Source organism: Gorilla gorilla, chromosome 4 (genome assembly GCF_029281585.2).
Source record: "Gorilla gorilla gorilla isolate KB3781 chromosome 4, NHGRI_mGorGor1-v2.1_pri, whole genome shotgun sequence".
NCBI lineage: Eukaryota > Metazoa > Chordata > Mammalia > Primates > Hominidae > Gorilla > Gorilla gorilla.
Genome location: NC_073228.2, coordinates 126,143,396 through 126,398,099, shown reverse-complemented (window position 1 = coordinate 126,398,099; position 254,704 = coordinate 126,143,396). Strand labels below are relative to the sequence as shown.

General features: G+C 39.4%; 1 protein-coding gene, 1 long non-coding RNA gene and 1 pseudogene across 18 annotated transcripts; 1 reads left to right on the top strand and 2 right to left on the bottom strand.

Moving 5' to 3' along the window:
* Positions 1 to 69,200: 69,200 nt before the first annotated feature.
* SNCAIP (synuclein alpha interacting protein) lies at positions 69,201 to 221,902 on the bottom strand. 14 transcript variants are annotated; one of them, XM_055386530.2, is made up of 13 exons: positions 220,971 to 221,094; positions 142,076 to 142,178; positions 132,132 to 132,272; positions 129,391 to 129,463; positions 109,492 to 110,360; positions 107,700 to 107,879; positions 101,154 to 101,267; positions 92,482 to 92,607; positions 88,502 to 88,671; positions 83,393 to 83,485; positions 81,651 to 82,719; positions 80,260 to 80,330; positions 69,201 to 69,765 (listed from the first exon to the last, which is right to left on the bottom strand). In XM_055386530.2, the coding sequence occupies exons 2-13, from the start codon at positions 142,130 to 142,132 to the stop codon at positions 69,681 to 69,683; spliced, it is 3,048 nt and encodes a 1,015-aa protein (XP_055242505.2). In that variant the 5' UTR covers positions 142,133 to 142,178; positions 220,971 to 221,094; the 3' UTR covers positions 69,201 to 69,680. The 14 variants fall into 14 exon arrangements, with proteins under 14 accessions (XP_055242505.2, XP_055242511.2, XP_055242509.2 ...); XM_055386532.2 differs by lacking the exon at positions 69,201 to 69,765 and adding an exon at positions 76,698 to 76,778; XM_055386536.2 differs by lacking the exons at positions 132,132 to 132,272; positions 220,971 to 221,094 and adding an exon at positions 221,630 to 221,846.
* On the bottom strand, positions 158,801 to 159,820 carry LOC115934688 (uncharacterized; annotated as a pseudogene).
* On the top strand, positions 208,464 to 216,010 carry LOC129533439 (uncharacterized). 4 transcript variants are annotated; one of them, XR_010133925.1, is made up of 6 exons: positions 208,464 to 208,572; positions 209,810 to 209,885; positions 211,375 to 211,520; positions 211,684 to 211,887; positions 213,983 to 214,126; positions 215,218 to 215,404. It is a non-coding gene; the product is annotated as an uncharacterized lncRNA (long non-coding RNA). The 4 variants fall into 4 exon arrangements; XR_008679678.2 differs by lacking the exon at positions 215,218 to 215,404 and adding an exon at positions 215,790 to 216,010 and having other exon boundaries at positions 211,684 to 214,126; XR_008679677.2 differs by having other exon boundaries at positions 211,684 to 214,126.
* Positions 221,903 to 254,704: the final 32,802 nt, after the last annotated feature.

The window sequence follows — 254,704 nt, the reverse complement described above, 5'->3', positions numbered from 1 at the left end:
TTGTATACTTTAAAATGGTTTGCTTTATGTTACACGAATCTCCCCTCTATCTATAAATTTTTTTTTAAAAGTCTGTAGCCATCCCAACTACTCTGGAGGTTGAGATGGAAGGATCACTTGAGGCCAGCAGTTCAAGACCAGCCTGGGAAACATAGCAAGACCCTGTCTCTACTAAAAATAAAAATAAATTAGACCAGCATGGTGGCAGTGTCTGTAATCCCAGACACTTGGGAGGCTGAGACAAAAGGGTTGCTTGAGCCTGAGAGTTCGAGGCTGCAGTGAGCTATGATCACACCAGTGCCCTCAAGCCTGGGTGACAGAGCAAGACCCTATCTCTAAAAAATAATAACAATAAAGTCTGTGAAGTTGATGTTCTCTTTTGATAAGCAATAAACTCAGGTTTGTCTTCTTAACAGGTTATTCTAATGATATTTGGGTAGCTAGCATTCAACAAGTATAATTTAAGCCAGAGACTATAGACCTATGTGAGTTTTTAAAATAGATCACAATCCCCTAAGTTGTGACTCTGGATGGCTTCCAAAGCTAGACTTCAGTTTCTTGTTTTCACCCCCTGTGAGTAACTGATCCTCTTTTCCCCACCCTGTTTTATCCTCACACGTTTCATCGTCTTTAGCTGTAAGCTGTAAGTTGATCTTCACTTCAGCTGTAAGCTGATCTTTAAGCTGTCGTTGGTTTCGAGGCACTCTTATTCATACATTTTAACCTCTGTTTGGCCAACTCTGCATTTCTATCTTATAGTCAGCTTTTTCATTGTGATGCAACAGTCCTTAAAAATATGGTAGTGTTTAGATATATCCAGATTTTGCTTTGTTGTTGCTTGTTTGTAACATTTTCTTTTTAAAGTTAGGTTCTTATATTGAAAGTACAAGACCCTCTCAAGCCACCTTGAACAAAGAGCTCTATTGTGAGGACCTATGTTCAGAGGAACTGGAACAGGTCTGGGATGGCGTTGTTGGGCTGGGGCTAGTCTCACTGTTTCCCTAAGTGCAGGTATAAGAGGTATGAACATGTCAAAAAATAATTCCCCATTTCTGTCTCATTTATGCAAGTGTCTTGTTTCCACTCAGATGTCTTGTTCTGACTGACTCTTATTCCAGTTTTTTCATGATATCTTCTTAATTTGATTAAAGGATCATATAGCCAGAAATGAGTTATTGGAACAAGTATAGTGTGACGATGCCCCACGCTTTGCCATTCTATCACTCATTCCTTCCCACATTGCAAAATATACTTAAATCTAACAGTGTTCTAAGTTGTGGGTAATTTGTACAAGTATGTGTCTACTTTGTTCAAAGACAACTATTTCATCCTAAAGCCCAATTCAGTAGATTTATCTTCAACAATTATGGAGCTTTGATCACCCTGGAATAGGTGGTGTCACGTGGTATGTAGCTGTCCTTTTCCAATGCACTTCCCTTATCAGGATACATGTCTGTTGATTTGTGGGAAGCTGGCTGTTTTTCGTTCCTGACAAACTCCAGTGATTAAAATGTAGTGGCTTGCTCTTGTTCCCCTGATAAAGGTGACAGCTGCAGAGTTTCCAGTGGTGGTGGATATCGTCCATGCAGATTGCTTTTTAATGAAAGCAATATATTATCTTACCTAGAGACCCTGAAGCCTTACCTTGTTAATGTATTCTAGCTTGGCACCACATTTATCTATAAATTAGTTGTATTAAACACACTCCTTACTATTTATCCAGCCTTTAAAGAGTTTTTTTAGTGAGAGGATTTTGCCCTCTTTCTTCACCTTAAATATTATTATACTCAATGACAACCCCACGAATATTTTAAAGTGTAGCTTTGTATAAAACATTCCTAGGCTGGAAGAATATTACTACAACTACCTCTCTACGTAATAACTTGATAATCCTTTGCCACATTTAGACATTAAAATAAGAGCAAAAAGATGGAACTGATTAGGGCACTAGCTTTTCGTTGAGTCTCCTAAAAGTTTGCAAAGTTCTGAAAGCAAAGCTCACTAAAAGGCATGGTTAAATAGACAAAAAAGAAGAAATCAATTGAAAATTTAGGCTGTAAAGATTTGAGATGTGAGATTATAGGAAATTTCCTATCCATATGTAGGAAAATAAAGAATAAATGCTGTCATAGCTTAAGACTCAACTATTTCCCCAACACGCAACTTTTTTCTATCTTTCTATGTCACGTAGGATGTGTATAATAGCATGAGGTCTACTGTGAGTGCTCACAATTCTGGGAGTGAATAACATCTATTGTATTCTTAAAGGAAGACTCCATAGTGAGGTGCAAACTTCATGCTGTGGCTCTGGAAAGAACTACAACACCAAGGCCTTGTAATGATCCATGAACCAAAATTGGAAACAAACAACTATTTTGCTGAATGTGTCCTCTCTGACCTAAACCCAATATTAAACTTTTTACAGAACTATAAATCAAATCCATTAAAAACAAAAAACCCAGTGAACCACTCTGAACTAAATCCAAACCTACATATTTTCTAAAACAACTGAACTGTAACAAAACTAAAACATCAAAATATTCTCCAACCTGAATCGATATTTCATTTGGTTCAAGTCTCTGAACCGTAGTTTCTCTTTCAAGACAGGATTATTGTTAAGTGTTAACCATCACTTTAAAGAGGAAATACAGAAAAGAAGTTAATGCCGTATTTAGTACTGAGGAAGAAAATAATCCAGTAAACTGTTTGTGTGAAAATATCCATTTTATAAATAATTTAAGTGAACATATAATCATTAAAAGAAAAGCTAGAGAAAATTGTCAAAAAGAAGTAAATGCAATTATCAAATTTGTGAACAATTGAGAAGGCACAGGGGAGCAGGTTTCATGGTAGAGGAAACATGCAAACATATATTAAGCACTGTTAACAGCAACTTATATTTTAGATTCCAGGGAATTATATTCACCCTTGTTAGAATTTGCCTTTTTTTGCTGGTTATTTTTTGTAGAGAATACATACAGAATAAAACATATTTCAGGATGACTTTTGGTATGTATGAATAAGAAATTACAAATTCAAAAGTATCATATTTGAATTTTTAAGTTATAGGCAGATTCAATTTTTAAAATAATTTTTCAGAAGAAATTTATATTTAAGGAAATGATTCTCTTACATGTAAAATTTTGTATAAATGTGAATATACCTCTAAAAATAACCGGAATGCATTTACATATGATATTTAACTATACTCTGGTACACACACACACACACATTTACCTAAAAAAGTCTAGCTTCTCATCAATGTTTTATTATCAAGAAAATGATCACAGGGCATAAAGTCTGCCAATTCATGACTTTTTCCTACAGCTTCAAGGAAACCAGGACTCCTGATAAGAATCCAAACATATTCAATCTATATCTTAAGGCTGTGATGAGAAGTTAGAAATCTGATATATGTTCAAAATATTTGTAAAATAATAAAATTATTCTTCATTTCTGGAAATTTCTCTAAAGATATAATTAAGACTTTGAGAAGATTTACCCACAAGGATTATGTACAACTAATATGTAGCAGAAATGGTTAGATAACCAGCAAGCCTGTTTCCTCATCTTCCAGGACACACAGCTAACATATACGTCATAGCCTTCCTTGTGGTTAGAGGCGGCCATCTGATTAAGCTCTATCCAATGGAATGTGAGCAGAAGTGATGTGTGATGTGTGCCACTTCCAGTCTTACTGAGGAGTGTTTATACTCTTTCCCTTTCCATGGTGACCCTGGAAGCCATATGTTAAAGATGGCAGAACCATGATATGAAAGATCTTGCATCCCTGGATCATCATTTGGAAGACAGTCACCTGATGATCAGAAACACTGGTTGGGATAGTACATGAGCAATAAATAAAGTTCTAAAATTCTACTGTGTTAACCTGTTGAGATTTAAAAGGTTTATCTGTCATAGTGCTATTTTTATTTTTATTTTTTTTTTGAGACAGGGTCTTGCTCCATTGTTTGGGCTGGAGTGCAGTGGTGTGATAATGGCTCACTGCAGCCTTGACCTCCCAGGCTCAAGCTATCCTCCAACCTGAGCCTTCTGAGTAGCTGGGACTGCAAGTGTGCACCAACACATCTAGCTAGTTTTATTTTTTTATTCTTTGTAGAGACAGATTCTTGTTATGTTGCCTAGGTTGCTCTTGAACTCCTGGCCTCAGGTAAACCTCCTGTCTTGGCCTCCCAAAGTGGGATTACAGGTGTGAGCCGCTGCACCTGGCCTACAGTGCTATCTTAACATACAACATTTAAGAAGATAATAGCAAAAAAATTGAGAACAACCTAAATACCCAATAAAATTGTAGTGACTATTCTATAATAGTGAAGATCATTGATAATTTCCTTCCTTGTATTGTTCTGGATAGTCCTCATTTTCTACAACACATACCTACAACATTTGTAATTAATACATAAAATGAATAATTTTGATTTTATAAAAATCAAATCAAACATGTATAATTTGATGGCATACAGTGTTGATGGCATCCAGAAATTAATACTTTTAATAGGAGACAAGTATTATGCTCATAAAATGTAGTAAGTAGTTGGATAGAAGAAACTATGCCTTTTCATTTTCCTCACAGTTTAATTTGATTATATCAAATGGAAAACAGATGATTTTATGTGGAAGGAATGTTATATGGCGACTCTTGCCTATACTCTCCTAAAAGTCTTTACTTTCATATGTGTGTTGTGACATCCAATAGTAATCAAATCTAGACTTGACCAAGCAAATGACTATGGCATGGCAGGATTGTTAACACTCCTAAAAATCCTATTGAAGGTTGCCTAACTGTTCTGGAAAATACTAAGAATCAACTATTATTAGGGAACAAATCTAAGAATAGAAGAGCATATCTAATTTTCTTTTATATTCATGAATTTTTATTTTGGGACCAACTATATGGTTATTACCCATTTTCATGATGGTCATTATTTATATGACGTAATCAGCTTCAACTCACTCACTCTTATTAAAGTGAGATAAGTATTGCCCTTTATTTGCATAGTATGTGCTGTCTAAATTGATTGTACATAATCATCTTAACTAGCATAAACCTGCTTTGACTATTATTCACAGCAGTGCAAGCAACAGGAGCATCAGCACATTTGCATCACTTTCTTTTACTTCTGAGTCTCACCAGGGCAATGTTATGGGCACCATGGATGCTACAAATGCATTTAGTTTGTATTGCAGATAAGCAACACTGAATTTAGGGAATCTTTCTCTTTTATAGCAAGCAGTAAGCAAGCCTACCCTTTGTCTGGGAGGAGACATTATCTCCTCTCTCAAAGTTGCTGCATAAACAACCCTGAGAAATGGCCTGAATGAAAGAGCAGTGAGGGTTTTGCAGTCTTGGTACAACATGTTGTTTAAAAAAATTGCCCTCAAATATAGTACAGGCAAGAGAAACTATAAAAAATGGAAAAATATTTCATACAAATCTAGATGTATCTTGGACTAAGATTACATCACAAGCTCTCAAATTTCTCACTGTGTTTTAAAGAAACCGGAGATAGAAATGACAGATGATGCATTCTGGGTCTGGTGTGTAAATAAAGTCAACGAAGAATTGCAATTAGTCCATACACAGTGTTAATAAATAGCATTAAATGAAAAAATGGACAAATGCACATGTCTACGTCATAAGTTAAACAATAAGGAATATATTCATAAGTGTTTTTCACTCAGTGCTTTAATCCACTTTTTCAATTAATTGTAGTTTCAAAAATTCTACTTTTCTTCCTTTTCAAGATCTGCTTATCATTAAGTGATAATATTGAGGCTATTGATAGACTTACTAGTGGTATAGAACTAGAATCTTTGTGTTTTCCATAGTGTGCTTCAGCAAAGAGTTCCATAGCTGTATGATGTCCAGAGCCACCCACCTTATTATTTAAAGGATTTCCTTTCATAGACCATTTTTCCTTTCTCTCAGATAAAAAACACCTTTTCAAGTTGTTGCAGATGTTAACAAACCCAGCTACCTTAAAAGCTAGTTTCCAGGTTATGAATCGCTCATGGGAAGACTTTTGTTGTCAACATGACAATTTCCAGATTGAAAGTTCACTACAAATTTAGAAGAAAGAAAGTGTCTTGGTAGCTACAGTATGTATCATAATGCAGTTATTTATGGGGTGTTTTCCCAGACTTTTTCATGAAGCACCAGCTGCCTTTGACTAGGCTGCTGCTTTTTCCTCAGACAGTTGATATTGACGTTCACATCTATGCTTGCATGTAGCATGAAGCTTGGAACTGATGAAAGGGGATGTGGATGTCTGATGTGAAGAGTTCCAAACCACAGCCATCGGTACTAATGCATTTATGAGCACCTCAACTGTGGCAAAGCATACTTTCATTTTATAAGCCTAGAGGTTCTCATAACAGGGCTGTAAGCCCATAAACACAGTGACACATTTACACGGATCAAGTTCAAAGATTTAAAAATGTATCTAACATACCACATGGATGTGACTTAGAAATAGCTTGCTTTCAATTCTTATTGAAAACAAATTGTATTGAATATGCTGCAACCCAATCCAAGTTTGGCAAACTAATGCTTTGACCTGAATTAATATTTTATTAAGAAATATTAGGAAATCAAAGGACTTTGAGAGAAAAAAATAAATTTGGTCATGAATTTTCCACAATTACAGAGTTCCATAGAACACATGCAAACAAACCCCAGAAAGCCCTAACCAGCACATTTATCTTGTGCTTGTACACCAGTGTTCTGCTTTGTAAACTCCTAGCCTGCTGGGACTCTTCTTTCTGCACCTTTTTTTTCAGGCTCAGTTTCTGGTGCATCTGGATAATTTGATGGACAAAAATGACCTCTTGAGGCCAGAAAAAGTGAGTATTTCCAGATTTAGATTACCATTGAAAAGAAGAAGATTATCAAAGATCTAAATAATGCAACCAATAGCAAAACATCCTAGTAAATCATACTAACCCAGCTAAATTAGATAGCACTGTCCATATACAATTACACTGTTTAGCTCCCATGACAGCCTTTAAATGTGACATGTTATTTGACATGTTTGCAATTAGGGCTTAGAAAAAAATCAATTTTTTTCTATTCCACTTAAAATAAAAAATGTACTGTTCTCCAATGAAATGCACCTTTTTTAAAATTCAAGACAGACAAAAAAGTAATACCAGAATGAATATATCACAGCTGCATTATGAATATAGACATTTAAAGTGCAATTTTCTTAGATTTTATGAAAGGACAGAACCTAGGAGTAATTACCAACATGTTGTATTTACTTTCACATCATTATCCTTATTCACTTTGTCCCCAGACTTTGAATAGGCAGTGAGGTAGGTAGGAACCTGGAGGGCATGGGCGAGCTTCTGAAGAAGCTCTGTGGGAATTATATCTGTCCCTCTTCACACAGAGGGCAGGCTCCTCTCTCCACCAGCTTCAGACTCACTAGTGGACTAGAAAAAGGCAGTATTAATCTTTCTGCCTTCTGCTTTGCTTCAACGCTGGTTACAAACTGCTCTGAACAATCCATATACAATGGATATGGATAAATACTCCAAGGTAAGATTATTAAATGAATAAAATGCCTCCAACTTATTGCCATTCTTCCTTTCCCATAGATCCTATTGCTTCTTGCACACTTTCTAAAATCTGTAGTAAACATTTGACTTTTTTTCTCTTTCAGGAAGACATTTTGACTTTTACCATACTTTGCCCCATCATTATGTATAAGAGATATATAATAATAATAATAACAATAATAGTCATGATGATAATAATAATAATAATAAACCAACATTATTTGTGCAGTTTCTATGTGTCAGGTACTGTTCTTAGTGATTTATGTTAATTGTCTCAGCTGATCTTTACATGACCCTAGAGCTGCCATTGTGAATAGATTAAGGAATCTCAACAATAATTCCCAAGTAAATCATTATAATTCTTGTTAGTTACTTTAATGCAAATAGAGGGTTTATGATATATAAATAAACTGTGAAGTGAATTTTGGATTAAAAAATCAAGCATTGTGGTAAACAGAATAATGACTCTTCCAAAGAAGTCCTTGTGTTAATCCTCCCAAACTCTCTATATGTTGCCTTACGTGGCAAAAGGGACTTTGCAGATGTGGTTCAGCTAAGAATCTCGAGAAGATTATCCTAGATTATCTGGATGGTCCCAGTGTAATAGCAGGGGTCCTTATAAGAGGGCAGCAGGAATGTCAGAATAGGAGAGAGATTTGAGTGTACTGTGCTGCTGGCTTTGAATTATGGAAGAAGGGACCACAAGCCAAAATATGCAGGCAACCTCTAGAAACCAGAAAAGGCAAAGGGGAGATTCTTCTCTATAGCTTCTAGAAGGAGCACAGCCCTGCTCACAGCTTGGTTTAAGCCCAGTAAAACCGATTCTGACACTATAATATAATAAATGTGTGCTGCCTTAAGCCACCAAGTATGATGATAGGAAACAAATATAAGCATAAATCCTGAAATAAGTGTTATTATATGGTATGAAAAGGCATGGGGCACAGAGGAAGGGCCTGGAGAAGTCAGAAGAGTCTCTTTAGGGGAGGCCACACTGTGAGAGTTAAACCACGAAGTTAGAGGGAGCACAGTCTACACAAGGCTGCCCTCACTTCTAACTCAAATTGAAAGTTCAGGGGGTCCTCAAAACCACTTTTAGGTTTGATAGTTCTGTAGAAGGTCACGGAACTCATTGAAAGCTGCTACACTCACAGTTACAGTTTATTACAGGGAAAGGACACAGACTGAAATCAGGCAGGGAAAAAATAGCCAAGTACATAGAGCAGAGCCTGGGGAAGTACTGAACACAGAGATTCCATTGTCCTCTCCCTGCTTAGTCATGGACAGCCTCACTTTCTCAGCACTGATGTGTGACAACATCAATGTGTGGCGTGAAGTATTGCCACCTAGGGAGCCTCAACGGAGTTTTTACTGGGGCTCCGTCGCATAGGCATAATTAATTGATTGCCCATATAGTTGATCTCAGTTTCTAAGTCAACTGATACCATGTGTCTCAAAGCCTCCACCCTACCTTATAGTGCTGGTCTTTTGGTCAGCCCCCACTCTAAATATTAGTTGGTGTGGCCAGCCTATACACTAAATTCACAATGTCAGACTATTCTGCATAACCAAAGGCCCCAGGCAAACAAGGATACTACTCCTACCAGGCATGACACACCAGGGTCCCAGAGGTCAAGGATAAATTCCTTATCACACACACATACACAAAGCTGGATTTAAGAGTTGAGTGGGATTTTTCCAACCGGGGCAAGTGAAAGGAAGAGCATGGCATCAAAGACATAGACAATATTACGAAGCAAAATGTAAACTTTCATAGCATTTCCAAAGAAAAAGCTAGTAGTTGGGTGCAATTTGAATATGAGGTACTGAGTACTGAGGGTTGGGAGTAGTTGGAGATAATTCTGATTTTAAAGACCCTAATGCTATGTTAAGGAGTTCTGTATCAAGAGCAGTGGGTGTTTGGAAGATTTTTCAGAAGGGAGTGATTTGGACAAACAATCCTTTTAAAATGTGAGTTGTCATATTCCACTTTATTTTTTATGAGTCCATGTTTTGGTCTATTGAATTTATTTTTTAATAGGGCAATTTGTATTTATAAGGAAGGAGGAAATTCTCTTTTTCTGTAAGAATGCTGACAACAGAGTCACACAATCTGCTCAGACCAGAGCAGGCCAAGTCCCAGACAGAAACTCTGGTAGGGGTGCCCCACCAGGGTTGTGTCCCCCTACTTTTTCACACCCACTGGAAAATGCAGTGTAACTGGTAGATGCCCAGTTTTGGGTAGAAATTGCCAGATTTTTGTACCACCTGGTTGCTCAGTCTTCTTCCAATTCCCACCCAAAGTAGCTTGGCCAGCCACTAATGCCAAACAAATCTATCATTTAAATCCATTGCTGGCCGGGTGTGATGGCTGATGCCTGTGATCCCAGTACTTTGGGAGGCCAAAGTGGGCAGATGGCTAGAGCTTAGGACTTTCAGACCAGCCTGAGCAACACCGTGAAACCCCATCTTTACCAAAAATACAAAAAAATTAGCTGGGTGTGGTGGCATGTACCTGTGGTCCAGCTACTCGGGAGGCTGAGTTGGGAGAATCGCTTGAGTATGGGAAGTGGAAGTTGGAGTGATCCGAGATTGTGCCACTGCACTCCAGCCTGGGTGACAGAGTGACATCTTGTCTCAGGGGGAAAAAAAAAAAAAGCCATTGCTGCCCAGTAGCAGAGAATTGGTTAAATACTCTATCTTTTTACATTGGCATAATGGTTCAATTAAATTAATTAATTAAAATTATTTTAAAAGGGATTAAAACTTAGGTTATAAACCAATATATCAAATATGAGGCTAGGCACAGTGGCTCACACCTGTAATCCCAGCACTTTGGGAGGCTGAGGTGGGCAGATCACTTGAGGTCAGGAGTTTGAGACCAGCCTGACCAATGTGGTGAAACCCCACCTCTACTAAAAATACAAAAAATTAGCCTAGTATGGTGGCACATACCTGTAGTCCCAGCTACTCGGGAGGCTGAGGCAGGAGAATCACTTGAGCCTGGGAGGTGGAGTCTGCAGTAAGCCGAGATCGAGCCACTGCACTCCAGCCTGGGTGACTAGTGAGACTCCGTCTCAAAAAAAAAAAAAAAAAAAAAAAAAGAAGAAGAATGTGAGCTCATTTTCTTAATATATATATTTGAGTCCAGTTTATACATACATAGCATACAAACACACACACACACACACACACACACACACACACACAAAGTGAAGGGAGGAAGAGAGCGAGAGAGAAACCGCTAAAACAGTAACAATATTTATCTCTGGATGATGTGATTATGGGAGATTTTTTTTTCTATTGCTGTTAAACAATATTTTCTAAATTTTTTTACAATGAATGAGTGTTATATTTTTGAATTATCCAGTATAAGTTATTATAATTTTTAAAAAGCCACTGTAATAATTCTTGGCCTTTTCTTCCATTCTCACAAGAATTAAATATTTTTCTACATTTTAGATTTAAAGTGTAGTTGGAACTTGCTATAGGAAAAGTTATCACTCCTTACTTGATTCTACTAGAGAGAGTGATCTAAGCAGTTTCCTGGGATTCTCCCTTTTAGAACACTATACATCATTACAGTGACAGCAGGCAAACCTGATAAATGCTGGTGGTCACAATAGAGATGATCTTGCCTTTTTTCTTTTCTATAGAAGGCAGAAGAAGGAAGGAAATGAAGTGTCCTTGTTACTACCGTCTCTCTTCTATTTTTTAACACTTAATCTGTTTTTCATTCTGAGAAACAAAAAGATCACTTTACTATTTCAACACCTTGCCTTTGTCAAGAAAGCTCTTGGATTAAAGAGCTAGATATGGAATCTAAAAGCTTGTAAATGTTTTATTTATTAGGGATGTGGATGGCTAGTTTATAAAATATGAACACATCTACATTTACTTTGAAGACGTGCTGTGGTTTTCTTGGTCCATATAAAACTCTGTCTTTAGTAACATTATAAGAAGGAATTAAATACTCTTGAGAAAATAAGAGAGAAAACAAGATCTTATTTGGTTTGGATTTTTGGAGTAACTTCCTTGTCACCATAAATCCTGTGGATTTTTTTTCTAATTTTAGGAAGAAGGTTTAAAATTAGAAAAAAATTAGATGGATCCAGAAAACTCGTGAGTCATACATGAATAATGTCTTCATTGGAGAAATCAGTAATAGGAAACTGAAGATCTTTTAAAAATGAGAAATCTCATTTTAAAACGAGATTTCTGTATCCCTGGGAGCGAGGATTATGTTTCCACAAGGGCCCAAGGGAAAGTTCTCAACCTGCCTCCTTCTGATTAGGCAACTCAAATCAAGTTGACAATCATGTATGGTTTCCAAAACCATAACCTCTGAACTTGGCTATAAACTTTTGGACATTTATTCAATTAAACAACATAATGAAAAACTACTGCACACCAGGCACTGAGGTGCTAAGGATACAGACTGTAAGATGCTCTCTTTAGAGGTGGAGTAGGGGTTAAGAGAGTCCGGTTACATGATTGCTGAGATTCCCTTCAGCTTTAAAGTTCTATATAACATAATATCGTCAAAGCAATCAGAATTGGAAGGTAGCCAAAATCAAAGAAAACTAATGGTTTAGCCAAATATGAAGAAAAAGTAAGCAAAGGACAAAGAGATGCTATGAAAGTTTCCTGGGAGAGGAAATTACCTAGTTGAGTTCTTGCAGGACAAAGAGAAGATAGACAGAAAAATGAGAGCAGAGAGAGTTCCATGCAGAAGGGTTTTGCAGTAGTATAAGGGTCCTCAGTGAGTTTGGGGGATCTACAAATAGCTCCATATGGTTGGAGAGTAAGTGTGGCTCTGTCAGAGAGTTCAGTGTCAGAATGCAGGTAGAGCAGGAGCTGGTGTAGATGTCTTGCCATAGCAAATCAGGAAATTTGGGGAGCATCGAAGGTTTTTCAGCAGAAAAGGTCACTTGATCAGGTTTGAATTTTAGAAAATGACTCTGACAGCAGCTCATGCAATGGGTTAGAGGCTGGAAGTTGGTGGAGTGGGGGAAGCTAGAAACAAGGAGAAAGATGGTGCTGAATTTGATGGCCTGAATTAAGGCAACAGGGATAAAAGGAGGGGATGGTGCTGTGGATTGAATGTGTCCTCAAAAAAGCATGTGTTGGACACTTAATTCCCAATGCAACAGTGTTGAGAGGTGAGGGCTAAAGAGTGGTGATTATGCCATGAGGGTAGAGTGAATGGATTAGTGCCATTATTGCATTATAAAAGGGGGAGTTCCACCCACTCTAACTCTGTCTCTCTTTTGCCCTCTCTTGCCCTTTAGCCTTCTGCCATGGGATGATGCATCAAGAAGACCCTTACCAGATGCCAGTCTTGGACTCCCCAGCCTCTGTTACTGTGAGAAATAAATTTTTGTTTATTAGAAATTATAGTCTGTGGTACTGTTATAGCAGGACAAAACGGGCTAAGACATATGGGTTCCAGATATATCTAGAAGGCAACATTAGAAGAACTGGGTAATAAATTAAGTAAGCTTGGAGGGGTTTTTGGTGTGACTGGGTAGGATAGGATTCTATATTGACTTCTAAGTTTCTGGCTCAAGCGACTGAGGGATAATGGCATTATCTCTAATAATAAAAAATAATAACACCTAAATAATAATGAGCATTATTCACTAAGGCAAAAAATAAGGAGCGGGCATACTAGGGAGGCAGGAAAGGTAACACTTTTTATTTTGAAAGTACTGCATTTCAGAAGTGTGGTTGATTGTATTTTCCAGAGATGGTTCAAATGTTGTTTTGTATTCCACATGCTTTTCTCACAATGTGTCTTTGACATGTCCACCATGAGAGATAGGGAGGTCTACAGTCCTTTCTATTGAGCCCGGGTTGGCCTTTGTGACTGTCTTGAACAATAGAATATGGTGGAATCAATGCTATGTAACCTCCAAGGCAAGAACATAAAGATTCTATGCACTTCTACCTTGTTATTTTGGGATGCTTACTCCAGGACACAGCTACCATATTGTGAGGAAGTCCAAACTAGCCCATGTGGAGAAATCACGTGGAAGGGCCCTGTGCAAGCCTTCCAGCCAATATCCCAGTGGAGGTCCCAGCTAACAGGAACATCATCTCACCAGACATGTGAGAGAAGGTATATGCAGATGAGTTCTAGGTCCAAATTGTCAAATTTGAACATTGAAACTTCTCAGCTGTGTTCCCAGGCATGATGCATTACAGACCAGGCATCTCTGTTGTGTCCTCTTTGAAATCCTGACACACACATCTGTGAGCATAATAAAATGGTTATTTTACATCGCTAAGCTTTGGGGGATAGTTTGGTGCAAAGCAATAGTAGTTGGGGCAGGATACACATAAGATAGTCATGTGAACATGTCCAGTCTGGATTTGGCTGTCTGAATTTGGGAGTTCACAATAGGGGTCTGGGCTGGAAATGTTAAACTGGGAGTTATCAGCACACGGATGATAACTGAAGCCGTAGATATGTGATATCCCAGGAAATGTCTTAAGTAAGAAGACAGGAAGGGTGGGCCTGGGATCTAGCAGTAAACTTATAGTTAAATAGCATTTACAAGAAAAGAAGCATGCAGAAGAAGGTAAAGACAACACTGGTCAACGTTCAGACAAGAAACTGGAAACAACTTGAAGGATTTCAAGCAGAGATTTAGGTGCTTACAAAATTATTGGAAAGGCTAGGCATCTGCTATCAGCTTTCAGGCTCCCTGCCATAATTGTGGTACAGAGTCAGAGAGGTGCTGACTCTGAGGATACCAGAGGAAAGAGATCTACAGAAAACTGGTTCCAAATTCACAGAACCTCCTTAGCATAGAGATGGGGACCAGGAAGAGGGCATGGAGGTTGCTGCACAAACTTTTCTCTGTGCAGCCCATGCCTCTGTGCCAAGGCTGGGAGGAGAAGAATAGCTTCCACTTTCAAGTTGAATGAAATGCATCTCATTGCATCCAGAATGCAAATTTTATCCAGAACCCTGGCGCAAGGGAGTATAAGGAAAAGTATTCCAGGCTTCTTTCAGGAGAAAGCATAAAAAAGGGGTGAAAATGAATGCTGATTACAAAATCCCCATCCAATGGCTTTCCAAAGAAATGCGGTTGCTTGAGGTGCAGAATAGAGTCCACTTCTGAGGCCAAGCCATGAAGTGAAATGGAGGGGTAGAAGGGCAGTGGATTTTGGAGTCCAACAATCTTGATTGCAAATCCTTAATTCAGTCACTTACTTATGGGGCTCACCACCCTTTAAGCTTCTGTTTCCTCAACTACCAACCAGGAATGACAATACAAACATTGCAGGGCTGCTGAGAGAGTTGAAAACAATACGTGTTGGGTGCTAAGCACAGTGATGGGAACATAGAGGCAGGCATAAATGGTGGCTTTCATCCTTTCCAAGGTGGGAAGTGAGGTGTGACTCAATCCGGCAGTGGGATATCCCCTGCCCACATGGGAGCTTCCATGTGCCTGGCTGGCTGAAAAGCAAGAGTCTCAAATGCATTGGTGGAGCAGAAACTTTCTGAATGGCATTTCCAGACTTTATTCAATAGCCCTTGGCTTAACTCTGCACCTTTAGAGATCTTTAGATAAAATGTGACTTATTATGTCCTCTTAAGGGAATTAGTTTCAACAAATACTTTGAGGGGTGAACAAAAGTGGGCCAAAACAAGAAAAAGCAGCTAAGAGCATGGTTTATAGCATTTCATTTCAAAATGCAAGTTTTAAAGCTGACTCTACTTACAGCTTGCTCTGACCCTAGTGAGGCTTGCTTAGCTTCAAACATCTTATGAATGCCAGTCTGTCTCCCCTTCCAACTGGACTATTTCCATTGCTAAATTATAGACCAAAAAGATGGAGCAGTTAAAACACAGTGTGTTATACCTTTAAGAATGGTTAACTGAAATACTATTCAGCCTTAAAAAGGAAGGAAATTCTGTCATTTGTGACAACATGGATAAACCTGCAGGACATTATGCTATGTGAGATAAGCCAGGCATAGAAAGATAAATAGCACATGATCTCACCTATATGTAGAATCTGAAACAGTAGAATCTCAAACTTATAGAAGTAGAGAGTGGCATGGTGGTTATCAGAGGCTAGGGGATGGGGTGAATGGGGGTGAATGGGGAAAGGGAAGATGTTGATTAATCAGCACAAAGTTTCAGTTAGACAGGAGAAATAAGTTTTAATGATCTACAGTGCAGAATGATGAATTTAATAAAGAAAAATGCATTGTATATGTCAAAATTTTGTAAAAAGAATGTTTAGTAGAGTATAGTAGAAAGATTGCATCTGGATTAAAAATCCAGATTATACTACTTTTGAGCTGGGTCACCATAAGTCAATTCTGAACCTCCCTGACCCTCAGTTTCCTCATTTATATTATGGGGAAAGTGTACTAACTACCTTGCAAGATTGTTGTGAAGATGAAACGGAACTAGTAAATGACAATACTTGCCAGTATTATATGTGCCAGCCGCTGTGCTGAGTGCATTTACTTAGTTTAATCCTCAGAAGAATCCTGTGTGGATCTATTATGGCTAATCTGTAGGTAAGGAAACTGAGGTTTAAAGAGGTTAGTAACTTGCCCCAAAATCACATGGATACTAAATGTGCTGCAGAGATCGGATTTGAACTACTGCTGTTGGAAGGACCTAGCATGAAGTGGTATACAGGAAGTACTCAATAAACGGAATGCCATTTTTTTTTTACTAGTCCAGCCCTCCTCTGCCGCATTCAATACATTTAGTAGACCCTAAACTGATTCACAAAGAGTGACTTGCGAAGCTGTGCAGCTGGGGTTAAAACCTAATCTCCTGACTCTGCATGTAGTGCTTTCTACCTTGCCTTAAACTGTCTTCCCTGTATCAAATCCTTTTCTAGGAAGGCTAACTTGAGCTCAGACAGGCTGGATGCGAATGAGCACATGTGCATGACAACACCGCTCTCTGCTGGCTTCTAAGGAAAGTGAGAGGGGCCATATGGTTGTTGGCTTATTACTGAAGGTTTATTTACTATTGACTTTTATATCTCAGCAGCTTTTGATCCTAACCTACCTGCCCCCACTCCCTTTTAAATGGGAACTGTTGTGTCCTTAAGTTTTTTATTTATATTTTACTAAAAAGTGATCCTTGTTCTTTGAAAATGTTGTGACTCTGCCCAGAGGGTGTTGGGTCCAGTGTTATGGGATTTCTCTGAGTCTCCAGGACCCTTCCTCTAAGATTCTAGCATGCTCGTTTCCACCCCTGCTCATCGAGGGTCAATACCTCTGTAAGTACTGTAGCGGATGCCTTTGGGTGTGCTGGTGAGTGAAAATGAGAGTGAAAGGAGCCCAATCATACAGAGGTCATTGCATTGCATGGTAGAAGCCCCTGTTGTCTCTATGCTGCTGAAGTCATACGGGAGAAGCAATATGAGCAGGCAACATCTGACTCCAAAGTAGGATTTGTGCTTGTGCATACACCAGTTAACTGACAAAGCACACACTCCTTCAGATGGAGTTGGAATCAGTGTCCTCAACTATGTGGCAGTAAAAGTTCAAATTTAAATCCAAGTGCTCAAAGCATAATTTTAGAAAGGATTTTTAAAGCATTAGTTAAATGCTCAGGAACAGTTTCAAAAAGAACTCACTGGGGGAGGAGCCAAGATGGCCGAATAGGAACAGCTCCGGTCTACAGCTCCCAGCCTCAGCGACGCAGAAGACGGGTGATTTCTGCATTTCCATCTGAGGTACCGGGTTCATCTCACTAGGGAGTGCCAGACAGTGGGCGCAGGTCAGTGGGTGCGTGCACCGTGCGCGAGCCAAAGCAGGGCGAGGCATTGCCTCACTCGGGAAGCGCAAGGGGTCAGGGAGTTCCCTTTCCGAGTCAAAGAAAGGGGTGACGGATGGCACCTGGAAAATCGGGTCACTCCCCCCCGAATACTGCGTTTTTCCGACGGTCTTAAAAAACCGCGCACCACGAGATTATATCCCGCACCTGGCTCGGAGGGTCCTACCCCGCGGAGTCTCGCTGATTGCTAGCACAGCAGTCTGAGATCAAACTGCAAGGCTGCAGCGAGGCTGGGGGAGGGGCGCCCACCATTGCCCAGGCTTGCTTAGGTAAACAAAGCAGCTGGGAAGCTGGAACTGGGTGGAGCCCACCACAGCTCAAGGAGGCCTGCCTGCCTCTGTAGGCTCCACCTCTGGGGGCAGGGCACAGACAAACAAAAAGACAGCAGTAACCTCTGCAGACTTAAATGTCCCTGTCTGACAGCTTTGAAGAGAGCAGTGGTTCTCCCAGCACGCAGGTGGAAATCTGAGAACGGGCAGACTGCCTCCTCAAGTGGGTCCCTGACCCCTGACCCCCGAGCAGCCTAACTGGGAGGCACCCTCCAGCAGGGGCACACTGACACCTCACACTGCAGGGTACTCCAACAGACCTGCAGCTGAGGGTCCTGTCTGTTAGAAGGAAAACTAATGAACAGAAAGGACATCCACACCAAAAACCCATCTGTACATCACCATCATCAAAGACCAAAAGTAGATAAAACCACAAAGATGGGGAAAAAACAGAACAGAAAAACTGGAAACTCTAAAAATCAGAGCGCCTCTCCTCCTCCAAAGGAACGCAGCTCCTCACCAGCAAGGGAACAAAGCTGGACGGAGAATGACTTTGACGAGCTGAGAGAAGAAGGCTTCAGACGATCAAATTACTCTGAGCTATGGGAGGACATTCAAACCAAAGGCAAAGAAGTTGAAAACTTTGAAAAAAATTTAGAAGAATGTATAACTAGAATAACCAATACAGAGAAGTGCTTAAAGGAGCTGATGGAGCAGAAAACCAAGGCTCGAGAACTATGTGAAGAATGCAGAAGCCTCAGGAGCCGATGCGATCAACTGGAATAAAGGGTATCAGCAATGGAAGATGAAATGAATGAAATGAAGCAAGAAGGAAAGTATAGAGAAAAAAGAATAAAAAGAAATGAGCAAAGCCTCCAAGAAATATGGGACTATGTGAAAAGACCAAATCTATGTCTGACTAGTGTACCTGAAAGTTATGGGGAGAATGGAACCAAGTTGGAAAACACTCTGCAGGATATTATCCAGGAGAATTTCCCCAATCTAGCAAGGCAGGCCAACGTCCAGATTCAGGAAATACAGAGAACGCCACAAAGATACTCCTCGAGAAGAGCAACTCCAAGACACATAATTGTCAGATTCACCAAAGTTGAAATGAAGGAAAAAATGTTAAGGGCAGCCAGAGAGAAAGGTCGGGTTACCCTCAAAGGGAAGCCCATCAGACTAACAGCGGCAGAAACCCTACAAGCCAGAAGAGAGTGGGGGCCAATATTCAATATTCTTAAAGAAAACAATTTTCAACCCAGAATTTCATATCCAGCCAAACTAAGCTTCATAAGTGAAGGAGAAATAACATACTTTACAGACAAGCAAATGCTGAGAGATTTTGTCACCACCAGGCCTGCCCTAAAAGAGCTCCTGAAGGAAGCACTAAACATGGAAAGGAACAATTGGTACCAGCCACTGCAAAAACATGCCAAATTGTAAAGACCATTGATGCTAGGAAGAAACTGCATCAACTAACGAGCAAAATATCCAGCTAACATCATAGTGACAGGATCAAATTCACACATAACAATATTAACTTTAAATGTAAATGGACTAAATGCTCCAATTAAAAGACACAGACTGGCAAATTGGATAAAGAGTCAAGACCCATCAGTGTGCTGTATTCAGGAAACCCATCTCACGTGCAGAGACACACATAGGCTCAAAATAAAAAGATGGAGGAAGATCTACCAAGCAAATGGAAAACAAAAAAAGGCAGAGATTGCAATCCTAGTCTCTGATAAAACAGACTTTAAACCAACAAAGATCAAAAGAGACAAAGAAGGCCATTACATAATGGTAAAGGGATCAATTCAACAAGAAGAGCTAACTGTCCTAAATATATATGCACCCAATACAGGAGCATCCAGATTCATAAAGCAAGTCCTGAGTGACCTACAAAGAGACTTAGACTCCCACACATTAATAATGGGAGACTTTAACACCCCACTGTCAACATTAGACAGATCAACGAGACAGAAAGTCAACAAGGATACCCAGGAATTGAACTCAGCTCTGCACCAAGCTGAACTAATGACATCTACAGAACTCTCCACCCCAAATCAACAGAATATACATTTTTTTCAGCACCACACCACACCTATTCCAAAATTGACCACATACTTGGAAGTAAAGCTCTCCTCAGCAAATGTGAAAGAACAGAGATTATAACAAACTATCTCTCAGACCACAGTGCAATCAAACTAGAACTCAGGATTAAGAATCTCACTTCTCACTCAAAACCGCTCAACTACATGGAAACTGAACAACCTGCTCCTGAATGACTACTGGGTACATAACGAAATGAAGGCAGAAATAAAGATGTTCTTTGAAACCAATGAGAACAAAGACACAACATACCAGAATCTCTGGGACGCATTCAAAGCAGTGTGTAGAGGGAAATTTATAGCACTAAATGCCCACAAGAGAAAGCAGGAAAGATCCAAAATTGACACCCTAACATCACAATTAAAAGAACGAGAAAAGCAAGAGCAAACACATTCAAAAGCTAGCAGAAGGCAAGAAATAACTAAAATCAGAGCAGAACTGAAGGAAATAGAGACACAAAAAACCCTTCAAAAAATTAATGAATCCAGGAGCTGGTTTTTTGAGAGGATCAACAAAATTGATAGAACGCTAGCAAGACTAATAAAGAAAAAAAGAGAGAAGAATCAAATACACGCAATAAAAAATGATAAAGGGGATATCACCACCCATCCCACAGAAATACAAACTACCATCAGAGAATACTACAAACACCTCTACGCAAATAAACTAGAAAATCTAGAAGAAATGGATAAATTCCTTGACACATACATTCTCCCAAGACTAAACCAGGAAGAAGTTGAATCTCTGAATAGACCAATAACAGGAGCTGAAATTGTGGCAATAATCAATAGCTTACCAACCAAAAATAGTCCAGGACCAGATGGATTCACAGCCGAATTCTACCAGAGGTACAAGGAGGAACTGGTACCATTCGTTCTGAAACTATTCCAATCAATAGAAAAAGAGGGAATCCTCCCTAACTCATTTTATGAGGCCAGCATCATTCTGACACCAAAGCCAGGCAGAGACACAACCAAAAAAGAGAATTTTAGACCAATATCCTTGATGAACATTGATGCAAAAATCCTCAGTAAAATACTGGCAAACCGAATCCAGCAGCACATCAAAAAGCTTATCCACCATGATCAAGTGGGCTTCATCCCTGGGATGCAAGGCTGGTTCAATATATGCAAATCAATAAATGTAATCCAGCATATAAACAGAGCCAAAGACAAAAACCACATGGTTATCTCAATAGATGCAGAAAAGGCCTTTGATAAAATTCAACAATCCTTCATGCTAAAAACTCTCAATAAATTAGGTATTGATGGGACATATTTAAAAATAATAAGAGCTATCTATGACAAACCCACAGCCAATATCATACTGAATGGGCACAAACTGGAAGCATTCCCTTTGAAAACTGGCACAAGACAGGGATGCCCTCTCTCACCACTCCTATTCAACATAGTGTTGGAAGTTCTGGCCAGGGCAATTAGGCAGGAGAAGGAAATAAAGGGTATTCAATTAGGAAAAGAGGAAGTCAAATTGTCCCTGTTTGCAGATGACATGATTGTATATCTAGAAAATCCCATTGTCTCAGCCCAAAATCTCCTTAAGCTGATAAGCAACTTCAGCAAAGTCTCAGGATACAAAATCAATGTGCAAAAATCACAAGCATTCCTATACACCAACAACAGACAAACAGAGAGCCAAATCATGAGTGAACTCCCATTCACAATTGCTTCAAAGAGAATAAAATACCTAGGAATCCAACTTACAAGGGATGTGAAGGACCTCTTCAAGGAGAACTACAAACCGCTGCTCAAGGAAATAAAAGAGGATACAAACAAATGGAAGAACATTCTATGCTCATGGGTAGGAAGAATCAATATTGTGAAAATGGCCATACTGCCCAAGGTAATTTACAGATTCAATGCCATCCCCATCAAGCTACCAATGACTTTCTTCACAGAATTGGAAAAAACTACTTTAAAGTTCATATGGAACCAAAAAAGAGTCCGCATCGCCAAGGCAATCCTAAGCCAAAAGAACAAAGCTGGAGGCATCACACTACCTGACTTCAAACTATACTACAAGGCTACAGTAACCAGGACAGTTTTGGTACTGGTACCAAAACAGAGATATAGATCAATGGAACAGAACAGAGCCCTCAGAAATAACGCCGCATATCTACAACTATCTGATCTTTGACAAACCTGAGAAAAACAAGCAATGGGGAAAGGATTCCCTATTTAATAAATGGTGCTGGGAAAACTGGCTAGCCATATGTAGAAAGCTGAAACTGGATCCCTTCCTTACACCTTATACAAAAATCAATTCAAGATGGATTAAAGACTTAAATGTTAGACCTAAAACCATAAAAACCCTAGAAGAAAACCTAGGCATTACCATTCAGGACATAGGCATGGGCAAGGACTTCATGTCTAAAACACCAAAAGCAATGGCAACAAAAGACAAAATTGACAAATGGGATCTAATTAAACTAAAGAGCTTCTGCACAGCAAAAGAAACTACCATCAGAGTGAACAGGCAACCTACAAAATGGGAGAAAATTTTCACAACCTACTCATCTGACAAAGGGCTAATATCCAGAATCTACAATGAACTCAAATTTACAAGAAAAAGCAAACAACCCCATCAAAAAGTGGGCGAAGGACATGAACAGACACTTCTCAAAAGAAGACATTTATGCAGCCAAAAAACACATGAAAAAATGCTCACCATCACTGGCCATCAGAGAAATGCAAATCAAAACCACAGTGAGATACCATCTCACACCAGTTAGAATGGCGATCATTAAAAAGTCAGGAAACAACAGGTGCTGGAGAGGACGTAGAGAAATAGGAACACTTTTACACTGTTGGTGGGACTGTAAACTAGTTCAACCATTGTGGAAGTCAGTGTGGCAATTCCTCAGGGATCTAGAACTAGCAATACCATTTGACCCAGCCATCCCATTACTGGGTATATACCCAAAGGACTATAAATCATGCTGCTATAAAGACACATGCACACGTATGTTTATTGCAGCATTATTCACAATAGCAAAGACTTGGAACCAACCCAAATGTCCAACAATGATAGACTGGATTAAGAAAATGTGGCACATATACACTATGGAATACTATGCAGCCATAAAAAATGATGAGTTCATTTCCTTTCTAGGGACATGGATGAAATTGGAAATCATCATTCTCAGTAAATTATCACAAGAACAAAAAACCAAACACCGCATATTCTCACTCATAGGTGGGAATTGAATAATGAGAACACATGGACACAGGAAGGGGAACATCACACTCTGGGGACTGTTGTGGGGTGGGGGGAGGGGGGACGGATAGCATTGGGAGATATACCTAATGCTAGATGACGAGTTAGTGGGTGCAGCACACCAGCATGGCACATGTATACGTATGTAACTAACCTGCACAATGTGCACATGTACCCTAAAACTTAAAGTATAATAATAAAAAAATAAATTAATTAATTAAAAAAAAAAAGAACTCACCATGTCTAGACAGAAAAGTTTTTGTTTTGTTTTGTTTTTAGACAAAGTCTCTCTCTTGTGCCTCAGGCTGGAGTGCAAATGGCACGATCTTGACTCACTGGAACCTCCGCCTTCTGGGTTCAAGTGATTCTCCTGCCTCAGCCTCCCGAGTAGCTGGGATTACAGGTGCCTGCCACCATGCCTGGCTATTTTTTGTATTTTTGGTAGAGACGGGGTTTCACCATGTTGGCCAGGCTGGTCTCGAACTCCTGATCTCAGATGATCCACCCACGCTGGCCTCCCAAAGTGCTGGGATTACAGGCATGAGCCACTGTACCTGGCCACTAGACAGAAAAGCTTAAAGGGGTTTGTTTAAAATATATCCATGGGTAGAAAAATGTTTAACAATACATACTGTAGGGAAGGAACCCAGAATATCTTGGCATCAGAAGTCAGATAGACTGATGTACAATGAGCACTGCACATTCAGTTGCTAATATTTTGAGCAAACATTGGTGTTTCTAAATGATGAATGCACTGATAATTCAAATCCTTGCTCTTATTGAGGATTTAAGGAGATAATGCATGTAATATGTATTGCATGGTGCCTGGCACACAGAAAATGATTAATAAAGAATTGCTAGAACAAAACAAAAGAAAGCCACTCCATTCCCAAGATCAACACAAGCTCCCTAATCTTCAAAATTCTTTCTGCAGATTGGGCATTGGCAGGCTTTTGGAATGAGGATCTGCTTGCTGGGCACTCCATTCCCAGTGCCAATCACCTGACCTGGCTAATGCTGGAATAAGTCAGCCTTTTCCTGGCATTGGAAGCTGATGTGTTATTTAAATATCCTCCTTTTCCATCTTCCTGTAATTACAAGGAGAGTTTGTTTTTCTGGTTTTTATTTTCAAATTAGAGAACATTCTCCAAAACTTTTTCTTGATAGCTCACTTCCTGAACAAGAGAGATGGCAGGACTACAAGGAGGGAAGGAATTCACTTATAGCACTGACAGAATCTGCCAATGCCAACCTGGAGGTGGTTTTCTATCTTATTTAGGTGGCATTTTCACCAGTAGGAACTGGGCAAAGTCCTTGTGATGTATACAATTTGACAGGAAATTCTGCTACTACCTCAAGGTTGACTGTGTTCATATAATCATTTAATTTAAGAAAGTTAATTGGTTAAGAGCTCAGAATAAGACTGTCCTGGGCTCAAGATCCATATCAGTCACTTACTCTCTAGGCAATCTTGGATAATTTATTAACTTCTTTGAGTTCTTGAGCCCTAAAATGGAGATAATGATAATGGCATCTTGCCTGGCAGCTCTTGTGAGGGTTATTAGCACACAATGTATGGAAATCGCTGGTCACTGTACCTGGCACAGAGTGAGCATTCAACTCATTTATTCAACAAAAATTGATTGAGTACTTACTATGTGCAGGTACCGATCCATGTTCCGGGAATTCAGCAGTGAATGAAAGAGTCGACCTCTCAGCTCTGAGAGCCTATGATTTAACTAAGGGAGAATAATAATAAGCTTGTGAAATATAATATATCTGAAGGTATGTGCTGTGAAGAAAAATAAAGCAGAGTATGGGATGGACAGTGACAGTAGTGCTATTTTTGACAGAGGGAACATTTTTTTTTGGTCAGAAAAGACTTCTCAAGGAAAATGGCACTTGGGCAGAGACCTGAGTGAGGTACAGGAGACAAGCCATGGGGCTACCTGCAGAAAGAGTGTTCCAAACAGAAAGATGAGTAACGCCAGGCTCTGATGAGTAAACGCCAGGTGCATGCTGGGACTTTGGAGCAGTGGCAGCAGGCTAGCGTGGCTGCAGTGAGGCGGTGAGACAGAGGAGTCAGAGATGTGGCTGAGAGCCAGCCTGTGTGCCTGGACCTGGGAGGCCATGGGAAGGATCATCAATGCGTGGTCAAGGTGTGTAGACCAAAGAACCATACTAAGCCACAGTAGCGCTCCCTTTCCTTGGCTCCTTCTCATTTTCCCTCCTTTGCACCTGGTGTAGTCATAGGCAGATGTCTGTATCCAATACCAACTTTGGAAATTGTTCCATTTTATGATCATCTTTGGACCGCTCCTTGATTCCAAGAGAGCTTAAGGATTCATGAGAATTGGAACTTGGGAAATCCGGTTGAGAGAAGGCATGTGAATCAACTCCATCCCAGCCCTCACTTATTCTGCCTTCTTGATTCCTTACTATTTCAAATATTATTGTTATTAATATGAAGTGCTTCTTGACAATACACTGACTTTCTTTACTGCCCAGGAGGGTTTTATATTTGTATGTTTGGAAAACACCCTGATAAGCCTTCCTGAAAATGAACCCAGATTGTTTGCTTATTCAACAAATATGAAGGTCACATTTTACCTTTTCCAGGAACAAAAACTAAAGTTATTGATTGCCTATTTCCTTCAGGACACAGAAATAAATGGTTTATTTCCAAACTCCAGAAATGTCACAAAGTAGAAAATCGACTTATAAATGTAAGCCTGTCTGTCAAGAATGTGTTTGATGACATATAACAGACTGATAAAGCTACAGGAACCATCTTCTCTTGTCAGAGACAGAATCTTGTTTAGGAGCATGCTAAGCTGTGCCTCGATTCCTGACCCACAGGATCTGTGAGATAAGATTTGTTGTTTTAAGTCACTAAACTTTGGAAATAGTTTGTTATTCAGTAATTGATAACTAATACATATACCAAACATGAAATCTTTTCACCTTTCTTCAATGTCCTGGTACAAAGAAATACTTTAGAAATATAATGTTTACCAAAGCACAAGGTTTACACTGTAAGATGACATCAGAAAGGTAAGCTCAAAAACCGAAGATCTAGGTTCTCTTACTACAGAAACTAAAAAGCACGTAAACAGTGAACATATTTTGAACTAAAATAATGAAACAAATGCTTTAGAATTCTTTCCACTGTTATTCCCTGCTGTGAAATATATTAAAATATACATCCCATCCTGCACATATTGGCATTTACACCATGCGCCAGCCATGGGGCTAGGTGCAGAGGATGTAAGATGATATCCTATGGCCCTGCCTTCAGTAGCTTACAGTCAGCTCACAGTTGTCACAGTTGCCACTACCACTTGTTCTGTAGTGCTCACACCACCATCTCACAGGCCTGGCAAAAGCTCCTGATTCCCTGTAGGAAGATTCCTTCAGTTTGAAGGAAAACTTTATCTATTCTGATATTGGCATTTGCTCTTATAAAAATTGAGGTAATTGGGATGATAAGCCATAAATTGGGTCTACAATATGGATATGAGGTAAAACAAGCACTGATAAATCATCCCTTCCATTCACCTGAAAAATTCCAGCAGGCACAAAGGAGTTATAAATGTTGTTTTAGATTCCAGAGCTACGTAATTACACAGGACTATAGAGAATGGTTTCCTTGCCTACTGGTAAACAGCTTGAGGTAAAACAAAAAATATCCACCTGAAACACTGAAATGGCAGCAAAGCAAATAACCCTGTTTATGGAGGGAAGATGGCCTCAGATAAACATATAAAAGTACTGACATAATCATGCACACTTTTTCCTTAAAGAGAACTGGATTTCTGCAAACTATATTTACTTAGCTAAATGTGACTGCAATATAGCCAAGGCTTATCTGAATAGTCAGGAAGGAAATGAGAGTAGAATTAAACAGATATGTGGGCTAGGATGCCTTTAAAACTTGCTCTCAGACTCATAAAAATCATTTGGAAACCAACGCTCATAATAAATATTTGTTTATCTTTACTTTCAGCTCCTGGTCTGTGATATATGTGCACGTGCACTGTGTGCAGTCACAGCATTGTTCTTTAAGAGACCTCCACTGCTGTTCTGAGCATTCGCTACTCCATTCACGTGTCTTTCTTACTCTCTAAACTATGAATGGCCTGAGAGCAGTCTAATTCATTTTTTGAATCCCTAACTAGTACAATTCCTGGCACATGGTAGATGACGAAAAACTGCTAATTGAATGAATAAATGATAACGTGAAGGAGCTGGATGGAGATCCTATGTGAAGCTTCAATGCCACAATCCTTCATCGAAGGATGGTCTCACTGGACCTTTACTTCCCCTCAAAGAGCCACCATCCTCAGTGTGAACTGAGGGGTTCTTCCTTGCATGGGAATCTTCCTGCCCCTGTGAAGCCTGTGAATAGACAAAAGCATTATCATCACGAAGCCTTTCATAACAAACTCTAGGCTCTTGACTTAGAGAATATATGCAAAAATTATAAAAGACTAAAATTAAGAAGAAATAAACATAAGAATCCACAAGTAATTTTTGAAATAATTGAAAAACGTAGTTAAATCCCTAGTAGTTTTATGACAGAGAGCTTATAAAATATGTATTTTAAAAAGTATTTCAGAGCAAATAAAGAAAAAAAAAAGAAAAGGAAAACTTTCTACCTTATTTCATGGAGCTAGAAAATTCCTGATACGGAACTAGAGAAGAGAGCAAAACAAACAAGCAAAAACAACAAAACCAATAACAGAGTTCCTACAACTTTCATCTTCCACATTCCCGAGCACTAGGTTTGGCACTTCAGGGCATAGGGCAGTCGCAGAACTCATCAGTGGAATGAACCTGCTTTGGGATTTGGTGGTCCATTTGGTGGGGCAAAAATGATGAAAGGGAAGGAGCATCAGAGCTCAGCTGGCATCCCTGACCATCCTAGAAAATGTGTTATTTTAATGGGGAAAGTTATCTCTGCCAGAAAAAGGTTCAGTTGCTGATAGGTAGACCCTCCTTTCCTCAACAAGAATTAGCTCAAGAGACCAGGTAAGTGTTTTATATGTAGCAAGAGCTGCATTTATTTATATGAGGACATCTTCAGGCCAATGAAGGCCTTGCCATTTTAGCAAGCTGACAACCAGAATATCATATTAGATTTGTGGATTAGTAGCAAGAAATTGAACCAGAAGGAGTCAGAAGAGTCAGTTCTGACTATATCCTAATTAGATCTCTTACCAGCTTGCACAGCCTTGGGAAATCTTCTAACATCTGGGATCCTGTCTCTTCTGTAAACAGATGAGGTTACCCAAGGCTAACCTCATGGGGTGTTGAGAATCAAATATGACAACAGGAAAGAACTTTAGAATTTTTAATATTATATTAAAGAGGACTGTTTGTGTAGGGGAACTTTCAGAAGATGTTGATAAAACACACTCTAATGCTGTTATTTGTTAAACCACTCACTAACTTGTAACCTTGTGCATGTTACTTAGCCTCTCTGGGCCTCAGCTTCCTTATCTGCTAAATGGGGATAATATTACTTACTCATCTGGTAGTCCTGTTGTTATGATTAAATTAGTGTTTTAAAAATGCTTACATGTGTAAATGTTTAAGTAAAATAAAATATTTATTAAATAAAGCAAAAATTAGATTAACGAGGTATCTTGAAAGCTGTTTTTCATAAGATTATGGCTTATTGGTTAATAAATAAAAACAATGAAGTAAAATTTGATGCAAATTATAGCTAATCATTTTTGATGAATGTGAGAGTACTTTGTTGCAGGCATTTTAATCTTGTGGTAGTACCCTACCTTTGAATTTGGTGACAAAGGACTTGCAAACGCCTATCTTAAAACAAATAGAAATGTGGGCATAGATAACACACCACTGGGATAAGGTCTGAGCCATATGATGAATTTGGGCATAAATTAAGATGAATAAAAGCAGAAACTTGGCCTTTATTCTATTCCTGAATTTTTACCTGAGTCAAATATTTAGAAGTCTAGATCACTGTCACTGCATTTGTATGCATTTATGTTCACCAAATTAGGTGACAATGTTTTAGGACTCCTATGTGTTATCATTCTTTGGAGTTCATCGTGGCATTTGTGCACAACCATGTAAAAGAAGTTTAAAGTGTGGAATCCCTTCAGCATTAGCCAAACACTGTCACTTTCGACCTGAAGCCATCTCATCGAATCACTGTCAAAGCTCCAGTCTGTTTGGCTTCAACCATGCCTTTACCTTTAACCTGGCATAGTTTCTAACTATTGCTTTCTCACTCAGGACTCCCCATCATTCCAGAAGAAATGCACACATTCTTAAATTGCAATTTTGTGATCACATATTCTGAATGCTACAGAAATGAAACATGCACAGAAGATATACAGTCTCAGGCAACTTGAAACATGCCTCAAGATATTGTCAAACATGTTCATATGCAATTATTTTCCCATGGCAAAATTAATATCAACAAAACCACCTATTTACAGGAAAGAAGTGTTGAGCCACTTTTGTAATTTTAAATACAGGGACTAAAATTACAGACGCTTATAATTACTGAATCCATTTCTTCAATGTGTTAGTCTTACTCCATCAAGATTAATGAGATCAGAGTGAACTGTGGTACCCTGTAGTCCCATCAACCAGCAGTGTCTACCAATGAGAGATTCATTTATACAGATGACTGTCCCTAAGGGATAGGGTGGGCCTGCTCAATGAGTAATGGCAAGTAACCTCAATCCTCTGGCCACAGCTGTTTAGATTAGAAGTTAACACTTGACCGAACCCAGGCCAGGTTCTGAGTTTGGGGAAAAGGATTTGGTACACAGTGACAGTCAGGACCTTGAGTTCAGAGGACAGGTAGGACTGCTTAGAACAGCCACTTTCTCCATCACAGACAATGAGGCAGATAAAGCTGATCTGCAGGGAGAGAGAAGCAGATGTATGGGGGGAAAAGGACATGTGTCAAGGGGATGAGAAGTAGGGGCAAATCGAGGTTGCTTAACTTGCTTACTGTGTTTCTGTTACTACTCCCAGGCCTTCTCTAGAAGGCGGATGATGCTTCCAGCCCTTGATTCTGTGTAAGATCCTTGAGTCCTTCCAGTGTCATCTCCGCCCTCCCCTTTAGCCTAGTTTGGGTAGGTTTTTGTTATTTTTAAATAAATAATTCCTGACCAGCACAAGTCATTAGGCAGAAAATAGTGAGGGGAAGAATTAGTGGACTGATTACTACTGTGGTTCTTTGAGGTAGTGTGTTTGATCAGGTCCTCCTCTTGCACACCTGTCTTCTTGGGTGGGCTACCTACTGGTTTGGCAAGGGATGGCCTTTCTTTGTAGGCATGGGGTTTGTGTTGAGGAAACCAGGTAATCACAAATTTGTCATCCATTAATCAATCTGAGAAATATTTAGTGAGCATCTTACTAAAGCTAACATTCTCTGAGAGCCTTCAGAGATGTCTAAGTTAATAAAATCAAGTTCTTTCTCTCGAGGAGCTCACTGTCACTAGCCTAAACCTCTTCTTTAAGCAGATCTGTGACTCAAGAGCAAATTTTGTGTTAATTCTATTGATTTTTTTTTTTTTTTTGAGATGGACTCTCACTCTGTCGCCCAGCCTGGAGTGCAGTTGTGTGATCTCAGCTCACTGCAACCTCTGCCTCCTGGGTTCAAGCAAATTTCATGCCTCAGTCCCCCGAGTACCTGGGACTACATGCCCGTACCACCACCCAGCTAATTTTTGTATTTTTAGTAGAGATAGGGTTTCACCATGTTGGCCAGGCTGGTCTCAAACTCCTGAGCCCGAGTGATCCGCCCATCTTGGCCTCCCAAAGTGCTGGTATTACAGGCATGAGCCACCATGCCTGGCCTAATTCTACTGATTTTTTTTCTTCAACTTTTATTTTAAGTTCCAGAGTACACGTGCAGAATGTGTGGGTTTGTTAGATAGGTAAACGTGTGCCATGGTGGTTTGCTGCACAGATCAACGCATCACCTAGGTATTAAGCCCATCGTCCATTAGCTATTCCTTCTGGTGCTCTCCCTCCTCACTTCTGCCCCCTCCTTTCTGTCCCCACCACCACAGGCCCCGGTGTGTATTGTTCCTCCATCCCCCATGTGTCCATGTATTCTTATCATTCAGCTCCCACTTCTAAGTGAGACTATGCAGTGTTTGGTTTCCTGTTCCTCCATTCTTTCCCATCGTGCGGCAACTATTCTAATGAGAAGCTGTAAGAAAGTTTAAAATCCAGAAACTAGGTAATCAGTTCTTTAAAAATAGACTTCTGATGACATGAGTATAATTTCACATACCCTTAAAATTTTTGAATCGATTTCACATGTTCATTATTTATATGGAGCATTTTGATATCTAAAAATACAACTTGAAATTTCATGGCAAAAATTATACAGATCAATTTCACATCAAATCCTGTTTTGCCTTGGCAATGTGCAATTTCTTCCCTTAAAAAAAAACATGTATCTAGTGTTGCTTCTGAGTTTCTGCCAAGAACCCTGGGATCTGACACAGGAGTTCTGGGAACTCTGTTCATGAGTGTACTGTAACTCAGAAAGTAGTGTGTTTTCCCAGACTTCAGGCTCTGGGCAGAGGGAGGAGATTTAACCTCTAATTTCTCCTTTGGATTGCACCCTCTGGTAAAGCAGCCACTGGTGACTTAGAAACAAAGATAGAAAAAAAAAAATGGGGAAAGAGGAAGAGAAGAGGAAGAGGAAGGAGAAAAGGAAGACGGAGGAGGAGAGGAATGAAAAGCAGCAGTAGAAGAAATTAAACCAAAACAAAGGATTCTGTCTGCAGTTGTTTTCCTCCAGGCTCTGTGCTTTGCCGAATCAGATGCTGAAAAAGGAGGGTCTGTGATGTCTCAAGCTCTGTCTCCCTCTGGTGACCAGTCTTACTATCTCGGGACTGCAGCACAGGCTGTGGTCATCCCCGTTTTTTTTTGTTTTGTTTTTTTTTTTTATTTTTTTCTGAGAAGCAGAAGCCACACTGATTAAAACAAACAAAAAATTCTCAGTCTTTCCCTTTGAGGACTCTAAGGTTAGCCTCGGTTGGGGTGGCAGTATATAACCCCATTCACAGCACATGCTCTGAATTCAACTGCCTGGGTTTGAGTGTCAGCTCCACTGTTAACTATGAGGCATCCAGTGCACGATTGAAACTCTGCGTCTGTTTCCTCATCTGTAAAATGAGAAGGAGAGTGCAAGTAGCTCAGAGGTTGCCGTGAGGAATAAATGAGATACCGTACATTGGCACTTTGCACTGTGCCTGGTAGAGAGAAGGCACACTGCTGTCGTTTTGATTTGGGCCTTCACAGGGGCACCATTGACAGAGGGCTCTGGAAGCAGAATCTGTGAAGACACTCTTAAGCAGTAGGGAGCACAGCTTTTCCAACAAGACCAAAGCATCTGGAAATGAGGCATTAGCCAGGAAAGGATGGGGTGTGTCTGTTAGGAGTCAGTTTCCACATAGGAATTCACAGCTCATGGTTTCAAATCAGTTCCTAGAAGGTAAAAACATAAGAAAAACATAAAATCTTTTCACACCCTAGTCACCAGAAGAATTCAGAAATTTCGTTCTCAGGGAGATTCTAGAGTCTGACTCTTCAGGCCAAATTCTGATTCTACTACTTTTGTACTGTTTGACTTCGGGCAAATTACTTGGATTTTCTGAGCCTTAGTCTCTTCCTCTGTAAAATGGGAATCAGATTTGCTCCTCCCCACCCACAATGTTCCTATGATAATTAAAAAGACCATCTGCATGAAACACCTAGCAAATATTTGCTCAGAGGAAGCCCTCCATATATATGTTACATATCAACTCCAATCCGAGCTGAGCTTCTCACTCTCAGAGTAAATTCAAGCCCAGTATCAAGGGAGAAAACTTGCTAACTGTAATTGCTGAAGCAATGGGGTTAGAAGGAAGTCCATGTCCCTTCTTTACAAAAGAGATTTTCAGAATTGGCTGCAAATTGGAATTGCCTGGAGAGCTTTAAAAAATGTCAAAGCTGGGTCCCCACCCTCCAAGGTTCTGATGTAATTGATCTAGGGTGTGTCCTGGCATGGAGATTTATACAAGCTCTCCAGAAGATGATGATGTGCAGCCAAGGTTGAGAACTACTGCCTTAAGAATACCTTTCTACACAATTGCATGCTGCTAGATATTTAGATTTTTCCCCTGTACTTTCATGCAAAATTTGCTAAGCTATGCAAGCTAAAAAGCAACTTAAGTACTAGACTTGGAATCCGAGCAGTTTGACTGGCTTTCAAGGGTCAGAAAAACCATGGATACAGACATGCAAGCCACAACAAGTATTTTTGCAAACAGCCATCCTCTTCAGAACTGTAAACCTGACCCCATTCTCTTTGAAATCCCTGTCATTTACACGGGGGGCTGAAGTCCTCTGCCATCCATCAGAGACCTCAAACCTAGGTCATCATTCACACACATATACACATGAACTCAAGTCAACAGTCAACACTAAGGAAAGCCTTAAAAGGGTTGTCTTTGTGAAAAGAGGTGAATGAACTCATAGGGAAGTGGAGGGCTGGTCTGGGGTCAGTGGGAAGAATCTGTCTCTACATCTATGGCAAGGGACTTAGAAGGAAGCCACCAGTGTTCTATTTGTCCAACGTCCAGAGCCCTCTGGGAATAACTTAAGGGTCAGGCAGTGGCTATGAGTCAGCCCAAGAACCCAGTGATGTTCTTGGGTGAGTGGGGACCTGGGGTGTCAGGGAAGTACAGTAAGCAAGGGTTCCCTTTCCAACCAAGGAGGTAGGTGCAGGCACACAGGAAGAAGTCACCTTGAGGGAAGAGAGGTAGGGCATATCTAGTGAGTCTGGGGATTGCATTAGAAATTAGAGGAGAGCTTTCAAGGACAATCCTGCAGTGTCCCTGTCTCATTTTCCCTCTGGAGCCAGACTACCTGGGTTTGAATCCCAGCTGTGCCATTGTGTGACCTGGGCTTGCCACTGAACCTCTCAATGCCTGGGTTTTCCCACTTGTAAAATGGGGATGGTAACAGCACTCACCTAACAGAGTTGTTAATGAAAGGCTTAAATGTCAATTAATGCAATTAAATGTAATCAATGTCAAGTGCTTTAAATAGTGCTTAGGGCATACTAAGGACCATATTCAGTGTTGATAATTATTTCTGATCTAGTGCGGAAGAAACATGTTTAGGTTTTAAAACACAAGTGACTGCAATGAAAGGGGCTGTACAAAAAACAAAAAACAAAAAAACTAAGAGCAAAATCCTTGGCTTGGGGGAATTCTCACACTTGTGCAATAAGGACCCTTCCTTTAACTTCAGCAGTGGAGGTGTTGGAAGGAGGTGATGGCCGAGATCAAGCTAGGAAAAGAATGCCAATGTCAGGCCACAGCCAGCTGGTGTCCTCCAAAGTGACAGCAGGGGATGCTGCAGGAACAAATGCAGGCTGAGCTGTATCCCTTCTGCCTCAGGACACACAGGAAGACTTTATGTGTTTCACAGAGAATGCTGGCTGCTCTGCATTCCTGGGATAGGAATTTGTTTTTAGCAATTTTGTAATAGGGATAAAACTAGTTCTCTCTATTGTTAGGTCTTATAGCCTTTTGTTGTTGTTGTTGTGGACCTAAGCTATTGAGCAGCTGGCCCCTGAAGCATGAGGCCTATCAAACCTGGAGGCAGAGTGCTCCCATCTTTAAGGGCAATTCTGCTCAAATTCTCAAGAGCAACTACAAGGGTCTTGGAAACTTCTGGAATGCAAGATAAGATGAAGCCCGCTAAGGGGAGACCGAGGCCCTCATCAATTACTGTGACAAACTCACAGACTCCGTGACTTGTCTGACATTGCTCTGGGGAAGGCAGCGCTGGGACACTGCTGGTCCCCAGGCTCAGACAAGACAGTTAGATGTTTGGTCAAGGGTGTTAGAATAACCGATTCTAGGTCCAGCAAAGCCATGATTTTGTCCATGACACGTAAGCATCATAAACACCCAAAATAACTTCAGTCCCGAGAAGATTCCAGAAATGGTAAAAGGTAGATTCAAAGTGTAGCAGGATAAAAGGAAAAGCTATTTCAGGGTCTCTGTTAATGAGGACATCAACCAAAGTTTTCCCAGAAAAGGCTTTTCACATGGCTTCAAAGTTTTTAAAATTAATTAACATTTTACATTTAGCATCCCACGAATTTCACATCTGCCACTGATTTTCCTACTAATTAGAAAAGCTGTTGGTGGAGGAATTGTTAGGAGATGTTTGCACAGCACAAATTAGGGCATAATTAGAAGGCAGGGTGTATGCTAATGAGCAGCAAGGCTGATCCATCAGCATTTACACCAGCGGAAGGCTCTTCCTCCTCTTGGTTCTTTGAGCTAATTTCTATTAGAATCCTAGATGAGTGTAGGTATATATCCCCTTTGATAGTTTGTTGGGAGTTGTTTGAAGCTGTGCAATCTTCAGAGAGAAGACTTACCTTCAGAAGTCTTTTAGCCTCAAAATCCAACGCAGAATATTAGAGCCACCTAATACCTGTTCTCAGGTGTAATCAGGTGAGACCTTGTACCACTTCCATAACTATCTGATAGTTAGATTTTAGAATGCTGTAGGTAAACATCTGAAATCTTCTCTTCTCTTTGTGGAATCCTTAGCCAAATTTGTAGGTAGCCCCAGCTATCATGGAAAACATAGCAGGGGCCCAGCTTATTATTCTGTGGCTCCAGCTGCAGTTCCCATCATCATTGTTCAGCCATTTTGTCTTTAAGATCTTACTCAGGCACTGAAAACAGTCTACTAATTCAATATAGAACAGATAGGGAGTATGAACTATATACCAAACACACAGTAATTTGTCATAGAAAGTAACAGTGAAATGGAAGGTGTTTCACCTGCCCACAAGAAAGTAACTATTTTATTGAAGAAATAAAACACACACTGGAAGCCAATGCCAGACAGGCTATGAATAGTTGTCAAAATGAGGAAACTGTGAAGGTTTCTGAAGCCAGAGACTCTGCTCCAGTCTCAGAAGGTAGCTATGATATTGATGAGAACCTGTAGCCCTTGAAACAATGTAGCACAATGAGATCCCTGTTGTCATGTGGTTCTGATTGCTTTGAATGCTTTGTAGAAGGAAATCCCCACGACATAGGTCATGTCAGAGGTCATGACTTAGGGTTCCCAGATGATACCAGTATGTTGTTAATACAAAAATTGCCGTTGCCCCCTCTTGGAAAATCCCTGTCCACTGTCATCCAGATCATCCAGCAGCCATCTGCAACCTCCACAGACACTTCCTGATTATCTAAGCCCGTGAGTCTTCCCTCCAGCTTTGTGGGTTTGGCTAACTCATGACAAAGTTCTTTAGTCCAACATGTGTCAGGAAATTCTCAGCCATCACTTCAGCCTGCTTACCCACATCAGGTATGCACCAATATTGTATACACCTGACCATTCCTTAGGCCAGTGGTTGCAAATCAAAGCTCACAAAGGCCAGGAAAGTGACAAATGATTGTGAAAATGCTGGCAAGCTAGAGGGCACAAGCCCCTTCTACAGAAATCAGCCACCACTTGGTTCTAGCCACATGGGTACATGGACCTAGCATTGCCAAATCTTTCTGATTTTTCAACAGAAACCCAAACACTGTATCTGTACAGAAAATTTAAAAATTTATCAATTTTGAAAATATTAACAACAAATTCAAAACTTAAAAAACCTGCAAGTCAAACAAAATCACACACACACACACAAAACTCACGCTACATTTATTTTACATGAGGCCTAGATTGCAGCTGCTATAGGTTGATGATCCCAGTCTCAAGAGATGTAAACTGAAAATGCCAACAGGATTTAGAGATGGGCGATTTTGGGGTTAGATGAAAGAGTCATAGGAGACTGAAAGAAGAAGCACCATGACAGCTGGGTGCAGTGGCTCACGCCTGTAATCCCAGCACTATGGAAGGACAAGGTGGGCAGATCATCTGAAGACAGGAGTTCGAGACCAGCCTAGCCAACATGGTGAAACCCCATCTCCACTAAAAATACAAAAAGTTAGCTAGGCATGGTGGCGGGCACCTGTAATCCCAGCTACTCAGGAGGCTGAGGCAGGAGAATCACTTGAACCCAGGAGGCGGCAGTCATAGTGAGCTGAGATTTTGCCATTGCACTCCAGCCTGGGCCACAGAGTGAGACTCCATTTCAAATAAACAAATAAATATATAAATAAAATAAAAAGAAGAAGAAAAGAAGCACCATGACAAATTTTCTGCTTTGTACTAAAGACATGATATCTGGTGCCCTCTTTATTTTTCATTTTTACCATTCAAAAATTGGAGATTTTAAAAAATTATGAAATGCTTTTATGAATATATGAACATATTCTGTTCATATATTCCCATAGTAACTCTCCATGTCCCTAGAAAGCTATTCCTGCAAGCATATGCAGGAAAAATGATGTAACATGTTGGGATAGAGGTAAATAAATCCCTCAGGCAAAACAATTTTTAAAACTCAGGAATTCTAACACATATCATTTTTTAAATCTAATAGAGTGATATTCTGCTAAAAGAACATTTACTCTCTGAAGACATATCTGCAGCTGAATGATGCCTTTAGGAGCTAGAAGTGCCTCATTTTTTACCAAGAGCTTCCACATAAAATAAAATTACACTGGAATTCCAGAGATAGTTATTAAATGTTCCTTCTGGTACAATAGTGAGGGGATGCAACTAAAATAACATACATCTTTTTTGTACAACATTTTTAAGGGAGAAAGTTGCTTTAAAATTTTATAGTGATCACGATTACACCTCAGAAAAAAGGGATTTATTTTTTCTGGTAACTTTTTTTTTTTTTTTTTGAGACGGAGTCTTGCTCTGTCACCCAGGCTGGAGTGCAGTGGGGTGATCTCAGCTCACTACAACCTCCACCTCTCAGGTTCACGCCATTCTCCTGCCTCAGCCTCCTTAGTAGCTGGGACTATAGGCGTGCACCACCATGCCCGGCTAATTTTTGTATTTTTAGTAGAGACGGGGTTTCACCATATTGGTCAGGCTGGTCTTGAACTCCTGACCTCGTGATCCTCCCAAAGTACTGGGATCACAGGTGTGAGCCACCACGCCCGGCCTTCTGGTAATTTTTAAATACTCTTTCACATTAAAAAATTAAGCTATTTTATATACAGCAAAAGTTCACCCTGTTTAGTGTACAGTTTTGTGAGTTTTGATAAAACACATACAGTTGTATACCCTCTGGTGCCCTGTGTTGACATTGGAGTAAAACATAACGACAGTCTCAAACCTAGATCCATTAATTACTTCAATTTATTCTTTTCACTTATTCAGCCACTTCATATCCTATTAATGTACTGGGCATTGGTCCTAATCTCCTGGTTTCAAGGGATCCTCCCACCTCAGCCTCCCAAAGTGATGGGATTACAGGTATGAGCCATCGTGCCTGACCTATTAATGTTCTAGGCATTGGGAATACAAAGAAACCAAAACATAACCCCTGACAACAACCAGCTCTTTGTTTTGGAGAGGAGCCAGACACCTACAAGTGAGAATGTCAAAAGGTAGCTGCTATAAAGGATTTCTGTACAGATATCACACCCACTTATTCATTTAACTAATCTAATCTGACCAACCCATCAGTACCGGGTCTACTGCTACATGTTGAGCGTGCAACTGTGGACAAGAGAGACCCTCAAACTCACAACCTTGCTGCGGAAACAAACAGGTGAACAAATAGATACAGTACAGAGCATTCTCTGTTGGGGAAGGGCAGAGATTTGTGGAGTCACATGGAAGGAGCACTCAACATCCACTCAGGGTGGGGGCCTGTGCAAAGCTACATCTTCAGCTGAGAGTGGAGGGGAAGGCGTGCTGAGAGAGGCATGCAGGCTCTTGTTGAATTCCCTTTGTGACTCCTCCAGCATAGCCCAATTCTGGAAGGGGTTGAGGAAAACTGCACAGGGTGGTAAAATAGTTGCTTACTGGATTGATTTATGACTAGTTAATGATGGAGAAAATGTGTGAGAAAGCATTTACACAAAACTACAATCCAAGGGAACTTCTGTTTTTCATGCTGCAATCAGGCATAGAAAAATGGCTGTCTTGCCGACAGGGAGTCTGTGCTGCCACTGATCCATGTGGTGGCAGCGCCAGGAAAGTCATTTATTAGTAGGGGGAGGACACAGAGCAGGCCTGGGTGTCTGGTACCAGCTGCCCCACCCGGGCCGCACTGGCCCAGCTCCAGGTGCTGACAGCCAGAGGCTGAGCTTGTGATGAAGTAGACATTGGCGGGCCAGTTCCCAGCCAGCCAGCCACGGGGTGCTGAGATAAGCAGGTCTAATGGGCTGCCTGGTTACCCTATCAATCTCCTGGCAGGCAGGCAGGCAATGGTCAGAAGGCGGCCAGAGCAAAAGGCCCCTAGACTGGAATGCTTGGTTTTGTCTAGCTCCACTGGTCTGGTCTTCTGTATCCTCGATCATACTGGCTGGTATTCATGGGCTAACAAGAGGGAGAGTTAATATAAATGATCAGAAATGTATTGGCTTGAATGCTTATTCCCTGCTCCCTCCCCACCCCTCTATTACAAACTAATGGAACTCTCCACCACAAGCCAATGACTTGCCTTCAGTCCTCCTTTACCCCTGGCCACACCTTCACAGTCTCATCTGTTTTCCTGTACATCTAGATGCTGGATGCTTTTTATAAAGTCAGCCTAGGAAACAAAAAGACCAGGGGTTCTCAGCCTCAGCAGCTCTATTGACATCTTGGCTTACAGAATTCTGTGTTGTGGGAACTGTCCTGTGAATTATAGGGTGTTTAGGAGCATCCCTAACCTCTACCCACTACATACTACTAGCACCCACTCTAGTTGTAGCAACGAAAAATGTTGCCAGGCCTTACAAATGTCCCCTAGGGGGCAAAATTGCATCTTGTTGAGAAACTCTGTGCTAGACCTGGGTTCTAATTCTGCTTCTGCCACTTAACACGTTACTTAGCCTCTCTGAGACCCAATTTCCTTGTCCATAATATATCTTCTATGTTTGTTATAAAAATTGGAAAAATGAAAGTTGGTTAATTCCTGGCATGTGATATGCCTTCCAAGTGTAGCTGATAGTACCATTTCAGTACTCTGTGAATTTTCCTAATTTATTTGTGATTCCAGATTTCTAGTGACCAAACAGTTCAAGGAGGATTGAAGAACTGACAGAAATTTCCTTGGCTCCATAGCCTGCCACGTGAGGACGCTTGGCTTGGGTTGCATCACCTAAAAGTACAGTTAGGGGTCTTTGCCTGGGAAAGCTGCTATTTTCAACATTCCTGCAAAATGGGATCAGTGGCGTCCTGAGCCTAAAGAGACTTCTTCCTGGCCACTGCTGGCTCTGGGCTTTGAACTGCCTCCTTCACTTCCCATGATGAGCATGTAGGTCACTGGTGGTTTCTGAAGTCAAGATTTGAATTCCCCAGTAGCTGAGATTCAGGACTTGAATCCAAACCAATTTAGTGGTAGAGTATTTGCAAGGGGGAAACTATTTGAAAAGGGGAAACTATTTCTTGGAATAAGTAGTAATTTTGAAAAAAAAATGCCCTTTTAGGGTTGTTGAGCAAGGTTTAAGGAATCTCTTGCCTCTACCTCCACCATCCCAACACATACATGCTTCTCTTTCTTATTCTGAAAATATACACAATTTTGTACAAGCACATTGACAGGTGTTCTTCAAGAAACCAATGTTCTTTTGGCTGGTTGATATAAGAAAATAAAAGCAGCGGCATAGAAAAGGAGACACACTTTACAGTTTATCAAAAGTATGAGGTGGCCAGATGCGGTGGCTCACACCTGTAATCCCAGTACTTTGGTTTAGGAGGCCAAGGTGGGCAGATAACCTGAGGTCAGGAGTTTGAGACCAGCCTAGCGAACATGGCGAAACCCTATCTCTACTAAAAATACAAAAATTAGCTGGGCATGGTGGCAGGTGCCTGTAATCCCAGCTACTCGGGAGGCTGAGGCAGGAGAATCTCTTGAACCCCAGGGGGCAGAGGTTGCAGTGAGCCAAGATCGCGCCACTGCACTCCAGCTTGGGCAACAAAGCAAGACTGTGTCTCAAAAATAAATAAATAAATAAATAAATAAATAAATAAATAAATAAATAAATAAATAAATAAATAAAATAAAATGTATGAGGTGACAAGTCGCCCTTTCTTCTTCCTACTGCCTTCTCTCTCATTTTTTCCTTTTATTTCTTTTTCCTTCCTTCCTTCCTCCCTCCCTCCCTCCCTCCCTTCTTTCCTGTCTCTCTCTCTTTTCTTTCTTTGAAAATCCTCTGTTCTAGGACATGCCATGCATGATGATAGTCACAGAGCTAGGACATAATAACCGGACTGAATAAGAATGGCAAAATTAATTTTTCCATCATATTGGAGTGAGCCACATGTCAAACACAAGTGTACACTTCAGTTGTGTACAAATTTTGGTCCAAGTTTTACTCTTTTGGAAGAATAAGCATGTCAGGTACCTAGGATCCAAAGAGGAGTAAGGTGGTCTTTACAACCAAGAAGTAGAGAATCTAACAGGAATGGATTAGATCATAGATTTGTGCAGATTAGGTTAGAAAATTGACTGAAAAGAGACTACAACAGTGCTCGCACAGAGTGAGTGGTCAACACATTTTAGGAGAAAGAAAAGAGGAAGCAGAAGAGAGGAAGGAAGGAAGGAAGGAGGGAGGGAGGAAGGAAGAGATTAAGTAAAGAGGGAGGAAGGAAGCAAGGAAGGAAGAAAGAAGTTAGAACCTTATAGGATGGTATATGTCAAATGGAAAATGAGTGGAACAGGCAATTCTTTAGGAATTCAGAGAAGGTTCCAGGGCATGGGTTAGTCAGAGAAAACTTCTTGAGGTAAACAGGGAGAGATGTATGAAATGTCAAATAGTTGAGTAGAAACAGAGGCCTCACTTTAGCCAATGACTTAAATATTTCTAAGAGATTCTATTAAACACAAACTTTATCAAATGGCTAGAATTCTCTTCTGAGTTCCTCAAAATATCTAGATGACGCAGGAAAATAAAAACCATTGTCTCTTAGATACGTCTTAAACCACGTATTTTTAGAACACGTGAACATGAGATTTGCCTATGTAGTAGACATCCCGTGAATTTGAGGGAGACCAAGGCACATCTAGGAAAGCGCACAGCTGTCTTCCCTAGAGGTAACCAGAAAAAGCCAGAGATGTGCCCTTATTTACCTACTCTGAGCTGGTGGTCATGAATTTCTATCAATGTGGGGTTGTACGTTCTGCTAGGTAAGTAGTAATTTCTTATATTATTCCTAAGTTTACCTCTTTTGGACTCTTAGATTTATATCTGAATCCCTAAAATATCATATTTTCCATATGAGGAAAAACATATTCAACTCCATGTCTTTCATTTACCTGTTGGCCAGCACTGTTAGTTCTTTCTCAGATATGAACTTAGGATCAGCTGGGATCAAATCTTCATTTCCATTTAGGGCAAGAGCTTCCTGGATCTTGGTACATTTGAGAAAGTGAGATGACAATAGGGCTGGACCCAGAAATATGAGGCTCCATGCAAGGTGAACAACTTGGTATCCCTTCAAACTGATAAATTATTTGTATATTTGTTTAACATTTATTTAGTAAGGTTGAGGAGATATTGATTTTTTTTATTAATCAAAGTTGTGTACTTTTTACTTAATGCTCAAAATTAAGACATTACATGGAAAGTATGAATTTACTTCATTTTCTTTTTATTTTGTTGTAATCGTCTTGGAATTTCCGTTTTCTGGACTAATTTCTTGGACAACATATTCAGGTATCCAAGCATTAGATAATAAAATAATTCCATTTTCAATAAATAGTATTGTCCCATGCATTAGTTAAATTAAATTAATTAATTAATCAATCTATTTATTTTTGAGACAAAGTCTTGCTCTGTCGTCCAGGCTGGAGTGCAGTGGCGTAATCTTGGCTCACTGCCACCTTTGCCTCCTGCCTCCTGGGTTCAAGCAATTCTTGTGCCTCAGCCTCCCAAATAGCTGGGGTTACAGGTGTGTGCCACCACAGCAGGCTAATTTTTGTATTTTTGGTAGAGATAAGGTTTCGCCATGTTGGCCAGGTTGGTCTCCAACTCCTGACCTCAAGTGATCGGCCCACCTCAGCCTCCCAAAGTGCTGGGATTACAGGCGTGAGCCCACACAGCCTAATATTTTGATTTTAGAAAAATATTAACTGGCTGGTTTCAAGATTTGTACTCGGCAGACAGCTTTTTTGGAGGAATGGTTTTTATGGTTCCACTTGATATGTCTACTTTGTTGAAAGTAGTACCTACTTGTATTTTAGCAGTGTGATCTACAATCTGGATAGATACTCAAGTTGACAGGTGCCATGTTTCTAATTCACTCTGCCCAGTTGGCCTGCCAATGGATCCTGCTCTGGATGACAGACCTGGGCACTGGCTCTGCAGATCCAGTGCCTGTTACCTGAGGGCTCTTCTCTGGCCACTCCCTGAGGACTCACTATATGGGAATTTTTCATGAAAGACTGAGCTTCCAGAGTCTTCTCTTTACAGATCTGTAAAAATAAAATTGACTATACATTTATTGGAAAGACATATTTAGGAACAGGATAAAGATAATTCCATTAGGATCCTATCACATTTTCCATGGCATAAAATTTCAGTTAAATCTCCCAGTGTGTAGCTTTTCTTTTCAAAATTTTATTACTCATCTCATTCCTTTTAGGGTTTACTCATCCTTCTCTCATTCTGCTCTGCTCTTACTTTGTGGTCTACTTTATAATGGATGCTAACTGGGACTATAAGATATAAGGACAGACTTTGACTTCAGAAACTTAGGGTGACCTTAGTTTCTAGGTTACTTTTAAAATACTCTGTGGAGTATAGGGGAAGTGGGACAAATTATACCTCTGACCTTAGAAAATTACTCAAAAATTTCCCTACAGGTCTTTTAGATTCCTACATCTCCACATGATTTGTCCTCTGCTTGTTGCTGATCTTACCTTCTATCACTTGGCCTTATTCACTCCATATTAGCCGTAGTGGATTTCTTGCTGTTCCTGAAATATGACAAGCTCATTCCCACCTCAGGCTTTTTGCATTTTTGCTCTTTCCTTGGTCTGGAATACTGTTTCCAGATCTCTACCTGGTTTATTCTCTCACTTCATTTAGATATCGATTCAAGTATTACTTCCTCAGAAAGGCCTTTTCTAACCACCAGTTTAAATAAGTCACCAGCTCTACTGTCATTCTCTAGCCCCTTACTTAACTTATACTTTATTTCTTATCACTATTTGATTTAGATATTTATTTTTGTCAATTATTTTATTCACTAGAATATAAGCTTACTTAGACTAATTTTTATCTCTTTTTTATAATACTAATATACTCTAATCTCTGTAGTCCAAAAGAGGTAAGTGTAGGAACAATATGAAGAGTTACTGCTTACACAGTAGGCAGTGGCTTAAAGAACCTACAACTCCACATTGGGAGAAATTCATGGCCACCAGCTTAGCACAGATAAACAAGGGACATTGTGATGTTTGAGGGTAAATCTCTAGCTCTTTCTGATTCCTGGCTCAGAGTAGAGGCTTAATAATATGCAGTGTTGTATAAATGGTTAAATGCTTCAAAGTAAGAGTTGGGAATAGACAACTAGAGAAATTCTGCCAATATCGTATTGACAAGGGGGAATGTTTAGGTGAGTAATTGGCTTGTCTCTATTTTTTTCTTTTCATTGGCAAGAATCAGGAAGACATGAAAACAAATCAGAATTTTTACTAGTGGAAATTGTACCGAATCATGGCAGATGTACTCTATTTTCCAAAGTGGCTCTGTTGGCAAAAATGTAGAGAAGCTTGAGTTAACAGCTGTCACCAGGGCCCCAGGCAAAGTTGTAGAGAAGGTCAAGCTTGCATTCTGCATTCCACCACCCTCTTGCACTCCATTTATTGTACTCTAGCTATTGAATTTTCTCATACTGCCATCTGCTTTCTAAACCCTTTCATCTCTGACTGTTCTACTGATCTGCACAGAGATTTATCTTGTTTCTTCTTCACTGAGCTAGAGTTCCAATCCCCGAAGTTCTCATCAATAGCCTGTATCCCAATTGATTAAAACATTTATATTAAAGGGTGAGTGAGGCCTAAAGAAAATGTGCAGTTTGAAATATGGTCCATTGTCTCATCTATTCTTCTGGGACCTGAGAGTCATAAAATCAGGATTGCTGTCTCACACACATCCATTTCCACCCCAAGCTTTTTTGGTAAAGTCAGCCATGTAAGCTAGGGGGAGGTAAAAAAAGCCTTGCTTAGGTGCACATCATCAGCAAACAGTCATGGCCCTCTACTAGGGCCATGCTAGGAGTCTCACGTACATCTGTTCTTCATTTACAATCTTTGATATTTTTCTAATCAGACCAAACAAAGGGATTTCCTAGCCACCATAATTTTCATGGTCTTGTGGCATAGGCTACAGAAAACAAACTCTATGAATTAACAAACTAGTTAAATAGTAAGGTTACTTAGTGTCACCTTGACCTGGAACCAGAGCAAAGATCCTCCTTCTCACTTTTGCCATTAAAGGATTTTATCCTTAATCTTGGATTTCAGGGGAAAGTCTGGGTTCCCACTCCCCTGACAAGCAGTGGTGATGAGTAGGACTGATTCCTGCATTTATATAACCTTTCCTAGATGTTCCTGGGATTGCTAAGGGGAGAGAACCCCAGAAAAAGATGGGGCTTTCTGTTCATTTTTCTCAGAGCCCTCATAATTTGGTGTATAAATGATAAGAGTGACATCATTTGTCTTCTGAGCTGCTTAAATTTGAAAAAGGCAGTTCTTTAAACAGTGGGGCAAGTTTCCAGTGGCAGCCCCAGATACAAGGGAGAATTGAGTTTCAGCAAAGAGCCTTGCAGCAGGGACTTTAAATATAGGGCAATTGGATGCAAGCAATGAAAGTAGGACAGTGTGCCCTTTGCCTTGGATTTAAAGCAGACCTTGTCCGGGCGTGGTGGCTCAGGCCTGTAATCCCAGCACATTGGGAGGCCAAGGTGGGTGGATCACCTGAGGTCAGGAGTTCGAAACTCGTCTGGCCAACATGATGAAACCCCATCTCTGCTAAAAATATAAAAATTAACCGGGTGTGGTGGCGCATGCCTGTAGTCCCAGCTACTCGGGAGGCTGAGGCACGAGAATCGCTTGAATCTGGGAGGTGGAGAATCGCTTGAATCTGGGAGGTCAGTCGAAATTGCACCACTGCACTCCAGCCTGGGCAACAGAATAAGAGTGACTCAAAAAATAAAATAAAATAAATAAAGTAGACCTAAGATCAAAATTTCTAGGGATAGGGCCCAGGAATCTGTATTTTTTTTTTTTTTTTTTTGAGACGGAGTCTAGCTCTGTTACCCAGGCTGGAGTGCATTGGCGCTATCTCCGCTCACTGCAAGCTCCGCCTCCCGGGTTCACGCCATTCTCCTGCCTCAGCCTCCCGAGTAGCTGGGACTGCAGGCGCCCGCCACTACACTCGGCTAATTTTTTGTATTTTTAGTAGAGACGGGGTTTCACTGTGTTAGCCAAGATGGTCTCGATCTCCTGACCTTGTGATCCGCCCGCCTCTGCCTCCCAAAGTGCTGGGATTACAGGCGTGAGCCACCGTGCCTGGCCGGAATCTGTATTTTTAATGAACACACCGGGTGATTGTCATATGCATCCTGATCTGAGATCACTGCCTGGAAGTTCTTCTCCTGGTGGAGCACACAAGGGCTGGGAGATGTGTGTGCTGATCCTCAGAATCAGAACTCCGCATGAGCTTTCATGTGGGGCTTATAGTGTGCAGGAGGTCTGGCACAGTGTGGAGCAGCAGTGGGACACTCTTTAGAAAATGTTTAAAAAAATCGACTTCATTGAGGTATGATTTTTAAATCATCAGTTTTACTGTACAGTTTGATGAGTTTTGAAAATATATATATATCTCTGTAACAATCACCCCAATCATGATATAGAATATTTCCAGCACACATAAAAGTTGTTACATCCTACTTTGCAGTCAATCCACCTACCACCCTGACCCACACACTAGACAACTACTATTATTTTTTCTTTCAGTATAGTTTTATTTTTTCTTGAAATTTATATAATGGAATCACACAGTGTATATTCTTTTGTATCAGTCTCCTTTTGCTTAGTGTGATGTTTTTGAGAATAATCTATATTGCATATATCAGAAAGAGAGAGAGGGAGAGAGACTGACTTATTTTAAGGAATTGGCTCACACAGTAAAATGGCTTGGTGAGTCTTAAATCTGATGCAGTAGGCTGGAGAATCAGGGAAGAGTTGCAATTCAAGTCCAAAGGCAATCTGCTAGTAGAATTCCTTCTTGCTCAGGGGAAGTCAACCTTTGTTCTATTAACTACTTATACTGATTAGATGAGGTCCACCCATATTATGTGGGGCAATCTGCTTTACTCAAAGTTCACTGTTTTATGCTGGTATAACTGGCTAACCATATGAAGAAGATTGAAACTGGATCTCTTTTTTACACCATGTACAAAAATCAACTCAAGATGGATTAAAGACTTAAACGTAAAACCCAAAACTGTAAAAACCCTGGAAGATAACCCAGGCAATACCATTCTACACATAAGAACTGGCAATGATTTCATGACAAGGACGCCTAAAGCAATTGCAAAAAAAGCAAAAATTGACAAATGGGATCTAATTAAGCTAAAGAGCTTCTGCACAGCAAAAGAAACTATCAACAGCATAAACAGACAACCTACAGAACAGGAAAAAATATTTGCAAACTATGCATTTGACAAAGTTCTAATATTCAGCATCTTTAAGGAATTTAAACAAATTTACAAGAAAAAAACAAACACCCCCATTAAAAAGTGGGCAATGGACATGAACAAATACTTTTCAAAAGAAGACATACATGGGGCCAGTAAACATATGAAAAAAGCTTAATATCACTGATCATTAGAGAAATACAAATCAAAACCACAATGAGATACCATCTCAATACCAGTCAGAATGGCTATTACTAAAAAGTCAAAAAATAACAGGTGCTGGTGAGGTTGTGGAGAAAAGGAAACATACACTGTTGGTGGGAGTGTAAATTAGTTCATTGTGGACAGCAGTGTGGCAATTCCTTAAAGAGCTAAAAACAGAAATACCACTTGACCTAGCATTATCATTACTGGGTATATACCCAAAGAAATATAAATAGTTCTGTCATAAAGACATGTATGTGTATGTTTATTACAGCACTATTCACAATAACAAAGACATGGAATCAACCTAAATGCCCATAAAGGATAGACTGAATAAAGAAAATGTGGTACATATACACTATGGAATACTGTGCAGCCACAAAAAAGAATGAGATCACGTCTTTTGCAGGGACATGGATGGAGCTAGAGGTCGTTATCCTTAGCAAACTAACCCAGGAACAGAAAACCAAATACCACATGTGCTCACTTATAAGTGGGAGCTAAGTGATGAGAAAACATGGACACAAAGAGGGGAACAATAGACAGTGGGGCCTATCAGAGGGTGGAGGGTGGGAGGAGGGAGATGAGCAGAAAAAATAACTGTTGGGTATTAGGCTTAGTACCTGGATGATGAAATAATCTGTACATAAAACCCTCATGACACAAGTATATCTATGTAACAAACTTGCGCATGTACCCCTGAACCTAAAATAAAAGTTAAAAAAGCCCAAGTTCCTCATTTTAAATGTTAATCTCATTTACTAACACCCTCACAGAAACATCTAGAATAATGACCAAATAATTGAGCACTATGTCTCAGCCAAATTGACACATAAAATTAACTATCATGCACACACAGATGTCCAGTTGTTCTAGGGCCCCTTGTTAAAAAGGCTACATTGTTCCCACTTGGGAAAATGTATTACCTTGGGGCCTTTGTCAAAAATCAATTTAGCATATATGTGTGGGTCAATTTTTGCACTGTCTATTCCATTGATTTATATCTCTATCCTTATATTCATACAACTGTCTGATTTCTCTAGTTTTGCAGCAAATCTTAAAAGGTGTAAATCTAGGCCAGTCGCGGTGGCTCATGCCTGTAATCCCAGCACTTTGGGAGGCCGAGGTGGGTGGATCACGAGGTCAGGAGATCAAGACCATCCTGGCTAACACGGTGAAACCCCGTCTCTACTAAAAATACAAAAAAAATTAGCCGGGCTTGGTGGTGGGTGGGCGCCTGTAGTCCCAGCTACTCGGGAGGCTGAGGCAGGAGAATGGTGTGAACCCAGGAGGCGGACCTTGCAGTGAGCCGAGATGGCGCCACTGCACTCCAGACTGGGCGACAGAGCTAGACTCCGTCTCAAAAAAAAAAAAAAGGTGTAAATTTAACTTTGATCTTTTCCATATTTTGGCTTTTCTCTGTCCTTTGCATTTCTATGCACATTTTAGAATTAGCATACCAATTTCTCAAAAAATAAAATCTTGCCACGCATTTGACTGTTATTGAAGTTACAGATCAATTTGGGGACAATTGACTTCATAACTATATTGAATTTTTCAATTCATATACACAGTTTATTTCTCTACTTTTCAGGTCATCTTCAACTTTTCTCAGCAATATTTTGTAGTTTTCAGTGTATAAGTCTTACACACGTTTTGTTAAGTTGCTTCTAGGTTGTTTGTCTTTTTGATGCAATTGCAAAATTTTTCTAAAATTTTACTTTCCAATTATTCATTGCTAATATACAGAAAATCAATTTATTTTTACTCACCTTGTATACTGAAACCTTGCAAAATTTTCAATTAGTTCTAGTACTTCATTTTGTAGATTCCTTAGGATTTTCTGTGTACACAATTATGCCATTTGTGAGTAAAGACAATTTTAATCTTAGTGAAGGCAGTAATTCTTTCACTATTATATAGAATGTTAACTATAGGCCTTTCTTAGCTGCCTTCTATCATGTTAAGAATGTTACTTTTTTTCCTAGTTGGCTGAAAGTTTTCATTCATAAATGTGTATTAAGTTTTGTTAAATGCTTTTACATTATCTATTCATATATGGTTTTCTCTTTTATTGTCTCATTATGATGCATTACATTGATTGTTTTACCAAATCAACCTTTTATTCCTGGAATAAACCCCACATGGTCATGATGTATTATAATCTATATATATTGCTAGCTTTAGTTCACTAAAGTTTTATTAAAGACTTTTTTGCTTCTACTTTCACAAGGAATACTTATCTGTAATTTTCTTTTCCTTCAATGTATTTGTCTGGTTTTAATATCAAGGTAATGAGTCAAAAAATATTCCCTGCTATTCTATTTTCTGAGTTTGTGTGGGATTGGTATTATTTCTTCCTTAAATGTTTGACAGAGTTCACTAGTAAAGCCATCTTGACTGGAGGTTTTCTTTGAAGGAATTTTTTTTTTTTTTAAATCACACATTCAATCTATTAGATGTACTACTCTGCTATATATAGGACTTTTCAGATTTTTATTTCTTCTTGTGTCAATTTTGATAATTTATGTCTTTTATGGAATTTGTCTATTTCTTCTATTTTGTCAAACTTACTATCATAGAATTGTTCATAATATTCTTATTATCTTTTAAATTGGCCATAGAGTTTACAGTAATAATGACAATTTCATTTCTGATATTAGTGTTTTATGGTCTTTCTTTTTCCTTTTTCTTGGTCATCCTGGGGTTTATCAACTTTATAGATCTTTTCAAATAATTAACTTTTGTTTTCATGAATTTTTCTCTATTGTTTGTTTTATTTTTCATTAATTTCTGCTCCTATTTTTGCTACATTTTTTATTCTACTTTGAGTTTAATTTTCTTTTTTTTTTTTTGACACAGAGTCTCACTCTGTTGCCCAGGCTGGAGTGCAGTGGCATGATCTCGGCTCACTGCAAGCTCCACCTCCCAGGTTCATGCCATTCTCCTGCCTCAGCCTCCCAAGTAGCTGGGACTACAGGCGCCCGCCACCATGCCCGGCTAATTTTTTTGTATTTTTAGTAGAGAAGGGGTTTCACTGTGTTAGCCAGGATGGTCTCAACCTCCTGACCTCATGATCCACCCTGCTCAGCTTTCAAAGTGCTGGGATTACAGGCATGAGCCACCATGCCTGGCCTGCTTTTCTTTTTATAGCTTCTTAATGTGGAAACATATAATTATTTTAAATGTTACTTCTTTTCTAGTGTAAGCATTAAAATCTAAAAATTTACTACTTAGCACTGCTTTAGCTGCATGCCACAAGTTTTGTTATTTTTTCACTGTCATTTATTCAAACTATTTTTAAATTTCCTTTGTAATTTCTTCTTTGACCCAGACATATGCACACAAAGACATGAACATGTAAGAAAATGAAATAATACTTTCTTTGTATTTATTACCTGTGTTTTTAATAATATCAAGAAAATCTTTCCACTAAATAAATTTTCTGCAGCATCATTTTTAATGAGTGTATAGTTTTGCACATTGTAGATATGTCATACAAAATTTATTTAAACCAAGCACCTATTAACTTGGTAGTTTCTAATTTTTCAGTTACAAATTGTTGCAATGAATATATTTATATATTAATCTTTGTGCAATTAAAATTTTTTTGTATGGTTTCTAATAAGTGGAATTTTTGGGTAAGGGTATCCTCTTTCAAGATAGTTTCCTATTTCATTCTGATTTTTTCTTGGCCTGAGACTACATTTTTTATATGTTTAGTTGAATTCATTTTTTTGCAAAGTTGCCACTTGTTTGATTTCTTCTAAGCCTTTTTATTTGTTGGTGAACGGTTTTTGCAGAAAATTCTTTCTATTGAATATTCATATTGAATCAAGTAAAGAGACAAAATATTTATATATTATATTTATTGCTTCTTGAAGGTTGATTATTATTATTTTTTTCCAGGAGCGATGTAGTCTGTGAGCTGCATCAGCCCACAGGTGTGGCTATTTGGTCGTCATAGTGATAAAAAATATTAAACTGCCAACACCTAAAATTTGAGGAATATCACATATAGCATTTGGATTTTCAGGCTATCTTGGAACACTGAGAATCTGACAATACTGAGCCAGCATTCCTACATGATAAGAATTAGTAGAAATAGAAAAATTACTCCTGCTTAGATAGGATATGTCCTCTCATTTTGCCATAGTTCTCAGTCTGCCAATGTCACTCAATTAGGACACAGCCTGACTCTTCTAAGCATTTGGATTCACAATCCCTAATTTTGCAGGATAGAACTTATTAGAAGATGAATGCTAGTCATGTATATGCAATCCCTGATTTACTATTCCAAACCATGAGACAATGGTCTCTACATGCAGGTATGAACATTTCCCATTGTCCATGACTGGCATTCTGTTATGGCTCCGGCCCCCTCCTTCTCCAAGAAATTCTAGACCTCCATTTGGTAACCTATTAGATTTATAGTTCCAAAAGGAAACTTGACTCTTTTGAGGTACGAAACAGAGATGTCCTTCTCTGTGCTTTAATCAACATGAGTCATTCAAGGCAAACATTCATTATCTCTAGAACTATGCAAACAGCATGTATCCACATAATGTCTCCCAGATTTTTTAGGTCTCAGTTTTAGGGTACACTGAAGTTACAGTTCTTACCCTTCAGGAGTTTTTAATTCATGATACAGTTAAATATATAAGTTGGGATCATATTCATCACGTGGGTTGTTTTCCATCTATTCCTCTACCCTACCAAGCCTAAGGGAATTCTCTATTTACCAGATCAATTTCTAGATTCTTTTTCTTCCTGTAAGTAGGGATTCTTTTCTGCTAGGAGAGAGGTAAGGTCAGTCTGAATAATTAAGTGATATAGAAAAGAGAGGGTAAAGACAGACAGAAAATAGAATAACGTGTTGAGACAAGTTATGGGGAATCGTGAATTATAATGTGTTGGATTGGCAGCAAGTTTGTGGGGGAAGGGTAGAAGACGAAAGGGGTTTTAATAAATATTGGTATGGTCTTTGAATGTAGATCCCCTTTATGGTTCTTAAGAAACATAAGTGAAGGGTTTCAGTTGTTTTGAAATTACTTTTGGCTGTGGGCAGCTGTTTCTTGACTGCAAACCTGCTCTGAGATTGAGCTGTGTCCGTCCCAGGTTTATAAAAGTTATGCAGACTTATGAATAGGTTTTCCTTGTTCATATACTTCTTATTTTGTGCTATGATTATATTCATTTGCTGTTGATGATAGTAAGAACTGAGCACCTGTTTAAACAGATTTAAGATTGTTTCTTCTGGCCTAGGGTTTTGGTGTGTACCCTCTTTAAAAAAATTAAAGATCTAGACAATTGAGATATATATTTCTGTTCTACTTTTCTGTTTATATTTCTCATTCTATGGTTTTTCCGAGGTGGGGAGTCCACATTAAAGGTTATACTGCTTCTGGCTCTAAGATTTGATTTCTTAAACACATCCCAGGTCAACTAGAGTGCTAGAGTTTATTACTTTTCAAAAACCAAACCCCTGCCAAGTGAAAGGAGAGAAGGGCATATTTAGATGAAAGTGCTTGATGTTCAAATTCTGCAGTTTGTTGACATTTTATTGCTCAATGCAATTTCTCCTACCCTTCAGGGCATTTTGCTTAATGGTTTCCCAAGAACAGTATGATGAGGCTTCAAAGCAAGCGGCAAGTTTTAGCAACAATGCTGTTATTCCAGTTTATATGAGTCACATGTCCAAAACCTTGTATAAATCTTAAGTTTTTCCCATAAACACTTATGCCCAGAAAATATGGTAAGCTATGTTAACAAGCCATATTAGATATCAAGCATTAATATGGAAATAAACCAGGTAACTCCTGTGTAATTGATCTTTGTGGGGACTTGGAGGAGGGGAGGTGAACCTAAACTAGGTTTAGCGTGTGCTAAACTTAATTAATGGTTAACTAAATTCATTCAAAGATATCTGTAACTTGTGGCCTGATAGTGCTGGTTTTTGGATATGAATTTGTCATTAAGACTACCTGGGCTGACTCTCTTTTCAGACTCAGCCCACCTGCACCCAGGCTAAATAAACAGCTTTATTGCTCACACAAAGCCTGTTTGGTGGTCTCTTCACACGGACGCGCATGAAATTTGGTGCCGTGACTCGGATTGGGGGACCTCCCTTGGGAGATCAATCCCCTGTCCTCCTGCTCTTTGCTCCGTGAGAAACATCCACCTATGGCCTCAGGTCCTCAGACCGACCAGCCCAAGAAACATCTCACCAATTTCAAATCCGGTAAGCGGCCTCTTTTTACTCTCTTCTCCAACCTCCCTCGCTATCCCTCAACCTCTTTCTCCTTTCAATCTTGGCACCACACTTCAATCTCTCCCTTCTCTTAATTTCAATTCCTTTCATTTTCTGGTAGAGACAAAAGAGACATGTTTTATCCGTGAACCCAAAACTCCGGCGCCGGTCACAGACTGGGAAGGCAACCTTCCCTTGGTGTTTAATCATTGCAGGGACGCCTGTCTGATCATTCAGCCACGTTTCAAGGGTGTCAGACCACGCAGGGACGCCTGCCTTGGTCCTTCACCATTAGCAGCAAGTCCCGCTTTTCTGGGGAAGGGGCAAGTACCTCAACCTCTTCTCTCCTTGTCTCTACCCCTTCTCTGCTTTCCTGGGGCAGGGGCAAGTACCCCTCAACCCCTTCTCCTTCACCCTTAGCGGCAAGTCCCGTTTTCCTGGGGCAGGGGCAAGTACCCCTCAACCCCTTCCCCTTCACCCTTAGCGGCAAGTCCCGCTTTCCTGCGGCAGGGGCAAGTACCCCTCAACCCCTTCTTCACCCTTAGCTGCAAGTCCCGCTTTCTTGGGGCAGGGGCAAGTACCCCTCAATCCCTTCTCCCTCACCCTTAGCGGCAAGTCCCGCTTTCCTAGGGGGCAAGAACCCCCCAATCGCTTATTTCCGCACCCCAACCTCTTATCTCTGTGCCCCAATCCCTTATTTCTGCACCCTGACCTCTTATCTCTGTGCCCCAATCCCTTATTTCCGTGTCCCAACCCCCTCTCTGCTTTTCTGGAGGGCAAGAACCCCACTCCCCTCCTCCGTGTCTCTATGCTCTCTTTTCTCAGGCTTTGCCTCCTTCACTATGGGCAACCTTCCACCTTCCATTCCTCCTTCTTCTCCCTTAGCCTGTGTTCTCAAAAACTTAAAACCTCTCCAACTCACACCTGACCTAAAACCTAAATGCCTTATTTTCTTCTGTAATGCCGCTTGACCCCAATACAAACTCGACAGTAGTTCCAAATAGCCAGAAAATGGCACTTTGAATTTTTCCATCCTGCAAAATCTAAATAATTCTTGTCGTAAAATAGGCAAACGGTCTGAGGTGCCTGACGTCCAGGCATTCTTTTACACATCAGTCCCTTCCTAGTCTCTGTGCCCAGTGCAACTCGTCCCAAATCTTCCTTCTTTCCCTCCCGCCTGTCCCCTCAGTACCAACCCCAAGCGTCGCTGAGCCTTTCTAATCTTCCTTTTCTACAGACCCATCTGACCTCTCCCTTCCTCCCTAGGTTGTTCCTCGCCAGGCCGAGCTAGGTCCCAATTCTTCCTCAGCCTCCGCTCCTCCACCCTATAATCTTTTTATCACCTCCCCTCCTCACACCTGGTCCGGCTTACAGTTTCGTTCCGTGACTAGCCCTCCCCCTCCTGCCCAGCAATTTACTCTTAAAAAGATGGCTGGAGCTAAAGGCATAGTCAAGGTTAATGCTCCTTTTTCTTTATCCCAAATCGGATAGCATTTAGGCTCTTTTTCATCAAATATAAAAATCCAGCCCAGTTCATGACTTGTTTGGCAGCAACCCTGAGACACATTACAGCCCTAGACCCTAAAAGGTCAAAAGGCTGTCTTATTCTCAAAATACATTTTATTACCCAATCTGCTCCCGACATTAAATAAAACTCCAAAAATTAAATTCCGGCCCTCAAACCCCACAACAGGATTTAATTAACCTCACCTTCAAGGTGTACCATAATAGAAAAAAGTTGCAATTCCTTGCCTCCACTGTGAGACAAACCCCAGCCACATCTCCAGCACATAAGAACTTCCAAACGCCTGAACTGCAGCGGTCAGGCGTTCCTCCAGAACCTCCTCCCCCAGGAGCTTGCTACACATGCCAGAAATCTGGCCACTGGGCCAAGGAATGCCCACAGCCTGGGATTCCTCCTAAGCTGTGTCCCATCTGTGTGGGACCCCACTGAAAATCGGACTGTTCAACTCACCTGGCAGCCACTCCCAGAGCCCCTGGAACTCTGGCCCAAGGCTCTCTGACAGACTCCTTCCCAGATCTTCTCGGCTTAGCGGCTGAAGACTGACACTGCCCGATCGCCTCGGAAGCCCCCTAGACCATCACAGACGCCGAGATTCGGGTAACTCTCACAGTGGAAGGTAAGCCCGTCCCCTTCTTAATCAATATGGAGGCTACTCGCTCCACATTACCCTCTTTTCAAGGGCCTGTTTCCCTTGCCTCCATAACTGTTGTGGGTATTGACGGCCAGGCTTCTAAACCTCTTAAAACTCCCCAACTCTGGTGCCAGCTTAGACAATACTCTTTTAAGCACTCCTTTTTAGTTATCCCCACCTGCCCAGTTCCCTTATTAGGCTGAGACACTTTAACTAAATTATCTGCTTCCCTGACTATTCCTGGACTACAGCTATATCTCATTGCCGCCCTTCTTCCCAATCCAAAGCCTCCTTTGCCTCCTCCTCTTCTATCCCCCCACCTTAACCCACAAGTATAAGATACCTCTACTCCCTCCTTGGCAACCGATCATGCACCCCTTACCATCTCATTAAAACCTAATCACCCTTACCCCACTCAACGCCAATATCCCATCCCGCAGCACGCTTTAAAAAGATTAAAGCCTATTATCACTCGCCTGCTACAGCATGGCCTTTTAAAGCCTATAAACTCTCCTTACAATTCCCCCATTTTTCCTGTCCTAAAACCAGACAAGCCTTACAAGTTAGTTCAGGATCTGCGCCTTATCAACCAAATTGTTTTGCCTATACACCCCGTGGTGCCAAACCCATATACTCTCCTATCCTCAATACCTGCCTCTACAACCCATTATTCTGTTCTAGATCTCAAACATGCTTTCTTTACTATTCCTTTGCACCCTTAATCCCAGCCTCTCTTCGCTTTCACTTGGACTGACCCTGACACCCATCAAGCTCAGCAAATTACCTAGGCTGTACTGCTGCAAAACTTCACAGACAGCCCCCATTACTTCCATCAAGCCCAAATTTCTTCCTCATCTGTTACCTATCTCGGCATAATTCTCATAAAAACACGCGTGCTCTCCCTGCCAATCGTGTCCGACTGATCTCTCAAACCCAAGCACCTTCTACAAAACAACTCCTTTCCTTCCTAGGCATGGTTAGCGCGGTCAGAATTTTTACACAAGAGCCAGGACCACACCCTGTAGCCTTTCTGTCCAAACAACTTGACCTTACTGTTTTAGCCTAGCCCTCATGTCTGCGTGCAGCGGCTGCCGCTGCTTTAATACTTTTAGAGGCCCTCAAAATAAGTAGAGGCTTTTCCTACAGGGTCTGAGAAGGCCACTGCAGTCATTTCTTCTGTTCTGTCAGACATAATTCCTCAGTTTAGCCTTCCCACCTCAATACAGTCTGATAACAGACGAGCCTTTATTAGTCATATCAGCCAAGCAGTTTTTCAGGCTCTTAGTATTCAGTGAAATCTTTATATCCCTTATGGTCCTCCATCTTCAAGAAAAGTAGAATGGACTAAAGGTCTTTTAAAAACACACCTCACCAAGCTCAGCCACCAACTTAAAAAGGACTGGACAATACTTTTTACCACTTTCCCTTCTCAGAATTCAGGCCTGTCCTCAGAATGCTACAAGGTACAGCCCATTTAAGGTGCTGTATAGACGCTCCTTTTTATTAGGCCCCAGTCTCATTCCAGACACCAGACCAACTTAGACTCTGTCTCGAAAAAAACAAAACAAAACAAAAAAAAACTTGTCATCTCTACTATTTTCTGTCTAGTCATACTCCTATTCACCCTTCTCAACTACTCATACATGCCCTGCTCTTGTTTACACTGCCAGTTTACACTGTTTTTCCAAGCCATCACAGCTGATATCTCCTGGTGCTATCCCCAAACTGCCACTCTTAACTCTTGAAGTAAATAAATAATCTTTGCTGGCAGGACTATGCCAAATCTCCTTAAGCACTTAATCTCCTTAATCAGACATCCAGTCATCCCATTTCTTAGACCTTTTATACCTGTTTTTCTCCTTCTGTTATTCCATTTAGTTTTTCAATTCATACAAAACCATATCCAGGCCGTCACCAATCATTCTATACGACAAATGTTTCTTCTAACATCCCCACAATATCACCCCTTACCACAAGACCTCCCTTCAGCTTAATCTCTCCCACTCTAGGTTCCCACGCCGCCCCTAATCCCGCTTGAAGCAGCCCTGAGAAACATCGCCCATTCTCTCTCCATACCACCCCCCAAAAAATTTTCGCCGCCCCAACACTTCAACACTATTTTGTTTTATTTTTCTTATTAATATAAGGAGGCAGGAATGTCAGGCCTCTGAGCCCAAGCCAAGCCATTGCATCCCCTGTGACTTGCACGTATACGCCCAGATGGCCTGAAGTAACTGAAGAATCACAAAAGAAGTGAATATGCCTTGCCCCACCTTAACTGATGACATTCCACCACAAAAGAAGTGTAAATGGCCGGTCCTTGCCTTAACTGATGACATTACCTTGTGAAAGTCCTTTTCCTGGCTCATCCTGGCTCAAAAAGCACCCCCACTGAGCACCTTGCGACCCCCACTCCTGCCCACTGAGCACCTTGCGACCCCCACTCCTACCCGCCAGAGAACAAACCCCCTTTGACTGTAGTTTTCCTTTACCTACCCAAATCCTATAAAACGGCCCCACCCTTATCTCCCTTCGCTGACTCTCTTTTCGGACTCAGCCCACCTGCACCCAGGTGAAATAAACAGCTTTATTGCTCACAAAAAAAAAAAAAAAAAAAAAAAGACTACCTGTTTTAGTGTGATGCCTTAACCATTGACTTATTGGAAATTTACCAGCAAGATGATGCATAATCCCAAGAAGTTTGTCCTTCATGGGCATTTATTCCACAGGTCAAGGAGAACATGAAGTATTTATTAGCTTTAAGGTGGTTTTTACCTTATTGAACCACATACGTACCAATAAAATGTGGCTTTATGAGGGATATATTTTAGTTCTTTTATGGTTAAAATATGAAGTGCCAATTCTTACACTAAAAGAGCTATTCAATCCCTCTCTTACAATTCTCTGCTTTTAGAATTGACTCTTCACCCCCTTTCTATACTTGTACTGGATTGGGTACTTGTCTTGGTCAAGTGACTCGGTTCAAATTGGAACATTTCTGTGCAGGTAGGCCCATAGAAATGATTATGCCTGGAGAAAGACTGTTTGCATTAATTGTTGCACCAACCTAAAAATGTCAGTAAGGATAGTGGAATCTCATTGTCTGCAGGTTTAGTAAAGAAGGTGCATGCTTTCGTGTGTCTGGAATCATGTGTATGAGCTACATCCAGAAACACCTGGGAGGCAGCTGCTCTCTCAGGTCTCTGCCCAGCATACCATACTTTCTCAACATGTGTTTATTACTGAAAAGCAGAAGAGAAAATCCTCTTGACCATATAATAAAATAAGAGGCTATAATAGCAAGTAGTCACTTTATTGCTGATGGTTTCTAACAGTGTAATCTTCCAAAAACTAATGTCAGCCAAACCTGCAACATTTAGGAGACTGGGGGGCTCTGAACTTGTGCTTTGGAAAATGCTAATACTTCCTTGAAACTTCATCTGAGAGTTCTCATTCTGCAATACTCATTGCACAACAGAGGAAATTTTCAGCTCTGGTTTTACATTTTCATCTCTTTTGCGGGCTTGGGGACAGACCTCAATGTTATTTTAACTTAGTTTCCTCCAGGCAAGGAGATTTACTTAATTGGGTAGCCAATCAAGAAACCCTGTTACTGCACATTTTGTATAACACAGGCCGTGTGCTCCTTTTGGTTTGTGGTGTGTCTGGAAAACAAAAGGAACACAGGAGAAAGGGGAAGCTCGGCCTGTGAAACATGTCTGGAAGGAGGCTGAAGGATATTTAAATAAAGTGATTATTTTTAAGTGTCCATTGGGCCTAGGTAAGTCCCAGCAAAATGGCCCTAAAATCAGAGGTGTGATTTTTCTTGGTTGTCAGAGTTTAAGTCTGGAAAGGAACAATATCTAGGCATTCACTTGGAATGTGGCTATTGTACATATAAGCAGAAAGAAGGATTTTCCATTCTCTTCTTATTCCTCTAAAGCTTAATGATGAATTGCTTCCTGCTGGAGACTTACTACAATCCAGCAGTTGTTGGGAATGTGACATCCCAGAATTGTCTTGCAGATGTGTGTGCAGGTCCAGAGAGACATGGAGGTCTGTAGCCAGGATGCCAGTAACCCAGTCAGACAAGACACAAATAGAATGGTTCCCTTCTTGAAGTCTTTACAGGTTTTGGAAATTGGCTATGACAATTAGTCCTACATGTGTGCTGAAAAAGGCAACCACCAATATAATGACTAGTAACTTCTCAATCTAACTTAATATTTACTCCCCATACCTGCTATTTACTGCCTGTAACTAGTTTATTAAAACTTTAAGTATATTTATTTTTAAAAGTACATCTCTTTCAACATAGATGAATTAAGAAAATCCATGCTATCAACAATGATAGATAACAACTTTAGTAATTTGCTTACTTGTTTCTTGTGCTAAATTAATGTAAATATGGAGAGTGATTATGTGAGAGAGAAACTTAAGGGAAGAGACGACAACTATGAGTTATTCACCTACAAACAGCAAAATTTTTTGAGTAAGAGACAAGAAATGTGAGAAGAAAAAAATTGCAGGGAGCTTAATGTAAAGCAGAAGTTCTCTTCTACCTCTTACTAACCTTTGTTTATTTATTTTTTTGAATGCAGATAACATATTTTAGCTGTGCTGTAGGGTGAGTCTTCCTCAATCACATATCACCTGCCCCCACCCCACTAGCCTGTCTTCCTCCCACTAAGCCAAAACCTGGTCCTTGAACCTGGAACTTATGAGGCATAAGCGAACAGCGGATGGCTCTTAGTAATACAACTCAAGTTGAGAAAGGAAATAGACTCTTAGCATAAGTTACAGGAGACATAGATATCAGCACTAAGTTAATCTTTGCGGAGAGGAGAGAAGGCCTGTGCCACTGCCCCCTCCACTTATAGGATCCTAAGCACCATCCTCACCCCAACCTACCACCGTACCCAGCAGGGGAGGGAGAGAGAGTAGCGAGAAAGGACAGCCCAAGGTGAGTGCTTAACCCAGGAGGAGGCTGACCCTTGGAAAAGCAGGGGGAGTAGAAGGATGAGGGTGAGGAGGAGGGTCAGGGGAGCGTGTCAGTTCAGGTGGTCTGAGAAGCAGCCCTCCAAATGGGACTAGATGTGCAAGAGATTTATTACGGGCCTTGCCTCTGAAGGATAAAGGAGGAGGGCGCAGGTGTAGGCAGCAACGTCTTTCTGATACGGTGAGAGTGGCTCGGAAGGAGGACTGGGTAGGAAGAGCTCTAGACTGCAACACATTCAGAAAAAAATTTAGCCAGGTCAAGGGGAGTCCCAGACCACAGTTTGCCCTTGGAAGAGTCTCAGGGTGGGAGGATATGCCCTGGCTGTCATCCCTCCGCTGTGCTCAGTCACTGGCCTTGGGGTGAGCGCACAATAGAGCTGAAGGTGTCCCTACAGCAGGCTTTCTTGCAGAGAGCTCTTAGCGGGGTAATTCAGGGCTGCCACGAGGAGGGGTACATTGCATTGATGTGGAGTGCTCCTTAGAGGGACTCTCAGGATCTAGGACTAAGGCCCTGGATCTGGGTCAGAGCAAGGAGACGAATTAAACAGAGAACTCCCTTTTGAATCTCTGCCCACCTGTCTGTAGGTTGGAAAATATTAAGGGCTGTTTGACTCTTTTCCAAGATTCTCTGAGCTTGACAAGCTACCAGTAAGGCCATTTGGCTGTGAACACATAGTACTATGTTCCTATCTGTGATTCTCATTTTGACACTTAATCACATTACATGTGGACATGGGCAGACAGTCACTGCATCTGAGTATATATTGGTCAGCCTCTATTAAATGCAAACCTTACAGGGCACCTGCTTGGCCTCAGCCAAACCAAAAGTGGTTTCTCCCTCCTGTCAGCTACATTGAGTCCCTCCACACATATTGTTTTTTGTCTTGCACTTTATATATTTGTGTATGTGATTTCTCCCAGCGTCCACAGACAGTAAGCAACTTGAAGATAACAATTGTCTTACACTTTGAATCAGCACTGCCTTGCACACACAATTGGTGTGGACTTCAACATCAGTTATTAGGTTGGTGCAAACATAATTGCAGTTTTTGCCATTAAAGGTAACGGCAATTATGTTTGCACCAACCTAATAAATAAAACAAAGGGGCAGGATTGGGCAGATAGAAAGGTAGGGTGGAAAAAACACGATGGAAACATTTATTTTTATTTCAGCCTACTTATTCTCAGAAGGTCTTTAAAATAGAAGACATAGATGTGTTACAGCCATTAAACAGGATAAAAATGTAAGAACAAAGGAAGAGGGTGGAGTTGGAGACAGCTTGTTATACCAGATAAAACTAGGCTAAGGATTGCTACTGAGATTAAATGCAAACTTTGCTTTTGACCTTTTCCTGGCAAGCAAGACAAAAAGGGAAAACACGAGTTATATAAGGTTCTTACTAGCTAATAAAAAGAAGCATGCCAGTTTTTCCTATAGAAGCATTTTTTTCTCTAGTACTAACTCTAAGAAGAATTTATTTTATGGCCCCTTATAGAGCCATTGAATTTTAAAATATATGATGGTTTCAATAAGAGTTTTATAAAAAATATATAGAAACTTTTTTCTATATGACTATTTCTTATATTGATTTTTGATAAATGCCATAGTTTATAGATGACATTTCTATGGAAACTTAGGGTGTAGTTTAACCATCAGCAGTGAAATGAATTTGAGCCCATAGCTTTTGGAAGGACCCTGGAAATGGTACATTTCAATAATAATGACCACAAAATTATATCCAAATAGAATATAACTTTGGCTGCATTTCTTTGACATTTGGCTAAATAGTTCTGTTCCGGTATACACATTTTGATTTGACATTGGGCTTTCATGATAGTTAGAATAGTCTAAATTCCATATATGTGTAATGACCTAAAATTGATTCCAGCACATCCTAAACTAAACATTAGTAGAAATCACTCTGGGGGATGTGAAAGGTATTCTAAAAGACCTCTGGTTTATAAATCAGTTTAAGCACCCAACCCAATGAAACAAGTTTCTTTTGTACTCTGGGACTTCTTCGAGATATGAACATGATAATATATCATTACAGACTGGATTCCCTGGTAAGTAGACTCTGACCTAGAGATTAATGTGCAGGAAGTTTATTATAGATGGCTCTTGGGATCAACGTCTATATTACGGAAGAGAAAGAGGCTGTGTCAGGTAGAGGAAGAAGTTGGGACAAACCCATGGGGGAGGTCTGAAGCTGGGATGGCTTTCTGGGGTTGTCCAAAGTTATGTTAGGGGCTGGGTCTATATACCTGCACATTGACCGCTACTGGATATGGGCTGCCCAGGGAAAGGTTGTGCTCTTGGGCAAGGTGACTTTCTTCAGCCAAGGGCAGTTCCTGGAGAAGGCTAAGACCTGAAAGCTCTGGGCCAGCAGTACCGCCAGCAGCTGGGGGACTATGTCCTTTGTTTCTGAAGGTGGGGCTTCACAGTGTATGTCAGGACTTTGTATGCACTGTTTACCTAACTAATTAGCAAAATATACATTAATCCTGGAGCATAGCCAAACATCCCCTAGTCCTAGTGGTAAATAGAATATGATTTGTGAAATGCTGCTTCATTCCAGTGGTGTATTCTTTATTCTGTCAACTGAGTATTTTAGTTAGGTTGTATATTTGGCTGCTCCTACCAGAAGACAGATATCAGTGATTTAGTCAATTAGGAGAGTTTTTTTACTCAATAAGTAATATGTACAATTCAGGGCTCACATAGCTGCACAAGGAACTGGGTTCCTTATCTTTCCTTTTTTTCTTTTTTTTAAAGAATCTGACTTTTGTCTTTATGGCTAAAGAAGCAGTGCTGTATCCCACGGTAGTACAAAGGGCAAAAGATGAGTGCCAGGTAAGCTTTGTCCTCTACAAGATTCTCTAAAGGCCCACTCTACGAATTCCACTTCCCTCTCATTGGCCAGATTGAGTCACATGGCCATTCCCAGTTTCAATGGCATCTGGGAAAGTAATTTTACCTGGGAACATTTAACTGTGTTCTTTTAATCAGAAGAAAGGCAGAAAGGACATTGAGGAGATAACTAGCATTGTCTACCACAAATAATAGAATTTAAATTCTTCTGCCATTGTTCCTAATTGGCTGAACAACTGTGAGAACAAATTCCACAGAAAAAATATACAGTTATAAAATACATATATGAGTATAACATCATGACAGATCACTGTACTTCTCAGATTCATTCTGTTTAATTAAGACTTTCCACATTTCATCAAAAATATTTCTTATGAATTTATCGCTAATTTACTTCCACCACTTGGGGCAGAGCTGTGTACATGGTAGGCATTCAGCATGTGTGTGTGTGTGGTGTGTACAAAATAATATGTTTGACGTATAACAGTGTCCTAAGCAACAAGGTAATAAAATATCATATATCTTGGTGGTTTATCAAGAAGAGCCCCTCCAGTAGCAGCTAGGAAATGGTATTGAGAGGTGGGGTTTGGTCTTTGCTTTGAGTGTGCTTTGTCTTGGTTATGCTACTGCATAATGAGTCGTTTTCTGGTGATATGACTTCTATAAACATTGATTTTAGGAAATTTAGAGAAATATTTCATAACAAGTGAAAACCTAGCTACATTATGTTTAAACATAAAAGTGTAATGACCCTATCCTAGATTGAAAAATTATTGCTGTGTCTTCTACCTCTCCCCTCCAGAAAAGAAGTTTCACTTTCTATAACTTTAGGATTTACAAAATTTCCAACATGTGAATTACAACATGGAACATGATTTTCAAATTGTATACATATTACACATACTCCCTTAAAACACAAAATAGGTTCTTCTCCACATTCTACCCCAGGTTTAGGGATATACTACTCTTCATTTCTCTTTGAGGTCAGGGTAATTTTTGCCTATTCTTCTCAAATATTTTCTCAATAGACAGCTCACAGAATCACAAAATTAAAAGTGGAAGCCATGGTGAATGCCAGAAGATTCTGCATTGCAACATGCTCCCAGCCGATGCCAATGCTGATGGGTTCTGACCACGTTTTGAGTTAGCAAGGTGCTGGTTTTAAAACTTAGTTGCACAAAGAAGTGTTAAGTATTTGAGGTGATGGATATACTAAGTACCATGACCTGATCGCTGTAAATGATATGGTTCCAAACATTACTATGTACCCCATGAATATGTATAATTATTGTTAACTTAAATCTGGTTGCATATGGAAATCCTAATATTTGTTCTTCTCCTTCTTCCTTCTTTCCTCCTCCTCCTTCTTTCTTCTTTTTCTTTTTCTTCATCTTCTTCTTTACAAATACTGAGGCCTAGGTTCCACCACAGAGAGGGGATTTATTTGTTGGGGGTTTAGCTTGGGCATCCAATATTTAAGAGCTCCCCTAGGTGGTATAATGTACAGCAAAATTTGGGAATCACTGCTGTAGACTAGTTGGAACAGTTTTTTCCACAAGTCTCTCCAAATGCACAATTTGGTAGACTTATCTATCTTTGTTGCTACTATGGCTGATACCAACTTCCAGGTCTTTTTTGTTCTAATGGAATGCCTAGCACAGGGCCTTATTCTTTGGCATGGGTTCAATCACAGTGTGTTGAATATATCAGCATGTGGGACACTTGTCCCACTCACATGCTCTGGCAAGAAGGGAGAAGCAACTTGCTTTTCACTGTAAACCTGGTCCAGCACATGTCTACTTACTGCAATTTCTTTGCCAGGTTTCTTTCAAGGAAGATCCCATATATATGGGGTTTAGTGATCTTGTAAACAGAAGGCAGAGAAGAGAGAGAGAAAAAAGGAGGGAAGATGACAGCAAAGAGAGAGGGAGGGGAGAGAGTAAGGGAGAGAAGGAAGGAGGAAGAGAGAGAAAAGGAGGACAAGGAGAGAATAGAAGAAGACTGGGGAGGAAATGAAAAGAAAGATGGCTGTAAGTTGTTAGTAGATACTAAACACCATCTGTGAGAGGTGATACTAAGATTCTGTTGAGATTAACAAATTTTTGGTCTCATTAGGAGACAGGAATCAAGTGCTTGAAAAGTTACATAAAACTATGCAATAGTTAAAGAATAAAGGGAAATAATACTGAGATAACATAACAGTAATGACAGACCTATCAACCAATGAGAGTTATAGGCTAAGTGTGAATTCCATTTTTTATGAGGGGCAATGGTACCAACTCTGTTGCAGTAGTTCCTTAGGGTTACTTAGCTCTATTAACTTAATTCAACATTAAGGATATAGGTGGCTGCTGAAGAAAAAATATTTAATCTAATTTGTATCAAGGAGTCTTTTAGGGAGTTAAATATTTATAATTATTTCCTCTAGCCTGTACCATAATTTTGCTTATAATTATTCATTTTGAGAAAAATAATTAATTCTCAGTCTTACTTGAAGATATCTTTTGAAAGCCTCATCCCCACTTCCAACCCTGTGATGCACATCTAGAACTTTCTTATTTGACTTGAAGTCTTGATACTGTTTTACAAGAATAAATAATGGGAATTTAATCCACTGAAAGTGGTGACAGTTTGGTATCTTGTTATCTTTTCTAAGAAACATTCTTAATTTGCTGCGTTGAACTTTGGCAATATAAGTCCCTTTAGTGACATAAAAGAAGCCAGTCTTTAAAAGATGCTGACAGATGTGATTTTTTTTTTTACAATGGAGCTGAGTTTCCTACTCTGCTGCATGTAATTAGGCATGCAGATAGAGCTTCACTCATTTTACTAGCCCATTGGGTGGCAGTTGGGACAGGGGCCTCAAAGCTTTGCTCACTAAAAGGAAACACACTCTTGCTTTCTTTAACATGCTAATGCTTCTCAATTTCTAGAAAAAAATAAACGAGTTTTGTGTATTTTCATTTAAAAAATGGTGGACAAAACTAAGTTTGTTGTAAGGAAAACATCATTTGTACTAATTTCAAGCAACCATAATGTATCAATTTCATAAGGAACTTAGACAGTAAAGATAGGTACATGTATAATTTAAGGGCCATTATTTTTAGTATCCTAGCAACATCATTAAACGGAATGCATTATCAGCCCAGATTTCTTGGGCTGATCTGAATCTGCTCAACTTCCCTATTTTACCTTTTTTATTCTTTGCTCTTTTGTACTCATACTGCAGAAGCTAAAATGCTAGTGTCACTGAACAACTGAATTGCCAGGGTTTTCTAAGTCAAAGTAACATCTCTTTCTTTCAAACTCTTGAAATTTTCTTTGCTATGTTTAATTGGGAACTCTATGTGGCTTATGAAATCTCTGCCTAGCCCCCTTCATCTTTCACATTTAAAAACACAGTTTAAGAACAAAACTGGGACCTCTGGGAGACAGAGAGAGCACTCGCTGGGTCCTCTTTCTTTGAGGCTTCATTTTGGCCAAATCCCAAAGGTTGGCTGTGTGACCTCACCATCACCTCCTCTGCACTAAGCAGAAAGAAAACACAGGAGTCTACATTTCACATGTGCTTGCCATAAATTCTCTATTAGAATCTCAAGCAATAGGACAAAGTAGTGAAATATGAGGAAGAAATTAAAGTGGGTGGATAGGGCCAAGGGGCCATAAATCAGAGCAAGGGCATCTCGTTTGAGAAAAAGACCATGTGATAAATGAAGGTTCACACATGGCACCAGGCTCTAACAGTAGCAACTCACAGGACCCGGACAAGGACATAGCACATGGACTGAAATTCACAGATGTGTTGCTCTGTAAGTTTGAAAGGAAACTTCTCCTCGATGTGCATGTAGGCCTGTCTTGCCCTTTCCAGATTTCTTGGGCAGGGCAACGTCCCTTGCCTGAGATCAAAGGACTGTTAGAAGAAGAGCCAACACCAGAACTCATGCCTCCTGTGTGCGAGTCCAGCAGTCAGTGCACTAGGGAGACAGCACAGTGTAGGTTCATTAGTGTAGTGGGGATAATAGGCAAATACATACCAAAGCCTAGTTATGCGATTTACTAGTAGTGTTACCTGGGAACCAGGTCTTAAGACATTTCAAACTTTTGTTTTCTAATCTATAAAATGAGAGTAGTAACATCGCCACATAATAGTATCTGGTACATAAAAGGCACTAAGGTATTATTAGCTCATTCTATACCTAATTGCATCTCATCAAGCCCAAGTTTGTCAGATGACCTGCATATGCAAGATTATCTCTTAATTCAGTGATTTTATCTGCTCTCCGCACCAGGATACAGGAATGGTTCACATTCGACTGATTTGGCTGCAGTAACATTGCTAGTAACTATAATAGCATACACTGTTCCCTCCTACTGGTAAGAATACATTCTACTTTTAAACTAAAACTTGACAGGCCTCTTATAGGCCATGCCAACACTTTGAAAATAAAACTCTTGAAGTTTCAACAGAAATATATTTTTACATGATAGGAGGAAGCCTTCTGGAACTTACCGCTTACATGGAGTGAAGGAGTTGCATCAACAATGGGGCTGTTATGAACTCGGGCTCCACACTGTCTCCTAAAGGGATTAGACAGGTCTCATAATGTGTCAGAGGCAGAAAAAAGTGACCCAAGAAGGGGCTAAATCCTTAGTTCTCCTTAATATTTTCCCATGTCAACACTGAGATTTGAGAAGGCAGAAGGAACTGACTTACTTTATATACTTGTCTGATCCTTTAGTACTTAATGAAATATAGAATGTTTTATTTGACCCCTATGGGAAAACTGCTAAACTGAGCAGTTTGTTCCTGAAATCAAATATCAGCAATCAAAATACTTGCAATGTCCCTTAGAAATCAGAACATCACAGATTTGTTAGAAAGTAGGTGCCCCAAGCTTATAGGTGGCTGTTAACATTGTTTTATTTCCTTTATACAAAAAGTAGAAATGACAGAAAAAACACTCTTGACAGAAACAATACCACTGACCTGATCTCATGAAGGAGCTGAGCCAAATCTGCCCACATTATGGGGAAAGGGAGGTTCAATCAACATTAGCAAATACTCATGCAATTGATGAAATATAAAATGGCATCAGTGGCTTGGTGAACGTCCTGTGGGTAGGGTGAATCAATCTACTCTTAAAAAACATACATTTTCCCAATCATGCTTTTAAATGGCATCTTTTAAAAAAACAAGTTATATATACAGATATCACCCCAAAATGAATCTTTTACAGTCTACTACTATAAATTTAAGGCATCCTGATATTCTGTTCTTCTGCTGGTGAGGCATTGTTTTCATGGTTCTCTTTCCAAAGAGGATAGTCCAGAAATTTCCAATAATTTCCAAAGGGCATCAGTGAGAGAAAATTTTAAAAGTGATTTACAAGAAGAGTTCTTTTGACTCTGGCTCAGCAATGTGCTTTATGCTGTAGGATTTCTTCATTTTTCTATTGATGTCATTATGCCTAAGCAGAAGAGAAACCACAGGCCAAAATTAGATAAAACTATGGTCAAGTTACAAGACAATACCACTAAACAGCTCACCAAAAAATGGAAATTATCCTCACACAAACCACACTGAAGAACACTTCATTCCAATACGCAAATTATTCTCTTTTCATATAAACTACTCTTTAAACAATGAAAGCAATAGTCATGTAATAACACACACTTACTAAACACTCTTTAACTCAGCTATGGAAATAATTTCTCAACCATACTGATTGAAATACAGGCATTTTACAGTCAAGGGAATTTTATCAGAGTTAAACAAGATAGGAAGTATAGTATTGTTGGCTGAGTATAAACAAAATATTTTTATTTTATTTAGATAGATTCACTGGTGACACTTTTATTCTCCAATAAGCTTGAGCCTTAAAAGTTTAAAGAAGAATGCTTTTTGGTGTATGATTACTGAGTAATAGCATGTTGAAAGATCATAAGTAGATAAATCTATGGGAAAAAGAAAAAGCTAAAGAACAATATGCTCCTTTTCCCTCAGTACTTGATACCTGCTAAGTCTGTGGGAAAAGAGTACAAACTCGAGCCTTGGAACAGCTTTGCTTTTCAAATAAATTTTCCCTTGGGTAGGTGCAATCATTTTCATGAGGTATTACTCCCATTCTGGGTGTAAAATCTTCAGAGAGGAGCTATATTCTGAGGGTGGACAAGGCCACATATTACTAAATTACTTCTTGTTGCTACACCAGACAAAAACACTTTCTGGTAATGATACTAGCTATTATGAGACCACATTTGGATGCAGGAGAACCCCAGGCATGGCTCCAGAGTCTCAAAATTGTGCTTGCTCACAAAGACCATGAAGCCTATTTTCAGTGTGCTGGAATATATTTGATCATCATCATCATCATCTGAAAGTTATAATACTTATTTTTATTTTTCCTCTAACTGGAACTTTAGAGAGCTGTCCATGGGCAAGAAAGGGAAAGGGAAGAGGTGAAAGAAAAATCTAGTTGGCTAAAAGATGTGCTAGAGATTCCAATTAAACATGAAGGATTGAATACACACATTTGCCCTCCATATCCTGCAAAATAACACTGAAATAAAATAAATAAAAAAGGCACAAATTTAGATGAATAAGGGAAATGGGAGGAGAGGATACAACAGACAAAATGTCAATGGTATTTCAGAAACAAAAAGGTGGATGAACATTTAGAGTTGATTTAGCAGAGCAGAAAAAGCAAAAACCCAAGCTTACAGTCAGGGAATCCAACTAACTGATTTGCACTACCAGATGCAGGAATTAGAAGCACCGTGTACTTCTGAAGATGATAGCAACTATGTTAAAGAATGAAGAAGCTCTCTATATACTAACACATAAAGTCCTCCAACATGTCAGGTAAAAAAAAGCAAGAAACAAAACCGTGTGTACAGTGCGACACCTTTATTGTAAAAAGGAAGATAAAGATATGCATTTGTATTTGACTGCAAAAATTTAAATAAGATTTGCACATAAAACTCTATAAAAGCTGGGCATGGTGGCTCATGCCTGTAATCCCAACATTTTGGGAGGCTGAGGCAGGTGGATCAGTTGAGGTCAGGAGTTCGAGACCAGCTTGGCCAACATGGCGAAACCCTGTCTCTACCAAAAATACAAAAATTAGCCAGGTGTGGTGGCTGTAGTCCCAGTTATGGAGGCTGAGGCATAAGAATCACTTGAACCCAGGAGGCAGAGGTTGCAGTGAGCCAAGATCACACCACTGCACTCCAGCCTGGGTGACAGAGCAAGACTCTGTCTCAAAAAGAAAAAAAAAAAAAAAAGAAAACAGCTATAAAAAAGGAACAAAGAGAAGACCAGTAAAGTGATGTTGGAAATTAATATTATTATAACAGAAATAAAAAATTCAATAGCAAGATTGAAAGGCAAGTTTCAGTAAATATATTAGAGATTCAAACTAGAAAAAGTCAAAGTATGGAAAAATAGAGAAGAATCATTAGAAAATCTGAGGATCAGTCCAGTGTGTCTAACATTAGAATAAGAGGATTTTCAAAAGAGGGAACAGAGAAATTGGAGAAGAGAAAATTTTCAAAGAAATTGTACAAAACATTTCCCAGAACTGAAGTACTGAGGGTTCCAGATTGAAAAAGCTTGCTGAGTGCCCACAGCCCAGGAATGAAAACAGACCCACATCATGGCAAAGCATCAAAAATCAAAATATTGGAGATAAAGAAGAAATCATAAAATCTTCCAAGCCATTGGCAGAGAAGAATAGGGCTTCTCAACAGACACATTAGAGGCAAAAGAAAATGAAATGATGTGTTCAAGATTCTGAAAGAAAATAATTTCCCACCTAGAATCCTATACTGAGTCAAACACTCAATCTGGTAAACTGAAGATATTTTCAGACTGCCCGGGTCTCAGAAAAATTAGCACCTATTTACCTTCCTTGGGTGGGAAGATATATGACTGAAGCATGAGAATAAACAAAATAGAAAAGAAAAGACAGGTTCAGGAAACAGAGTCTAAACAGGAGAGAAGCACAAGGAATTCCCAGGATGATGCGCATGAGAGACTCCAGGATGATAGCTGTGTGGCAGTGCCAGGAGGCAGCAGTGAAGATGGGGACAGGAGGAGGGGTCTCCATGAACAGAGAGAAACTGACAAACACCTGAGCTGTCTGAGGGTGCTAAAAGATGGTTTGGTCTTCAGCAGAGTGTTTAGAAATGCATTGTAAATTAAGAAACCAAAATTATTTCCATGGCAAACATAAAATTGTATGAGAAAGAAAATATAACATAGGACAACACAATGAGTCCTTGTGATTAATATTTAAATAAGCCTAATGATAATTAACACTGAATACTGATTTAGCTCTTTAGAGTGATACAACTATATTCATGGGGGTGGGAGGAAGAGGAAGCAGGAATGTGTGCATGTGTGTAGGTGCGTGTGTGTGAGAGATAGGAAAGAGAGGGAAAGAGAGAGACAGAAAAAGAGAGAACAGGTGCAGTGTTGGATTGTTGGATGCTAAAATGGAGCTAGACACATTTGGCTCATTGTTAAAAATACGGATTTAGGAGCCAGACTGAGTTCAAATCCTGGCTCCACAATTTATTGCCATCATTACTATGTAATCTTGGGCAAGATATGTAATCATTCTATGTCTCAGTTTCCAATATGCAAAATTAGGATAATAATAGTATCTGCTTGGCTGGGTGGGGTGGCACATGCTGGTAGTTCTAGCTGCTCAGGAGGCTGAAGTGGGAGGATCTCTTGAGCCCAGAAGTTAGAGGGTGCTGTGAGCCAAGATCACACGACTGCACTGCAGCCTAGGTGACTGAGCAAGACCCTGTTTCTTAAAAAAAAAAAAAAGTATCTGCCACATAGCGTCATTGAGAAGATTAAAATAGTACATATGTGTAAAGCACCTGAAATATTCTCTGGGATACTGTACGTGCTTTATAAGTGTTTATAAGTGCTATCATTTTGATTTTCTATAGTAGAATGCCAGTAGATAACAAGGATACTATTTGAAACTGAAAATCTGTATGAGCATGTTACTTGGAAATAGAGAATACTAGAGAAAACACCTGAAGGAAAAGCGAATGGTCGATTCAAAAGAGTGAGGCTAGGGAAGGGGGTGGGTTTGGCACAGGGCACATCCAGTCTTTATTATAATGCTAATATTACTCTTATAAGTATCTGTATCACTTTAACAATAAATTACAATCGAACATTTAAAAGAAGGTTTTGGTCATAGTCTAAAGATAATAAAGTTTAGACTTTGATGGGCATTTCTGCTTTAATATAAGAGGTGCTGTGGTCAAAAACACTAAAATGAGCACTCTTTCTGCAGGACAAAACCCCTTATGATTAGAGCTAAGTCTGTACCAAGTAAAATATTAACTTGAGGCATTTATCTGAAAAATATCAGGATAATTCAATCCTCCCTGAACCCTTCAATTACCTAGTCCCAAATTAACAGTATTCAAAGAACGAAAGTGTTTGGGTAATTCTGGCATGAATTATTCAGATAATTTGCTACTCCTCTATTTCATTTTTGGATATGAAATCACATTCTGAGTGACCAAAATTGGAAAGAAAAAAAGCTTAAATTTAAATAACAGTTTTTCAAGTGTTCTAACTTGCTGACTCATCTAGGCATGGATTGCATATTTCCACAGTCCATGGTGACCAGACTGCAACTTACAGCATCCATGTAGAATGGTCCACGGCACGAATGACATTTCCGCTGATAACCAAAACAGGGAAACCTTGCTATTTTCTGTGATCTCCCTCAGAGTTTTGACTGAGAGCACATCTATAAGTCTCATCTACTAAGAAATGGATTTTGGTTCAAGGCACGAAAACTTGTATTTGAAGTGCCCAAATGGAAACTCACTGTGGGTAGGTGGACTTGTGACCAGAAGGCCAATATTGATAAAGAACACACCATTTTTCCCCGCTGTGGGAAGACAGGCTCAGTCCTTTTTTTATTCATATTTTTCTCTCTTCTTCCACTTTTCCTCTCTAGCTCCACCTCTCTCCAAATATCTATGAAGTCTCTATCATGCACCAGGCACCAAGCAAGACACTGGAAGTACACGTGGAGTACAAAGGTGCTATTGGGGGTTGCTATTTTCATGAAGCTCTTAGGCCTTTTTCACAGAACTTGCCATGTTTTACTTGAATCCTATTTTAATTCTCTCTTGATTATGATCTCCCTGAGTGAAGGAACCAGGCCTTATCCTGGCAGAGCAAAATGTGTGGCTTAGAGCTGAAAATATTTGCAGAGTGGCCCGGCCATCCAGGGATGTGGCATTAGGAAGATTGTCCATCCGCGCTGTCCTCAGCGTGGGAACGAAGAGCACCAGTGACTGGCCGGGGGAAGGATACTTGATGAAGGCACTGGAAAGTGGCTGTGTAAAGTCTCTATTTGGTATTTTTAAACTCAACTAACCTATTGCTTCTTTGAAACTCCAGCCTTAAGAGATACAGGCAGGCTCTGTTCTTTTAAAGTACAAAGATGCCTCTAGTGGTGGCAGACGTGTGGTGCAAATATGACATTAATAGAACATGTATGTGCTTTGAGGTCACACAATTCAAAACTGGATCTCTGGGGAATAAGGAAAGGAGGGTGGGGGTGGAGAAGTGAGTTGTCCTTAGGTTTTCTGACTATCCTTAAATCAGGAGCGGCTTGTTGAAAGCAAGTGGTCTGGTGGGAAGATTTTGGTGTCCAAGGCAGTTCTCTTCCTGTTGTCTTCCTATTGTTGGTACATGGGTGTTCACAAACTCCACACATTCATTTCCTGCCTCCCTGGAATAGTGATTTAAGAGAGTACAAGGGTCTTCCCTGCCTTTTTTATGTCTCAACATATCATACTTTGACACTAACTAAACTGTTTCACTCTCTTCTTGTGGTGCAATTTGCTTTCTCCTTTTCCCAGTGTAAGGAGCTTATGAAAAGACACCCCATTTGTGCATCCATCTTGGGAACTCTGCCAGCCTCTATAAAGACTTTGCTAAATTGTGCTTAGACACTGGGAAGATATGATCATTCTGGCTTCTCATAACATGGACATTTTTTTCTTTATACACAAGACTCTGCCTTATTGGCAACAATTCCCTGTAATTCTACTGTGCAGTGGTCAATAGAAACCCCAAAACCTGGCACATTTGAAAGAAGGAACTGTCAATTAATTCATGTGAAGAAATAGTTCAAGTTTAGAGCCTCCTCTTCTTCTCCAAGTCATGGTATAAAATGAGGGTTTTCTTTCTGAAAATACTTTGAAACTACAGGCGAGGCTGAGGTGGGTGTGGGCAGGACAGAGAACACAGAACACCTAAGGAAGCATGAGGAGGCAGGAAGGAGAGAGAGAGAGAGAGTGAGAGAGAGAGAAAGAGTTGGCGGGGTTGGGTGGGGACACAGACAGAACACTTGGGGAAGCATTGGCGGGGAGGAACCACGGAGCACCTGGGGGTACACTGTGGGAGAGCACAGAGTACCTGGGGAAGCATGGGAGCTGGGAGGGTCAGTGCTGCTCTAAGGGTTTCTGGAGCAGACGCAATCACCCAACTTCAGGCACCTGGCTGTTGTCTTTCAACTTTTGCTCATTGGGCATGCAGCCTGATGCTAGCAGGTTAGAAAGGCAAACAGAAAATTATACGTCCGTTCAGGGCTTAGAACATGAAACTACAGGCTGGGTGCAGTGGCTCACACTTGTAATCCCAACACTTTGGAAGGCTGAGGCAGGTGGATCATCTGAGGTCAGGAGTTCAAGACCAGCCTGGCCAACAGGGTGAAACCTTGTCTCTACTAAAAAGACAAAAATTAGCTGGGTGGTAGTGGCATACGCCTGTAATCCTAGCTACTCAGGAGGCTGAGGCCGGAAAATTGCCTGAGCCTGGGCGGTGGAGGTCGCAGTGAGCCAAGATCGCACCACTGCACTCCAGCCTGGGTGACAGAGTAAAACCCTTTCTCAAAAACAAAACAAAACAAAACAAAAATAAAAAACATGAAACTACAGTTTCTGAGCAAAAACTCAAATGTCTATAGTGTTAAGCACCAACTACTTTACTAAATACTTTTTCATTAACAGCTTTAACAAACTTTTCTAACTGTTGCATTGGTAAGATTTGTCTGTCTCTGGAAGGATGCACTCAACATATATTACATAGTTTGGTAACACACCTACATGATTGAGTAGGTTTATCATTATCCTTTCAAGAATCAAGCATATGAGTTAAAAATAATGTTAACATTTTAAGGTCAAAAAATGAAAGCAAGATTAAAATATGGTTATTTGATAATATATAGAGAAATGATGGCAAGGAGACATTTGTTCAGCAGCACCAGGGTCTTGTTGCACTGGCTGCATTTTCCCATCAGGATTCTGGAAATGCTTTTCAGTGGGGCTGAGGATATGCTCTGGTTGGGAGCAGGTTTCAGCCAGGGCCTCACCTTTACTTCCCAATGTCTTCCACATCTTTGTTCCTTTTTCTGTTTAGTATGATGTCCTGGCAATAAGGACAGAAATGTGTGTTTGTGTGTGTTAGGGGTGGGGGAATGATACCCTAAACTCTGACTCTCTAATGGGCACAGCAGATGACCATTACTATAGTAGATGTCATCTCACTACTGGCGAAGCAGACCAGTCTCTTTGAAGTGGCTGCTGAACAACCTTAAGATCTATGCAAAATATTTGATACCAGCTCTTGGCTCTCAGTATGAAGTTCCCAGTGTGGCTAATACCTTGGCAGTAAAACCCACACTAATGGTGTTTATTGCTTTATGATTTTTAAGGACTCTATGCTAATGCTGGTGCTAGGATTAGGCGTTTCCTAACCCCTCAGGCAACTGTGCCACTGTGGTCAAAGTGGGTGTTACTGGTGGTGGCCAGGGGTTATGCCCTTTTGCCTATCAGTAACTGGAATCACCGCTCACTTTGTGCCCTAAAGATCTCAGATGGACTTAAACTCTGGGAAATGAATGTTTCACTGGCATTTTAAGACAAGTAATTGCAAACATTTCCTTGGAGTTACAATAACTTAAAAACAACTTGTCTTTTGTAAGATAAAGTAAAGATAAATCTGCTTGTTATAAACCAAGTGATCCTCTGCAGTTGAATCACACTGGGGATGCTGCTCAAAGGAATAGAGTTGAATCTAATTTTAAAGGGCATTGAAAAGAAATTTAGATTTTTTGCTATCAAACTGTGAACAATTTAGAAAAATAAACAGCAAACAGAGCCCTCACAGAGCAGACATTCTTTAAAATGTTATATTTATTGTCCCTATTTTTCCTTTATCAGAAAAAAATAACAATTTCTTTTAACTAAAATGGAATTCCAATGTATTCCTGGAACCGGGATCCATCGCCTCACTCTCTTCCCCAGGGATATGCTGATAGGGCCATGTAGAGGCAATAACATTTGGCCCCAACTCCAACCCAATGACTGCCACTGACTTCCAAAGTCATACTACTCTGGGCATCCCTGCTACCTGAGAGGAGCCATTTGGTGGTCAAGCAAATTTTGGGGCCAAGATTTGGAGTCATAGCTGAGAGATGAACACTTTAGTTCCTTTCCTTCTTGCAGTGGGGTCCCATAGGCAAAATTAGGCAAGCCTAGGTATTTTGCAGGCCCACATTCCCACTCTAGTCTTAATTTATCAGAGGAATCTTTATTTCAGCCAGAGAGATCCATTCTTGCTTTATCTCAGGAGTGAACCGACCTAGTTCTCTCTGTCTGTGTGTGATTATGAGTAAATGAAACCTCTCCTTTCTAGAATGAAAGAACTAAGGTTTCCACTTCCTATGGAAACACATGCCAAATGACAACCATGATAAAGTATAGGTTAATTTACAGGGTAATGAGGAGAAGGGGTCAAGATGCTTATTTAAATACATTGAATATTTTTATTTTGGGGTTTCTAAGTATTTATTGTTGAAATTAAACTCTGTTAATAAGTAAAGCCAGTGAATCTAAACTGAGCCTTTAGAAGGACTTTTCCTTAAGCTTAGAGAAGGAAAGTGTTAACCTAGCGTCAGATAACTGAGTAGCCCCATAACCTCATTTTGTGCTCTGATTTTTGTAATCCTATTATAACAGATGTCTCAGCTTTGTTCCCTTTCTTATAAAAAGACAGAATGAAATGTTTCTGGCAGGAGAATCTACTGTGATACTAATTGTCTTGCTCCCTGTTGCTGTAGGAGCCTGGAAGAAATAAGAAGTATTCTTCCCCTTCCCAAGGAGTTTGCCAACTATTTGTGCTTTCTTGCCTCAGGGGGTTGCTGGTAACTTCAGCTTAAGGACAAAACCAGAATTTTCCAGGCACCAGAAAACACATTCCTCCCAAGATGGGGACAGAGAAGGGCATAGGGGTGAGGAACCCAGGTTAGGAGAAATGAAATAGAAGTGGGCTAATACCAAGGTCTAGGAGGGGAATGAGTATGGTTTTTTTTCTATTCCTTTCCCACCCCAGGCATTGGGCTCTCACCATTGGCCAAGATTCCCTGCCCCGGTGAGGCCGGAAGCAGTTCAGACACCTGACTTCTGGCAACATGTGAGCCTGACCCAAGAAGATCACTGGTGACCAGTAAATATTGAAGCTCCAAGGTTCTTCTTTTAACATACTGAATTAATGAGCCCCCAGGGGCATCCCCTAAAATGACTGAGATTTAATTTCCCTCTAGCCTGAATAAAGACTTAGAGCAGATTAAATTTGATTTAGAGGAAGAAAAAAGCAGAGTGACTTTCTTACAACTTAGTATTCTCAACTAAAATTCATACCCACAACACACAAATACATCCACACCAACACCCACCCATCCACCTACCCACATGCATGCTTTGGAGGATTTTGGAAGAGTGCTGAATGGCATGTTATAATTTTTCAATTCGTTTAAATATTTAAAAAGTGATAGTCTTTTATGACTGGGTGCGGTGGCTCACGCCTGTAATCCCAGCACTTTGGAAGGCTGAGGCAGGTGGATCATTTGAGGCCAGGAGTTTGAGACCAGCCTGAGCAACGTGGCAAAACACCATTCTACTAAAATTACAAAAATTAGCCAGATGTGGTGGCACAGGCCTGTGATCCCAGCTACTCGGGAGGCTGAGGCAGAGTATCACTTGAACCTGGGAGGCAGAGGTTGCAGTGAGCCAAGATCGTGTCACTGCGCTCCAGCCTGGGTGACAGAGTGAGACTCTGTCTTCAAAAAAAAAAAAAAAAAGTGATAGTCTTTTAAAATGGGTTTAGGGATGTAACTCTTCTGAAATAAACCAATTAAGGCATACTGGTTTCATCCCACAGGGAGATGAAAGCTATGTTGCAGAAGAACTTTGCCCAAGGAGGTGGCCCAGCCACTGGGGACTCGATTCTCTCCTTTCTGTGTTATGTAGTCCATGCATTTTGAATTGTAAACGTCTTACTTGAGAAAGGCCCTTGTTTTATTAGTGGGCACTCATAAACCTGGCTCATGGACTGAAATCATGTTCATAATTCTAACATAGAGAAATTTCAGAATGGCAAGGCCTTGCTTCTCCTGAGATCAGCAAAATGGTAATAAAAGGAGCTTTTGGTTTGTAATCAGCACTGAAATAAAATTAAAGCTCTGTTTCAAAGTTCTAGTTCTGATTGGAGGCTGACTCACTCCACCATGACAGGAAATTTAATTTCAATACTTTCTTAATACTTGACTCCATTAAAACAAAGATTGAAAGCCAAAGTCAACTAGGAAATACAGCAAAAGTTTGTGAACTGAGCAGATCAGATTCTTCTGGCTGACACTGGAATAAAGCCCTCCAAGGGCAGACTAGCGACCTAAGACCTAGCTACCATTACATCAGTGCCTGCTTCTACTTGGGGGAATAGTTGTAATTTTCTTCTTCCTTGGTGTTATCCCCTGATGAAAGGTGCTCCAAGTCCATGATTTAAAAGCTCATGCAATTCAAAGCAAAGCATGTCAATGCCGCACAACATATCTCCTAGCACCACGTACCGTGTGTCGTTATGCAGATGCTCTTCAATCAGCATGTTAGAGGAAAGATTGATGCAGCTGCTGTACATTTCCTAGAGAGGTGCAATTAAAAATCATCTGAAAACATGCAACAAGCTCAGCACATGCACAAGTCCCAGTAAACATGAAGCATGCAGGAAGATAGATAGAGTGGAGGACAGTGGCTTAGTATGCACTTTAAGGAGCATGGGCAATTGAGATGATTCTTCTGTTACTACTGAGCAGCAGAACCCAGTAAGTTACCTGGAAAAGTTTGATTTGAGTGACTTAAGTTTTGACACATTTAACCCAAAAGGTCTGGTGTTTTGGGCACGAGTATGCCTTCTCTAGCTGAAACAAATACATGATATAGTCTTCTATAACAAGGACAATTTACAGAGGAATTTGATATTTAATTTAAAATTTGGTGTTCAACTTATTAGAGAAATACTCACTAAAACTTGATTTGGGTACTGCAAAAAGAATTTGGACAGTTCTTAGACCTCATTGTAATGGGGTTCTAACATTATAGCTAATGATAAATTACAAAGATTCTGCAGCTCCACTGGGTGGTTTATCTGGATCACATGGAGAATGATCTAGGTCATTCCATTCCACAGAGAGTTTTGCATTTTGGCTGCTATACCATTTTTTAATGGCATGGCAAGCACAAAGCTTGCAGGAAACATTGCCTGAAAAGATGTTCATATCGCTTATCCACTGGATATAAATCACAGATTATAGTGCATGGGTTTCCAGTGAAGGCAATTATAAAATGTAGTTCATGGCATACTCTGCCATCCCCTGTGGACTGGCAAGCACTTCAGGCTCCTATAGGCTCCAATCAACACTTAGGAGTCTGTGTTGTAAAATACCTATGTGGAGGTCCCTGTGGTGTATTCATTTCAAAGGTCATCCCAAAGTTGTGTAGTTAAGTCTTTGGCAATAGAGCATCTATTTATGTACTTTTTAATTGGGCCTGAGAATAAACTATCCCATCACATGAAGAGAACAAACTCTTCCTTGGGACAGAATCAGTGCCAATGCAGGACTAAACTTGTGCTAATTGGTGGTTTCATCTTGCAGAAATGCCTCCAAGTCTAGGACCCTAACACCTAAAGATTATGCCATTTAGGGAAATTTATGGACCAGAATATAATCTCTTATTTTTTTTTAACCTTTCTCTCTTAGAGTATTTTCCAAAAGAAGAGCAAGGGGTATGTATCTAACATGACATGTCTCATTAGACACATGAATTTGGCTTTCCATGCATCCCTTTGGATTTTTTTTTCCTGGGGATTCCCTCAAGGTAGTGTGGGCCCACAGTCTGTGATACTAGGAACAACATAATCCATTTGAAGGAAAAAAAAGAATATTCTCCAAATAGCACTTACTGCCTTATTCTTTCCTTTGCTAGCGGAGCTGGCAGGGTTTCCCTTGGCATCTGTCTTCCTCCCAAGTGAGGTCAAGGGCAACGTAGAGGTTTTCAGCTGGTTGGCTGCCTGGTAGTTATTATTATTGTTTTGGTTGCCACTTAGTGTCTCCATGATAGATCGAAAGGCTCCAAAAGGCCTTTTCAGTTGATCCCCTGATTCGTTACTTGTGGAGGTCCGCTGGAGAGTCCTGCCCTTATCTTTGTCTTTTTCTCCATTCAGTTCAAGGCTAGGCTGCTCCATCTGCACCACAGGCTCCTCAAAGGTAACTCTCAGTTTTAAGTTCTGAGATGTTCTGCGCTTGGAAGATGGAGACTTGAGGGCACTCTTGGGACTTGTGGCAACTTTCTGGGCAGCAGTGCTGTCAGGGCTGGGCTGCTGAGGGTCACCAGAGGGCTGGTTTGGAGGAATACTCCCTGAGCCTGGATACTGGGATTCTAAGTCTGGTTCGCTGCTCTCTGAGGTGGGAGATGGGCTGTGGCCATCCAGGGATTTGGAGGCCTTGATGCTGAAAGGAAACCTGCGTCCCCCTGATGCCAAGGTGTGTTTCTTAATCATCAGGTGCAGGCTTTCTGCGCTGTCCATACTCTCTACGCTTTCTACAATGGGCTGCGGCCTTGGTCGGTCAGCCTTCCTCACTGGGGTAGTCTTGGGGTCCTCAGAGTTGTTGGAGTCTGTGTCAGACTCACTCAGTGACCTCTGCATCAGCTGTCTCAGCCTGGCTAACTTCAGTTCCCTCTTCTCCAGTGGGATCTTTTTATAATTTCTAGAGGAAGCCTGAGCATCCTGGAATTCCAAGGACAGTTTTTCCTGGGTGCAGACATTTTCTGAGATTTCCTTTCCCAATAACTGGCGTAAGATTTTATCAGAATCTTCATCTTTTGCTTTGGGTCTAGCCCGGCTGGAGGCTGACAGGCTTCCAAGAACCTGAATCCCCTCTTGGACTCCTGGCTTGCTTTTGGCTACAGAATCATCATCTGCATCTGGAGATTTCCACTGGGACTTTCTGGAGGCAGGTGAGGATGGTGAACTAAAAAGAAGATGAAGGACATATGAGATGATTTCCTACTGGGTTGAAACGACTCAAGTCACTACATGGTCTTTACTGCCACTAATAATGTACAAGTAAATAAGAACAGAATACAGATAAGTACATAATTTCTTTTCGAAACAATGTGCAAATACTCCATAGTATCAGCTATAAGGTGCCTTATGCCTTCGGCTATAACTACCATGACTACTAAATTTGTCTGTTTTACTGTTTATACATCAATTTTGCGTAAATTTTCTCAGTTAATTCCATTTTCAACAAACTTATCAAGCTATATATATATCTATATATCTATATATCTATCTATCTCTATCTATCTATCTATCTATCTATCTATCTATCTATCTATCTATCTATCTATATCTCCTATTCCCACTTCACAGATGAAGAACTGAAAGATTCAATTCTTACAAAAGAGTAAATGACTTGTTTATAGTCGTGGAATGAAGAAATAGCAGAATCAGAGAATAGAGTAGGTCTTCAGACTCTAGGTCCAGTGCCTTTTTCACTGTGATTTCTCATTTTTATTCCTCTTTATAAGAAGAAAATGTTTTCTGTTGTCATCCTCTTAAAATATATCAAAGGAAGTTCAGAAGAAGGCTTAACAATTTAGGATACTTAAGAACGCTAAACAACAATGTGCTGGTATTACCTGGGTGAGGAAGGGAGTGACTTGCCCTCTGATTTCTGGGCTTCTAGAAATTGTTGGAGTTGGTTCTGCAGCGTGACACGTTCTACTGTTTGTCTGGGGAAAACAACCAAAACACATGAGGACTCTGATACTGGTTACTGCTATAAATTAGGGTGTATAATATTTTTCGTAATAATTTCCAGTAAGTTGCAATAAATACAAAAGCCTTAAAATGTGCATAATATTCATCCTTACAGTTCAGAAATTTTCCTAAGGAAACAATCAAAAGTACCCCAAAAAGATATGTATTGTCAATATTAATGAAAAACTATAAGTAACCTAAATGTTTAGCAGTAAGTCTGAGTGAACAAATTATAATTATTTCTATAATGACAGCTATTAAAATGATAATATGTTTGAGTATCTATGGACATAGAAGTCTTCCTAATTGTGTCTATAAAATGTAGATATAAAGCATAGTTTCATATATATAAATATGTATATATGAAGTATACTTTACTTTCATTAAATAAAAAAGGAAACTACAAAATACTATTTGCAGTATACAATCTCTGACTTACTATACTATAACTTGTGATTTTTCAAATTTACAGTGGGGAGAAAGTGATATGGATTCAGTAGAAACTGTACTTTGAGTATCCATACAGCCATTCTTTCTCACTTTCAGTACAGTAGTCAATACATTACATGGGATATTCAAACTTTATTATAAAGTACAATTTGTGTTAGATGATTTTGCCCAACTGTAGGCTAATGTAAGTGGTCTGAACACGCTTAAGGTAGGCTAGGCTAGGATACGATGTTCTACAGGTTAGGTGTATTAAATGCATTTTTACCTTATGATATTTTCAATTTGTGATGTGTTCATTGGGATGTAAACCCACGGTAAATTTAGGAGCATCTGTAACCTCATTTTTTTTTTTGAGTCGGAGTCTTGCTCTTTCGCCCAGGCCGGACTGCAGTGGTGCTATCTCGGCTCACTGGAAGCTCCGCCTCCCGGGTTCATGCCATTCTCCTGCCTCAGCCTCCCGAGTAGCTGGGACTACAGGCACCCGCCACTCCGCCCGGCTAATTTTTTGTATTTTTAGTAGAGATGGGGTTTCACCGTGTTAGTCGGGATGGTCTCGATCTCCTGACCTTGTAATCTCATTTTTAAGAAAACTAACTCTGTCTTTCCCACATGTATGTGTGTGTGTATATATATATATATATATATATATATAAAATACATATATAAAATATATATATATAAAATATGGAAGGATATATATATAAAAATATGGAAGGATATACTTCAAAATGTTATATTTACTTTTCCTAAATTGTTTGAATTAAAAAATTTTTTAATTAAAATTTTTTTTAGAGACAGAGTCTTGCTATGCTACTCAGGCTGGACTTGAACCCCTGGCTCAAGTGATGCTCCCTCCTCAGCTTCCCAAGCAGTGGGGACTACAGGTGTGTTCTGCCTAGCTTGGCTTGACCCACAGAACTGTAAGATAAATTTGATGCTGTTTTAAGCCACTAATCTTGTGGTAATTTGTTACAGAGCAATAGAAAACTATTATAATAATACAATTAGCAGAAAAAAATGACAGCAGCTCTCATGAGCCAGGACATGTAACTAAATAAATACATCATAAATTTTCTTAAAATGACTGCTGTACTTCAGATATTGGCCCAATGTTCTCCTTGCTGAGTGTCACTGCATATACTCAGCAACGATTAGCTGCCTAAATCTAATTATGTGAGATTGGATTCTGCTAATACTCTTCTATAAGCTCCAAGCACTTTGTTTTTCTCAGAAGCTATCAGTTTTAGTCCAAACATTTCATCACTAAGACCAGAGAAGTCTGTGATCTCATTTTATCTCACTCATTCTTCCAGACTCACCTACTGACATGTAATTGTCTAACGTGGGAACCAGCAAGCAAACTTTTTCTTAAAGTGCCAAATAGTAAATATTTTAGGCTGTGAGCCATACAATTGTATCCCAACTTCTCAACTCTGCCTTTGCAGCATGAAATCAGTCCTACACAATAGACAAATGAATGTGTGTGGCTGTGTTCCAGCAACATTTTATTTATGAAAACAACTGATGGGCTAGATTTGGTCCACAGTCTATAATTTGTGATTCTGGTCTAATGAAAAAAATAAAAACTAAAAACATAAAAGCATTCTACTTTTCCCACTTTGCTAGCTGGTATTGCAAGTCACATGTTTTTAAGAAAAATATTTATTGAGGGGATAAAACAGATGAAGAAAGATTAGCGTCTGCTTTTAAAGGGCTTATTATGTGTCTTTAAGTGAATTATGACACAGTCAAGAAAAATATTTTGGGGTAATTGGGTTGACTGACAACTTGAATCTCACGTATGAATGGAGAAGGAAGACTACTCTCTGGATTCTATAGTAGCCCTCAGGAAGAACTCATCAGCTTTAATTGTAGAAAAGAAAATATATGGGCAGATGGCCACTGTATTAGTTTGACAGGGCTGCTGTAAGGAAGTACCACAAACTGGGTGGCTTAGACAATAGAAGTTTATTATCGCACAGCTCTGAAGGCTGGAAGTCTGAGATCAAGGTGCTGGCCAGGCTGGCTCCCTCTGAAGGCTGTGAGGAGAAGCTGTTCCTTGCTTCTCTCCTAGCTTCTGATGGTTTGCTGGCAGTCTTTGGCATTCTTTGGCTTGCAGATGCACATCCTGATCCCTGCCTTCATGTTTACGGGTATTCTCCCCGTGTGCATGTCTGTGTCTAAATGTTCTCCTATTATAAGGACTCTAGTCAGAGTAGGACCCACCCTAATGACCTCACTGTAGCTTGATAACTTCTGTAAAGGTGCTGTCTCCAAATAAGGTCACAATCCAACATACTTTTTTGATGGGGACACCCATAATACCTAGGCTTGTTGATTAGCACTTCAGTAGAGCTGAAGGTTGCCATTTCTAAATATTAAGTATGTTTATTAACTCTGAGGAGTTGCTGAAGGTTGGAAAAGGCACTCAAGACTGTCTTCCCCCAGAATTTTGGACTGGGAAGACTAGTGTTTTCCATCCTCTCTCCTGTCCTTGTCTATGTTATTGGTGTCTGGGAGCCTGAAGGGGGCACAGTGTACTGTGGCTGTACCAAGTTAATTTCTCCACTCATTTCTAGTTTTGCCAACTTCACCGAGATATACAGTAGGTAAAAGACTAGGGTATACAACGTAGCCTCTCTTAGTTCATCTTGTCATTGGCCCAACTATAGCTGTCCACAGCATTCTGCTCTGGAGACAACTGAAGGACTGCAGTCTACTAGTACATATGTGTACTTTATCCCAGGATCACCAACTGAGAAAGCAGCCAAGACTTTGACTTTGAGCAGTTCACCAATAAAACAGCGATTGTAGCTTGTGAAAGTTTTGTAGATTCCATGCTATGAACAAGAAGGAGGATGTTTTGTGATCCCTTCTCTGAGTATGAACCTTTAGAAAAAACATTCCTTTGGATCATTTTAAAGTTCCTCTTTATGGATATGTCCATACATTACTTGAGGGAGTGGACATTAGTATAGCATTTTTGGAAAGATTAGTTAACATCTATCCACATTTTAAATATGTATGTCTTTTGCTCTAGCAATTCCTTTTCTAGGAACTTGTTTTTTTGAAATATCTATACATGTTCATAAAGGCATTTGCACAGTGTGTTCACTGTGGGGAGACAGCTTACTGAGTTATTAATTTGTGTGCATTTTCCCTGTGATTACATTGAGACCTTGAAGTTTACCTAGCTCACCTAACTTGGGGAAGTTTTGTGTAACTAGGCAAAGGATGGTTGGCAGTAACCCCTTTTTTTCAAGTTTCAAATTTTATTTTATTTTTTCTAGAAGTCTAAACTCATTAAAGAAATTATTCTAGTATTGACAGGGGGAGGGGTAGAGGGGCACAGAGACTTGTAGCTTGAAGGCAAAAGAGTGGAAGAAGAGAGAGAAGGGAGATTTCCCTAAGCTTAGAGAAGAGGCAGAGGGTCCAAGGCCTTGTCATATTGTTGCATGGATTATAATTAATTAATCGAGGTCTTTCACCCAACCAAGGTTGGGTGAAAAAAACCAAGATTTTTTTCTTTTTTTTTTTTTTTTTATTATACTTTAAGTTCTAGGGTACAGCTGTATTCAGAAAAAAAAATGTGTGTGTGTGTGTGTGTGTGTGTGTGTGTGTAAAACTTAAAGGTAAGACTATTTTCCCTCTAAAATTTAATTTTTAAGATTTGCCCTCCTAATCTGTCAACATTACTTTGAATACTGACTGATTTTCAGGAAACCCTCCCCAATCTGGAAACTGTATTTAATGGGTGAGCTTTTCAAGGGCTGACCTTGGTTCCCCTCAGGCAGGTGTTAACTCCTTAGTCCTTCAACTTGCCAGAGACCTACCTGATGACCTTTCATCTGGGACCTTTTTCTCTAAGCATATTATGACAGTCTCCCAGAAATACTTCCCTGACACCCAGACATGCACTGGTACCAGTTTAATAATCTTATCAAGGGAAGAACTGACTGTAGTTAGTCATGGAGTGTTTTAAGTAACTTCATGCTGACTGAGCACTATTTTTTATTATGAGGATTCATGAATCATCTGATTAATTTTTATAAGAAATTTGTTGGTGATAGTCACCAAGTTATTTATCTGTAATTTCCCCCCCACATTTTTCTTTTTGAGAAAACTGGGAAATTGGTCCATCTCTAGCCTTTTCCTCTCTCTCATGTTCTTTATGATTCCTAAAATATTAAGGAGAAAAGTTTGGAGACGATGCCTATGAGTGCTTCCAGCGCTCTGTAATCTGGCCCTGAGTTGTGAACACAGAGAGAGGCTCTCTTGCCTTGTCCACTGGCTTAAATTCCCTGCTTTGGGAGCTTGCTGTACACTTTACTGTTTAGACATCCTTTTGCCTCTGCAGAGATGGCATCTTCAGCACGAACACTGGCTGTGAGGACTTTGGATGGAAGAACAGAAGAGGAGAATGCTAGGAATTCCCTGTACAACTGGAAAGAAGAGTGCTCAGCACAGCATGGGGCTGAAGCCTAAGTACAACAATAATGAGTTAGACTTGGTTCTCATGGAACCAACAGGCCACTTACTCCTTTAGCTGCTTGGTTAACTTCACCACTTGAGAGGCCAGCGACATGCAGGTCTCCACCACCACCAGGTACCTGGAGCACAGGGTGTGCCCCTGCCGCTCGGCGCTCTGGGAGGGCTTTTCCCCAGCGTGGTTCTGCATGGTGACATTTGCTCCATATTCAACCAAGGTCTGTCAGAAAATGAAGGACATGTGTATCAGGACATCTCTGTACATATTATTTTTTAATGACTGTAACAGAATGTTGAATAGTATGAAGAGAGCCTCTAGGGACCTTTCAGCAGTCAATATCACACACCTCCCTTCAGAGTCTATGGTGATGTAGCAGAGCCAGTCCTACTACTATCAATGCTCATCCGCAGCCCACATAAGGAGGGGGCTGGGAAGGAGAGGAAGAGGCTGTCCATAGTGTGCTCTCCTTTATGAGATATGCAGTGCAGTCTTTGTGGTGGGGAGTTCTGTCTCTTGTCATGGTTGGGCTCCAAGAGAATCACTCATAGTCAGAGATGCCTGTAAGAGGGGGAGACTGGAATCTTACCTGTTCTTATTTGCTTGGGCTCTAGTAACTGGATTTGGTCTCTGGTAATTGGTTTTGAAATAACACCTGTTTATTTGTTGCTGAGCCAACCTGATCAGGAATAAAAAGAACTGGAGAGAAATGACATGGCTGAGAGTGGGGAGGCTGTGAAGCAGCTCCCACCCTCCTACAATGGGCTATGGTGAGGGCATGTCTGTGGATTGAGCAGGCTTTGTAGAAGAAAGCTTTGTGTGAGTTTCTTATCACCTCTTTAATGAGGAGAGGGTTCTATGGCTACAATTGGCAATAGGCTGCCCCAGAGGTGGAGAGAACTGTATGGGGGAGGAGGGGAAGGCTCCAGAGGGCCCTCTGAAGACCCCACCCATGGCACTCACTGGAGAGTCAGCATCTGAAGGTTGGCACAGAGGGCATCAGTGACCACAGCCAGCCAAAGAAGCAGGGACAACTTTCAGGGAGGTTGCATGCCTTTCCCAGTTAAGCAAAGAGATACTGGACTTTTTCTCTTCATACCTCCTTCTTGTCCTTGACACTGCAGCCCAGAAGAGATAGGGGGATAGGAGCTAAAGTGGTGTGTAAAAAGGCATGTCTCACTCCCATTCCAAGTCCCTTGAATCTTGAGTCTAGTCTGGGTGGGAAGGAGAATGCTTTGAATCAGAAGTAAGACTGAGATTTTAAAGCGGCTTGGAGTAAATTTTAATAGTCATAAGAAAGGAGAAAGTTATGGAATCTGGCCAAGGTATCATTAGTTGTGGAGAGAGAGAAATTTGATGGAACATGGTTGAAATTAATAATTAAAAAAAATCCAAACTGTTTTGTGTCCATACTGTGATATTATTAGATTCCACAAAAAGTTATTACATCAGTATTAATCAACTACTACAATCTGATAGATTCTTTGACAATATCATGATGAGACTGCAAACCTGGATTAATCTGGGTAGTAGACAGTATTTTCCCCTAAGCAATAGTTGTAGTATTTAAATTTTTAGACTACTTAGACTGAGAGGTCATTAAGGAGCTTCGTTTTCCTTTTGGTTTATGATCACTCACCATGAAAGGTCAACTCACCACAAAGCCATTGCCACCTACCTCACAGGAGTGTCACAGAGACCATGTCAGTATTGAGCTCTCAGAGCTCTTGAAGAGATGCTATATAAACACACACTGTTATTCCTCCCCCTTGACCCTGACCTCTGCAGTCTTCTTTCCATTGTTTTCCTTACTCAGTCCCCTCCTCACCTCATAGGGTCCCTTGCTCACTCTCAGTCTCTTATCTTTTTTTTCTTTAAATTTCACACCCAGTGGACAGAGCCCCTTCCAAGATTATCCAAGTTTCCACTTCCATGGTACCCAGTGCCAAAAATACCATTTGTGTGTAAGTGGAGTGATGAACACTCTAAAAGGAAAGACTGTTTCTCTTCATATATTAAAAAGAAAAATAACTAAAATCTCACGTAGTGATATCAGCTGGCTTTCTTTGGCTTTAGTCATTTCTTAGCTGATTAAAAGTTTGTTTCAAGACTATTAAATATTAGAGTGTTTTGTTAAATAGAAAAGCATATTTTTCTATGTTTATTCAATCATATTTCCTTTACAAAAAAATGCTACTCCTTTAATATTTCTGCAGAACCTATTAAGAATTTAAATTTCTCTCCTATACTCTCCAATTTCATATCACTCTTTTAAAAACTTGATGCCTTAAATTAGAAGATGCACACTTTGCCAACAATAATAGAAAAACTTTCAGCTCTCCGGACTATTTCCTATCAAGTTAGTTCTCCAAACAGCAGTTTCATGTGAGTAGGCACTCTAGAGAGATTTCTGCTATTATCTCTGCTTTTTGTTTTCATAAATCTCTTGCCTTTTATATTTATAGTTTCCCCATATATTCTCCGGTCATTTACCAAGTCTCCTCTACCTTCCTGAGCAACTGGTTCTCACCTCTCAGTTTTCTGTTTTGTATACCATCTATCTTGCACCCAGGAGGGCCTCAGTAAGTACCTGTTGAATAACTGAGCACACTGAGTTTGCAACGTAGGAAAATAACACACGTGTAAGCAAAAAAAAAAAAAAAAAAAAAAAAAAGAGTACTGCTTTCTTAAAGGTAGAAAGTGTATTACATGTTATATACCATAACATATTTTGAACCATATGAACTTGATGAGGTAAAACTCTTGTCTCTAATCATGACCTTCAACCATATGTTGTCAATTTCCCTATCCTATATATCAGATAGATATGGGAATAAACCCATATATGTCGGGTCACTTTCAATGATAATAATGGTATAATTGGTCTGATTCTGGTAATAATGATTTATGTCTGTAAATAAAATTCTAGACCAAGTCTAAACTTTGACTTTGTTTCCAATTCAAAGCCTTTCCTTTCCTCACATTGTCATGCCTCTTCCATCTGCTACTCCTCCTTCAGCTATCCCCTCTTTTTGCTCTGTCACTGAGGGCATTCAACATTTTCAAGGTGGAAAGATCAATTGGGTCTTATGTTCACATATACTCCAGACTCCTGGAGACTCTTGTTGGGCTTTCCTGTCATGCACTACTTGGATGGCAGCTCTGGGTTTGGCCCAGTTTCATGCAGCTCTGCATTCAACTGAGGGATGAGATGTCACCTCTTCTTCTCATAGGAACCCTACACTCTCTAGGGAGCTTTCTTGGAGCACCCTTCATGTGGCTTGGGGCACGGGGTCGAGACTCCTTCCCCTCTCCTGTGGCTCAGCTCCCCACCTTTTTGACATCATTGTACACACTGGATATGACAATATTTAGAAGGCAAGCTGGGGTAAAAAGATAAGGCTACTTGAGGCTGTTGGGTGCAGCGGTTGGGCAATCAAGGCCCTGGGTGGCCTGCCCAAGGGTGGAGAGGACCAATATCTGAATCTACTCCCAACCAATTCTGGACCTTTTGAATGCATTTGAGAAGCTCAGTCCTACTACAGAGAAAGGGGGAACCACAGCATTCTCTCTCTAGCCTACAACTCCCTACACAAAGAATTCTAATCCATTCCTGAAAAATCTATCTTATTCTTCATATACCTGGAGGATGAAATTTACTAGTTAGGGGAAGAGCAGCCTGCCACTTGAGAGACAGATGTCTGCCTGGTAGTGGTTTCTCTGGTGCCTTGAGAACATGGGGAAATTTAATGTCTATTGTCCTCAGCACTGGGGCTTTAGAGCAGTGATAAGGGAGCAGGAAAAGTCCCTTTCAACACCCTGGGACACTGAAAGAGAAACTCTTATGGATATTTATGCCTACCTACATTTGTGTGGATTTCTGGAAATACAAATAGAGCAACAATTCCTTATTGTCTACAACCATACAAAAGGTGAATTAATTCAGACATTCTCCTAGTGAACATAATTTTAATGTTTTGTTTAATATTTGATATACTCATTTCTCATTGCAAAACAGCAGGGCCTGTGTACCTGTATGCATCCAAGGTAGCCATGCTGTGAGGCTACGTGAACGGCACTGTTGCCATCCTGGTCTACTTCATCCAACGAGATGCCCTGTTCTTGCATAAACTGAAGAAGCCATAGAAGAATCTTTTCCTATAAACACAAAGACAGTTGGAATTCATGTAATATCTTGCAGAGAAGTTAGATAAAAAGACAGAGGAAAACAATACCCTAATTTGTGAAGCTTAGGTAAAACCATGCTTACCGTAGCAAGAGAAAATTCTCATTCAGATGTGAATTGAAAATCCTTGAATCTCTGACTGAAATGAATGAAAGAGGATGGCATAGAGAATTTTAAGAGCAGGAAGCTCCCTTGGAAGCGCTCTTATTTTACTTATCCATTCTATAGATGGGAAAATAGGTTTGCAGTAAGATTGAGTGCCTCATCCAAGGCACACAGCTAGACAGATCCAAAGTTGGAACTAGAATCCATGTTTTTTGATTCCAAGGCTCCCAAGGCAATGTTCTTGCTGCTGTGTTATACTGCCTGTAGGCTTCAAGAATGTTATCATAAAACCTTGAACTGTTGAGAACTAGCTTCTACTCTTAAGTTTATAATTCTTCAACCATGCCTTTATAATCCATACCTCCTGCAATCAACAGGCTTATAAAAAACAGGTAAATACCTTAAGTTGCCAAGTGTAAGATAAGTTCATTGAAATAAAACCAGGACCCTCTTGATTTTCTGACCAAGTGTTGGTGGTGTCTTAAGGTAAAGATTTCCCTTCTTTCATGTTAAAGGAAGGGAACCAAAAGCTTGGAACGCAAACCTTTCAAAAGCAAAGACATAGAGCAGTCACAGTATGTGTTGTCATAATCTGTTTGCATTTTACCCACTGAGTGTTTTGTGGTATTTTCATGTTATGCTTGGCCTTTGGAGAAAGCAGGGGGATGGGATTTCACTGTTTTAAAATAGAAGATTAAATATAAAGTTAAAAAAATATGTGAGTGGTAAAAACAACAGCATGAAGTTTAGTGGGTGGAATTTGACATTTAAAAAGATGATCATGTGTTTGAAATAACCTTGAACTTCTTTCTTCTTAGCCTTTTAAAGGATTTTTTTTTCCAGTTGTTTGCTCGGACTGCTCATGAACTTTTATACTTTTCTGGATTAAATTTGGCTTCATCTTCTGAACATGCCAACTAATCTGCTAAAGGAATGTTGGATAAAAACAGCCAAATCTTTTAATGTTTCACCCCTTATGTTGGGGAACAGGGCGCTGTTTATGAAGGTATTTGTGACATCAGGGAGAGACTGAACATTTGCACCACACTTTTTCTAAATGAGCACCAGGGAGTAAGACCCCTAAAGAGCATGATGAGAACAATGTAATCTATGCCTACAACCTTCTAAGAAGGCATCCCAGAAAGCAGGGTGAGTGTTAACTGCAAAAGGAGACAGACATGGTAGAAACTGAAACCCTCAAGGGTCCCTAGAGAATGAGACAGAAGCAGAGCCTGGAGCTATGGCTGGGAGTTAGAGGTTGGATAAGAATATGCTGCTATGCTTAGTCCTCTTCTTCAAAGGCAAACCTAGAGAAAATTGGAGCTGATGTTTGGACCACAGCAGGTGATGTTTCATTTGCATAACGTAAAAGCAGTTCCTTTGTTTTTTTCTAATTAGGTAGGGGAAAAATACTGGATTACTTTTAATTGGACATAGATGATTATACCATACGATTGATTCTTAACCTTAAAAATCTGGATGAATGGAAGTATCTCAGGATAAAAGACATAACCAACTGGTTGAGGTTAATGGCTCAGACATGGAGGCTGCAAGAGGATAGGTTATGGTACCTCTACCAGTGAAACAGATGGACCCACCATAGGCAGAACAAGTTATCTTCAATGGGTCATTCTCAAACTTGTGGTGATTTGGTTTGCTTCAAGAAATTAAATCATGGACTCCTAAACATGTGGAGGGGAGAGATTTAAAAGAATCATCCAATTCAAAAAGCCTTATTTTATAAGTCAGAAAACTGAGGGAGCGGACAATGATATACAGCAAGTCCTCATGTGATGGCATGGACAGATTCTTGGAAATTGCGACTTTAAGCAAAATGAAGTACAATGAAACTAATTTTACCATTTTAGTTCCTGTGACATATTTCTGGTCACAAAAAACAGCACCAAACTTCTAAATAAAGACCAAACACTTCTAAAGTGAAACATTGAAACAAATATGAGCTATACATACATTTAAGAAAGACTAGTACAAACAAGTAAGATAATTATTTATCTGATCATTCCAGTCAGGGTTTGGGTGGCTGGAGCCCATCCTGGAAGTTCAGAACACAGGGCGGGAACCATCCCTGGACAGGACACCACCTTAACACAGGGTGCACTTACACCCACACACATTCACTCATGCTGGGACAACTGAGACACACCAGTTCACCTAATGTGCACATCTTTGGGACGTGAGGAGAAACTGGAGTACCCGGAGAAAACCCACACTGAGATGTGGAGAATGAGCAAACTCCACAGGGACAGTGGCCCTGGCTGGGAACTCGTTTTTTCCTTCTCATCAACATTATAAGAAGATGATGTTGAAAGAAACCAGGTTAATTTAAGGACCAGCTGTATTCCTTGATATTCTAGAGACTTCTTTCTTTAGCAAGTAAAGCTCGGAGGAGTTCAAGATACTGAGAAGCATTTCACATGTATCTTCTTGTTGGATGTAATTCCATATTTCCAGGCCCCAGTATTATGGGGGGTATGTCTATTCCACATGCACAAAAAAATGCCCTTTATTAAAATCACAGTGCTTTAGTTTTAGTAGTGGGGTTATAGGCAATGGAATACTGCCCCTCATAAGAGTGGGAATGTTCCCATTGTGGAAATCTGTGGGGAGAGTCTAGGACCTCGGACTTTTCAGGGGCTTGATAATCTGGGAGAACAAGACATACATGGTCTGTGTGAGCCAAAAGTTACCTGGGCCCCTGAGGGGCCTCCAAGTCAGGTTCAACCTATATTGTTACAATAACTTGCCTTTCCTTCTTAGGAAGGCATGGATAACTCTTCTTCCTTACAATGAAAGATTCTAACCAATTCAATATACAAGATTTACATAAAGAAAGAACCATTATTTGACTGTTCAGAACAAGGTTTTGCCTAGCACCTCAAATCCAGTCTTGGGTTTTATGTTGGACAATTTAAGAATAAGCATAAGAATTTAAAATAAGAAGTGCAATTGGCCTGTCCACTGAGATATGACATGGAAACCAAAATCTTCCATTATACAATGCAGAGAAGTATTCCCCAAAATGACGGATTGACTATATACCTTGTCTTCTAACAACAGACATTTAAGGTTTTTGAGGGGGACATGGAGATGGCTAGAGTCTCTGGTTTTGGTAAAAGCATATTTAATATCTGCTTACAGACAAATGCTGCCCTGATTCTGGGGACCATGCCTGTGGAGATGCACAGTTCTACCATTCAAAGTGACTATCTGAAAATACCTCCTAAGAAGGACAAAACTTTTCTTCAGCTAAGAGGGCACTTGTTAATATGATTAGATACATATGTAATGGTGTCCCCCTCCCCTCTTAGCCCCTCAGTGTGTGTTCTTTCAGTCAGTGCATCTACATGCAGGGATGTTAAAGGATGGATGTAACTTCAGACCTTCATTTCCCCATAAGTATTGCTTTCAGAGAATATCTAATGAAGTCACATGGATGAAGATTTCTGTATCATTTGTTTCCCAGAATGGCTCTCCAACTTACATTTCATCATCCACCCACATATCCATTTATCCATTCAACCTTCATGTACTGACTGAAAACTCCTCTCATGTAGTTTTCCTCAGCAGTTTCCTCTTCTGGGGATTTTCTGCTGTTTTGGTAACCTGTTTTAATGTTGTATTTTATGTGTTCCTAAGGGCAATGCAAGTTGTTTAAAGAGGCAATTATCTCATGTGATTTATGAGATTTGCTGGACAAATTCCAATAAAAAATGTACTTGAGAAGTATGTCACAGGTTTATTGCTGGTATCAATAAAGTCTCTATAGTGTGTGGCAATCCATGTTTTAAAGGAGTTAGCTTCGTGATCATAGATTATCAAATCTAATATGCCACCAATTATAAGATTTATTCCAGTTTTTGAGATGTAAAAATGTAAAAAATAAAGGTCAGCAATAATTTTATAATTTCATATATTGTAAGATATATGTAGAATCAAAAGATGGTAAAATGTGAAATAAAGTGCACCTAAGAATTGATTAAATAGGTTATGGCCTTAATAATTCCTTTGCAAGTTTCTCCTATACATTACTAATGGTAAAATAAGTAAACTGAATAATATTGATAGGAATAAAAACAATAAGTTGGAGGAGATTCAATAGTGATAACAGCCGACATTCATCTAGTGCCTAGTATGGGTTGGGCAATGTGGCTTTTCTCACTTAGTCCTCAGATTAACACTGTGAGGAAGGTTCTATTATCTCCATTTTACATATGAAGAAACTGAGGTCCAGGGAGACCTATTCTTATATTTTCTCTCTTTTTTTTTTTTAAAAAAAAATTAAAATATCTAACCCATTGAACTAGTAAGTGGTAAGGTTAGGATGACAATGGAGACAGTTTGCTATATGAACCAATGTTCTTCATGACTCTGTTTTCTGTCTTTTGAGTATGGATATCCACAATTGCGCATCCCCTCATGACCCCTGACTCTGTAAAGGACATGGTCCCTTTGTGCCTCTTGAGTCAAAGAAATCACAGTTAACTGCCTGTCAGTCTGTGGGTTTGTAGGGCTCTGTGTCAGTTATGCTTTGTCAAGATCAGAACTTGGAGAGCAGATGCGTGTGTGCTAATCAAAGACTTTTCTATTTTGCTTTCATCTGTGATCGCAGCACTTTCAGTACTGTTGACTTACTTCCCTATGACAGCAAAACAATAAAGGCAGGGGAATATTTTTCCTTTTTAAAGTAAATTGTGGAAAAACAACAATAACACAGCCTGTGGGAACACCCCCCTCACCAGCATGTCTACCACTGCTCATGACCATTTGCAAGAATTGCTAAGCCTTTTCTTTTTTCAAAAAGTGCCCTTAAAAAAATCTGTATTAGAGCAAATATTTAAACTACAGAATAATAAAAACAGTGTAGGTAAAGGTGCTCTTAGTAAATGTTCAATGCCATGATGCAGGTTGTTTTTGTAGAAGAATCTCATGACTAAAAGTCACATGAATGATTCAGAAACAAAAGGAATCACAGGTTTGATGTTGAAAGTAACATAGAGCCCACTGGACTAATAACCAGCGCAGAGCAGGCAGAGGCTCCCAAGCAGTGGAGGGCAGGAAGCTGTGCTGGGAGAGCCTGGATGAGACAATCTGAACCTTCATGTTTGAATAAAACAGCCCAAGTTACACAGGCAGTAGCTCTGAATTGAGATAATTCCATCTCAATTGTTTTGCCAGCAACATCTTTCTCAAGGGCCAGCAAAGCAGGCCTATCCGAGGACACTCCCTGCTTTTTCCTCGGGTGTCCCTGATGCTTCCACCTTCACATTCCCTGTGGCTAGTTCTGCCAGGTACAGTCAGGAAATGAAATAATTGCACCCTCTGAGACTTCATGTGTCAAGATGAAGAAAATCAATTCCTATCACCCAGGGATCTATCACTTCAGGAGAGCACTAAAAACTGTTGGCTACCCTGTGGTACTAGAGTCTTTAAAGGTAATTTTTACAAGAAAAAGGACACAAATTGGGAGTCACGTGGAGCCCATTCTTTAGGAATCTATATGAAGGGCAGAGAGCGGCTAAAATAAACCAAGAGAGGAATTTTCCTCTGTACTATCCTTTCCAGGGGCATTTACTGAAGAAACAAAGCCAGGACACACTCAAATGCCTGCTGGATGTAGAAAAACTTGCATATGCTGAATCCATTAGAAAACCGTTCAATAACAGTCTTCCTTGTGAAAATATTAGGCTTGTAATGGTTCCAAGTTCAGCATCTCCACAGGTTATCTGTTACATAAGTGGCTGTGGCGGATGTAGGATGGCTGGACAGCATTTGCAGTTCTAATGGGCTTCTATATTTTCCAGTTGGGTAAGAATGATCTCCTAAGGGCACTGCTGGACTGCCCCCCTCAGAGCTGTATTTTAGGTCATAAAAAATGCATATCATCTTGAAATAACAACCTGAATATTGACACTAGCATGAAGCAAACGTTTGACACAGCTCTTCAAACAGGTCACCAATTTCCATATTTTCCTCTAGTCCCACCAAGTAAGTCACACTGTGACCCAACCAGTCCCAGAAAAAGGGCACTTTATTTTGTTCGGTCCCAATAGCTTCAAAATTATGAGAAACCTGCTGTGAGAGCTGAATAAAGAAACTGGCATATATAATCAACATTTCCCAAGACAAAGCATGCCGAATGCCCAATTATTTACTTAGAGTCTCAGAACAGCCCTGTAATTCTTTCCTCCTTTTCTTTGGCAAGCTCTACCAAAAGTGCAGGCAGTTTCCACTGATACTTAAAATTCCTTTTTAGGCTTTAATATAAGCAAATGAAATCGGAGACATGAAATAACTATTCACACAATTGAATAAAATTTTGTTTTAGACTCAGAATGATTAGGAAGATGAACAGTGATCAAATTCTTCTGATCATTTGAAAATCCTATTCTCTTCTTTGCCAGTAGAGATGTTCTTTGACTTACAATGGGGTTATGGCCCAATAAACCCATCCTAAGTTGAAAATATTGTTAAGTCGAAAATGCACTTAATACACTCTAGGGTATTGGTTGTTTACCCTTGTGATCACGTGGCTGTTGGGAGCTGCAGCTGCCACGGCCTAGCATCACAAGATAATATTGTACTGTATGTCACTAGCCTAGGAAATGATCGAAATTCAAACTTGATGTATGGTTTCTACAGAATGTGTATTTATTTCACACCACTGTGAAGTCCGAAAATCATAAGTTGAACCATTTTAAGTTGGGGAGCGTCTGCATAAGCAAAAAATGACATCCTTATGTCATGCCTTAATAACCAGTAATCATTGTTTTCAGGACACTGTGGATGGGGACTAGTAAGTACAATGCACAAAGAACACAGAGTAAGTATAATATTTCAAAGACAGTGGCTTTTACAAATTTTAATGTAGGGCCTGCTCCTTTCTCCATTTCATAAATTTGGTACAGTTAAAAATCTCTTCAATGAGTAGTGTGAATCACTCCAAATATTACAATGTATTGTTAGATAAAACTGCAAAAAAAAGTCTTCTTCAGCTATATCAGTGCCTCTAGAAACAATCTGCGTACATTTTCTATACAGATGGGGACAAAACAGGATCTGGCCCTGAAGTGAGAGAATCTGAGTTGAAATCTAGTCTTTGCTCTTACTAGCCATTAGACCATGTGCAAGTCATGTAACTCTCTTTCTTCAGTCTCCTTCCTCATCTATGAAATGGGGATAAACACAACAAGCTCTCACAGGGTTGTTTTGAGGAATAAATGAGAGAATGTACACAAAATCCAATGGCGTGGTGCCTGGCACACATAGGAAGCATTTTACATGTATATATAACATATAAAAAACATGTTTTTATGTAATATATATTATACACACACACACACACACACACACACACACACTAGTAGAAGTTACCACAGCACAAAATAAACTATCCCTAAGCATGACTCCCACTAAAGAAAGACTGTGGTAATAGTGTTGTCTACTTTTTGAACTTGAGATTGTCTTACTTGAAAAAGCATAATCTCTTGTTGACAATGCCACAGTTTACTTCTACTGGGAAAGTTTATGAAGCCAGAGAGAATACAGTTAAATGCATGAGAAGCAATTTTCTTTGCCACAAATACAATTAAATCTATTTTAACACAGTACTATTATTTTTTAAGACTGAGATTGGTATTTTGTGGTTCCAATTTTTTAAAAAGATAACTCACAGTCACATTCTCCAAAGGGAGGTAGTAGTTTTTTTTTTTTTTAACTGCAAACACTGGATTGTGATCTGTGTACACTAATTAATGTTGGGATTTCCTAATGTGGAAATTGATTGCAACTGAGAGCCATCTGGTTAGTGTGCTTATTCATCTTTAATTGAGTGAGACTGCCTTGATTAATGTCTTATAAAGATTTTCCTTTTAACTTTGGGTTCAAGAAAATGTATCATTGTTCCTTTTGATAAATGTTAAATGTGTTTACTGTAAAAACTTTGGAAAATACTGAAAAATTAAAAAAATAGAAAATCGAAGCCACTTGTACTGCTACTCTGAGTGATAACTACTATAAACATGTTGTGACATAATTTTTTTTAGTATTAATTTCTATTTCTCTTTATCTCCAAAATTCAAAGTTGGTGCTAAATTATAGGACCAGTTTTGTATCATACATATTTGTTTAGTACTATATAATGAACATTTTCCCATAAAATGTCATCAATGGCTGCAGCTTCATTATTTATCCAATATCTGTCATGGGATATTTATTTAGGTTGTTGTAAACTTTTTTTCATTTAAAACAAAAATAACAACAAATATCATTGGTTATATACCTTTGGATACATTTTTTATGATTTCTTATGTTTGGATTTTGATGGACTAATAATAAAAAAGTAGGAAGATTATATGGTACACAAAGGGAAGATACTTAGAAAACTCCTTCATACCTGGCCATAGCAACCTGCGTAATGAATAAGGCTTGGAAAATCCTTAGAACAACTCAGTTCTGCAATGGCTTCTGTTTCGCTCACCATCCAGCGTACGCACTCCAACTGACCATTCTAGGTTTTAAAAAAGAAAGAGAGATGGAAATTCAAGGTAACTCAGGTTTGAAAAATACATTAAAGATGGCAATTTCACCAAGGAAAGAAATCATATAAATTTTGGCATTTATATCAGGCTTAATTTATTTATGATATAAAGATATCACCTATTATATTCCTGATCTGTGGATTTGGCTCGAAATCAATTGCAGAATTTTTATTTAAGTTCATTTTCATAATTGTAATCAGTTATTTTAAATTCACTTTAGTAAGGTATAATTTGTATACTACAAAATATAATCTTTTAAAGTATACGGTTTGAAGTATTTTGACAAATATGTATACTCCTGTAACTATAACATCACTCAAAACAAAGAACATTTCCATTACCCCCAGAAGTGTTCTAGTACTCTTTGGTTCTCACCCTCCTCTCATTTGTCCCAAACAACCACTGATGAGATTTCTGTCACAATAGATTAGTGTATATACTCTTGTGTCTGGCTTCTTTTACATAGCAGGCCTCTGGGACTCATCCAAGCTACTGGTTGTATCAGTAATTTATTCCTTTTCTATTGCTGAGAAGTATTTCATTGTAGAATTATACCACAATTTATTTATCCAATAACTTATTGATAGATATGTGGATTGTTTCCACTTAGGGGATATTATGAATAAAGTTGCTATGAATATTTTTTTGTGAATAGTGAATACATGCTTTTATTTCTCCTCGGTAAATAACGGAATTTCTGACTCATATGGTAGCTGTATATTTGACTTAATAAAAAGCCACCAAACTAGTTTCCAAAGTGATTGCCCACTTTATATCACCACCAGCATCATATGAGCATTCTAATTGTTCCAAAACTAAGCCAACACACGGCATGGTCAGTTAATCAGTATTCTTCAATTAAACTTCATAAGATGCACAACTGTTTTCCAATCCCCAAAGAATCATATTTGTTAATGAAAAATCAGTAAACTCATATTTGAAATTAAAAATTTCATTAAGGGATGAGGTAAATATCTTAATTAGTAAAATATTAAACAATTTTAAAAAGGGAAATTATCTTTTATTATATACAAATAATATAACGATGGATACAGAAAGTAAAATATCCTCAACTTTTACATTTTTAAGGAAACCAACCCTCTTGACCTTTAGGATCAAGTAAAAGTAGGCAGAAAAAAAAGAGTAGGATTTTCTTATAGTCGTTTATGAGTATTTTTTACCCTAATTTTTAAAAAATTTCTCATAATTTTTAGAAACTTAAACTTCTCTCAAAAAGCAATCAAGGCATGTAAATAGCTACAATATAGTCCATACATGTCTGTAGAAAATGTTCCCTACCACTTATAGAGCAGTATGATATATAAACCCAGATACGTATCTCCTCGTGATTAAAACCCAGATTCTGATATGGTTTTAAATCTTAATCTGCCACTTAGTTACAAGACCATGGACAAATTACTTTACCTATCCGATATTCAATTTTCTTATCTGTGAAACAGTGAAATAGCAGGGATAATAGTAACTACCTCATAGAGTTACCATGAAGATTAAATGAGATAAAGCATGTAAACTTACTAAGCAGACAATACTTGTTACCTTCTATTAGAATGCTCTCTTAGAGTCTCACAATAACTCTGTCAGACAAATCAAACATTCAACTGCCTTCCTAGTTTGCAGCTTGTGGGATTTTAGCCCAGGAGAAAAGAGGTATGGTTGGCAGGGAGCCAAGGGAGGCTTCACTGAGGGTAGCATTTAAATTAGTAGAATAGGATTAGTTTCTCTTTATTTTAGAATTCTATCATTTAACTGCTCAAGGGTAAAAATTTATTCTAAAAGGAGGACAATGAGGTAATCTGCTCATTCTTCATTTTATTCCATTTGGATAATGGAACTCCCAACTATTCACATGCAGATTCTATTCTCCTGAGGTATTTGCTCTAGGAGGTTGTTCTGAATGAGTTGGCTCCCTGCTCCTCTGGCTGGATCTGGCTGATGGAGACAGTGGCAGATCAGGAAAGGAGAGTGAGTTTGAGGCCCTCTCTATGGGGTTGCCATTGGCCATCTGAGTCCCTTAAAAAGCCCAAAAGTAAGCCAGTCCTTTGTACTCAGTCCTTTCTATCTCAAGTTCTTATAACCACTCCTTTCCCTTTCCCAGCTTTGGGGAGGTAACCATGTCCTGGCTGTTAAATAAACACCCCAGGGTACTGCACTTTCCTTTACGAACCCCCTTACCCTCAACCATCCTTTTATATATAATCCCTTAATTACAGACTTTCCTTAAATTTCGCAATTGGAGCATGCCAAATGTTTCCTACCAGGATTAAAAACGAAAAACCACTAACACACAAATACAATGTGCTTCATTCCCGCTAAATGAAGAAAGGAATAGCAACCATATTGATCATTTACTAGGCAAGACGGTTTAAGCAAACTGGCATTTACACAGAACACAGAAATGTGAGGCAACATTTCTGATTTCTGATTTTAGTAATGTAGGTCTTCTCTCTTTTTTTTTTTTTTTGGTCAGTTTACCTAAATTAGGCATTCATTACTTTTTAAAAATATTTTCATAGAACTAAATGCTGTTTTATTGACGTCCTCTATTATTTTTCTATTTTTTATTTTATTTCTTTTTACTCTAATTTTTATTATTTCCTTCCTTCTGCTTGCTTTGGATTTAGTCTGCTCTTCTTTTTCTAGTTTTCTAGGGTGGAAAATTAGGCTATTAATTCGAAGTCTTTCTCCTTCCCACTTGCCTCTCCTTCTCTTTTAATAGAGGCATTTACAGCTACAAATCTCCCTCTAAGTGCTGCTTTAGTTTCATCTTGTAAGTGTTGGTATGTTGTATTTTCATTTTCGTTCATCTATAAATATTTCCTAATTTTCCTTGTGATTTCTTAACACGTTGATTTATTTCGACATGTAATTCTACATATTTATGAACATCCCAAATTTCCTTTTGTTATTGATTTCTAATTGCATTCTATTATGATCGAAGGACATAACTTTGCATTTTGATCCTTTAAAACTTATTAAGACTTCCATAAAAAAGGATGAGTTTATATCCTTTGTAGTGGCATGGATGAAGCTGGAAACCATCATTCTGAGCAAACTATCGCAAGGACAGAAAACCAAACACCGCATGTTCTCACATATAGGTGGGAATTGAACAATGAGAACACTTGGACACAGGCGGGGAACATCACACACTGGGGCCTGTCATGGGGTGGGGGGATGGGGAAGGGATAGCATTAGGAGAAATACCTAATGTAAATGACGAGTTAATGGGTGCAGCAAACCAACACGGCACATGTATACATGTGTAACAAACCTGCATGTTGTGCACATGTACCCTAGAACTTAAAGTATAATAAATAAATAAATAAATAAATAAATAAATAAATAAATAAATAAAAATAAAAGGTAAAAAAAAAAAACTTATTGAGACTTGTTTCATAGCCTAACATTTGGTCTATCCTGGAGAATGTTTCATGTGTACTTGACAAGAATATGTTTTCTGCTGTTGTTGGGTAGTGTTCTATTAGATGTCTGTTAGTTCTAGTTATTCAAGGAGGCAACACTTAAAATAAACAAAATACTGTTAGAAAGGCAGAAGGAAATATTATATCACTATTGTGAGTTTGAAACCAGTATTACTTGCCATAAATATAAATACTAAGAAAACAAACAAACAAAAAATTCTAGCAGGAGATTTTTGCCTGCCAAAGTCTATGGGCCTGGGGCCACTTGCTGTATTTAACATACAGCAAGGGGGTATCAGTAAGATTATGTGTTTGAAGTCACGTTATATCCAGATGGACACTTTGCTTTTTGGCTTAATCAAAAGGACTGAATGAGAAGTGAAAAGGGAATTAAGATTATTTCATTCCTAGACTGTTTAAGTCTTAAAATAATTACTTCTTCTGTCCTGTTTTAGAAAACAGACTGCTCTCACCTTTTAGAAATATTTCTTTCCAATTACTTTGCTTAATCATTTCTAAAGAAAACTCAATAATACCCTGAACTCCCACAGTATGTACTCTTGGGTATCCCAGAAGTGGTCAATAAATTCTGCATGTAAGTGGCAGAATTTATTACGTTCCATTCCAGGAGTTTAATAGTGAGGGAGATGTTCTTAAGTCCTGATATGACTTCAAAGCCCGTTCCCAGGTAAATCTTTCTATTTGATACCTTATCCCTGACTCTGCTTCCTGTTAGCCAAGTCATATTATCTTAGCAACTTCTGTCCATTTGTACCAACTTTGTCTTTCCATGACAGCAGGGCCCTCAAAACTGTGTTTAATGAGGTGAAACACCACTAGTTGGTTACTGGTATTCAAAACAAGGTCCTAAAACAAAATGGTGACTCTTTAGGACTCTCTCAATGTCATCAATGTTCATCAAAATACACTGAATGGACTGAGACAAAATATGTGTCAGGACAGATTTCTAAAGAGGGAGGCACTTGTTATAAAATATTTGTATTTACTGCTTTTGTAAATTCTAGAATAAAGGAATAGAACATTCAAATCATTTTCTGGAAGTTAAGTATGAAAAGCCTGAGACCTCAAACTTGTAAAAGTTTTTGAGTCTTATGGGTTTGAAATCTTTTTCATTAAAATGAAAAAAAAAACCACTGCTGTTTAAGTTTGCACACTGATGGTATGATGGCAATCTTATGTTGACTGCAGGAATATAAGAATGAATTGAAACTTAATATGGATATCATAGAAGGTGTTTATGCTGAAGATTGGCGTAACAACCACTAAGTTTCTTATGTACCTTCTACTCAGAGATTTTTAATCTATCAAAACAAGCCCTAGGGCATACAAATTAAAAAAAAGTATTTTCTTCTACCTATATAAATAATCTACCATTAGGAAGACTAATGAGAACTGTATTTTATAAACACTAAAACAGCAAGGCAAATCTTAACACTCATTAGCACTGCAAGAATATTTATCACTGACACATGCTCATTGATGTCTACAGAACTCTGTCACAGGGCTATATCCCAAATTTGCCATCCTATACTTGTGTTACTGATAACTTACCAGTCTTATCCACTAGCAATAATATTAGCTCCTTAAGAGTAGGGACTATGACTTATACAAATTTGTATTGCCAGCTACCAAACGCAGTACCTGGTAAACTTGGTACACTTTGTTAAGCTCAACTATATTAAATCTCGACTTTACATTTGACTTATCTTTCTTCATGATAGCTGCCTGTAGTTTAGTTCTATTTATCTTTCTTCATGATAGCTGCCTGAAGTTTACTTCTTAATTCGACATCATATCACTTACAACCAAAGCAAAATAATACCCACCAGGGTCATAGATTTATTTTATTTAAAAAATTATCTTCTATGCTAGATTTGAAGTATACCTTATTAATTACTTTGCTTAACTGAGCAAAATTAAATAAAATGGAAATTATTTTTTAATGTATAAAACTTTGCTGAATCATCAAATTAAAAATACAAAAAAATCAGGTTTGCATAAAAAATATATTAAGGTAGAACAGCAGTTAATGGTTTTTTAAATGTAATGTTCTTTAGTGAATTCACATGTAGGTTTCTCTAACAAATTCCCCTCACCAATTTCAATATAATTAAATTTATAAAAATTATGATTATTCAGCTTTTAGAAGACACAACTATTATGTAAAGCAAAGCACATATGCAAAAATACAAGATGTATTATATTTCCCTGAATGTCACTTCTGGCTTTTTAATAAATATGATTGGATTCTACATTTATTTGCCAAAGATCTTTTAGGTAATTTTAGTTGAATAGCTAATCTTCTAGTGATGTACTATATTTTGCAGAGGCACTTGCTGCAGTGCTATAAAAGTCCATGTTTTCTTGTCTCACAGTTTCTAGGTTTTAACTCTATCCCAGTCGACATTAATTTGTGTAGTTTTTGATAGTGTACTGTGCTCTGCAAGAGCTAAACTCAAATTCGGCACTGATACTCTAAAAAATTCTTGATACTGAAGACACTCAAACTTCAGATGTGATCCGTTAAGCGCCCACTTTGTGATCTGAAATACTCCTGAGTGCTAGCATCCTTAAAACACACCTTCCCCACATTCGTCTTGCTCATTATCGTCTTATTAGGAAGAAATGAAAGTCTTTGATAGATCCAGGTGTGGTTAAGAAGCTTAATTGCAATCCCTATGAATAACAAAAGTTGTTAGAACCACAACATATCATTTTCCTTTCTCTTTAGTAGCAGATTGACAAAAACTGGGAATTAAGTCTCAAAATCTCAAAGCAGTGACTGAAATGATTACTCTCTTAAATGCAATATGTTCATTTGCTCTTTGCTTGACAAATCACTCTCTTCTCTCCCTTCCAACACTTTAGCTCACAAGGAATCTTAAAAAATAGAAATCCAGCTTCTAGCTGTGGAGGTTCCAGCCCCCAACCAGTCACCTTAATGGCCAGGCCTGCTGGAGTCAACTTCTCAGTGTTGCGCTCATTGAGGCAGTCTTCTCCCATCAAAGAAGTGAGGTGCTGTAGACACTCTGCGTGTCCCTGTGACGCCGCAATATGTAATAGATTGTTTCCATTTTCGTCGTGAATTTTGTCTAGATTGTCTGCAGCTAGGTGTGGCTGTATAAATAGTAAGATTAGAAAACCCAAGTCAATAAATCAGAGCAAGACCCTGTAGGAGTTTTTCTCTGGGCACTGGAAAGAAGAAATGAGCTTATAGAAGCTCTGGTGGCAGCCTTGAGGATCTAATAAATCAGTTTCTTGCTATTATTCTTTGTTACAATATGCTTTAGAACATGAGTTCTCAAGAGACAGATCTTCATACGAGACATGGCAACAGGGCTAGGGCCAATGAGGTGTGGAGGCTTCAAGTTGGCTTTCTAAAGAACTATAATGACATTTACAGTAATTGTCAGGTTCCCTGTCTGTCTCCCCTACTTGATTGTGAAGTCCTTGAGGGCTGGGGCTGGGTTTTATTCCCTGTTCTATGTTTGTTGAATGAATGAGCTATTTGTCTCTACCTGTTTATTTTGCCTTGAATTGTAGAGAACTGGCTATGGCAAACTACATGATGACTGCTGCTACTAGTGCTCTCATAGGTACCTCTAGACACTGTCGTCAAACAAACTCCTGGGGGTATCTGGAGGCTACATGGCTTTGGTTTCTCATCTCTAGTGAAGTTTTTGTCCCTTGACTATGAACTCATTGATAGAGATTGTTGGGTGAACTGAGAGGTGTTTTTAGCATTTGGGAAACATGAAAACATGAGAAGGACAAAATAAAGGAATGAACCAAAGAGAATTAGGGGGAAGAGCCAGGAAAATGGAAAAGACATTTTCAGGAGAAAAAATACTACTTTATTTCATAAAATTATTCAATTATATTACCCTATCACAATAGTATTTGTGATAATAGAGCAAGTACATTGAACTTAAGTATGCATGGCTTTATACTAAGTAGAATCACATTGCCAAGATGTGATGATTTTCTTGAATGAGACTTTAATTAGCATCATAGTATGAGCCCAGGCTTGCTACTGTTTGATCCAAGTCTGGAAGCCAGAAAAGAACAATGTAGGCAGATGGAGTGCTATTTAAGTTTAGCTCTCTCTAAGCCAAAGCAGAACAGACTTTTCTTACATCGTGTTACTCTGTGTCTAGAGTCTTTGGAAAAGCTTCTTCATGCTCCCTAGACATGCAGAGCTGGAAGTAAGTAAAAACTCCACCTGGGTCAGAGGGCAATGAAGCCCTTGGGTAAGCTTCTATCTACAAATGCTTTTCAAACAACCTGGTCCAATTCTTCTGAATAATGATCAGGACAAAACAGAAGACCCTCTGTTTACATGTCTGGCAGGTCCACCATCAGCCAAGAATTGACATCCCCACAAATAGCTGCGTGAGAGCACTGGGAACCATTTGAAAAGCAAAAAGAAAGACATTGAGATTCAAGTTAAAGAAAGTGCCGGGCTCTCTTTGAGATTAAGAGTCTTCAGTTGAATCCATGCAAAGTTAAAATGAAATAACACTCCCTCTATAGCTATTTGTTTTCCCTGTATTAACTTCATAACTTCTTATTTTAAAACTCAAAAGGTCACATCTCCCAACTAAAGCTACAAGTAAAGATTAAGTAAAAACCAAAATAAATGCAGCATCGTTCTGTTACTAACGAATGCAGTTGATTAAAAAGGAGTCTCCAGTCTATTGACATGTATACTGAACTAGATTATACTTACCAGGAGAGAGATCTGTCCTTCTTTAACAATGTTCAAGATGCTTTTCACTTTTTTCAGATACTCACTCCTTTCTTCTGGGCCTTGGCTGGTCCGGTTTAGGCCACTGACCTGCTCTTCTGGTTTGGATTCTGCTGCTGAGGACTGTAGGTGGAAGGCCCTGAGCTGGCAGTCTGGTGTTGTCTTCTCAACTTTTTGACCATGAGGATCACTAAATGTCTTGTTTAGGAAGTCTTTACTCTGGTTTTCAGGCTCATATGCAGAGCCACATTTAACCAGAGGAGGTGAGATCTCGGTTTCTTCAGTGGACAGCTTGTGCTGGTCGTGGATGACAGCTGATGCTTTTCTCAAGTGAGGGCTTTTCACAGGAGAAAGAACACAAAATGGTGCCATGTTGGATGATGAGCTCTCAGAACTTCCTGTAGAGCAGGCTTTGCCAGAAAGGCCATTGATGGTTGTGCATAAGCCCAGAATTCTTTTTTCTGAAGTCACCTTGGTAAAAGAGGCAAGCTGCTGACTGGATTTAATATAAGGCACATCCAGAATCTCATCCATGTCGAGGTCGTAGTGCTCCAGTTCACCCAGCGATGTGCTGGGCTCAGAGCTCTTACCTGCTGGGCCGCCCACTCCATCTCCAGGGCCAAGCTCCTGAGGCTGGGGGCCCAGGTCAGACTCACCCCCTTTCTGGTACTCAACCACTTTCTGGTTCTTTTGGTCATCACTTTCATTGTTCTCCAGAGTCTCTGGCTGATGTTTCAGTGGCGAAACCCGCTTCACTGGGCGGAACTTACTGTACACATCAGCGATTCCTGTGGGCTTTTGCGTGTTTGTAATAAGAGTTGAGATGCCACAATTCCAGCTAGAGCTAGAAACTGTTTTTAAAAAATTAAAATAGAAAGCTATTAATTTGGAATGCTGAACACATCTTGGCTATGCAGGTAGACGTGGTTCATTCACATTATGTTCAAATTAAGGCTCTGTGTGTGAGGATGACTTAGAGAGAGTGCACATCGATAGAACAAAAAAAATCATACTTACCATTGGAAAACAGTGAATGATCAAAGAAGGTTATAACACAGTGACTCAAAATTAATTAAAGTAATAATAATAGTAAAGGTAAACAGCTAAGGAAGCAAATCCAGATAGGTATTTAGGTTTATTCCCTGAATAGATCTACCTCCCTGGCAATATTTTTATATTTGTCACTACCCTGAAAAACAAGATTAGAGAATAAGATCTTCAGTGTTAAATAAACTTCCAAACTGATTTAGGGAGAAAAGGGACATATGCACACATGCACACACATTAGCGTGCATGTCCACATACACCCCTAATGCACAAGAAGTCCCATGAAAAGAAGTGGCAAATTATTTAATATTGAGCAAATTCAAACTATGACCTCCTGAGTGACTCCCTAGGTGTGCCATTAAGTGGATTAGGGAAAGAATAGGAAGGAATGCAGTGCTCAGGAGTTGAAAGGACTGTGGGAGAGAAGACATAGTTGAGTTAACCCCACCTTGGTCAAAGTACCCTGGTCAACTATCATGCAGCAGCATTTCATGGTGCTTTCTGACATATGACACAGTGACAGAATGCACTAACACTTTACAACAGAACATGTTCTTTAGGATTCAATACTGCCCTCCATTGTTGAGAAGACTGGAAACAAACAGGAGAAGAAAGTTCTGAAAAGAAAATGGGTCAGGCAGAGTGTTTTTTTTTTTTTTTTCCTAATTTCTGTGCAAAGTTTGGATAAAGATGTTGTGTTGGTTTGCATTTGAGTAAGTGTCTGGTTGCGATAGAGCAGAAAGTGAAACAGCCAGACACACCTGGAGGTGAAAGATAAGAACCATCTCTCCTGGTTATGAGAGGCTGCCTGGTGCCTTCTCTTGGGGCAAGCAGATGGAGCAACAACAGTCTCCTCAGATATGATTATACTGCTTCCTCCCTGGGCCACTCCACTGCTAGATAAAAGATGACCCAGTACCCTTGGAAACTTGCAGGCCACTGATTTATGGGTTCCTAGTTCCCTGCCATGTAGTTCCTATCATCCCCCATCAAAGGATGAGATTTCAGGGGGCATGCCCTACAACTAGAGACTTTCCATTTACCGCTTCTCTTCTGAAACAAGTGGGAAGCATGTGTATGTGTGTGTTCTTTGCTACTGGGAACAACCAAAGAAAAAAAGAACATGAGATGGGTGTATACTCACATCTATAACTTCTGCCATAGCCTCTGGCTATGACTGATTCTTAGGGTGAAAGTGGAACATACATTATTAAAGTTCCCTAAATTTAAGCTACTGGTCATTCTTCTTCCTGCTGGGATATGTTCTAAAAGGATTCAGAGAAGTTCTGGAACCAAGCTAAGGGGATGAGAGTGAGTGCTCTGAGCCTGAATGCTATATAACTATCAGTGAGTTCTTTCCCTGAAATTGACCACAATGTTGCATGAGGTTTCCAAGGGTCTGCACTATGCAGTCCACTTCTCAGACCTTTCTGGCTCTGACATTTTAGAATCTAAGAAGAGAATACTATGAGCTGTGGAAGGAGGGCTGGATTCTCTCCAATAAGTAATGTAGAAGAGAATGTTCCAGAAGGGAAGGAAGGTATCTAGATGGTCTTAGGCTGCTGCTTTTCTTCCCTTTTGCTGGCTTTAGTTCTCAGTTGTACACAGTGCTTGGCATAGATCAGACAATTAACAAATGCTAGTATGTGAATTTGAATCTCACTTTGCACAACACATTAAATCTTCTAAAATGCACAAAGTGCATCCTTCTGAGGGATTTACAGTTTAATTTCACAGGGGACAAAATCCTGTTAATAAACTCAGTGGAGTGATAATCACCAGTAAGAGCTCAATTTGCTAAAGTTATTTATGAAATGTAAATATGCAAAGGCAAAGACTAATTACAGTTGGTCTCATAAATTTAAAAGTTTTCTATCTTATATGACCTTTTCTCTCTAAAAATATAAAGCCATGAAAAATTAATGTCTGCCAGAAATTTCTGCCAAGTCTTCTCTCTTCAAGAACACATGGTTACTTATTTAATTAAAACAGCAGATAGTGGACATAGAGTTTATAAGATGCAAATATGCCTTTAATTTTATTCATCAACTTTCTGCAAGGCTTTAAATAAAATGGAAAATATATATATATATATATATATATATATATACTCATAGACATTTCTGAGATACACTCTTATTACTGAGTATATTTGGTAATATTTTGCCAATTACCTTGATTTCTTTGGAAGCTCTAGAAAATGTGCATCTCAGAATGTAATAAAAAATTTTAAAGCCACATAACTTAGTAGGTCAATACAACGAGTGCATTGTACCAATATATTTATGTATTATATAAGGTCGTAGGTTCAAAGGGCTACTCTTTTATGTTGGCTTTATTTACATGTGAAATTTTTTCCAAGTGATACAGGGAAATGGATACCATATGTTTCCCAGCTGTTTTGTTCTGACAGGAGCCATTAAAAACGCTCTATGGAAATGAATTCTGTCTGGGTCTTACGAAAACACGTCTTTTCACAGAAGGATCTAGAAACTGAAGAAGGAGTGCCAACATTTTGGCTTGTTGTCCCTCTCCTTCTTCAAACCTATGGCTCTTTTTGAGGCTGTGAGTGAGATCTGTGTTTTCTCGTCTATGTCTTGATTGCCAAGAAAAGACATCCCAGTAATGAAAAATGGATTATTTCACAGGTTTTCATTAAAAGTCTCCAATTTATTGCTATATCATACACCTGGATGGGAAGAAGGGCAACTTTGTGCTATATACAAAAGACAAAATTCAATTCCTTTACTGCTGCTAAGCTCTATAATCATGTATTTTAAGAATAACACAGAAGAGGCGCTATTAATGACTAGTAAGATTTTCACTTGCAATTATTTAAATCTATCAAAAATTTCACTCATACTTTTATTTTATTGCAATATAATAATAAATTTCTTACCATACATGGAAACAAAGTTTAGACTTATTTTGTTACTAGAAAAATGTTGAGGCTAAATTTGCTTTTTGGAAATTATGAATAAATTCTTTATATGTCAGCAAAATTTAAATCCCCCCAAATTTTATCTATTTTAGATTTGTACAAGTTCCATGAGAGCAGAGTCTGTGTCTAATTTATCTCTCTATCCCTTAAAGAACCCAGAAAATTGCTTTACATAAGTAGATTCATAATGACTTTTTGGTTGAATGGGCTCATTTTTAACATCTTACAGAAGTAAACATGCCTAATAAGCCTTAAACCTGCCTATATGATTACACCACAGATTTTCTAAAATGGTCAGTAAGTAAACAGACATGTATTTGCTGCTGATGCATAGGCCACAATTATCTCTTCGGATCTAGCTGACACTTGGAATGCCACTTAGCTTTAGCAAAGTATTTGCCTGCTGACTGTCCACACCCATCTATTGATTGAACAAACATGTGGTGCAGTCTTAGAATGTGCAAGGATTCCTGATAGGTGGCCTGGTCTGATCCAAATGCCTCATCTCTCTCCACCCTTGCCCACTCCCTCCCCTTCCCCTTTTCCCCTAACACATCCAGATGCTACTCCCCTTCCCAAAACATATCCCTTGTGATCATGGCCTACATGGTGACATGAACACTTATGCAGTCTCCTAAGCAATCTATCTCCAAGGCATCCTTGACTCTTCTCTTTCCTTGACCCCTGCTCTTCATCGCTCAGGCACCAAGTCCTGCTGTGTCCTTATCCTCAATCCCTCTGAAATCTGGGCCCTCTTCATCATCACTAAACTGGCTGGACCACACTGGGATCCTCTCCCACAGTCTCTGCAAGGTTTTCCTGGCTTCCCCTGGTCTCTTTTTTCAGTCCTGAGTTAACCTTCTTCAGTAAGTCTGACTTTGTCACCCAAAATCCACTCAAATATTTCAGGTAGCCCTATACTAAACAATATTTCCCCATATGTGGGTGCATATCCCTGCAATATCTAAGAGGCACACGGGAACCATGCTAAATACCCCTGATTTACAGAGTGAGAATGCTATTGGCCTTCCAAATTCTCTTTTTTCTTACTAATTAATATAAGGAGACTCATTTTGGTGCTAGAATGAATTTAACTCCTTTCCAAAACTTACAATTCCCTATTTGAAAAATGAGACCTCAGGCCTCAGGCTCAGAGACGTTCATAAGCAAATAATGAAAGGAATGTTTTATGTTCAATTTATCACATTCATTTTAATGATGACCTTGAATTTATTGCAAGTGACCATGGCTTTCTATTTACAACCATAGTGACATGAAGTTTCCTTTAAAAACAAATATGTTTGAAAGTCAGGTGTTTTAGAAAAATATATTAAATAAACATAGTACAGGTTCAATACAGGTAAAGCAAAAATAACAGAGGTAGACTTGGGATATAAAACATGTTGTGGAAATGATACTTAAATTACTAGGTTTGTGAAACTTTGGCTTCCAGGATAACAGCTAAATTCTTTAGCATGGTATGTAGCAGCTCTTGTATTTGTTTTCTAATTTACCTTATCATCTCAGCACTCATGATTCCCAAATCACTAATTTTTCCCTGCAGTTCCACTGCTAAATTCATCCTTTCTGGATATACCATACTCTCCCTGCATTTAAGCTTATTCTTACTTTCCTACAATGCTCTTGGCTGTCTTCTCTGCCTGAGAGTCAGGCTCATCTCACAAGATTACACTCAGGGGTTACCTCCTTTGTGCAGTTCCTGTGACTCTCCTAGGGAATAATTGCTCCTTGCTTCCCAGTGCCCTGATAATACCTGCACATACCTAGAGTTGGGCATTTTTGAAATTCTGTTACAACTATTCACTCATATACCTGTTTCACCTTCCCTCCTGAGAACCCCTCAAGGGCAAAGATAGCCTGAGAACCAACTTGTGTGTATAACCAGCCCTTTGTCTAGCAGAGTGCCTTGAAGATACTGGGGACCAATGACTTAATCTTTCAATGAATGGATGAATGAATAAAAGGGGAGGTGGGGAGGTAAGGAGGAAGGGGGAAGGTAGAAAGGAAGAACGGAAGGAAGAAAGGAGGGAAGGAAGGAAGGAGGAAGGAGGAAGGAGGGAAGGAAGATGCCAAAACCAAAGAAGAAAAGTATAGTAAATAAATATGAATTCTGACACAATGAAGTCACCTTGCCACATTTCGGGCACACTAATTGTGCCAAATATTTCAAAGATAGTGTTAGTAAGCTCTTGAAAATGTTTAGACAAGATGTGCTGCATATTAAAACACTTTCATCTATTTCCTACAAAACATTCCTCAGTTTCCTCATCTGTAAAATGAAGGGGTTAGACTATAAGATTGCTAAAACCCGATCCACCCCTAAATTTCTATGACTGTATGGAATGTCTACAAATAACAGAGCTCTTTATTCTGAATGACTCACTATGAAACACTATAATTTCTCTGGATCTATGTCTTTCACCAGATCCTCACAAATTTATAATTATGAGGCTATGCTGATTGCTGACACAGAGCAACTCTTTGGCTCCTAAGACTGATAAATTAGTATTTTCTTAGGAAGATAATGGACAGTTTGCTGTTGCAACAGTGGATTCAATTTTCAGGACCAAACGTCAATGCTGGCTCCCAAAATGCCTATTTATTTTACCTCTAAATAGAAAGTTATGTGTCCATATTAGAAAATTAGCTTGAGACATCAAGAATAGAAAGAAAAGGGGTATGATTTAGGATAAAGTAGTGTTCCCCTACTGTTTTTCATTAAAAGTTAAATGGATTTTATTTTCCATGAGGAAAAAAGGGGTCAGCTTTAGCTATAATTGCCTTCAAATGTACACAACAATATACCTCACATCCATAGCTACTGGAAACCTAGGCGCCTTCAAGGACATACTTTTGAAGTTCTCCAACATTCCATTTCCTTCCATTTTCACAGCAAAAGGAGGGGCATTATGAATGATTGGGAGTATTAATGCTAGAGTCAGGAGTTTGGTTAGTCCTATGTAAGGTGAAGTCTGTACTGCACCCACTTACTGCAGACACCTCAGGCTCTGTAAGAAGTGATGACAGGTGGCTTATCCCATGTTCTGACAGTAGGAAGAAGGCATGGAGTCTGAGTGAGGACGACTTGCTGGGTGCTCTTCTGTGCTGTCCTGAGAGATGAGACCATGACCTGATCAAAGTTAAGGCTGAGTCAACTCTGGATTTGGAGAACTGTGATGGGGCACTGTCTTGGGAAGAGCAAAAGTGTGTGTGAGGAATGAGTGTTTCTGGGATGCTCCCTTCTGGCTGCTTGCTCATCCTTTTCATTGATGCTACAGACCCTCTAGTAAGGGTAATGTGAGGCTGAGGAAGGAGGACAGAAGGCTTGTTTATTATAGAAATGCCAGCCAACGATCTATCCACATTAGGGCATTAAAACACTGTGGGGAAAGCGTCATTGATTTGGGTTCTAAACTTTCTGTCTTTAAGTGGCTACTGATATCAAGCAGCTGTCGTTGAATGTGTCCGATTCATGTTTTATTATTCCCAGCTCTGCCCAGAATTGTCAAGACCTGCTCACATAACTTTGCACCCCATTTGCACCCATTTCTTTGTTTTTGTGACAACTCATTGAAATACTCAAGCCCTACTACCCTGGATAGAAAAGATACTTCACCAAAGAGGCATATTCCATCACCAAATCAGACTCAATATTTTGACAACTTTAAACCTTTGGACTTCAAAAGTACAGTTTCCATAGAACAGCAATTGGTGGGGTGAAGAAAGTTATGTGGTCTTCGCATTATTGTGTCATCTATAAAGTATGCTGACCTTCACTTTGACACTAGCAAAACCTCGGGAGTGGATTAAGTTTTGTGTTCATTCCAGGTCCATTTACCAGGTTTCCTTTCCTTCTTTCCCTCCCTTTCTTGAGGAAATGTAGGGAGAGATACATTTCAAGGGACAGTGAAAGGCTCACCATTTGAGATGCTCTGGAACAGGGCAGAGCTGTGAGCAGGCTCAGTATGGCTTCTGGCCGTGCAGCACACACACATTTTAACTGAAGGTGGCGATGTTTTACAGGGCTGATCTACCGTCAAGGACAAAGGACTCTGAGTTACTGCTCCTTGGTAAGAGAGAACAGGAGGCTGACAGCACAGGCTGAAAAATCCCTACCCTCTTCTCTCCATTTCCAACTGACAACTTCCAAAATGCCTGCTGATTTTACTTCTAAATATGGACTATGTGTCCACATTAGAAAATTAGCTTTAGACACCAAGACAACAAAGAAAATGGGGTATGTCTTTAGGGTATAAGAGTGTTCCCTTCTTGTTTTATTGTTGCTAAAACTTAAATGCATTCTATTTTCCACAAGAAACAAAGTGGTGAGTCTGTGAAAACTGGTCTTATTTTAAGAAGGACACACTTTAAGGGGAGGAGAAATGGAAGACCCAGTGCTGGCCTGCAGCCTACTCTTGCTCTTGGCAGGTCTGTGGGTCTGCCCATGCAGGCTCCTACCATGGTCTGAACTCTCAGCTACAAGACTGGAGAAAGAACAGGCAGGTGCAGTGGCAAACAAAGTGGGAGGAACAGCGGAAAGTGGCTCGCCCTGGGATTAATGATGGCAGAGCTGCTGCACCTCCGTCTTCAGGTGCAGGTCACCATACACTTCACAAGTATACTATAAAGAGTGAAAGAAAGATTTAAATGTATTTTAAGAATTCCACAAAGCAATATTTCTTATTTGGAATTTTCCTAAAATGTCCTCCACTTAATACTTTAAAATTGCCGATACATTTGTGTTAAGGCTTTTTATGTTTCTGAGTACAAGGCAAGTGTATGATTTCATTAGAGATTTCCACAACTCTGGAGGATGGAAAGGCAGTTCTTATGTATTCTTACTTGGAAATAAATGAGAACTCAGAGAATTTTAAGTATAATGTGGAAAATGACATAGCATGCTGACTTCTCAACTAGGACCAAGGTTCTCTGACTCTAACTTTCTTCCCATAACCCTGGAGGACTGCCTTATTGAAATTAAATTATTCCCTAAAGATATAATTCACATTTTTCTCTATTTGGGTCACCTATATGCAATGGAATCCCAGAAATCAGTGGTTGTACTCATTTTGGATTCACTCTAACCTAAATCCAACGCTGTGTTGTCTGTCTAAATTTTGGTAACCATTTACTAGGAACCTTCTGTGTGGGAGCAAAGTCAGAAAAGTAATTTATGGCTGGGCAAGGTGGCTCACGCTAGTAATCCCAGCACTTTGGAGGCTAAGGTGGGCGGATCACTTGAGGTCAGGAGTTCATGACCAGCCTGGCCAACATGGTGAAACCCCATCTCTATTAAACATACAAAAATTAGCCAGGCATGGTGGTGCATGCCTGTAATCCCAGCTACTCAGGAGGCTGAGGCAGGAGAATCGCTTGAACTTGGGAGATGGAGGTTGCAGTGAGCTGAGATTGTGCCATTGCACTCCAGCCTGGGCAACAGAGCAAGACTGTCTCAAAAAAAAAAAAAAAAAGGAAAAATAATTTTTAATGACTTTTCTTGGCTGGGTGCACTGGCTCAGACCTGTAATCTCAGTGCTTTGGGGGGTTGAGGCAGGAAGACTGCCTAAAGCCAGAAATTTGAGACCAGCCTGAGTAACACTGAGATCCTCATCTCTACAAAGAATTAAAAAATTAGCCAGGCATGGTGGCTTGCTCCTGTAGTTTCATCTACTAGGGAAGCTGAAGCAGGAGGACTGCTTGAGTCCAGGAGTTGGAGGCTGTGGTGAGCTATGATTGTACCAATTCACTTCAGCTGCGGCAAAAGAGTGAGACCCTGTCTATAAAAAAAATACAAAAAAATCCCCCAACCTTTCTTAAAAACAGTTGAGTGGAAGGGTTTTCTTCCTCTTTATTTTTAGCAGCATTACCTAAATTTAGTCATTTTATCACTGATAATCTGTTCTTACAGCTGCTAATTCCTTCAACTGGCTAAGGGTGGTGATCCTTTTATTTTCTTTTTTCTTTTTTTTAACTTAGCAAGAAAAGCAGGAATACAAAGCATGGTCAGAGTGTTAAAGCAACTGGTAATTGGCAGAATGCTATGGTACTCTCATACAGTTCATTCATTCAACAAATATATATTGAACGTCTCTATGCACATGTCACTAGGGGTGCAGGAGTGAATAAAATAGACATAATCCTGCTCAGACAATGATGCAAGTACACAGATAAATAAAAAAAAAATTACTAAATGTAAACTGCTTTGAAGAAATAAGGAGGGGACTGGAATAGAAAACAGATGAGAACCTCATCCAGGAGGTGACATTTAAGCTAAGATCTGGAGGATGAGCAGAAGCCAATTATGTGAGAAACTGGGAGATAATATAAGAGGAAAGATAATTTTATGAAGATCTGAGTAGGTAGAAGGAAGCACATGTGCAAGTTTCTAAAGCAGAGAGAATCTGGCAGGTTCTGTAGCTGTTATTGCTAGATCCGAGTGGGTCAGAGTCAAAGCAAGCAAAGTTGAAGCTGGGGGATGTCATCAGGGACCAACCCATTTGGGGATTTTATTGGCCATAACAAAGAGTTTGTTTTTTATTTTAACTGAAATAGGGTATTTCTGAGGGGTTTTACAGAGAAGTATTGTCTTCAGATGGCAGAAGGGGAGAGGGAGCTCTCAGCAGCTGCTTTGGTAAGACACTAATTCCATTTATGAGGGCTCCATCCTCTTGACCTAATCACTTCTCCAAAGATCCCACCTCCAAATACCATCATCTTGAGAGTTAGGTTTCAACACACAAATTCTGGAGGGACGCAAACATTTAGTTTATAGCATGGGGAAATACTTTGAGCACAGAGACTCAAGACCTGGTGATGAATTGATGTGGGACATCAGGGAAAGCAAGAAATCTGGCTTCAGCCCCTGATGAGATGTTTCAATCAGCAGAGTGCAGTTCACTGAGGAGAGAGTCTGAGGAGGAACACGTCAGGCAGGGGAATTCAAGAATTTCTCTTTAGAATTCCACGAGACATCTAATGTACACATTGAGTGGGCCATTAAATAGGAGGCTGGAGTATGGCGGGGATTCACAGCAGCGTGTAGATGGTGTTTGAAGCTGTAAGCATGTATGAGAGACCAACTGAGAGGCTGAGAGGGCAGAGGGAGGGTCCTATTAAATATTTAGTCCCATTTGACTATTGAAAGGTCAAATTGAGAAGGAGGAGGAGTTGCAAAGGAAGACTAAGAGGATGTCAGAGTGTTAGGAGAAAAATGAGGAGAGAGGTGGTCTCACAAAGCCAAGAGAGGTGACTGTTTCCAGAAAGGAGGGGACTATTGTCTCAACTAATGCTGACAGGTCAAGAAAGAGGAGAATAGCAAAGTGTCAGTGCATTTGACAGCATGGAAGCCGTGACCTTCCCTAGAGAGATGGAAATTATACTAGGGATGTTTAAGGTAAATAGGAAGCTGGGGACAGGGGAGGGAGTTTCCCATGACTTTTTAAAGCAGCTTGGCTCTAAATGGAGGGTTGGCAAGGAGGAGCAGAGAAACAGGATGGGAGATTCTAGAGGTGGTTTGTTTGTTTTTTAGGATGGAGGTGATCACCTAAGGAGGTGATCTTGAAGGTGGAGGGAGAAAAGGAATAATATCCCATGTGAAGGAACACTGCACATTTGAAGAACTGAAGGAGGCTCCTTGACGTGACTGGCAGGCAGGAGGCGTGCGAGGAAGCCTGCTGGTCCAAGAGAAGATCACTCTGGCCTTGAAGACCACATGAGAGAGTTTCCCACTGCATATCTTGAGAACCATCCTGGGAAACCATTGCCTGGTTTTGAGCAGGGAGTGGCATGATAAGACTTGCATTTTTGAAAAGATCACTGTGCCTCACTAAAAACAATGGGCTGGTATCTAGGTGGCCGAGGTCAGTGCTTCTCAAACTTGAATGTGCATAAATGAATACCCTGGGGATTGAGCTTGTTAAAACGCAGATTTTGATTGTGAGAGTCTGCATTTCTCACAACCTCCTGGGTGATGCTGACGCTTACGGTGCTGGGGTGAGTCCTGGATCATACGGTGAGATGCAAGGGCCATTTGAAAAGCAAATGCCACAGAAGGGTCAGGACTTATGCAAGAGGACCCGTCAACTATGAGATTCTAGGATTTTGTTTCTATTACTTGTGTTTACTTTATGACTTCTTTTTTTTGAGGGAAGAGTCAGAGCAAAGGAGATATGTGGATAAAAAGGGGTGATCTGAAATAGGAAGATAGAGCCCATTTAATATTGAGAGACAAAAGCAAAAGGGTATGCTTTCAGGAAGAACTGGGGTGCTGTCAGAGATGCTATGACAGAAGTTCCTAAACTAGAAATGTCCCTCAACACACACTCATACTTTTGCCTTTAAAAAGTATGGGAAGATGGGATGGGGGAAACTGCTATTGCTGTGACAGGATGGGGACTTGTGAGAAGGAAGTCACGGCAAAGCCAGACAAAGTCAAAGGGACTTGGCCGTGTATCCATTTGTCCTTGTCCCTATGCTTCAGTTCTTTCCCTCCCTGCCTAAAGGATGTCCCTCTCTGGACTTCCCATTTTTCATCCTTTTTTACTGCAGATTTCCTTTAACTCATTTCTACCAACAGGCGGTTTCTTTACTTACCAATTTGGGGAGTGGAAGATATGTTTCTTTGAGTCCAGTAAAAATAAACCAAAACACAGGAGAGAAGACTGTGAGTTTCTACCCCTAAGTTTTCTTTCCCTCAAATACTGTCTTGTTCCTTTCTTAATTCCACTGCTGTGAACCTTGTAGAAAATCAGTTTGCTGTGCCACTTAACATTTATGGTTAAGCAAAGAAAAGAAATGTTCCAGTCAAGAGAAAAAGGGGCAAAGATGCGATGTGTTTAAGCTCTGCTACCTTCAGCCCTTTTAATTATTTTCTTTTTTTGTTTGTTTTTTTTTTGAGATGGAATCTCGCTGTCACCCAGGCTGGAGTGCAGTGGCACGATCTTGGCTTACCGCAACTTCCGCTTCCCAGGCTCAAGCAATTTTCCTGCCTCAGCCTCCTGAGTACCGGGGATTACAGAGGTGTGCCACTACCACCAGCCAATTTTTGTGTTTTTAGTGGAGACAGGGTTTCACCATGTTGGCCAGGCTGGTCTTGAACTTCTGACCTCAAATGATCCACCTGCCTCGGTCTCCCAAAGTGCCGGGATTACAGGTGTGATCCACCATACCCAGCCCCTTTTATTATTTTCAATACCACCAGAATTTTATTTTAACTTTTCTCTCACCCCCTGCCCCCATCTTTATGAACATTGACCTACATCTTTCCTCTCAGAAACATAAATGAAGTGTTAATAAGTTACAGGGGTTAAAGGTAGAGATGATCTCTCCTTTTCCACAGAGGGGGCAGCTCGGCTTTCATGGGTAAGTTCTGTGGTCCATCCAAAATGACAGCCATGCACATTCTGGAGCAACAGAAAAAGCAGCAAAAATTGTCCTCATATTGTGATTACAACCATACGTACAAATATGCCTCAGGGGAAAAAATACTCAAAAGAAGTGCAGTAATTTTGTTTTGGTGGCAAGGTTAAGTTCTTTAAAAATAATGGATCATATCACCTTTATAATTATATTTTGTTAAACAATAAAAATAATTGTTTTATTTGATAAACAATCTCATCTTGATGTCTTATCTGTAAATTTTTACTCTAGTTAAAGAAACATTTCTTTGTCATAAATGCTAGGTTTCTTGCTGCATCAGGTTGAAGTGTTCATTTTCTTGATTGAGATCTTAGAAAATGTGTTTCCCTGCTCTTTAGAGTCCAGTTTACATTACATCCTGTGAAATGGATTAATCACCAAGCTTTTCAATTCAAACTGCCATACCAACCTTCACTTTCAAGCTTTTAGCATTAAACCTTAACAAATATTGAAAACAGGAGGTTTATATATTTAGCATTACCAACTATGTCATAACAGCATCTACAGGACAAATTTCATGTCAACTTATTATTTTAGGTGCTGGCTTAAATCCCTTTAATCTTAGAACATCACATATTTTATCTTTGTAGGTTTAGGGTTTGTCACAAAATTTGCATGCACAGGGTTCAAAAATATAGCGAATTTGCAATGCTTTTAAATGTACAACCTACATGACTTTAATGCCAGACACCAAGTTTTAAAAGTACTGTTTCCTTTACTCATTGTCATACAAGTAACACTTTATATTATTTAGGTATAAATTTTTTTTCAGAATCCATTCTCAGACACATTACAGGGTCATTTATTACTTTTACATAACTGAACTTTCTAAATCCAGCACATCTAAATTTTCAGATGTGAAGCAGTATTAATATTTATCTGCCTTCTTTCATAAGAAAATTATACAATGAGTTTAGCAGATACAGATTTTGAAAGAATCACATTTAAAGCAGCATGAATTGAAATAAATGTGTATTTGAATGCCCAATTAATTTTTAAAAACTCTAAATCAATGAAACTGAATACGTTTTGATTTGAACACCATATGTCACCATAATGTATTTTTTGTCCTCATTTGGAGAAAACCATAGAGAAGAATTAACATTCACTGCCTTGTGCTGTCCTCTTTTCCCACATGAGTAGCAGATATTAAGCAGAGAATGTGTGCAAAAGTTCCACAAATAACTTCCTTTTTTAGGTGCATTTTTTTTTTTACACATAACTTCCTTTCTGCTAATCCTTGCCCCAAACTAGTTGCTACACATGGTTCTCTGGAATAAATTACTCCTCAATTGAGTCAGCTTACCCACAGGGGGTCTGGAGACTGTAGAGCAAGTTTCACATCCACTTGCTAGCTCTAGAACTTTGTGCACATTATTTACCCTCTGTGAGCCTCAGTTTCCTCATCAATAAAATAGGCACAGTAATGCTTCTCCCTCTGATAATTGTTTTGAGGATAAATATGCTGCTTACAGAGGCCTGGCACAATGCCTGGTACACTGCTGGCTTATGAAACAACTCAGAAACCTCAATAGCACCTGTGCATCTCCATGCACAGGCAGTTCATTCTCAGGCTTCCCACTCCTAGTTTTTTGCTTCCTTCCCACCTTGTGGCATCTCCAATTCCCTTGCACTTCCTTTCTTTCTAAACCACTTTTCTCACAAAAATTTGAAACAGTCCTACTGCAGTGTAATTGATGGAGAATAGTTTAAAATATTATTCCTATTGGGGGAAAACATAGACTTCAACAGGAATCAAAGCTTCTAGCTAAAGAAAGGGCACTCCTAAGGAGGATTTGTGGGCATTGCTGAGCCAGTGGAAGGTGCAAGGAGATGACTTCCAGGCCTCTGACAACATTGCCATTTTCCATTCTTGGAGTCCACCACTAAAGCCGCAGGGATGAAGTGAGGTGAGCCCTAGGCTGAGTGTCTCACAGAGGGGCTTCCAAGGGCCACAAACACGGCTCTTTTACACTCCAGCTCCTCTGAGGACACTCAGGAAGCAGGCAGAATGGACGGCCCTACTTGGGAAAGCAGAAAAGATATGTGGGAAACCCAGGGGAGTGTTCTGTGGGGCTGACAGGTTTCCGAGCAGACCACATGTGGAGGAACCTCTGGTTTGGTTCTGGGCACTCCACTTTAAGAGGGATGCTGGTAACTGTACTGTATCCACAGGAGAGTGAAAAGAATGAGCAGCACACACTCAGAACTGAGGAAGGAAATGTTCATCTGGAGAAGACAGGCCCAAGAGTGACTGCTGTCTCCACACACCTAGTGGCACTCTTGGCCAGGAGGGACTGTCCTTTTCTGTGGTTCCAAAGGAAGAACCAGGATCAATGAGTGGAAATTCAATGAACACTGACTTTGGGCAGGTAAAGCATTAACCTTTATGGATGTGCTGCCTTGTGAGATTGTGCTCTCCCTGTTGCTAAATTGATGAAGTACAGGCTACATGACCCTGTGGTTGGGATGAGGAGGATTACCTTCAAAGATCTGATTGGCTTTGGACTACCTATTTTTTTTCTTTTTTGCCTTTTAGAAAACTTTTTATTTGTGTGTAACTCTTATATTTTTCACTTTTAAATAAATGTATACAATAGTTGCAAAAATGAAAACAGTACAAAAAATAGCTGTAGACCTTTTATCCACATTCATCAGTTGTCAGCATTTTACCCATTTGCTGTATTATTTGTACTTTCTCACTTGCTCTTTCTTGCAGACTAGATGATTTTGAAAGTCCTTTCTCTTAGTGAGAGTTATGATTCTACATGCTGAGGCTTCTTTCCAGGTCATAAGATTTTAGAAAAATTGGAATCCTGCTGGCATTGCTCTTCACTGCACTAAGCATAAAATCTGAACTCCCCAAGGAGTCTGACCCTGATCATCTCTCTGCCTTCATCTCCTACTGCTCCTCATTCTGATCACCATGCTGCAGCTACACTGGTTTTTTCTTCCTCATACTTGCTAAGCTCATTCCTGGCTTAGGCACTTTGCAATTACTAGTTCCTCTGCCTTCAACACTCTTTGCTGGTTTTCTCATGGCTGGGGCCTTCTAATATTCCCTGATGCCCTAAGACCTCCCTCCCTCCCCAGCTCCTAAAAATTACCACAGTCTCTCATGTTGCCTCTTCTCTCTATCTGTGGTGACCTTGTTTATCTGTTTGCTTGCCTTTTGGCTGTCACTGCCAGTAGAATGTAAGCTTCATGAGCACAGAGGCCTTGTCTGTCTTGTTCTTTACCATGTCCTCAGTACCTGGGCCAGAGGACACTCAACACATATTTGTTGAATAAATAAATAAGAGAGTAAATGAGAACATCTGGTCAAAGACATAATGTGTACAAGGATAGATGTTAACATTTGACAACCTATACAAAATAGCAAGTGTGTAACTATTCTAGAAAGGTAAAGAGAAATGTCTTTGTCTCGTGGGGTATCATATTAGTCTATTCTTGCACTGCTATAAAGAAATACCCGAGACTGGGTAATTTATAAAGAAAGGAGGTTTAATTGGCTCATGATTCTGCAGGCTGTACAGGAAGCATAGCGGCTTCTGCTTCTGCGACGGCCTCAGGAAGCTTCCAATTATGGCAGATGGCAAAGGGGGAATGAGGCATCTCATGTGGTGGGTGCAGAAGCAAGAGACAGAGTAGGAGAGGTATTACAAACTTTTAAACCAGATCTCATGAGAACTCACTCACCATCACAAGGATGGTACCAAGGAGATGGCGCTAAACCATTCATGAGAAATCCACCCTCATGATCCAGTCATCTCCCACCAGGCACCGCCTCCAACATTAGGGTTTACCATTCAACATGAGGTTTGGGTGGGAACAGAGATCCAAACCATATCAGGTATACTGTAAGTGACAGACGGTTGAGGAAGTTTCCCCTGAGAGTGCCCCATCCCAAAGAAGATGTGGACTTTTCTCAGAAGCCAAAGTGCATTCTGCTGTGTCTGTTTGAAAAGATAGAAATCTGCTAGCTTTCCTGGAGCAAACTCCTTCTATGTGGCTGATTTACAAGAAAGACAGGGGGAGGAGGGTTATTTCTACATCTGGATGCCTACGGAACTGATTGAGAATGCCTCAATTCTTTAGGAAACCAGCTCCGAAAACTTCATCACATTGAGATTTCTTTCAGAGGGGCCCATGGATAATTCTACAGTGATGCTGTGGGCAGACACATTTTTCCGTGGGTTCCTTTTTCTAGGATCACTCTTGATCTATCAGAATGCAGTTTCCCAGCCTCCAAATGGTCCATCAAATTGGAAATGTACATGCAATTCCATTAAGAGTCCTGAGTCTTTCCCTCATAATCCATTTCCTGTCAGGTCTGATTACTGATTACCTTGAGCACTGCGCCTTTGCTGTGAGTAAAGTTCAAAAGCTTCTAAGCTTGAAACTGGCCTCCTCCTCAACCACGGAAGAAAAGTCTACCATCATTTATTGTAGAGATGACTAGAAATTGTAAGGCCTGGAGAGAATGGAATGTACCAGCCCTGGGAAAAACAGCCCCGGGAAAAACTAAAAGTTTCTGTTTATTCACTTAACTTGGTAAGAGTCACCATTTAACAGGGAAAAAATAATTTAAACTTAATCAGGGAAAATGCTGACTTGTAAAGATTTAAAAGGATAATATCTTAAAAGTAAATTATTACCACTAAGTCAAACTATCTGGAAGGGTAGTATATGTAAGGGATAATATAACAGAATCTGGAAGTAGACTTCCTGGGGTTTGAATCCCAGCTCTGTAACTTAATTGCTGTGTGACTCTGGGTAAGATATTTAACTTCTCATCTCTGTTCGTCAGTTTCCCCATCTATAATATAAATATCCTAATAGTACTTAGCTCACAAGTATTTTAGGATTAATGGGATTAACGTAAGTAGAGTGCTTACAACAGTACCCAGCACATTAAGCACTGATAAAGTATTTGCTATTTTTTCTTCTCTCTTATTCCCTACATCCAATTAAAGAAAAAAGAAAATCTTGTGTCTGCAAAGTAACCTTTTGATACATCACCTAATTTTGATCCTAAGGACAGCCAGGCAACATTAGTACATGTATCTTCTCTATTTTGTAGATAACTAGTCACAGATTCAAGGTCATTTAGCTGATAAGTGCCTGAACTCTAACTCAAACCTAGGCCTGGTGACTCTGACGTTGGCAGCCTCTCCACTGAAGTCAGCTACCTGTGTCATTGATCATAGTCATTGGTTCAAGTTTGAAATGGGCACTGCCTTTTAAGAAGACACATCCTTATAAGACTTATAGCCAAGAGCCTCTATTAAATCCTATATGAACTTGAATGTTTTTGAAATAAAAAATAAGTGAAGGTAAGTAAAAGCTTTTATTTGAACTGAAAACTATCTTCTGTGATGTTTCTGACCCAAACATTGAAGCATTACTTTCACTCACACACACAAAAAAACACCAAGATAAACAAACCTAGAAAGACTAATTATTTTTCCTGTGTCTCCTAAGAAAAATGTCAAAGGAAAACAAACAGTCCAGCGGAAAAGTAAATTAGCTTTGTAAAAAATCCTTTCCATTAGAAAGGCCTAGAATTCTAGTAGCTGTATAGGTAAGGCACATCTATTTATTTTTAAACACAATACACATAATTTGAGGATTATCTGGTTCTCAGGATTCTAGTGACTATCAGAGTAGGTCCAGCTTTGGGAAGGTTAATGGTGATGCCATAGAGTAATTACTTGGAAAAATAATAAACATCATTTCATAGTTTAATACCATGGTATCACTCCCATCAATATCCTTTTTTATTTTCATTTTTGCCCATCATAGAAGGAAAAGAAGAGAAGCTTAATTTGATTTACAGAGGGAAAACAACTCAGAATGTACTTTTTTATTCTTGGGGGTTGGGGGTGTAAAGAGAAAAGGTCGACCAGCTGGTTTTCATCTATATGCCATAATTCTCTGTTTAGTTTACACTATTAAACTCCAAAGCCTTTGCTTTAATCTTAACTGTTACAGTATGCCTTATTGCAGATTCTATCATGTCGCATCTCTGATAGGGTTTCCGACTTTGGCAAAGCACCATTCCCCAAGCTGGTCCTTGCCATATGGGTAGTAAATGCATCCAACATTTTTTCATTGGCGCCTGCATCATTATGTTTTGTCACCAATGGTTTCTCGGGTTTTCAGTAAATTGCTGCATATATTGTGGTTTGGAGATGCTGAGATGATCTCCCATATTTATTTATCTGTATACAGCTGAGTCCTCATTAGGGCCTCCCTGTCCTGCTATCCTCTTTCAGATGACCTAACATCTGTTTGTTGAGGGCAGGGCATGAGGTGGGGGGTGGTGTGAGTGGAGAAGCCATAAAGAGAAAAGAAAACTGAAAGCAGGGGGGACCAGTGTGAGGAAAAACAGCTTTCCAGGAGCCATTAACACTGAGCCAGGATAAGGAGAAGAGGGGAGGAGCAAAACCTACCTGATCTGTCTTCGTTTTGCGTATCACATCTTCGGCACAGTTCTGGGATCGTCTTGAGTGATGTGACTGAATACTGAATGGGAAGCCAGAGAAGAGAGGGCATAAAATAATTTAAAATGCGAGCATTCACTCAGATTGGCCAGAAAAACAAAACACAATAAGTGATACTTGGGCACAACATGTATATTCAGAAAATTTATCTCATTTTACCCTAAATGGGCTGCGTGGTGACCTGGCAGCATCCTAAGATCTACCTGCAGCATCTAACCACATGCAGTTTAAAAAGAGGGCTGGGCACCCCTTCTTTAACAAAAAAAGGTGGGGTGTAGCCAGCAGACACTCTCTCCCTCTTATCACTTCTGCTACTTGTGGAAGATGGAAGAACTGTCTGACCCTGAGAGTTTCAAGAAGATGGCCTTAATAATTGCATTCTGAATCCTAAGGGTGAGCTTGTGTACGAAAAGCCAAGTACGGGAGCACCTGGCTTCCTGCAGCATCCGGGGCAGTCAGGAGACATGTCTGTGCCGATGCTGACTGGACTATGCAAAAGTTCCTAATGTTGCCACTTGCCACAGATTTTACTGTGTAGCATCCATTATCTCCATGGGAAATACCAGGGTAATGTCATAAAAAGCAAGAGGGGTGTGGTTCTGTGTTTGAAAGCTCATCTCTTTCACATATAGATTAGTTTGAGTGGAAAGAAACCGCCCTCCAGGCTCAGTTTCAGCACCGACTCAGAGGCTGGCTTTCAGGATAAATTATGATACAAGGGGGCATACAATTGGAAGAGCTAAAACAAATGTAAAATCAATAGCTATGATTTATGAGGACAACATGTGATACCAATCAGTCTTTCTTTAGAGGAGGGTGTTTTAAAATAAAATAAATAAAATGAAATTGTTCTTTAATCAAAGGCCAAGTCAGGGACTATCTTCAATCACATTCATACTTTAATTCATAAAATGCAGCTCCCTGAAACTATTTTGCTTTTTACCTCTAAGGACAATGTTCTTAAAGTAAATGAGCTTGTATCATAAATTACTTCACCATTGCAAAATTTGGGGGGATTGAGAAAAAGCATTTAATCTAAAAGAAAAATGATCACAGGAAACTCATTAGGATTACTCTAGCATTACAAGTGAGGAATGTGTAATTAGGACACATTTATCAGTAAGAAGGTACTTTAGTTAGCTTGACGTCAATAGATGAAGCAAAGCGTCTGCATTGAGACTTCCTTGTGCTTTCCCCAGGATACCAGGACAGCAAGACATAGGGTGGGACGTTGTAGATATTGTCAGTTTGCCAACCGCATGTCACAAACAAATTAAATTTCCAGTATTTCCAAGTGAAAAGTGAAATCTCAAATGACTAATTAAGGAAATTACCCTTACCTGTCTGATGCAATAACATCCTGTTTATATTGGCCATGCCTCTGAGACTACAGGTGCTTTAGCAAACCCACCCACATGCTCAGAGGGAGGGATGACTACCTCTTAAACCCAAAATTAACCTGTAAGTATTTTTTTCCTTTCACATTATGTTCTTTGGGGGTCTGGGGTAGCACAGGTACACAAGGCATTTTTCTTGGTACTAATAAGGTACCTTATGTTTCTGGCCAAGTACAAGCTCTCTAAGGACTCTGGTAGCTTCTTGAGACCAGCTGGTACAGGTTAGATAATTACACAGTCTATAATTCAATTAAAATTGGGCCTTTTGTTTTGGCTGCCATGTGTCCCATTAAACACCCTTTGGCAAAGTCTCACTCTTTTTTTTTTTCTTTTCATCCAAGGCAAGAGTTTAGAAAGAGGAAATTTAAGATGAATTGTGTTTAAATACAGTTAATGAAAAATTCACTAAGGTTTGTTCACTGGGCTTAATGATATATATCTGATTAAAATGGGTGAGCTGCTATCTGTATTTCGAGGCACATGCTTCCTAACTGCCATCTCCCACCCCAAAGTCAGACATATCAGAATCTCTGATGTATTCGCTGTAGCTTCAACTTTTCCTATTTGGCCTCAAAGGCCCATAGTGTACAGTAAGTTTTAATTTGATGAGGTTTACATTTGAGCAGCACCTGGCTGGTGTGGGAACTGAGTTACAGGCGGACACTAGCCTAGGTGAGTCACTGCCACTGCCTCAACCTAAATCACTTGTGGCACTTTGCCTCTCTACCCAGAGTCACATAGGAAGTCACTTTGGTGAAGGCATATATTTTCATTCTCTGGTAACAATAACTGTGAAGAAAATATCATTTGCTACTCCTGGGAATAGAAATAAAAAGTATAGCAATCTAAAAAAGATGACAGTTTATCCAGAAAAATTAAAGTTTTGGAAAATTTTAAGGGTATATGAACATCAAATTCAGCAATGACTCTAATCTACATTGTGAACAAGTCCATCATTTTTTATAAAGACACAAGACAAAATCAATTTGTGGATCTGTTTCAGTAAGTATAAACATTGCTCCTTGGATGGAAGAAAAGGCTTAAGGGAGTGCTGTGAAGATTGTTAAGCTGTGATGTGAAGAAATGCACAGGAAACACATAACTCACAAAACCAACATCTAAAAATGTTTTCATATTTGCAAATTTGGGAATGAGCAAATGATCCAAGAAGTCTCCCTTGCAAGTATGCATTGTGCTACCATCTGGGAGCTGAAATGGAAGGCTTCCCAGGCCTTCATCCCAGTTCACAGGACAGATGGCCTTTTATAAGTAACTGTCAGTTCGCCAACATACCTCATTCTCAGGACAATGGCAAGCTCCCAGGGCAGCAACTACTGTCAGTTTGGCCCTATGGGAACCAAAGCCCATTGCATCTTCCCTGTCTGTGTCCTCCAATCCAAGCTTTTGTAGCCTGTTCCCTTGACTCCTATTGTCCTTGGGTGAGAAGAGTGAAGAGGGGGCTTGCAGTTAATGAAGAAGCATTACATTTTCTATCTCTATAGTTTATTCTTTTTCTAGAAGTCTTCCAGAGGTTATTCCCAGTGAACATAGACTTTTGATCTAAATTTGTTTTCCAGACTTCTTTTCCACTTCCCTACCATGTCTGAAGAAGAGCTCTGCCAAAGGTTGACCAGCTGCCTCAGCTTTTTCACTGTCCCTGTGCTTCCAAAATTTTGTTTGCTTTCTGTTCCTTTACTCGGGGGTCCCCCAATCATGCAATGCCCTCCTCTAGCCAGGCAAATGCCACCATTTCACAAGGCAAGGCCAGCTGTGTTCTGCTTCTCCATGAAGCCCTGGCTGATTGCTTTAGCCCTTACTGACTTTTCTCTTTTCTCCCCTTGGTAAGTTTCTGCATTGTCATGTGCTGTGGTGTTTCTTATCTGTAGGTGTTGGCTTCCATAAGCACTTGAGGGAAAGAATGATATTTTTGACTTGTATATGTGCATGGCACACAGGGACTGATTAACTGTTTAACTGAAATAGCAAGACGTGTACATATTGACTAATCCCTGGGCATAATATTATAGACATTCAAAGGAGCTCTTTCATGTTTAAGTAGTAAGTGGGACCTTCCTCCAGGCCTTTATACTAACACTAGAATTAATTAGCTTTCTGAAATAAAAATTTGACTAAGGCTCTGCACAGCCTATAGGACAAAGACCATATGCCTTAGCATGGCACATGAAGCCTTCCATGAGCTCAGCCTCATCTCGCATTGTCTACTTCTCTTCTGATTGTGGCAATAACAAATTCTCGGTGGTTACCATACCCATTGTTTTGCCTGTCTATACCTTTACATATGCTATTCCATCTACCTGAAATGCCATTCTGCCCATTACACTAGGCAAACTCCTTTTAATTCTTCCAGCTTTGCCTGGGTATCACTTCTACAAAATCTTTTCTGACCCCTGCCCCATAAGGAAGTAAAGCCAGCTTTCAAAGTGTGGTCTCTGGACCAGTGGTATCAACACAACCTAGGATTTGTTAGAAATTCATAATCTTGGGCTTCATCCCAGACCTACTGAATCAGGAACTCTGAGGGTGGGGCCCAGCGATCTGTTTTTTCACAAGCCATATGGGTGATTATAACGCACGATGAAGTTGGAGAATCATTGTCCTATATTATTTCCTGATGTTAGGCATATGTCCATTACAGAACTCATCATAGGATGGTTCATCTATATGTTTACCTAAATGCTTTCTCTGCTTCCTGAAAGTGTGGACAATATTTTATTTACCCAAGATACTAGGCACTTATTAAACCAAATTAAATAAATTCCTCTAGACATAAGAACTAATGAGGCAGGGATATAGCTCAGTCCATAATTTTGGTGGCAGTAATAATAATAATGTCAGTAATTAATATTTACATAGCACTAATCTTAGAAAAACCCATAATTACAAATCTAGCAATAAATCATTTTATATTTAAAAATTCTTAATATATTAATAGCATGAGTAATGGCTGATGGCTTAACCTTTTGTATAAAGGACAATGGATTTGGAGCCATAAGATCTGGATTGAAGTCCTGGTTCTGGCACTTATTAACTCTGTGGTTCTGGACAAATAATTCATTTAATATCTTTGGGGCTCAGTTTCCTTATGTGTGGAAGACAGATAATTATATAAGATAACGTAGATGCAGTCATTTTGCAAACTGTAAAGCTCTAGTAAATGTCTGTCTCTTCTCTTTATCCTGTTTTCTAAGTGTGCCCTCAGAGCTTCCCTCCTCATCTTCATTTCTGCCATGACTTTAAGCTCAGCAGATGAAGATATGAGAACTAATGAGGCGGGAAGAGAGGGATCGAGCTGGGAATAGAAAGGAAAGGAAATATAACTCAGCCTATCTCAGTATATTATTTGGCTTTTCTTTGTTCTTTCCTCACTGAAGAGAGTCTGTGGCCCAGGGATGACACTAAAAAGTCAGCTTCAAAAACTTCACAGAGTTGATATGGCACAAGATGATTCTATACATGCCAGCCTACGCCAGTCAGTTTTGTCACCATGCCATGCAAAACAGTTGGAACATGCATGAGATTCATAATGACAGTGCGTGATTTCTACGTTGGGCTACGGGGATCTCTGACCACCCTAGATATTGTTCAGGGCTGAAAAGCTTTGGCCCTTATTCCTGAAAACTGGAGCCAACTAAGCGAATGAGCAGACATTACTCAAATGGTAATGAGCCACAGAGAATGAAAGAACGAACATCCCAAGCACCTTTGCAAGCTAGAGACTTTCAAACTACTAAGGCCCCATAAAAGTTTCCAAAAGAAACAATTAAGCCAGCCATCCAAACAACCATGGTGAAATTCATGATTTCTCGCACAGTTTTCCAAAATTCAGGCAGGTATCTCAACAGGCACACAATAAAAACAATGGCAATAATGTGTACAAGCAAAGCTGGGAGTGACAGCAGAGACATGTAGCTGAAATGAAATTTTCAGAACATATATTTTTCTAAAATTTTAGCCTCCCCTCTAAAGGCCTGCCCTTCCAGTTCAGGAAGACTTCATGCCCTCCATTATAAACTGCGTTCCATTGCCCCTTCTCTTGGGACGTGGCACTAACAGTCTGCTCCTCCACTGCTAACCCTTTGCTGGGGCTCAGGTTTCCACTTTTCTCATCTCCTAAGGACTCTTGCCTGCCACCATTCTTTCCTCTCTCCTTATCCTCAGCCCACTCTCAGCATTGGCTTTCTCCTCTGGTCTTATAAAGGTAAGCAAGCACCACTACCACCTCAAGACTCTGCCTCCTTGACTGAGCATGGGCCTTCCTGCTCTTGCATTCATCAGCCATCTCTTTTGAAAGAATTGTCTCTGTGTTTCTATTTCCTCATCTCTGCATTTACTCCTCCAGCCCTCACGATAGGATTCTGCCCACCACTCAATAGATACTGTGCTTATTAGGGCCACCAAAGGGGTCTTAACTGGAAAATCCAGAGGGCATTTTTCAACTCTCGTCTTTATAATGACCTATTTGCCACCATCAACTGTTGTTTAAAATTCCTTAAATACACCCCCCTTGTCTTTTTAGTTCCCTTAGTTTTATTTCTTTAACTTTGAAAACTTCTTTCCAGTTTCTTTTGTAGAAATGCCTTTGTCCAGACCCTACCACATGGAATATACTTCTGCACAGTTCAATCTTTTGAATATTCTTCTCTTTCCACATTCCATGTTTTCACAGATGACCTTAACTATACCCCCAATTTCAACCACCACCTCTACATAGTACAGATACTGGTGATCCACACTTTCATACCTCTATTAGACTCTGCTTTAAATACATTTCTTCCCACCATTTGGGCTCCATTAATGAAAATTATTATAACTAATCCTATTTTCAAATAAATTTGAATTTTGCTCTGATACCTTATTTTTATCATATCTTCATTCTAAGAGGGTTTTTTTAAAGTTCTTTTATGCTAAGACATTGTTTGTGGTTGGTATTTGAGAAAACTCAGTAACTCTTTTGATCATTTTAAGAGTGCATCAGGAACTACTCTATTGCAATGTTAATTTAATTAATATAATGTGTAGTCAGGCAAGAGATGAAGATCCACTTGGTAAATGTGGTAAGATCACAGTATTGAATGATCTCCTTATATTGTATAATAAGAAGTGGACATGGATGGAGAAGAGACCTACCTGAACTGGGAAAACCAGAGGTGACCATGGGGCCCAGCAGATGTAGTTTTCAATGCAGTGGTTACAAATATGGATTCTAGAGTCAGACTACCTGCATTATATCCTGACTTCACCATTTTCTAGCTAATTAATCTTAGTTAACCTTTGTATATCAGTCTCTTCACTGGTAAAAAACAAGGTTCTGACTGTACCTTCATTAAGGTGTGTCCGGGAAGATTATGAACTAGTAATATAAAACCTGGGAAGAGTGTCTGATGCACAGTTAAGTGTTCAATAAATGTTAGCAATCATATTATTATTTATATTTAAAAGTACCAAAACCAGCATTTTAAAATGAAGCCAAAGTAATCATAATTATAGAAGCAAAAATTACAAATGACAAAAGAATTACAAGAAAAAAGTATGTTATAGTAGGGCAGATGGCCAGTCATAAACCTTGTTCAACTTCAATGATAGTCTATTTTTAATTGTGAGCCAATAATCAATCACTGTCAAAATACAAGGACTCACTGCCAAGAATGGAGTTTAGTACTATAATCAAATGTGACCTACCATGAAGTTAACCTGACATTTCATAATGTGCTTAGTTATTAATATAGCATACTATACACACTTTGAGAGCATAGCAAGTCTGTGTCATTCACCCCAAGCTTAGAACCAAGTCTGGTACTCTGATAATGTTTAGTAAATGCTTGTTGACTAGATTGGCATAAAAGCTAATTGTGATGAAAAGGTGAACAGTTTTTGTCAATAATCTGCATAGTCAATCTAATAATTTCTATTGACTATCAGGCAAGATAAGAACTTCCAGGACTATCTGCAGAGTAAAAGGGAAAATTTAAAAAAATCCAGCGGTTGCTCATTCTTCTTAGAAACCACTCTATTTGTAGAGTTATTCTCTACCTTCTCTGGCAGAGGTGTCCAGTCCAAGATTTGGAGTTTGGGAACCTAGATTCTAGTCCTGGGGTCTAACACTAACAATAGAATATCCAAATACAACCCATCTTTTCTGGATTAGATGATTCCTAATTCATTTCCTGGCAGGTATTAAGAAAAACAAAATAACACATATGGCATATGATGTTAGAACAAGGTGTGAGGTTTCTGATGATGCTGAGCTGGAGAAGGGAAGAATGAGAGGCAATTTAGCCTTGAATGCAGGATACTACAAAAAAACACTGCATAAAGCTGAGGTATTCTGGACAGTTGCTGGAACTAGATCACACGGAGAAGCACTAAACAAAGTTTCCATATAGATAAGAACAGGGCGACTGCTAGGAAGGGCAGGGCTTACAGACGGAGACAGTGAAAAATGGATTGAACCACTCAGAGGCCACATGAAAGTGTTGGTCACCTTCTAGAAGGTACAGAAGAAAGTACAATAGGGTCCATCTTATTCAGTATATTCATTGCTAGAGAGAAGGGGAGGCTAGGTTCTTTGTACCTTGAATACCTTTATACTCTTTTTCACATCTAAGCTGTATTCTTTGCCCATGCCAGCTCATTGCCTGAGTCTACTTGAAATGAGTCTTTCTCAAAATGTAACAAAATCTGGGGAAGCATCAGGGGATTGAATGGAGTAAAAGGTGATGCACACAAAACAGAAGGGGGCAGGCATTTTTAGTAAAAATGCTGCACAGTCTGTGTGATAGAAAGACATGAAAACTCACTGAAAGTGAGATTATTTTACCATAAGAATTAATTTTTCTATCAGACAGTGGTTCAAGCACCTTAGGAAAATGAACCCATATAATTTTTTGCCATTACTCTAGGTTGCAAAGGCTTTGACCAAAGAGGATTGAAAAGTGGAAGGATACTTATTATCTTGATCTCATTTGACCTGTACAAAAAAATAGTTTATGCAATTGCCAAAAAAGTCAACTTTCATCAAGGTTGCAGTCAGAGTTACACAGAAAGGCAACAGAATATTTCTCTCACTTCTATTTGTATGTGTGTGTATATGTCTGCATGTGTAAATACTTACATGTATATATGTGTATATATGTGGCTGTGTGCATGTGTGAGTGTATGTGTATAAATTTAGGGTAACTGATTGAGGTATTACCATTTAATGGATGGGAATGTTGAGGTACAGTAAAATTAAAAGATTTGCTTAAGTTCTCATTAGCTGGTTTCATTTTACTTATTTACAATGTCTATCAATCCCTTTACTTCCAAAAAACAATTTGTAATCACTACAGTGCCAATCAGGGATAGTGATGAGTGAGGTGACTGGTCTAGAGAAACTACTACTCAGCTAAGTTGCATAGATGGGGAGGAGTAAGGTGGCCAAATAGTTCTGCATTTAGGTCCTGGCCCTGTAACCTTGTGAATGTCAGACAAGCTCTCTAAGCCTCAATTTTCTCATCTGCCAAAAGGAATAAAAACAGAGTTTGCCTCGCAAAGCTGATGTATGAGGCTTGAACAAGATAACTTAGTTAAAGAGTTTATCTCAGTGTGCGGCACGGCCAACATTGGTGGATGGTGGCTGTGAGTGAGCTCCTCAGGAGATCCAGAGTTCAGCCTCTGCTTTCTTTAGTCCTGTGTGTGAAACTATTTTTAAGAGCACCACACTGGCCTCTCTTAATAAAATAAATACACCATAGCTCCAAAGAATTCCAGAGGGTTTTTGTTTTTAAGACATAGGGATCTGGCTTCCATAGGAAGAGAGAAATCTGTGAACCCATTCACAGTGACAGAAAAACCCTGCTTTAAACCTTTGTGCTTATGTGTCGTCATCTCTCCCTTGCAGACCTGCAGCTATTGCAGAATGTTCTGCCCTTTTAGATGGCAGGATTACAAGAATGTATAGTTTAAACTTTGTGTTTTGCAAAGGATGTGCGTTATTTTCTAGTCTGGGAAACTTCAAAATAAATTAGCTGCTGTGTTTTCTCTCATTAAGTAAAGGCAAAATAAGTTCTAGTTGTTTTTTCTACCAATATACAGCTTACATTTTAATTAAAACAAGAACCAGGCTCATGGCCAGAGGGAAAAACCATGGAATAGAAAGCCTAGACTATGTAATAGGGCTATAGCTAGAGAGTAAGGAGAAGAGTTTGAAACTGGGCATCTTTTTCATAAACATATTTTTCAGGTGTAATGTGCAGTTTCCTCCCCCTCCTGCCACTTAACCAGGAAAGAGGCTTAGGGGCTGTCAGAGATGGAGGTTTCTGGTATCAAAAAAAAAAAAAAAAAAAAAGAAAATTGCATGTTCATGGGAAACTACATTTCTTTTTATGCCAGTGAATTAGCACGTTGAACACATCTTTATTTTTTCATTTTTAGCATTTGAATAATCTCCACTTAGCCCTTAAAGAAGTTGTAACATTCATTGCTCCTAGTTTACCTAAACAGCCTGAGAACAATCATTCCAGTATTTAAGAGGTTGTCTCCAGTTCTTTTTCCATATAATCATTAAGTTAGAACAATATGATTCTGGCTTCACTAAGGTATGAAGTCTGGATCACACTAAATTACGATAAAATAATCTATGTTGTAGAGGTTGCCAAAGTAGAGCGTCTTCAGTTTCAAGTGGATTTAAATAGACTAGGATTTCTTATCCTCAGTACTACCGACATTTTGGGCTAGACAATTCTTGTTGTAGGGGATTGTGCTGTGCATTGCAGGATGTTTAGAAGCCTCTCTGGTCTCTACCCACTAGATGCTAGTAGCAACTCCCCGGTATGACAACAAAATATGTCTCCTGGTATTATTAAATGTTTCTGGGGTAGGGGTGGGTCAGGTAAAATTGCCCCTGATGTGAACCACTGCAATAAACTATATTCATCCCGGAGAAGCAGTAAAGTGTTGTGGCTAAAAGTAAATACTCTGGAGACAGAATACACCTAACCAGCTGGGTGACCCTGGACAAATTACATAAAATCTTCATGCTGCAGTTTCCTCATCTGTAAAATGAAGATAAAAACAGTAACTTTAGAAGATTGCTGTGAGGATTAACCAAGATAATGCCTGTCCCATGGTAAATGTTCAATAAACATTAGCTATTATTATTATTTCATCAATTACTATGAAATTTCATAGAATTTCAGATCTATGCAATTTCAAAATCTGATATAAGTTTAAATGCAGGTTAAAGGACCAAACAATTGAAACATGTTTAAGAGGGAAATTTTGGGTGCAGTTACACAATTACAGATGGATATCTTTGTTTATGTTTTAGAGTGGTCAAGTTATAGACACTCAACTATTGCATAATCCTGTAGCCTAGTTTGCTAAATGGTTTTAGTTATTGCTTAATGTATTTTATTATCTTTCAAGTGGAGATTCCCAATTCATCAAAATTATGGGCTGCTGCCAGATGATTCTTCTGTAAATACAACTGCTCTGTTGTATTAAAAAAAAATCTTGACTTTATGCCTAGTGTTTTCCCTTGAGTTCTTTCTTCACCATTGGTCATATAAATATTATTGTATTATTCAGTGAAATAATAACAAAAGCTACCATTTTTAAGAGCAACTTACTGTGTGCCAAGCTAAGTGTTTCACATATATTATTATTTTACTCAATCGTCACAACAACCTAAAGTGTATCTCAGAAAGGTGAAGTTAATGTGCTATTCAGCCAGTAAGAGTCAGAACAAGGTAGGAACCCAGGTTGGCTGCTTTCAAAGCCTTTGCTTTTAAAACACAACATTATTATCAAAGTTCGGAGAGCTACCACCTAACTCCCAATCATAACACAGTTTCCCTTTCTACAACACCTTCCATCCTACCTACATACACCCATGCTATCATTCACATTCCTTGCTTTTCCCCACAATGGCTGTGAGGGGAGTGATCATAAAAGAACCTTGCTTTGAATACTTCCAAGTCAAGCATAGTGACTTAGAGAGAGAAAGAGAAACAGAAAGAGAGAGACAGAGAGAGAGTGGCAGACAGACAGACACATAGACAAAAATATATCATGGGAAGGAAGAAGCTCACTCCACATTGGTTTTAATGAGGACTAATAAAAATTGTCTGGAAGCTGAAATAGGCAAATGATGAATTCACATTTCTCTGGTACAAAAAAAAAAGACTCATCCAAGTTTGTATAAAATAGGTGATTTATCAAACTCATCCCAGTAATCCAATTATTGTGTACAGTATGCATATTTTACTTCAAGGTAAGGAGTAAAGTAGATGAATAAACAACTGCCAGAGGCATGATAAAGTAAGTTCATCATTTTGAGACAATTTTAAAGTGGTGACTTTGAGTGGTGACCCATAGCTCCAGGCCCTGAGAGATCCATGGAAGATAAGGTTAGAAGTTGTGAACTTGAGGGTCCTGGAAAGAAAACTTGTATGTCTAGCTCAGAAACAGGAAACTTCTCATCACATACTCTGAGAGTTAGCCAGTTTTGCTGGGGCACTCCAGGCCAACATGTTTGCTAGCGTAGCAGAATTGATTATGTGGTCCTGGATAAGGCACAAGCAGCTCAAAGCAAGATGCATGTAGACAATCCATTCCAAGCAGTCCTGATTTAAGCAGCAGGAAGTTTGTGGCTGTTATGGGAATTAAGAGACTCATCAGCCCACAGTATTACAGGATTAAGCAGGACCTCAAGTCAGCTAGTCCAGTCCTTATCACTGCACGAATTTTCCTTAATATTCCTAACAAGCTTACAATCTGTGCTTTGATATCTACAGTGATTGGAAAGATTCTTTTTATTGCTCATCAATTAATAAATTCCAACTTGGCTATTCTTTAGTCAGTGTCCCTGTGAACTCTAGAAAATGCTGGCTGTGGAATAGCCAGCCACATAAGATAATTTGGAATTAACTCTATGAAAGTGGCTGCATTTTATAAGTATACTCAATCAATAGTTTTGACAACATTGGAACACATTAGGAATGAAAGGCTCATTGAAGTTAAATGACTCATCTTCCAAAACACACACTTAGGGAAGATTCACTTCTTGGTCTAAGAGATCCCCCCAAACCACACTGAGTCTGCCACACAGGATTTCTGCTGTGAATTTCTAAATGTAGTCAGAAAAGTTGAGGATATATAGACTATAATGGAGAAGTAGGCTATGAAGTTGAAGGCAGATTATCTTAAAAGCATTTCTTGTATACGGTAGTACTTACAGATATGTCATCACTAAAGTCAATTTCATCCAAATCAAGGTATTCAGGGGCTTCCATTATTCTTCCTTGCACATTTTGAGTATGGTCAAATACTTATAAATTCCTGAACGAGACAGAAGCAGAAAAGAAAGGCAAAAAAATTTAGCCGTTTTACAACCAAAAGTAATGTCTATATTTAAACAAATAAGATGAGAAGGGTTATTGGGTGCTAGTGTTGCCTTGGAGCACATTTCCTTCCTTCAACTGTCCACAGCCTGGCTTTCCAGAAGCAGCAAACACAGCGTCTCCATGGTCCCCAGTGTGGCTCCCCAGTGGGCACTCAAAGTCGTTTGCTTTATTTGATATGTGCCTGTTTGTCTTTGCCAGAGCAGTAACTTGGGTCAGAATCTCCCCCTAGAATCAATATTGGAATTCACACCGACTCTTACCACAGCCAGGGTAAAAGGCAGGGCTTTGGGAAATGGGGAGCCAGCCTGGAAATCTTAGGAAAGCCATTTTCAAATGTTTCCTATGGGCATATCCTTGGGTGTTGTACATGGAGCAATGAATACTGCATCTCCACAGGAATAACACAAGACAGATACCACTAACCAAGAGTAATGGATATTTTAGAATTTGTAGCACAACCTCCAGTTCACCCCTCAAAAAGGAAGAAAGAAAGAGGATCTAAGTGCAGATTTAAACCTCAGAGTTATTGCACTGCCCTCTGCCTCAAACAGCTTTGCCTGACTGTGCCATAGTGACCTGATGCAGGCCCCAGAACGTCTTCAGTCAGCTCTTGCCTCAGGGCCGCCTGGGGCAACCCTTTAAATCTATCACAGTAGGATACATCACCTCCCACTTCATTTTCCCATCACTTATCATCATCCCCATCAGCGGCGGCAGTGGCACCTACAGATGTCAAGAGCAGAAATATAGATCTCCTGACAGCGCCTTGGTGTGCAGTTATCTTCTGCAGCACCAACTCTCAGATAGCAAAATCAGCTTCTGCTTCCTGCAGCTTGTCTTTCTTATTGTAAAAATTATCTTACGTACCCAGATTTGAGTATCTGAAATAATTCATTTTGCCCTCTTTGATTCTCTAATCAAGGTGTACCTTGCTGAACAATAAGGAGTGCATTACTGGAAAGTGAAAATACATCTAGCCTGATGAAAATGGGCCTCCTGATAAAATATTGAAAGTGTAAAAAGACCTACTTTTTAAAAGGAAATTTGTTCTGAAGGCATTTGTTTTCCCTCAAGTTGAGCCATTCTTTCTTTTTTAAGCTCTGCAAATGGTATAATTATGATAAACAGAAAAAAAAAACTTGCCATTCCTTACCTCAAACCCATCACTTGATTTAATTTTCCTGTTTCCTGTCCTTTTTTTCCCATATGTATATACCATTTTTAAAGTCTTAATTACAATAGATACAGAGTCCATCCAAGAAAGGATTAGGATGTTACTTCCATGTTTAAATGAGATTATCCATTTAGCAAATGTTAAAAATTCTTCTGAAATCACAGTAAGGCTTACAATGAAAAGAAAACCAACTTGTATTTGTAAAAAATATTTAAAATCAGAAATTTTATTATTTGTAGAAATCTGAAAATAGGTTATCAAACAAATTGCTTGGTATAAAAATGTCACTTTTCTTCAATTTACAAAGATTTTCAGAGGAAAATATACGTACTCTGCTTGGAAATTACTCAAAACAACATTCTCTCCTACTGTGATGGATTCTGATACAATCCAGACTCTTTGGATACTAGCGTGTTCACTAGGAGACTTTCTTCCAATCCAATTTCTTTTCACGAAATCTGTACTCCGTGATGAACTTTTGATTTACAGACTCTGTTCCCACGGCCTTGGTGAACAACACAAAGATGATGCTGGGTGCCAGGATATGGTACAAACATCAGCAGTAACACGGAAATATGGGGAGATGAAGCAGAGAAACATGCATCGGAGCTGGGGACCAAATGGATCTTTAAATAAATGAAACTATAAAATGTGGATGAACATGTCTTAATTAAGTAAATTAACAAATAACCATTGCACCCCTGTTTGAGGTGCTCCAACAATATAGACAGCAATATCCAGTTGAGTGTAGCCATTCCAATAGAATATAACCAGCGGATAATAACTCATGGCATCACAACAGGAATCTTTCTATTTGCACTTGCAGGATGGTAGTGAGGTTCTTGATTCTATAGGCAAGAACACAAGACTTACAACAGGTGCAGCTCATTATAGGAAGTCTTGGGCCACTGCCCATATTTATTTCTGTGGATTGGATGGCCCCACCTTAGACTAAGGCTCCTAGGCATCTGGAATTTGCCTCTACTTCCCAGCAGGCCTCCACATGCTATCTCCTTTAAGATGTCTCATTCTGTTCATGATCCAATTTATTTTGTCTGGTTTCAATGCTTGTCTCTTTCAGGGTGCCACTTTAAGAATATTTACATTCTCAATTATAATGTGCAGAAATCCCCGTGGTTTTCCAATCCTGACTACATTCCCCAACATTAACTGCTTCTTTACAGGTAAGAGTGAGTCTGCAGTTGTCCCAGTGGCCAATACAATGCCTCCTCTTCTCTCATCTGCCCTTCCACCAAGCCTCTGGCACTCTCAGGCACTCTTTTCTAAGGAATCAGTGACAAGATAGGAAGCAATAAGGTCAGGTTAGAGTAGCTGCTGCAAATGATCAAACATGATAAGGACAATGAGGTGAACTGTGGTTGCTTTTCTCATCCTGCTCTTCTGACACCTCCCACTCTGCACACCAATCCACTATGGAAACCAATAAGCCTTCTTTCAGACCCATGGCAAACATGCTCTAAAAGAAAGCACAGCTACAGAGGGCATGCACTGGAGGCCTGTGAGCTGAATCTGGCCCACAGATGTGATTTGTTTGACCCCAACAGTGTTAAAAAAAAAAAAAAATTGAATCAGTTGCCAACTTGCAGACCTTCGGTGATTTCACATAAAATTCTGGATTTCTGGCTTTGCTTTAAATACCTGAAGCTCTGGCAACAGGGGTCTGCAGTCCCCATGGCAACAACTGGCTGGAGCTAAGCCGCAGCTGCTCCTACCTGTCCATGGGGCCTGTGCTCCGCATTTTCCCGGAGCCTCTCCAAGGCTGATCTACTCACCGACATGCCTTGGGGACATTTGAGTGTTCGACCCTTCAAAGGAATTCAGTATTAAACAATAAGTACAACCATTACCCCCAATTTTGTATTGGTGCCTCCTGCCAAAAATGTTGACTTCATTTGTATTCTAAGATTTAATTTGTATTCTAAGATCATTTTAAATTCTCATACCACAACAGCAACAAAATAAAATTTCCTACAAATAAACTATTGGCACATCATAATTTGTGCTTTCACAGAATGTCCACTTTATCTCTTAGTACTAGGAAAAGAAAACCTTTGCAAACTTAATAAAATGTTACGAGGTGGGGATTATGTTTCCTTCACTTTACAACTGGGGGAAGGAAGGGTTCTTCTTGCTTTGTGTGATTGGTGTGGATTTACATGGTGACACTTCACTGCTGTGACTCCAGGGGAAGGGAGGAAGCCGTGCCAAGTGCAAACCCAGAAAAAGTCCTGAAGCCATCCTCTGTCTGGCCCAAACCGGCAGCTGGGAGGCAAGAGAGCCAACCTACTGAGGCCAACAAGAGTGGGTTTATACCTAAGCAAAATACATTTTTTACGCTTTCCAGAAAGGGCAGGCCAGCTTAAAATCCTTTATGTAGGGTCGGGCATGGTGACTCACACCTGTAATCCCAGCACTTTGGGAGGCCGAGGTGGACGGATCACGAGGTCAGAAGACCATCCTGGCTAACACAATGAAACCCCATCTCTACTAAAAATGCAAAACATTAGCCGGGCGTGGTGGTGGGCACCTGTAGTCCCAGCTATTCGGGAGGCTGAGGCAGGAGAATCACTTGAACCCGGGAGGTGGAGGTTGCAGTGAGCCGAGATCACACCACTGCACTCCAGTCTGGGTGACAGAACGAGACTCCGTCGCAAAAAACAAACAAACAAACAAAAATCCTTTATATAGGATTTTTATTGCTATGCATCATAGGCCCCTTTTGGATCTCAGGACCTAGTCATTTGTGAATCTGAATTTCTCCCCCATGCCATCAGCCCTGACCCTACAAGCTACAATCACTTGTTCCCAGGTTTTCTAAGGCCTTCCGAGGGCTTTCTTTTGCATGTAAGCCCCTCTCCCCACAGCACACCTTTTTCAAGATTTGTCCACCATGAGTATTGTCCACGGATTGAAATCATCCCATTTCTTTTTACTGGCATTGGCAATTCTTGATTTGTTATTTATTTAGGCAGGTATGTTACGTGTTTTAATTTTTTTTTTTTTTTTGAAGTGGGGAGAGATGAGATGCCAGGGAGGGTGAGTTCAGAAAGGTAAAGGAAACATTTTCCAATGGTTTAGCTCTCCCAATTTGGGTAGGAAAATTGATAGAGAGGGAAAGAAGAAACAGATTAGAATGTGGGGACACAGGGCTGGGCTGCTGGGAACTATATGCTGTGCAGAGACTGCTAATGACAGCTTGGCTCCCTTCTTTGGATGTGCCCACAGCACTGGGAGAAACCTTACTCAAACTCCAAACTGATGCCCGGCTTTCAGAACAAAACAAACAGCATCAACTATACTCAATGTTTGTAGGACTCTTCCTACTCTCACAGAGTTTTGATAAACTGCCAAGAGCAGAAGTCCCTCCAGTGCCTATTAAAGTGTGTGTGAGGGGCTTATGCCCCTAATGGGTCTATCAACACCATGTCACCTTCTCATGAGTGACCTCAGTGATGGCCCAACTGCTACCTTCCATAGAAGTTTCCTTTTGGGAGAGAGCTCAAAATAACTGAGAACCACATTGCATAATAAAAAAATAGACAAGCAATTAAAAAATAGCCTCCTTGCCACCCCCATATTATGATATTCAGGTGACATTTTTAATTTTTTTGTTGTGACTGGAAAACTGACTTTGAAAATAATTCCAAACGAAGACTTCCAAAAATCTGTTGCATAATGGCAGCATCACTGGAAAAAGCTTATAGTGGCCAACAAAATTTCCTTGAGAAACTACGCTCATTTTAGTGTATGCATTCTGGTGTGCTTGGCTCATAAAAGGCACATTGATTTGTGACTACAGTCACATATCACATAAATTGCTCTACTGAAAAATTTTTAAAAATGTATTGCCTCACTCCATTTTACAAGGAGTCAGCTTGGACTCATTCTGAAGGCTCATGTTACACAGATTTCTCCTTTTCTGCCAAAGTCGCTATTGCTCCATTTACCAGTATACTATGAGGCCTGGTAATTAAAAGTAAGTTGGATTTGTCAAAATAAATGAGCAGAGTACATTCGGTGATGAGGTAACTTCAATGGATTTGTGTTACAACTTATTTCTTTACCTTTTAATATACCAGCTCTTAGGAAAACACAGCCGCTCCCTGCACCCCTACACACACACACACACACACACACACACGCGTGCGCACACGCATGCCTGCCAAATTTGTACTGGGTAAAATTTTCAATTTGAAAGCCTGGACATCGATATTGGGCTTACTTTCTTCAATATAAAAACTTAAAATGATCACAAAATAAGTACTGGAAGGTCTGGGTAGAAATGTTGTCCCCAGTTGGCTCAGTAGCTTGGCTGGCAAGGAAGCAACTCATTCCAAATGTTGGATTTGGTTTCTTTCACTCTTTGATTCAACAGTGGCCAGAAGCATGGCGGTCAGTAAATGCCTCATCTTGAAGCAGAAAAATGATAGAGGCAAGAAATTTTTACTGGAAAGAGGCAACTGAAGGAGAGCCAAGAAGTACACATGAACAAAGAAAAAGCACAAGCCCTGTGGACTTTATCCACTTCTTCATTAATGGAATATTCTGGATGCATGTGGTGGATAAGACCTACACTAGTCTCCACACCAGGATGGAGTATATGGTACCAGGGGAGACAAACAAGAAGGCATGCTATTACAATATCATGTGATGCTCGCCAAGACAAATAAATACACAGCAGGCTGAGGCACCCAATCTAGACCTTGGAGATAAGGGAAGTCAGCCTGGCAAAGATGAAAGCCGAAGGATGGAGGTGTGAACGGGAAGGGAGTGGTTGGGGCAGGAGGAAGTGTTCCAGTTGTCTGTGCTTTCAGTATGGGAACAGGCCTGGAAGTGAGAATTCTGGAACAGAATGTCCAGAAAGACGCATAACATTGATTTAGCATTGATTGCTGTATTTTTGCTCCTGCAAAGCGGTCTTGAAGGGTGATGGTGAGGGTGGGGTGATAAATAGGGATTGTCAGGGGAGTATTTCCAAAGCCAGAGTGAACACAGAGCACATCTTGGAATGTCAAATTTCTGGCATGTTTGTAAAAATACAAGTGAATGTTTGATATCAAACAAGGGACTTCAGTGTAATATATTGAGCCTGCTCCAGCTCCTAGAGGAGAGCCTGCATTTCTTCCCTGCTGTCCTGAAGGAAACACCCACAGAAAAATTTGTGAAGAAAACTCTGTATCAAGATTTAAGACTGGGTGCTATTACATATACTTGCTCACTTAGTCTCACACAGATGCTGGGAGACAAATGTCATTATAATTTCTTTTGTGGAGACAAGGAAACCAAGGCTCAGAGAGGTTCTGTAATTGCCTCAAATTCACGCAACCAGGGCTTCTGATTTTAAGTCTAGTATTTTTCTCTCCTACTTCAACTTGCCAAAATGACAAGGTAAAGCAACACTGCCTCTGTGTCATTTTATTTTTAAGAATCATCTTCACATTTTTAAGCTCAATTTATTTACTGCAACCTGTGATGGAGGCAGAAGGTATGCACCATAATTTGTAATTTGCAATCATATCTTTCATATTTTACAGATGGCAAACCTCAGGAATATTCCATCCAAGGTTATGCACTACTAAGTAGGGGCAAAGCCAGCTAACAGAAATCATTTCCTGCTAACCAGTCTAGTGCTCTTCTGACTTGCCCTGGACTGCTCTGAATCATGGGTGTGTCTTTGAACCATCTAGGTCAGAATTCCAGACATCCCTAGCCCTGAATTGTATTGTTTGGATGTTCATGAACCTAACTCCAAATGAATTACCCTTCTTTCCTGGAGAGATTAAACAGAAATGGTAGACATCATCATCATCATCATCATCATTAACAAAACGTGTATAGACTTTGTCTCTCTAACACACCTTACCCACAGGTATCCCTGAACTAGTCTATAAGACAACATATTCCATAGCCAGTTGGTTTAAGTCTTCAACTTCACCTTTAAAGAAAATTGGATTATGACCATCCTTTTAATGTCTTATTAAAAAGGCAAGGAAGACAGCACTGTTTTAGGCACTGTTTTAGAAAACTTGATTCTGGGGATCAGGATTTCTCTGAAAAATCCCTGTAAGGATTGGTCTTTTTGTAGTTTTGCCCTTTAATTTATACATTAAAATTCTTGCAAGTGATTTGGAGGTCATTTCATGGTTTCTGAAACCCAAATATTGAGAACAAACTAGCATATACCTGAACTTGAGAGCTTGGAGAGACTAGTTTTTAAGCCTAGGGCAGATATACATATTTTATGTACCTTTAAATCTGATCTCTCCAGGAGCCAAGATGGCCGAATAGGAACAGCTCCGGTCTACAGCTCCCAGCGTGAGCGACGCAGAAGACGGGTGATTTCTGCATTTCCATCTGAGGTACCGGGTTCATCTCACTAGGGAGTGCCAGACAGTGGGCACAGGTCAGTGGGTGCGCGCACGGTGCGCGAGCCAAAGCAGGGCGAGGCATTGCCTCACGTGGGAAGTGCAAGGGGTCAGGGAGTTCCCTTTCCGAGTCAAAGAAAGGGGTGACGGACGCATCTGGAAAATCGGGTCACTCCCACCCGAATATTGAGCTTTTCGGACTGGCTTAAAAAACGGCGCATCACGAGATTACATCCCACACCTGGCTCGGAGGGTCCTACCCCGCGGAGTCTCGCTGATTGCTAGCACAGCAGTCTGAGATCAAACTGCAAGGCGGCAGCGAGGCTGGGAGAGGGGCGCCCGCCATTGCCCAGGCTTGCTTAGGTAAACAAAGCAGCTGGGAAGCTCGAACTGGGTGGAGCCCACCACAGCTCAAGGAGGCCTGCCTGCCTCTGTAGGCTCCACCTCTGGGGGCAGGGCACAGACAAACAAAAAGACAGCAGTAACCTCTGCAGACTTAAATGCCCCTGACAGCTTTGAAGAGAGCAGTGGTTCTCCCAGCACACAGCTGGAGATCTGAGAACGGGCAGACTGCCTCCTCAAGTGGGTCCATGACCCCTGACCCCCGAACAGGCTAACTGGGAGGCACCCCCCAGCAGGGGCACACTGACACCTCACACGGCCGGGTATTCCAACAGACCTGCAGCTGAGGGTCCTGTCTGTTAGAAGGAAAACTAACAAACAGAAAGGACATCCACACCAAAAACCTATCTGTACATCACCATCATCAAAGACCAAAAGTAGATAAAACCACAAAGATGGGGAAAAAACAGAACAGAAAAACTGGAAACTCTAAAATGCAGAGCGCCTCTCCTCCTCCAAAGGAATGCAGTTCCTCACCAGCAACGGAACAAAGCTGGATGGAGAATGACTTTGACACGCTGAGAGAAGAAGGCTTCAGACGATCAAATTACTCTGAGCTACGGGAGGACATTCAAACCAAAGGTAAAGAAGTTGAAAACTTTGAAAAAAATTTAGAAGAATGTATAACTAGAATAACCAATACAGAGAAGTGCTTAAAGGAGCTGATGGAGCTGAAAACCAAGGCTCGAGAACTACGTGAAGAATGCAGAAGCCTCAGGAGACGATGTGATGAACTGGAAGAAAGGGTATCAGCAATGGAAGATGAAATGAATGAAATGAAGCGAGAAGGGAACTTTAGAGAAAAAAGAATAAAAAGAAATGAGCAAAGCCTCCAAGAAATATGGGACTATGTGAAAAGACCAAATCTACGTCTCATTGGTGTACCTGAAAGTGATGGGGAGAATGGAACCAAGTTGGAAAACACTGTGCAGGATATTATCCAGGAGAACTTCTCCAATCTAGCAAGGCAGGCCAATGTTCAGATTCAGGAAATACAGAGAACGCCACAAAGATACTCCTCAAAAAGAGCAACTCCAAGACACATAATTGTCAGATTCACCAAAGTTGAAATGAAGGAAAAAATGTTCAGGGCAGCCAGAGAGAAAGGTCGGGTTACCCTCAAAGGGAAGCCCATCAGACTAACAGCGGATCTCTCGGCAGAAACCCTACAAGCCAGAAGAGAGTGGGGGCCAATATTCAACATTCTTAAAGAAAAGAATTTTCAACCCAGAATTTCATATCCAGCCAAACTAAGCTTCATAAGTGAAGGAGAAATAAAATACTTTACAGACAAGCAAATGCTGAGAGATTTTGTCACCACCAGGCCTGCCCTAAAAGAGCTCCTGAAGGAAGCGCTAAACATGGAAAGGAACAACCGGTACCAGCCGCTGCAAAATCATGCCAAAATGTAAAGACCATCGAGACTAGGAAGAAACCGCATCAACTAATGAGCAAAATCACCAGCTAACATCATAATGACAGGATCAAATTCACACATAAGAATATTAACTTTAAATGTAAATGGACTAAATGCTCCAATTAAAAGACACAGACTGGCAAATTGGATAGAGTCAAGACCCATCAGTGTGCTGTATTCAGGAAACCCATCTCATGTGCAGAGACACACATAGGCTCAAAATAAAAGGATGGAGGAAGATCTACCAAGCAAATGGAAAACAAAAAAAGGCAGGGGTTGCAATCCTAGTCTCTGATAAAACAGACTTTAAACCAACAAAGATCAAAAGAGACAAAGAAGGCCATTACATAATGGTAAAGGGATCAATTCAAGAAGAAGAGCTAACCTAAATATATATGCACCCAATACAGGAGCACCCAGATTCATAAAGCAAGTCCTGAGTGACCTACAAAGAGACTTAGACTCCCACACATTAATAATGGGAGACTTTAACACCCCACTGTCAACATTAGACAGATCAACGAGACAGAAAGTCAACAAGGATACACAGGAATTGAACTCAGCTCTGCACCAAGCGGACCTAATAGACATCTACAGAACTCTACACCCCAAATCAACAGAATATACATTTTTTTCAGCACCACACCACACCTATTCAAAAATTGACCACGTACTTGGAAGTAAAGCTCTCCTCAGCAAATGTGAAAGAACAGAGATTATAACAAACTATCTCTCAGACCACAGTGCAATCAAACTAGAACTCAGGATTAAGAATCTCACTCAAAACTGCTCAACTACATGGAAACTGAACAACCTGCTCCTGAATGACTACTGGATACATAACGAAATGAAGGCAGAAATAAAGATGTTCTTTGAAACCAACGAGAACAAAGACACAACATACCAGAATCTCTGGGACGCATTCAAAGCAGTGTGTAGAGGGAAATTTATAGCACTAAATGCCCACAAGAGAAAGCAGGAAAGATCAAAAATTGACACCCTAACATCAGAATTAAAAGAACTGGAAAAGCAAGAGCAAACACATTCAAAAGCTAGCAGAAGGCAAGAAATAACTAAAATCAGAGCAGAACTGAAGGAAATAGAGACACAAAAAACCCTTCAAAAAATTAATGAATCCAGGAGCTGGTTTTTTGAAAGGATCAGCAAAATTGATAGACCGCTAGCAAGACTAATAAAGAAAAAAAGAGAGAAGAATCAAATAGACACAATAAAAAATGATAAAGGGGATATCACCACCGATCTCACAGAAATACAAACTACCATCAGAGAATACTACAAACACCTCTACGCAAATAAACTAGAAAATCTAGGAGAAATGGAAAAATTCCTCGACACATACACTCTCCCAAGACTAAACCAGGAAGAAGTTGAATCTCTGAATAGACCAATAACAGGAGCTGAAATTGTGTCAATAATCAATAGTTTACCAACCAAAAAGAGTCCAGGACCAGATGGATTCACAGCCGAATTCTACCAGAGGTACAAGAAGGAACTGGTACCATTCCTTCTGAAACTATTCCAATCAATAGAAAAAGAGGGAATCCTCCCTAACTCATTTTATGAGGCCAGCATCATTCTGATACCAAAGCCTGGCAAAGACACAACCAAAAAAGAGAATTTAGACCAATATCCTTGATGAACATTGATGCAAAAATCCTCAATAAAATACTGGCAAAACAAATCCAGCAGCATATCAAAAAGCTTATCCACCATGATCAAGTGGGCTTCATCCCTGGGATGCAAGGCTGGTTCAATATATGCAAATCAATAAATGTAATCCAGCATATAAACAGAGCCAAAGACAAAAACCACATGGTTATCTCAATAGATGCAAAAAAAGCCTTTGACAAAATTCAACAACCCTTCATGCTAAAAACTCTCAATAAATTAGGTATTGATGGGACGTATTTCAAAATAATAACAGCTATCTATGACAAACCCACAGCCAATATCATACTGAATGGGCACAAACTGGAAGCATTCCCTTTGAAAACTGGCACAAGACAGGGATGCCCTCTCTCACCACTCCTATTCAACATAGTGTTGGAAGTTCTGGCCAGGGCAATTAGGCAGGAGAAGGAAATAAAGGGTATTCAATTAGGAAAAGAGGAAGTCAAATTGTCCCTGTTTGCAGACGACATGATTGTATATCTAGAAAACCCCATTGTCTCAGCCCAAAATCTCCTTAAGCTGATAAGCAACTTCAGCAAAGTCTCAGGATACAAAATCAATGTACAAAAATCACAAGCATTCTTATACACCAACAACAGACAAACAGAGAGCCAAATCATGAGTGAACTCCCATTCACAATTGCTTCAAAGAGAATAAAATACCTAGGAATCCAACTTACAAGGGATGTGAAGGACCTCTTCAAGGAGAACGACAAACCACTGCTCAAGGAAATAAAAGAGGATACAAACAAATGGAAGAACATTCCATGCTCATGGGTAGGAAGAATCAATATCATGAAAATGGCCATACTGCCCAAGGTAATTTACAGATTCAATGCCATCCACATCAAGCTACCAATGACTTTCTTCACAGAATTGGAAAAAACTACTTTAAAGTTCATATGGAACCAAAAAAGAGCCCGCATCGCCAAGGCAATCCTAAGCCAAAAGAACAAAGCTGGAGGCATCACACTACCTGACTTCAAACTATACTACAAGGCTACAGTAACCAAAACAGCATGGTACTGGTACCAAAACAGAGATATAGATCAATGGAACAGAACAGAGCCCTCAGAAATAATGCCGCATATCTACAACTATCTGATCTTTGACAAACCTGAGAAAAACAAGCAATGGGGAAAGGATTCCCTATTTAATAAATGGTGCTGGGAAAACTGGCTAGCCATATGTAGAAAGCTGAAACTGGATCCCTTCCTTACACCTTATACAAAAATCAATTCAAGATGGATTAAAGACTTAAATGTTAGACCTAAAACCATAAAAACCCTAGAAGAAAACCTAGGCATTACCATTCAGGACATAGGCATGGGCAAGGACTTCATGTCCAAAACACCAAAAGCAATGGCAACAAAAGACAAAATTGACAAATGGGATCTAATTAAACTAAAGAGCTTCTGCACAGCAAAAGAAACTACCATCAGAGTGAACAGGCAACCTACAAAATGGGAGAAAATTTTCACAACCTACTCATCTGACAAAGGGCTAATATCCAGGATCTACAATGAACTCAAACAAATTTACAAGAAAAAAACAAACAACCCCATCAAAAAGTGGGCGAAGGATATGAACAGACACTTCTCAAAAGAAGACATTTATGCAGCCAAAAAACACATGAAAAAATGCTCATCATCACTGGCCATCAGAGAAATGCAAATCAAAACCACAATGAGATACCATCTCACACCAGTTAGAATGGCACTCATTAAAAAGTCAGGAAACAACAGGTGCTGGAGAGGATGTGGAGAAATAGGAACACTTTTACACTGTTGGTGGGACTGTAAACTAGTTCAACCATTGTGGAAGTCAGTGTGGCGATTCCTCAGGGATCTAGAACTAGAAATACCATTTGACCCAGCCATCCCATTACTGGGTATATACCCAAAGGACTATAAATCATGCTGCTATAAAGACACATGCACACGTATGTTTATTGCGGCATTATTCACAATAGCAAAGACTTGGAACCAACCCAAATGTCCAACAATGATAGACTGGATTAAGAAAATGTGGCACATATATGCCATGGAATACTATGCAGCCATAAAAAATGATGAGTTCATGTCCTTTGTAGGGACATGGATGAAATTGGAAATCATTCTCAGTAAACTATCGCAAGAACAAAAAACCAAACACCGCACACTCTCACTCATAGGTGGGAATTGAACAATGAGATCACATGGACACAGGAATTGGAATATCACACTCTGGGGACTGTGGTGGGGTTGGGGGGGGGGAGGGATAACATTGGGAGATATACATAATGCTAGATGACGAGTTAGTAGGTGCAGTGCACCAGCAGGGCACATGTATACATATGTAACTAACCTGCACAATGTGCACATGTACCCTAAAACTTAAAGTATATATATATAAAAAAAAGCTGATCTCTGTTTCTTTCTTTCTCTCTCTCTCTCTCTGTCTCTCTCTGTCTGTCTCCCTCCCACCCCTCTCTTGTGTGTGTGATTTAAAATGAGTTGAATATTTAAAATTCTTTTTGGAAGAACGAAAGAATTCATGCTCACAGGAGCTGTGCAGGAGAAGATAAAAGAATGTATAATAGAAAAACATACATGCAAACACAAATGTATACACATACACAAAGAAAAAACATATTGTATTCAGTTCTGAGTGTCACTTCTTTAAAAAGCCACAGGTTATCTGGAATATACCAAGACAGAGAAAGGAAGCCAAGAAAACCAGTGGTTGAGAAACTGTCTTATGCAATATAGCTAAGGAAATTTCTAACTTGGTGAAGAGAAAAAAGCTTTCCTCTCTAAGAATCTAAAGATCCCGCAAGTAAAAGGAGGATTTAACTTCAAGGGTAAATCTTGGAGGACATATCAGGGATGTCAGTCTCAGTAAAGACTTTGTAAGTATGGTATTTCAAATGGGCTTTAATGGAATGGGCTGCTTTATGAAATCACACCCACCTCAGCAAGAAATTGTTCCAATAGAAGTCCTCTGAGAGAAGAAGATCAGAATCCTGCATTGTGAAGGAGGAATAGACGGCCTCCCAGCTGAAAAGATTTTGTGTAGTCTGAGATGGCATTGACAAACACCCGTGAAACTAAACCAGGTCCTCAGGACAGTCCTGACCAATTTTACACCTTTTCAGAGTGCTGCCATGACCATCTCTGTTGAATTTCCCTATTCTCTTTCATCTGTCATCATAATCCCACCAGGAACTTGAGTGAAATTGGAGGTTAAGGGAGAGAAAGGAGGGAGCAAGAGAGTTAAAATCAAACTAATTTTTAAAAGAGAACTGGAATATTGTTCATTCAGTGAACATATGATTTGTTCCCTGTTGTAAATGAAAACTTATCAATTCCACAAGGACAAAACTATGACCTAATGAGGTCCAAATAAGAAGAAAATATCTGGAAAGAAAAAGAAAACATTTCAAGCACTGGGAAGTTGAGCATGGGCTTAAGCCAACCAACCATGTCTTGCACTGGCTTCTGGAAGGGAACTATGGAATAATCTGGGAACTGGAGCCCTTACTCAGTTATGTACAAGAAACTATCCAAATCTAACTTCCAAATTTTTGGCACACCTGAAATGGTTATGCTTTATTTTTGATTTTGCAAAGATTACTCAATTTCTACAGTGGATGTGTTTGGAAATTATTATTGAGTATGTATGGAACACAGATCACAACCCTGATTGCCATTTTAGAGAGAAGCAGACACAACAGCAGCATGCATGGGATCACTGAAGACTACATCTTCAGTCAGTTATCTTGGCTTCATTCTGATTGTTCATGAGGATTAAACTTTGGAGCAATCCTAGATGAGTTATTCTCAAACTTTAGAGTGCACGAGAGTCACTCAGATGGCTTATTAAAACAGACTGCTGGGTCCAAATCCCAGACTTGCTGATTCAGTAGGTCAAGGTGGTGCCCAATAATTTGCATTTGTCATAAGTTCCCACGTGATGCTGATTCTGCTGGTCCCAGAATCACATTTTAGAACCACTAACTAAGCTAAGCTAATGGCTATCCTCAGCTTTGGCTACATCTGCACTTAATTAAAAGATGGTGACCTCCTCCCCACATGCCACATCTATCCAGATGTTAACTTCATTATACAGGATTCATGCCTAGTGCCCTTTTGATTAAGCTGCTCAGTGGACTCAACTAAGCATTTCCCATGAAGACCACCCAGCAATCTCAGAGGGTCTTAGGTCTTTTTATTTTTATTATTTTTTTTCAATTTGTTGTGCTATACAAGAGATAGACATTGGCACACACAACTTTACACAATTTGGGCCTTGGCTACTTTAAAATTTCCTTTATCTATAGCACTTCATGGCTACAAAGATGTTCTTAGTGTCTTCTGTTAATGAGGTCCAGTTTTATAATTTTCAATGCAGCCTTTTTAGAACCAGGTCTCAATTTGGGGATATCTATTCACTAGAATGACAGTATAATAAATCCCAGGTCTATTAACACAGAAGAAAAATGAAAAAAAAAAGCAAAAATCTACTAAGAATTTGCTTAAAAATCAATGCTTACATAAATATATGTGAAGACACTGAAAATAATTTCTCACTGTATCGGAAGCAGTACAAAGAGCTAACCCAGCTAACCGAGAAAAAGAAAAACCCAGCCATATATTTTTAATTAGAATTATAATGTGCTTATTTTTATTGAATCCACATCCAGAGATCAAATTATTATGAAGGTTTTATAAATTCTTCCAATTTGTAAATGTACCAATTTGATAACTGAAAGGAGATAAATTCCCTGTAAAATAATGTCCTTTTTTCTGAAGAAAAGAGTATAGTTTAATATATATTTAGATGATTAAGCAAGGATAGTGAGTTAAGTGTCTGAACAACCAAATATTTGCACATCTGTACATACACATAGAGTATGACTTAGCAAGTACTAATTCTTTAATCCAATGCTTTCATTTGGCCCTAATTTACTAAAGACACTTAGGGTAGAGATGATGAACAAAATCTGCTTCCACCATAGATGAGGTACTATTATTAAAAGTGCAAAAACTGAACACTGCACACCTACCTAATATGCTTCTAATATGTGGGGAAGCATTTCAAAAACAACATAAGATTATTTATGTGTACCTTTAAAATTCAGCTAGGAAGTATTATCTTCAGTTTCATCAATATGTTGTTTTTTAAACATAATATCTTGCACAGAGTAAATAATATATTATTTGAGTTCATTTCCAGACTGAAAACTGTTGAGTTGCTTTATAATTTTTACATTAGAACTCTCAGTATTGTCTTAAATAAAAAATGTTGTGATGACTATTTTTTAACATATAATAGCTTAATGTTCATATATTTTCTTGCACAGTTTCCTCTGAAGTCTATCTTTGAAGAGGAGTCAGTTTTCTAGAGACCCTTTCGGAAACTGTTGATGAGCGCTATGAAAACTCTAGCTATACTCTCCAATGACAGGGTCTGTTTTCCAATAATTAAACTTGAATTCTTTGCCATTAAGCATATGGAGAAAAAATAACATTTGTAGGCTGTGGTGTGGGTTTTTCCTCTTTGGCACCACAGAAGGTCACCAACTTCATTTTGTAATTAACCAACATAAGCAAGAAAGGACTGAGAGCAGAGAAGCTTGAAGAGAGGGCTGTAAGAACAGCTGGAATAAAGCTGCATGCTGCCAAGTCTTTCAAGAAACAGACTAAGATAAAGTGAGAAATCCAAAGTGGAGTGATCAGCAACATTAATAAAATACTGAACTTGGCCCCTCTAAGGATTTCAATTTCTGAATCATCATCTCCAATCCAGATGTCACCATATGTCATCTTCTTTCTCTCTGAAAGGAGGAAAGACATCCAGAAACAGACAAAGACTAAAATAGCTAAAGAAAGAATATCAATCAGAACCAAAAAAATTTTCCCATAGAAAAACTCTACCTGCTTGTTTCCAAAGACAACTGGGCAATCCATGTACATCCTGTTAGTAGACAAGGGATCTGTAACATTTCCTGCATTCGAGAATTCTGGTTTTCTGGTACGAATTTAAACTGGGATATATACCACCACACCAGCCACCCAAAGTACAGAAACCACCTTCAAGGAATGCTTCTGTTGGTCCAGGCTTGGATTCTCACTCACCCAAGGGGTGGGCAATTTGGTAAAGCTTCCAGTGGTAAAGCAACGCAAAGTGTAACATGAAGCAGATGGCCAGTGAAGTTGTCAGGGCTGATGTAAAGCACAGAACTTTGCAGCCAGCTGAATCCAACATGATACCAGAAGAGTAAACAATTTTCATAACATTCACCACCAAGTTTTTAATAAGGTGGACAAAAATAAGATTGAAAATTAGAAGAAAGGATGTCTGTAAATACCCAGTGATACATCTTCTTGTAGAATAAAACAAACATGTGTTTCCCACGATGCTCATGAAGATTAGGATGGTACAAGTGATGATCTCAAGCACGTCTGCAGAGGGCTTCATGGTAAATGCCGAATTGTTATCTCAAATGTCTTTTTCTCTTCTGTTTGTCACTAGGCTTTTGGAAAACTTTTAAGAGGTCTTTAGTGAGACAACCTGGATTTTTAAATAAATCCACTATGTTGACAAAATCATCAACTGATATCACCCTAACAGTTCAAAGTCTGTAACAGAATTCTGCTTGCTCCAGTGATGAGATGCTGAAAACAGAACTGCTTCCCAAAAGGATTCTATTTTGTCATCTCCAGGGACTTGATTATGATGAGAAAGTCCTAGGTATCATCACTTAATTAAAAGTTCTCAGAAATGTATTTACAGTACTGTAATACAATTTCCTATATACAGTATAATACAGTTTTCAAAAACTGTGACGGAGAGAATAAAATTAAATTTATGACACAAAAGAAAAGCCAGAGGTTGAAAGTACACCACTCCACTCATGGAAGAAAGTTAAAGTACAGGATGTCTCAATAACAATGAAGATTTCAAAATAACAAAATGACAAATTAAAAATGAGAGCAATAACATGACAGAGATTTATACAAGTAGAATGGTTTTCTAGTTTCTCTACAATTTTGCAAAGCAGAAGTACTATTGCCTGTTCTGATGATCTTGTAGGGACGTTAGAAATACAAAAGATGGTGGAAAATACTTCTGAAGGAAGTAAGGATGGTTATAAAGAAGGAAGGAAGAAGGGAGGGAGAGGGGGAAGGGAAAGAGGAGGGAGAAAAAGAAGACATCTTTATAAACATGGGGATTATGTCCACGAGCAAATATCTAAACTATTAGTGAAGGAAACATTCAAACAATTGAGAAGTGATTAGGGAGACTTTCCTTCCTACAGCACAAGAGGCTAGGGAAGTATTTCTCTTCTAAGTATGACTGGAGAGTACAGAACAAGAAGAGAAAGATGGCATTGAGATACATTGCTCGAGTAATCTGGCATGAACTCACTTTCTGGATGAATCCAAGTATATTACAGTGATCCACTCTAGGACAAACTATTTTCCCTCTACTGCATTTGCTTGTAGGTTTTGCTGTTGTCAATCATCCTGTCCTATACTATCAAAGCATAAGCTTTAGCCTGGCCCAGTGGTGTAATGGAGTGGCAACAACTTGAACAGCTGTGCACATCTCTTCCAAACTCTGTGTTCAGTGACTTTGTGTTAAGAGCTTACAATTGGCCATGCTGGGAGTATTTACACCATGGAAACTGGCAAATGTTGCAAATCATAGCTTTTTCGGAGGAGAGCTCTTTTAGAAACACAACATTGGCCTGACCAAAAAAATACAGATTAGAATAAGAAATTAGCTGATGTTTTATTTACATAAAGGTATGATCAGTATTTGGTATTGATCAGCCCTTTCAGGAAGGGTATGAAAAACTCCTAGTGCTGCATGTTAGATAAGAGGTTTATGGCTGTGTAAGCAGATGGGAAAGCTGGGCCGCACAACCCTACTGCGGGGAGGTGGCAACTGGGGGCTGACAGTTTCTATTAACCCCCTTTCCCCTAATTGGCTACTAAGATAGTCAACTCAGAGTCCTCACACATTTTTCTTCTTTAAGAAACATCCATTATCAGTCAAATAGAAACCCCCGTGGTTCTAATAATAAAATAACCTAATAATAATGCTGGGTATTATTTATTTAACACCAACTTGAGCCAGACACTGTGTTGGTGTTTTTCTTTACAATTTTAATCTGATTTAATCTTTAATATCACTCTCACTTCACAGATGAGGAAATAGAAGTCCAGAGAGTAAAGCAGATTGCTCAAAGCTAATAATGATGACAGGAATCAAAGCCAGGTAGGACTGATTCCAAAACCACCAGTTCTCAGTCACTGCCTTTCCACACATGTCAGATTGCAGATTTCTGTTGACTTTTCTGTCTCCCTCTAATGATTTATAATTGGTACACCCAACATATAACACACTGAGAAGAGTTTCTTTGAGTTTATAATATACAAATCATGCAGGTTTTTGAATGGCAATTTGTCTTCTCCCTTCTCTTTCAGAGACAGTAATAAATATGGTTGTTTACACCTCTGTACCTCATAAAGACCTCCAAGCATTCTGTACACCAGCTCAAGATGACTTGCTTGAAATGGAAAAAGGCTGTTTTCAGCAGTAGTTAGCCCCTATACTGGCAGTGTGTAAGTAAAGGCACAATGACCACCTGAAGTAATTTTTTTTTTTTTTTTTTGAGATAAGGTCTTGCTCTGTTACCTAGGTTGGATAACAGAAATCTGATCAGAGTTGACTGCAACCTTGAACTCCTGGGCTCAAGTGATCCTCCCACTTCAGCCTCCCAAGTCACTGGGACTACAGGAGCATGTTCAGCCAATTTTTAATTTTTTTTGTAGAGACAGTGTCTCACTATGTTGCCCGGGCTGGTCTCAAACTCCTGGTCTCAAGTGATCCTCCTGCCTCAGCCTCCCAAGGCACAAAGATTATAGGCACGAGCCACCAGGCCCAGCCCCAAGCCTGAAGTAACTCTGTAGAGCAGTTTAAGAAAAACTCTAAACAGCAGGCAGCATATAGCCCACTTGAGTTTGAGATTCAGTTTTGGCATGATAAATTGAGAAATTGTCTAAGTGATGCTATTTCTCAAATTTCCACAAATAGTAACAATTTATAGCAAATAATACTGACTTTCTACATGCATGATAGGAGGACTAATTAGAAAAACATATTTTGCAAAACCAAAAAAAAGCTTACATGAAACTTTGCAAACAATTAGCAAACATGTCATATGTTCCTTTACATTAGGATAAAAAGGACAAAAAATATGTGCCATTTTTTTCCTTCAGGGTTATATCTAGACTAGAGAAACAGCACACATTAAAATATGAGGGGAACAAAGTTAATTTTTGTGAATATTTGCTTGACTGATGAATAATACTTTCTGTTGATAACTATGAAACAGAAGGATAAAGAGGTACCTTCATAAGACTGCACTTAATTAGCTGTTTATTAAGAAGCAGTTGTGTGCTCAGCATGGCCTCGATTCTAAGGATGGTACACAGGATGCAATTGTCCCATCCTTCCAGAGGCATATGATTTGTCAGTAAGAACACACTAAAGTACAATACATGTCATATATGTTACATTGTATTACATACATACATGTATAAGAAATATAAAATATATTTATATTTTAATAACTAATTAATATCAATAGATTAATATCAATAAAAAGAATAATCCAATGTAATAAACTGCATGGCTATGAGTACAAGAGCAAAATGTTCAGAGACGTGTGGGATCCATGTGGGCCATACTATTTTTTTTGAGCATACAGATTTTTTTGTTGATATATAATAGATGTATATATTTTGGAAACGTAATATTTTGATACCTGTGTACAATGTGTAATGATCAAATTGGGGTAACTGGGATATCCATCAACTCAAACATTTAATTTTTCTTAGTGTTGGGAACATTACAATTTTTCTCTTCTAGCTATTTTGAAATATACCATTCTATTTTTAATCTCCAGTTCACAGAAAAGGAAAGTGAAGCTTGGAAAAGTGAAACCACTTGCTCTAAGTGGCAGGAAGAGGTGGCATTGAACCCCAGGGCTCTTGCATTCAAAAGCTCTTTTGGAAAGAGAAAAGGAAAAGTGCAGCTGACTGAACTGTGAAGCAAAGGAGCTAAGAAGCCTGGATGCCAACCCCAAGGGTCCTGAAGAGTCCCACTGAGGAGCTCCTTACAGCAGAAAGCCCATTTCTCAGAGGCGCATACATGGTCCAGAGCCAAGAAGGTCCAGAAAGCAAGACTGCATCCTTCACCAAGGAAGGTGACTGTGATGTGGACACTTCAAGGGGGAACAAAAAAAAAAATCTTCCTTTGAAAACCCAACATTGGCTCTGCCAATTCAATTTCACCGAGGTCCTTTGAGAACTGAGTTCAAAGGTTCTCTACAGCTTCCATTTACTTTGGCATAAGATTTAACAGAAAAAGAATTAAGGGAGAATTTATATGGGCCAGGCTGTTTTCCAAATCTCAAACTGCTAAAAGTTATTTAGAATTTGCTTTAACTTGCAATCCTATGTAAAGCGGTTCAGATGTAAATGCTTTCCATGTGGCCTAAGGCAATCTAGGTTTCCTCAAATGCACATGTGCCATTCGAATATTAAAGATTTTGATTGGAAATCTCAAAGTACATTGGGTTCCTCTTGATTAGAGACTGCTGTTACTTTATGCGACATTGGGTCAGAGGAGGAGAAATAAAACACACTGCCTTCATTTGGGCATTATATTCTCACAGTAGCTCTAAGATAAACTTCGCAGGCTGAGAGAAGGGCATTTGCTCCTTTAAATTGAGTATGTAATATAAATAAATGTCTTCTAAGAAAGGATGGCTGAAACTTGATTCTGAGTCTGAACCTATACAAGGGCACTAATTTATTTTAATGAAGATCAGTGTGGAGCATCTGTGGGAGTGCTTGCCTTCTTGAGATCAGAGCTGGTCTGACCAAAGACGATCCTTCACTGACTCAGAAAAATGCCGCTTGAAACTGATTAGTTCGCTGGCCAGGAGCAAACTGATATGTGCATTTTTATATAGGACAAAATGGAAGGAATTACCAAATCTCTTACTGTGTAATCAATGGCTGCCTACAGCTATTTTCAATTCTCTCTGAGGCAGTGATTTTGTGACCAGCCAGGGTAGGACTAAAAACCTCTAACCCCAAATTAAAAGTGAATGGAGAGAAACTTCAGGCTGGCTGGGGCCAGAGCAATTAAATGGTAATTGCCTTTTAGATATACTAATGTTGCTAATTATATTACTGTGCTAACTGCTGAGAAATGTGGATAAGAGCTCCAGGCCACTCTGATGGGAGAAAGGAGCTAAGATTTATTAAGCCTGGCGCTAAGCTGGATCCTTCAAATAAGCTATCTCCTGAAATCCTTATAATAACTCTGCAAGGTATCATTAGGTTCACTAAGGCTGAGTCGCTTGCTCAGTTAGTTCCAGCTGGTACATGACAGAGTCAGGAGTCCCACCAGGTTTGTGTGGCACGGGCTTGAGTAGAAATGGGGAGAAATGTGTGATTTCTGGATATACGAGGTTCAAAAACTGGAAATCTGGTAGCAGAGAAGGATGACCGAATTTGGAAATGAGGCCATGACAAAAAGTTCTGCAAGTACAAGGGCTTGGGAGGCACCTTTTCTTGTGTGTGGAAAGGAAGAGCCCCAGAATATAGGAGGCTAGGAGGGGAGGAGCTGCCATCATAGGAAAACGGACTCTATGGTACTCAGCGAAACCATTTACTACCTGGAACACTAGGGTATCCAAAGGAGGAGCCCCCAGACTATCTGAGGCTGAAAGGCCGAGGGAACCAGGAAGTAAAGTGAAGGGGACAGTGCCTATATACTTGCCACTCTCTAGGCCAATCTATCAGAATGACAAAGTCTGTTAATTGCAATGGCAAAGTCTGTTAAAGATGGCCCTACGACTCCAAAGTCAGAAGACTTGGGTTAAATCATGTATGAATTATGAAAGGTTTGGCAAGTCCTATTTGCTGTGTGTCTCAGGTTCCTAATCAGTTTCTCTGAGACCATAAAATATATATAGACCTATGTGTGTATGTATACACTTATATTTATATATGTGTGTTTGTGTGTATATATATATGTAATTTATGCACACACAGCTACGAGACAATCATGGGATTCAAATGAAACTCTGAGCCTAGTTTGAAGGATGCAGAGTGCTATACAACTGCTAGTTTTTGCTACTATTTATCTCCTAAAATCACACACACAGTAATACAGGCGCTTTCTGCTTGAAACGGGAAAGTGCTACCTGGGTTCTTTGCCAAGACTGGAATTCTGAATGCACTGTCTTTGCAGCATAAGTGCAGTTCCTTGGCAAACAGTTGTGGGAAATTCCCCCAAGTGTCTCCAGGCCTGACTCCAGCCCTGAGCCCCTTAGTCTCTATCTCTACTCTATCCTCTAAAGAAACTCATCTCTGGTTTTTGGAACCTGACCACATACATCCTCAAGTCTCACCAACCCTGCAAATGAAACCCATCCCAACTTTGGATTTCATCCCGTCTTTTCTCTCGTCTTATCCAAACTCTCAAAAGACACATCTACATTTACCATTGCTACTTTCTCGTCTTCCTTTTAGTTCCTAACCCAGCACAATTTAGTTTCTACTACTTTTTCCTCTGAAAATGATCTAGAACAAGATTATCTTCTACTACTAAATCCAATCACACCTGGACCTGTTTGATACTCTCTTTTTCTTTTAAGGCTTTACATTTGTTGCTCCCTATGGTCAAGTCTTGGTCCACTTCTCTTCTCACTTACCCACTAATACCTATGTGTACAGATTCCATCTGCTCCTGGATATCTCTGCTTGATGTCCCTTAGGCTCCCAACTCAAAATTAACCTTACTTGACAATACCATCATCCTCAGCTGAGGTGAGAGACTTGGGTACCATCCCTGGATCCTCCCTCTCCCTCACCTGTACATCCAATCATCCTGTCAATCAAATTTTTATGTTTTCCATCCTTCCTACCATTTTCTTACTGCTGCTTCTCATTGTTTTTTGCTTGAATGAATTTGAGAAGGACAAGACAAAGGCAAATAAATTAGATTTTTGCTTCTACAAAATCATTCTAGGAGTCTACACAACTGTCAAAGTGACCTAAAATACAAATATGGGCTTGCCACTTCCCTGTTGAAAACCTTTCAGAATTTTCCCACTGCCTACAGGGAAGATGGCTGCAACTCCGTTAAGTCACACAAAGCCTCTCATGTTGGGTGCCTGCCTACATTCAGCTCCTATCAATCTCTGACTCATACTGGAAACTTTATGACACAGAATGAGATTCTGTGCATATCTCATGCTGTTTCTTGTCCTGGTGCTTTGGCTTATGCTGATACCTCTGTATATGTCCTCCTTCTCTCATGACCACACCAAGCCATCCAACACCCAACCTTTGGCTTTTCACTTGCCAATGAATGGTGTGAACATTTGCCTATTTACTCTCAGATATATTCTCTCAGGAAATGATATTTCCTAGGCTCCTTTGCCAACTGACTGGCTTCCAGGTAAATCTGGCCAATGGCAGACTCAATCAGAAGACTGGAGGGCTTGGAGAAGGGACTTAGTCTTTCTCTGTCTCTCTTTCTCACATACACATACATACTCACCCTGCCACAGGCAGTGTCTTCTATGTCATCAGCTCCTGTAACTGTTCAGCAGCTGAACATCATTCCAGCTTTGCTAGTGGCCCTAACTTGTAGGTGGTAATAGACCTTTTCCCTTTGTCCTTTACGCCCTAGGGGAGCTGGTGGCTTCCCTGCTTTTGCTAGTATCAAGATTGCCTTATCTTGCTTAGTTTGGTGGCTCAGCTCTTTCAGCATTGGAGTAACGGATTCTCTATTATAATTTTCCTCTGTATAAAATATTTAGAATGGTTTCTGTTTATGTAGACTTGACCCTGACTAATTCACTTGCTTGCCCTTTAAACTTATTTTTCAAAAACTCAGCTTAGGGGTTACTTAGGAAGTAACTCCTAAGGAAGCTTTTAAGTTTACACCTGACTTCAAGTCTAGGTTGTCTACCTGCCTCTTCCTCCGTGAAAAATTCCCCAGCAAATGACACTCGACATACTTACCATGACTTCCTATTATTATCTGTCCATGCATCTGCATCCCGCCTGATGAGATCCTTTGGCTTGTTCACCATAACCCACAGTGCTCAGCACAGAGTTTGGCATAGACACTCAAGAATATTTTGAATGAATGGAAAAGTATTAATGAACAAAACCATGAGACCAAACAGGGATCTTTCTTTTTCTTTTTTTTATGGAGACAGGGTCTTACTCCGCCGCCCAGACTAGAGTGCAGTGGCGCGATCTTGGCTCACTGCAATCTCCGCCTCACAGGCTCAAGTGATTCTCCTGCCTCAGCCTCCCAAGTAGCTGGGATTACAGGCATGCGTCACCACACCCAGCTAATTTTTGTAATTTTAGCACAGATGGGGTCTCACCATGTTGGCCAGGTTAGTCTCAAACTCCTGACCTCAAATGATCCACCTGCCTCGGCCTCCCACAGTGGTGGGATTACAGGTGTGAGCCACCATGCCTGGCCAGAGGGATCTTTCTATAAGAAGCCAAGTTTGGCTTAGCCATAGACGGTATCCCACATTTTTTGCACTGGTACTATAGAAAAAGTCTTATCCCCAAACAAATCACGGCCTAATTATTTAAAAATAAACATAAGACATATGGCATTTTGGGGAAAAGCATATATCATAAAATTGGTCATGATTCTAAAAAAATGAATAAGGTTCATGGTTCCAAAGAGTCCAGACAGGGAATTGGGGAAAGTAAAAAGAAGATGGACATTTCACAGGAGTAAATAAGCTAAATGGGATTAAATAGGGGTCGGGGCATGGGGGCAACAAAGTAGGCAGGAAGCCAAGGGGAAGAGAGATCACCAATACAGATGGCAGATTCTTTTGAGATTCATTTTATGTTCAAACTCTAGTCTTATCCAAATGTTTTATGTATGTCTCTTTTTAACAGTTATTCTTTTCTACGTTTTCTTTCACTGGAAAAAGGCACTGAGCAGTATATTTTAAAAATTTAGGATTATCTCTCACAATTGTATAGGTCTACAAATGAGGAAAAAAGAGATCTAGAAGGGCCCAGTGACTTGCCTATGGTCACACAGCTTTCTAATGGCATAGGTGGGGAGAAGACAGGTCTCCTGCATTGTTCTGTCTACCACACTTTTAAAATTTATTGAAATATAAAAAAAAGTAATAAAGAAAATGAAATTAGCATGGCACATGTATACATATGTAACTAACCTGCACAATGTGCACATGTACCCTAAAACTTAAAGTATAATAAAAAAATAAATAAAAAAAAAAAAGAAAATGAAATTAATGAAAAAAAATTTTTTACATGAAAGCAACTTGGCCTCAAATTGGCTGTTGACTGCACCTTTGTATCAAAGCACTTAGTGCAAATGACTTCATTAGCATGACATTCATAAACATTGTTTTATTTTCATTATAAGCAGGCAAAGGATGTGGTGGTACAAATAACACATATGTCTTGAATATAATTTTCGAATATCCAGTTAAAGTCTTCCATCTATGTCAAATAGCTGAACAATAAAATGTTGAAAATTGGCTGGGCACAGTGGCTCACACCTACAATCCTGTTAATGAGAAAGGAGTCCCGATCCAGACCCCAAGAGAGGGTTCTTGCATCTTGCAAAAGAAAGAATTCAGGGTGAGTCCATAAAGTGAAAGCACGTTTATTAAGAAAGTAAAGGAATAAAAAGAATGGCTACTCCACAGACAGTGCAGCCCTAAGGGCTGCTGGTTGCCCATTTTTATGGTTATTTCTTGATTATATGCTAAACAAAGGGTGAATTATTCAAGCATCCCCTTTTTAGACTATATAGGGTAACTTCCTGACATTGCCTTGGCATGTGTAAACTGTCAGAGCGCTGGTGGGAGGGTAGCAGTGAGGACAACTAGAGGTTACTCTCATCACCATCATGGTTTTGGTGGGTCTTGGCTGGCTTCTTTACTGCAACCTGTCATATCTTGTGCTGACCTCCTATCTCATCCTGCGACTAAGAATGCCTTAACCTCTAGAGAATACAGCCCAGCGGGTCTCAGCCTCATTTAACTCAGCCCCTATTCAAGATGGAGTTGCTCTGGTTCAAATGCCTCTGACAATCCTAGCACTTTGGGAAGCTGAGGTGAGGATCACTTGAGGCCAGGAGTTCATGGACAGTCTGGGAAACATAGGAAGACCTCATCTTCACACACATAATATTCTTTTTTTAATTAGCCTGGTGTGGTGGAGGGCACCTGCAGTCTCAGCTACTTAGGAGGCTGAGGCAGGAGGATTGCTTGAACCCAGGAGTTTGAGGCTGCAGTGAACTACGATTGCACAACTGCACTCCAGCCTGGGTGACAAAGCAAGACACTGTCTCTAAAAATAAATAAATAAATAAATAGTTGACAATAAATGCTTATTTTTTCAGATGCATTAAATGTAGTGTGTTTAAGAAATTTCCCATTTCCAAACTATTAAACCAACCAAGAGGGTTTTTTTTTTTAACTCCTTACCAGTGTCTAGCACTGTTCTAGGTGCTGTGGAAAATGGATACTTAGTTTTCCTACTTTATCCTCAATTCTTAAATCATGTTGGATCCTCAAATTAAACACACTTGTGTTTACATCTATTCTACACCCATTTTCCCTTCTCCTGGGCCTCACTTTCCCAGGTAAGGTATGGCAAGGGGAGGCAATATCAACCATCAGGGCCATGGTCTATCCCAGTGACCTTACACAAGGCCTTAGGAGAAGGAGTTCTGCCAGTTGTAGACCAAGTCCCTTCCAGGGAGCAATGCCAACTGGTAGAACAGGCAAGAAAGACAACACGGATATGTGACCACTGGAATTACTGGCACTGAATGCAACCAAGTCAGTGAGAAAAATAGAAGCAGGCCCAGTGCAGTGGCTCATGCCTGTAATCTCAGCACTTTGGGAGACTGAGGCAGGCAGATCACCTGAGGTTGGGAGTTGGAGACCAGCCTGACCAACATGGAGAAATCCCATCTCTACCAAAAATACAAAATTAGCCAGGCATGGTGGTGCATGCCTGTAAAAACAGCTACTTGGGAGACTGAGGCAAGAGAATCGCTTGATCCTGGGAGGTGGAAGTTGCAGTGAGTTGAGATTGTACCATTGCACTCAAGCCTGGGCACCAACAGCGAAACTCCATCTCAAAAAAAAAAAAAAAAAAAATAGAATCTATGATACCTGACCTGGAAACTCAATCTAATGTTTTAAGCATAGGTTCTTTAGGTTCTTTCCCTCTTGGCTATATTGTTTGTCTGGGACTTAAGCCCCTATGGAACTTTTCAGAGTCCAAGGTGAGGCTAGCTGGACCACATGTTGCTGTACTGTTTAATTCATTTGCATATGTTTGTTGTCATTATCTTATCAAGGAGGGCACTGCCAAGGCCGCTGAATGTAGTTCACGCTCAGTTCAGCCTCAGTTGGACCCTCTGCTTCATTCCGTCAAACTCCAACTGAGTTCTTGGCTCACTCCACTCTCATTATCTAGTGAAGTGTAGACATTCTCCAGCTCCCTCCTCCTCCAGCTAATCTGATTCTGTACTTGGTACTAGCATTCCTATGAGTTCTCTGACTTCAAACATTCCATTTCTATTGATAAGCCTTGAATTTTCCTTGTTCTTATCCACTACAATTCTCTTCACGTCAATACTGCAGAGTTCCTCTAGATAGCTCTGGTTTAACAGAGGAAAAATGTGGTTCTCCACTGTTATTCTTTCAATTTGCTCCATTCCTGGGGTCAGAAAACACTCAGATTCCTCAATCTCCAATGTTTTCTCTATGGTGAGCCATACTGATAATCTTTCTATTTCTTTGTACCTCAAAGGCAACAGTATCCATATTCATCTCACAGTCTTATGAAATTTCTACTCCATCACCTACTGCTCATAGGATTTTAAGAGGTGGGGACTCACTGTCCTTATCTATAAAATAGGCACACTTTTATCTGAGGGTAACTGTGAAGGTTAAATAAGATAATACAGGCAAAATCCTTAGAATAGTGACTGGAACAAAGTAAGTGCTCAACAGAGGGTTAGTTGTTATAGTTTTAATTACTATTATCATTACAGAAGGACTACACTATTTCAGTTAATTAGATAAGCAAAATTATTTGATGCAGGCAAATCAGTGATGATTAGGAAATTAGGATTCCACAGCTGGAATTTAAAACACTCACATATATTTCTTTCTGTTTTCTTGTCCCCAAACTGAATCTATCCCCTAGGAGTAGAAAATGGATCATTCTTTCATAATCATTACTGGCCAATTTTATAGATAACTAAAAGTTGATTGTACTGATAAATGGTATGAAAGATTTTCCCGCTTTTTTCTATGTCTAGTTTGTCATTAGAAACTGATGATGTGACAGCAGAGGATCAAAAAATGTGGATGGAAAGGCTGTTCTGGAAAATCTGGGGGATGGCGTGAGCAAACATGCTAGAAATGATCATGCTGGGACTTTTAAGGCATCGAAGGAGCTCTTCATCAGAGGATGACAGTAACTCCACACAGCAAGGCCTGATTCTCCAGCCTCCCACAGTTTCAAGGTTGCATAGGGATATAAAATCATCATGACATGAAAATATTCATGAATTGGCTGTTTTTTAAAAAAACAACTCCTTCAAACATCCCTGCTTACAAGTATCATCTCTTTGTATTCATTAAATCAACATGTTTGGAACCTTGCTGGTCGTGGGAGATTTTAAATCTTCCTTTGATGCAACACAAACACAATGCAAGTAGGTTAGAAGTGAAATTGCAAAGCTTGTGAGAGATGCAGGATTCACAAGGTCAGAGAAAGTGATGCTGAATAAGTGAAACACACACCAGGCCACTAGAAAATTTGGAGCAGTAAATAACTTCAGAAAGATATCAGCAAAGATGGAGGTGCGACAGATACTTCATAAGAGTATGATCTGACTATCAAATGATAAAGACAGGTCTTTGGGTAAGCTGATAAAGCCCAAAGACTTTTTTTTTTTCAAAAGTGACTATCTCTGATTATGCACTGTAAATTCAAACACAAAATAAAGGATGTAATGTAATATGAATGTAAAATTTTGCTGAAAGAACTGATTGCCAATTCATTTTTAAAAACTAACAAATTTTATAGAATATAGGTATTAATAGCCTTATTTTCATAATTCATTTAGTTTTTCAAGACAAATTTCAATTAGGTGATTTTTTTTTCACTATTTACCATGAAACATGGTTCTAGTTTTTTGTGGCTTCACTTTTTAGTGTGTTTTCCCCCTCATCTCCTGATTATTCAGATAATGAGGACCTCTGGTATATATAATTATACTTTTTCTTATGGAGTATACTTAGAGACATTTCATGGAGAAATTACAAAATAAAATTTAGGTGCTAAGTGAATATGATCCAAAAAACCCAGAGTTCTCCTCTTCTACAAGTAGATTTCCAGCTACTGAATTTCATGATGCTAAACAGACAGTACTACTTTTTGAGCAACTACCCTGTGCCAGGTGGTTTTCACATGCCTAACATTTAAACCTTACAATTCTGCAAAGTTGGTACAATTGCACCCATTTTAGAGACAGAAAAATGGAGACATAGGTTAAGTAACATTCATTAATTAAAGAGCAAGAACTGGTGAAGAAAAGATTATGATTCACATTGAACTCTAAGCCTAAAATCATTCCATCTTAAGCTGATGAGGTTATGTGGGGCTGGATGTTGGAGTTGGTCAGAACCATTGGTTTTCAGTTCAGTTGCTAATACAACCCTATTCATCACCAGCGTCCACAAGAAAGAAACTGAAATGTAGTTTCTGGGGCAGGCTGAGGAGCCAGTCAGGAAGACAGAAGATCCCCAGCTCCAACGTGACATCAGGCATTCTACTCCGTTGGTGCCACTATAGACATCTGAAGCACTTGCAAACATTCTTACATATTTGCTTGTTGTGGGATAATCTTTAGAGCAGAAAGGCTGGCCATGTTCTGAAACGTTTAGGAACACTTAGAGACAATGAGCCAAAAGCAATTCTGACATCAAAATGTTAACAAAATCCAAAAAAGAATGCTGGAAAAGTGGTTTCAGGTGCTCCCTGGAACAAGGTTTTTCTGCATGAAAGAGCCCTACCACAAGTGCTGATAATCAACTCTGACTGGATAAAGAGGTTCTTAAGCAGGTTCTTTGGTATTGCATGTTTCATATACAGGAATCCTTGCAGCATGAGATTCTCTCTGGAGAAGCTGAAGGCATTATTATTTGTGGCTAGCAATACATGTTAGAGAACAAGATTTTTATCTTTAAGCCTAGATTCATGAGCTGCCTATCATTCGGCTTTTGAAGACATATTATGCTTTACCTTTTCCAATAAAAATAAAATTAATACAACTTTCCATTAATAGCTATTATATTTCTCTCATAATGTCTTATTAAATAAAACTGTTCACTAATTCATACGCTTTCTGGAGTGAGGCATAGTGAATCTGAAAATTATATTTGCTTTATTCAAAATTTCATGTGTGGCCAGGTGTGGTGGCTCACGCCTGTAATCCTAGCATTTTGGGAGGCCGAGGTGGGCAGATTGTGTGAGCTCAAGAGTTCGAGACCAGCCTGGGCAACATGGTGAAATGCTGTCTCTACTAAAAATACAAAAAATTTGCCAGGCGTGGTGGCACGTGCCCGTAGTCCCAGCTACTCAGAAGGCTGAGGCACAAGAATCATTTGAACCCAGGAGGCAGAGGTTGCAGTGACCTGGTATCGCACCACTGAACTCCAGCCTGAGCGACAGAGCAAGACTCTGTCTCAAAATAAATAAATAAATAAATAAATAAAAATAAAAATCTCATGTTTTTACTCAGGAAAATAAGACACTAGATATAAAACTTACTCAAAAATGTAAATACTATGACATTATTTTCATTGTTTTAATCTAATACATTTCTAGAATCTACACTTCAGAACATGATTTAGTATATTATTCTGGGCTTAAGTGATTTATCTGTCTTAAAATAAAAATGACATATTATTTCTGACAGAATTCTTATTTGAAGGTGATTTTCAAATCTACTTTATGAAATTTCTTATGTAAACAATTGTATATGAAGAATTGTCCTTTGAAAACCTTATATAAAGTATATTTAAAGGCTCCAGATTATAATTTAAAACATTAGATTTAAGAAACCATTAAAAAGCTAAGAATCAAACTTATTTTTTAATCTATGTGATTTGTTTCAGGGAAGACACAAATTCTCAGCCCTGGATTACTTTACTTCTTATTACATATATTCAGAAGTTTCTCTGAGTTCAAAAGTTCATAGCAACAATTTATAAGGGTATTAGCTCTGAAGCAAGCGAGAGGGAAAGTGCTGCTTTTAATCAACACTCAGCTACAATCCTTACACAGCAGCAGACCTTGCCAATCCGGTATGATATAGGGTGCTGCAAGTTCAGACACTGTCAAGACACTTTTAAAAACTGTGGTTTTTCACAAGGTAAATTCAGGAAAATAGCACCAATAACAACCCACAGTCATAAGCATGCCATATTTCTAACTTTGGTAACTGTAAGCTTTAGTGAGTGTTAGCAAAAATCTTGTGCATACACAGTGGATGCAGAGGGAGGAAAAGGGCTTATCATGCTAAAAGGAGACCAGGAAAAATGTGCCTTTCTCCCGGAAGTCAAATAAGAATTTTATTTGAATGATGGAGTCCCCAGAGTGAGGCTCTAAGGATACAAGGTGAACAATGGCAAATTCAAGGGCATTAGAAGGCATCCCATTACAATGATTAAATATTCCAAGTGTCCCCTTACAGGGCCTATTGTGGGGTGGGGGGAGGGGGGAGGGATAGCATTAGGAGATACACCTAACATAAATGACGAGTTAATGGGTGCAGCACACCAACATGGCACATGTATACATATGTAACAAACCTGCACGTTGTGCACATGTACCCTAGAACTTAAAGTATTTTATATGTATATATATATATATATATATATATATATATATATATACACACACACACACAAAGAAACAAATTTTTCTTTCTTTGATCCTGAAAATTAACTCTGTTTAGGGGTATGGAAGGTTTAAAGATGAATATTAAAGTGATGAGGGCAATTCTTCCTGAAAAATATAAGGCTCTTGTTCATTCATTCACTCATTCATTCATTCCACTCTTATTTACTGAGCACTACAGATCAGACATAGCTTCTGGACATTCAGCAGTGAATGAACCAAACAGGCTGTCTGCCCTCAGGGAACTCATATTTTAATACAGCATTGTCCAGCAGAACTTTCTGGCTTATGGAAATGTTCTGTATCTGTGCTGTCCAATGTGGTAGCAAGTAGCCACATGTGGCTACTGAGCATTTGAAATGTGGCTACTACAATCGAGGGACTGAATTTTAGTCTTTATTTCATCATTTTAATTTAATTAGCCACATGTGGCTAGTGGCTATCCTACAGAACAGCACAGTTCCAATGGATTAATCAGACCATAAACAAGTAAATAAGTACAAAAAATCCTTTCAGGACGAGAAAGGTACAATAAAGAAGAAAAAAAAAAGAAGGCTTGTCAGGAGGAATGGGAGAAGGGTGGGTCCTTTTAAATACGGTGGGTCAGGAAAGGCCTTTTTAAAAAGATAACATTGGCTGAGCGCGGTGGCTCATGCCTGTGATCTCAGCACTTTGGGAGTCTGAGGCGGGCCGATCACGAGGTCAAGAGATCAAGACCATCCTGGCCAACATGGTGAAACCCTGTCTCTACTAAAAATACAAAAATTAGCTGGGCATGGTGGTGTGTGCCTGTAGTCCTAGCTACTCGGGAGGCTGAGGCAGGAGAATCGCTTGAACCCAGGAGGTGGAGGTTCTAGTGAGCCGAGATCATGCCACTGCACTCCAGCCTGGGAAACAGAGCAAGACTCTGTCTCGAAATAAATAAATAAATAAATAAAAATAAAGAGGTAACATTAGGGCAGACATACAATTGACAAAAGAAAGCAAGTCATGCAAAAATGTAGGGGAAGAAGATGACAAGTAGAGGATGCTGCAAGGGCAAAAGCATTAAGGTGGGAGTGACCTTAGCAGAGAAACAAGACAGGAAGGCCAGCAGACAGGAGACTGCGAGAGTATCAGGAGGCAGTCAGAGATACAAATATGCAGGGCTTTATGGCCCATGGAAAGGAGTTTGGAATTTACTGTGATGCACAGGGAAGCCAGTGAATGGTTTCAAGTAGAAGAGTATTGAGCTAACTTCGATTTAATAAGGTCAGACAGGAGCTAGGTAGAGATCAAACTAGAAGAGCGGAAACAGCAGCCAGTTAGGAGGGTGGTGCATCGGTCCAGGCCTGGTACTTCAGTGGCTTGTTTAGAGTAATACTAGCGGGCAGACTCAGGATGAGGGTAGAGCCAACAGGCTTTGGTGACAGATGACATGTGTTAAGCACATATGTGTATGTGAGGAAGGAAAGGGAGGCATTGAGGACAAGCCCAAGGTTAGTTGTAGAGCTTATTACAACAACAATGCCAGCAGGCACTGGGGAGGGACTGACCCTGGAACCAAGAGAAAGAAGGTGCTCAAATTCCCAGAGGCAGTCAAACCAGGAAAGCTCTTATAAATATGTTAGGAAGCATGGAGGTACATGGAGGTACATGTGTGTACATGTGTGAATGTATATAAATAAAATTTTAAGTAAAATGTGACCAATTAGTTCAGTCTCATCAAAAAAATTTTTAATTTATATAAACTGAGTAATGATCCTTTAAAAAGGAAGCTAATGACCAGGTATGGTGGCTCATGCCTACATCCCAACACTTTGGGAGGCCAGGGCAGAAGGACTGCTTGAGCCTGGGAGTTCAAGACCAGCCTGAGCAATGTAGGGAGGCCTTGTCACTACAAAAATTATCCAGGTATGGTGGCAGGCACTTGTGGTCCCAGCTACTTGGAAGGCTGAGGTGGGAGGACTGCTTGAGCCCAGGAGGTTGAGGCTGCAATGAGCTGTGATCATTCATGCCACTGAGCTGTGATCATTCATGCCACTGTACTCCAGCCTGGGTGACAGAGTGAGACCCTGTCTCAAAAAAAAAAAAAAAAAAAAAGAAAGGCTAACTCTTGCAACATTATATTATTGTCAACCTCACCTCAGTCGGTTATTAAATAAATCTACATATACTTAAACATGCATAAATGATACCTTCAGAAAAAGTTATTCTGAACCATAATCAAATGGTATCTGACAGGAGAGTTGGGGTATAGACCACCCAATTCCCTCACTATAAGTGCTGTTTTGAAGTGTTTAACCTCGGAGTTGACAACGTATTTCTTGACATGTCTGTTGGTGTGTTATGTGCAGAAAAGCCCAGCAGGGGCTTCACAGATACAGTGTTGTCACTGCATGTACACATTTAACTTAAATTCAACTGTAATGAGATAAGGAGGAAAAAAGGAAAACAACTGGCATAGTGTGGGAAATTCTACTCCATTCACCTCTGTGAGTCTAGGCCTGACAATGAACATGCGAGGGGAGATTCCATGGTATCAGGATCTTACCATGTGAGGTACTTTTCTGGTGTTAAAGAAACATACTTTTTCCTACAATATGGCCTTACCTCATCTGATGTTCAAAGACAACGAGAGGAAACACTGGCATGTTGAGTTTATGGGAAGGTGGATTTTATGGGCAATTTTATAGGTTTTTAAGGTCCTTCTGACTAGACACAATTTTTGCCTCACACCCTGGGTTTATAACCTAATTGCCTTATAAGATGGGGGTTCACTATGTACCATTATTGGCATAGGATTGCTTCAGCTTTACTGAGAAGGGAAATCATGATCTTATATTACCATATTTTAGTTTGAAAGAACTTGAAAAAAAAACTCTCTCATGAGATATTTTGGGGAAGTCATCCTATATATGAAGGACATTAAAACAAACAAAAGAGAATATGCAAATTTCAAGAGATCCAAACTATTAATTTATATCCTCTGAAACATTGTTTTATACCTATGTTGAATTTGTTATGTGTTTGTTTATATGACCTGTGGACATGCAATAGGAAAGTCTTTGCATGAAATTTGCTTACCTCTCTAGAAATGTTTACAGTTGGAGGCTAAACTCTTGAACAAAGAACACATGCACCCTCTCACACACAAAGTTTTTTATACTAAAGATTATATGATCTCAAAACCTAAACATTCTTTTGGAACATAAAACCAGACTTTATATCCTGGCACTTGCAGATTTGGGAGTGATGCCTAGAAAAACAAACATATTTTCTTTAATTAGTCCTAAAGGAAAAGAAATACAACTGGAAATTAATATTGTTGGTTTTGAAATGCAATACAAAATATGGCTCATATACTCCGAAGGAAATCTGAATTTGTACTATGCTTTAATATGAATAAAAAGTATAAAAATGAATAAAAGTCCAGTTGATCTACTTTAAAAGGGATGTTTCATTTACTGCTTTTGATTAGTTTGTGTTTTTGCTCATGTTTAAACTCCTACTAGGCTGATCATTGAAAATATCATATAACCCGAGTCACATAATATTAACATGATTACTTCACTATATATCTGCTCCAAGACAATCATTTCAGTCAGGGCAACTTTCCTTTAAATTGCCTTTGCTGAAAAGTTGCATAAACATCCCAGGCCAGTTAATTCTTTCCATGGGCTCTAAGCCTCATTGACATGCAGATGAGAGCCTGATCAAATGACAAGCCTGGGAGCCCAGTGACGTGAATGAGTCTACCCGCACAGAAATATTGGGCACTCTAGCCTGCAAGCCCAGAGGAGAACTCGCAAGAAATCTCTCTGCTCTCATCACAGCCTCTCTGGAAGACCAGTCTCTCATAAAGAATATTAGTCTACACTCAATTCTCAAAATATTTTTCCTTGAATACAATGAAACATGCAACAGGTAGAAGTAGGAAGGCAAGTCCAGTCTGTGCCTTAACAAAATGAAGTATCTGGTGTTCTGAAATAGGAAGATTAATGTGAATCAAGGAAGTGTAAACTCAAATGTCTACTGAGTCCAGACAGGTCACGTAAATGTGTCAGCTGGAAGACTTGAATTCTAAACTGTGAGGTTAGAGTCTGGCTGGGTCAGTCTGGTTTCCAACTATATTCTGGCATCTGCTCCATGTCTGAGATGCGGCACATGCTCAATATACATGTATTAAGTAAGTTAATAAATGTTATCAACAAGTAGCTGTATAATTTGGGGCAATTCATCGTCTCTGGAGGAGCTCGCCTTTCTTCAGCCCTAACGTGGTGATTTGGTTAAACCTGTGGTTTTCATACTGGCTCACCCCTACCCCATTCTCATCTTGGGCCCTTTCTGCAATCCCTGCCGTATTAGTCCATTTTCACGCTGCTGATAAAGACATACCCGAGACTGGGAAGAAAAAGAGGTTTAATGGACTTACAGTTCCACTTGGCTAGGGAGGCCTCACAATTACGGCAGAAGGCAAGGAGGAGCAAGTCACGTCTTTCATGGATGGCAGGAAGCAAAGAGAGAGAGCTTGTGCAGGGGAAGTCCTCTTTTTAAAATCATCAGATCTTGTGAGACTTATTCACTATCATGAGAATGGCACAAGAAAGACCCGCCCCCATGATTCAATTACCTCCCACTGGGTCCCTCCCATGACACGTGGGAATTGTGGGAGCTCCAATTCAAGATGAGATTTGGGTGGGGACACAGCCAAACCGTATCACCTGCTTTAACTACAGCAGTTGTCTTTTTTTTTTTTGCCTAATTACGTCATAACTTTTATTATGAAGCTTTTTCTGAAAAATATATAAATCATAATTATATAACTTAATGAATTTTTCACAAATTAAAGCCATCTCCCTTCTGCCCCATTTCAGTCACTGTCCTCCTACCCAATGTAGGTAATCACTATGCTGAATCCCAACACAATAGATTGGTTTGCCTTGTGGGTTTTATAGAAATGGAATCACATGGTATGTACGCTTGTGCTGCCCGCCTCCTTTTTTTGCTCAACATAATATTTGGAAGACTTATCCACACTGTTGTAATTTTTAATTCCTTCTGGCTCTAAAATTCTGCTGATGCCAAGTACTAACTCAACCAATAATAAAAAGTACTTTTGAAAGTACCCAAGACAATGTAATTGGTCAAGTACTAGGCAGAACCACAAGCAGGTAGAGCCTACGCAATGTCATCTTTGTATGTATGTGTATCAAAGGATTTCCCAGGTAGATGGGTTCTGTATCCACTGGCAATGAATAACTGAAAGCTGGTGATGATTCCAGGACTGTTCTAGGTAAAGTTCACAAGAGTCCATGCTTCTCGCTTCTTCTCTTTTTTATTCAAGTTTCTTGTAGAGATGAGGGTCTCACTGTGCTGCCTAGGCTGGTCTTGAATTCCCGCCCTCAAGCAATCCTCCTGCCTCAGCTTCCCAAATTGCTGGATCACAGGTGTGAGCCACCCCACCTGGCCATCCATGGTTGAAATGAATTGTTTGGTTAGAGCCATGTCATATTGACTATGGATAACCAAAAATTTACTGTAAAACAAGATGATTTCAAGTAGCCTGTAACTCATTTGCATGGAGATAACAAAAAATAGGCATTTGTTGAATGAATGGACTAAGACAAGGAACACAAAGTTGTCTTCTGATATTTCATCATTTGCCCACAATTGATGAGTCTTTTTCTTGGCTTGTAACAGAGGATTAAGGAGGCTGATTCTTTTCAAAAGGTTCATACTAAGCACATTTGTACTTCAGTAAAAGAAGTAGAAAACTCAGTAAATCAGAGAAGATAACTTAGCCAAAGGAGTGAATTTTAACCCTATTAATGAGAGCCCAATAGAAACTCCAATAATATAAGAAAAGCTGTCAAACCTATGGACATTTCTAAAAAGAAGGCTTAACAAAAACATATTCTTTTAAAAATCACTGGAAACTTTGTAACAAACGACCTTTGAGACTTTTATGCAAGCAGTGGTGTCATCTTTTTTGATGACAATGTAGAACTGATAACACAAGAACTCGTTTTTCCGGGAGAGTCTGGGTGACATCTGATAAGGGGAGCAGAAACAAAAAGATAAGTAACTTTCACTAAAAATACCTGATTTACCAATTTAATACATCTGTGATAACATAATTAACAAACACTGAGCATCCAAGATTTTGAAAATTGCTCTTTGCTGATCGTTCATAAGCCTTGTTGCTTTAAACAGAGTAATTAGATGAACCAGATGTGGCCTGCCTCCTAGAGGGTATCAGTGGGTGAGATCAGAGCATCCTGCTTTTTTGGAAAACAAGAGGTCATCATCACTGACAAACCCCTCCTCCTGAGCAAAGCCATCGTCTGGTGTCCTGACATACAGCTGAAATACTGTATACAAACTCATTTGGTTTGGGTTAGAGTTGGCTAAATTTGCTAAGCAGCCAGCCTTCCCCAATGAGGTCAGCACAAACATCCAAGTTACAGCTGGGTCCAAACACAGACAGAAGATGTTGCATGCTGCTGACCACTGTCTTTGTTCAGGCTTGTCTGGGTCCTAACGACATTAAATGCAAAACAAAAAAAAAGCTGCTCAGTGACTATGCTATGTACACAACCACTACAGAAAGAATAACATGTCTTTAATTAGTTCTTTTTTTTTTTTTTTTTTTTTTGATACAGAGTCTCACTCTGTTGCCCAGGCTGGAGTGCAATGGCATGATCTCGGCTCACCGCAACCTCTGCCTCCTCGGTTCAAGCAATTCCTTTGCTTCAGCTTCGCAAGTAGCTGGGATTACAGGTGCATGCCACCATGCCTGACTAATTTTTGTATTTTTAGTAGAGACGGTCTTTCGCCATGTTGGCCAGGCTGGTCTCAAACCCCTGACCTCAAGTGATCTGCCTGCCTTGGCCTCCCAAAATGCTAGAATTACAGATGTGAGCGACCGCGCCTGGCCAGTTCACATTTAAAATTTTCCTCTGCAATCAAATAAGCACATCTATTAATGAGGGAAAGAAGATGTAAAATAAAACGAGAAGATATCACAAAGCAGAATTTAGACAAGGTAGAAAAAGCATGAAAAAGGGTAACACTTTTATATTTGAGAGAACATAAACTAAATATGCTGAATCAATAGAAAAATGTTGGAGGCATAGCAGAGTAATATGAGATCTGGGTTATAGTAATTGATGTGCTAGACACATATTTAATATTTCTAACAATGATCTTTAGGATTAAGGAAAGTCAAGAGCACTCAACACTATCAGGAAGAACGCACTGAATGTCTTAGCTCTTATACGGTCTTTGGTGTTCCGGCTTCTGCTAAGCCTCCCTCCAAAGAAATCTCGTAGTATCACTCCTGTCTATTCTCACTTCATCATGAACACTCTGATCTCTCTGTACCTTTCTTTCATTCCATCTTCCCATTTGAGGCCCAACTTTTGGTCAGGCTTGCTGCAAAGCAGCCTGCAGGCAGTTTTGAGACCTGTCTCATGATCCTACCATACACGTTCTGTGACCTCCAGGCTTCATGCCCATATAAGCACAAAAAAGAAAAATAAGATGATTGTTGCATCAAAACGCTTGGAAGTAAGGTTGGTCAGTAATGAGTTGTGAGTCAGAGTCTGAGCTAAAAAACAGGAAAACAATTTATAAGACTTCCCCAGTAATCAACATTGATTAAAAAAAAAACAAAAACAAAAAATCCTTACTCCTTGTAAACCCTTTGTAAGGGTTTTGTGTACAAAAAGAATGCACAAATCTGAACTATAATATCTATTTAGTATACACTAAAATATACTATTGTATACTGAAATAAAATAATAATACTAAAAAATTATGTCATCTTAATATTAAAATAGTCCATTACTGGAATCAAATTCTGGGAAACTGAATTAAGATAGAATAAATTATCTTCTTATATTTGGATGGTACTTAATCACCTCTGATGTTTCTTTCCTCTGAACATAAAGATCAGCAACTTATTTATGTATTTACAAATCTTTTTAGCTGGGATGGACCCTCGAATTCAGCGATTACCACGCTTAACGTATTCCAAATGTAGAAATGGGACGAGACCAAGAAAATGCAATTCTTGAAATAAATTTGTATAAACTTTTATTACAGTTAAATGAAACTTTGAGATTCTTCCCACCATTATGTCCTTTTCCATTATTCCCTAACTTCATAAGAACTTGCTGGGTGTCTATCTAATATGAACAAATCATAATAGGGAAGAATACAACACAGCTGCCCTTTACAAAGGATATTTGGCTGATGGGGGAGCAAAGGGCTGTGGAAGTCCAGAGGTGGTCTTCAGACTTGCCAGGAGAGACTGTGATAGAGATAAGTAGTCTCTGCCACGGGCAGAGAAGAGCCCCATCAAAACATCATGGCCCGATGAAGCACCACAGCATAGGAAATAAAGACTATATTTGTGTGGCTAGAGTAGGATGCACAATGGGATGAAACAGCAGAGGGATCAGAAAGCATGAGGTCTTTTGACTTTGCTGAGGTTCTGCCTGCCAGATCCTCAACCTCTCAGAAACACAAACACTATGATAATTACTCCAAAGACAGGAAATAGCAGAAAAAGCAAATGGAAGAAATACCTAGTGTGGAGTACAGAAATTAGTTATCTTAAGAATTTTCTCTTTCTTCTTAATAAAGATCTAATTTTCTGTCATTTTAAAAGTTGATTTATATAAGGGAAATCCTTGAAAGTTTCTATGTATTAAAACAGTGTGGGTAGGAAGCAAATCATATCTATATTCATTTCGTTAGTTGGAAAGCTTGCTGGAAGTTGTAATACCCTTTAGAGGTATTATCAGTGGTAGTCATTAGAATCTCCTGGGAAGCTTTAAACAACAGTTCATATCAAGCTCTACCTCCTACCTCTCTACAGCCCTGGGATTTTGATTTAATTTTTCTGGGGTGGGAACTGGGCATCTGTATTTAAAAACACTCCTCAGGCAATTTTAATGTGTAACCAGAGTTGAGGATCATCGCGTTCCAAAAATATTCTGAAAAGACACAAATAAATAATTTGTGGTTTAAACGAAGGAATCAACTGAGGCATATTCTATTCATAATTAATTGTGATAGAAAATTCAGAGTGGTGGCTTTATTCCAGAGGCTTTCATTATCAGAGAATAATTGGTAACAGAAAAGGGTCAATCTACTTTTTCACAGAAATATTGACAAAGATCACATTGGAATATTATCTTAAATGACTTTCATTAAAAATTATATCACAAGGAACAAAGTTTAAACTATAATTTAAGCTATGAACTAGATTAAAGACCAAATCAATTGTTGATTTTTCAGGATGTATTTTTTTTGTACAAAACTATACAACAGTGCAGCTTAAACTAGACCTGTTATTGCAGAAATACTCAAAAACGTCATCAATTTTCCAGATATTTTCTCATCTTTTGATTCTGACATAGTTCTTATGTGAAACATCTTATGTCCTCATCCATTTTTGTTCTCTAATTTTCAGTTGTTCATTGGTCCAACTCTGCTGGCTCCTCATTTGTCAATGGGTTTATATGTGACTCAGGCAATTTTTCAACATCAATTTCTTTGCATTAAAGAATTCTTATAATCAATTTCCTTTGTTATATGGGTTGTACGTACACTATGCATAGCATTTTTACTGCATTAAATTGTTATAAGCATCTTATAATCAGCCCCAAACTGATGAACAGAAACATTAACTTGATAGGGTTTTAGAAGACTACTTTTATAACTAGTCATTTCATCAGTGAATATGTTCCTCTTCTGACAACTCCACTGTAACTGATCTGTGGGGACTCAGACGATGAGGGCAGGGACCTGTTACCACCCCACTATTCAAGAACATGAAGGTAATAAGCAATAGAAATTGCCTATACCATAATTCCACACAGTGAAAGCTATTTTATATGTCTTTTTTCCTTTAATGAGTTAAGATATCTTAATAAAAAAGAATAAACTTTATTTTTAGGTTTCCCATTCCTTTAACTAATATATAAAAAAAACTTGGGAACTGAACATTTTCAAGTTGTATCCCAATTGTTACGAAAATTGGAATGAAAGGCATATGTCCTTTGAAATCTGTAATAATGGATGGGGGAATCCCAATGCTTTGAGGAAAATTGAAATATATTCAGTATTTGTCAATATTTCTATCATTTTTAAGAAAAACCATTACTGACTTAAGATGTAACAACAAACTATCTATACCTTGGCTTGCTCATAACATGCTTGGTACTGTTGGATATTCAAAGGCCAACAAAAAAATGGGAAATAAAAAGGGAAACACTTTTAGCTTATTTTTTTAAAAAGAAAATCGTTATCAGAGGAAAAATCAGAATGAACGTTTCCCAAATTCAACTTTGCCTTCTTTTGCAGAACTTCACGGTCCTATGTTAGGTGAAAAAACGATATACTTCTTTTTATAATTTCTAAAAATAAGATACAAACAGAACTGTTTGAATAAGGTGTCCATTATACCAAGGTGTCATGTCACATGCATTATTTTAGTTGAAAATGAAAAGAATTTCTAGAAATTGAAAACTTAATTAGAACGGAGACAAAGTAAGATCAATATATATATTTAATTTTTCCAATCGAGGGTATCTACTCATAGGTGGAAGTGTCAATGACTTTCAAATCATGAAACAGAACCATTGTTACATGGCTATGCTTATGATTTTAGCATGCTGTACACATGTGCCCACATGAATACACATACACAAACACTCACACACTATTGTTATCTTTGCAGTCTGGCCTCAAGCACAGAGGCCCGTCAAGAGAAGAAAAAAAAAAAAGGAAAGAAATCACTCCCTAAAGCACTCCTACAACCGGTCAAAAAAAGCAGAGCTGGTAAACAGATGTTCTTTGTGGTAAAGATGTTATGACCGTAACTTTATCCTAGCAAGCTTTAAAAAGTGTTTCTCACATAGACCTTCCAGAAAGCTGTAATATATTATAGATGATAAAGAATTCATAGTCTATCCTTTCAAACAATTTGTGGGTAAAATAAAGTCAGGCAAATAACACTGGATTCTTGAAGGTTCTACTGAAGCACATGTTTTTTGTTCCAGTTACATTAAAACATTGAATTATCTTTAATCTAATGATAAAGATTAGCTCACTCACATCTGGAAATCACTCCTAGAAAGCTCGCCTCAACTATGTTTTAATTATTTGGTAATATAATTAATGTGATTGGAAAAATCCCTACACAATCCATTGACAATTGCTTTCATTATATCTATAATTGTATCCATATCATTAGCCTCTCTTAGAACGTCACAGTTTAAATATCTCAGTAGTCAAAATTATTACTTTTATATGGCTACCAAAAGGTCTGAAAACAGACTTTTTGGCTTAATACTACTATGGACCCGAAATGTCAAAAGACTTGCAACTAGATCATTTCAACCCTACTTTCATTTACCCAAATTCCAATAAATCATTAGAAATGAATTCAAGAGTCCTATTATTCAATGACTAGAAGGAAGATATATACTAAGTGTCTACCAATTTAGCTGTCTAGCTTATCCCTAATTTTACAGCTCTAAAATTCTATTAGTCTACAAATCTATTCTTTGCAATAGACAGGATCTAACTGGATTTATTGGTAAAACTGTCTTCTTGAATGAAGAGAAAAGAGGAAGTTTTATTTTGCTTTTGCAAAAAGCATCAGCTATTTGAGACAAGCTCTACTCCCTCACTGCTAACATTGGAATCCTACTTTTAACCTCATTTAGTGATGTTAATATACTTAGAAAATACAGAGCCACACAGAGCAAATCACAGGATAAAGCAAATACATTTTTGAGTTTTTTAAAAAAGTCCCCAAGAGAAGGAATTCTAAGGAATAATAAAAATACTATTGGCTGAACCATGTAGGGTAAGCCATTCTTTTGGGTCTCCATGACCATAATTTATCTGAATTGTTAACACTTCCAGGAAGATCTGTGGCTATGGCCTGGCTGCACTGGACCTTTTCAAGTAAGAAAATCATTAGAGGGCATGCTTTCCTGGAATGCAGGGCCAGGTCATATTTATCTTTGTATCCCTCCATATCACCTATTATATGTTTTGCACTTACTGGAAAGTTAATATGTCTATTAATTGAACAAAATGTTCTCCTACCAGATAGAATTTCCATAATTGGCAGCCCTCTCCTCTTTTCCCTCTTTCTTTGTTCCCTGTCACCTTCACTCATCACATCATCATTATAAAACTATACCAAAAAATCCTGAAGGCTGGGCATGGTGGCTCACAACTATAATCCCAACACTTTAGGAGGTTAAGTTAGGAGGGTTGCTCGAAGTCAGGTGTTCAAGACCAGCCTGGGAAACAAAGCGAGACCCTATCTCTTAAAAAAATGTCAGGCACGGTGGCACACATCTGTAGTCCTAGGCACTTGGGAGGCTAAGGCAGGAGGATCACTTGAGCCCATGAGTTAAAGGTTGCAGTGAACCATGACTGTGTTGTCTCTGAAACAACAACAACAACAACAAATCCCCTGACTCCAGGTGTTGAGCAATGTTGGAGTCCAGGAGGGATAAAATATGGCCATATTATACCATAAACGGAGGATGGGAATAATGCTGTACAGAGATCATGGGAGTTGGGGTTTCAGGCAGGATCCATCACTGATGCACTGTGAGACTGGGGGAGGCAACTCGTCTCCAAGCCACAGCCAACAAAGAACTGGGATAGAATACTCACTTTAGTTCTTCCATTTCTTTAAGTAATCTGTAATAAACAGGTGCCCAATCCATAGCCCTAGGATTGCTCTAGCCTCTTTAGGACTTTTTATATATCCCAGGAAGTAGGTATGGGGAAAGGAAAAACAAAAACAAATCCATTATTTTTACTAACTATTTTGACTGTATGTTTAAAAGTAAGAAATAGGTTCTTTGAAAGAGCTAAATAGGCATTATAATTAAGAAACACATGAGGGCATTCCAATAAACCAATAACAAAAAACTTAATACAACATTTTTTAAAAGATAAGTTGTCATAGTCCTTTTGTTGACAATACTAGTGAATTCTGGCATCTGCCCATGACCAGGATGTGATTCTTGTCATATAAAATTTCAGTTGTGGTCAGTACACGGCCTGAAGAGGCTGCCTTCTCTACCTTGTTGGGACACATGTTCTTAATTTTTCAAGACCAGAACACATTTGGTAGAATGTGTATCTTTATTATTTGCTCAGCTTACAGCATTTCAGCCCAAATATTTCTGGACCTTATAAATAAGCTAAGAATTTTGTGTTCTATTTTCATGATGAAATGCATATTTCCTATTAAAGGCAACTACTTCAGTTCAAATTATTGAGGATAATGGTACTTAAATACGTGTAACTGGTTAAATTTGGGGAGCTGAAAAAATAAGTATAAATCAAGAAAGATTTGAAAATATATAATACAAATTTTAAACTCTGAATGGATAAATTGTTACTTACTTGAAATTCAAAACTCTCAATTGTTAGCTCTGAAACTCAAAACAGCATTCAATGGAATATTGTGCTTAACCCTCTGTACCTTCCAGTGAAACTACCCAACGTAGACTTTTGCTTATTGATGTATTTTGAGTGACTGACTGTATAAGAAATGTTGGTATTTCCTACTGTTTTCTCACTTCATGCATCATCTGAGCTTTCTCTCCTCATTTCCTTGTAGCTCAAAGCCCTCTCCTCTCTGAAGGCATTGTTTGCTTGACATGAAAAATAGACCAGCAAAACTAATTATATAAAATGAGGGAAAAGCCTAAATCTCAATTATGGATTGATTAATTAATTATAAAACCATTAAGTAGAATGATTACACTTTAAGCCATCCTTCTTCAATAAAAATTATTTCAACTATTTATTTTCAGCTATGTTTGTGATCTTTAATATCCTCAATCTATCTTTTTACAGCAAGTGTCTCTAAATAATTGACTCATTTAGTCAACAATTACTCATGGATTCAAATTATGTGGCAGGCATTGATCTGCGCTCTGGGGTAATAGCACTAAAGAAAAAATGTCCCGCTTTCATGAAGCTTTCATTTTAGCGGAGGAGGAGAACAATAACCAATTAAATATGAATTTCAGGTGGAGATGGGGGCTAGGAGGACAAATTGAGTAAAGTAAGTGAGAGAGACAGTCACAGGGTTGTAATATTTTTGAATACAGTAGCCACGGAAGGCATGGTACCCTTGGGCAGAAGTATCTGAAAAAAAGAAAAAGAAAAAATAAATTCAACTTGGCCTTAGACCTCAGCCACATTCTCCACTTCAACTTGACCATCAACAGAGCTAATGTTTTGATGTCTAACTGGTTTCTCATCTTGTTAAGACAAGAACTGGTTCTCAGCCAGAGGTGACTATGCCCCTAAGGGACACTGGGCACTGTCTGAAGACATTTTTGGCAATGACAACTGAGTAAGAAGTTGCTACTCACATCTAATGTGTAGAAGCCAGAGATACTGAAAAGTATTCTACTGCACAGAGATCAACAAACAACCCGATCCAAAGGGTCAGTAGGACCGAGGTCGAGAAACCCTGCCATAGCGATTGAGGTATATAACCGGCTTTTCTAAAACCCTCAGAGAAAACATATATGAGAGAGTCTCATCGTTTCAGCATCTACGCATAGCAGTGATGATTCATTTACAAAACATTCTCAGTGATCCATGAAAGCAAGATATAATTATTATATTTCATTATTTCAGTTTTAAGAAAAACTGCTTACATATAGAAGGCATACTGATGTTGTTTCAAATATCCTATAGTTAAAATAAGAACTAATCTGAACAATCTCCAGTTCTAATTATTAAAATTTTCAAAATGAGATCCAACTCAAATGATGTGTTGTTACTTGAATAAAAGATTTCAGGCAGTAACGACTATTAGGAAAGATGGGAGGTGAGGGGGAAACATGAGAAAACGACTTAATGGGCAACAGTTCAGCTCCACGAGCAAATATTTAGCTATCCACAACTAAGAAGTAAGCAGAAAAGAGGTAGTTGATTTAGTTTGAGAACTAAATTCCTAAGTTGGTTTCAGCATTCAGATGTTCAGTTTGTACTTGTGCCATTGGAAAATCTGGTTGGTATGAGGACTTCTATGACTTTAACTCATGAACATATTTGCCAAAACTATTTTAAGGTGCCATCTACCCTGGCATTTCTTCCAAAACAAGTGTAATCACTTATTTAAGAGGAAAGGAAGAAAAAGACATTCTATTTTGTTTCTTATGTAAGGCAAATATGAAGATAGCATTTCATATATCAATTGCAGATATCTTTTACAAACCATGCATAAGATAAGAATAACATATCCTAAACATTCTGCCACTGGAAAAATAGCAATGCCTTCTTATCCCACTGTCACCATGAAAACGAGTGACAAAAAAGGAAGCTAAGGTTATGGTTATGGAATGCATCATACATACTGGTGAGTGAGGCAGACAGCTCGTGCAGGGGACACAGGGCTGTGTTTAGGACATGGGCTTTGGAGCCAGACTCCAGCCTTTAACCACCAGTTACCTGAAGAATAACCACAGGCAAGTTCCTTACCCTCCCTATAAGCCTGTTTCTTCATCTGTAAATTGGGGATAATGGTCATTAAAAGTTCCCTAGAACTTCCTTGAGGGCTAAATGAGACAATGTCTGAAAATACCCTCACTTCATCATAGGAGTCAACCATGGCTGACAGCTATTAAGTGGCATGTGGATGGAAATGGTCTGTGTTTTCTTTAGTTTACAAATCCACATCCAGTGATGTGAATCATGGTGGAGACGCCAGATCTCTGCTTGCAGGAGGCCCCAGGAAGCCTGCAGTGGTAATTCCTGTGGACATTCCCTGAGGACCTGTGCCCTGGGAGCAGTGACTCCATGGGATAAACGTAGTTGCTGGTTCCACTCTTCCATTCCCCAAACTGCTCAGCTCAGTCCTCCAGTTTCTACGCTTTGACCTAAGTACTCGGGTGACAAGACAACAGTGAATAGGCCATTGAGGAGAAGAGTAGAAGAGGAAGAAGGGAGAAACCAAAAAATTGCAATTTTGGGTGTAATAATGCTGATGCCTAACAACCAGTAGTCTGATCAGTGGGAGAATGGGCAGCTGATGGGCAAACAGCTAAAATCGAAAAAATCCTTGTGTGTCATCATTCACAGAAGTGTTAGTTCCACCCTCTTAGAGAGGGATGTGGCTTGAAGGAAGCAAGCATATTTTATATAAATTTGCTGCAGAAACGGCCTTTATTTTATATTCCTTTAACTTCATTCAGATTCCATGACATAATCAAGAAGTGGATTTGTGAGAGACAAAGGATTTTGGAAGCATCTAAATTCGGGATGGAGTATTGTTTTTTAAGTACTAGCTGCTCCCACCACATCCCAAGAATCTCCTCCTATCTAACATTTGCAGGGTACTAGGGGTGGATTTTACACGGTTGGAGCCTGCTCAAAACAACGGCGTTTGCTACAGATCCCCAAGAGATGAAGGCTGTACTGCTCTTTTGAGGAGGCACTGAAGGGGCCAGTGAAGGGCGGCATGGAAAATCATACTGTTTTCCAAATAAAAGGGCAAAATAAACTGGAGGTTCTTTGTACTTGTCTGAATTTAGGCAAAGTTCATTTAAAGCCTGGGATTGGGTTAATTTTCAAAGGATTAAACCTGAATCTTTAAGTGGGTTTGCCTTTTTAATATGCTAAAACAGATGAAAGGCTTACCAAACTGGGAAATATATTGTTCCCTTTGGTGAATGTAACACAAAACTATAGAAAATGAATATTGACATGAATAATGTTGATTTTTATATTTCAGAGTGTGCACTTCCGATTTTTATGTATTTGTTAGAAAATACCAATGACTAAAGTAGCTGATTCATTTAACTGACCACAGGGCTTTACCCTGACATCTGAAAACAACTTAAGTTTCAAAATCTTTGCTGAGGCCAGGGAATTGAGACTGTTCAACCTGTAAGCTCTGTATACTTCTCTTTCAACACTTTAAAAACGTGCCCTGTCAATTTTAAGAAAGACTACGTGCTGATTATCCTCTCTGGTTAGCCAAGACATAAAGTAGAAATTTCTGGCACTAGAGATTCTAACTTTAAATATATCCTTCCTCACGGCAAAGTAGGCTCTTGGGGTTGAATAGAAGGGGAAGGGTCGTGGGCCAGAAATGCATTAAAAAACATTTTCCTTCCCTCTTAGTCCATGATCACTTGATTCAATTTATGAATGCCTAACCCCTGTTTAAGCTTAAATGTTAAGGTACTAACGCTAATTTATGAAATCTCTCATGAAAGTAGCCTGAAAATCAACTTAATAAACAGGTATTACTGACCATCAGCAAGTGCCTAATAAATTTATCTAGATACAGGTGATGAAGTAGTAAAATTTACGCTAAAATTTCCAAGGAATTGACATAGGATTATGTGCTTTTGAATAATTGAATACAAATGTTCACATATTTTAACAAAAGGGGTCATTGAAATGATTACTTATGCACATAGGACAAAGTAATGAGAAATAGGATAGTACGCAATGTCAATGCTGATTACTTCAGTTCGATGTTCTAAGTTATTTTCATGGCTGCTGTAAATATTTTGAAAAATATTCGTTTGCTTCAAGGTATTGACACTATTCAATGGTTTTTTACCTAGAGATTCTTACTATTGTTAATGAAACAGGTACTGAAGCTTTCCTGGTGAAGGAACAGAGAAGTTTGTATTGGAAGAAATTGGACTATTTTTTCACTCTCTTCTACTTATTCCCATTCCCAACTACCACTTAATAATTCTTACCAGGCAACTTAGCATAAATGAAGGGGAAAACATGATGGCTCTCTGTGTTCACATATACAATGAGGGGACAGTGCTACATAGTACTATTTACATTTGGCTCCTCAGTATTTAAAATAATTCAATTGCATCTTGACCCTCCTCATCCACCACATGTAAAAGAAGCACAGCAGAATTCCCATGTTCTCCAATGAACAAACAAAAGGAAACTCAACACATGGAAAAAATACTTCAGGTGCAACAGGGAAAAAAAATCTCCCTAGAGTTTCCAATTCTAAGTAGGTTTTGTATAGTGTCTTATTCTAAACAGCTTGTAATGGCAATTTATGAGTGCCTGATGACTATAACATATTGTGGCCTTAAAAAGAAAAAGGTAATAGGAGTTTGACTTCTTGTTGAAATTCCATTTTTTATAGATTATATTGTTTTCAAGCTGAGTTGAGCCTGAAATTAATATAATTAACCCCCTGCTCAGTTACATTCCTCTATTTTCCATTCTCATTCATCTTTTGTCTATGCCCCTGAAGACAGACTTGGAAGGGAAGGAAACTTGTATTCAGTGGTTTAATATTCCATGTTAGTTCCCAGACTTCTGTTCTAGCAGCCAGTATTAGCCAAACATGAAAACAACTTGAGAAATCACAAGAGACCCTTCATAGCCAAGCAGCTTGCATTCCATAAATAGCACTTACATTTTCTGTTAAAAATGTTATAAAAGCATATCAAGAATATCAGACAGACAAATGATCAGATAAAAACTGACCACAAAGATTTGAATCAAGACCGGAAATCTCCTACTGAGATAGGTAAGTGTGAATAAGGAAGGTGGTGTCCAATTTTGGACCAATCAATGATAAAAGACAATATGCCAAATGAAACAGAATTCCAACTGCCTCTCCCCCTTTGGCTAAAAAGTACACACACATGGCTTAAACCAAAAAACTGGAGGGTTACTATATTTTTGACACTTGTAGAAGAAAACTTAAATGTATCCAAAGCTGGTTTTGATTCTATTTTGAAGATTCTGTTAAGATAATTAGTTGCCTACTCAAAATTGATTGACATTCCATGTGTATAAAATGGAAGACAACCCAAGACTTCGGTCTCTCTTTGACTTAGATGGGAATGTGAACACCGGAGGTTTACAGGCTACATGCAGCCCACATAAGGGATTGATATGGCCCACTCAGTGTCCTAAAAATCAGAAAATTTCACCAAAACATCCATATTTTTATCTTATCTTTAAAGTCAGAAGCTGTGGAGAAACTGGCATTGCATTCCCAAATGATCACAAACTCAACTTTCTCCAGACCTACACCATTCAATTTGTCAGTACCCACTACTCCCCACTGTATAATACTCAAGTGCCCCTCCTTCCTGCCTTTGTACACATAACTTTGGAATCCCTGGCCTAGAAGCAGAGGTGCATGTGAATCTTGCCCTACCCCCCATTATTAATCTACTAGGAGAGCTCCTTGTACTAATAGCCTCATTCTCTTGGTCAAATGTCACCATTCGATTTAGAGGACTTAATATATTAATTACAGCCCTATACTCCCTCTACATACTCAACTCTCATGTTTAGACCACAAAGAATTTTAGGAAATGAGCATTCTTTTAAAGATTTGGGCAAACAGACATGAATGACACAAAACTTCTTCCAAAACAATGAAACTTGAAAGTTTAATAATCACTGTACATTATATGTGAATTCTCTAGATATTATAATCATATTTAAGTTTTGATTTCATATAGTCAATAAAAGAGAACTTAAAGGCATCCTTAATTTGGATTTCATTCACAACCTTTATAAATTGTCAATATCAGCATAACTTTATATATGTGCACATACGAAATGGTATAATTGTAGTTCTGTGACCATTTTAATACCCAGGACAATAAAAAAGTAATAAATTATTAAATTATTAGTTGGTTTTTACTGTAGCACTAACAGTGATAATCCAATTTAGGGACCTTTAGATTAATACTGACAAATTGTGAGCATGAATTCTTAAGCTGACTGACTTGTGGTTGTTAATGAACACACATGCAAGTGTAAAGTGTTCATGATGTATTAAAATCCTTTATCTACATATATCTACATCCCTCTATCTGCATTTCAAAAGGCAAACATATCATCTGTTTTTAGTACTAAAATGCTAAATAATTTATAATTCAGAGTTATACAATATATAGGGGACACTGCATTAATCATGCAGAAGTATCCATTCTATTTAACCGTTGGTGAAATCTTCCATTAAATTAAGATTTGAGCTGAAACTGAAGACATGAATAAAGTAATGGTTGCTTGAGAAAAGACTTAAAATACTTCCGGTTGAGATTGTCATTTACTTCAATGTATCAAAGAATATATGTGACTCAAAATATTACAATGACTCTCCTTATTCCTTTTTATATTATGGAAGATGAAATATTATATAAATATCTGATAAATGTCTCAAAGTCCTCTCGAATTTTCTGACACAAGCAGTACCCTATTAAAATAAACCAGGTAACAAGAGAACCTTTTCTATTTCAGTTGTGCTGTCAAAAATAAACCAGAGGAGGCAGGGTGCAGGGGCTCATGCTGGTAATCTTAGCACTTTGGAAGGCCGAGGTGGGCGCATCACCTGAGGTCAGGAGTTTGAGACCAGCCTGGCCAACATGGCGAAGCCCTGCCTCTACTAAAAATGCAAAAATTAGCAGGGCATGGTGGCGGCATGCCTGCAGTCCCAGCTTCTTGGGAGGCTGAGGCAGGAAAATCACTTGAACCCAGGAGGCAGAGGTTGCAGTGAGCTGAGATTGCACCACTGCACTCCAGCCTGGGTGACAGGGCGAGACTCCACCTCAAAAACAAACAAACAAACAAACAAACAAACAAAATCCTAAAAAACAGAGGAAACATTGTCTCAGAGCAATGAAGTTGCATCACTTGTCATGTGATTCAACTGTGGGGAATCAGGTAACTATTTCTCTCGGTAAAAGAGACACATCATTCAGGCATTCTAATCAAGAAGGCCTTGGAAGTTATTCTCATTTAAAGGAAGTTTAAAATCATTTCAAAATTTGTTTAAGTCACATTCTTAGAAGTGTATATGCTTACATTTTTCCTAATGGCCACTCAAATCATTTCTTTCTACTGGTTCCACAATCTCCTCATCATAAATAAAATGATTATTACGTAGGATCATTGAAAGGTTGACATTGTTCTGCACCCACAATATATGTGCAGTATACCTACAATATATCCATATTTTCCCTTTTCCCATGTTAATCCCATTGGAGGGGGAATCAAGCATGGGATTTGGAATCAGTAGACCCAAGTTCACCTCTGACTCCTGCCACATTTTGCATCACTTCTTTTACCTGTTAATTCATCTACTAAATGGGGGCAGAAGTACAGGGCAGAAACCATCCTGGAATAGTCCTGTTTTCATAAGATGGTAGGCCACTGTCATCAGCACTACATTCCCGCTAAAGTGCAGATAAAAATACTTGCCTTGGCCAGTGTGGTGGCTCACACCTGTAATCCCAGCACTTTGGGAGGCTGAGATGGACAGACTGCTTGAGTCCAGGAGTTCGAGACCAGCCTGGGCAACATGGTGAAACCCTGTCTCTGCAAAAAATACAAAAAAATCATCTGGGTGTTGTGGCATGCACCTGGGGTCCTAGTTGCTTGGGAGGCTGAGGTGGAAGGATCACTGAAGCCTAGAAGTTTGAGGCTGTAGAGAGCCATAATTGCACCATTGCACTCCAGTCTGAGTGACAGAGCAAGACCCTGTCTCAGAAACAACAACAATGAAAAGAAAACACCTTGCCTTTTTACCAGCCAAGGCTGTGACAAGGGCCAAAGGAGATAAACACTTAGCTTAAAGGACAAATTTCTGAGGTCTGGGAGGACAAAAAGTTATCTACTGAAATAGAAAACCTCTATGGTCCAGGGACTAGAACAATGAAGGACAGGAACAAGAAGAAGAAGAGCTTTAATATGGGCAGATGTAGGTTAGAGTCATGACTACACCAGTAACCAGCTGTATGATCTTGGACAAGTCCCCTAGCCCCTCTGATTCTATTTATTAGCAGAATTGGACAATAGTACCTTCCATACAAGACAGCCACAAACATTAAATGACAGAAATATTTTATGGTCGTAATACAGTACACAAGACTGAAAGTGTCTCATTCTGTGTATCTATTACACTCTCTCTCTCTCTCTCTCCCTCGATAACCAGTATTGGCTAAATATATTACTTCTATGCAAAATAGGCTTATTTAAATAATTTCTTTTGGTCTTATTTTGTCTGTAGAAGAAGGCCTCCCTCTGTGATAACACTATATAAGTTAAGTCTTAATAATAAAATGCAGATATTATTCTTGATTATTTCCTTTTCTGTCTTAAAATTTCAAAATATTTCAGTCAGCTACTAGAAAGGGCATTGTCATGAATCGCCAGATTCTTTTTCAGGACTTAAGGACATATTCGCCCAACTCCTGGGAAAGATGTTGCCTGATGGCCCTCGGCTTTCAGCTTTCTATAGGAATTGCCCTGGGCTAGAAAGAGCCACCTTCCTGGGGCAGCCTGTATTCATTCAATAACTGGATGGCATAGAGTTATACAGGCCAGGTGCCCTTGCTCCAACTCAGTACAATGCCGAAGAGCCCTCCTAGCTTCAGAGCTCTCCATGGGTTGGCTGAGGCTTTAAGTGAGACTATGTCAGAGCTCAACTTCTCCTTTTGCCCGCTCTGACTCCTTCCCTTCCTTCCACAGGTGTTGAATCCAACAGCAGTCCCTACTAAGCTTCCTGCACAGATTCTGTTTCCTGGAGAACCTGATGTACTACAGTTAAAGTGCAGAGAAACCCTCTGCCAAACTTTGGTGTGCTTTAAAAGTTATGGCAGTCAGGCTCCCTTTACTGTCATAACTGGAACAACTTTCACTTTTCAAAAGAGCTGGTGTATCTGCTTGCTGTACAACTACAAATATATACTTTTGATTAAGAAAGTTGAGAAAAAATAAAAGCAGTTTAATTTAGCCCAATGATTGTTTTGACTTATTTGTGAATCAAGTGGTTAACAGAATTGAACTGTTATTTTGACACTGCCAAGACAAATCCTTAGATATGTCACACACACAAAAAGCCTATCTTTTGAGTCCTTGGCAATTGTTCATCTCAAACTTCTCTATAAAACTGTTTTTCCTCCTAACAACAATTTCCACCAAAGATAAACGCTAAAATGTCAGATTTTATTTTTCTTTAAAATAAGATATTTTAGTCATCAAAAGAAAGAGGAAAAAAATCCTTAAAAATGTGTATTTAAGTTGCCTATAAGCCTTCCTCCCACCCTTTCAACTATGTTAGTTATTGAAAGTAAAGGTGATTTGTCACTTGCATTTTAGAATATCTCCCGGCCAAATCTACAGATTTAGTAATATCTCTGGCAATGCAATAACATTTCCTGAAACCTGTAGTCCCCAAATCCACACCTATAGGGTCAATATAACTTTTGCCCAAGAGGCCTAGATTGAAGGAATAATACGCAAATTACTGGACACTTATCCAAAATCAGTGGTTTATTTATATGTATAATGATGACAATGAAATATTTACATTCTATTTAGCTTAGGTCTACTGCAAAGTTGCAAAAAATTAGCACATTTTCTAATAAGATATTTTTCAATTGTAGAATGGTCTTTAAAAAAAAATTTCTCCTAATATAAATCCACAGTTCCCAGTCTAGGCTTTGCTGTTAAAATGCTTTCTCTAATCCACCCTGTTTTCCTTCCCTCAACGTTACCACCTGACGTCCACTGACAAGAACCTGTGCTAGTTGCATGGCATGTCACCTCTCTGCTGTAACTCTCTTGAGTATGAATTAGTCAACAGTTGACCTTAAACATAGGTCAGCTGGACTTCCAGCTGATTTTTTCATATAATGAAAAGTTAAACTCTGAAAAAACATCTATTTTATTGTCACTCACATCTGAGAGAGGCGATATGGTATAAGCCTCCAAGTATGAACTTGAATCTGAGGTTCCCAGGGTTCAGATCTCAGCCAGGCCTCTTGCTGGCTGTGTGACTTGGGCAAGTCATTTGAAAACTTGCTTCATTTTTTTTTTCTTTATCTGTATGGTAGAGATGTGAAATCATTCTGACCTCACAGGGTTATTGTTTACATTAATTAACATAAATAAAGCATTTAGAACAGTGCCCGCACCTGGTATATGCTATGTAAGTGCTAGTTTTTATTAGTTTGCCATTCCATTTTCATTTCTTTGAGTTCCTCTTATAACCTCTTTGAAGAACTGAAGCCTGCCGTACCATCCTCTCATGTTGTTGTTTGACTCATCCTTTTGATTCACCTCTCTCTTCTTCACAAAACTCAGTCTTCCATGCTGATCTCTTCTTTCTTGTAGCCTCCATCTCCCCCATCTTTACCACAGTATATATTCCATTTCCCCACAATTTCTGGCTTCTTATTGTCGTCTATCTGCAAACAATTCAGCCCACTGTGGCCTTACCATGTTAACACGTAAAAGGTAATTTACTAGTATGGGTAGTCTATTGCAATTAATAATCTTTAAGGCACACAACCACCCCCTGCTCAGGACTACTGCTGTTCGCAGCCTGGTGCTGATTCTTTAATAGGTCATATAGTAAGCTCTGTCTTGACTTAATTTGGCAGAGAGATACCATGACTGCTTAAGCACTCAAGGGAAATGGTAGAACAATCAGAATATAAGATGTAGTTTCAAATTAGATATGAACTTGAATTTGAAAGAGACCACTGCTTTTCTATAAATGAGATATGGTCTCCGCCAACAAAGTGCCTTCATTCTTATTTCATCTAATGGCATTAGCAACAATATCAGCTCTGGTTTAAAGAATTCCTGAGATTCTTCAGAGCTGTGTGAGGTACAAAGGACTAGATCTTGCTTTTGCAATAGCTACTGTGCATTGGCTATGCAAGGCAGGCGGTAGTAAAACCTAGCGGAAGTCAATAAACTGAGACAGGACTTGGAAAATACCTAACCAACAAATAGGTTCCGTAATAATGTGACATTTTTATAGTCACATTTTTTAACTATAACAGCACTTGAATGGTACGCATTATGGTATTTCAATTTAGTCATTTATCTAAAAATGAGTTTTATCTTTGCTCATAAATAAGCAGTGACATTCCAGCAATTTGAAAAGCTCAGCTTCACCTTTTGCTGGGAAGCTCATTTTACAATTACAGAAACACATGCCCTTTTGTGCCACGTTGCTTAATCTTTGATTTATGGCTTCTATCTTTGTGCTAACCTCTTTCTGTAAACTACACAAAGTTTGTACAAGCTCAGCTATTTCATTCTTATTTCTGATTTTAATGGCTTATTTTCTCCATAGTGGCCATGTCTCTCAACCAAATAGCTTTGGAAGAAAGTATTTACCCTTTCAGTTCACCAAATACTATTTAGCATCTTAGTGTGTTCTCAGAGTCTGAAATAAGTAATGCATTTTCCTAAAAGCCTGGCCAGCTCTTTCAGAAAGCCTTTCTTTTCTGCCCCCTGCTTCTCCCATTGCTTGTTCTAATGTGCCTCACAGCAAAGCCCTGAAGCACAATTGCTTCCTGCTCTCCCTCCATTCCCCACTTCACTTTTACCAAGCTCCCTCAGCCAGCAGGCTAGGGAAAGGAAAATTAAAATGGCCTCAGAATGGTTTTCCTTCCAGTGCCACTGTCTGCCTTTCAGTGGTGATACTTGGATGTTTGCAGAGTCACTCTCAACTTCTCCCGCAGCTTAGCTACAGCTCTAGGTCTTGTCATATAATTCAGGGAACACTGGAGATGTCTTTTATGGCAGTACTCTTAATTCAAGGGAAATTATATTTTGCTCTAAGTCCATGGAAATAAGTATAATCTTATGCCCGCCTTCACCTGTATCCAAACATTACAGATTTGGCAGGTATGCTTCAAGGTATATGCTCTGGGGCTGTTGCCAGTGACTTGTTTCATTACACATGGATTTTCTTCTCTTTCCCCCTCATTTCTGTTATTTAGTGAGATAAGGAGAAATGTACCTTTACTCCACCATGTGTAAATAGAAGTCTTTATAAAAATTTTTGTAAAAATATACAAAGATGCTGATGGTTGACTGTTAAGTGGGAAAACGCAAGATACAAAATAATATATCCAGGATGACACATCATTATGATATCAAATACATAAAGGAAGAAAACACACCAAAATGTTAAATCATTGTCTGGAGTTGGAGAATGATTTAAAATTTTCCTATTGATGCATCTTTGCATCTTGCAAGTTTTTTATGTGTTTTCAGTCAACAAGTATCACATTCTAATCAGCCAACACTGTTTACAAAAAAACACATTCATGTGGCAGCACTCCCTATTTAGGATTGTTTACTAAGTGCAGGCTTGTATCTGTACACTTACTCATTCAACAAATATTTACTGAATTTCTGCTATGGGCCAGGCACTGTGCTAGGTTTGATGAATATATCAGTAAGCAAAAAGAAAGTCTTTCATGTATCGTCTAATATTTTGGTGGGGGAGATAGACAATAGGCAAACAAATAAACATGACATGTTAAGTTAGGGTAAGTGCTATGATGAAAAAATAATGCAAAGTGAAGTTACAGAGAATGATACGGGATTAAGCGGAGACATTAAATATCTGGCTTGCCCCTTCCACCATGTGAGGACACAGAAGAAGGCAGCAGCTACGAACTAGAAAGTGGGCCCTCACCTGACATGAGATCTGCTGGTGCCTTGATCTTGGACTTCCCTGCCTCTAATAAATGTGAGAAATAATTTTCTGTTATTTACAAGCTACCCAGATTATGGTATTTTGTTACAGTGGCCTGAAAAAACTAGGACGGTCATTAAATCAGTGAATATGTATTTTTTTATTTCTTAAGTAATTCTCCATAAGGACACAATATTTGTACATTGAAAATATGTAGAGACTAATTATATCTTCTGAACTTCTGGGAAACTGTATTTTTAAGGAGCCTTTCTGTTAAGGTGTTTGACTAAGTAGCTAAAATAGTGAATAGTATAAGGGACTGCTTAATGAACATTTAAAACCCAATGAACTTGAGATTTCACGTCACACAGGAATTAACTAGGGACCATATTTTTAATAAATTGTGTGCATTAAATCGGGGGTCCCCAATCCCTGGGCCATGGACTGACATCAGTTTGAGTCCTGTTAGGAACCAGGCTGCACAGGAGAAGGTGAACAGCAGTGAGCAAGCAAAGCTTCCTCTGTGTTTACACCTGTTCCCCACTGCTGGCATTACTTCCCAAGCGCCACCTCCCGTCAGATCAGCAGTGGCATTAGATTCTCATAGGAGCATGAACCCTATTGCGAACTGCACATGTGAGGGATCTAGGTTGTGCGCTCCTTGTGAGAATCTAATGTCTGATGATCTGTCACTGTCTCCCATCAACCACTCAACAACCACCACCAACGGGACCATCTAGTTGCAGGAAAACAATCTCAGGGCTTCCACTGACTCTACATTATGATGAGTTGTACAATTATTTCATTATATATTACAATGTAATAATAATAGAAATAAAGTGTACAATAAATGTAATGCGCTTGAATCATCCTGAAACTATCCCCTCCCACAACTATGGAAAAATTGTCTTCCATGAGACCAGTCCCTGGTGCCAAAAAGGTTAGGGACTGCTGAATTAAATGATGGCTTACTACTAACATTTGTTCATCTCAGTAAATTTTTTCATGAATCATATGGGAAAACCAAAGGCACTTAGACTGTACCCTCACAACGCAAAGTTCCTTTAAGTAAATTTTAGTATGCAAAATTGTATTTTTCATATAAAACTAGGCAAATTTTCTGTTATAACACATCTACAAGACATGAAAGCCAGGTGAAAATATAAGTTGAAGTACAAATGCCGTAAGTGCTCACTTTCTCACTATTGCTAAGAAATGAAGTTGTACACGGAGGTAAGCCCATACTTCATCGAGTGCTTGCTATATCCCACACTGTTATAGTGGCACATGCTTTTCTTTTTTCATTTAATCCTTAAAACAAAGAAGGCATCTCCATTTTGGAGGTTAAGCAATTTGCTCCCATCTTATAGCTAGCAAATGACCGAGCTAGACTTCAAATCAGGTGCTGTAATCCCAGGGTCCACACTTTTAACCGTTAGTCTCCATTGACAACTCCTAAGCTTATGATGACTCCACTTGAAGTTCCATTTTGATGAGAGTAATTCTAAAATACATATTTCCATATTTACTTGAAAACTGCTTTTGAATCTAACTTAATAATTTGTATGTACCTTTATAATTTTAAATATCTATTTTTAAAAGCCATGTTATTTTACTCTCTCATGATATATCTGCTTTTGGACACATAAGCTGTTTCTGCTCCTCTAATCTTAGTAAGTTTTTTGCACCAAAGTTATTCAGATTTGTAAGTTAAAATAAGTTCCTCAGTGAGTTCTAACAAACATATGCTGGGCTGTCTTTTCATTTATCTATCTGTCCATTCAATACCTTTATGAATTACTATCATAAATTTTCTTCACTTGATTTCTATTTCCCCTACCCTACTGGAAATGGGGATAGAAAGGAGACAATAAAGTTGAGAACAATTTAACATCTAAATAAGGCAAGGCTTTTTGAGTGTTTCGATATTGGGAGATACCGGGAGGTTCAAGAGAGGGAGTATTATGAATAATTAACCTCTTTTCAGTTCTCATTTGTTTTCCTGAAATAATCCTGATTGAACTCCCTGTAATAAATCTTGTACTCAAATCTTTTTTTTTTTTTTTTTGCCACATTACCTTTCCAAAGCATAGACTGATTTCTTCTCCTTTAAAGGAAATAATGTATGTAAACAAATTAGCACCTTGTCTAGTATATAATAAGTGCTCAGTAAACACTATTATTTTTGCTATAATTCTGTGCCAGACATGAAGCTAAGCATTGAAAATGTGGCAGACATGAATGAAACATGGTGCCTGGCATTGAGGAGCCTGCAGTCTAGCTGAGACAGAAAAGAGTAAATAATTTATCAGCATACAATTGTGGAAACACTTTACCCCAACTTGAGTAACGGCAGAGGTTAAGAGAAATGAGCTGACAGGGTAAGAAGCATGGAAACAGGAACAGGAACAGGAAAATACCCAGAAGACTAACAAACTTTGGAAATTTTAGGAATCTTCAAGTTATTCAATAAGGCTAGAAAAGGGTAAGGGACTGGCCATGGGTCCCATGAAGCTGGACAAGTGGGCAAGGCTCAAATCATAAGGGCTTAAATGTCATGCTAAGTGTTTCAGGATTTTATACTAAAGCAAGTGAGGACTTACTAAAAATTTACTAGCAAAATCACTGATGTGATCAATTTGAGAAAGATCAATGTGTTAACGGAGCAAGAACTGATCAGAAAGGTGTAGAATTCAGTTAAGATGTTGCTGCAGTAATTGAAAGAGAAAATAATGACAATCCAAAAAAAAGATACTACTAGAAATGGGGATGGAAAGGAGACAATAATATTCAGAACAATTTAACAAATAAGTAAGCCAAGAATTGTTGCGTGTTTAGATACTGGAAAATATTGAGAGGGTTCAAGAGAAGGGAGTATTTATGGATAATTTTTTGAAAGCTGGGGCTATTCACCAAACTAGGAAATTTGGACAGAGCAAAGATTTTGAAGGGAAGGTAATGAGTTTACTTTGCGGGTGCAGACTTTGCAAGAGCTGATAAACATCAAAATGCTGATGGCCAGAAGACAAAGAGGATCTCTAGCCCAGGACTAGAAATACAAATTTGGAAGTCACCAACACAGGTGATAGTATAAACCTTGAGAATGAGTGACATAATCTACATAGGATTATTTATTAATCACATTCATTGAAAAAGATATATAAGCTTTCTCTTATTGCAATGGGAAACAGATCAAGACTTGGCTCGAACTATCCTTTTAACATTATCTTCTGATACTCTGTACTATACATTTTACTGTGAAGTCACATCAAAATACTTATATGTAGTTTCCCAAGTTCTGTCTAATCCCAACACTGTCCCCTAAATTTTCTGCCTAGTGAATACCCACTTGGCCTTTAACTCTAAATCACATGAGACTTTTCCTGTGATGCCTTTGAAAATCTAACCATCTTCCTCCCCATTTCACATGGAGATCATAGTTCCCTCTCTCCTTCTGACTATAGCACTTGGCACATGCCTCCACTACTGATATACAAATGTTTCTTCTCCACCAGACAGAAATTAGCTAGAAGAAAAAGACTGCATACACACAAAGAAATGTACCTATATAAGTCCGTTTTCACACTGCTGTAAGAACTACCTGAGACTGGGTACTTTATAAAGGGAAGAGGTTTAATTGACTCACAGTTCCACATGACTGGGAAGGCCTCAGGAAACTTATAATCATGGTGGAAGGCAAAGGGGAAGCAAGTACCTTCTTCACAAGGTGACAGGAGAGAGAAAGAGCTCAGGGGCAACTGCCACTTTTAAACCACCAGATTTCGTGTGGACTCCCTCACTATTATGAGAACAACATGGGGGATACTGCCCCTGTGATCCAGTCACCTCCTACCAGGCCCCGCCATTGACATGTAGGGATTACAATTCAAGATGAGATTTGGGAGGGGACACAGAGCCAAACCATACAGTACCAGCGCATATTTATAGAATGACTGCCTGAAATAATGTGTCCTCCATCTGCAAACATCATCAATTACTCTAAAGAACCTATGCCTACTTCTGTTTGGCAAGCAGCCAAGGAAGGTTCTTGGGTATAACGTGATATTTCCAGTATGATCCATTAGGAACTTTATTACCACATTATTGGTACTCATGTCAACACAACTGATGTGGCGAAAACAGTGAAATCATTTAGAATAGTAATGACTAGGAATACACTAGTTCCTCTCAATAAAAATTGGACTTTATTTCACTTGAGGCAAAAAATAAAAAGAAATGAAATCTAAACAGAAGTAGAGGTCTGGAACAAACAAAAGGAGATTTCACTTGGATCAACTGGGAGATCATTATGGTACTTTGATCTAGTATCTCCTCCAGAAAGGATAATTCAAAGGCAATACATACATACATACATACATACATACATACATACATACATACATAGTTGAGAAAGTTTATACATGTTAAGTGTCCACTCTATGAAAGCATTTTCTTTATAAAGACAGAAGGCAGGACTTCCACCTGGAGTTGGCCTTAAATAAGATGTTTATAAAAGTGAGAGGGAGACCCAAATGTTTAAATGAAAATAATTCCTTCTAGAAGCATGAGCTCTTCTGGCAACAAGATATTTGTTTTTGTCTACTCAGCTCCTTACACAGAAGGGACAATCTATAAATCCTTATTTGGGCTGACATCAAAAGACCTTGCAAATTGCTATTCCTCCCTTGACTCTACTTAATTGTAAAAAAAAAAAAAAAAAAAAAAAAAAGAGACATTTCTGAAGTTCCCTTTCTCTCTATTCTATAAGAGAATACTTGGACAATTTTTCCAAGGCAGTGAAAGATACACTCATGAGGTTTGAAATTTCAATAACTATGACAAATTTATTATCAAATGGAAAGAAGTTGTAGTAGTATGTTTTGTTTTTCAAGATGACCACTACTTCTTTAGGGAATTTGTTAGTTTTCATTCTTGAAAAACAGGTTAATGAGTGTACTATAAGTTATAGATGAGATGACTCTAAATATCACAGAGTGACCTACTTTATGTGGCTTATGAATGAGAGCTCTAAGACAGAAGTCAGACAAATGTGTATGAGTAGAAAAACCAACTACACAAGCATTAGAATGCTGGTCTCCTATTCAGTGTTGCTTATAAACAGATCTTCCCTCAAGAGCCTACAAGAAATTCATTCCTAAGGATCATCTGTCTTGAAACTACCAGGAGGATATAAATGTGAAAATGCTTAGCCTCAGCCCTTACAGTAATTAAGTTGAAGATGCTGAGCCGTCAATATTTCACCCCAATTATTATTCAGTGGTCACAAATAGAGTTTATTAGTTTAAGCATACCCAATTATCCCAATTAGGTTATGTTTTAATTTACTTAACTTTGAAGCTGCAACTTTCTCTTCCAGACATGTTGTAACTGTTACGCCATGCAAAGAAACAAGATAGGAAACCCTCACTTCAATTTTTAGTTCTGCCACTGAAGCACTGTGTGACCTTAGCCCTTGACCTCTGTTTCATTTTTCCCCATCTCAAAAAAAATTAAAGAATGCAAAAATATTGCGAACAATACTTTGTAAAAAAATAAAAAAGCTAATGATGACAATAATCCTTTGTTGAATGCATAGTAAGAGCTAATAGTTATACTAAATTCCTGATAAATCATGCCATTCTTACAGTGTCCTCTGAGATGGGTAATCACTGTGTCAGTCAGGTTCCCCAAAGAAAATAGATGGCATACTCAAGTGCAATTTGAGAGTTGTTTAGTAAAAAGGGCATTTGCAAAGCTGTGGCCAAGGTTTAGAGAAACTGCAAGCAATGATGTAGTACTCTGAGCTAGTAAGACTAAAAGGGAGCAGTTATCAGCTTGAAGTTGCTTGGGGAGGGCACAGTTACTGGGACCCAGAGAATAGCCATAGGGAGACAGCTGCCTGTAAGCACATGTGCCTTGTAGTAGAGAGAGGTGATCTGGTAAGATGGGAGCCCAGGGAATAAAATACCCAAACCTCTCCCTCCCTACCTGTTTGTTAATCTTTTGCTGATCCACCCCATTGGCCAAACCCAACCGGAAGCCAGAGAACAAGGGAGCCTGCTGATTGGATTCCATAAGGCTGGCCAGCCATCTTATCACACAGAGCAGGTGGAGAAAGGGAGAATGGATCTGATAATCTACTATTCTTATTTTATCCCAAGTGTCCCAAACTTGCCTTGAATAAATGAGATAATCAATAGATATTTGTTGATAAAAAAAGGGAAGAAACCATATCAAAATACTGAGGGGTTCAATACGCTGTTCCAAATCACACACAGTAAGCCACTGAGCCAGACCTTGCTCTGAGGTTCAAGCCCATGCTCATAATCAGTTATTATGTTATTCTGCCTCGTTTCCACCACCTCGATCCCATGTCATTTCTATGCTGTCAGGTGTTTTGGGAGATAGGGGGAATGACTAGAATACCCTTAAGAAACTTGTAATCCATGTGCCAGTTTTATCTTACTTTTCCATCTCATTATTGTCAAAGCTCCAAATTCCCTTCTAGAATCAAATGTTCTGTAATGGTAGGTCTTAAACATCTTACAATTCCATCACCAATTACTTCTAGTGGCTGAGCAGTGAAATCTTCCATCACATGGCATTTTGCCTACTTGTTTGACAGCACCTTGCCTCAGATAGATGTTCTCACTGTAAATAACAGGTAACATGATATCTTTTGTGAAACAAGCCCCTAACCTCTATTAGCTGCAATGGAATAAGCCTTAAAGCTTATATTAGGAACACATTTACTTGTTAGACATGTTGAAGGATTCATTTATTCCACAGACATATACTGATCATACAATACATACCAGACACTGTGATAGATACTCATATACATTGAGAAAACAATTCATACCAAAATCAACAACTGGCTTTCTACAGGAATTAGTCAATAATTATCCACAGGGCAAGTAAAAGTGTGTTAATTACTGAGAGGTCATGAGCACGCATGCTGGAGTAGAGTGGTGATCCTGGTCCCCAGCAGGACCCTTCCCTAATTCTATCCAGGTTGTTCTAAGCTTGGATGTAGGATATAATTTCACAATAAGCACAAGTCATCCTACTCCTGATTTTGTTCCTTGAGACAATTAAGTATTCTGCTATTTTTCCATCTCTTAGGAAGGACCCTGCTTTGAAATACCAGTCCCTTTGTGCAAGGGCCTGCCTCAAATAGATCAAATAGAAATTTTTCCCTGTGGGTTTTTTCTTAGTCATGTTTTTGAGCTTGGGGAGGCCACTCTTTCACACCTGGTCCTGACTAAAATAGCACATAGCAACCTTTCATCTTATTCAGGGACAAGGCAAGTGAACTGACATGTAGCTACTCCCTTTCATGCTGTGTAAGAATCATCTTTGCATTTTTAAAAACTGTTGTACGATGTGTCACGCAACAAGGTTTGCCAAAGCAGGGAGGGAATTGGCGGGGGGAAGAGAAAGAAAAGTAAAGCAGAGTTGGTTTCCTACATGCACATTTTAATAATTTTGGAAAACCATCAACCTGGATCGAATTTCTGTACTAATTTGACAGCTTCCCACTAATGGCAGGAATGCAAAGCCATCAATTAGCCTCACGATAATTAGATTTTAAAGAACACTCTATTTTCTTGGTAACTCTAAAAAATAGAAAACTTCATTTCACTGAAAACTCAAATACACATCGTGATGCTTATTTTATCCAGGAGTTCTAGGTAAGACCACTTTTTCAAATATCCTCTGAACGTTGACTTAGGTGCACACACCTGTGCTTCCATTGGCAACAAAAGCTTTGAATGCACAGGACTTCCACGGCATGAAATGCATTTACATACATTACATAAGAGAGAAGCAATGAGCAAGTCTGTTGCTGGGAGAGGCTCACATCCTTCTCACCAAATCAATCTGTAACTTTCAAATAGCTCTGCTGTATTTCCTAGCAACAGGAGTAAACACTGTACTACATCCAGTGCCCAAGATTTGTAACCACGTTAATCTGTGAGTACTCAACTTAATTAAAGATTAGACTTTTAAATTGTATTTTTAGTGCACGACAGTACTGCTAAATTATGATTATCAGTGGCTAAGTGTGCTTACATCTGCAGAACGTGGGGAATGAAAATGAATCACTTATTTTCATCTTGATATGACTGCTCTTCTCTGAGGCGCTGTTGCCCGAGTTCATGGGCCTTGGAGTTCATTGGAATTCTATGGTTAAAACACAGCTTGGAGACCTCATTTATGAAAATTCTTTTAAACCTTTCACCACTTCGACAAATCCAGTCCAAGTTCACTGAGCCAATTCAAAAGTAGCTCTCAGCCTTTTTATAGGTTTTCAATTACACCAACACAGAACACCAGAGCCGTCATCTTTGAAGAAATATATTTTAGTTGCAAAGAGGCACGAATTCTTTTTTAAGAATCCCAAATGAAAGCAGCATTCCCAAAACTGTAGCCAACAGATGCAAAACTCTATTTTGAAGTGTCCTTGTCTTAGTAAAGACAAGATCATCAAATTACTTAAACATGACTAATGTTTAGTTATCTGCTATAGAATGTATGCTATTATTTTTAAGATTTTACTTTGTGGAAATATTGGCAAGCTACCTCACCCTCAAACTGTTCCAAATATCTTTTTTGAGGAATTGTTTAAAACATTTTCTAGACTTCATTCATCCTCCTAAAACATAGTGTGTGACAGCAGGATTTATTTTTCCTGTATGCACTCAGAAACAAAAACTCAAAGCAGGTCAATGAGCTCTCCAGGTTGAAACTGGTGATCAATGGTAAAACTGAGGTTAGACCTTATTCAACTTTCCAGTCCAACGTACTCTTTAAGTGGGCCTGAGGTAACCGTGCTGTTTTCTGACATAAAAATCCCTTTTAAAAATGTTTATATGACTTAACAGATCAAACATATTTCCCTCCATTTTCAAACTTTGAATTTATTTGAATATGTGGTTAGTATGGTTTTATGGAAGTACCAATCTTTTAGATTGGGTTATATGAATTATTTGAAGTGACACTTATCTTTGGGGGTAAAGTAGATAAGCTAACATGCACATTAGTTGGTTAGGAGCACTTGCAAAATTTAAATACTGCATGTGCAAAGGCAAATTGACATAGGATATAAATCTCCAGTTCTCTCAGAGGGAGTAGTGATGACTCTAAAACCACTGGAAACAGAAAGTTCATCGTGATGACTCTAACAGCTCCCTGATGCAGGCTACTCTTCTCTTGTATATTTAATGTTCTGTATATGTCAGTTGGCCTTGTTTGCAATCTCAACAGGAGGCTTGTTCACTGGATGAGTTTTTGTTTTTGCGTTTGGTCTGTCCTGTTTTTTTGTTGTTTTTTTTTTTCCATGCTGTTGAATAAGACTTATGATTTCACATACTAGACTGCTTATAAGTTCTTCTAGTATTTGGTATTAAAAGAGGTGAAACAAAAACTAAACAAGGTGTATACAGTCTCAATACAATTCTAGGTTAGAAGCCTAGATGTGTGACTGGAGATGCCTCCTGTCCATTCAATCTGACTCCAATGTGGTTCTGCAGCACTGGACAAAGATGGGAGATTGAAACAGGAGCCCCTGAGATGGGGGAACAGAGCCAGGGAGCAGGGGTTGGACAGGTAAGCCTCCATATACCAAGCCCTTCAACTCCTGGAGTTACAGTTATCTCTCCTTTGTTCATTAATGATTCACCATGTACCCACTGCCAACGGTGGGCTTTCTAAACACTGCACTCTACACGAGTGATAGAAAGATGACAAAGACATATTCCCTTCCCTCAAGAACCCAGGTTTGAGAAAACAACCTTGTGAACCTTCTATTGGAGCAGCAATAAAGATCTGAGCTAAGTGTCGAGGGAGGCTGAGGAGGTGGTCACTAAGTCTGCCTTAGGCATCCCAGGGTCTCCTCAGAGTCCAAGCCTGAAGTCCACTGCAGGGGTCACCAGCCACCTGTGGCCACATTGGAATGTGGCCATTCTGAATTGAGGTAAGTAAAAAACATACACCAAATTTCAAAGATGTAATATGGGAAAAAAAGAATGTAAGGTACTTGGTTAATGATTTTTTATACGGATTACATACGGAAATGCTACCATTTTGGCTATATTGGGTAAGATATATTATTAAAATTGATGTCACCTGTTCCCTTTTACTTTTTTAAGCGCGCCTGCTATAAAATATGAAATTGCCTGCATGGCTCCCATTCATGGATCCTATTACATTTCTATCTGCCAGTGTAGGTTGGTGCAGTCACAAGACAATGCTTCAGGAGAAAACCTGGGGAGGCGGTCTCAGGGCAAGAGGGTGAGAGGGGGAAATGCCTATGGAATGAGAAAGAGACAACAGGGGGACCGACCCATCAAGGGCTACAAAGAAGGTGAATTTGCTTTCTGAGTTGTGCTTGCCTGCCGGACTCATTTGCAGCAAGAGAGACCAGAACATAAAGGCCACAATAATAACATCTCAAATAAATTAGAAGCAGCTTGTGGTTTATAGTGAGCAATGCTCTACTGGGGACCAGACCAACCAGTTACCCCTGTCTTCACTCCATCTGTGGTTAAGTCATTTGGTCACTGTTGCCTTCTCATCTGCAAAGGGGGGACTGAGATTAACTGCTTGGCCTGCATATCCCCCTGACTCTGTCAACTAAGTTTTCGGAAACCTGAAGCACTCTAAACATCCTGGGGGAAGAAAGGGCTGGAGAAACATACAATGTTTTGTGATCAGAGTTTTTAAGCTGAAAAGAATGAAGAAACTTGAATAGAATAAATTCTTGATACTTCCTTTTTCATAAAACTTACCATGCTTTATTTCAATTATTTATTAGCCCCCTTCCTAGCTAGATATAAGCTAGCTATAAATACCATGAGCTCAGGACCCACATCTGTCTGCTCACTGCTGTGACCGCAACTTAGAGGACAGAACCCAGAATACAGGCCTCAATAAATATCTGTGGAAGAGGGGTCACATGGAGAATCTGCAGTCATTTTTGCTGTTGAGCATCTGTTAAGTTAAAGTTTCCAAGTGTGCAAACTGTACTCAGAAATGAGTAAGAAGTAGAAACTTACCTAGAGATGATCAAACCAGTAGTGCTGTCACTCTAATGATGTCATCTGTCCCACTGTGAAAACACTGTCACAGGTGAAGGAGGAGAGTGAGGTGAGACCTTCCCAGCCCTTGACTGCTCTTGCACTGGACACATTCCAGGAAGCTCTTGTGGCAGAAGCAGCCACTTAACTTACTTTCAACAAGAGAAGCTGAAGGCTGAGGGAAGTCAGGACCAACAGAGGATCCAAATTTCAGTGGCACAAGTCTTAAGCTTCATTTGGTTGCATGAATGAGTGCAGAAGCAGCATGAAGTAGTGGTGATACAAACCTGGGTTCTGTGTTTAATTCTATTCTCAGTACTTGCCCAGTGGGAGACTATAAGTTCCCTCTCTGAACCTCGTTCTCCTCCATGGCTTAAAACTGGACTCATAATGCATGGCTTAGCTATAATGTACCTTTCAAAAAGGGCTGGCATCCGGTAAACACTGAATAAATGGTTACATGTCAAACACAGTAAACATTCAACAATGGCTAATATCTTCCTTCTGCATCAGCTTTTAAAACAGATTTTTTAACCTGGAGTCCAAGGAGTCCCAGGAAATCCACAGATGAGATTCAATGGATCCTTGAAATCCCTAAAATTAAATACAAAGTGGGGTATGTGTGGACATCTTTTCTCTTCAAGGAAAGAATCCATAGCTTTCATGTGATGCTCTTAAGGCTCTCAGACTGAAGACAGTTTAAGAACTATTGAGCTTCTGTGGCTTCCAAAGTGTTTAGCTCCTTCTATTTACCTATGGAATAGCTCTGTGAATGACTCTCAAAACCAAGCTTTTCTGTGCCTCCTCAAGAGGTCTGCATTTTATATGCAGCAGTACAACTTCCTTCCATAAGACGCTTTTATTTTCTGGCAGCAGCAGTATCACAGGAAGATGACTGGAATTTATAAGTAAGAAACTGATCTTAATTTCAACAATAGTACTGGAGCCCTTACCTCTTTAAATACACCTTTTTCCATAGTTTTTTTTTTATAGGATTGATGACCAAAGAAGGCAGCTATAATGTTTTATTCTCAAGATGATGGTTACTCATCTTAGAAGAAAAACAACAACAACAAAAAATAACAGATGAATGGGAAGAGCCCAATCAAAGCTTTATTCTACGCCTCAACAACCCAGGTGAGTGTCTGGCCGCTTGGCAGTCGCCAGGAAGAAGGAGCTTAGTGGCAGACAAACTGCTTCAAATCTCTAAATCTTTGTTTCCTCATCTGTTAAAAAAAAAAAAAAAAAGATGATAACAGTGACGCCTCCTTCCTAGGGCTGCTGTGAGAACTAAATAAGAAAGTAATTGTAAGGCATCTTGTAAGTACTCAAAACAGAGTGCCTCATAAATATTAATTATTAAATATCCTCTCTGATGATAGGGGGAAAATGATTCCTTATCTGGTCTCTGACCCATAGATTTTAGCCTGGAGATTTACTCTGGGTCACTGATATTTTCCAGCCTCCTCCTTAAGGTTGTTATTAGTGACCAAGTAATAAACAAGTACATAAACCATTGAGAAAACAGTTGAAAAAGTGTCTGAGCAGCAGCTTCAAAGAGAATCTGTCTTCATGTCCCACTATCCTAAGAGGCAAATGTGAAAATCAATTTAAAGGAAATAGAATATACCTAAAGAAAGTCACCTGAAAAAATGAAAGATGAATGATTCAACGCACATTTTTCTTTCATTTATTTAAAAATTTTTGAGATACATGGTGGGCAAGGCACTGTACTGAGCACAGGATGTGCAAAGATAAGGAAGTAAGTCCAGCTCTCAAGACATTTAGTCTACAGAGGGAGACAGACATGTATATCCAAGGCCATACGTACCACAGGAAAAAGTGTGATGTGGGGAGAGGCTGGGAGGGGATGTTCAGCAGAGGCTTCTTGAAAAAGCAACACTTGAGATGAGTTTGGAAGGATAAGTAAACGTTTAATAGTTCATAGTTTGAGAAAGAAGAAACAATATTCCACAGAGACAACAGCCCATGTAAAAGCACACGCAATGAAGCATTTAAGCATGGGGATAATATAGGCAGCTAGAAGAAGGCGTTGCTGAACATACCAGCACCTACCCATCCCCTGCACCCACAGGAGGAGGCAGGACTCACCTCAGAGAGAATCTTGGAATTCATGGTAGGAGCCTGTACTTTTCTCCAGGACTATGACAAGGTTTGGAATGGTTCTTAGCAGGGAGTTATATAATTCAATTTTATCTATTCTTTAGAAAGAGCAAGCAGGCAGCGGTGAGGAGGATGGATTGAAAGCTGAGACTGAAGGCAGCATTTGTAGAGGTGACTTGGGAAGAGTGAAACATGAAAGGAAGTGGAGCAGGAGGTCTTGGTGACTGATTAGGTGGAGGAAGAAAGGGAGAAGGTCAGATCGAGATCATTCCCAGGTCTCTGGCTTGGAGGTGTAGTGAGAGGATGATATGCCTGTCAGGGAAAACAGGTATTATAGTATTTAATAGATATCTGCTGTTTCTGCATGCACAGCATCTCCTATCTCTTCTTTTCAATATTTCCTTTTAAAAACTACCCCTTCCCTGCTCTCAGGTTATATGGTTTAGAAGAGTTTTGCTGACTAGTCTGCCATGTACTTCCTTCACTCCCATACACTCCTTCCCACCTGCCGTCACACATACCACTCTCCCCTTCCAAAAGCCTCCAGGACTGGGCTCATAATCAAAGCTGAGTCAAGTGGCATGGTCCAAATCTCCGGCCATAGGGTCTGGTTCAAGCATATGCATGTGATCAAAGTGGTCTAATTAAAGTTAATCCTGAATTCTCTTTTTCTCAGGAGTTAAGCCTAAAGCTGCAGATGAAAATTTTGCCACCATGAAGAAAAGAGGAAATCAGAATTGGATTCTTTCTGAACTTTTCCTTTACAATAGCCAGTATATGCCCTTTCCTACTTGAGCAAGTATAAACTGGATTTCTGTGATTTGCAACCAAGTGTCCTGACAAACACAAGGATGAAAGACAACTGTGTCTCAATAAAGGAAAAATAGTTTATTTTTATGAGTGGTGGATTTAAAAAACCTACATTACTGTGACAAGAGTACCTTAAAACATTTAAGTCTACAAAAGGCACTTAGGGACTTTATAGCAAACTCTACACTTAATAATGAAAAGCCAGACCAGATCGTTTTAAAAAACGTTACTGCACGAGATAATGGCACATCCACTCGTTCAATTAACATTTATTGAGTGTCTTCAGGGGTTTTAGACTTGTGCAGTAAAAATGATAAAAACGTATTCTTTGGTTTGAGCTGGTCCATCCAAGGTCGTTCCATAAAGAGCAGCTGTGTATGCTGTTCAGACTAATTGTGTGAAGTTGGAGAGGCCAGGTGTTTCTGTCTGGCCCAGCAGCTGCACTTTGTGGTAAGGGCACCACCTGAATTTCAGTCTGGCCATAAAATGAGGCTGAAGAAACAGCACCTTGCATGAGCTTTTAGGTGAAAGGCAGAACAGAACATGTTTAGAATTCTTCTCCCTTCTATTAAACATCCATTAATGTTTATGAAGGAGTCTGGATGAGGCATTGTGCCAGACCGTCTTTTCTTTATTTTCCATGAGAAAACTCCACCACAAGCATGGGTTCAACTATTATTCATGCATCTACACTCTATGGAAATATGCCTAAGTTGTCACCTCCTGCCTTCTTACCTCTTGCTTCCCCATGGCTAGGCCGAAATAAATCTTCAAGTGTTCATCTGTGGTGAGCATTTGTTGGTCTTGTCACCCTATTTCCATCTCCACTTCTGACAGCAGTGCTCCAGTGTCCTTTAAGGGTGAACCCACCCACTTTGCATTGTGTGCTGACCTGGTGTGGCTGTCAGTCAGTGCTACTGGCTCAGGAGTGTGCATGCCACTCAAATTAAGTCAAAGGTGTTCTCTTGCCTGGTATGCTTAGTTTAAGGGAAGAGCATTCTAAGAGCAGACCTTCAGCTGTGCCTTGGAGAAAGCACATCAGTTCTACTCCCCAGGTAATTTCTGTTTCCATCCTGAGAGTAGTGGTTCTGACTTCCCTTTGACATCTTAGGGAATCCCTGAGGTTGTATTTTGTTTTCTGTTGATATACACATAAAGAAACTTAACTATATACAATAGTGCACTGTGATTTAAACACTAAACAATAGCTAACATTCATAGCCTACTCTGCAGCTTATAAAGTACTTTCACATTCAATTTATCTCTTTTAATCAACATTTCTGGAACTGAATTTTTCTCCTCCCCCCAAATAAATCACTTATTGATTTTTTTATTTCTTACAAAAGCACATTCTTTTAGTCACTTAAGTTTTTTTAAATTTCAGAATGCTTTCGACTTTTTACTTTTACTAACCCCCTATAATCAGTCACCTCATCCTAAATATGGGATCTCCCAGATCGACCCCTTTCCAATTTTCCTGCCTCCATTTTTGTCAAAACCATCAACTTTCAACAATGCTCAGCTCACCCTGCCACCAGCCTCCTGTCTCCAAACCATCCCAACACCACTGTCAGAAGGAAATGACTAAAATTTTATTATCATTGTGTCATACTTCCTCTACCTGGGGTTTATAGAAAAAAAATTGCAGGACAATGATTTACTGGACAATTACTTAACCTAAATCCTGGGCTATTGCTAAGCAGGCTCCAATATGCTCTCCTAACATATTATTTTCAGCAGAAAACATCTGCTAGACACAAGTATCCTAAAAAATGTAGTAGATCACAAAAACTGGCTCTAATTTTTTGCAGCTCCTTCTCATCATAAGTGGACTCTTTCTATACCCCTTGAATCTGGGGTAACCTTCTGACTTGATATGGCTAATGGGAGAGTAGCTAATGTGATTCAAGGTGAGGCTTTAAAGTTGCTTTTGCATTGCAGGTTGTTCTTTTACTGCTCTTACAACACTATTTGATTTGCCATGTAAAGAAGCCAAGGGGAGTGTGCTGGAGAATGGGAGGTACATCCCAGCCACTTGTTATGTTACCCTGGCCAACAGTCTGATAACTGCCAGACATATAAGTAAAGCCATTCACAATTATACCACCAGCAGACTGAAAACGTCTGAGGGAACCTAACTAAGAATAGCAGAAGAACCATCTCACTGAGCCCAGCTCAAATTGCTGACCACCAGAATCATAAGCTATAGTGGCAATTTTAAGTAACTGCATTTTGTGGGGATTTGTTATCCAGCAAAGAATAACTGATATAACATTTAAGCTACTTTGATCACTCTCTCCTCAGAATTCCTTTTCAATTACTATTTAGCATCTTAGGCACTCAATTATGAACTGTGTTCTTCGATGTTTTGTATCATTTAATTTTCCATGGGTCCCATCTCCTATGAAAATGTTCCTTACGAAAAGACTATGGATTTTAAATTGCTGTATTACAAATAAGCACAAAGTAAATGCACGATAACTATTTAGGAATCAATTAGTACTTTCCCAGGGCCCAGCTATCAGTCTTATCAATTAAAAATTATTTTAACACATATTTTGATCATTAATTTCAAAAATGTAAAAAACCGCTAAGATGCAAACCATAAAATATAAAATCTAGTTACCTAATCTATAAAGTGAAAAATCATGCATAGTACATATGATACTGGCAAACAAGTTATTGATTCATTTTCCATAAATAACTTCCTGCAAGTGAATCTGCATATAAATCAAATTGGCACAAGAAAATAAGTATATAAGGGTAAAAGTTTCACAGAAGCAACTATTTGATTTTCACCAGGATATCATTTTTCTCCCAAGACACATATTTCTCCTATGTGGTTTGCAACTGTAACCTGACAAACTGCCAAAAACAAAGCTTCTATTCTAAGAGTGTTACTGATTCTCTTGTTGCTATTCAATTAGATTTTGCATTTAAAAGAGAAATTCCCTTGTGTTTCCTATAATGATGCACCTGCTCCTTGGGAGATTTCCTCTTTTGACAAGAAATGCCTTAAATCTGGCAAGAAAAACAGCTCCAGGCTTTTTCTGATAATATCAAAGATCATTTGTTTGTATTAGATGTTTGTGTGGGTTTCCCTTAAGTGCAGTAAAGTACTGCTACAATTTCTTCCAAAACAATAGCACGCACAAAGTTTCTTGGCTTGCATTTCCACTGTACACCTGCACCAGAACAACTGTCTGGAATTAGCAAAGTTGTGACAGAGTAGACAGAGAAATGCATTTGCTTTAGTCACTTCCTTTTGGATATCAACAAATGGTAACCGTCAAATTCATGAATGCATTATCATTTCAAATCTACTATCTGTAACTTTTCTTCATGAAATGCTTGCTACGGAGAAAATGAAATTTATATTCAAAATTATACCCCTTCTTTTCAAAATCCCATGCTATATTTTATTTCTAACTGAGGTGTCCAAAAGATCCTTAAGAGAAGCATTATCTTTTACTTTCTGATTCCAGACCTGTTAATGCATACATATTTAGTTATGGGTAATCCTCAGTTAATACTCCCTTTCCAGAGAGACTTCCGCGATCAGTACCAAAATACTGCACCTTCCAAATAGTCTTGAGGACTCCTTAAAGGTGTCTCCTTGTACTCTAACCATGCTGAATGTAATTTAACATTGAGATGCATCAGAAACAGTCAATAGACTTTCTCTCCCAGATGTGTACACATTAGCATACTGCTTTCCTACACCTTGTTCTTTGCCTTTTAAATTTTCAATATGTACAAATGAAATACAGATTTCAACCCATTCCCAATTGGGATGTCTGCTCCATAAAAGAAAAATAGGTTTTTCCCTTCCTACAGATTCAGCAACGAAAGTAGTGCTTGAAAATTACGTGTTTAGAGTGACACCTTGGAGAACTGACATACTGTGCACACATGTAATCCTCATAAACCTCCCCAGACAGCCCTTATTTCATTTTGCAAACTGCACCCTGGCCAGGCTCCACGGCACGTGGTGTGTGGCGAGACTGTCCTGCAGCAGTTCTCCCGTCCTCCGGGCTCTTTGATGGGCACTTGTCAGTAACAGCCAAGAGGAATCCGATCCTGCCTCCAGCAAGTGAAAAGGGGCACCGACAGTAATGCTTCCTTAATTAACTTTCCCAAGGAAAGCAACGTTCCCACAGGAAAAAACAACACGTTTCCCCCCTCCTAGCGGTCCATTGAAAATGAGCAACAATGCTGTTGCCTTTTTGTTTCCTAAGACTTTCTTCGCTGCAAGCAGTAGCGTGTTCCTCAAAGAATGCTAGTATTTCCTGTGGAAACTGTATGGCTGCCAGTAATGGCTCATAATTTTCCCTCTTTTCTCTTCGTAAAAATGAAATAAACAAAATGTGGCCTTTGACAATTAGCTAAAATTGGGTTCACCACACTTACCACCTGCAGATGAAAGTCATCGCCAAGAGACAAGGCCAAGAGAGAAACATTCCCCTCTGAAATCCACGCGGACCAGCCTGGGACGCAGGACAGCACTAGAGGGAGGCTGGCGGAGCCCGGGCTGGACAGGGCAGTCGGGGAGCTGGTGCTGATGAGCGAGGGGCGGCAGCAACACCAGACGTCCCTTTTCTACAGCTATTATTACCGTTGTTAGTACTGTCGCGATTACTACTACTTCGCCCCTCCTTATCTCAGCTTTTCCGAGCCGCGGAACTGCCCATCCCTGCCTGCGATAAGATCCCGGGTGACAGCAAGAATAAGAACCACATGAGGCGGGCAAATGAAAAGAACAATCCTTTGGAAACCGAGGCGGGGGTTGTTTCCCCCTTTCCCCAGTAAAGCAGCCGCTGCCGCCACCACTGTTACTGTTACTATAGAGACCTCCCCCCCAAACCCTTTCTGCAGAGGCGCCTCTGCTGCCCGGAGCAGCCGAGACTCGCGGCACAAAGGGGGCCCGGGGCTTGGGGAGCACGGGGCGACACCCGCCGGGGTCGCCTGGTGCAAACTTGGAAAAGGCTGAGCCGCCGGCTGCCCGCCTCCCGCCTCCCCGCGGCGTCCGCTTGGGACCTGGACTCACCCGGGGCGCCCGGCGCGCCAGCGGCTCAGGAGCGCGAAGGGACTGACTGACCGACCGACGGACCGCAGCGGCGGGAGCAGAACAGCATTAGCCGAAGCAGGCGGGCGGTGGAGGCGCTGCCGCGGCCCCGCTACGTCACAATGCGGCCCGGCCGCGGGCGCCGCTCCCCGGGCCCCCCAACGGGCGCGCGCGGGCGGGGGCAGCCTGGGCGGTCGCGGCCCGAAGCCGGCGCTGGGGGACAAGGAACGCAGCGCGGGCGCCCGGCCGGGTACGGGGGCGCGGCCACCACTGCCACTGCCGAGGCTGCCGAGGCCGCCGCGCCCTCAGGCTGCGCTGCGCCCCTGCGGCCGCCCCCAGGCCAGCGAGCCCCGCTCGGCCTGACTGACAGCGACCCTCCCCGCGGCGCCCCCGGCTCGGCCCACGCCCCTTCCTCGCCGCTTCCTCACCAGGGATCCCCCGGCCTGCCCGCCGGCTCCTGTCCACGAACCTGCTCTTTCTTTACCTTTCGCTCTTTTTATCTCGACTGCCGTTGCTTTTCCCCAACTGGGGCTCTCCTCTCCTCCCCGCCTACTTTTTGTCCCCGCTTCCCACTTTTCTCCTCCTGCCCCCCACCCCCTTCCTTGCTTCTTGGCCTCTCCCCCTGGAAATCGCCCCCTCACCGTGATCCAAGCGTTAACCGCTGCCATCTCATTGGTCCCCAGACCATTCCAGGGTTCCAGCATAAACTGGGAGAAGAGACTCGGGAAGGCGGGGAACGGAAGGTGGGCATTGCTCTGGGAAACTCATGTCTGAGAAGCCTTTTGGCAGAGTATTTTGCGTTGGCACGGAGTCTTCACCCCCACCCCTCCCCCCGAAGCTCGCCCACCCCTGAGGACGTGGCCAAGGAGAGGAGGGCAAGGGTGGCTTTGCCTGCCTGGAATGTTCTGTGCTCAAGTGTGGGTGGATGGAGAAGATGTTGGGCTGAAATAAAGACTTTTTAATTCAACGACGTTTCAGTGTACCAATGGCCCTACAGTAATATTAACTTTACTTTTATTGTCTCTTAATTGTTGAGGGATTGGGGGTGGGAGGCTGCTGGATGAGGCGTAAGCAACGCCTGCAGTGGTGACTACTTCTTTCCTTATTTCCGAAATGAAATCAGGGGTTGTGGAAGCATTTATGGTAACCTTGGCTCGCGACTGTCTCGCTGTTGCCCTCTGGAAAGCTTTAAATGGTCTTTGAGAAATCTCTTTCCCAGGCGAGATGACTTGGAGAAGTTCACTCAGCAAAGCCATTGAGGACCACACTCTTGTTCCAGGGTATGGCTGCTTGCCTGATGCTGCCCCAGAGAAAAGCATGAGGAAGTTAAGTCTTGGTCAGTTTAGAGGCATCCTCATTCCCATGCCAGTTCCAGAGGACAAGAGCGGCGCCAAGATCCTAGGACACCCGGCACTATCTGAGTAGTGGCAATGGGGATGTGTGATCTTGTTACAACAAAAAAGGAAGGCTCTGGTTGTTTAAAGCTGGGGTTTCCTGGGTAACTAGCCTAAGACTGCCTGCAGTCTTTGTGGAGTCCACAGTGTACTAGGAGGGCATAGCCGGAGTAATGCTTGCCCTGGACCTGTTCGGACCAGGACCATCGTCATTGAAATGAGGACTAACTTGAATGCCAGCAGAAGACATTTCACATGCGTCTAATTCCATGTCCTACTGAAAACCTAAATTTCTTTCTCGGCTTTTGACATAAACAGCCAAGAGCATGTCCGGCGGTGTTGTAATTTGTTTATTGTAATTTATCGTGTGTAAGTCTTAAGTACATACATGGAAAGTGGCTTCACAATTTTAAAAATACACATTATCCCCCAGTAGAAAATATAAAATTGGATGACATCATGTGGCACTAAAAATACTTGAAAATATTGGGTTTAATTTGTTCACATCTGGTTAAAATAAAACTGCTTTTTTTTTTTTTGCCTAGTGTAAACTTTGAGAAAAGCACATCTTGCTTTCATCCAGTAGATATGGATGGGATTGGTGTCACCCTTGACATGATCTACAGAGAACATACTTCATTTCCATTCTCTTAAATATTTTGACACCCTGTTTTCTGAAAATCAGATTTTAATTTATTGAAGGAATCATTTATTGAAGAATTGTAAATGGCCATCTCCTTCCAACTGTCCTAAATATTCATTAGCTTTGGTCGAGCCAGGTGTTAATTCAGTATAAATGATTCAACAAGAAGGGGTCGATAGTGCTGTATGTACAGAAAGTGGGTTGTCCTGGGAAATAAAGTTTCCCATTTTTGCCTAGCCAAGGGAATAGCATGCCACAGTGTAAAAGAGCCATCTTTTGAGTTGTTGTTTCAGATATTTTCCTCTATTTTTTATGGTTCTTTTGTTATGTTTTTTCGGTTTCTAACATGTTTTTGATTACATATTTAGCATTGTTTCCATGTGATTGTTTTTACAGTGTGATTTAAATCTAGGCTTATATACACTTTCCCACATAGGCTGTGTGTTTGCTTTCCTTTGGACTGTTTATTGGTTTGCTTCTCCTGTGCATACCCTTGCCAAATTCAAACTACAAATTGATATACCAAAGTGTGGAAGTAGTCCTTATGTTGCTTCTTACTGACAACCAGTTTCTGGCATTCAGTTTTCTAATCAAGCAGCTGCCTCTATGGGCTAGTTATTCCCAAGATGTGGCTTAGCAGCCCAGCCACTGGCTCATTTACCATTTTTTAGGATGCCCCACCCATGCCTGCCACAGCACAGGGTGTACTCCTCTTAAAGCACTTAGCATACTTCTGTTTCTTGTCTGTTTCTTATCCCCTTCTATTCAATTGTCAGTTCCCATCATGATGACAGGGCGTACATATTACTCATATCGGGATCCTCAACACTGAACACATTTTTATACTCAAGAGTTAGCTACTGAAAATAATTAGTACAAAAATGCATTTCACTCTGTATATCATCTGCCAAAGAGCTGCCAGTAATTTATTCATTTAATTATTACAATTAAACATCTGTCTTCTCTATCCTTTTACCCAATTTCTATAAATATATCTTTATTGTGCTACAAAAATTGGATAAAACTACCATAACACTATTGATGATCAAATAGAAAAAAATCTTCCTTATTTTTTCTATTTTTAAAGTGTAGATTTGACTTAACCATCCAAATCTGTGGTAAAAGCTCAGATTTTTTATTCTTATTGATGAGTCTGCATCATTCTGATTCTGGCTGGGAGCTATAATTGGCCAGGCTAGGCTGCTCTTTTATTCTGGAGCTGAGTTTTATTTGCTTGGCTCCCACTGTATATATGTAATTATAAGTTATTTATATCAAAAATCAGACTAAATATTTATGCAAATTTGATTATATCAGTCAGTTTAGGTTAGATTGTGCTACAGTAACAAACAATCCCATAACAACAACCCCAAACTTCCATAGATTAATAAAAATATATTCCTTGCTCCCACTGTACAACAGTTGCACATGGGCTGCATCTTTGTTTCATGTCTTTCTCACTTTAAGACTCCAGCCCAAGCCAGGTATAGTGGCCCATGCCTGCAGTCTCAGCACTTTGAGAGGCCAAGGCAGAAGGATACCTTAAAGCCAGGAGTTTGAGGTTACAGTGAGCTATGATTCCTCTACTGTACTCCAGCTTATGAGACAGGGTGAGACCTCATCCACCCCTCGCCAAAAAAAAAAAAAAAAAAAGATGGCAGCCCAATGAAGGAGCCACTAACAACAATATTGCTGGTAATTCTAGATAGAGAAATACATCCCTCCAGTAGTTTATGCTAGGAATTAAATGCTTCGGCTCAGAAGTTACACAAATCACTTCTGCTCACAGCTCATTGGCCCGAACTAATTGTGTGGCTCTACCAAATCACAAGAGGACAAAGAAGTGCAATTCTTACAATATTAGAATAATCCTAGAATATTTGGTAATAATTAGAATATTTGGTAAATAATCCTTAGAATATTTGGTAAATAATAATATGAGGAAATATGAACATATTACACTTCACTGTAGATATTATAAAACATGAGAAAATTCTCTGGGTATTTTACATAAAAGCCAGAGAGCTTAAGTATAAAAATGGATGCTGAAGAGAAGTATAAATTCTATAGCAGTTTTAATTTCGTAAATAACTGCAGAAAAAAAAAAGAGTAAAGAACTGTGGACTTTGATGAAGAATGATTAGGAACCCAGTTTTTGAACATTTTTGAGTTTTACAAGGAAAGAAATCATTATAGAAAAACATGGAGTTACCTAGTTTTCTAGCAGGTTTTAGGTCACGCTCACATATTCTCCCCACCTCCTTTTCCCTGAACGTACCTCCCTTATCTTGTTCTTTAGGCCAGGGCACATCTTTCTTGCCATGTGTGTCCTTGTATGCTCGAGCTGGGTGTGACTAACAATTTGACATTCCTCACCTGATCTGTTCTTCGTGATTGCTTTTCACTTTTAAAAAGTTATTTTTTTCCTTCAGTATTTCTTTTTTTCTCTTTTCTTGTGCCAAATGTTAGTATTTTGCATCTTCTTAGCACCTCTGATAGTTATAATGGGGAGGGAGATGAAATCCAAATCCAGAAGCTTAACTGCTTATAATATAGCAGCTTTAATAAAAGATTTAGTGTAGAAGAAATCTTATGGATTGTTAATCTGATTCCTTGAGATTATCCTGGGATTCCAATTAATTCTATTACTCTGTTTTACCTATTCCTATGTATCATTCATCAGCAGCTTTGTTGCTGGTATTTTAAATGGAAACTATTAGACATGTGCAAAAACACAATCAGATAAATGAGTGTCTTGCCATGTGTTATGACACTCATTTTGGGGCAAAAATAGAGAGAGACTATCCACAAGGGACTAATGCGTTTTCTAGAAATCATGTGATTTGGGGGCTATGATCTTTCCCCTGTGCTTATCTTCCATAATGAGTTACCATCAGAGAGCACAGTCAATCTGGGTAGCAGCTAGAATATAGACAGAAATTATGAATTTCAAACTCCATTCAGGCAGGCAATGTATAAGCTTCATGACTGGATTTAACTACTCTTACTTTAACCCAACAGCTGGGATTTGGCAGGTTAGCACTGAGGCTGACTTGGGCTCACTATCCACCTAGGCCCTAAGAGACTCTTTGCCTCTCCTCACTCAGCTTCATCTGTAAACCTTCAATTTTGATTTAAAAGTGGTATTTCTACAGCTACCTGAGCCCCATTGGACTGGTTGCTTTTCTCAGGGATTCTATCCACATTTTCTTCAACAAGTTGCTTTTTCCTGGATACTTTTACTGGAAAGCCTTTACCCTCCCAAGGTTGCCTATAGTTTTCAGGTGTATTTGAATGACTCCCCTTGGGTCACATCACATCTCCCTATCTGTCCACTGTTGCCCCAGGTCTGAATCAGGTTTCCAGTGACAATGGTGAAATCTACCTGAGCCTGGTGCTTCCAGAAAACAGTGATGATTGAGAAATCCCTCAGCTTTTTAGTGTTCCAGGAAATGGCTCACCACAAAGAGCCACCGTTGCCCATGTGACTTAAATAAAACTCTCAGCCCACTCTTTCTCACGACCCCCATAAGATTCACAGATGACTCCTTTGTTTACCTAGGACAAGACCAAACACAGACTTTCCCCTTTTTGCCTGGATCTGCTGATAAGACCAGACACAGACCCTTCAACTTCCCATTCTCTATCTTATGAATGATTAGCTGAGATTAAAACTGTTTGTCCCTCTGAAACTTGCTAGAAACAGAGATAAACATTTCCTCTTCAGCTAACTGACCTAGACTTCCCCTGACTGCAAAATGACCCAAACAATAAATCATCCCACCTGTAACTAGTCTATTCTTCCCTATAAAATCTAAGGGAAAATCAACCTACAGAAACATTCTGATATTCAGATTTAGGGTGTTCTTCTATTACAAGGGCATGAATAAAATCAATGTTCTCTGGTTCTCTTCTTTGACACCATCCTTTCCCCCTTTGTATTCTACTGTTTTTTTTTTTTCATCTTCATTAGTAACTACTTTAGTCACTAATGTAAACTGATATCATGGATCTGTTATTTAACCAAAAAGTGGTTATTTTAATAACGAAGAGTGTTTAAAACTCTACAAATTGTACAGACTTATTCAATTTTTTCTTAGATTTGTTTTCTCTATTGGTGAAATAAATAGCCCTCCTTCATCAGAGTATTCATCTTGGGGATAAATGAATATGACATACCCTTGCTGAATGGGCACCACATTTATTTTCATACCATGACATATGTGTATAGCAATATCTTAGTTATTAAATATGCAGGCAAGTCCTCTAGTGGATGCTACATCATAGAATTAATATACAAATGCTTCCAAATTAGTAATTTGCCTACTAGGTTATACTACTTTCCAACTTGGGCAATAGGAAAGAGAAATATTTTCTAAGATGCAGGCCTAGAATGGGTGCTTTCAACAACTGGTATATCTCACAGATTAAAGCTATGTAAGGCGAGGGGGGAGAAGGGGATGAGAGAGATCTATAGGGAGGGGCACCTATACTTTCCCTCCCAGAATGACTCCCTGATTATAGGCCAACATGCATAAAACCAAACATCATCTGGGGCAGTCTGACCTTGACTGGGGATTTCCATTTTCAAGAAAAAAAAAAATGAGAAAGTTCACTTAAGACTGAAAAAATTGGGAAATCTTATGAAATTTACATTCTGTAAACATGGAGTACTCTTAGGCAAGGGCACGTTTAGACACTAGAGATTTCACACGTGTGCATAAACACAGATTAAATCTCTAACTGAAGGTTTTGGTATTTGAAATAAATTTGATTAAGTTGTTTAAAAAGGAATGCAGGTCAGCTGAGTGTGGTTAAATGATTTGAAGAGAAATGCAGGTCAACTTCCGAACACCATGCCACATGCATGTGGACCTGACATGGCTGCAGACTATGAAACCAGTGAAAACACAGTCCATTGATTACTTATCAATTGTAACAGCATTATATTTTTAATTGCTTCTGGTCCTAGAGGTAACTATTAAGTATCCTTTCTTCATTTTGATAATAATTGTACTATAGCATATAATCTGTGCTTTGATATTACTATAATATAAATCCACTGATATAGTTGTATTTGGAGTTTCTGTTGTCTTTATAATACAAGTAATTTATCTTTTTACTCATCTATTCTAACTTGAGAGCAAGGACATGCATTTGGAAATAATTAGATTGGTTTATGGATGATGCACATGGCTATGAAATGGAAAAAGGGGATTTAGATCCAATGGGGATTAAAGCTATAACTGACTTTAGTCTCTGGCTTTATCTTTAAGCAGCTTTTAGTGAATTAATAGGACAGAAACTTGTTCCCCTTGGATAAGCTTCACAAATACTTTAGAATTGTTACATCTAAGTAGCAGCAGAAAGCTGTCAGTGCATGGAATGCTTAAGTAATTATAATCACCACTGTTCCAAACCAGAATAAATCCTAATTCCAAACAACTTTTGGGAAGAAAGACTAGTTCTGAAAATGAAGTAAGGTTTTCAGTCCTCTTAGATATGACTATCTTGTGAATTTTACTTTCTTCCCCAAATTTGTAGCTTCTAGTGCCAAATTCCCTGGACTGGGGACATATGGTCATCTTTAGAAAAAAACAAGGAGAAAAATGCTGACTACATATTGAACTAGATGAAAAAAAAGAAGCTGATGGCTGATTTAAAAAAAAAGTTCCCTGTAAATCATGGGGAATTTTTTAAAGGTGGTTTGTAGGAATAGAAAAGAAAGTAATTATTGATGGAATAGATGCTTTTAAATTCAAAGTCCAATGTAACCCTATAGTACAGAGGACTTAAGGATATTAATCCAAGGGTCAGACTCCATGGGTTCAAACCCCAGCTTTACTTATTTTATCTTTAAAGTTATTATTTATTTATTAAGACAGAGTCTTACTCTGTTGTCCTGGCTGGAGTACAGTGGCATGATCTTGGCTCACTGCAACCTCTGCCCCCTGGGTTCAAGTGATTCTCGTGCCTCAGCCTCTTAAGTAGCTGGGATTACAGGCATGCACCACCATGCCCAGCTAATTTTTATATTTTTAGTAGAGACAGGGTTTCACTATGTTGGCCAGACTGGTCTCGAACTCCTGGCCTCAAGTGATCCACCCGCCTCCGCCTCCCAAAGTTCTGGGATTACAGATGTGAACCACCATGCTTGGCCTTATTTTATCTTCAATATTATTTAATATGACCAGGCCTCAGTTCCCTCAGCTACAAAATGGGATGCTAATAGTCTCTGCTTCAAAAGACTATGAGGCTTAAATAAGCTAATATTTTAAAAAAATTTACAATTAAACATACTAAGAGAATTACTGTTTGTTAAGTAAGTAAACTCTATAATGCCTATGGAGTATGGGTGAATCCATTTGAAATATGGACCCTGAAGCTGAGTGCTGGCTAGCTGGCTATAAATATCCTTATTTCTCCACTTGTATCACGGCATTAAACAGAACTTGAATTATTTGCTCCTTAAGCCACAATAATAGTATATCTTATATTCTTATGTGGTAAGTGTATAGCTTTCCACAACCCAACTTTTATTATAGTCACAGTATGTGAAATGTTATTTGAAAAACCTTTTAGTTCATGTTTAAGTATTGCCATTGGTTCTCTGGCAATTTAAGGCATTTAATATTTAGATCTTCTCATTTGATACTAAACTTTGATTTGTAAACAGCATTAACATTCTACCCAGACCTCCAAAGATGATTTGACTCATAACTCAAGAACAGACATAGAAGAAGAATTTTCAAAAATGAAACATCTGTAATGAGAGGAGTATCATTAGCATTTTAAACTCTGTACTGATTTTAACATGATTTTGATGTTTATCATTAATTTGTTATCAGTGGAAAAATACAGTTCTTGAAAAAATACAAAGTACTTTTCCATGCATTTATTCAGCAAATATTCTTGGGCACCTGCTATGTACTGGGCACTGTGATAATCGTTTAGGCTCTGTTGAGGTGAACAGAACAGGCACAACAGACTGCCCTTATGGACAGTCAATAAACATGTGTATTTCCTTGTTGCTAAGTGCTATGAAGACAAAACCCAGATAGCTGTGGCAGAAAATAAAGAGAGGATCTAATACAGCCTTGGGTAGTTAGGGAAGAATTCTGAGTTTTGAAGAACCAGAAGAAGTTAATGATGTGAATAGTGAATAGAGGAATGTTCCAGGTAGGGGAGGCAGATTGTACTGCTGAGTGTCCATCCAACAACCACCCAGAAGCCAAAAAGGTGTGCAGAGTGTTTCCCAAATTAATTAAGTGATTAAGGAAGCTTTAATGAGGCTCATGTGCAATGTACCCCTTGGACTGGCACACATGCATACAAAAACAAAAACAATTGTCACCACCACCTCCATTAACCATAGATGCAGAAGACACAAGTGGAAATGTTGACATATTAAAGTGCTTGCAAAACCTTGGTGTGATCAATGTCACCACATACTACTCATCCCTAGAAAGCAGTTCTAAAGAGAAAGTAGAAACTCCTAGGGCATCCTCTGGCATGAGGATCAATCACTGCTATTAGAAATGTGTAGCCAAGGTAAAAAGGAGATTAATTGTTCCAAAACCTTGGAGAATTGAGACTAGAACATAAAATAAATGTAAGAGCAAGTCAGGGGTAGCAGAAATCATGAAGGTGATGAAAAGTCTATGAGAATCATAAATAACCAGGTGGATACTTTTTTAAAAATAATGTCATTATCTAATATAGAATTTAACTTAAGAATTATGAACTGTAAATTTTGAGCACTTCTCCTCACCTCTAGCTTTCCACATTTTCTAAAATCTGTCCTGACTTTGGAAATGGCTTTTAGTAGATAGATTGACTAGGGGAAAAGAGCTTGGAATCTTGGTACAGATTTGAGGAAACAAGGATTTTTGAAAAAAACAATTTTATGTTCATAGTATCCTAAACTACTCAGAACTATGTAGTGTTATATAAAATGATCATACGTCCACAATGGATATTTAAGTATGGCCTACAGAGTCCTTCTAGTCCTTCTATGGCACCGTTTAATACAGTAGCCACATATAGTCATAGAACATTTGGAATCTAGCTAGTCCGAATTAAGATGTGTTGTGAAAGTAATAGATACACTGGATTTCAAAGTCTTACTTTGAAATAAAATATTCCAAAGTAAAAATTCACCAGTAATTTTTAATTTAAAAAAATTCAGCTACTAGAAACTTTAAAATCACATATTTCAGTTATGTAGTATTTCTACTGGACAGTTCTATTCTTGGGAACGTGAAAAATCATCCCCATCATACCTGCTCCCTAAACTTCCATCCCAAACCATTCCATCAAAACAGATGGCAGTGTTATCAAAAGGGGGAAAACAGGTGGCTAACTAGATACAGGTTTACGTGAATGGTAATAGATGAACGTGACAGTTACACAGTACGGGAAAAATTGATGTTTGGTAGAAAACTCATCAATAAATGCTAGAAGGAAATTACTGATGTGCTCTGTAGATGTTCCAAAAGAAGGAAACTGGGAATATTAAAAAACAAAACAAAACACTATTTTATCCTTGTGCTCAGTGGCTGAGGGACTGCAAAATATATTGCCGTTCAGGTCTGTTGTGCTTCTTCAAACAGAAGGAGAGCCTGCATGATTCTCTAATCCTATACCTAACATCTCTTTTTCTTTCTCTCTCTAAAACAACTTAATAATCAGGAAATAAGCCTTTACAGTCAGTGTGTTAAGAATCCAGTGTGCATTCTGCAAACTGCATAAAAATAGTCCCACTCCAAGTAGACTATGCAACAGATGTTGATAATACTTAAAATGAGCTGAAGACAGAGAAAAACTATTGCATCTTTATTCTTGGCTGAAAGAAAAATCTTTTCCCTTTAAAAGATCTACATAAACGTATGCCCTTAGCAAACTAGCTAATATGTCAGGCTTCAAAGTGACTAGACTGTACACTTACTGTTTTACTAATCCTCTGGCTTCCCCTCTTTTGAGATAGTTACAGAAAAGTCCATTTTGGAATATTTCCCTTTGGCTTTAACACTTGGCAGAGGAGTCCACTGTCCTCTGCTCTTCCTCGCATTAGTTATAAAGCTGTTTGTCATCTCCAGTATCCGGAACACCTGCTTTTTAAAGGACTGCTGGCTCAGGAAAAAGAACATAAGTTATTTTTATGCAATAACTCACCAGCTCAAGACTTTCAAAAACCATATCTGAAACACTGTATTTTTTTCCCTCATAATCAAATAACGTGTTTTAAAAATCAAAAGTTTTCATTTTACCAGAATTTCCTTTTAAGATAAATCACCAAAAGGCAAATGACAGGCCAGTTGGGCAAACCAGAGAAATAGAGCAAACTTTTTGCTCATAACAGGATACACAGGTAAGAAAACCAAAAGCAACCATGTCTTCTAATCCAGTGAGAAATATTTAGAAGAAATTATAGAAACCTTGGGCAGGGAAACTCTCAAACATTTAGGAAGGTGGCTCTGTTACTTCTTTATATGAAATATGACACTTAATATTCCATGTTGTTTTTGCCTTTTAGCAGACCTTCTTTTTTCTTGTAAGAGCTGTTACCTTTTTCTTCTGAGAACTCTTCTTTCCCCCATTGATAGATTGGTTGAACACTTGCCTCTCTCAGTATAGGGATGGGCACGTGACCACGACTAGCCAATCAGGGTCTCACATCCTCTTGGCCATAAAGATTGCACAGGGACAGATGATTGGTTAGACCTATTTAAAAAGAGGTAGTCTTTCTTGTTCTCTTACTTTTGTTAGCTCAGAGGGTGATGTAAGCCTAGGGAAGCCACAGTTGCCATCTTTGCTACCCTGAAGGAACACCCTGGTTGAGAATGAAAGCAACATAGAAAAAAGCAGCAATAAGAGGTAGAAAAGAAAGAAAGAAAGAAAGAAAGAAAGAAAGAAAGAAAGAAAGAAAGAAAGAAAGAAAGAAAGAAAAAAAGAAAGAAAGAAAGAAAAGAAAATCTTGATGAAAAAATTTAACGCAATTTCTCTTTTATGGCATAAGCTTATTTGAGCTGGGTTTCTGTCTCTTGTAAGCAAAAGATTCATGAATAATACACAGTTTTAGCACAAATAAAAATTAGGTAATAAAAGAGAAAGAAATGAGGGAAGAAAAAAAAGAATAAAAAGGACCTCCCCAAATGGAGAACAAAAATAAGAAAAGTAGAAATAATTCAACATTTTCTCTTTTTTTCTCTCAGTGTGCTATCAGAAACCACACACATGCCAGACACACACATTGGCATTCTAAAGAGAAAATATAGATCTTAAGTTATCCAATAGAATTGAACATAAACTAAGCAAGTATAATAAAATTAACTACCCCTGGCAATTCAAGTGATCTGCCCAAAAAAATACAGTTTTGAACCATACTTCTCAGCTCTTCCCATATTGTTTTTTTCTATTTTACCATTTCCCCTTTTTAAATAAGAAATTGGCTATTTTAAAAAATTAATAAATGAATTTATGCTCATTTCAAAACATGTAAGTAGCAAAGAGTGTATTCAGTAAGAAATAAAATCCAAATCTTACTCTTTTCAAACCTATTCCTCAAGCGTACTCTTTCAGATTCTTTTCCTCTCATATATCAAAAAAATTATTTCTTAACAAAAAATGGAATCAAAATATATATTTTGTTCTCAATTTAATTCTTTTTTAAAAATTAAAAAAAATAAGTTTGAGACAGAGTCTCACTCTGTTGCCCAGACTGGAGTATAGCGGTGTGCTCATGGCTCATTCCAGCCTCAACCCTCCTGGGCTCAGCTGATTCTCCCACCTCCTAGCCTCCCAGGTGGCTGGGTTTACTGGTGTGTGCCACTATGGCCAGCTAACTTTTTTGTATTTTTTGTAGAGATAGGGTTTCACCATGTTGTCCAGGCTGGTTTCGAACTCCAGAACTCAAGCCATTCGCCCGCCTTGGCCTCCCAAAGTGGTGGGATTATAGGCATGAGCCACTGCACCTGGCCAAATTCTTTTTATTTTTAATGACTTAAGGCATTTTATGGACATCTTTTCATGCAAAAATTTATAAATCCACCTCATTTTGCTTAATGGCTGATTAATATTTCAGTGTATTGATGGCCATTTAGTTTGTCTCTAGTTTTTGAGGGGTTTTTTTTGTTTTTCCTGTTAGTCCCAATGATATATTAATAATAATAATAATACACAACTTTGAATATATTCTTAAACTCTTTTCTTTTTAAAAATTATGATTACTTGAATTATTGTTGCAGCAGTTGTCTAATTGCAAACTACGAACTAATGATCTAAGGACAAGGGCCAATGAAAACCTTCACCCAGCACAGATCCTTGTGTACACTGGGTCTGATGAAATTGGCAGCAGCCAGTGAGGCATGATTTGACATGTGACATGAGAAGAAACATCAACATAAATTATCTGACCCAGGATGGGTGAGTTCTATACCCACAGTCACACATGCACAGCCTTTCCTGGTGCTTATGTATAACATTCAAATCATGCTCCAGGCTTACAGGTCTTGGCAGATAACTGACCTCTTAACCTACCTCTCCGCAGTTTTCATTGTCAGCTGCTGTCAATTACCACACAAGACAGTTAGTAAAACTGTTCTTCACCTTCAGGCAGACGTCTATTGTCCATTTGTCTAAATCAAGAGGGTTACAAGTACCTCTAATTCTGAATTCTGAGGGGGCATTTGAGTCCTGGCAGGACTGACAATACAATTGCTGCTCTTTAATCAGCCTAGTGGACAGGATTCATTTATTTCACCTTCTTTGAATTCCTTCCCGAGGAAATTTCATGAGTTTTCAAACAGTTCAGTTTTTCCTTTTTTTGCTTTTGTATCATTATTAACCCTGCAGGCTATTTGGGGGGTTGCATAGTGGGTGGTATATGACACTTAAGTTACTGAAGCCTGACCCAATTACCTTTAATATTTTCCTTTACCTTCTTCAGGCAAGAAAATTTGGAAAAACAATCTTTTCTTGTTGTGGTTTGTCACCTGGCTTAATTTTCTTTACGCTGGCATTTTTATGGCGGAAAGCAGTGAGATAAAATGTGCTGACTGTTGTGTAGCACTGCTCCCTCTCCTTGTTTGGCCAGATAACCTGACTGGTACAGGATGCGCAGGTGACTGGCCTGTGACCCCAGAGAGACAGCAGAGCACACTTTCATTTCTCGTTTATTGTTTTCTTCAGTTCTACTGAAAGTAAGAAAATAACATGAGAACTCTGTAATGGAATCTCCAAAGGTGGCAGATTATTAGCTCAAAAATCAGTGGCCAGTTAAAACCGCAAGCCCTCCCTCTTTGTTAGCAAGGAAGATAAATTCCTGATGGCAGATCCCTGTTCAACACTGACATTCAGAAGAGAGTCAGAAGCCCAAGTCAGCTAGAGTTCTGTGACTTCTCCTACTTTACTTCATTTGACAATCATACATGAGTCATAAATGGCTACCACCAAAGCCATTCCCCTCCTTACTCAAAGTCAGGACTTGACTGCAAAATTGTGGGGTAGGCAAAGTTTATGTTGGGTACTAACCATCTCACTTTGCTTTTCAATGGCCTTCTATTTCTCAAATAGGCCCTTAGTTTCATTGCCTCTAGAAACCCGCTATTCTTGCCCTGGGATGGTGTGCATAGGTCCACATTTTATTGTTTTTATTTTAAATCTGGAATGTTTACTACATCTCGGACTTTTCTGTCTTCACCCTACACTTGCCACCCAAATATACTTGTCTTGGGATCCACTCCCTCTGGATCCTTAATAGGATGTGGAACCAAGCTGAGAAATCTAAACAGTTCAGGTCACTCATGGGTACACCTCTTGGGTAAACTATGTGTTGGTAAGAAGGTCTTCCTGAGTCTGGTTAAGATCTGCTTTATGTAAAAGGAATGAATATTATGATGGGACTTCCAAGCGCTTTCTTATGGGAGGCATTTGGTGACAGAAATGCTTTTAGAAACTCCTCAAAGCACATTGGAGGCAACTCCCTACCACACTAACTTAGGCCTGGCCTTCTGCTATTTGATAGGAAATATCATGGAATATCCTAACAGAGCTGCAACTGTAGCTCAGCAGTCCTTAGCTCTCCTCTTCACAGCAGGGGAAAGGAGCTCTGCCAGAGAACATTCTCCAATATGAGGCAGCCTCTTCATGCTCCACAAAAGAGGTAGTAAAAGGTCTTGTTTGAAATGTGTGAACTTCAGTGATTACTTTTCTCATGCTTATATCTCATTTCCTTCATGGCTAACCTGCCCTTATCTGTTATAGGACACACGGTATGCTAACTGCTTCTATAGAACCTCATTTAAATGCCCATCACATGTTGTTCAACTAGAGAGCTCAAAAGAGACACACATTGGGTCAGGTTGGGATAAAGAAGACAGCATTGTTCCAACTGATTCAACTATTACCTTTGTCTCTTGTCTTTTCAACTCAGTCCTATCTTTTCTGATACTTTGAATTCCCTATTTCATATCATGATTGTTTTTTCTTTAAACCATGTAGATTCTATATAGCCAATCATATATTCTAAGCAGCTACTGAAATTGCAGTATGTGATATAATTTTTGATTACAATAATAGGGAAGAGAAGTTAAGGTTCTAATGAAGAAGATTGTCTATTTCTCTATAATTCTTAAATATATGTAAAAATTCATTTCACAGACTGCAATAAATAAAATCCTTTAAATATAGCTCTATATTCAAGTGATAATTAGTTCTCTAGCCAGTCTCTCTAGTTTCATCTGTGTCCTTTTATGAGATAGCCTGGACTAGCCAATTATCCTATTACCAAGAATATATTTGCCTGGCTACTGAGCTATTTTGGACATCATTCTATTTAAATACAGTGCTTTCTAATTTTTCTATAAGTGATGATGTTCATTCAATTTACTTAGCTTTAGTACAACATCAAGAAAATTTCATAAGTATAACATCAATTAATTTTGTATTCAATGAAGTGGCTATCTGAAGGATTAAAGAATAATTAAAGACTTTGATTTGGATAGCATTAAACTCTCATAAATCAGTTTTAAAAAGAAAATGTATTTACATTTTACTCAATTAAATATGTATTTACCAATCATGGTCAGGAGAGAGGAATTACACAGTAAGGGGAGACTTCACTTCTCTAGAAATATAATAAAAATGAGATACCAGTTATAAATCCTTAAACAGAGAATCTTAATCTTGGTGACAGGATATTAGGAACCAGCTAATTGGCAATGTAAGAAAGACCTAGAGTAGGAGGCAAATTTTCAAATCAATAGTGTAAACAATTGGTTGACATTGGCTAGATAAGAGAAACTTGTTTCTGAAAGCTGTTTTCCTCTTGGTCTCAATATGGGAAAGGCTAAATATATAATGTGAAGTGGCAAACAGAAATGAATCCAGAGATTTTAGGTTTTCAGCTTGGGGCTTTGCCATAGTCCTAAATCATCCATGTGATTTCATCACATCCTCCCCTCCTTTTTCCTTAAACCATCTGTGAAGGCAATAAAAATATCTGTCATCTTGGCATTTTGAGACAAAAGGGCAAAGGTTTAGGAATAAGGTGGAATTCCTTTTGGGAGTTTTTTCTTTTTAAGTAAAATACCCCAATGATCTGGGACTGTTTGGTTATGAAAATTGAACCCCTCCCCTCCACCTACTTGGCCTAAAAGCATTTCCCACTCTGTAATGCAATTAACTCCCTATTAGCAATAATACCTTCTGTAGACTTCTATCATACATATGAGTTTTGAGTTATAGTACTTTAGGGAATAAAAAAAATAATTTTTATTTTATTTTTATTTATTTTATTTTTAAAAAAATTTTTGGCAGCCACAGTGTTGCTCAGCTCCAGGGACATCATTTACCCGTATATGTGCTTCAGAAGATGTCATTCACATAAACTACAAAGTTAGTGGTGCCCCCTAGAGCTGTTCAATGACGTAACAATGACATAACCCTCAGTACTGCCCAGCAGGACATGGAGGTGGGGAAGCAGGTAGCCCAATTAGGCACAGGAATTCAGAGAAAGAGACATGCTGGTCAAGGAGGTGAAAGATCTTTACAAGGAGAACTACAAACACTGCTGAAAGAAATCAGAGACAATATAAACACATGAAGAAACATTCCATGCTCATGGATAGGAAGAATCAACATCAATAAAATGACCATACTGCCCAAAGCAATCTACAGATTCCTGTTAATTTACCAATAATTACTATTCCTATTAAATTACCAATGTCATTCTTCATAGAATTAGAAAAAAAACTGCTAAAATTCATATGAAACCAAAATGAGCCCAAATAGCCAAAGCAATCCTAAACAAAAAGAACAAAGCCAAAAGCATCACATTACCTGACTTCAAACTATACTACAAGGCTACAGTAACCAAAACAGCATGGTACTGGTACAAAAATAGACACATAGACCAATGGAACAGAAGAGAGGATACAGAAATAAACCTATATTCCTATAACCAACTCATCTTTGACAAAGTTGATAAAAATAAGCTATGGGAAAAGGACTTTTCAATAAATGGTTCTGGGAAAATTGCCTAACTATATGCAGAAAAATAAAACTGGACCCCTACTTATCACCATACAAAAAAATCAACTCAAGGTGGATTAAAGACTTGAATGTAAGACCTCAAAGTATAAACGTCCTAGAAGAAAATCTAGGAAATACCCTTCTGGACTTTGGCCTTGAAAAGAATTTATGACCTAGTCCTTAAAAGCAATTGTAACAAAAACAAAAATTGACAAGTGAGATCCCATTAAACTAAAAAGCTTCTGCCCAGCAAAAGATACTATCAACAGAGTAAACAGACAACCTAAAGAAGGTAAGAAAATATTAGCAAACTATGCATCTGACAAAGGACTAATATCCAGAATCTATGAGGAAGTTAAACAATTCAATAAGAAAAAAAAACCCATTAAAAAGTGGGCAAAAGATATGAACAAACACTTCTCAAAAGAAAACTTAGAAGTGGCCAATAAACATGAAAAAATCCTCAACATCACTAATCATCAAAGAAATGCAAATCAAAACCACGATGAGATACTGTCTTACACCAGCCAGATATGGCTATTATTAAAAGTAAAAAATAACAGATGTTGGCGAGGTTACAGAGAAGAGGAATATTTACACACTGTTGGTGGGGATGTAAATTAGTTCAGCCACTGTGGAAAGCAGTTTGGAGATTTCTCAAAGAATTAAAAATAGAACTACCATTCAGGCCAGCCGTCTTATTACTGGGTATATACCCAAAGGAAAATAAATTGTTCCACCAAAAAGACACATGCACTTACATGTTTATTGCATCACTACTCACAATAGCAAAGACATGGAATCAACCCATGTGCCCCTCAATGGTGGATTGGATAAAGAAAATGTGGTATATATACACCATGGAGTGCTATACAGTAATAAAAAGAATGAAATCATGGTCTTTGCAGCAACATGGATTATCCCAAGTGAATTAACACAAAAACAGAAAATCACAAAAACAGAAAAGTAGGCAGTGAAAATATCACATTTTCACTTATATCTGGGAGCTAAATCTTTGGTACACATGAACATAAAGACACGAATAATAGGCACTGGGGAATCCAAGAAGGCAGAAAGAGTGAGGGGGAAAGGTTGAAAAATTTCTTGTTAAGTACTACCTTTACCACCTGGGTGACAGGATAAACAGATGCCCAAACTTCAGCATCATGGACTATACCCTTGTCACACACCTGTACATGTACCACCTGAATCTAAAATAAAAATGAAAAATCTTTAAAAAGTTATGCTGGTAAACAAATCCCTCTGGGAAATCTGTAAAAATATAGGGAAGGGTAGTAAGACTGGAGTATTGATCCAGTTTATTTAGATAGTAAAGAAAAGGCAGTTCCAGAAGACTGGCAAGTTAGGGTAACTTCAGGGCAGACATTTTAAATATGCCTTCTTACATACACGTCCTGTCAAAATGGGTCACAGATCTGTGATTCTCAGAAAGTCTGCTCCTAGAAAAGCCCATCCAGAATGCAGAGGTCCTGGCCTATCTGAGCTCAGAAGGGGAAATCCAGAGGTAGTCCAAGGGTAGGGGCTCATCTGTTGTCCTTAGGTTCTTCCTCCCTTTCATTAATTTTAGCACAAAAAGCTAGAGATTTGGTCCTGCTACCCAAGATCAAGAGTTTGAGAATTAAACACAGTACAGAGTTAATTCAAATATGTATGTAATGAATATTAGCTAAATACTTACACTCTTAGAAAAGGATTGAGGAATTAAGTGGAAAATCAGTTTAAGATATTTGGGTTTCAGCTTTATATAGGCAATTGTTTTTTCTTTCTGGCATAATTTTTCAAAAACACTTTAGTCCTTTGTTTCTTGCATATAAAACTACTTAGACTCTAAAAACATAAGATAATCAGAAAGAAAACTCACTGAACAATAAAGGTGATGAACTTGGTATCAAACGGAGATTAAATATTTTGACCCCTTTTGCCCTACAGGGAACCCCTCCCTGTTTCAATAAAAGAAAACAAGTTCTTTCTTATTTTAACTTAAAAGATTGGAATTAAGGTACTCTAAGCTAATGTGAACATGATTTAAAATGTTTTGCATGTAAAAGAGCCAAGTTAGAAAAGGATTGCTTCAGCTGCAAGAATCATGTGACATCTAAAAAAGCAAGCACTTCAGAGGGGGAAGTTTTTCATGGTGAAGCACAGAAGCAGCAGCTGGGTCTCCAGCATTCCTGCTCATCCCAGACACTCCAAAACTGGGAAGTGAAGCACCAGCTTTATGTGTATGTTGCAAGAGCTTATCTTTATATAGCCTTTCTCTTAAATTCATCTTTCATCTATTAATAGGAACATCACCCCCTCCGACTTTCAACCCCTAAACACACAAAGGGGGCCTGAGGCTCAATAATGAGAGAAATCGTGAAGAATCCTTATTCTCTTGTGTTTTAATGACTAAGTGCCAGGACATGCCTAAATCACCATGAAGAAGTATAGATGTATAAACTGTGAAAATACAAATCTGCCATAATATTGGATTTAAAAAAAAAGTAGGCAGTTCAAAAACAAATGCCATTGAAACAGGCAATGCACCTGGTGAAGGGATTTTTCCACAAGCCAAAAGATATGGAAAATTCCATCAGGAGCTTGTCTCCAATAGCACCAGGATATAAAGGAAAGGCCAAACATGTTTTAAGCATAAGGAAAGCTTGAAGGTCAGAGAAAATGGGAAGATGTTTTAGGTATTATTGCATTTGATCCTAACGGTTAATACTGTTTGCTACAGCACAGATGTATCAACTGGTGGTCAACCTTCTGTACATGCTGTACAAGGTTTAAATAGCCATCAGTGAAGGGACAGAGGACTTGAGGTTAGGTGCTAAGATAAAGTTCAAACAAGGAGTACATTTTTATCCCCTATTGGTTGTGCAGCAGTAGCAACGTTGTAGCATCATGTGACAGCAAATTGTGTTTGGGTTTTCTAAAATGTTCCATCTGGCTTAGCTACCCCCCAGCAACAGAATTTTTTGTGTATGTATGTAAACAGACTCTTAATCTATATGAGTTATGGTAGGCAGATTCACTCAAAGAACAACTTGGGGACTTCGCCATTTATACTGACTATGACCCATGGAAGAAATTTGTGCTCATTTATGACAAGAGTAGGAATGTATCATCATCTATCCTCCTTCCCCCACCCCACCCCCTACCAGCTCACAACTGCCACGTAACCAGATCTATTGCATTGCACTGTCCTATAAAACAGCAAAGAATGTCCACTGAGAGATCACTCTAGCCGGGGATGAGGACAGTCAGCCCAGACCCGCAGCAGACTCCCTCCCACTTTTCAAAATGATTGTGGTCCCGTGTATTCTTCTCCTAGCAGTAGGGAAGGTCTGAGTCATACTGCAATTTGCAGGTCTATACAGGGTGGAGTGGGGAAGGAGACAAGGATCTGCAGCTGCTATTGACACTTGGGCCATGTGGTACCCCCCTCAGATACCTGCTCTTTTAGGGACTGCTCTTTGCTGCATATGCTGGGAGTTCATGTTCTCCTAGATGAGCCAAACAGTCCTAGTCCTGACATTACGCCAGTGATGAATGGCCTGGGTCATGAGTCTACCTGACCAAAACACATTTTGCAAAGCCAAATATTTTCATCAGTACAAAATAAACATGCTTGCCAAAAAATATAAACTCACAATTGCAATCTGTTAACGCTTGTAAAAGGTAAAGAAACTCCCAGAACATTCAGTTTCTTTGGATTCTTTAGTCTCTTATGTTACCTTTACTATTGTTTTTAACTACCTTTGGATTCCTATTTGGACATCAAGGCAATTGCAGTGTTTAGGAGAAAACCTAAGTGTTAGGATAAAGAGTTTCCAGTCTGGTCCTTGAGAGCAATTGTCAGGCATCTGGGTGTAAAGTGATTTGTCCAACGTGAGCAATTCATAATTTGGAACCAACGCTTTAAAATTTTGCACTTGATAATACTCAAATACTTTGCACTTGATAATGGTTTAAAATAATTATAACCATAGTTATTTAAAGAAACATGGGCTTTACGTGTTTCTACATTAGATATTAGTCAAGGAAGAAAATTCTGATCTCATACTCATGGTGTAATGCATATCAGAGGCCAGTTTATTCAGGTGAGTGAACCAGACCTTTACATGAAGGAGAAAACTCACACTGGATTTTCTGCATGGTATCTGGTATTTGACATTACCACATCAGCTTATGTACTATTGTTTTCTTTGAGGATTCTTCATCTTGGGGCTGAGTACCTAAGAAAATGTATAGCCATTTTTAAAAAATTCTGAACAGAATGAGTTTAGACATTTTGTGTATCATGTTAATGTGAAATCTGCTTGTCAGAGTTGAGGGTAAGCTCCGTGGGGCAATGTAGTAATTAAACTTCCCTGTGAAGTTGTGGGTTCTTGGATGGTATGTCTCCCAAGAAGTTCAGTCCTGCAATCTTGTGATTAGAGGAGTTTGCTTTGTGATCAACATATGAGTAGGGATGTGTGTGTGTGTAAGCAAATGACTCAAGTCTCCTATCTGCATGGCGATTTGAAATACAGCTCATGAGGGTAAATTAAAAACACTCTTTGTTGATCTGAATATGTTTTCTCTTTTGAAATGTGCTGAGGGAAACAGGTCTGTTATACACATTCATGGTACCTCTATGGAATTAGAGAGCAGGAGGAGCAGGAATGGATATATGAAGGTTTTTTGTGTTCACATTTCAAGACCTTACAAAAATGTTTCTTATGCCACTCATTGGTCAACTTGGAGGTGGGGTATGATCAAGGCCAGCTATCTTAATGTTTAAAAAATTTTCAAGATTGAAGCCTGAAGTTTCAAAAGTTATCTGAAAAAACTGATAACTCTATTATGTTTGAGAATTTATCAATATTCACAGACAGACCAAACATTGCTTTACAACTGTAGAACTTATTAAATTTGATACAACTACTTTTTACTAAGATGAATATCACTTTCTAGTTAATGAAAGTGGTTCTTAGAGTTTCAAGGAAATTGAAGATCAGTTTACCAATAGTTAATATGTGGTAGGATCACCTTCCTTAATTACTCCTTTTGCCCTCCCCTTCTCAACACTCACATCCACTTGCATGCACGCACAGGCACACACACCCACACATCACATCACATGCACACACACACACACACACACACACACACAAAAGAGTGTCCAGATTCTGGGAGAACAGGGAAAGAGAGAATTCAAATTCATGAGCAGACATTTTGCCTGGCATTAGATTTTACTCAGTGTCTAAGATGAAAGCGTTTGGATGGACATCAAAAACGATGTCCCAAATTAACTAATATGCAGGTGGAAAAATCCCAGCAACTTTCTTAAGCTCTTCAGAGGATTAACATTAGATAAACATATGCATTCAAGTAATTTATCAGCCTGAGCTTCACCAGGTACAAACAGCCACAAATTGAAAGAAGTTCACATCGGGCAAATCCTCACACTGACTTTGGAAATGATTGTCCCTTTATAACACTGCCTCATGATAATAAGTATTAATTTCATTTTTTAAAAAATACGCTACCTGTAAATCCCAGACTTCCTTAGTACATAAGTCTTCACTCAACCTCACTGATGGATTCTTGGAAACTGTCATTTTAAGTGATATAATTAAAATATAACTAAACCAATTTACTATACACTAATTGATATAAACAAGAGTTAAGTTCTTATGGCATCTTTTTGGTCACAAAAACATCATTAAATTTCTAAATAAAGACCCAAAATATTTCTAATATTAAACATTGAAATAAACATGAGCTATACATACATTTAAGAAAGATAAATGAAAACAAGTAAGATAACTATTTATCTAATTTTTGATGATTTGGTGAATGACGACAGTTGTAGTAGCAGTGGGTTAAATTAAGAAATAAATATTTGCAAAATGAACATTGTAAGGAGCACCTCCTACCACCATGCAGTTCAAAAACTAACACAAATATCATGTGCTCACTAAGCACTTTTGTACTGAATTGTTTATTGTTGTGCATTTGTGTGATTATCATAGACTTTAAAATTTTTTTACCTTTCAATAATTTGTATTCATTCATTCATTCATTTTCCAACCTGCTTATTCCAGTTCAGTGTCATGGGTGGCTGGAGCCTATGCTGGCAGCACAGGGTGCAAGGTGGGAACCCGCCCTAGACAGAACACCATCCCATCACAGGACCACTCACACACCCATACTCACTAATACTGGGACCGTTTAGACATGCCAGTTAATCTGATGAGAACATCTTTGGGATGTGAAGGAAATCAAAGTATCTGGAGAAACCTACACAGACATGAGGAGAGCACGCAAACTCCACACAGACAGCGGCTCTAGCTGGGAATCAATTTTTTTCTCATTAATGATATAGCAAAATGACATTATTTGAGAACCAGTCATACTTCAGTGCTACTATCCTTAAACCCTAAGCCCACTGAATTCATCCTTGTTAATAATTTCCTGTTTGCCACCTTTTTTTGTCAACTTTCTCTCATTCTATCTTCATTGTCAATAAAAGTAGCAAAAATATATATTTATTTAGGTATTTTAGGTATTTGTGGTTCTTTAATTTCTGAAAAGTTCATTTTATTGAAAAAGCAAATGGATACATATAAGAAATTTACAGAATGGTTGAAAAAAATTATTTGCAAAGTAGTCCCTGATCTATCACTGGGAATCAAACCAAGCTTGACTGACCAATGTCAGAGGTAAACAAACAAACAAACAAACAAAACACTTCTTTTTGTCAGCCACAAAGTGGCTCAGACTTCCCTTGCAATTCTAGAGGGTCTCTGCCACATTCTGTCATAATCCTTTATTGTCTCAGCCTGTTTAAATCCAGCCTTCTTAAAAATCAAACCAGACACTATTCTCTTTACAAAGTCTTCCCTACTTTGTCTGGGTGGGAAAGACTCATTTCTTCTGAATACTGAGTGCCCTTTGCTTATAGGAACTGCATCTTAGGGCATTTAAGACTTTTCCCTCCCTCCCCCTCCCCCTCCCCCTCCATCTCCCTCTCCCAAGGTCTCCCTCTCCCTCTCTTTACATGGTCTCCCTCTGATGCCCAGCCAAAGCTGGACTGTACTGCTGCCATCTCGGCTCACTGCAACCTCCCCGCCTGATTCTTCTGCCTCAGCCTGCCGAGTGCCTGCGATTGCAGGTGCGCGCCGCCATGCCTGACTGTTTTTTGTATTTTTTTGGTGGAGACGGGGTTTCGCTGTGTTGGCCGGGCTGGTCTCCAGCTCCTAACCGCGAGTGATCTGCCAGCCTCGGCCTCCCGAGGTGCCGGGATTGCAGACGGAGTCTCGTTCACTCAGTGCTCAATGGTGCCCAGGCTGGGGTGCAGTGGCGTGATCTCGGCTCGCTACAACCTCCACCTCCCAGCCACCTGCCTTGGCCTCCCAAAGTGCCGAGATTACAGTCTCTGCCCGGCCGCCACCCCGTCTGGGAAGTGAGGAGCGTCTCTGCCTGGCCGCCCATCGTTTGGGATGTGAGGAGCCCCTCTGCCTGGCTGCCCAGTCTGGAAAGTGAGGAGCGTCTCTGCCCGGCCGCCATCCTGTCTAGGAAGTGAGGAGCGTCTCTTCCCGGCTGCCCATCGTCTGGGATGTGAGGAGCCCCTCTGTCTGGCTGCCCAGTCTGGAAAGTGAGGAGCGTCTCTGCCCGGCCGCCATCCCATCTAGGAAGTGATGAGGGCCTCTTCCCGGCCGCCATCCCATCTAGGAAGTGAGGAGCGTCTCTGCCCGGCCGCCCATCGTCTGAGATGTGGGGAGGGCCTCTGCCCCGCCGCCCCGTCTGGGATGTGAGGAGCGCCTCTGCCAGGCCGCAACCCCGTTTGGGAGGTGAGGAGCGTCTCTGCCCGGCTGCCCCGTCTGAGAAGTGAGGAGACCCTGTGCCCGGCAGCCGCCCTGTCTGAGAAGTGAGGAGCCCCTCCGCCCGGCAGCCACCCCGTCTGAGAAGTGAGGAGCCCCTCCGCCCGGCAGCCGCCCAGTCTGGGAAGTGAGGAGCATCTCCGCCCGGCAGCCGCCCCGTCCAGGAGGGAGGTGGGGGGATCAGCCCGCCGCCGGGCCAGCCACCCCGTCCGGGAGGGAGGTGGGGGGGTCAGCCCCCCGCCCGGCCAGCCGCCCCATCTGGGAGGTGAGGGGCACCTCTGCCCGGCTGCCCCTACTGAGAAGTGAGGAGCCCCTCTGCCCGGCCACCACCCCATCTGGGAGGTGTACCCAACAGCTCATTGAGAATGGCCATGATGACAATGGCGGTTTTGTGTAATAGAAAAGGGGGAAAGGTGGGGAAAAGATTGAGAAATCGGATGGTTGCTGTGTCTGTGTAGAAAGAGGTAGACATGGGAGACTTTTCATTTTGTTGTGTACTAAGAAAAATTCTTCTGCCTTGGGATCCTGTTGATCTATGACCTTACCCCCAACCCTGTGCTCTCTGAAACATGTGCTGTGTCCACTCAGGGTTAAATGGATTAAGGGTGGTGCAAGATGTGCTTTGTTAAACAGACGCTTGAAGGCAGCAGGCTGGTTAAGAGTCATCACCACTCCCTAATCTCAAGTACCCAGGGACACAAACACTGCGGAAGGCCGCAGGGTCCTCTGCCTAGGAAAACCAGAGACCTTTGTTCACTTGTTTATCTGCTGACCTTCCCTCCACTATTGTCCTATGACCCTGCCAAATCCCCCTCTGTGAGAAACACCCAAGAATGATCAATTAAAAAAAAAAAAGAAAAATCAAAAAAAATCTAAATTTCTATACATGAATTAAATGACACAAATATAAGATAAAAAAAGACTTTTCCTTTTATATTACTGATGTTTCTGGATGTGTGCTACCCTCAAGTCTACTTGAGGTGGAGCTTTATATACCATTCTGCTCTACCTTCATGCCAAGCATAATTTTATGCACATATTATATCCTTAATAAATGTTAGCTGAACAAATGAAAATAAAAATAAATGAATTAACAGATATCAGAATATAAAAATGGCATGTCATGGCATGTTATGGTATCAAGGTTGATATAAAATGATGAAAAAAATAAAGGTTCTATAACATCAACCTCCAATCCTAGGCTTCAACTTCTAGACTGTACTTTTATAATTGTTTTTTCTGCACAGAAATGATGAGATTTTTCATTAAAAAAAAAAAGGCAGATAAGAGGCAGGGCTAACTTGCAGCTCCCACTCAAACAGACTGAACAGAATGTGGAAACTCACGTCATGAACTTTTACTCCATGAACTACCATAGGACCATACCAGGAAACCTGAAAGAATTCACAGACCTTTTGAAAGAAGTGGCTTCCTGCTTCTAACTCGGTGAGAGAGCTGAAAACCTGTGAGTGCCCAAAGTGTCAGGGGGAAAGTCCACCTCCAAACACACATCCCCACTGGGGAACCTGAAAATCCAGATCGTAGGAGAAGGATTTATCCTTACCTAGAGCTGAAACAAATTTAGAGGACCAATGGAAATATAAAAGTAGAAGAAGCAGAAGGAAGAGCCCTGTAGGCACTCCCAGTTGCCAGGGAAGCCATTTCTGACTTTGTCTCACAGAGGTCCCTGGGAAGGGCAGCCAATGGAATTGGGGAAGGGCCATGGGAGAAGGAGACTTCCAGCTGAACTTTGGAATAATTTCAACTGAGCACGAACTTTCCTGGGCAGAATCTGGGGTCGGGTGGGAGGGGAATTGCAGACATGGAGCACAGAAGCTGTGGCAGGCAGGCCGGGGGTGAGAAAGCAAGCCTGAAAGCCCGGCTTGCTTTCTTAGCAGGGAGGCTTGTAGCCTGGGGCAGGATGTCAGCCCTGTGCACTGGAGGCCTGGATGTAAATTCAGCTCTGTTGGCTGTTGAGGAACACAGTGGGAGTGAGATTGGCCTTGCTGGCTGCATGGGAGTTGGGTGAGGTCTGTCACTGCTGACTTTACCCCACTTCCCTGGTAACCTGTACAAAGCAGCAAAGGCAGCAATATTCCCCCATGGAACATAACATATTCCCCCTTGCAACGTAACTCCATTTGCCTGAGAACCAACCCCCATCCTCCACAGTGACTGCAGCAAGCTCCACCCAAGGAGAGTCTGAGCTAAGACACTCATTTCCTTGCCCCCACCGATGGTCTTTCCCTACCTAGCCTGGTAGCCAAAGACAAAAGGCATAAACTGTGGGGGCTCTGTGGCCCCATCCATCACCGGAGAAACCTTAATACTTATCCAGCAACCTTAGGGCAAGCTCATATGCCCCCATACTACTGCAGCTGATGCTTTCTTGTGGGTGCTACCACTTGGCTGGAGGCCAACCAACTCAAACCATTACAGCAATTCATAACAGAACAATCCCGCTCCAAGGAAGGAGAAAACAACAGCTAATTCCACCACCTGTAACATCCTGGCTAACCAGAGGTCCTGAGTCTGTCCATGTGACAACTTCACTGCTAGCATAAACAGCGTTCAAGAAAACCAGTTCGCTAAACAGAACTACAACTGAAAACTCTTGCAGAGTCCACTTCACTCCCCTGCTATCTCCACTGGAGCAGGTGCTTGTATCCACAGCCGAGAGACCTGAAGATGGATCACATCACAGGACTCTTTGTAGACACTCCCCAGTACTAGCCCAGAGCCCGGTAGCTCCAATGGGTAGCCAGACACAGAAGAGTAATAACAATCACTCAGGAAGCCCCATCACTAGGGGAAGATGGAGAGCACCACATCAAGGGATGGCCCTGTGGGACAAAAGAATCTGACAGCCACCCTTGGGTCCTGGATCTTTCCTCTGACATAGTCTACCCAAATGAGAAGGAACTAGAAAAACAATTCTAGTAATATGACAAAACACAGTTCTGTAATACCCCAAAAAATTATACTAGCTCACCAGCAGTAAATCCTAACCAAGAAGAAATTTCTGAATTGCCAGAAAAAGAATTCAAAAGGTTGACTGTTAGGCTACTCAAGGAAGCACCAGAGAAAGGTGAAAACTAGCTTAAAGAAATTTTAAAGATAATACAGGCTATGGATGAAAAACTCTCCAGAGAAATACATATCATAAAGAAAAAATAATCACAATTTCTGGAAATGAAAGATGCACTAAGAGAAATGCAAATTACACTGGAAAGTTTCAACAGAGGAGTCAAACAAGTAGAAGAAAGAACTTCAGAGCTTGAACACAAGTCTTTCAAATTAACCCAATCCAACAAGACAAAGAAAAAAGAATTAAAAATAAAAATGAACAAAGCCTTCAAGAAGTTTGGGATTACGTTAAACAACCAAACCTAAGAATAACTGGTGTTCCTGAGGAAGAAGAGAAATCTAAAAGTCTGGAAAACTTATTTGAGGGATTAATCATGGAAAACTTCCCCAGAAAATTTATTGAAAAAAGATAATTGCCTAGGCACACAACCATCAGGTTATCTAAAGTCAAGATGAAGAAAAGAATATTAAGAGCTATGAGGCAAAAGCATCAGGTAACCTATAAAGGAAAACCAATAGAATTAACAGCAGATTTCTCAGCAAAATCCCTACAAGCTGAGGGGATTGAGGTCCTATCTTTAGCCTTCTTAAGCAAAACAATTATCAGTCGAGAATTTTGTATCAAGCAAAACCAAGCTTCAGAAATGAAGGAAAGATAAAGTCTTTTTCAGACAAACAAATGCTGAGAGATGTCACCACTACAAAGCCAACACTCCAAAAAAAAAAGAAGAAAAAAAGCTAAAAAGAGCTCTAAATCTTTAAACAAAATTGAAATACACCAAAATAGAACCTCCTTTAAGGATAAATCTCACAAGGTACAGAATAGCAGAATGGATAAGAATTCACCAACCAAATATCTACTGTCTTAAAAAGACTCAATGAACACATAAGAACTCACATAAACTTAAGGTAAAAGGGTAGAAACAGATTCCATGTAAATGGACACAAAAAGCAAGCAGAAACAGCTATTCTTATATCACACAAAACAGAACTTAAAGCAACAACAGTTAAAAAAGACAAAGAGGGACATTATATGACGATAAAAGGACTAGTCCAACAGGAAAATATCACAATCCTAAAGATATAAGCTCCTAAGACTGGAGCTCCCAAATTTATAAAACAATTACTACTAGACCTAAGAAGTGAGATAGACAGCAACACAATAATAGTGGGGCACATCAATACTCCACTGACAGCACTAGGCAGGTTATCAAGACAGAAAGTCATCAAAGAAACAATGAACTTAAACTATAATCTAGAACAAATGGGCTTAACAAACAGATACTTACAGAACATTTTACCCAACAACTGCAGAATATACTTTCTATTTATCAGCACATGGAACTTCCTCCAAGATAGACCATATGATAGGCCACAAAACAAGTCTCAATAAATTTAAGAAAATTGAAATTATATCAAGTACTCTCTCAGATCACAGTGGAATAAAATTGGAAATCAACTCCAAAAGAAACCCTGAAAACCATACAAATACATAGAAATTAAATAGCTTGCTCCTGAATGATCATTGAGCCAAAAATGAAATCAAGATGGAAATTAAAAAATTCTTTGAACTGAACGATAATAGTGACACAACCTATAAAAACCTCTGGGATGCAGCAAAGGCAGTCCTTAGAGGAAAGTTCATATCATTAAATGCCTATATCAAAAAGTCTGAAAGAACACAAACAGACAATCTAAGGTCACACTTCAAGGAGATAGAGAAACAAGAACAAACTGAACCCAAACAAAGCAGAAGAAAAGAAATAAGCATGATCAGCACAAAACTAATGAAATTGAAACAGCAACAACAAAAAATACAAAAGATAAATGAAACAAAAAGCTGGTTCTTTGAAAAGACAATTAAAATTGATAGACCGTTAGCGAGATTAACAAAGAAAAGAGGAGAGAAAATCCAAATAAGCTCAATTAGAAGTGAAATGGGAAATATTACAACCATACCACAGAAGTACAAAAGATCATTCAAGGCTACGATGAACACGTTTACGTGCACAAACTAGAAAACCTAGAGGATATGGATACTTTTCTGAAATATACAACCCTCCTTGATTAAACCAGGGAGAAATACAAACTCTGAAGAGACCAATACCAAGCAGTGAGATCAAAATGGTAATAAAAAAACTGCCAAGAAAAAAAGCCCAGGACCAGATGGATTCACAGCTTAATTATATTAGACATTTAAAGAAGAATTGGTGCCAGTCCTACTGACACTATTATAAAATATAGAGAAAATGTAGAGAAACTAGGAATACACTTCCTAGTGTATTCTATGAAGCCAGTATAACCCTAATACACAAACCAGGAAAGGATATAACAACAACCAAAAAGAAAACTATAGACCAATATCCCTGATAAATACAGATGCAAAAATCCTCAACAAAATACTAGCTAACCAAATCCAACAGCATATCGGAAAGATAATACCCTATGATCAAGTGTGTTTCATACTAGAGATCCAGGGTTGGTTTAACATATGCAAGTCAGTAAATGTGATACATCACATAAACAGAATTAAAAACCAAAATCATATGATCATCTCAACAGATGCAAAGAAAGCATTTGACAAAGTCCAGCATCCCTTTATTATTAGAACTCTCAGCAAAATTGGCATAGAATGGACATACCTTAAGGTAATAAAAGCCATCTATGACAAACCCACAGCCAACAGTAAACCGAATGGAGGAAAGTTGAAAACATTCCCCTTGAGAACCAGAACAAGACAAGAATGCTCACTTGTACCACTTCTATTCAACATAGTACTGGAAATCCTAGCCAGAACAATCCAGATGAGAGAAAGACATAACGGGCATCCAGGTCAGTAAAGAGGGAGTCGAAATGCCACTGTTTGCTGATGATATGATCATATACCCAGAAAATCCTAAAGACTCATCCTAAAACCTCCTAGATCTGATAAATGAATTCTGTAAAGTTTCAGAATACAAAAATCAATGTACACAAGTCAGTAGCACTGCCATACACCAACAGCAACCAAGCTGAGAATCGAGTCAAGAACTCAACCCCTTTTATAATACCTGGAAAACAACAATGACAACAACAACAAAAACTTAGAAATATACCTGACCAAGGAGGTATAAGACCTCTACAGGAATATAACAAAACACTGCTGAAAGAAATCATAGACAACACGAACAAATTGAAACACATCCTATGCTCATGGATGAGTAGAATAAATATTGTGAAAATGACCATACTACCAAAAGCAATCTACAAATTCTGTGCAATTCCTATCAAAATACCATCATTATTCTTCACGGAACTAGGAAAAACAATCCTAAAATTCATATGGAATCAAAAAAGAGCCCACATAGCTAAAGCAAGACTAAGCAAAAAGAACAAATCTGGAGGCATCACGTTACCTGACTTAATAATATACTATAAGGCCGTAGTCACCCAAACAGCATGGTACTGGTATAAAAATAGGCACATAGACCAATAGAACAGAATAGAGAACCGATAAATAAAGCCAAATACTTACAGCCACTGATCTTCAACAAAACAAACAAAAACATAAAGTGGGGAAAGGACACCCTACTTAACAAATGGAACTGCGATCACTGGCAATCCACATGTAAAAGAATAAAAGTGGACCCTCATCTCTCACCTTATACAAAAATCAACTCAAGATGAATCAAAGACTTAAATCTAAGACCTGAAACCATAAAAATTCTAGAAGACAACATCAGAAAAACTCTTCTAGACATTGGCCTAGGCAAAGAGTTTATAGTCAAGAACCCACAAGCAAATGCAACAAAAACAAAGATAAATAGATGGGACTAAATTAAATTAAAAAGCTTCTGCACAGCAAAATAAATAATCAGCAAAGTAAAGAGACAACCCATAGAGTGAGAGAATATTTTTGCAAAGTATGCATTTGACAAGGGACTAATATCCAGAATCTACAAGGAACTCAAATAAATCAGCAAGAAAATAAATGAAATAATCCCACCAAAAAGTGGGCTAAGGATATGAATAGACAGTTCTCAAAAGAAGATACACAATGGCCAAAAAACATGAAAAAATGCTGAACATCGGTAATTGTCAAGGAAATGCAAATCAAAACCGCAATGTGACAGGAACCTTACTCCTACAAGAATGGCCATAATTAAAAAATAAAAAAAAGTAATAGATGTTGGCATGGATGTGGTGAAAAGGGAACACTTTAAACTGCTAGTGGGAATGAAAACTAGTATAATCACTGTATTAGTTCATGTTTACACTGCTATAAAGAACTACCTAAGACCAGGTAATTTATAAAGAGCAGAAGTTTAATTGACTCATAATTCCCCATGGCTGGGGAAACCTCAGGAAACCTACAATCATGGCAGAAGACAAAGGGGAAGCAGGTACCTTCTTCACAGGGTGGCAGGAGAGAGAGAAAGCGAAGGGGGAACTGCCAAACACTTTTAAACCATCAGATCTCATAAGAATCACTCACTAGCATGAGAACAGCATGGGAGAAACTGCCCCCATGATCCAATCACCTCCCATCAAGTCTCTTCCTTGACACATGGGGATTACAATTTGAGATGAGATTTGGGTGGGGACACAGAGCCAAACCATATCAACCACTATGGACAACAGTATGGAGATTCCTTAAAGAACTGAAAGTAGATCTATGATTTGATCCAGCAATCCCACTACTGGGTATCTATCCAGAGGAAAAGAAGTCACTATATGAAAAAGACAGTTGCACATGCATGTTTATAGGAGCACAATTCGCAATTGCAAAAACATGAAACTAGTTCAAATGCCCATCAATTAACAAGTGGGTAAAGAAAAATGTGATATATATATATATATATATATATATATATATATATATATATACATACACCATGGAATACTACTCAGCCATAAAAAAGGAATGAAATAATGGCATTTACAGCAACCTGGATGAAGTTGGACACCATTATCCTAAGCGAAGTAATTCAGGAATGGAAAATCAAAGGTGGTATGTTCTCACTTATAAGTGGCAGCTAACCTATGAGGACACAAATGCATAAGAATGATACAATGGATTTTGGGACTTGCAGGGAAGGGTCGGGGAGGAAAGGAATGAAAGACTACACATTGGGTACAGTGTACACTGACTGCTCAGGTGATGGGTGCACCAAAATCTCAAAAATCACCACTAAAGCACTTATC

Excerpts from the sequence above, each read along its gene's own strand:
- SNCAIP (XM_055386530.2), bottom strand. The coding sequence starts at position 142,132 with ATGGAAGCCCCTGAATACCTTGATTTGGATGAAATTGACTTTAGTGAT. Across the intron at positions 101,268-107,699 it reads CAGCAGGCCTGGCCATTAAG|AATGGTCAGTTGGAGTGCGT; the intron begins GTGACTGGTTGG and ends TTTAAAACCTAG. Across the intron at positions 69,766-80,259 it reads CATCTGCATAACGACACACG|GCATAATGACATCAATAGAA; the intron begins GTACGTGGTGCT and ends TCTTCTGCTTAG.